General features: G+C 49.4%; 7 protein-coding genes across 21 annotated transcripts; 4 read left to right on the forward strand and 3 right to left on the reverse strand.

Moving 5' to 3' along the window:
• Nucleotides 1-14245: 14245 nt before the first annotated feature.
• Nucleotides 14246-21055, reverse strand: COX19 (cytochrome c oxidase assembly factor COX19). Its single transcript, XM_079121043.1, has 3 exons — nucleotides 20915-21055; nucleotides 19036-19151; nucleotides 14246-15031 (listed from the first exon to the last, which is right to left on the reverse strand). The coding sequence occupies exons 1-3, from the start codon at nucleotides 20994-20996 to the stop codon at nucleotides 14951-14953; spliced, it is 279 nt and encodes a 92-aa protein (XP_078977169.1). The 5' UTR covers nucleotides 20997-21055; the 3' UTR covers nucleotides 14246-14950.
• A 5847-nt stretch (nucleotides 21056-26902) lies between these two features.
• On the forward strand, nucleotides 26903-37186 carry CYP2W1 (cytochrome P450 family 2 subfamily W member 1). 6 transcript variants are annotated; one of them, XM_079120635.1, is made up of 8 exons: nucleotides 26903-27418; nucleotides 28759-28921; nucleotides 29168-29541; nucleotides 30836-31009; nucleotides 31244-31436; nucleotides 31518-31702; nucleotides 31994-32135; nucleotides 32258-37186. In XM_079120635.1, the coding sequence occupies exons 1-8, from the start codon at nucleotides 27248-27250 to the stop codon at nucleotides 32443-32445; spliced, it is 1590 nt and encodes a 529-aa protein (XP_078976761.1). In that variant the 5' UTR covers nucleotides 26903-27247; the 3' UTR covers nucleotides 32446-37186. The 6 variants fall into 6 exon arrangements, with proteins under 6 accessions (XP_078976761.1, XP_078976762.1, XP_078976758.1 ...); XM_079120636.1 differs by having other exon boundaries at nucleotides 31298-31436; XM_079120632.1 differs by having other exon boundaries at nucleotides 29168-29317; nucleotides 29384-29541; nucleotides 30836-31436.
• On the reverse strand, nucleotides 34739-190171 carry CHLSN (cholesin). 6 transcript variants are annotated; one of them, XM_079120669.1, is made up of 7 exons: nucleotides 190064-190171; nucleotides 182259-182388; nucleotides 175655-175806; nucleotides 149524-149653; nucleotides 42238-42431; nucleotides 39029-39110; nucleotides 34739-37569 (listed from the first exon to the last, which is right to left on the reverse strand). In XM_079120669.1, the coding sequence occupies exons 4-7, from the start codon at nucleotides 149650-149652 to the stop codon at nucleotides 37390-37392; spliced, it is 585 nt and encodes a 194-aa protein (XP_078976795.1). In that variant the 5' UTR covers nucleotide 149653; nucleotides 175655-175806; nucleotides 182259-182388; nucleotides 190064-190171; the 3' UTR covers nucleotides 34739-37389. The 6 variants fall into 6 exon arrangements, with proteins under 6 accessions (XP_078976795.1, XP_078976799.1, XP_078976794.1 ...); XM_079120673.1 differs by lacking the exon at nucleotides 149524-149653 and having other exon boundaries at nucleotides 42242-42431; XM_079120668.1 differs by lacking the exons at nucleotides 175655-175806; nucleotides 182259-182388; nucleotides 190064-190171 and adding an exon at nucleotides 157327-157458.
• Nucleotides 67901-82599, forward strand: GPR146 (G protein-coupled receptor 146). Of its 3 annotated transcripts, XM_079120663.1 has the most exons (3): nucleotides 67901-68020; nucleotides 78461-78541; nucleotides 80956-82599. In XM_079120663.1, the coding sequence occupies exon 3, from the start codon at nucleotides 80982-80984 to the stop codon at nucleotides 81984-81986; it is 1005 nt and encodes a 334-aa protein (XP_078976789.1). In that variant the 5' UTR covers nucleotides 67901-68020; nucleotides 78461-78541; nucleotides 80956-80981; the 3' UTR covers nucleotides 81987-82599. The 3 variants fall into 3 exon arrangements, with proteins under 3 accessions (XP_078976789.1, XP_078976790.1, XP_078976788.1); XM_079120664.1 differs by lacking the exon at nucleotides 78461-78541 and having other exon boundaries at nucleotides 67925-68020; XM_079120662.1 differs by lacking the exon at nucleotides 67901-68020 and having other exon boundaries at nucleotides 75792-78541.
• Nucleotides 86784-111368, forward strand: LOC306649593 (uncharacterized protein). 2 transcript variants are annotated; one of them, XM_079120661.1, is made up of 3 exons: nucleotides 86784-87807; nucleotides 87856-96939; nucleotides 105620-111368. In XM_079120661.1, the coding sequence occupies exon 3, from the start codon at nucleotides 105640-105642 to the stop codon at nucleotides 106666-106668; it is 1029 nt and encodes a 342-aa protein (XP_078976787.1). In that variant the 5' UTR covers nucleotides 86784-87807; nucleotides 87856-96939; nucleotides 105620-105639; the 3' UTR covers nucleotides 106669-111368. The 2 variants fall into 2 exon arrangements, with proteins under 2 accessions (XP_078976787.1, XP_078976786.1); XM_079120660.1 differs by having other exon boundaries at nucleotides 86784-96939.
• Nucleotides 111435-118633, forward strand: GPER1 (G protein-coupled estrogen receptor 1). Of its 2 annotated transcripts, none has more exons than XM_079120656.1 (2): nucleotides 111435-114226; nucleotides 116296-118633. In XM_079120656.1, the coding sequence occupies exon 2, from the start codon at nucleotides 116641-116643 to the stop codon at nucleotides 117766-117768; it is 1128 nt and encodes a 375-aa protein (XP_078976782.1). In that variant the 5' UTR covers nucleotides 111435-114226; nucleotides 116296-116640; the 3' UTR covers nucleotides 117769-118633. The 2 variants fall into 2 exon arrangements, with proteins under 2 accessions (XP_078976782.1, XP_078976783.1); XM_079120657.1 differs by having other exon boundaries at nucleotides 116408-118633.
• A 15990-nt stretch (nucleotides 190172-206161) lies between the features above and the next one.
• On the reverse strand, nucleotides 206162-217815 carry ZFAND2A (zinc finger AN1-type containing 2A). The gene is made up of 7 exons (XM_079120678.1): nucleotides 217577-217815; nucleotides 216185-216280; nucleotides 215345-215439; nucleotides 212035-212166; nucleotides 209564-209691; nucleotides 208735-208797; nucleotides 206162-208474 (listed from the first exon to the last, which is right to left on the reverse strand). Exons 2-7 carry the CDS (start codon nucleotides 216237-216239, stop codon nucleotides 208459-208461), a joined length of 489 nt encoding a protein of 162 aa, XP_078976804.1. The 5' UTR covers nucleotides 216240-216280; nucleotides 217577-217815; the 3' UTR covers nucleotides 206162-208458.
• Nucleotides 217816-271628: the final 53813 nt, after the last annotated feature.

The following is a 271628-nucleotide window of genomic DNA, read 5'->3' on the forward strand; positions in this document are numbered from 1 at the left end:
CAATGTTCCTTAAAGCGGGTTGTGTGCCCAGTACTGGGGAACAAGGGTGGTGCACCCTCTCCCTGTTCAGGGAGGAGACCAGCGGGTGACAAAATCCACTGTTGGAGGGGACTCAGGGGCGAGCCTCCCACTCTCATGTTGTACCCTGTACCCCCAACCCCTCGCCCGCCACGACCACCTACAAATAGTACAGGAGTATTCAGAGGATCTGGACACACCCCTCCTGATTAGGGGTGAGAAGGACCCGAGCAGGAGGGTGGAGAATGTGTGTGTGACAGACCTGCCAGAGTAGGGTGGGTGTCTCCCCATTTACACATCCCAGCATCTTTTCAAATTCCTTCCATTTTTCTTAAATTATGAATGCAATATATCCTGTTAGAAAATAAATCAAAACATACCAGACTGAAAAATTAAAGCCCTTCCCGCTCTGCCCCCTGTGATTCTGAGGCAGCCCAGGTTCTTAGTGATACCAGACCAGTCTGGTCCGCACCCCTAAGAACACCCAGTACTGCAGAGTTACCACCAGGGGGTGTTGGTTGTGCTATGGTTGGATTCTGAATGTTCCCCCAAAGGCCTGTGTGAAAAGCTTGGTCCTCTAAGAGATCCGGCTTAGTGAGAAGTCTTTGACCCCTGCAGGGGATGGGGGGGGACCCTTCAAGAGACTGGGAACCCCTGCCCCTTCCTCCTTTTATCTTTTGCTTCCTGACCATGAGGTGGGTTTTGCAGCAGCGCACTTTGGGGTCATGATGTGCTGCCCCACCACAGGCCCAAAGCAAGAGAATCAATTATAGATTGAAATTTGCAAAACTATGAGCCCCCAAAAAAACCTTTTTATCTTTATAAGTTGATTATCTAAGGTCTTTGTTATCATGGCAGAAAGGTTGATTGTTTTTCATTTGACAAACCCTCTGTGACTCCACGCTGACACGTGTGGATCTACATTTCTTTAATGGTTGCATCTATTCGAAAATTCAACTGGATCATGATTTGCTCACCCAGTCACCAGTGCACAGGCATGTAGGGTGTCTTCAGTCTGTTGGAATCACAGAGAGGCTAAACAACATACCTTTGTACCAACATCTCTGCAAGGGTTTTGGGTGGATTCGCATCTGGTGGTGGCACTGCTGGGCATTTGACAGGTATGAACATTCAAAACATTGGCAGACCCTGCAAGTGGCCCTCCACTGGGTTGCACTGTGTGTCCCCCAATGGCACCTGCTCCCTCATCTCCCTTTTTAAGCTCTGCTGATCTGCAGGCAGAACGCATCAGCCCATTTCCATGTGCATTACTGAGGTCAGGAGTGTCTCATTGCCTGCTCTCTCCCTTTAACTGGTTACAAGTCTTTCTCCTTCATGAGCCTTGAGCCTTTTTTTTTTTTTTTTTTTTTTGGTAAAAACAGGTGGCATTTCCATCTCTGGGCCCCCTGCCAGGCTCTGGACCTACCACATAGTGCAAGCTTAGAGGATATCACTGGATGGAGACAGACTAATGCTAATGACAACTCTGCACCAGGAATCAGGGGAAACGCCCAGCGTGTTTTCTTATTTAACTCTTTCTACAGTCAGAGAAACTGAGGTTGCAGAGGCTCAATCACTTGTCCAAGGCCACGCACAGCTCCTGTGTCCACAAGACTGGAGGGAACAAAACCACAACAAAGACATGCACCCTACACAGCAGAGTTATCCAAGTCTCCCACAGAAAAGAGATCATTCTTTGGAGGGACAGAAAAGGCCACAAGGAGGTCTCTAAGAACAGCAGGTGTGCAGCAGGCAAGGCCACAGCCAGAAGGAGCAACATGAGCATCAGTCTCCTACTGTTTGTGGCCTCAGTGCTGGGTGGCTCTGGGGGTTGTTTGACTACTCTGTCCTTCTATTGACAGGAGGGAGTGACATTGTCCAAGGAGGTAGGAGGGAGGGAAGATTGAAGACAAAGCTGCGTGCGTGCGCAGATCAGAGATGTCGGATGTAAAACATTCTCCAAAAACAGAAGGCTAGCCAAGCATGGGGGTGCACGCCTGTAATCCCAGCGACTCACAGGAGGCTGAGGCTGGAGGATTGCAAGTTCAAAACCAGCCTCAGCAACTTAGCTAGGCAATAAGCAACTTAGCGAAACCCTGTCTCAAAAAATAAAAAATAAAAAGGTCTGGGAATGTGGCTCAGTGGTTAAACACTCCTGGGTTTAATCCCCAGTTCCAAAAAAATACATAAATAAAGAGGGCTCCTTTGACCAAGCCCTACAGCAGCCCCCTGGACATTCAGGATCGCTAGAGCACTGCCCTCCTGGGGGGACCCTATGGGCACCCCTGGCTGTGGCCAAGCTGGAAACTCATGAAGAATCCCAAAGGTAACTGCCTGGCCTAGGGTGGGCCAGACTCAGACACTGGCCAAGGGCAGCTCAGGATCAGAGGTGCTGGTGAGGATGCCAGAGAGGCCTCCTGCCTGCTCCTGCTCAAGGCCCACCAGCAGGAAGCCCTTCTGGCCTGAGCTTCCTGCTCCCTCTGCCCACTGGACCACTCTTGCCTGCTGGCCCAGGCATGCAAGGCTGCAGTGAAGGCCCCCAAGTCCAGTTCCTCAAGCACTTCCCTAGCCTGGGTGTGGGTCTAGACAGGACTGGCATCTTCGTCCCTGTGACCATTTGGCCACACTGAGCAGCCCCTGGGTGGTGGGCTCCTTGAGGCAGTTTGCTCTTGCAGCATCCCCTGAGGTTAGTCTGCACACTGCACATAGTAGGTCTGCAGGTGACTTTGATGGGGAGCTGATCTCACATCTGCAGCTGCAGGGTGAAGCCAGGGCCTTGTGCCCCAGCCTATGGAGCTGCATCTCAGAGTGGGCAGGGTGGTTCTTCCCGGGAAGGTGCGAGTGACCACAGCTTCCAGGGACAGGACTGGCCCCTTGGAGAAGATGGGCCCTGCCTTCAGCCTGGCCACGCCCAGCAGAGCAGCCGCTTTCACAGGGGCACCTGGGACCCCCTCCTCACTGGCATACTCCTCCTTGAAGCTCCCAGCTGCCCAACAGAGGCCCCCAGATGAGGGAAGGAGCCCTCATCCTAAGCATGAGGATTTGTTTAGGACCCCAGAGCTCCCGGAACCCAGCTTTGAACCTGAGATGACTAAGTCCAGGACACTGGTGGCCAGCACCCCTCTGGGGAGAATGAAAGAAACTGACTTTCGTCAGTTCCCTTTCTTGTTATCACAAATTGATATCTTGCTGTCTAGATTTCCAAGGTCCTCAAAGCAAGAAATGATACCAGCCACCAAGAAACCTCTCTGGTCCCTGGAATCCCCACTCTGCAAGCTATTTGATACCAGCGGCGTGATAAGGATGCTTGCTTTATCTCCAGCGGCTCAGATACTTCCTGAAACACAGGCAGCTCCGTCTGCAACGAACCCCCCTCCAGCTATGTGCCCTGGGGGTGTGAGATGGACTGGGAGTTGGCAGGACGCAGGCCTTATCATCAGAGTCCCTCTGAACAGCAGCTGCTGGAGGGATCCCCACCTCGCCAGGGAGGAGGATGGCTGGGCTGACCCAAGGCTCCGGCCAGGAGGAAGAAACAGGCTGTTGAGGTCGGTGCAAGTGGAACTAGGGGGCAGGGAATGCCATGGACACCTTCCTTTCAGGAAGGGCAGGAGGCCAGGCAGGGTGCCAAAAGCAGAGAGCAAGGAAGGACCCACTGATGTGCCTGGTGCAGGTGGTTCTGAGTCTAGGAATGCACGGGCAGAGTGGCCCCCACGTGGCTGGAGCAACTCCACAGTGGTTCCCAGAACATGCCAATTCATGCCACGGGCTGAACTGTGTCCCCCAGAGATGGGGTTGGATTCTGACCCTGGTACCTGTGGATGTGACCTTATTTGAAATAGGGTCTTTGCAGATGACATCAAGTTAAGATGAGGTCAAACTAGATTGGGCGTCCCTAATCCAATATGGTTGGAGTCCTCATAAACAAGGGGAGATTTGGAGACAGACAGGAACATACTGTGTGAGATAGAGACCATGATAAGCGTGCAAGCTGAAGCCACCCAAGACTGCCAGCCACGGCCAGAAGCCCAGTGTGGCCTGGAGCACTCTCCACACAGCCCCCAGAGGTCCTCCCTGCAGATGCCTTGACGCTCCTGTGGCCTTGAACCGAGATCCATGCCTGCCATTAGCGCCCGACTTGGTGCTCTGAGCAGCTACATTTTGACCTTGACATTTTTTGCAGTTGCACAAAACAGATTCAGAAACCTGCTGGGGATCAGGCGGTGGGGCCACTAGGCATCTGCTGTCCCCAACTGTTTTCTCGTAGTCACCTGGGCCTGGCCTCACCCCCTTTCTCTCCCCACAGGTCTGGATTTCCCACAACTTCTGCTGCAGGCATGGGGTGGGGGGGTCTCGATCAGTCTAATCTAGGGAGAGAGAGGAGGGCAAAGGGGGTCCAGCCACAACCCAGGTCTGGTGTCCTTCTCTCAAGACCAGAGGTATCCTGGACATGCACATGGAAAACCTGGTTCCCTGGCTGGGCTGTGCCCCCAATTTCCCTCCCACTATTCCAGCTCATTCATACCTACCCCAGGGGTCCCACCTCGTGGGCTAGGGTGCTGAGTGACTGCTTGGCAGGGTAGGCCTGACGGCAGAGTCTGGGGGAGATGTCTGGGGGCAGGGGACATACCACCATGGAGAGAGAGCAGACATAAGATACATCCTGAGGTGGAAGTGGCCCTGGGACCCAGCAACACAGTGGCATCTGCAGGGGTGAGGTAGAGTCCAGAGTCAGCCCCAGTGTTTCTGCTCAGGGACCCAGAGGTGTGGAGCCACCAAAGCATGCAGGATGTCCAGGAAGTCCTTCTGGGGGCTGAGGGCATGGGACGCAGAGAGCTGGAGTCAGCTGGGCAGTGGGAGCCAGGTGGACCCCCAGGAGAGGGCTGGGCAGACCAAGGCTGTTACAGGGAGGTCCCATGGATGGGGGTGGACAGAACTAGGAGCTGGCCACCGACTCGTGTGAGGCCTTTCTGGCCTCTCCTGAGGGTTGCAGGGTAGCCATCCAAGGTCATAATCCTTATCAGGGACTGAGTCTCAAGGTGAATTATTTGAATTAGCCCCAACCCCACACCAGGAAGGGAAGAGAAGAGGCTCCAGCTCCTAAAACTAGATTCACCTTTGTGAATCCTTGCAGGACCCAACAACTGAGGCCACAACCCTCTGCCAGGTCTGCTCCTACTCACACCCAGAGAAGGGACCTTGAGGCTCTTCCCAAAGGGAGGGAGTGGGATTTGGGAGTCACCCCCTCCATGGGTACTCCAGTGTTCCCGTTGGCAAGGCTCCGCCCCCGAGGGAACAGCTGCCCAGAAGGGTCCCACCTGCATGAAGAAGGCACGGAAATGCAGGACGGATGTGCAGTGAGTGACAGCTTGGGTGGAGCTGGGCGTCAAGAATGGTGCCTGCCCGCGGCCGGCTCATGCCCAACCAACTCCTCTGCCCCATCCCCACAAAAAAGAATTTTTTCCACTAAGAAAAACAGAAAAATCAAAAGGGAGGATGCTCTGCAGCACAGGAGTGTTTCCAAGGAGTTTTGCTCAAGAGAGGCTTTGTGGAGACAAGCAAGTACATTCAGCAAGCAGGTGGCCGGGAACGGTGACCAGGGAGCCACCCCAACCTCAGTCTAGAGGCCAGAGCTAGCGCACCCCACTGTAGAGTAGGGAGCAGGAGGGTAACACCTCTCCCAGGACCTCAGTATGCTTTTCTGGGTGTAGTACTGGGCCCCAAAGCCCCCTGGAAACCGGGAGTCCTCTGGGATCCTCCCAGAAATGACAGGTGGGGCTGGGGCCTCTGTGGTGGCTGTGGATTCTAGGATTTACTGGGTGCACTTAAGAAATTTAAAAATATTTTCTGGGGAGTGTAGTGGTACACTCCTGAAATCCCAGCAATCAGGAGGCTGAGGCAGGATTTGCAAGTTCAAGTTCGGCCTAGGCAACTTAGTGAGACTCTGTCTCAAAATAAAAAATAAAAAGGACTGGGGATGTGGCACACTGGTAAAGCACCCTGGGTTCAATCCCTAGTACTGGAAAAGAAAAAAATTCTGCTTAGTTATCCAATAAGCAGTGGCATCTGGTATGTGTCGGGGGTCATGGAGAGGGGCCCTAGGAGGAGGCAAGAGGCAGTGGACCTGGCATGGCACCTGGACCAGATAGGCGTCCTCAGACACACCATCCTGCCCTCTCTGATCACAGCCCAGGCCCCCCGCAGGGGAAGGTCATCTGGGGCTGGATCCATGAGCCAGACTTGGGACTCCGGGCTTGAAACAGAGTGCTGGGATCTTTTTCTTCTTGGACTCAGCTCCCTTTTAGTGACCACAAATTGAGCAGTATATTTTAAGGTCATATGGGAGCAACCTCAAGAAATATTTACTTACAAAGAACTCTTACAATCCACAATATAAAGAAAGGGCCCTGTCACCTTCTGGTAACCCTCCCAGGGACTGCAGTGCTACCACCATCCAGCAGGGGGCGACAAGACCACAGTGTTTCTGAGTCCTCAGGTGAGGACTCTCCTGCAGGTGAGTGGGAGGCATTCCTGAGTAGAGCTCCCTTTGTACCTAAAATGGCCAGGCTTCTGTGAAGCTCTCAGGCAGGCGCCCCGCAGATTTCATGCCCTCAGAGTCATCACCCACTCCCCAGCATCTTCAGAGAGGATCAATTCCCGGCCAGTCACGCAATGAAGCCTGGAGAAGAGATGTCTCACCTCTGCCAGGCATGTCTCCTCCCCAGCACCCCTGCGCTCCCACCTAGGGAACTGTCGTCCAGTCTACAGGACCCTTGCTGCCACATGCCCGGCTGGCTCCACCTGCTCCCTAGCCCTGTTGCTCTGGAGATGAGTCATCAGAAAGAGCCCCTCCTGCGCAGCCGTGTTTTCCTCTGCTGAATTGGGAACATCCATGATTGGGTGCTATTGGAAGTCAAGGTTCTGTGGTGGAGCCCTGGAGAGGGGTTGTGGGAAATGACAACAGAGCTGTGTTGTCCTTGTCTCAAAACTGGGATTTCCTCTCAGAGGGTCTGGAATAAACACCTCTTGCCCCAGAAACACAGGACCTGCCCTCGTCTCTCAACCACACTGATGGCCCGTGAGGGCAACAGCCTGGCACATCCCTCAGCTCTCTGTCCCCAGCCCCAGCTCTGTTCAGGTGCTGGAATTCCCTGGTAAATATTCTGGAGTGGCTCTTGATTGACCTGAGCTGAGAGACTGTTGCTCCTGACCCAGGGATGTGGAGTGCAGACAGGTCAGTGTCACCGTGACTACATGCTCCAGATGTCTGCTCAGCTCCCCCTGGCCAGAACTGCCACTGTGTCCAGGCCAGGCCTGGTGGCTTGCAGGCATGGAATGCTCCAGCTGAGCCTCAGCAGCTTCCCTGTAACTGCCTGGTGGGTGGTCTAGGGCGGGGCTTGGACATTTCCTTGGGGCCTATGCCTTGTCCTCTGCTCCTGGGTATTGCTACTTTCCAGTTTGACTCTTATCTCACAGCTTCCTGCTCCACACCACTCTGGTCTGCCAGATGGGCCCCTGCTCCTACGTCCTTTGTACCAAGAGGTAGGCTCCCCTCTGGCCCAGAAGAGGGTGTGGTGCAGCACAGAGGGAGGGGCACACAAGGCTGTTGGCAGGCCGGGCAGGAAAGGTCACCAGCAAGGACCCGGAAAGAGGAACCTATTCTAGAAAGTTGACTCTGCGGGGTATAAAGAAAGAGCACAGCTGGCCTTGGACCCAGACAGCCTCTTCTCTGCCACCCATCTGGGAGAAGAGCACATGTCCCCAGCTCAGGGATGGCCTCACAATGAGCAGGTGCTCAGTGCCCAGGGCACAGTGGAACAGAAGGGGGAACCTCCTGCCCAGGGACAGTGACCTTTTCTCATTTCTATGTCCCTGCCTCCCTTCCCTGAGTTCACAGGTTTTCACCTGGTGGGGTGGCTCTATATGGTCTGAATTTTGTGGTGGCTGGTCACATGTTCAGAGTCTGAGGAACAGAGGCCAGGCCTCCTTCAGCTGCTGAATCAACACAAGGGCACCTGCTGTGCTGGCTCAAGGATCCCATGGCTTTCTGGCAGCCACAGACACATTCTGAACTCACCTGAGGGTTCCAGGGTGCAGCATGTGCTCAGCACTGTGCTACTTTCCTTTCCAGACTCCGCAGGCTCAGTCTCAGAGTCTGAGCCTTCAGAGGGCAGCAGTGACGACTGCAGACCCCTGCTGTGCTGCCTTGCGCTTGAACAGCACGCGGCTTCCTCCAGCCATGAGGGCCAGAGTGGGGACCCTCAAAAGCCGGATCAGGACTCAGGAGCACACAGGGCCCTCACCTCCCGTCAGCTCAAGCACGCGAGCTCCCCAGGCCCAGCATCCATCGTACCCTGAACTCCTACACAAAGGCGCCCACCTGGGTTTCCTAGCCCCTGGGCCCATTCTATAGAGCATCCTGGATGCAGTTGTGGGATGTGTTTTCCCTAATGAAATTAAGGTGGCGGTAATGTTGGCTCAGGCTGCCAGCAGAACAGGAGCTACAGGGGCCCTCCTGGCCGGCACAGGGCCCAGGCGCCTCTCTGCCCTCCAGCACTCTCTTAGCTTTACAGCACACGGTGAGCGTGGCCCTGAGATGTGATTTCCCTTCTCCAGAAGGCTGGAGACTCGTGATCTTGTTCACAGTATTATGACAAAGTCACTTGTCCTGTGGCTCAATAGGAAGTTCTTTAGTGTTTCTGGCAGTAATAAAATCCCTGCTTTCTCACCCACAAAGACATTAATCTCACTAAAAGATTTAATTTGAGCACAAGTTGGGTGAGATCATATTCACCAAGATAGGAGCTCCGGCTTCCCAGGTAGACAGCCACGAGGAGGCAGCGCAGAGGGGTCTGAGGGTGGGCTGTGGTCTCCAGCCTCTGGCACGAGTGTGAAGGCCACCCACATTTTCCTGGGGTCCCTCTGTGCCATGCTCAAGTCTCCCACCAGGGGAAACAGAGCTGGCAGATAGGATCCCTCCCCGTGGCGCCCATGATGCCATCAGGGAGACAAGCCGGGCGCCTCCTGTCCCCATGCAGCACACGGCCCCCAGGAAGCTCTGTGTGCCTTGTGGAACAGCAGCAGGTACATATTGCATCCCGATTCACAAGCCAACACGATGTTTGCCAGGAGAAATTAGCCAACTGGCTATATTCACAGGCAATGTGAAATTAACAGAGGCATATAATTTATAGAGGATGTAGAACCACAACTCAACACAAGTGGTTTCTTTAAACTAATGATTTTATTGTTTCTATAAAAATGATACATGCTTGTTATAAAACACAGTCATAAAAATACAAGGAAGAAAGAGCCGCACGTCCTCCAACAATTGCATCCCCGATATTGCCAACGTCCCCTGTGCGGTGCTCCCGGCCCCTCCCTGTCTGCACGGATTAGAACTCGTCGAAACAGACAAATGCTCCACCAGTGGGGCCCGTGCCTCACGCGTGGCGGGCTGCTCCAATTTCCCGTTCCTGTCCGTTAAGTACATAACTGGTCTTTTTATCTCTTGCCAGCAAGGAGCGCCAAAGTTCTCAGAAAAATTTAGGATTTAAACTTAGTCCTGAGAAATCTCCACCATGATGTGACTGCTGCCAACAAATCAGAGAACCAGCTGCCTCTGGGTGCAGTGGCTCATGCCTGTAATCCCAGCAGCTCGGGAGGCTGAGATAGAAGGACCAGAAGTTCAAGGCCAGCCTAAGCAATGTAGTGTGGCCCTGAAAAACTTGGCAAGACTCTGTCTCAAAATAAAAATTAAAAAGGACTGGGGAAGTGGCTCAGTGGTTAAGTACCCCTGGGTTCAATTCCTGGTACTAAAAAAAAAAAAAAAAAAAAGATAGAAGCCAGCCACAGCTACTCAAGAGATCGGGGTTGCTCCTGGGATCAGCAGTAGAGTGGGGTGGGGTTCAGGGTCCCTTAAACAGGGCTACCTTTGTGGCTCAGGTGAGAATCACTGCTGATGTTCTTCACATTTGGGGAAGTGTGATGGGCACAATAATGTCCCGAAGACATCAAGGTTCCAATCCACGGAACTTGTGAACATGGTGTTTCTCATGGTGGAAGGGACTCCACAGATGGGATTTAACTAAGAGTCTAGTGATGGGGAGATTATTGGGGCTCCTTGAAGGCCACATAGGCAAAAGGGTCAGAGTCAGAGAGACATAAGCATGGTGGTGAGTCTTGAAGATGGAGGAAGGGCCACCACTGGGGAGTGCAGGTGGCTCTAGCATCAGGCATGGGTGGGCAGTGGACCTTCCAGAGCCACCTGCAGGAACACAGCCTGTGGACCTGCTTTAGACTCTGACTTCCACCCTGCAATGTGTTTGTTTTGCTTTAAGTCACTGGGTTTGAGGAATTAGGGCAGCAATAAAAATGAACATGGGGGACACCCCCCACCCTACTGCCAGGAGAATCTGACTTGCTCTTTAGGCAGGGTGGATGGGGCCGGCAGAGGGGGTCCCTGGGGCAGGGACCCAACAACTCAGCCTGTGGAACCCTGAAGTATGTGCAGCTCCCCCTCCTGGGGGTCAAGAGCTGGACCAGGGAGGGGCCCTGCTGGCCTCTGGTCAGTCCTCATTTTTCTGGGAAAAGAGGATCATGGGTCCATGGCTGAGAACAGGGCTGCCTCAAATTCACCTGATTTAAGTCACATTGAAGGGGAGCTCTTGAAAGACGTTCCAAGCACCATTTGTTGGTTTGGCAGTGCTGGGGATGGAACCTAGGGCCTCACGTGTGCTAGTCAAGCACTGTGCCACTGAGCTACACCCCCAGTCATCCGGGCACCTTTTAATGATGTTATAATGGCTTGTGGTGGCAGGTGCACAGAACAAGTAAAATGCATTCTCTATATGACAAGTGATGGACTACCAAAAATATTTTACAGGAAGCTTTGGTGGGAAGATAGGCCACTGAGTTCCTAGGTACCCCATGTTTGCAAACTGAACCCAGAAAACCAGGGTCAGGCCGCTCCTGCTCCCGTGTAAGGAACTGGAGTCGTCTGTGCAGTGGTGCCATAGTGGGCGGCCCTGTTTTCTTTCCTATGATTTCCTATTGCTGCACTATCCCTGCCTGAAATTCATTTCAAAATGAGAATTTAATCATGTATACAGAAAGCTCAACTACAAAGACGTTCATACAAAAATTTTAAACGTTGTATTTCAAAATAATTTCAAACTTCCAAAGGCTGTGCCAGTAAGACAGAAGCTGTATACCCAGCTCCCCAAAATAACACTGCACACAGCCTCCCAACAGAATCAAAGCAGGAAATCTGTGCTGCTGCCACTCTGCTGGCTGACGTGCAAGCTCTCGGCACTAAAGAATGTCCCAGTGTCCCTTCCTGGAAGCCAGGATCCACATGGTACTGAGTCCTCACATCTCTGTCTGCTCAGCTTCTGATAGTTCCAGTATTTCTACAACTTGATACTTTTTTCCTTTTTGTCCTGGGGATTGAATCCAGGGACACTTAACCACTGAGCCATGTCCCCAGCCCTTTCTGAGAGACAGCCTTGTTAAGTTGCTGAGGTTGGTTTAGAACTTATGATCCTCCTGCCTCAGCCTCCCAAGCCAGGCATGTGCCACCATGTCTAGCTCCATAACCTTGACAGTGTTGATGGGCAACAGTTTGGGGAATGTCCCTCAGTGTGAATCTGTCTGATGTTTCCTCATGATTAGACTCAGACTGTATTTGTGGCAAGCAAGTCCCGGAAGCAAAGCTGTGTCCTCAGCGCACAATGTTGGGTATGAGCTGCAGTGAATCTCATTCCTGGCGATGACTACATGGCCAAGTGATCACCCCTGTAATGTCGCTGTCATTCTCTTTGTAATCACTAAGTATCTGGAGCAGAGGCTTCTCAAGACTCGTTTGCCTCACACTTAGCCACTAACTTCACTGTCTACATGGGTTCTCACCTGCAGCCATTATCACTGATGTTAGTCACACATGATACTTTGTCCCCATCATTTCTTCCATACAGTCAGAATTAACAAGGAAGAGCTGTCCCTTCTACCGCTGATGTATTTATTCAATTATTTCTACCAGTGTGGCCCCATGGGTATTAGTAATGGACTACAGTCCATTACAATTATTCTTTTCTTGCTCAGTTTACCTCAGATTTGGCCATTGGGAGTTCCATTACTGCCTCCTGCTTTCTCTCAACAAGTCTGTTGTTTGTTCAGCAATTCTTGACTTTCTGGCACAGACGCTCTGGGCTCATCATGCCCTTTCCCTGACCTGGCCTTAGCCTCCACCAAGACCCTGGTTCCTCTTGTGAGAGAATGACAGCCCTGACCTGGGGCTGGGTGTCATGGCCCCCAGCCTTCCACGTACAAGGGCTAGGACATTGGCATGCTCACCCCTGCCTGCGCACACACCCCTAGTCCTACAGCTAGCTCTTCAGAGTAGAAGGCCGGGAGGTCAATGCACTTCTAATTTTCCCATCTTAGAATACATGCTACCAGAATCACTGTCCACGTGAAAAAAAAAAAAAAAAAAAAAAAAAAAAAAAAAAAAACTCGCTACCCAAAGATCTGTTAGCTTTGGTTAAAATACATCCTCCAGAGCTACCTAGCCCACGGCACCTTCCCGCTGTCAGTGGGTCCCGGTATGGGTCCCCCCACATCCCGGTTCGTGTGTTTTGAGCATGGTTCAGTCAGGACTCTACCCCGGGTGCTCACAGGCCTCTTCCCAAGGCTTCTGCCCTTTAGTTTCTGGTTTATCCTTTCTGATTTTTTCTGTACAAATAAGTGGACCCCCACGTGGCTTCCTGCTCCCCGTCCTCTGTAACGTTCAACAGGGGTCTGTGCGCTCTGCTTCTCCATGCTGACCAGTGCATCGTGGCACCACTCACCACATCAGCTCAGCTCGTCTTCTTCCACAGCTGTCCTGGTGCTCGCTGCGTGGACATCGCAGCACATGAGGTGTATGGGTTGCTTTAATACTTTGCAATTGCCAAGCATGCTCCCATCTGTAACACTGTACGTACATTCCAGGTGAACTGGGTGCCATAATCCCAGAGGCTAAGGCAGGAGGCCTGCATGTTCAAGGTCAGTCTGAACAACTTGATAAGTCCCTAAGCAACTTGGTGAGACCTGCCCAGTCTCAAAACAAAAAATAAAAAGGGCTGGGGATGTGGCTCAGTGGTTAAGCATCCCTGGGTTCAATCCTCACTACAAAAAAAATAATAAAAATAAAAATAAAACAAAATACTCAGATGGTTCAGTTTGGCTTAGTGATAAAAACTAAGACTTTTAAAATGTAATAATAAGGCCCAAATCTGCAGCACACTGAGAAGCATGACAGAGATCAAATGCTGAACCAACTGTATACAGGAGCAGTCGGTGCTAACCCATGCCCGTGGTAACTGTGCTCAGTAGGCATGTGGAAATGAACCCAGCCAAACATTTCCCTTAAGGCTGTTTGGGGGATGTGTAACCAAGAAAGGGTCACCATGGCACAGAAAACCCAAAGCCTTCAACACAGAGAACTGGGGATGAGCTGAGAAGCTCCACCCCTCTCAGGCCCATGGTGCAGAGGGACCCATTCCCAGGGTCCAGGACTGGCAGGCTTGTCTGCCCTTCCTGCTGGGCCTGGAGAAGGCCCACCATCAGCAGGCACACGCCCCGGGTTCTCCTCCCCTCACTGTCCTCCACAGCTGAACGGCGCCAGCCCTTCCCAACAGTGCTGGAAGCCGGCAGCTCTGAGCGCAAACAGGCCCAGATGCACATGAACACTGTTGGCGGCCTTCAACTCTGGTGTACAGCAGAACCATTGAACTCTGGTGTACAGCAGAACCAACCAGATGTCCCGCCTCAGCACTGGATACCTGTGATGCTGAGCAACCCACAGGCAATTCTGAAAAAGAACTGGGTGCCGGGCACGGTGGCGCACACCTGTGACCCCAGGCTTTCGAGGCTGAGGCAGGAGGATCGTGAGTTCAAGGCAGCCTCAGCAACTTAGCGAGGTCCTAAGTTACTCAGTGAGACTGTCTCTAAATAAAATATAAAAAGGGTTGAGGATGTGGCTTAGTGGTTAAGCACTGCTGAATTCAATCCTCGGTACTAAAAAAAGAAAAACACCTGGGCCGAGAGCCACCACTGTAAGTACTGCTTAATGAACTGATGCTGGGGCACCACTACTTGAACACACTCAGGGATTTTGAGCAAGCATCAGCAGGGAAAGAGTGTAGGTGTTATGATGGGGTAAAGAAATTAGAAAACAATCTAGTCTAACTACAAATGAAATAAAATATTTTATTTGTAGTCTAACTACAAATGAATTGATGTTTTATCCTTCATCAGTACAATAAGTTATTGACATTAAATATCTAGTTTTTTAATATACTCATACAAATTAGAAAATGAAACTTTGATTATGAAGATACTTCTTTGTCTATGGTAGGCACAGACAAAGAAGTAAAGAAGCCAAATGTGTCAAAAAGCCAAATCATTTCTCACTTCCAATTTTGTATTCTAGTTTTATTGGAAAAGAAGGAAGAAAGGAAATGAACTGGCATGCCTACCTGTGAGTATAGAAAAGGGCAACGCCTTGCTAGGGAGGTTATTTCCTGACAGAATGTGTCCATCAGGGACTGGAATCTGCACACTTGGTGCGTCAGTGAGGAGCGCTACCAAGACACCGCAGTGTGAAGGTGGCATGGGCCATCACTCCCACCAGGAGCCTCCTGGGACCCTGTGATACACACAGATTTAAAGATGAAAGCATCTTATAAGGTAAGTAAGGCCCTAAAAGGAACAAAAATTTTTGAAAGTGACTTGGGGTGCTTCAGGAGACAGGTGAGTCCCCCACAAGTTGAGCCGACAAGGGAGGTGCCTCTGCCTGGCTTCAGGTGCACACAGTGGGTGAGGACCGACGGCAGCAAGGCCTTGTGCTCGCCTCAGGGTGGCCCCTTGGACATGGCCCATGGTCATCTTCTCATTAAGATTTATTTTTTGCCTCTGATTTTCCATCTATCAAGTCACCAAATCCCAGTTTTTCCAGCGGTTCCTGTGCCATTAGCTGCCTAAAAGAAAAATGGGAAGTTGTCAAGGTGCAAGAGCAAGGTCTACCTAGGCCCTGCTGTCACAGCAGCCATTCCTGGGGGCTCCTGGCACCCCATTCTATGTCATAGGGACACGGAGCAGTATTGTCCAATGGGCTGCTCTGCCTGTGCCCTCCCCACAGGGTGGTGCCCACCCAAGCCTCCACACCTCCTTTCAGACACTTCCGAGGGTCTCTGTGGCCTGCCTTCATGGGGGGAAGCATGTACAACTTAAAGGAGGCAGCTGCTGAGGGTGTGGAGAGAGCTTGGCTATCAGCAGGTGTCCACACAGGTGTGTGAAGTCCCTGAGGCAGGGGGTGAACCAGGGCTGAGGAGCCCGGCTGCATTCTGGGGCAGATGTGTGCAGGCTGCAGAACCTCTTCACACCTGGCCTCCAGGTCCTCATGAAGGCCTATCTGATGAGGCAGGAGGATACATACTACTTCATAATTTTACTAGTTTTGAAACATTTAATACATGAAGCATGGGCTCCATCTTGTTCTTCTCAGGCCTGCACAGCCAGGGCCCTAGCGCCATCAGACAAGAGACCAAGGCCAGCTACTGGGCCCTCCTGTCAGAACCCAGGCAGCCAGCACCTTCTCTACAACCACCTGGGTGTCAGCTCCTCCTGTGCTGGTAGAAGGCAAAACTGTCAAAGCCAACGCTCAACACCGAGCACTGTGCAGCCCTGACTGGGCCTCCCACCTCCCCTGCCTCTCGCAGGCTCAGAGGGCAGGGGAGAAGGGCTCCGAGCCGGGGGCGGGGTGGCAGGGAATACCTCACAGGACTACGGAGGTCTCTCCTGGTGCCCTACCTCTGTGCTTTTCAAATTTGAGAAAGCAAAGATGTTTTTGCCCCTCAAAGGATTAAAGTGTTGAGACTTGCCCGCTGAGCAGGACAGCAAGAGGTAAAACCAGGTGTCTGTTCCCATTGCAGCCTCATCCCACGAACTAGTAGTGGCGCCAGGCCAACAAAACCTGGGCCCACCCCTTTCATTCCACATGTCCTCAGAACTGCACGATCCCACTTAGTACATCTCTACAATGCGGAACTCATATTTCCTGATTCCAAGTTAGGCAAACAGTAAGAAATGTTCCCCATATTGTAAAGAATACAATATGGTAAAGAATACATTTGGCCAACAGCTCTTCACAACAACCTATTAGACTTTGGCCAATAGAATAATGACCCCCAAGATGTACATGTCAATTCCTGGAGCCTGTGAGAATGCCACCTCACCTGGGGAAGGGGAATGAAGCTGCTGAGCATCAGGCTTTGAGACAAGATCATCTTGTATTATGCAGGTGGATGCATCTGATCACATGAATCCTGAAGGCTGGAGAACCATTGCTGGCTTCGGCCAGAGAGGAAATGGCAGAAGGATCAGAGATGCACCACAGCTGGCCATGAGCATGGAGGAAGGGTCTACAAGCCCAGGAGTACAGGTGATTCTAGCAGCTGGAAAGGGCAGGAGACAGTCCTGCTGGCACCTTGACTCTAAGACTCCTGCCAGACTGCGACCTACACAACCTGGGACAGGTGGTTCAGGTGGCCTGCCCATGGAGTCTGTTACAGGCACCACACGAAGCCATGTAGCTGTGCTTGCCCTGCTGCCACCACTGATGTTCAAGAAGGAAGAGGAACAAAGAGGAGAGACCACAAGCCAGAGAGGACACAGCTCAAGAGATCCCCACAAGTCCTCACAGAAGTCGGCAAGTTCTAGAGCTAAAAGAATGGTGTTGGTGCTCTCTTAACCCTAAGTAAATCACCAAAAAAAAAATTTCCCCATTTCCTAGTCATTGTTTAAGGACGGAGCCCTTCAGATAACCCCCGAAGAATCACTCGGGAAGGAATCGTCGTAAAAGGTAAAATTACTCCTGTTTATCCCAGCGCCATCATTTCCCAGGTATTTAACTTCATGATTCAGTGCAGTGGAATATTTCTGTGCTTCTTGCTCTTTAGGGCAATAATGGCAGTAACGCTGACACTCCGAGTCACACTAAGTGCTCCTTCACTTTCCAGGCAGCAGGCACCCTTGCCCGACCACGGGGTGGATGGTGAGAGGTGGAGATGTCCCTAAGACAAGACCTGACCTTTCTAAATTATTACAGAGGTTTGAGATCTTGGATTATTATGCATTAGTCTTGCCAACAATGTAATCCCAATTTTAATATTTTTTTCTATGACAAAATATAGTCCTCCAAGATGTGCACCTACTTTTCCATCAAGCTGAAATAGCCCAAGCCCTCATGAAAACTTTAAAAACTCTACTGAGGTCCAATTTCTGAAAAGATGCATAGGAAAGTAAGAAGGGGTAAAAAATACCTGGGATTTTAGCACAGAATAAAGGAAGAAAATAAATGGTTAAAAATGTGCATGTGTGTGGTGTGTGTGCACGCGCATGTGCACATGTACACAGGCCAGCAGCAGGTGTGTGAGATCCTGACCTGGGTGGACCAAACTTGATTTGTCTTTTATGATGTTTGACAATTTTCATGAACAACAAATCAACCAAAATTCTCTGGTCAAAATAACTCAGCAAACCAAAACATACACAGCTGCACACTTGCCTAAATGTCACTTGACCAGTCAGTGAAGCCACTGGAAGTTGGGGCAGCCATGTCCTTTCTCCTGCTGTATTTACCCACTGCGTCCAAGCAGCACTGAGTGCAGCACAGGTGCCGATATGGGCAGCTGGCTGCAGCTCACCCCAGGACAAACGGGGAAAATGAGACATCCTCCTCCTGGGCCTGCCTGGGAACCTTCATCGGGCAGGCCAGGAACCTTCTTTCCAGTTCCCAAATCCACCATACCTTCTGAGGAAACCCCAGGTAGGAGCAGCTGTGGTCTGTATGTAGCTCTGTGGTCTGCCCAGGCATGCTAATCTTATTTGCTAACTTTCTTCAGCCTGTCTCTGAAGAACTTCTTATGCAGATTTTCAAGATCAGGGAACTGAACTTGGGAGAAGCAGAGACCTGCTCACGCCCTCAGGCACAGGCAGAGATGACTCTTCTCCAAAGCTCCGTGTTCAAGCTTCCTAAAGATTCATCAGTTTAAGACATTCAAAGATGTGGTTCCAACCCATGTGTAATTCAGAAGTAGTAGGAGCTGGATTCATTGTGGCCCTTGGACAGATTGAAGCCCCTGTAAGTGAGCCAAAGAAACAGCTCTGAAGGCAGGACAAGGGCCGCACAAGAGGTCCACTCTGCCAAAGCACATCACCCTTACAGTACCAACAGTCCACTGACGGCACACATCTGAACCTTATTGAAGTGTCTGAGTTTGTTGCTCAAAGTAAAAAGAGGGCTTAAGCGGACCATTGATGTCAACCTGTTTGAACGCTGAATTCCTTGGGAGTTGACTATGGCCTCAAAAAAGCAAAAATGGAAGCTCCCACCACAATCATATAATTATACGTTACAAGCTTTGTCACATTAAGGATTAAAATAGCTCTTATTTTAAGTAAAAGCTTCACAGAAATGTTTTGTTTAAAAGTGAACTCTGATGAATTCTGGTTAAGACAGGAAGAATCATTCACCTTTCATCATTTCTTCAATAGTCTATTGTCTGCCCTGTCACATTCCAAACAGCTTTAAGTGGAACAAAACAACACAGTGCATATTTTTATAGTCTGCGAATGTGAAAGAAATAAACCGTGTACCCGCACAATCTTCAAATCTCTTGACTCAGCATTTTATGATATACAATTCTGAAACCTTAATGACAGGTCAGTAGCACCCAAGTTTGGACAGAAAATGCTCTGAGGAATGCAATCATGGGTGATGCTGTCACTCAAGAAACCGTTCCCAGGATTGCCAAAAAGCTTCTAGTACAATCTCATCTGATAAGCTTCCATTACACCAGCAAACGCCCACGGTTCTGAAATACATGTTGAACTCCAGGGCTGAATAATGGCCTTTTAGTGGAATCAAAGCTTTGGCTGGAGAAGGAGCGAGTGGAAGTCATAATGGTTAGCTTGTACTTGCCTTTCCATTCTGCACTCTAAATATTCTTTTGATTCATTTCTGCACAAAGCATTTTCAAAATGATTGTCACGGAGACACTTCATGAATTTTTCTTTAAAGCTTTTACATTCACCTAGAAGGATAAGGAAAAGTGTCTTCTTTTCACAGTGTAAACATGAGCTGCCAACACAGCAGCCTCAGAGCAGCATCACCGTCCCCTTCAAACTTGTTTCCTTTACGGGGACAAGCAGGCATGAGGTCCTGGACTCAATCCCCAGCACAGGCAAAAAAACAAAACAAAACAAAAAAAAAACCTTGGTTCCTTCAGAAACATGGAAAATGACACTGCAAAAGACAAAATCAAGTGCAGTAAAATGCTAAGGACAGAATTGAGACAGTGGGGCGCGGAGTTCATGGTAAAAGTTCCTTTTACTTTAAAAGTTCTTTTAACTTTACCTTGTTTTGGAAAATTCCACAACAAAATGTTTGGAAAAAAACAATGATCTATAAATCTATTGAGAAGCCTTAATTTCCACAGAGGCATATCTCAATGGCTTACCCAAATCCAAAATTCTAACCATAAACATTTAGAGACTGGCAGAACTTCTCAATTTTGCAAAAGTCACTAACGACAAATTATTTAATTCCCAATTGTAACAACTACAGACTTCATAATTCAAAAACATTTCTTTAGTATGGGGATACAGTTCTGTGGTACAGTATTTACCTAACATGTGCCAGGCTGAATTCAATCTCCAGCAGTGCAAAAATATAAAAATAAAAAATATATTGGGGCTGGGTTTGTGGCTCAGTGGTAGAGCGTTTGCCTGGCATGTGCGAGGCACTGGGTTCGACTCTCAGCACTACATATAAATAAATAAAATAAATATCCACCAACAACTTAAAACATTAAAAAATAAAATAAATAAATAAATAAATAAATGTTTTTTTGCATAACAGTTCCTAAAGAACTGGAGCCTTAGCCAGGAGTGGTGGCACATGCCTATAATCTCAGCATCTCCAGAGGCTGAGGCAGGAGGATCACAAGTTCAAATCCTGCTTCAGCAACTTAGTGAGGCCATAGCAACTTAGTAAGACCCTGTCTCAAAATTTAAAAAAATGTGGGGCTGGGGAGATAGCTCAGTTGGTAAAGTGCTTGCCTTACAAGCACAGGGCCCTGGGTTCAATCCCCAGCACCGCAAAAAAAAAAAAAAAAAAAGAAAGAAAGAAAGCTGGAGAATTTACTGCTAACAACAGTTGCTTATGTTCTGGGCACGAGGAAGACCTGAATCAAATCTTGGTTTGCGAATCCGGTGTTACTATACTTGTCATATTACAGCCATAGTCCCTGTCAGCTGCCACTAGGAGGGTCCGCGCCCCCATGAATGACCTTCAGTTCACGGGGTCCCCCAGCATGTTTCCCTGCGGCCCCCAATGGGGATCAGGGCAGGCCCAGTTCAGTGGTCTGCGATTGGCCTGGAGCACGGCTGGCTATGAGCGTCAATATCCAGGTTCCCAGACCCTGAAGCCCGGAACGCCCAGGCTGAGAGCGTGCACAAGTTGTGACTCTGGACCAGCCTTCAGGATCCATCCTTGGGCCCAGCCTCTCCCCTGGACCTTCCTCCAAGACCCTCCCCCACTAGGACCCTCTAGGGCCCGCCCTCTCCTCAGGCTCTCCCCTTCGGAACTCTCGCCTCAGACCCTCCCCTCAGAACACCGGCCTCAGATAGGATCCTCCTAGGATCCGCCCCTCGGACCCACCCCTCTCCTAGGACCCTCCCCTAGGGTCCTCCCTTCTCTTGGGCCCTCCCCCCCTCCCCCCCCAGGATCTGCCCCTAGAACCCGGCCGAATACTCGCGAGCCGGGGCGACCCCGCCCGGGGACCCCCACCCTCACCGAAGTGATCCAAAGGGAAGCTGCCCTTGTCCGGTGGCCGCGGCTGGAAGCTCTTGGCCCCGAAGTTCATGGCGGTCGACATGACGACGGTGCTGTGTTTCAGCGAGCGCGATGAGCCCCGAGCGCAGGGCGGCCAGCCGAGCTCAGAGCAGGCCTGCGGGAGCGCCGAGCACATCGAGCCCCGGATCCGCCCCGCCCCGTGGCAAAGCCCCGCCCCGGCCACGCCCCAGGGGCAAGACCCTGTCAGACCAGGCCCAGCTACTCGTTCCAGCCCCACTCCCCCAACTCCGAAAGCTCCAGCAGAACCCTGGCCTACTTGGCGCTTTTCATTCCAGTCCCTTGGCAGAAGCCTGGCCATCAACTCTGGATATAGATGCAGAAACAAGCTACGAGACACAGTAGTGCCCAGATGTCTCCTACCCAGGTCTCTGCCACGACTGTTTCCCATCTGAGCAGAGGGCCAAATCATGGCAAGAAATACATTAGACAAGGAAGTGTGCATGAGGCTCCTATGACTGCCATAACACAGTACCACATACAGGGGCTGAAAAGTCAGAAGTGTCTTCTCCTGTGGCTCAGGAAGTCGGAAGACTGAGATCAAGATGTGGGCAGGGCTGTCCCTTCTGGGGGCTCTAGGGAGACGCAGACCCAGGCATTGAGGTGTGCTGCCAACTCTCGGTATTCCTTGACTTTTAGAAGTAATACCCTCCTCTGCCTCCACTTCATTTGGCCTTCTCCCTGTGTGTTTCTGTGTCCAAATTTCCTCTTTATAAGGATACCTGCCGCATTGGGTTAGGGACAATCCTAATGACTTCATCTTAACTGAGTATATTTGCAACTACCCTATTTCCAAAAAAGTTGACAGTCTTAGGTATTGGGGGCTAGAAATATCAGGGGAATATTCTATTAGAACAAAAGTAAAGCCCCTGGCATTTGCACATTACTGTTGCTATGGAGACAATAATAATAGGGAAAAGGGCTTTGGAGGCCTTGTTGCTCACCTGCAGAGCCTTTGCCCAACCCTCTACCTGGGGACCATCTATCCTCTCCACGCCAATGTTTATCAGCTGCATGATGAAGGAAATAGATTACTGGCCATTCCCTATTCTGCCATGAGCTGCGACCTGCGTCCCTTCTCCCATCGCACCCATTAACAATGACTACATACCAACCACAGGCCAGGTTTGGTGGGAAGCAACACAGAGCTCACAGCTGACCCCTCTGGGTGAGCTTTCTTACCCCGTGCTCTAAAGTGACACAACACCATGGATGCTTCTAACGCGTGTGGAGAAGCCCACTTCAGCAACTTCCCAGAGGGGTTGCAGAGAGGTGCCCAACCAGCAAATCCTGATCCTGCCCCTCTTTTCGCTTGACTGGGGTGCCCCTCTGGAGGCTTCCAGCATTCCCCTTGCTGTTCCCTGCACACCTGCCCCCAATAACGTACACCACTGGATTCCTGTGCCCCAGGCTAGATTTACCTCTTTGCCCAGAGCCAGCATTGAATGTTTGTGGACACCAAGCAGAGGAGACCTCACTCCAAGCCCCAGGGAAGGCCCACGCTTTGGAAAACCCCTTCAGGTTGCCAAGGGCTCTGGGGCTCTAGGGCTCTGAGCCCACTTAAAACCACAAAAGGAAAAATTGCACCTTGTTCTTGTCACATAAACAACCATTTTACATGACTGAGACCAGCGGCTGCACACTGGGTTATTCATTAATAAGTTTCCAGGGCTGGGAACAATAGAAGCTTTTATTACCCAGCAAATAGCCCTTTCCACTTGACTAGATCACACCACTTAGCAGTAAAGGGCAGCCCCCTCCCCTGAGATCGCCCCAGCCTCTGTCTGGCAGCACTGAGGGACCAGGGGCATAGCAGAGGCCAAGTTTTTAATTGACTGTCTTTTGGCAAATGATTATTGCTTTATATGAGAACTTTAGCTGGTAGAGATTTTTATTTGCAGTTCACAAATAGGAAAAGTGGGGGAAAGAGTTTTAACCTTTCTGAACTCTCTTGTGTGCTAGGCCCTTTTCACACGGGATCCCCAGCAACTAGAACAATACCTGGCAGAGGTAGGTACTCAACTGAGACTTTTGAATGGATAGAGTTAGGATGATGTTACCCTTGTCATTTCACACAGAGACTGAACTCAAAGGGGGTCAAATCCTTACTTTAAGATTACAGAGTCAAGGGAGGCTGAGGCAGGAGGATCGCAAGTTAGGGGCCAGACTGGAGAACTTAGGCTCTGTCTCAAACTAAAATTTGGAGAAGGTCTGAGGGTCTACCTCAGTGGCACAGTGCCCCTGGGCTCAACCCCCAGTCCTGCAAAACAAACAAAAAAGATTATGAAGCCAGCACGCGGGTTACCTACTTCTTTGTAACACATGGTCCCCACTTTAATGGTATGAAACAGCAACCATTTGCTTCGCTCAGGAACTTGCCGTCTGGGCAGGTCTTAGTGGAGACAGCTCCATGTGGCATCAGCTTGAATGGGCAACTGCAGATGGTGCGTTCTAGCTGTTGGCAAGCGGGCACAGGCTATTGGATGGAAGTGTGACCATGCTCCCCTCCACCTGGGCTACTCTGCTTGTGAAGCCAGAATTGGGGACAGGCAGCTAGTGTAGAAATAGGAGATCGATCGGTCAAATCGAGGAAATGGAGGCCATAAAAGCCATCTGCCTCTGGAAGTTGGAGACTACCCCTGGAAGAATGGAATGTCAAAGATCTCCCGGAGCCCATCGATTACCAAATTTACCTGCCTTTATCAAGGACTGCAAAGCAAGGAGCTGCTAATTAATGCCCCCTGGGCCCTTGCCTGGCTGAATCACTTTGGCCCTCCCCTGCCCCATCCCCTTCTCACTTTTTACATCTCACCTGCAAAGCCAGGCCTAGTCACATAAACAGGAAGGAGAGATAAGCAGGGAGAGAACTGGAGAACAAAAGAGACCTCAACAGTATAAAAGATGTAGAGCGTGCTCACTTCTGGGGACTTTAGAACATCAGTCATGGCCCCCTTCTCCCTCCTGGGAGAAGTCTGTATAATTACCTTTAAATAAAACCTGCTTAATATGCTTGCCTTAATATGCTTCTCCAGTGTTCAAACTTCAACATTAGAAGGAGCAGAACTCGTCACCGGTAAATGGCGGTATCACTTGGGCCTCCTCACAACATGGCGGCTGGGCCTGAGAGCAGGCAGTCCAGAGGACCAGGTGGAAGCTGCATCTCTTTTGTGATCTAGCTTCGGTCATCCTGCAGTCTGCCTCCACCATGGTCACAAATGCCCTCTGCATTCAAGGGCAGGGAACCCAGGCCCCTTATTTTAATGGGAGGAGGGCAAATTTGTATGATATGGAGGGTGTGTGATTGAGAGCACCTGTGTGGCCATCTTTGGACACTGTTGTCACCGTGGCTAGAAAGTAGAGGGAATGAGCTTGGAAAACCCACTCTGACTCCAGACCCCAGTGGTCAACCCACACACCCCACCTCTGGCGACAGGGCCAGGAGTGGCCTGCAACTGCTTTCAACCAGGCCACAGGGGCAGCTCAGGGTTAGGCATCTGACCATGGTCCTGATTAAGTCTGATCAGAACAGTCCACAGTCAGTGTGGGGAATATCCACAGGAATCAAAAAGGAAAACTCCTCTGGCCCAGGGATGCCGTTGCAAGTTGACGCTGCAGCGTCCGTTGCAGCGGTGCACAGAGCTGCACACATGTTCTAGCAGGACGTTCTCTGATGGCCCAGGGCTGGACTTGGTGAGAATGCTGGCGCCTGCCATGCCCTGAACCAGCGACTGTCAGAGGAAGGCCCGTCTGTCTGGGCGCACAGTCACGTTAAAAACCCAAAGCAGCAAGCTACCGAAGGAGGGAGGCAGGGGACACACAGGGTCTGAAGGTTTTGCGGGGGATGATGGGATGTTTACTGTTTTGACCGTGGTGATGGCTCCATGGGTGTGGAAATGTGTCACTCAGACTGTACGCTTTAAACACATGGTCCTTGTGTGTCAATAAAGCTATTAAAAAGGCACCTGTGAGACCAGGTGCACCTGTGTCTCTGGTAGGGTACATGGGGCAGGAGCAAGCGGCCCAGAGGGGAGGGTCTTCCTTTCACAAAGCCCCTTCTGTGGTCTCGACTTTCTGGTGTGTGTGCTGCAGATTAAACGGACAAGTGACACACAGATCTGTGCATACCTAGAGGAGTCACTGGATGTTCCAGCAGCTTGAACTGAGGCCTCTCCCCATGAGACATGTTCGCCTTATATGAAAACAGGGTCTTTGCAGAGGTAACTGAGGTAAGGATCTCAAAATGAAATCATCTTGGTATTAGGGTGAACGCTAAACCCAAAGACAAGTGTCAGACAGAAAAAGAGAAGACGCAGAGAGGAGGCATGGAAGATGGAGGCAGAGCTGAGGGAGGTGTGCAAGACCCCCAGTGCCAACCATACCAGAAGCTGGGGGACACAAAACTGTTTGTCTCCCAGAACCTCCACAAGGAGCCACCCTGAGGGTGCCGGACCTCAGACTCCTGGCCCTGACTGCAGAGTAAACTTCCATGGCTCTTTGCTGCAATGGCTCTCACAGCTGTGGGCATGGGGCTCATGCTTTCTCGGCCATTCCTGGCCCTGAGATCCCTGCAAGCCCTTCCCTGACCTGCTCTGGGCCTGCCCAGCTATCTTCACTCCACCCCAGGCTCAGGTTCCAGGTATCTGTGAGCCAGGCCAGCCCAACTCGCCAGCTGCAGCGAACTCCACATCCTCTTCAAAGCATCCCTTGGCCTTCTTGCCTTGATGGTCCTAGAGGCATTTTTGGCAGCAAACTCTCACATGGCCCTAGTCCACAGGGTCGAAAGCCTAGTGGGACTTTCAGGTCACTAAGCCAATTTCTGTAGACCTAGCTCCTGGTAGAAACTGGCACATATCTGGCACTCAGTAAGTGCTTCTTAGCCTGGTGCAGTGGGGCACACTTGTAATCCCAGCAGCTTGGGAAACTGAGGCAGGAGGATCACAAGTTCAAAGTCCATCTCAGCAACTTAGCAAGACCCTGTCTCAAAATTTAAAAAACAAAAAAAAGGGCTGGGGATGTGGCTCAGTGGTTGAGGGCATCTGCGTTCAATCCCTGGTACAAAAACAAACAAACAAAAAAGTGCTTCTTGAATTAAATGGACTTTCCTGGGCAGATAGGACTCCCCAGCCTGGACACCCAGAAGTGACCTTGGTACCTGGTGCTTGGCAGAATGTCCCCAAGCTCCAGTGGGTGGTATGAACATGCTTCCCTCTGCATCTCTCACTGTGCAGGGATGGACGTGGTGCGTGCCCTGCCTCAGGAGGTGTGCCATCAAGGCTGGGACTTGCCTTTCACAGCCGAGAGGGTAAGGGCCTTGGCTGCCACGGCTCTGAGGTTTGTGCAGGGCGTGGATGACACTCTGGGAGACGGGCCTCTTGGAGGGGGCCCTACTGGCAGTGATGGGGCTGCCTCGTGTCTGGGCAGGTGGTGTGAAGCAGGCCCAGCCACTTCTGGTGCCAAGAGCCACCCGCCCCTCACAGCTCATTCCCAAGTCTGCACCTCCTCTCCCAGCTCTGCCACCAGGGTTTAGCGGACAAGATTGGGGCACTGCCACAGAGCGGGCCTGCCCCTGCCTGGGGCGCTGCTTGCAGGGTAGACCCTTTGGGTGAACTGCATCCCCTGCCCCATCCCTGTTTGGGCAGCTCTGTCTCTTGCCCTCAGTGACAGCCTGCGAAACCCCACAGGAACAGACTGCAGTGGGAGGAACAGCCTTGCCACGAGCTGCGGCCCTGAAGGCCCTGGCGTTTGAGGCCCCTCGCGGGTGGTCCCTGCACACGGTCAACCCTTCCTGGACACTGGTGTCAGAAGACACCCTGGAACCTGCTCTCCCCAGGGTCCTGCTGAGGGAGACTCAGCACGGGGGAAGGTTGGGGTGGATCCTTCCCTGAGTCAGGGCCCAGGTCAGAAGCCCTGTGAGCCCCGTTCTGCGGGGGAGACCAAGGCAGCCCAGCAGCCCCAGAGGCAGGGATAGAACCGTCGCGTGCCTGGACCCTGAGGCAAACCCATGGGGTGTAGAGGTCTCGAACACCTGATCCCAGAGAGTCCCATGGCCTCCTGGGGGCTCCCAGCCACCCCTGGGCCCGTCACAGACTCAACCCGCATTCCACACAGCCTGTAGCTTTAAGCCTCCTGCTGGGGCTGTCCCCTGCAAACTGCTTGTTCCACATTCTCGGGGTGGTGGGGCGGGTGGGGTGCTGGCACGCCCTCTGGGAGGGAGGCTATAAGGCACGGGCAGATGGGGCCTAGAGGGGAACTGGGGCCCTGCCTCCCGTTGTCCGCATGGCCCTGCTGCTCTTGGGGCTCCTGGTGCTCTTGGGCCTCTGGGGGCTGCTCCGGGCCTCTGCCCGCAGCCCCCCAGCCCTGCGATGGCCCCCAGGGCCTCACCCACTGCCGTTCCTGGGGAACCTGCACTTGCTGCGTGTTTCGCAACAGGACCGGTCACTGATGGAGGTAGGCCCTGGGCAGCCCCTGCTCAACTCCCATGGCCTAGACAGTGGCCACGTCCCAGCCCTGTCTCTGGGGAAGCGAAACCCAGTTTATGCCATCCATTTCAGCACGGTACTGGGCCCAGCAGGGACACAAGAGGCCAGTACACCCACCCTGCCCTTGGGAAGAGAGAGAGAGCCACCCATCCCACAGGGAAGCAGAAGCAAATAGTAAGAGGCAACCATGGAAGGGCTGCCCAGAGTTAGCAGGCAGGGGGCTCCCTGGAGGAGGCAGCCTTGGGGAAGCACTTTCAGGAAGGTCAGGGTTGGGGCAGGTGGGATGCCCGCTAGTGTGGCTCCTCCTTGAGGGATTAGAGATGGAAGTTTCTCAGTCAAGTTGAAGGCTGGCTGCCCTGCCTTGCGGCTGGGGGCTAGCTGGCTCAGGGGATACAGAGCCCAGATTCCTTGTCCCTACAACCCCAAAGCAGTCCCTTCCACTTAGTCTTCGAGGCCCTCACCAGAGACCAGCCCCTGTCCCCTGCCCCACTGGAGATCCTAAGACTTCTCCACCCAAGGGGCTTCTGTCTCCAGAGCCCCCCACATGGCCTCCAGCTGGCAGCAGAGGGCCCCGTCACACCTTCCCTAGGGCAGGACACCTGGGCCCCACCTGGCCCTGGGCACTAGACTCAGGGGCTTGGGCCCCATATTAGTGCTGGGCAGGAGAGCAGGCTTCAGGCAGGACGGCCGGCCCAGCTCCGACCTAGGCTTGTGTCATCAGTGACAACTCACCTTCCGCTCCTGAACCTCAGCTTCCTGTCCTTAAAATGGAGAGATGATGCCTTCCTGGGCAGAGATACCATAAGGACAGAGGGGAGGACCATGAGCAGGAAGGGTTCTGGAGCAGCCCGGATGTGTGTTGTCCTCTGTCCTTGCTCAGCCAGTGAAGGTCAGAGTCAGAGCTGACCGGCGTGGCCTGGGTGCTGCTTCTGTCTGTCCTTTGGTGCAGGTTTGGAGGGTGCTGCTGGCCAAGCTGAAGTCCAAGGAGGGCCACAGCCTGGAGAGACTCTCTGGCCTGCTGCCTGTGTAGCCCTGGGCCACCCGCAGCCTAGGCCTGGGTCTCTAGAGCCCCTGGGGTTTCTGCTGAAAGGAAAAACCCATGACAGTCATTCCCAGCACCAGATGGCACCGCTAGTAGACTGGAAGTGCTTCTAGGGGCTCCCTGAAACCACCCTGCACGCCCAAGCTTCTTTCCCCCATGGCCTGCTGAGTCTCCTCCAGTTCCTCCACCCAGTAGGGCTCTGCCCACGGGGACCCCAGAGGGCCTAGTGGGTAGGGGCTGCCCCCTGACCCTGCTGCCCCCACCAGCTCTCAGAGCGCTATGGGCCAGTGTTCACCGTCCACCTGGGCAGCCAGAAGACTGTGGTGCTGTCTGGCTACGAGGCTGTGAGAGAGGCCCTGGTGGGCACTGGGCAGGAGCTGGCGGACCGGCCTCCCATCCCCATCTTTCAGCTCATCCAGCAAGGCGGGGGTAGGTGTGTGGTGGGGTTCTTTGCTGTGGAAGGTGGGGACTGATCTTTGGGCCAGGGGAACAGGGCCCCCTAGGGTCTTTCCATCCCAAGACAAGAGGGGGCCGGCTAACCAAGGCCAACCCCCAGAGAACAGGAGGGTGGACTTGAGCCCCCCCCAGGTCCTGCTGCCCCGCTGGCCCCACCTGCTCCTGCTTGCGTCGCGGGGCTGGGTGACGCTCACATGGCATCTCCCCGTCTGCCCACAGGCATCTTCTTCTCCTCTGGGGCGCGCTGGAGGGCTGCCCGCCAGTTCACAGTGCGTGTGCTGCACGGCCTGGGTGTGGGGCAGGGGCCCGTGGCTGACAAGGTGCTGCAGGAGCTGACCTATCTCCTGGGACAACTGGACAGCTATGGAGGTGAGCAGGGGCTGGGACCCCCATCCCCAGTGTCCCCTGCCTGCCTGAAGCCCTTCTCCCCTGCAGGCCGGCCTTTCCCTCTGGCCCTGCTGGGCTGGGCTCCCTCCAATGTCACCTTCGCACTCCTCTTCGGTCAGCGGTTTGACTACCAGGACCCCATGTTTGTGTCCCTGCTGGGTCTCATTGATGAGGTCATGGTTCTCCTGGGGTCGCCCAGCCTGCAGGTGAGAGGTCGCTACCCCATGGTAGCTGAGCCCCCCGCACTAGGGTGGACCCTGGGGAGAGCAGGACTGGGGGGTGCCCAGCATCATCCTTCACCTCAGACATCAGTGGGAGGAGCCTAGACTTGGGTCAAGGGTTCGAGTCTGCATCTCCCTGGCACCCCCCTGGCATCTGTTGGCTGCACAACCTCAGGCCAGTCTCTCTGCTCCCTGGGAAATAGGAGGTCTGGAACAGGAGATCCCCACTTTTTCTCAAAGCCCCATCAGTAACAGTCACACCTGCTCAATGGTGGGGGGCGGGACCATGCGTTCCCTCCCTAGGAGGGTCGGGCCCAGCGATGTGGGTCCCAGTCCAGGTCCTTCACCACATTCCAGAAAACACAAAATCCATTCTTCTGACACGTGGGGTTTGCATCATTTTATCCAAAGTCTATACATTCCACACGTCCTGTTTTTGCCGTCTCTGAGTTACCTGAAGCCTAGACTCTAGGTGTGCTGCTTAAGAAATTTACAGCGGGACTCAGCAGCACGTGTGCTTTGTCCCCCTGCTGTCCCTGGCGGCACCCGGGAGGTGAGGCAGGGCAGCACAGAAGTGCGTGGCGCTGGTCCTCAAGCTTTGCGGCTGGTGACCCACTGTAGTCAGAGTGCGGCTGTCTACTCTTGGGGGCGCCAGGCAAACCTGCCCAACTCTAGAGCCCTCCCCTGGGGGTTCAGGCCACTGACTCCAGACGGTCCGTGGGGCTCTGTGGGGCAGCCCAGGCAGCGAGTTTTGCATGGCCCTTCCTGCCTGTACCTGCTCCTCACCTTGAAGAGCTGTGAGGAGTGTCTGCCCGTGATTGCGTGTGTCCTGGGGAGGCGAGTGTCTGAGGGTAAGCTGGACGGCAGCTGGCATCCGCTGCCATCTGCTGGTGTGGGACACCCTGGCTCCTCAGACACCACCTCTGTCAACTCCCAGAGCGGTGTGCATCCGGGGTGGCAAACGCTCCCTCTTCCTTCCTTCTCACTTCAGTAGATGGAAAGGGCCATGGTTCCAGGCAGCCTGTTGTGCTCGCATAAAGCTGTCCAGTGTGTTACTGTTAAATGGCTCCTTGCACAAAACTGAGGTTTCCTGAGTTCCTCGACCCCCAGCAGGGCTGTGGGCCTCCAGCGGGCGCCCTCTTGTGGCCTTGGGCTGCATCTGCCCCAGCACCTCTGAAGCTCTGATTGGGAACACAGCTGCTGCTGGATGGATTGGTTCCTTCACGAGGCCCAGGTGACTGTGCCTCACCCCACCCCACCATCCTGCCCTCTGTCCCAGCTGTTCAACATCTACCCCAGGCTGGGGACCCTGCTCCAGTTGCACCGGCCTGTCCTGCGCAAGATCGAGGAAGTGCGTGTCATCCTGAGGACTCTCCTGCAGGCACGGGGTCCCTCCACGCCCTGGGGTGGCCCTGTGCAGAGCTACGTGGATGCCCTGATCCAGCAGAGCCAGGTGTGGGCAAAACAGGTTCACGAGGAGGCTTATGGGGAATCCCAATGGGGCTGGGGAGGGGTCTCTGCACTGAGCTCCCTGACCTCTGGCTGGGGGCCTCTCAGAGCCTCATTCTCCTCATTTGTGAAATGGGGCATTCCTAGTGCCTGGCTTGGGACACTGGAGATGGTGGGTGGGTGCTCAATTCTCTATCCTTCTCACTCAGCCTGTCTTCTACTTCTGTCCTGGGCTCAGGGCCAGGGTGGAGGACAGACCCCCAGACCTCAAGTTCTACCACCTGCCTCACAGGGGGATGACCATGAGGGCCTGTTTGCAGAGGACAACGCTGTGGCCTGTGTGCTGGACATGGTCATGGCTGGCACAGAGACCACCTCAGCCACACTGCAGTGGGCCATTCTGCTGATGGCCAAATACCCAGGAGTGCAGGGTGAGGACTAGTCTGTGGCTGGGGCTTCCCAGGGCAAGGCGATGGGGTCCTCCCCAGACATGGTACCACTCTCCGGTACAGGCCGTGTGCAGGAGGAGCTGGGCAGCGTCCTGGGCCCTGGGAGGCTGCCCCGGCCCGAGGATCAGCGGGTGCTGCCCTACACCAATGCGGTGCTGCACGAGGTCCAGCGGTACATCACGCTCCTGCCCCACGTGCCCCGCTGCACAGCAGCCGACACTCAGCTGGGTGGCTACCTGCTCCCCAAGGTGGGGGTCAGCTGGGCCTTGTTCTCTCCTTCCCTCTTGCTCAGGGTGGGCCAGGGTCACTGGACCCTGAGATGCCACGTCTTGGGGCTGGCGCCTGACAGCACAGGGACTCCCCATTGGAAAAAAGGAAGGGGTCACTTAGGAGCCCCCGCCTCATAGCATGTCCTTCCTGGGACATCGGAGCCTGGAGATCAAGGTCCTCTTCTATGCCCTGGGGGTCAGTAGGAGCCTCATCCTCAGGGAAACCACCCCCATCTCCCTGCTCCTGGGGCTCCCTCTCGGCCCCCACAGGGCACACCTGTGATTCCCTTGCTGACTTCGGTGCTCCTGGACAAGACACAGTGGGAGACCCCGGACCAGTTCAACCCAGGCCACTTCCTGGATGCAGATGGGCACTTTGTGAAGCGGGCCGCCTTCCTGCCCTTCTCTGCAGGTACCCCATAAGTGCCCAGCCCTCAAGGCACACTCCCTGGCCGTCTTCCTGGCTTTCCCCACAGGGACACCCTCTCCAGGGGCAGGCCTTGCACGCCACCTGGGTCTCCATTTCCCTCATAGGCCGCCGAGTCTGTGTGGGAGAGAGCCTGGCTAGGGCCGAGCTCTTCCTGCTGTTTGCTGGCCTCCTCCAGCGGTACCACCTGCTGCCTCCGCCTGGCATCAGCCCCGCTGCCCTGGACACCACGCCTGCCCCAGCCTTCACCATGCGGCCACGTGCCCAGACCCTGTGTGCGGTGCCCTGGCCCTAGCTGCTTCCACAAGGCAAACTCCCAGCGGTTGCCCCTCCCGGGCCTCTGGTGTGAATGGCAGGGGTGGGGAGCAGCGTTCCTGAAGATGAGTGGCAGGCAGATGGCCAGGCCACGCCTCCCGCATCAGCCACCTCTCCGACCACAGCCACCACATGGCTTCCATGCCACAGACCTGTCTTCAGGGGGTGAGGCTACCCTGTCCAGTATGGACTGCAAACGACCTCATCTGAATACCACAGGGTCAGAAATGCCCCTCCGTAGCCAAATGGCCCTACCTGCCCGATTCTGTCCCTCTGAGGCCCTGGGCTCCCTCCCAGGATCCCATACCCAAACGTGGATCACTCCTCCACTCTGACTCCCAGGGCAGCAGGGCACCCCGTTCTCCCTAACTCCCTACTTCCACTACGCCAGTCCCCTACCAGACCCTGTAGGGGGCCCATGTCCTCCGATGACGCCTCTTCTGCAGCCCTCCCCAGTGTGTCCTCCTGATCTGTTCCCTACCCAGGCCAGTGTCCACCAGGCATGTACAGTTCTGGGGTACAGGGAGATAGCAGGTGGTGCCTGGGCTCAGGGGTGATGTCTACCCAAAGATTAGCCTCAGTCCAGGAGTCCTGCAACCTACCTCGTTCTTGGGGCACCTGGGGGTCATGCCTGGAGGCCTCTGCATGTCACTAGGTGCTGCCTCCAGCCCTGTAGCCCCCACCAAGTCTACACTCTGTAGGGGCCAGCTTACACATGCCCTGAGATGGGCACATGGTCTGCCCCAATGCCTGGGGTCCTGAAACAAATTCTTCTTACCCTGTGCCTCAATTTACTCACTGGTGAAATGGGCCACCATGACTGCAGAACTTTTGAGCTTTGAGGGAAATGCAGGGTGGAGATGCCAAGAGTCTAGGGGCCAATCCCAAACAGGGAGTGGGGAGGCTGCTGGGAAGGGGAGGCCTCTGATCCAGGAGGGTCACTCTGCTGATCTCCCCCAGGGCTGGGCAAAAGGCAGCACACGGGGTAACAGAGGTCCCGGGCAAGCCCTTCAGCACTGCTGGATTCTGGGAGGGCTGTCTGCTATCGCCCATGCTGAGCCCTGGGGCCATGCTGCTCACCTGCTCCAGGAGGTTGGGAACAGGGCGAGTGGGCTTTGAAGCAGGGGAGGAATCCCTGCCCTTCGGGACAAGATGCCATGTGGGTGAGTCTAGACGATTCTAACCTTCATCACTACCCAGTTTGAAGCTTCTTTACTGAATTGTCTGTGAGTCCTCCAAAGCTGAGGAGGGTATAAAGGGTCACAAGGTCCCTGTGGACAGATATGGAGACCGAGGCTGGGGTGCAACCTGCGCTCAGTTGGGAGGCAGGAGGTGGTGACCAGGCATAGTGCCTGTGCTCAGGAGCTGCTGAAAGGCTCGTGCCGCCAGAAGGGTTTTGGGGGCAGGACCGTGGCCAGCACCAGCATGGAGCAAGGCGACAGAAGCCCAGCCTGCTGCATCAGAGATCAGAGCGGGACAGTTGGGAGAAGAAAATAAAAACAGCAGGCAGATGCTCCAGAAGAGCCCAAGAACAGACCCAGGATGGCCTCCATGTCTCGCACGGTTATGGGAGTGGGCACTCCAGATTTATCTGGAAGGACAGGATTGTCTTGGGGATGCAGAAGGCAGGAGGCACTGTCAGGTGGAGCTGAGGAGCTGAATGCCCAGTTTTCACAGAACCATGCTTCTCAGAGATCCTTCAAGAAACAGTGGACAGTGGGGCACAGTGGTGCAAGCCTGTAATTCCAGCAGCTTGGGAGGCTGAGGCGGGAGGCTTAGGCAGGAGGATCTCAAGTTCAAAACTAGCCTCAGCAACAGCAAGGTGCTAAGCAACTCAGTGAGACCCTGTCTCTAAATAGATGTGAGATGGGGATGTGGCTCAGTTGTCCCATGCCCCTGGGTTCAATCCCAGGTACCCCTCCCCCCCAAAACAGGAAACACTGGACAGAAGCTACCTCCTCAAGGTTGGTCTTCTGGAAGGTGCTCCAATGGGTCTGCAAGGGTACCACCAACCCAAACAGTGGATGCCCCTCACCCAGAAAGTTCTGGTGCTGGTCCACTTATGTGCCATGGCCCCCAACACCATTCTGACTTTTGAATAGTGATTTGATCGTTCAAGCATGCACACATGTGCTCCGATAAAGACAAACCTTAAGAGGAAATGAACATGGCAGGCCTGTTCTCTTCTACCATTCCATGTTGCCGGTAGGCTTTGCCCTGCAGGTGTGTCTCTGTGACCTTTGTCTTGAAGGTGTGTCTTTGTCCCAGAGGTCTCCTGGGGAACACTCGTTTATTAAAATTAACTTTAGTGAGGAATTACGAGTGTAAGGCGTAGGGTCTAATGGACTCTGAGGCCTGCACGCTCATGTGGCCACCCCGGTCAGGAGGTGGCACTCCACCTAGCCCCTCTGCCCTCTGGGCCAGCTCCACCTGTGCCTTCTGCTACTGTCTGTTAGCTCGCAGCTCATGCTCGCAGAGTCATGAGCGGACTCTGGTAGCACGTCCTTGTTTGTGTCCACAGTTCTTCCTTTTTGAAGCTGAGTGGCACTTTGTCCAGTCCCTGCGTGATGGACACTGGGGGTACTTCTAGTTTGTAGGCAGAGGAAACAGCCACCCACCCGAGGTTTCCAGACCCAAGTTGTCCCCCGTGAACTTCGGGCAAGGCAAGGCAAGGACTCGCAGTCCAATCCCGAGACTCACGCTGGTCCCCCTGGGAACGCCACCTCTGACTGGCACCAAATGACCCCCAGGGAGCTTCTTGGTCCCAGGTGACATCTCTGGATCATCTCCCTCTGCACGTTCTGTCAGAGATGCTGTGGAGACTGGCACTCTGTGATCACCTGTGACAAAGGCCTTAGAAAGGAAAGAGCCCCTCTCCAGCAGGTGACAGGTGAACACTGGTGCTGATGTCACGAGTAGGTCTCGGTCTCCAATATGCTCTCCACGGACTGACATGGGTCTTTCTCACATCTCCCTTTTTACCTCAGCTGCCAGGAAACCCAGAGATATGGTTCTTGACCTATCATCCCTGATTTTTAAAACCACTTCCCCTTCTTTGTACCTGTGGGTCTTCATCGTTGTCTGCCTACTTCCTGGTGTGCTAACTTGGGAGGCCTCAAGGCTTGGGAAGAGTCGAGCTGCACCTGACTGCACATGTCGTCACACTGGGCTGACGCAGGCAGCTGCTCTGCAGGGCCGAGGTGCCTCACATGCACTGTAGGTGCCAACATGAGGACCTCAGATCCATGTGGGGAAGAATGGTCTGTTTGTCACCTTGCCCACGGCAGAAGGCCCAGGACTGCATGTGCTGCTCCCAAGGGCCACCCTGGGTCACTGGTCACTACCCTGGATCTGTGGCATGTCATGTGGTTAGGAACTCAGCTGCAGAGGTGGGCAGGGCCAGGGCCAGACACTGCCTGGGGTGCAGCAAGGAGCCCCAGACTGCACAGCAAGTGGGTGCAAGCGAGATCCTGGTGGCAAGACCCTTGAGTCTCTTCTAATCCCAAGAGTCTAGGGGTCTGTGGTGACAGTAACAAGGGTCTGCAGGCAAGGCTCACCCAGGCTAGGGATGGCCACAGGCTGCCCACGACCTGCCTTGGGAGAAGGGCCTGTGCTTCTGCCTGGGCTGCAACCAGCAATGCCACTGCACGTCCCTCTCCCGGTAGGTGCTTTGCTCCTGACTCAAGCACTGGTGACCAGGAACAGGGACGTTACTGTTTCAAAGGCTTGGGGGCAGCTCACTTCTGTCCACTTGCATAGCTGGAGTGGCTTGAAGGCTGGGTTTGGAGCACCCACAGGTGGCTGTCCCTGTGGCTGGGTACATGTCTGGAGAGCACCACGTGGGGCTGGGTCCTCTATCTGCCTCAGGAGTCCTGTGGTGGCTGGCTCGGGTGGCGGGGGTGCTGATTGTTCAGAGGGGCTGGACTCCACCTTTGTGGAAGGCATGTGCAGGGGTCATATGTTGTTTAAGGACACCCTCTTCGGTGGCAGCTGAGGACTGAGCACCTTGCTTTGTGAAGGTGATCCAGGCAAGGCCTGGGGCCACTCTCGCTGGCTGAGGAGGCTGAGAACCACTGGGGTCACTCTCGGGCCTCTAGGGCTGCTGCCGGCAGCTTGGATTCAGCCCCAGCCCCTTGCCTGGCCGGCACTCTCTGCTGCAACCGCACATCCTGTTACCGGGCGGTTAGGGGGTGAGAACCCGTGTCTGCTGTGGGGGGGGTGTGCCCTGCCAGGAGCATCACTATAAAACCTGGAAAAGGTGACCCGAGAGCTCCGACTGCTAGACTGTCACGCACAGAGCAGGGACGCTGTCCTGGAGAGGCTACCGCTGAAGACAGGAGTGGTGGCCCGAAGCACGCCTGCACCAGAATCTGTGGCGAGTGAGAGTGGAACAGAGGGCTGGTTTTTATTGAAAGCGGGTGTGCAGGCACGGGGTCGACTGCTGCTCCCCATGGGGTTTCCCCGAAGACAGGCTGAAGGCTGCACAAGGAGGTGAGGCCCACGCTGGAAGGCTGTCAGATGGAAGGTGCAGCCCAACTTGGGGACCCCACATCCCAAACACTGAGCAAGCCCAGCTGGCAGGGAAGGTCAGTGCTGGACAGTTGTTAAGACACCCCTGGTAGAAAAATAGACATCTGGGTTTTGGGGCCACTTGGGGCTGGAACTGGTGTCCAGGGTTTCTTCAGGGAGATCATGCTGTGTCCTGAAGGTACAAAAACCTGGTTACCCATGAAAACAGTCCCTGGTCAAGGCAGGTCAGGAGTTCAGAGGAGGGGTCTAGGGTCCCTCCAAGGGCCTGGTGCCCAGAAGCCCAGCTCTGCTTGGCTCCACCTACTCGTGCCCCTACTTGCTCCTTTTGGACCTACTGGGACCTCAGTGTGTCCTGAAGAGGCCCAGGGCAGCTCAGTGCCACCCCGTCCCCACACTAGGACAGCAGCTGTAGCACCTGTCGGAGACGTTGGGCCTTCCCCAGCGGGGCGGTCTCTGTGCCCGCCTCGTCCAGTTCCTGAATCAGGGCTTCCGCCTTCTGGACCGTCAGCTCACGGGCCCTGCCCTTCAGCCCCTCCAGGTAGGCCAGGAGGGTGGAGAAGTGCTCGTCGGGAACCTGGTGGGGGAGAAAGGAGAGTGTCAGGGCCAGGGCCAGGGCCAGGCGGCCTCAGCAGAGACCCTGAGCAGCGGAAGACGAGGCACCAGTGTTCTCCCACAGGGAGGGCCACGCGAAGGCCCTCAAGCTGTGGTGTTCCTGCCCTGCTGAGGGCAAGAGGCCAGCACCCAGGAGGAGGGGCCGCTCCCCTGCCTGGGCCATTCCTTCACAAGTCTCAAGTGCTCCTGCAGTTAGAGGCTGGCACCACCACGCCCTCGTGAACGCCACCAAACAAGAGAGTTTTAAAGAAATATATCTGCTAGGACAAAGAATGAGGTGGTGACAGTCACAGTACTCTGGGGGATGGAAGACAGAGGTGACAGTGCTCAGCAGACCCAAGAAAGGAAGCTCGAGCAGTCTGGAGTCTGAGGACATGAAAGGCAGGGGGCACTGCAGGCCTGGTTGTACCCGGGCTCCAGGGTACTGTGTGTCACCTCTAGAGACAGCTGCCACCTATGTGTGTGGTGCAGACCTTCCTGACAGCAAGGTCCTGGCATAAGGACAGGCACATGATAAACAGAATAGGACAGAGTACAGAAACTGCCCACCAGTTTATTTTCAGCAAGGTGCCAATTCACTGGGAAAGTGCAGCGTTCCAGTGCTGGCATCAGGACGCGGACACCACCCCCAGCAAAAGCACGAAGTTGGAGACCTTCCTTACGGGAGACAGACACAGTCTGAGTGACGGTGCCCTGAGTGTAAGAGCTGAAACTACTCTTGGGAGTAGTGTGTGCGACACTCTTGGGAGAGAGTGTGGACACTCATCTCTGTGACCTGCCACTTTGTGGGGCCAACGAAATGTCCTCTGAATTTGTTCTATTTCAAGATCCATGAAACTAATGCACACCCACCATGGCAGGTCACAGATCTGTGCCTGGATGTCCTGGCTGAGGCGGGACACCAGTGGGATAGGCATGGCCCTCACCTGGTCTGTCCACAGACACAGGTGCCCCCTGCACCCCAACACACAGAGAGCACCTGACATGCCTGGAGCCGTGTAACAGGAAACTCCAGGGTGCTGGTGTGGCAGGGGCGGCCCTGGCTGCCCGCGGGAGTGTGGAGGCCGAACAACCGTGGCCTGCGGCGCTCGGCCTGGGCGCTGACCCCTCCCGCTGTGGGCTTGTGTATCTGACCACCTCACTCCAGGAAATCCAGTCAGCCTGAAAAGCAGCGTGCACTGAGCCATGCCCACACAGGCAGCGGCCTGCACAGGGGGCAGGTTTGCCTGGGCCTTCAAGGCTGGGTGCCAGGGTCCTGGCAGGGGCAGGAGCACCTCTGCTTCTTCAAACACAGGATGGGGAAGGCTGGGCTCCCCATGGGACCGTCAGGACAGTCTTTTGGCTTGAGGCCTCTGCCCTCAGGGGCCCTTGAGTGCACAGGCCTGTCACCTGGGAGACTCTCCCCGGGGGGTGGCACAGACCTTGTCGCTGTCGTACATGTGCAGCAGGAGCCATGTCTGCCTCGTCTTCTGGAATCTCCAATTCTTGTGCTTTTGGGCCCATCTGGGGAAACCAAGACAAGCATCTCAGAGTGCGGAGGAAGGATCAGAGGCTGTGTGTGCACTGGCTGACCCCTCCTGTGCTGAGTGCCGAGGCTGTGGTGTCCCAGGGCGCTTGGAGAGCCCCCATCTGAGGTGAAGAGCTGAATCTGCTGAGGGTGAGAATCTGCACGGTGGCAAGAGTCCTGGTCAGGCAGATGTGCCAGCTCAGCAGGCTGTGGGGCCCCTCGGCCAATCTGGGGTGCCCGCACTATAATAGGACATAAAGACCGGATGCCTTGGGGCCATTTCTTTTAGTCCTACACTTCTGTGACCTCACAACCCTAAAGTGAGCACTCTGAACTTCCTGGGCTCAGGCTTCTTCAAAAAGCTCCTCTTGCATGGGATGGCAGAGCCCCGGGAGCCCCTTCCTCCTCCAGGGGTTGGGCAGCTAGGTTTCCCTTGTGTCTAGGCAGGTTAATGGAGGCTGGGTTGGGACAGGTGGGGCTGGGAGTGCCCCTGGGGGAGTAGGCCACTCTGCCTCCTGCTCATGGGTACAGGGATTGTCTGTGGGCCTGGCAGTAAGCATGGAGAGTGAGGGGAAAGGAAGGGGGCCATGCCAGTCTGGGCTGCTCAGTTGGCAGAGGATGGGCACAGAAGTGTCCGTGGGGATCTGCACTGCTTGGCCTTTGTTAAAGCAGTTGATCTGGTCCCCAGGTGCTGTTAGAGTTGTGCTCACTCTGAAGGGACATTATGTGAGTGAGCAAGTCTGGGAAAGGAACTTTGGGGTCAGTGCTGTGGGGGACATCAGCTCACCCTCTAGAAGTCACACAGAGGGCTGAGCTACTGATGCTATCTGCATGGTCAAGGCCCCACCTCGCATGTCCCTACAGGTAGCTGACTTGCCCTCTTGGAAACGGGACATTCAGGGTGAGGACTGGATTCTAGAACAGACCCCTAAGGCTCTGTGCCAGGCACCTTGCTGCCTGCCAGCCCCCAAGCCCCTCTACCACCTGCTCTGAGGAAATGGAGTGGGCCCTTTGGAGATGCTTCCTTTGCCAAATGCACAGTGGGAAGTAGAAGGACGGGGGCAGAGACATGAAGGTCAGTTTCTGTCCCATTCCTCTGAGTGTCCCTCAGCGTTCTGCAGCACCATGTCCCCAGGGGTGCCTTCCTTGAACAGCTCCCACGAACCCTATCCCAGAAGGTCTGGGCCTCAGTCCTGGGTTCTGGTCCGGGGCTCCTCTGGGCATGAGCCTGGGCCTGGTATCTGCTGCTCTGTTCTCTGGAATCCTTGTTCAGCTCACCAGTCGGGGCCCTATCACAGTCTGTCTTCCCACATAATAAACCTTCCCTATTCAAGCCACTGTGTGGGTGCTTTCAGTCCCTCAATTGCCCCCAGACCAGGGGTGCCTACTTCAGCCCCTCACACAAACCCAGTCACTGAGAAGATCCCCAGAACACATCACCAACTCCCCTGGTTTGTTCGGGCCTGGGATTTCCCTGTGGGAAGACCTGGATCCAAGTACAGCTGGAGCTCCCTATGTCCTCCAGACCAGGGACCTACCCAGGGGCTCCAGGCCTGCCCACTCCACAATGGCCTTTTGAGTGGTTGCTGACTCCTGGCAGGCGTGGGGACACTGATAGCACAAAGGCTAAGCAGCTTTAGCCATGCAGTGGGCCCCAGACCCATGCTCCTAGGTTCTGCGGTCCCACTCCAACTGGGTGGCTAGACCCCACAAGAAGAGACCACAGGGAAGACAGCACTGCTCCCGTGGCCCTGCCAATGTCAGCCCAGAGGTGTGACCACATCCATGCTCACAGGGAGATGGGGTCCAAGTGGGGCCCCTGGTAGCCAGGCCCCCACAGGCACCAGTGACTTCCATCTTGCCCTGTCTCCTTTCCACAAATGAGACGGTGCAGTCAGGACCTGTCTTCCCATTCAGGGGCAGACTCACCCCACCAGGCAGCCCTGCCCCCTCTGAGTGACGTCATAGGAATCCATCTCTTATCTGAGAGGACGTGGTTGCACGGGAACCATTGGCACCCATCCCTGTCACTCTATCGAGTGCTAGCAACCAGGGAAGCTTTAGAAGTGAAAAAGGACCCAGTTGGTGAGTGTGGGGAGGTGGGTGTCCCCCCACAGGGTAGGCAGCAGCACAGGCATCGGTACTGTGCTCTGTCCACTCCAGAAGCGTGTGCAAAGACACCCACTCTGACTATCCCTCTGTCTCCTTTCAGTGGCACCCCTGGCCAGCTGCCACCTGGCCTTCCCCATGTTAAATCAGCTGCACAGTCTGGGGGGGAACACAGGGCATAGTTCAGAGGCACTAAGTGTGTTTACACTGTGGTGCGGCTGCCACTGTCCACCAGCCCCTGGCTTTCATCGTCCCTGCTGGCACCTGCACCCACCCAACAACAGCAATCCTTGTCCCCTGCCCCTGCAGCCACACTCCCGACTGGCTGTGCCCACCCTAGAAGCTCCACAGGGGAGGAACTGCAACCTGGGCCTGCCTTCCCACTGGGGTTGCAGTAGGGTCAGGAGGAGCCCAGTCACTGGGATGAGGTGGAGGGCCTCGGCCCTGGGCAGCACCCCCAATGTGGGCATGCAGTGAAGCTTTGATGGGGTCACATGAGCAGACTGCACACGGGAAAGTCCCCTCTGGCATGGGTGAAGCAGGGTACATTTAAGGAACCAGAACTGTGGCGAGGGATGGGACAGTTGGCAAGTCCATGGGAGAAACTGTGAGGACCTGAGCCACGGTCAGTTCCTTGCTGTGCCCCGGCCAAGGATGGGGCTGTGACAGTACCATGACAGGGAGGCTCCCAGGGGCCTGCCTCATGGCAGGAACCACAAGCTCTCTGGCCATCCCTAGGCTTGTGGTGAAGCAGCAGGGAAGGGCACTCAGGGAGGTGCGTGACTGCCATTTCTCTCCAGCCCACCACTCACCCAAGTGCTGTCTCTGAGCAGGGCCAGACCCCTGGAGAAAGGGCTTTTGAAGGAGGCCACTGTAGGCCTCAGGGAAACCTCCCCTTCTGAGGTCCTGTCTGGGGTGGAAGAGGTTGAGGGTGTTACATAAGCAAAGGGGGTCACGGGAGCTCTATGACAGTGGTGCGGGCGGACACTCCTGTGGAGTGTGTGCCCCTCTCACCCACAGAGGTAGTCCAGGGCCAGCTCTGCGCCTGAGCGCCTGGCTGGCGGGTTCTGGACTGCTGCAATGCCCGCCTCTCGCAGTCGATTCTTCTCCTCCTTCTTCCGTTCTTTCTTCAGCTTCCTTTCCAGGACCCTCCTCTCCTCTGGTGACAGCTCAGGGTCTGAGTCCTGCACTCTACTTGCTGCCTCTCCCTGAAAGTCAAGAACAGTGCCTGTTAGTCTCAGGGTGTTCAGTTCCAGAGACCACCCAGACCAGCTTCCCAGCCTTTAAAACCATGATGGAAGAAGGCTCCATCCCTGAGGACTGGCCTGGTCCATACTGTGGCCTTTTGGCCGAAACTACTACAATGAAGGTGACTGATAAGGACAGGGACAAGTGCCATGGGGAAGAGTGGGGCTCAGCTTTGCTGGACCTGATGTGCCAAATGAACTAACCACTGTGCTTCCCTAGATCTGCTGCAGAGCCTCAACCTCTCAGGCCCCTGCAGAGCAGGCCATGGCCCTCTCAGCTGGGCTCCTTGGGGAGAAGGCTCACACGCAAACTCTATGCAGTCACCACGGGCAACCACCAGAGGGCAGCAACCCTGAGGGCACCTGCTGCTGCCTGGCCCTGGCTTTGCTAAAGGGTCCTCTCAGTGAAGACCCGGCAGGAAGGAGGGTGGCCACTTTAACCAGGCCCTATCTTCTGCAGCAATGATTCCTGGCTACTTCGGGCCAAGAAGCCATGAACAGAAGACAACAAGAACTGAAACATCAACTGGCAGCAGGACAACTCTGGCCAGGGCAGAGGGGCGAACAAAGGCAGCAGCTGTGACCCACTTTGTCCTTCATGGAAAATCCAGGACACTGTTGTTTACTGACCTAGGCCAAGAGACCAGAAAGGGCATGGGGTGTGGGTCAGGAACACAGCATGCCCACCAGGACGCTTTCCAGAAGGATGAACCCCTATGCACCTAGGTCTTAGAGCCCCCACCCCCAGGACAAAAAGAACAAGACACAGCAGAACAGAAGAGGGGCTCCCTCCTCCCTGGCAGGTCCCTTCACAGAATGTGCACCCCTAGGACACTCTGAATCTGCTAAAACAAAACCATGTCTCTCTCTAGCTCCTCCCTTTTCAAAGAAGGGCTGGGATTTGTGCCAGGACTTTAGGGGCTGAGCTGGCAGCCCCCCCACACAGTAGGTGCTATTGGCCCAGTTGGGGGGAGGGGCCTGTGGAAGAGGCTTCCCTGTCCAGCCCAGGCTGGTCAGTAGATGATGAGATGTGAGGCTACCTCCGGGGCAGGGTGCCTGAGGGCGTGTTTTGGTGTGCGAGGTAAGAGGAGCCTAGGGGGCAACCTGAGCCCCTGAGACTCTGGCCTCTTTGGCTATGGGCTCCCACAGGACAGCCTCTGACCAACTCCAAGATCAGAGACCATTTCCCAGGCCCAGAGGGCTGACTGGGCAGATGCCACAGAAAATCTGGCACCAAAAGGCAGCAAACAGTTGGTACCCAGTACAGGCCTGGCCTTTGCTCCCGTGGCCAAGCAGGCCACACGGCACCACTAGGGCCAAGGTCCATCCAGTTGGACCATAGGGCTGCTGTAGGGGTGGGGGCAGACAGTAGGCCTGGGGTCTGTTAGCACTGACCCCGAAGGAAGCCAGCAAGCTGGGGAGGACTGGGAAGTGTGGGGAGAGGTGGAAGCAACTGCCTTTGTACCCAGTGGCTACCTCCCAAGTCCAGTGCCTTGGCCTCTGACTCTGGATGGCGCTGACTGTAGATAAGAGGGTCAGACAAGAGGGGTCTAGTCCTATAAGGGGAGCTCTAATTGCTCCCTGAGAACTCCCAGGGCTCTGCAGGTCCAGCATGACCTCTGGAAAGGACATCCATATTTGCTAGGTCCTGGACAGCCTGTTAGGCAGGTGGGCAGTTTCCCTGAGAGGCCACAGGAAGGTGTTGCAAAGTCTCAGCCAAGATCAAGGCCAGGGCCCCATTCCACAGGAGGATTGGGAAGGGCCTGCAGTGTCCAGCTGTTTATCCGTTGGTTTCCTGAAAGCCCAGCACTCAAGACCTTATTGTGCCTGAGGCACACAATTCTGGAAGTTCCAGTAGTAACTTCTTTACAACCAACTGTACTTTTAGCTGCCAGCAATCCCAATATGGGCAGTGCCTAGTGCCCAGGTTCTGCCCTGAGAAAGTTAAGTGCCTCCTGGAGAGAAACTGTTCCTTGGAGAGCCCCACCAAGTGCAGCCACTGGGGGACAAGGAGTGTGAGCTGGGTACCCACGGGCCCAGCCCAAGGACCTCTGAGGGAAGGCGGAAGCTGAGGTTTACAGTTATAATCTCCTGAATTGTGAAGGCCACCAATTGCCATTTCTAATTAAATAGGGCATATTATGAGGCCAAAGACCCATCTGCATGTCAACTGTCTGAGGAAGCCAGCACGGATCTGAGACCCCGACTCCTGGGCCAGAGAAGCAGCACATTCTACCTCCTGTCATGCCAGTGTTCCCAGAGTGGAGGCAGAAGACGGGCCCGTGCTCCAGCTGTGTTCCTCCACCGGCCCACCAGGGCTGTCACTCTCAAGTTAGCAGCTGGAGGCAGCAGACACACCCACCCAGACTTTGGGGGCCACCATGCCCAGAGGCAGGCATTCCGCACCTCTCCAATATAGAGCTAGCTTTCTCCAGCTGCCAAGGTCTGAGGACTTTCAAAAGGAGGTCTTCATTAGAAGCAGCAGCATTAACGTACCACTGCCATATGCATCTGATTTCATCTGAGGGTTTTAAGTAGCTTAGGCTAACATCAGCCTGTAAAGGGAAGGCAAGTGTCCAGTGAGGTCCTTGAGGGCTCCTTCTGGGGACTGGACTCTCAGGGGAAGGAAGGGAACTAATAAGGTCAAGCTCTGGTCCTGTGACCCTCTAGAGGCCACTTTAGGCCTCCTGCCCATCCCCAGAAGTGGGCTCGTTCTGTGTCCACCCCATAGGCTAGGGCCATTCTCCATGGGCTAGGCAGCTCTGGGTTGAAGCCACACGGGCACAATGAAGCATCCTTAGTGAAAGGAGGCACCCACTGCCTGCGAATCTGCACCTGGGCCTGTAACACACGTTTGGCAGGACCACCTATCTTGATACTATCACACTGGCATTCTAGATGTGATGAAACAGAAAGGAAGTAAAAATCATAATTTTGGCAACACAAGCTTCCACAGGTTTAGCAGACTCAGGATGTCTGCAGCAGACATTCTGTGAGGGAATCTACTGGGGAGGAGAGAGCCCTCGCAATGCCACGGTCAGGTGGGGTGCTGAGCGTGAGCACAGGCTGCACCACCCCATCTGCAGGATGCTGCCAGCCCAGGGCTCTGCCCTTGGGGTCTGGGGATATCAGCTTGTGCTCCTAGCCTGTCTCACCCTGGCGTTGCTTAGCAGGGAGTACAGTATGACAGGAGGCCCTCCCCAGGTAGGCAGACTGCCAGGTGAACCAGGGCTATTGCTCCCAGCATGCCTGTGGTCCCAGGCCACTGTTCACTGACCACTTTACTTGTGCCAAACTGGGGTCCCCCCATAGCCCCATGCCACCAGTTGTGCCCAGGGTAATTCTCTGTCTCCTGGGGCTCCTCGGCCTCTTCTATTCATGGCCAGGTGCATGTTCTCAGGTAAGATGCATTAAAGGGCTGGCTACCTCTGGCTCCCCACAGGTAAGTTGGTGCGGTGGTACCTGCAGGTTCCAGAGTGAGAAGCAGATGAAGTTGGCAGGGGGTGGGGCAGACATCAGTGTTCTGAGAATGCGGCCGCTCTCTGCTGAGTGACGGTCCACATGAGACTTAAGACCTCAGAGGTGAGGCTGCCATGTCCACCAGAGGCTGACAGAGCACCCAAAGATCCACGCTCCTCTCTCAAACAGGGAGCCCAACTCTGAACCTGGCACCCACCCAGGCCTCTGGCCAACCTCACCTCCTGCCTGCTCTTGGGGGGAACTGAGATGTGCATCTGCTGTGGTCTATTCTAAGGGTGATAAAGAAGAGTCATGACTACCACTCCACACCACCGCAGTCACAGAAACCTGGCCTCCAAAGTTCAGTTCATACCCATTCAAGCATGACACTGTATTGAGGACATCTGCAGCAGTGTGGCCTGCCTGTTCCCAGAAGCAATCTTCGCTCCCCTTCTCTGGAAACCTGGCTCTCTCTGAGTAGCATCCACAAGGACTGCTGACGTGACGGGACCCATCAAGCCTGGGCTCCCAGCAGGCGCCCTCCCATGTGAGGCTGCGCCGGGGACTGTCTTTGAGCCAGATGCCCCACTGTTTGGGTTTTCAGCCTCGTGAAAGACACACCAGGCAGCACTTTCTCCCTCTGGTGTCATCGTGTGGAATATGGCCGCAAGCACCAGCGTCAAGTGCAGCTGTGACATGGATGTGGCCCACCCTGGCGTGCTTGGTCATTTGTTTGCACACTTCATCGAGGGTGTCTGGAGCCCTGGCTGAAACCTTGACTGACTACTTTGAAGTCTTAAGGTCAGATGGGGTTGGGAGTGCACACAGAGCCGGGTGCTCCAGATCCAGGCTGCAGGCCAGCATGCCCTGGCCTCAGGTGTCCTGCCACTGCTTCTGGCCCCAGACTTGGGCTTCACGTGATCAACAGGGGCTTCCTGTGTCTGGAGGCTGAGGAACCTGGCGTGCAGAGAAAGGGCCCATTGTTTTCCTGGAGCTCCCAAGAGTGAGGGAAGGCTCCCATCTGCATAGTTGGAAGCTGGGAGCCATCATCCCCAGCCTGTGACCCCAGCCTGTGATGCTCGTCTGCAGGTGAAGGAGCTGTCCAGCCCCAGTTCTGGGACGGTGTGAGCAGGGGTACTCTCCTGATGGGCAGGGAGGGGCTGCTGCCTGGGCTGTCAGTGCCTAGGGTTTCGAGCGCCCACTGAGTGAAGCATTCTTGGAATTACGGAGAGTAGTGGAGAAAGCTCCAAGTGGGATTCAGGCTGTATTGGCCTGTGCCAGCTGCCAAGGGGGTCTGAGAACCCCAAACACTTCTCATTCACTGGAGGAAGGGCTTGCAACATTTCTACTGCCAGGGAAACCTCTTCCTGGTGTGGAAACCCCAGTGCACACTCAATTGATGGGGCAGTGCTGCGTGAAGGGGTAAGGGCTTCTCCTTCTCACCCCGACCTACCAGCAGCATGGAAGCAGCTCCAGAGACCCCATGTCCAGGGCTCAAGAGTCCCATGTGCCTCACTGATCAATGTTCACCTCTGTGTACAGAGCAAGGTTTTGTTTGGCGTGCTTTGTTTTCAGAATATGATGTACAGGATGCAGTTCCAGAAGGAGCTGGAGGCCTAGAGCTCAGCTGGAAGCAGATGAAGACCTCAGTATGGCCTGGACCCTCCCATGCTGACCTAGAACACACCAGCCCACACACAGGCACACAGCGCACTCACGCCAGCACCCCGTGCCTTCATCTCTGCTCTTGGTTCATGTCCTCACTGAACACTTGCTCCTAGTGTGTGAAGGCTGTGGGACCCGTGGCTTGGCCATAGCAGGGACACCCAAGTCAGGCAGCATGAGCCTAAGATCCGGTGGCCCCATAGGATCACGGTCAGTGCCCCAGGATGAGCACAAGAGGTCACAAGAGAACTCTGCATCCATTTCCCACACAAAATCTTTGAATTGATGTGTGTGGCACATGTGGAGCCGTTCCAGATTTGGCTCCAAGACCTGATGACCCTGGGCTCACCCCACTGCATACCACAGCCTGGCCAAGGCAGATGAGGGGTTCCTGTAGGGTAGACCCCAGCCCTGCGTCTGAGGCTCAGCGGTCCTACCCTGCATGCCCTTGCTTCCTGCCTTGTGGGAGGAGGCACATGCTCCTGGAGTCCAGAGGAGTATGATCCAGTACCTTCCTGAGAGGGGGCACTGCTGGGGCTCACTAAACCAGAGTAGATTAGGAAGGCGGAGCCAACAGTCCAGGGATCCAGGAGGCCCACCCCCAGCCTGCTTCCTCAGCTGCCGAGTGGTCATGTCCACTGCTCCGTGGCAGCGCAGGGCCCAGCCAAGCCACAGAGCTGTGCCTGGCTGTAGCAGAGCTGAGCCTCTGCCCTGCTTCTAGGACTATCTTTCTCCAGTCATGGTCTGCACCTCCTGCCTTTGCCAGATTTCCTTGGGCTTCACAAGTAGGAAAATGAAAAAGAATGGCTGAGTGCTGGACACAACGCAGTCCTACTAGGAGGCAGATCTGGGGCAGGAGCACCTCCCTCAGGACTTCCTTGGGCCCCAACCTGGAGCACAAGACACTAGCCTGCATGCCATTACGAGTGTCCCTCCTGATCCACCTGGAGTCCTGAACAACTGGGATCTGTCTGGCTGATACCACGGAAGAGGGCGTTGCACAAGGGGCAGGCCCTCTCCTCCCCACCCTGCCCTTTTGCAGGCTGTCAAGTCTGCTGGCCTCAGGTGGGCATGACAGTGACCTCAGGAAAAGAGATACACTAAATCAGGAACCTTTACTGAAACCATTCTGTGCAGCCCCATACTCCATGCAGGAAACCAAAGCTCAGTCCTCACTGGTCACCTCTAATCCCAGGAACATACACTGCTGCCTGCTAACCACCTTCTGGGGATTACATGGGGAGGGACTTGGGGGCAAGGCATGCATGGCCCTTGGGTGTCCTACCGTGAGGTCCCCAGGCCTGTGAGGGAGGGATGGAAGGAGAAGTCAGGGCTCTAGAATCTCTTAGGCAAGCAAAATCAAACCATCTGCAAGACCTTGAAACAGAGTTGGGAAACAGACAGGCAACTCATGCTCCAAAACAGACTGAGGAAGGGCTGAGGAAGGGCTCTGGTGGCAAGATCACAGTGTCACACCCACAGGACCCAGGACCAGTTCCTTTCCTGTACAGATTCTTGGCCAGAAACCTATTCACCATGTGGTGTGACTGAACTTCAACATGCTGGCTTAAGGAGCACTGAACCACAAATCAGGAAGCAGGCTGTGTATAGAGAGGGTGGCCATCTAGCTGCCCCAGTGTTGCTTTGACAAAGAGACTGAGGTGGGAGCAGGACCACAGGGTGAGTTGTGGGGTAGGGGTCCCAAAGCATGACTAGCCCACCAGGGAGCCCTGTAAGGTATAACCCATCTCCCCAGTCCCACTGCAACATCAAGCACTGGCACCTGAGGGGTGCACCTTTCCCTGGGGACGAGGTTGAGTGGGCATTTGGATTCTGGCTGTGTGACCCTCCCCTTCCCTGCACCTGTGAGGAAGCAGAAGAGACAAGGAGGCCATTCAGACTGATAGTTGACAGATGAGGACAAAGTCCCAGAGGTACAGAGGCTTGGCCACATAGGGTAGAGGCCAGACACGCAGGCCCTCCTCTCACCTCTCATCCCGGGGCCCAGGTGGTCATCATATTGTTCAAAAACCACTGAGTACACTCAACACTGTGAGGAGTGACCAAGGTGACAGCAACTCTGGGAGGGAAGAATGTGAGCCCTGCACAGGCTGAGGCAGCTGGATGTCCTCCCCATAAGCTGGCATCTGGTGACAGACTCAGGTCTAGAGGAAAGCTTGTCCCCTGCATGTGCTTCCAAACCATGACACCTCCTCCATCTCCTCAGACCCAGCCTGGGTTCAGAGTTAAGAGGTGCTCATTTAATTGCCTGCATTCCTCAACATTCTCTGAGATCATGGCCAGTCTGTAGACCTTAATCAGATTTATTACTCCAACTGTTAAAATGCAAGAGTAATTCACAGTAGTAATTTTTTCTCTTTTCCTAAAAAATAAGAACAACAAAAGGAGGATTTTAAAACTGTCTTTGAGACAATTATAAAAGCAAAGACGGATGTGGGAGGTAACCTAGGGACACTGAGTGCCCTGCCAGGATCCTCCCAGGGTAACATCCACAGATAAGCACAAGACCACACCCAGGATCCCACAGGAGACCAAGAGGGTAGCAGGGTCTTTGTAGTGATGAGACACAAACAGAGCTACAGCTAGTTATTACATGAATATAAAAGTTACTAAATTTTTTGAGGCTAACTCTATCTTCCTCCCCAACACAATACTTGACTAGCCCAGGATGTGAGTGGCATTTGGTTCCTTCCTTGCTATGGCACAAATGGGACCATAAAGTTCCCCTCTTCTGAGACATCTTGATTAAAATTGGAATAACGTGAGAAGACCTGAACATCGACCATCAGGAAGCTGCCATCTGACAGGGGGCACAGGGTGTCAGGACAAGCAGCCTTGAGTCTCTGCAGGCACTGGCCCGCGCAGATGCTGAGGTGGACGCCGGCTCTGTCGTCGAGGCGCTCACAGGCAGGCATACGTGAGCTCCTGGAGGACAGGGAAGGCGGCCACCCTGTCCAGCTCCGTGTGGAGGGGGTCAGAGAAGCTTTGGGGCTGAGTGGCTCTCTTGCCAGAGCTCGGCTGTGATCACTGGGTGGCACTCACCTAGTGACCCCTTCTCAGAATGAAGTTTTCCAAATGCATAAAGAGGACTATGCAGGTGCACAGGAGTATAAAGTACAAACTGAACTTAGCAGCAGGACATAAAACAGAGTGGAGCCCCAGTGATACGTATGCTTCACTGATACATCAAATGACAAGACCAAGCAGAGGCAAGTGGAGCTGAGGATAGTGAGATGTCCCCAGTTGCAAAAGGACATGAAAGCTCCTGTACTGTCCCTGTTCAGTTCATGTCTTGCCCAGATCACTGCCATCTGCTTCCGCCATGGCAGGAAACATCACATATCACCTTGTGGAAACACACATTTATTCCATCCAGCCTAAAACTTCCTGACCTTGACACCCACACTAAAGGTCAGGACAGAGCTGCAGCTCTCCTTTAACACCACACAGAGGGTTTTTGAAAACCAGAACCATCCAGGCAGGGACTCCCATGGGACCTCTTCCTAGGATGGCCTCCTGTGCATACCAGGCTTCTCCCCATCCTAATTCACCCAGTCTTCAGCCTCACCCCAAATGGGCCTCAGAGACCATGATGAAAGATGTCAGATCCTCTTCCCAGAAATTCAATGTCATGGTTTCAGACTCTAGAGCCCCAGAAGGGTCCCACTCCTGATTCTAGAGAAGGAAACAAAGATTTCAAGGGGTGAGGCTTCACCCACTGTCACAGTACAAGCCAGAGATGGGGCTAGGACAGGGACCTGGTAGAATTCTTAGAATTTTGTGGCCTTGGTTGATAGTGGGGCCTGCCTGCCTACCCGCCAGCCAGAACTGAGGGTCAGCCCCACACTTGTATCCTGTAGCAACAGAGCCCTCAGAACAGAGGCCCCACACAAGGGAGTGGGCTCGGCCACACAGAGCTCTCCCACAGCTTCCTAAGCTGTTCATGTTCGGCTGCACACATCAGCAGCCCCCGCTGGCTGGGGACACCAGGATGCACCAGGAATCAACTGCGGGTGAGACGGGGCAGCCGCGAGGGCCTCTGTGAGCTGGTGCTGAATTCACGGGACAGGAGAGCACTAACTCTTCGTTTCTGCTTTTCTAACCCAGGTGTGAGGCAAAGTTCACTAGATGTTAGGAAGAGGGGTGAGGGGCACATCTGATGCCACAGGCTCTGCATCCAGGTCTCTCTCAGTCTCCCAGCCTGAAGACACAGGAACCTCCAAAGTGACACATTACTGCACAGAAGGGACACCAAGGTCGACTGCCCTGAGATCAGACTTCTAGAAACGAAGTCCTGAGATCCTGCACACTGCTGGTCTTACTTAGTCCATGCTCTACCATCTCCCAGGCTTCCATCCATCTGCCCAATGTCATAGCACACTCAGCTGTGCCTGGGAGCTCACTCCGCAGCGGAGGACAGATAGACATAGGGACCCACCAGCACAAAGGAGAGGGATGTACAGGGGGTGGTGGGGGAAGGTGCTGCTGGCAGGCACATGGGGTCAGTCCAAGAAGGCAAAGGGGCAAAGGCCCTTTGCCTCATAAGCCAAGGCAATCAGTCCCAGTTGGCCTCTTGCTGCAGCTCGGCTGATACTAGAGCCCTGGCCTGAAGCCAGCAAAGCCTAGAGCTCTGTATCTGAGCACCGCAGGCTGCAGTCACCAGCGGGAGGGAGGGCTGCTCAGTGCAAGGGACATGCTTGGTACTTCAGGAACACAAGTGAGACCCAAGCCTGCTGCACAAAATCCCTGACAGGGAAGGAGAGACAAACATGAGGCTGAGACCCAGCAGGATGCAGTAGGTGAGGGGAGTGGGAGGAGGGTAGGGAGGGGTGCAGAACCCCAGCTGGCCACAAGCCTAGGGGAGGAGACAAGACAGGTCAGGGGAGGCAAAGGGGGGCTCCACTGTGGGGCAAACACACCCTAGAAGTGTTGACAGCTGCCAAGAGGCCTAGGGACACAGCTTTCTGCCTACACTGGGATCACAGAACACAATGTATGGGAGAGAGGAGGACAGAAAGATACGGCCTGACCTTGCCACACATATTTAATTGGCAACATTTCCAGTACAGGAAGCACCAAGTCGGTGACGCATCCACGTGACTCCCTGCATCTGGCAGCACTTTGGTCTCTGCGTAGACTACACTGGCCCCTGGGGGAGCTAAGGGCTGGGTGTCTCACTTGCTGGATTTCAGCTAGTACCTGGCTCTCTGACACCAGATCTGAAGGCTTTTTTAGAACAGGAAGAGCCCTGAAGAAGCTGCTCAGGCCTCTCCCTCGCAGCCTCCCATTGCATTGTTGTGATGGCACACAACACTTTCCAGGCTAGGGGCTCCTTTCTGCCCCGGCTGGTTGAACCCACAGCCTCTTCTCTATAGTACTCCACAACTATAACTTGCAGAGAGGTGGCATGAACGCCACTCAGGGAGGTGGCTAACTGGTCTGAAGCAGGGACCTGAACTGAGTCTCTCGATGCCAGAGCTGGTCTTCCTGTTTCTCTAGATCTCAGCGGCCTAGACACTGCATACCTGCTGACAGTCCTCAACACCTCTCAGAATTTCAGTTAAGCCTTTGGGGAGGTGAACATGCCCCTTGGCTAAGGCTCCCCTTTGGTACAACAGCTGTATTTAACTGCATGCAGGGCTGCCTGGGGGGCTCTAACTAGATTTTAGGCATAAGGATGCCATCAATGGTGCATAAGACTGGACATTTGTTACTACTGAGCCCATGCAGCTTGGAACTCAGATGAACCCAGCATACAGAGTCCATGTGGAATGTCACAAGTATGGCTTTTAGGGGCAAAGATAACACACACAGTAATGCTTCTGTGTGTTACTAGAAGGCTGCTTTGCTCTGTGGCTCCCTGGCCAAGCTCATTTCCTTCAAAATTCTAATCTTCCTTCATTTTATCTGTGGAAAAATATGATTAGCTAAGAATCCAAGGCTGCATTTTGTTTTTAAACTGGATTGCAATTCTGGCAGGCTGATGGTTAGCAAAGGCAAAACTGGGCAAAATACTAAGCACAGGAGTTAGAAGTAACATTTAACACACAGAAAACATGTTTCTCAACAACTTGCAAGAAATTAGCTGACAGTTGTTTCTAATCTGTTAGTGCAGATCTTGCCACTTCAGTACAAACCAGATTCTTAATATTTGAAAAACCTACTGCAAAAGTGCAGAGTCACCCAACTCACAGCTGCAGCTCTGGCTCCAGGGTGCAGCTTGCAGAGAACACGAGGTCTCCATGTTATCTGAGGGAGAGAAGTGACTGACACTGCGTCCTTAAAAGGGGGCGAAAAAAGGCAACTTTGCACAAGATTTTCAAATACAGTCTTCCTGTTTAAACCTCAGTCTCTGGCTCTATTCTTCCTGTGATGTTAAAAGAGTGACTGACTTTTGAGAACTAACTGAAAACACCAGAACTATGTTCTCATGGGGGGGGGGGGGCTTTCCACTTTCACCCCAAACTTTAAAGTGGGGAGCTGGGGAGGGGGCCTCTTGCCCTGTGGGCCTGCAGACACTAGGAACCAGCACCCCAAGCTGTTCAAGGGCCTGAAAAAAGGCTTGAGCCATGGTGAAAGAAAACAAAACATGCTACTGGCTCCAAAGTGAGACAACAGGAGAATCAAATTACTAACTTCTTCATTAAAAGTCTGTAAAGTTCATCACTAAGCCAATTTCACTGTCAAATGCAGTTTTCATTTAAAAGTTCTTTATGGGTTAGGGTTTTTCTTATTCCGCAAGAAATTCTGGGTGTACATGGTGAACTAGAAAAAAGCATACTGCCAATTAAATGAGTTCTTCATGGCCAAATAATTTTCAAAAGCAAACCAAATAAACCCGCGGAGTCGGTGATACTCGATCTGCCCGCCGCAGGGCCCAGCGCGGGTTGGCAGGGCTGGGCGCCCAGGGCACGGCCGCACCATCTTCGACCTGCCCCGCGGACCTGCCCCACCGACCTACCCCGGTGGACTTGCGCCGCGGATGGGCCCGCGCCGCCGCCCCGCCCCGGGGTAGCCGGGCACCTGTCGCCGCGGGGCGGAGCGGGAAACAAGGCCAGGACCCGCCCGCTCCCTCCCCGGCCCGGCGCACTGACCTCCGGGTCCCAGGCCGGCGGGCATCGTCAGCACGGACCGCCAGGACGGCCAGGACCGCGCCCGCCGCGCCTGCGGCCCGTCCCGCAGCCCGCCGCAGCGCCCGCACACTGCGCATGTCAGGCCGGCGGGCTCGGCTGGAACCAGATCCAGCCGGCTGGGCAGTGACGCAAGAGCGCGCTCTCTAGGCGTGTGGGTGGGCCCCAGTGGGCGGGGCCTTGGCCGCCGCACGTGGCGTCCACAGCGCAGCTGCTGGCGAGGCTGGGGCGGGTCCCGAAACCAAGACGTAGGGGAGCAGGTGCTGCCACCGCCGCAGGCACTGCCAAGGCCACTAGCGCTGTTTTAGGTGGGAAAATCCGCAGAGGATAGCGTGCTCCTCTCTCCCACACTCAAACTACGCTTCCAGCTCTGCTCACCTGAGCGCTGGGGACCCAGGGTCCCCACGGCTCCCACAACAGGACAGGAAGCCACCTGGCAGTGTCCTCCCGTCCCCAGCTCTGACTGACTAGCCCCCTGCAGGGCTTCCCACCTACCAGTCTCTCCTGCCCACCTGCCCCACACTCCCCTTGCCTTGAGCACTGCTCACACAACCAGCTGGGCCTGCAGGCCCACCACTGCTCCTCTGCACCTTGGACCTCAGCTGGGGCTGGGCTTCCTCTTGAGGGCCCTCACAATACCAAAGGGCACTTCGGAGGGTCTTGCTGTACAGCACAGAAGGTCATGCTGCTGATGTGCCCATTGAGACAGTTCAATAAACACTGAAGTGCCTCCTGGCACTGGGAGGAACACAGCACTTTCTTCCCCAAGCAAACAACAGCAGCCCCTAATACCAAGATCACAAGTCAATTTTATGGTCCCAGGAAACTGCAGCCACACTTGGAGGACCAAGAGCCTGCCAGATTCACCCTGGCAGGTTTACAATAAGCACTTGAGGAGGTGAGGGGAGAAAAGGGCCCAGACACCTCTCTAGATGGGGGAGTGGCCTGTCACGTCAACCCCTGCAACAAAAAGCAGCAGCCAGGTGTTCCAGTACATGCTGTGCTCTGGCTGCTGTGGCCTGTTTCAGAAGATTCTTTCCTGCACCCACTGTGCAAGGCCAAGGGTATGGGCGTCCCAGCTCCCATGCTTGGTGCTCATGGTGCCTGAGCCAAGACTGCACTTTCTCCCCCTCTTGGCCATTTCACCACTACCTGTGGGCCTGTCCACACACAGGCTTGAGGCTTGCTCAGTCAGGGGTCCCTGCTGCACTAGGGGCCCAGCCAGAGCTCGATGGATAAACGTGGAGGATGAGGACTAAAACTTTGCTGTTGACATCAGTATCCCTGTTTTATAGATAATAAAACTGATGCTCCTTTCTAAGATCACCAGTTTCAGGGGGGAATGGACTCAATTCTGGGTCCTAAAGGACCTAGTGCTGACCTGCTAATACCTTTCCAGTGTAAGCCCTCTGACCCAAGGCAGCCACCTGCCAGCACAGGAGATTCTGCCAGGTTTCCTCCTCCCCTTTTCCCCTTCCTACTCAACAGGCTGCTTCCTACTCAACAAGCTGCTTCCTACTCAACAAAGAGAGCAGGAGCGGGGAAGCTGGCTTGGAGTAGGGTGCAGCCCCAGCAGGATGGGGCAGGGGCACTGACCAGGCACACGAGAGGGGCGTGTACATGCTCCTCACATATCTGTGAGGCAAGCTCTACACACCAGTACTCTTTGAGGTGCTGTATGACAGGTATCCTAGGACAGCACACCCTATACATTAGGGTGCTGTCCTATGTGGTAACTACTGTGGGAAACATGAAAATACCTGCCCACCCAGACAGAAGGTTGAGGCTGTAATACTGAGAGGAAAAATGAAGTGAGGGAGGAAAAAAGGGAAGCACAGCTCCTGTTATGCAATTCAAAATGGCTGGGAGGATGAAAGGCTGAATTAGCATTGCAGGTGGCACTGAGAGACCCCAGCAGGGCACAGCTGTGTAGACATTTGTAGACAGCAAGCACCAAAGTGAAGAGGAACACAGAGCACCTGGGGTGTGGTGTGGTGGCACTGGAGGGTGTGCCAAGGGTGGTCGGAACAGCCTGGCCACTAAACTTTCTTCCCCAGGAAGTAAGAATGAGCCTTTAAAACAAGGGCCCAACAACAGGTGCTGGCGAGGATGTGGGGAAAAAGGCAACGTCATACATTGCTGGTGGGGTTGCCAATTGGTGCAGCCACTCTAGAAAGCAGTATGAAGATTCCTTAGAAAACCTGGAATGGACCCACCATTTGACCCAGCTATCCCACTCCTTGGCCTACACCCACAGGACTTAAAATCAGCATACTACAGTGACACAGCCATATCAATGTTTACAGCAGCTCAATTCATAATAGCTAGATTGTGGAACCAACCTAGGTGCCCTTCAACATATAAATGGATAAAGAAATTGTGGTGTATAGATACAATGGAGTACTATTCATCCATAAAGAATAAAATTATGGCACTTACAGGTAAGTGAATGGAGCTGGAAAATATCATGCTAAGTGAAATAAGCCAATCCCCAAGAACCAAAGGCTGAATGATTTCTCTGATAAGTGAATGATGATACATAACAGGTTAGGGGGTAAGGGAAGAATGGAGGAAGGATGGATTGTGTAGAGGAAAATGAGGGGTGGGGAGGGGGCGGGGGGAAGGAAAGATGGTGGAATGAGACAAACATCATTACCCTATGTACATGTATGATTGCACAAATGGTGTGACTCTACTTTGTGCACAACCAGAGAAATGAAAGTTGTACCCCATTTGTGTATAATGAATCAAAATTAAAAAAAAAAAAAAAAAAAAAAAAAAAACACAAGGGCCCAGGCACCCCAACCAAGACTATGCAGATTATCTGGAGCTATTCAGGAAGACCAACCGTGTCGGACACATTCTTTTGATTAACCAAACTGCCTGGCTGGGCAGCATGCCCCATGTCCCTGCCTGTCACCTCCCAGAGGAGCTCGTAAAACCCCAGGAACACGCAGGAGTGCGCCACAGCTGGACCTGTTGAACTGCTCATGCACACGGGCTGTGCCACTTCCCAGCCACTCTGGCCGCTTGGAAACGGTGTCCCTAGGATGGAACCTGGGGTGTGGATGGAGAACCCCCGAGAGGGTGGTCTATTAGCCCAGCAGGAGGAAGCCGGGAAGTAGGGCCGCCAGGCTTCTGTGGTCAACAGCACCCCTCATGGGTAGCATGGGGTATCCACGACCTCACAAAAGCTGGGGACCTCAGGTCCTAGAGCCTTGTGCCCATACTGCCACCCACCCAAAGGGCAGCCCTGGTGCTCCTGGCCCTGCAGCCCCTCCTTAGAGTGGGCAAAGAATCACACAGTCAGCTGGTCCATGGCAAAGCACTTGTGGAGGTGGAGAGTGGCAAGAAATACTTTAAAGAAATCCAAGGGTGAGTCATTAACCAGACAAGACAAGGATCCTGACCTGTGTGCAGTGCCTCTTCAAAGGCCTCTTCAGTGTCACTGCAGTCTGTACACTCCTAAGACCCTGTGTGACACCCCCTGGAGAAACCTTGGTAGGTCCCCAGGAGCTGGCGACTGTCCCTAGCACAGGTTAGAAAAGTCTCGGCCATTCTATTGATCACTTAAAAGGAGAATTAGGGCTGGGGCCGTGGCTTAGTGATAGAGCACTTGCATAGCATGTCTGAGGCACTAGGTTCGATTCTCAGCACCATATATAAATAAATGAATAAAATAAAGGTTCATCAACAACTAAAAAATATTTTTAAAAAAGGAGAATTAAGTATTTGAAAAACTAAAAAAAAAAAAAAAAGGAGAATTAATAGCAAGTCTACAAGTGTCTTACAGAAAAATGAAGGAGAAAGCAACCCTATTTATCCTACGAAGCTAACATCACCCCAATACTAAAACCAGACAAGAACAGTACTAAAGGAAAAAATGAAGAGAAAAGACTTAATACCCTTCATAAATATAGATGTAAAAATCCTATTCAGGAACTGCAAAGAGAATTGTTTACCGCAACCAAGAAGGTTCATCCACAGATGCGGTGGGTTCAATTGGTATAATGCACCCTATCAGTGGGCTGAAGAAGTACTACATGTCACATCAGTTGATTCAGAAAAGGTATTCGACAAACTTCAAGACCTATTCATGTCAAAACTCTTAGAAGCCAGGCAAGAGCAGAAACCCTGAACAACTGATGGAGTCCCTCCTAGGGCTGTATGCAAGCTCTGCAAGCTGTCTTGTGCAAAACACCAGATGGATAGACAGAAGTCTGTGCTTCTGCATAGCAGCATCAAGTACCCAGAGGTTGAAACCCAGAGCATAGCACCACTTGCTACTGCTCAACAAAAAGGAAGTGCTTAGTTGTGGCGCTCACAAACACGGAGGACTGCTCTATGGAAAACCACAAACCCTGAAGGAGACTGTAAAGATCTAATAAATGGAGAGGCCATACTGTGTTTATGGAGTACCAGACAACACAGTAAAGATGTTGGTTCTCCCTAATTTGACACATAGGTTTAATGTAATTCCTACCAAAAATACCAGGAGGGCTATTTGTTTGTAAAGAGGGACTAGGTTAATTCTAAAATTTATTTGGAATAGCAAAGAAATTAGGATAACTAAAACAATAATGAAAAAGAATAAAGTAGGAGTAAGCTTTCTACCTGACTTGTTACATAATCAAGACAATGTGGTATTGAAACCCAGAAATTGCTTTATATTAGCTTTTTTAAAAAAATATTGTAGATGGACCCAATACCTTTATATTGTATTATGTGGTACTGAGGATTGAACCCAGGTCCTCACACATGCCAGGTAAGCACAATACCACTGAGCCACAACCCAGCCCTCTCATATTAGCTTTCTGTTTGTTTACTTGTTTGTTTGTTTATGGTACTGAGGATTGAACCCAGGGGCACTCTACCACTGAGCAATATCCCCAACCCTTTGAGACAGGGTCTCACTAAATGGCTCAGGCTGGCCTTGAATTTGCCTTGATCCTCCTGCCTCAGCCTCTGAAGTTGCTGGGATTATAGGCCTGCCCCATAGTGTCCAGTGAAGATTTGATTTTTGATAAAGGTTGTAAAAGCAACTTAGTGGAAGAAGGAGTGTTTTCAACAAATGGTGTTGGAACAATAGGGCATCCCAGGGCAAAGAAGGAAACTTTGAGCCAAAGAGGAACAAATGGCAGATGAGCACATGAAAAGATGCTCAACGCCATGTGTCAGATGTCGCTACACTACTATTAAAATGGCTAAAATCTTAAAACCCTGATACTTCCAAATGCTGATGAGGATGTGGAGCAACAGGAACTTTCAGTGCTGGTGGGAATGCAAAATGGTACAGCCACGGTGGAAGGCAGTTGGCAGTTTCTTACAAAACTAAACATTTTCTTACCATGCAATCCCACAATGGTGCTCCTTGGTGTTTACACAAAGGAGCTGAAAGCGTATGTCCACAAAGAATGCTGCATACGCATGTTTATAACAGCTTCACTCATAATTACCCCAATTCAGAAGCAACCAAAGCATCTTTTAGTAGGTGAATAAATAAATGGTGGTACATCCATACAGTGTACCATTGTCCACACTAAAAGGAAATGGGCCATCAAGACGTGGAAGGACAGGCAAGATCTTAAATGCATGTTGCTAAGTCAAAGAAGCCAATCTGAAATGACTGTGCGACTTCAAGTATGGCATTCTGGAAGAGGTTCATTATAGACAGTAAGATGTTCAGGGGTTAGGGGAAGGAGGGATGAATAGACAGACAGGTAGAAGACAGAGTGTTCTCAGGGAAGTGAAACCACTCTAAGTGACATTACAATAACAGAGGCATATTCTGTACCCACAGAAGGCACCACACCAAGTGAACTCCAATGCAAGTTATGGACTCCAAGTGACAAGATGTGTCAGGGTAGCCTTGCTGTTCAGAAGAGACCTACTGCTCTGGTTGGGTGGGGGATATTGCTAACGGGGAAGCCATGCATGTGCAGGGATAGGAGGTGTATGGCAGCATGGTCATTTCCACTCTATTTTGCTGCAAACCTTCCACTGTTCTGAATAAAGGTATTTTGAATAAACCCTAAGCTTCACAAAAATGACCTTGAATGTGTTATAAACTAAACATCAAATGCAAAACTAAGACTTTTCAAAGGAGAACATAGGGGAAAATCTTCAGGACCCAAGATTTAGCAAAGAGGTCTTTTAAAGATCATCAAAACCAGATCCATAAATTTAAGTCAGTACATTAGACGTCACCAAAATTGAAAAAACTTTTTCTCGGGAAAAGAATTCAAGAAAATATAAAAGACAAGTTACATAGGGGGAATTTTTACAAACGGTATACGTAGCAAAAGTCTCCTATCTAGAACATATAAACACGTAGAAAACGAGAAAAAGACATTTCTCTGAAGAGAACATACAGATGGCACATAAGCATACACAATGGGACAAGCAAAATAAGACCCCAAAGAGTTACCGCTGCAAACTATCAGAACCACTATGATATTGACAATACTACGTGAGGATAAAGAAGTGGGAAATGGGATCTTGCATCCATTGCTGGTAGAAATGTAGTGGCACAGTCACCAGGGAAACAGCTTGGCAGTTACTAAAAACTAACATGCGGTGGCTCACACCTGTGATTCCAGCAGCTCGGGAGGCTGAGGCAGGAGGATCGCAAATTCAAATCCAGCCTCAGCAAAAGTGAAGCACTAAGCAACTCAGTGAGATTCTGTCTCTAAATAAAATACAAAACAGGGCTGGGGATGTGGCTCAGTGGTCGAGTGCGAGTTCAATCCCCAGTACCCACCAACCAACCAACAAACAAACAAACATCTAAAAAACTAACATGCAAATACCAGATCCTGCAACAATCAAGAAATGAAAACTTATTGTGTATAAAAAACCCAGGATGTAACTGCTTACAGCAACTTTATTTGTAGCAACCAAAAGGATACAACAAAAAATGACCTCCAATTGGTGAGTGGTTAAACAGCACCTCCATACTGTAGGTTCTGCTTGGCAACAGGAAGGAACAACTGCTGAGACCCGCAGCAACTGGGCTGATCTCAGGGCATTGTGTGTAATGTTATAAGAAAGTCGATCTCAAAGGCCACACACTGATTCCATTGGTAAGGCATAAGGTGTTTTTGAGGAGGCATAATGCAGAGATGGGGAGCAGATGAGGGCTGCCAGGAGGCAGGTGGCAGCAGCTGAACAGGGTGGTTGAGAAGATCTGTGGTGCTCGGTGGCCCTGCACCTGTACCCATCCCTGACTGGAGCCTGCACAGGGATGAAGGGCCCAGAGGACACACAATACAGCGACAAGATCCCGGTGTAGAAAATGAACTGGAATTGTGTACACACAGAACCACTGGGAAGGTGGATGAAGGGAACAGGGACTACTCCACTATTTTTCCAACCTCCTAGGGATCTATAACTTTCAAAATGATAAGAGAGCTGAGTACAGTGGCTGAGTACATGCCTGTAATCCCAGCAACTTGGGAGGCTAAGGCAAGAGGATCCTAAGTTTGAGGCCAGCCTGGGCAACTTAGTGAGACTGTCTTAAAATAAAATAGGCCAGGATGTAGCTCAGGGGTAGAGTGCCTCTGAGTTCAACCCCCAATACAAAAAGGAGGGGGGCGAGGGGGAGGATGAAAGTGTCACCAATCTCCTGTTGAAGTCCCACTTGCAATGCCATCTAAAGCTCTTTCTGGACAAAGCACATGGCAGAAGCCCTCCTCTGCACCTGCTGGTCTAGGCGGCCAGTGGAGACAGCTGCTCTTCAAACTTCAGAGGTCTCAGCTCCTGGGTCAGGGTCAGCAGCCCATCTGATGGGCATCTTAATGGACAGGGCAGGGCAGGGCAGGCTCAAAGATGAGCAGCTGCAGTCCCAGGGAGCTGGGTTGCTCATATGTCTCCTCTGTGGACCCCCAGGAAGGAAGCACTTCAGGCATACTGTTTTTAATTTTGACTAGGTCTGGAAGGAGAAAAGACTCACCCCGTAGAATGAAGACTCTAGTTCCCCAGTAATGTTCTACCTTCCTCCTTGTGACAGGTTGTGATGTGTCTGCTGACTCATGATAGGGAGAGGGTAAACTGGTCACCAAGGCAGCTTTGGAAGCTGACTAACAAGGACATTAAGTGCCAGGACAGCCCACAGAATGGCTCTGGCCACCTGTCCATCTGATGGCTGAGCCTTGGGCTCACCACATACCTGGAAAAGGAAGCGTGCTCCCTGCTGCCAGATCAGCCACAGCAGCCCTGCCTCAGATCCTGCCCCGTGGCTAGTCTCCAGGAGTGAACCGTGGCTTCAGGCCACAGAACCAAGAACACAGCCATCCTGGCACTACGCTGGGATCTGCGTGGTGTCCTGCTGTACTGGGAGGTGTGTGCTCCCTTGCTCCCCTCTCTGATCTTCATGCACAGAAGCAGGAGGTGTGGGCTCCAGGGTGATGCCTTTCCAGCACCCCCACCCAGGATGATTCTGATGCAGATGGTGTGATGTGCGTCATTTCTCCCACACGTCCTTCAGCATACAGCTCTAACACATAACATCTACAAATAAGAACATGCAACCACCAGCATGGCCTCTTAAATAACCAGATGTTGTGTGTCAGTGGGGCTGCCAGTCCTTGGCTGAAAATGTGGAGGCACCATGGTTCAAAAGGGTTCAGCAAGATGGAGTCAAGTACAGCACCGGACTCGAAGTTCCCTTGGGGAGGAGCTTTTGAGGCTCACCTGTTGGAGCAAACCTCAGAAGTCAAGGCCCCTGCACTGAGCCCCTGTGATCCAGCCTTCGGTTGCATTCTGGCAAGAACTGACGACAGCTTCAGAAGGCAAACCTGCTGGAAAGGTGCCAGTGACCACCTGACTCCTCCCTCTTCATGGCTCCATGTCATGGAGGAAACCAGGGATGACCAGGGGAATCTGCCCCTTCTGTGATGGAGTGAGGGGCTAAGGAAGCCCACTTGTGGCCCTGCAGGGATGGGAGGCTTCCCTTCACCCTTGCCAAGCAGGCCCCACCAAGAGAATGGGGACCCTCCAAACTCAGTGTTTCCCCTCCTGCCAAAAACAGCTGATAGAGCCCCCCCCCCGGAGGGTGCAAGATACCCTGGTGATATGTCATACCAAGTACCCTGCCTCTGCTCAGAAGGGCCCATGCCATCTCCCTCTGCCTTGGTCCAGGAACCTGTGCATCTCTGGTGGACCTGACCTCTCTGAGGGATTCCTGTAGCTATTGGGAATTCTACCTCAGTGCACAGAATCACACCGTTTCTGCATGTGAGGTGACATGCAGTGGAGAGCGCCCAGGCTGTTTCAGGGAAAGCAGGGGACTCTGCACCCTGAGCAACGCCTTCTCCGGAGCCTGACTCACCCTCCACCCTTGGAGCACAGCAAACTGTTGATGCTGTCATTGGTCCTATCTCTTAGATGCAAGAGGCATCTGCTACGGAGTGTAACAGCTGGGGTCACAAGGAAGCTCAGTTAGAAACACCCTGGGGCTAACCCACGATTCAGTGAGAGCATCCCAACTGAGAGATACAAATCCACACAATGCCCCCATGCCACCTCCCTCTCACCCCAACTGACACTGCAGACAGGAGCAGAGTTTTCCAAGCTGACTATGGCATCCGAGGCCCCAGCCCTCTTGCACAACATGCAGGCTGCACAGGTGGGCAGTCCCAGCCCTGGCATTTCTCATTAGCACACGCAGTGTCCACTAAGCTGTACCTTTTCCCTTCTCCGCATGCCTTTTGGCTAGACCGATTCCTATTACTTGCAGCAGTGGAGTGACTATGAGGGATGGGGTGAGCTCAGGTAGGTGAAGGTGACCCTAGTGGATCTGTTGGAGCTAGTGCACAGGGAGCAGCTGGCAGGTGGGACCTAGGGGACCCGAGATGCCCTGGGTTGAAGACAGCTTCCGTTTGCCACCATACCTGGTCATCAATGAGAGTATCCCTTGTAGCCCTAGCCTGGTAGGAAGCAGGCTAGCACACAGACCTCTCTGGCACACAGACCAGAAGGTGCCGGAGAGAGAAGGCAATGGACAGGCCAGGCAGGAAGCCACCTCCTCCTACTTACCCTCTCCCAGCTACCACAGTGTTCCAGCAGTTCTTTGGTAGGGCTGGAATTTCAGTGTAGAAGCAGGGCCGGGCCAGGACTGCTGCCAGCCTGGAGCACCTGCTACCTCAGGCTAGAGAGGGCAATGGAAGTGGCATCGGGAGACAGGGTCTGCTGAGCTGCAGCTCAGGGCTTAGTAAATTCTGTTGCACCCCAATGGCCCAGCATTCCCCCATCACACACCCCGTGCTGACTCCTACTATCTCTGGGGTCTCCCAGAGGATCATAGCAATCTGCTCATCTGCCTGTCTCCCCACAGCCTGGGGGGGCTCCTAGAGGAGACAGGGTCAGGGTAGATGCTCAAGCTAAGTCATGAGTCCCTCACGCTTCAGCTTATTTCCAAGAGAAGGATACAACTTGGAGCAGGATGGAGGGTGGGGACTGCCTCTGCATCACATTCCATGGGGCCAAGTGGCCACCGTGTGCTGGGCCCTGCACACCACAGGCAGTTAAAAATGCGACAGGAGTCACTGTTGGGCCAGAAGGTTGGGCTACACAGTCGGAGATACATCCAGCACCTCTCATGTTACTAGTGAGAGAGATGCTCCTGCCAAGGACAGAAAAGGTCTTGGTGGCAGCCCTGTAAGATGGAATTCAGAGAGAAGGAATGGAGATGGGGGTCAAGGAAGTCGGGGAGGCACCTGTGCTGACGAAGGTGTCTGACCTATGATGCTGCAGCCTCTCGAGGACTCACACATGACTCGCACCTCCCTGCTGGCTTCACTGGGGCAGGAGGACTCAATCTTCCACCAGGCCCTGAACATCTCATTATCAAAGTCGATGACAATACACCAGGCCCTCCCTGGATGGATTCAACTAATTAATACAGCCATACTGGCCAGCAAAAATATTGTGAGCCACTCTCACAAGAACCAGTGTTAATTTAAAAATATGCCCTGTCCCTGATTAATATGTCACACAGGGTCAAATTTACCCTGTAAATGCACAAAGAAAGTACACCTTCAAGAGGAAAGCAGCCACCTTTCCAGCTACTGCAGCTGTAACAACTGTATCACCACCCCGCCCCAGAGGAAGACGAAATGCCCAGGTCTCCAGTGGGCAGCTGGGACACGTTCAGCTTCCTGACCAGCAGACCCCAGGGCCCTTGGTGTGGAACACAGATCTGATTGCCACTTCAGAACAACCAGGAAGACTTGCCAAGTCTCAAGAACATGGTAAAGAAAGGAAAGTTCTAACATTTCTATGACATGTGGCCTCAGCACAGCAGAGGGCTGTGGCACACCATTAGGGACCAACCTTGCAACCACGGGCGTCCACAGTTAACAGCAGAATAGGGTAAGAGTCTCATGTGGGAGCTGGCCTGCACAGTGGGGGACCGCTAGCAGCAGAGTGAAGAATCCAGTCCTCTGGAGTATATTTCTGTCCCTGGTTGGAAGGTGCGTCACTGGGCTCAGCTAGAGAGGGCACACTTTGAAGATTTCCCCAGTGTGTTGCTACTTACTGCTCCCATCCCTGGCTGGTTTGCCTGTGCAACAAAGGCAGCCAGTGGGAGGCCTGGCGCAAATAACCTGCAGCACTCCTACCCAGCCACAGAACGCCCTGGGGTGTTCCTGGGATGGCAGTACAGCCTGGTTTCTGACCTGGAATCCTAAGACCATAGGCCACTTACAAACGAAGATAACAGGGCAACTCTTGGGCAGATTGCTAGAAGGACCCCAAGTCTCAAACCTAATTTCAAAAGCCAAAGACCACCTGGGTCCAACCCTGGCTTCATTACCTGGTGTATGAACTTGGGCAAGTTGTTTAAGTTTCTTCAATTAAATGTAAAATGAGGATGACAATAATACTATTTTCCATCACTTCTAAGGCGCATTTTCTCTCTCATCTTAACATCTCTAAAACCATGATGCCTCTTAGAGTTGTTAGAATTTAATTAGCAGGTTGGTTTTTTCTTTTTTTAAACGTAATCCATAAAATGATGGCATGTATAGCATTAGTGGTGTCTTAGATTTGATGAAATGTGGAACTATGTACCTCAAAAGGTTGTCTTAGGCTGAGAACAAAACCTGGCTCAAAACAAGTCTCAGGTGTCACTGATAGGTAATTTTAACTGATTTTGGCAAGATCAGCACCTAGTGCTCTGGGGCAAATGTGGCTCCCTGCTACAGAGCCTGGTATGGGGCTTACAAGTGTCCCATTGGGAAAATACCTCTCTACCCTTAAACCTCAAGCAGACCTCAGCCTCCCTTGCTGACCTTGACCCTGGACAAATAAGGTGCTCAGGTTTAAGTACAGGGCCAGCCTTGTGGCTGAAGGTTTTTTCATTTTTCAATTTTTAGAATTCACACACACACACACACACACACACACACACATTTCTTGTATATATATAACAGTGTGGTTCATTTTCACATACCATAAATTTACTTAACAGTTTTCTCCATTTCATCATAACATGTTTTCAACTTTTCCAACATTTAACAACAGTTCAGGATGCAAACAAGGTGCTGTCTCTTTAAAGGGCTTTCCTGTGATCAGTTCGGTGTATCTGCAAACTCCGAAATCCAGGAAGTAATGGATGAATTTGGAAACAGCACGCAAACTCTGGGAAAGAGGGGCGTGTGTACCTGGAAGGGACAGATTGCAACTGACTCATTTCCTTCAGAGGGTGGTGGGGTCTGTTCCCTACAGATTAGCGCATTTTATGACTCAGCAAATAGGGCACAAATACCTTTTAAGAGGAACTGAGTGGGCACCAAGACAAGTCTTAAAGAATCTCTCCGAAGAGACCTTAGGTTTGTGTCTCTGGGTGCAGCACCAACGCCCACTGGCCACCTCCCCCACTTCACTAGCTGGAGAACCCGTACAGGGCCAGGGCAGCGCAACTGGGGGCGGGACCTGGGGGAGGGGGACCGCCGCGGGGGGCGGGGCCTCGGCAGTGCGGGGAACGCAGGGGAGGGGAGTGGCGGGGGCGTAGCTACGGGGGGGGGGCCGAGAGGCGGCGCCGGGGTAGTACTGTTGGGGGCCGGGGTGGGTCCGCGGCGGTGCTGCTCGGGGCAAGGAGGCGGGGCTGCGGCCGTGTTGCTGGGGGCAGGGAGGCGGAGGCGGGGCCGGGGCGGGGCTGGCCGTCACGTGTGTACACAGGGCCCAGACGGCGTGCGCGCCCTGGAGCCGCGCCGCTCCTGCGGGTCCGGAGCTGCCTGCCCGCGGCTACTGTGCGGGTCGCCGCCCAGCAAGCGGGTGAGTGGGGCGCGGGAGCGGGGCCTGGGTTCGGGTCGGTCCTGCAGACTCTGGCTCTCGGCCGCGGGGAGCAAGCCCTGAATTGCGCCGGCTCCGCTGGCTGGTTCCCAGCTCAGACTCACGACTCCTGCGTCCCGCTGCCCGGTCCGCGCGCCGTTCCTGTGGGGACGCTATCCGCTTGCTGGGAGGGTAATGCCTGTGAGCAGCTCTGAGCACTGGGGGCGGGCAGCCAGGGGCCGGGCACGGGGTCATTAACCTGCTGACCTGCAGCCAGAACTGCTGCCCACGTAGGCGTCTCAGTACCGCCACTGGTCCTTCACATGTCCGGCAGAGTACTCATGTGTTCTCCCGGGGCACTACGGTTATCGCTTTCGTCCCCTCTAATGATTAAGTTTTTTAGTACACTTTGGAGCTATGTCTACATGGTGATCGGAGATCAAGTGCCAGTTGTCCTGGACAGTTGATAGGGCATAGAAGGGTCCTTTAGAGCCCCAATGGAAGGCAGTGCTCCCCAGCCTTCTTATACTAGCGACCAGAAACGTAACATTGTTACTTTTATAAACATGGTAAATCAGTTCTTTAACCCAAACATTCACCTGATTTCCCCGATGTGTTCCGTCATCTTTACTGTGCTTGCTAACCTGAAGATAATTTTAAATTTGCTTTCTGCACCAACGTTTGTCGCCTTTGGTCTCCTTTTCTGTGGAGACATACTTATTCAAGATCTCCATTCCACCTTAAATAATCAGCTCCTATCCTGAGCAGCTTGACACCTGCTTGTTAAATTTTCTCCTCTTCATATCTTCAGCATCTAGCAGAGACATTCAATAACAGAAAGGCAAGAAGCTTGTTTCAAAGGCCCCTGCAAATTTGTATGAATAAAATGGTTGACTGTGTCACCAGGCTACTCATGCATAATGGTGACCAGATACTCTGTCTCCTAACTGGAGCACCCAAGTTAAAAGAGGCACTATTAATAATTACACCAAGTATATAGTTACATTATCCAGAGCCTGCTGTGTAGCTCCTTGCTACTGTAAGGTCCAGATCTTACCTCTGGTGTCTTCCTGAATGAAGATGGCCTCTAAAGATAAATGGACTTAAGAATAGTTTGTATGCACCCTTTATTGTGCCTTTTCACAGGAAGTCCATTGCGTGGGCCACATATGCATCCATGTATAGTCCTGCTTCTCTCATAAGTATAGAAACATCCCCAGGAGTCAGGACCATAGATTCAGGGTAGAATGAAAATGTCAAAGGTGACCCGGTGTCCCTGTAACTCATGAGCCCCTAGTAGGTGGGTGAGGAAAGGTAATATACATCCATGTAATGTGAGTACTTGTAGGGTTTAGATTAGGATGTCAAGACTAACATACCTAATTAACAGTGGACAAATGACATGCTTGCAAAGTTTGGGGAATACGCTTGTATGAGTTACAGGTAGGAAGAGGGACATGTTGTTCACAGGGCAGGAGGAGGAAGGAACCTCTTGGAGAAGCCATCTGTGGAATCCTGAAACTGTAACCTCACCTGGCCTTTAATGACCCATCCACACTGTTGAACCATATATATCAAGGTCATGCTTTTGAGTGGGAGGGACCACCCAGAGTCTTCACGTTCACTATGTAAGTGCATATGACAATCAAAGGATACTCTTTTCTCTAATAGTGTTTCCCCAGTTGCCTCTTCAACTTCTTAAGATGAAAGCTGAGTTTTCATAACCCACTGATCTAACTGGGCAGCATTAGGTTGCATCTGTCAACAGGGTCTCAAAGGGCCCATGATCCTAAAACACTGTCCATGTATCAGACAATGAGGGGACTCAGTTTAGAGAGTAAAACTGAGTTTTTTTCCTTTTCCCTTTTTTTGGTACCAGGAATTGGACTCAGAGGAGCTTAACCACTGAGCCACATCCCCAGCCCTTTTTTGTGTTTTATTTAGAGTCAGGGTGTCACTGGGTTGCTTAGGGAAACTGAGTTTTTTTCTTTAACATGAGATGCTAAAATAGATGCTGCTGAGGAGCAAAATTCAGTCACTCAGGATCGAGTCCAGGGAACCTCCAGTTTACACAAAGCAGATACATACAGAATGACACCCCAAAGGTCCAGCCTGGGTCCCTTCTATACAAGAGCATGGCCAGGAGTTTCCCCCAACTTAATTAGAACCAGAGCAAACTAAGCAAGCAGCTGTTACTTTTAGACCAAATGTGACAGGTAAAAATAACCACCAAGGCTGAGATAAGATCTCTGGCTCCCAGTCCTTCCCTGCAGGTAGAACCACGCCTAGCTAAAAGCTGGGGTGTTCAGGGAGCCAGATGGGGTGCCACACCTGCCCAGAGTCTGAAATTGGAGACTTTATCTGTTCTCAGTCTGGTCCTTGAATTTCTGAGAAAGTCTTTTTTGTCTGGTTTTCTCCTGGTCTGGTGTACCTGGAGAGGGCACGGGCCTCAAACCAAGTAAGAAATAAGGGAATAAGAAAGTCCAAGGAACTAGTACTCTTGTGACAAAGAAAGTGTGTCCCGTCTTCCAGGGAAACAAAGCCCCAGATCTCTTGTATAAGCACCCAGCTTGTTCCCTGGCCAAGGTTGCCAGTCCCCCCAGAGCCTTCCTGGAGACAGCAACACGCTCATTTTTTTCTATGGAGAAAGAGAGCAAGCTCTTTGTTTATGCCTCTAAGCCAGGTTGCCTGGTTCACTCTCCCTACTCTGCAGTCAGAACTATAAAGAGCAAAAGGCTACAAAAATAAAACACCCATCTACATAATGAAGCTTTCTTGTCACACCCCAGGAAGACAGTGTGATAGGAATCGGTGAGCACAGCACTCCACGCTGAAAAAAACCTATGACAACATCAGCCTTCCCAGGGCATCTGGCCTCTAGAGCTGCATGCTCATTGTTGCCAGAGCCCCTGCCCATTATTACAAAAGGAAATCAACATCTAGGAGTCGTTTGCAGAGCACTGATTGCTCCAGAACATTCACCCAAAGTTGAGAGTCTCGTGCAAAGCAACTCTCCTTCCCAGCAGACAACCCATCAAGCTGTGGACTGGAAGACGGGGTCGTGTGCCCCCTGGTTTCCATCAACCCTCTCAGGATGCAATGCCCAGGCCTTATAATTCTGTTGGCAGGGAAATCTAACTCTTTAAAGGCTCAAGGGTAAGACCACTGTCCTGGAACAGGAGGCACTGCAACCCCACTTGGTTGCTATCCTTTCTATGCTGTACCTTGGGGAAATCCTCTCAGGCCAGGCTGCTGGAGCAATACAGAGACACTTGCCTGATCTGCAAAGGCTCTGCATTGGTAGGAAAGAGATGGTTATGCAGACGGTCTTAATCTAGCATGAGTGGCTGAGGACAAGAGGAGATAGTGACCACGGAGATGTTCCCAAGGGTGATGGGATCCAGAATTAGGGTGGAATGAACAAGGGAATCCAAGTGAACAGGGGAAGCAAGGGAGAGTACCCTGGCATGGGCCCCACAAGTGCAAAGAAACTGTGAAGAAGGATGTCCTGAGATTTAGTGGGACTTCATCAGTGTGGGAGTGGCACGCTGTGGTTTTAATGAGTCCTTAACAACAGAGGCAGAATTTCCTGATTAAAAGAAATGGAATGATGGGGGCATTAGTGACATTAGTTCAGCTACCTAGGAACCAGAAGGTTCCTCTGCTGGGTTTTTGATCTGCTAGCTCTGTACCGTGCCTATCCTCTCCCACATCACGTCACCCCCAGTCGGTCCCCTCCAGGGGCTGCTTCCTCAGAGCCATTCCTGGCCATCCATTGCCACTGGGGATCACTATGTACTGAGCCCTGGTTGTCTTGTTGCTCAAGTCCATTCACTATTAACAAGCTGGTTTATACCATATGGGCTCTTTTTAAATAAGGCATAGAAAGAGAGATGCCAACATCTCACCTTATAATGCTTCTGGCAGCCTGAAAGTGGCCTCAACCTTGTCACCCATGAATAGCAAGTGGGGTCACCGTAGTGCCTCCCTGTGGCCTCAGAGGAGGTAGGATTGCCTGCTATGTAGAGTGGCCCCATGTGGACCCTCTGCAGCTCACTAGAGGCATGTAGGGCCTCAAGATGTTTTAAGTTGTCAACAGAAAAGAACTAAGACCCTTGAATCCTGCTCTCCTCCCCGGGTCCATGTTCCTTGGGAAGCAGGTAAATACAGAGAAGTGATTATTTACACTGGAGGTTAATACTAGAGAAACATCAGGAAGCGCACCATTTTATCATTACCAAAGCCCAAGCCCAGAGCACAGACTCCCATGTTTGCAAAGCCTCTGCCACGTGACAGTGTGTGTGGCTGCGGTGAGCCAGGTCCCCAGAGTGTGAGTTCTGGATTCTTTCCTTTTGCACTCACTCTGGTGGCTGCACCCTCCCCCTCACTAGTGCTTACACGATTGTCACTTGGGTTCATGTTGTTGTCATTTCCACCTTCTCCATGGTTTCCTCTTTACAAGTGTCAGTTAACAAAAGATTCTAAGCGAAAGGTCACAGACCAGCTTCCTCTGCCTCTAATGACAGCTGGGGAGGAGGCTAAAAATCCAGAGCCAAGTCCTCTTACCACCAGGTCCAACCTGGGCTCAGCAGATGCAGGGCACCCTTCTGTGCATTAAGAATGGATGCATTTAATCCTCTTAAAATTTCACGGGGATTTTTTCCTAAATGTGGGGAAACTGAGGCACAGAAATAGCCAAAAGTTTACAGCTTGTAAGCAGAAAGACTGGTATGCAAATCCTGGCAGCCCCTGCCCCCAGCCTGAAATCCCAAGCACTTCCTTCACTGGGACACTTGAGGGGGGTGGAGTTTCCCTTAAAGTAATCTGTGCCAGTTCATGCTGCCTCTAACTTGGGTCTCTGCACAACCCCACCCGGCAACAACTGTGCTGACCAGTGAGTCCATGTGCTGGCTGGCCTGGAGGGTCTGGGGTTTTGGGTAGTGTGGGTGCAGCTCCTCTTAACTACTGTGCCTGTTAAGAGCAAGCAGAGTCATTGCAGAGCCTCCTTGTGGCCTCAGTGGAGCTGAGAGCGTTTGCTGGGTAGAATGGCCCCGCACGGAACCTCTGCAGCCCACTTGTATGGCTTCGAGATGTTTAAGTTATGAGCAGAAAAGAACTAAGTTAAGCTCCCCATAACTCCATGCCTCAGTTTCCCCACATTTAGGAAAATCCCCTTGAGACTGGTAGGAGGATTAAGTACATCTGTTCTTGTAGGGTCCAGGGGTCCCTTGCTGGGTGCAAGACCAGACCCAGTGGCTCTCTCTGCCCACTGCAGGGCACAAGCTTCCACTCAAGTGGAGCACAGGCTGAGCAAGGACAGGGCCAGTCCTCTTCTGTCAGAGTCTGGAACTAAGTTTTGGGCTGTGGTACCTTGTTTCAAGCACCCTGCTCAGAAGCCCTGGTGACCCGGGCAAGTAGCCCTAACTGGGGATGGCACCTACTATCCATGTGTCCCTATCTCTGTCCCATTCTATCAGCCAGGCCGGGCAGCAGTGATCAACCAAGTACCCTCCAGTAGTTAAGGGAAGCTGCACCCACATTACCCAGGGCCCCAGAACCTCTAGGCCAGCCAGCATGTGGACTCACTGGTCAGCACAGGTGCTGCCGGGTGATACCATGCAGTGGACTCAGCATTCTGCAGGCTGTTGTCCCTCCAGGCCTGCCTGTGCCCAGCTCTGCTTAGGGACTCCTTATCTGGCAAACTTGGCGCTATGGAGTGCACTGGTCAGATGCCTCAAGGCTGTCCGACGATGCCTTCTGGGGTGCTTGGCATGCTTGAGGGGCTGCAGTTAGAAATTCACAGGAAACTAGAGCGAGCAGAAAGCCGCCCAGCCTGGGCAGGCACTAACACAGACTTCAGGTCCCTGAGAAAGCGGCTGGAAGGGCTGCTCGGGCCAGCAGGAGGCTCTGCTCTCACCAAGGACCCTGTCCTGCCAGTCCCTACAGGCCTGGGAGTCAGACTTTCCTGGGTTTTCTTTTTGAAAAGCTCCACAGCAGCTCAGGAGGAGGGAAGATGAGGGAAAGCCCAGGGGGAAGTCCACAGGGGCTGCAGAGGGTACCATGGGGGCACATTCCTGCAGACAGCTGGAGCTAGCGGGTCCTGTGGGAAGGAGCTCCAGCTTTCACCCACCAAGGCTTCAACAATCGGCTGTTGTCCAGCAGTAGATACACAGACCATAGCCGAAGGGCCAGAAAGAAAGGCGAAGGAAACAGCCAAGTCCTCAGAAGCAGAAGGGACAAGGAGCCCCAAAAGGTGCACACTCTGGGGATCCTGGTATACTTGGGAACAAAAACCTCCTTGCCCAGTGGCCTGCTCAGTCCATGACGATGAATAATTAGACCTGCCTCATTATCATGCCAGTCTGCCAGGCTCAGAAAGCGCGATCAACAGGTCAGCCTGAGGTCACCCAGAAGCCAGCGGAGAGGCCTGGGCAGGAATGCACAGAGCACAAGTGGGTTGTGGACTTCTGCCTGGGGAACTTGGTGACCCTGACTCTGGCTGTGCTACTCCAGTCAAGCTCTCTCCTACTGGGAGAGGTGCCTTCGCAGGCCACCATGATTCCTGCAAAGGCTTTGCCCAGCACCCCACCCAGCGTGCGGACAGAAGTCTTGGCACCTTTTCACCACATGAATAAAGAAAAATGGCCTCCTGGCCACGAAGCACACGGTGGCCTCCTGTGGGCGCCTCAGTCCCAGTTCTTGCTTCTGACTGCAGGTCATGATGCACATGCTTCTTGCTAGGGAAACAGTTTCTTGGGGACAAAGAGGAGAAGAGGCCATGAGCTGGGTGGGCTAAAGTTTTAGGTGAGCCCAGGGCTCAGCTGCCTATAAGCCAGCCTGTTCACATTTCCCGGGCCAGTTTGTTTGGGCTCTGTCCCCTCTCTACCTCAGTGAGGCTGGCCTCTCCTTTCCTCTCCTGTCCTCTGCTAGGCCCACACGCTGGAACCTTAGACTCTGTCTCCACTCACGCAAGGCTGACTAGCCGCCAGCGGGACCTGGTCTGGCCTTATGGTATGCACCCTTTCTTCTTTACACGTGTAATTAAAAAGACAAAAAAGAAAGAGGACATGTGTGTCACATTTACATGGTTAATGAATTCTCTTCAGGGGGGGACAGTGACACGACTGTAAGGTCCCAAGTTCCATGCATGGCTTCGGCTCCTCCACCCTCCCAGCCAAGATGCCAAGATGCATGGGCCCTACATTCCTCTGCTCCTAGCCTAGGTGGGCTGTCACTGTCCCTCCAGAACCTGCTCCGGGGCCTGCTCCAAGCGAAGGGACAGCTAGGCTAATGAGTGTGTACTTGGCAATGCACCTGCCATGCCAGTGCAGCCTCCTTGAGGCCAGCCTGACCTGCCACACCCTGGCTCATCACAGGGAAGGGAAGCAACCTCCGCATCATTTCAACGGGAACCGCGAGGGCTGGCAGGCTGTTCCTCCCACAGTGAGCTGGGGGTGGAAGCAGAGGGATTAGGCCTACTGCATGTCCTCTGGGGAGGCCTTCTAAGGAAGTGGCACCTGGGGTAAGAGCATGACTACAGACTGTTTACTAGTCACACTGAAGCTTCAAACTGGCAGAAAAGCCACCTGGGAGTAGGCTGGGCCCTCAACCAAGCAGAGGTTGGGGGGGGCGCAGGGGAGAACCAAGGTCCCACTGGGGTGAGACAGCTGAGTCTGCAGTGGGGCTTATCCAGATGGGCCATAGTCAGCAGGGCTGGGGGTGGAGGGACACAAGGAGAGTTACAGGGGAAAGGGGATGGGAAATGGGGTAGGGCCTGGTCCTGCATCTGAGAGGTGTGGGCACCATTGTGGGGCCTGGGTGGGAACATGAGTATGGCAGGTCCTGCAGGAAACGTAGGGGAGGGTTTCAGTGGTGGGAGAGGCTGGTGACAGGAATGGAAGGAAGGTGGATAAACCAGCTGGTGTGACAGAAGCAGGGCCTGGTGGGAGGAGGAGAGCATGGGGAGGCTGCTGGTGGCGAGAGGGCAGATGGGAGGGTCCTGTAGAACGAGGTGTCCTCAGCCACTCTGGACGACTCCAGAGGCACGAAAGGCAGGGGCCTGGGGAGCTGGGCGAGCAGTGCTTTGTGACGGAGGATCTCAGGGAGGAGGGGACACACTCTTCTGGGGTCCTGCTGACCTCAGGCCCCCCTGGGCCAAGGGAATGGCAGCAGGTGGCAGAGCCCCCGGAAGCTGATTATTAATCCTGCCATCTGGCATGCAGCTTTCCAAATGAAGACGGGTGGCATGTGAGCATGTGCCAGGAGGGCTCTGCACCTCGGGCCTTGGCCCAGCGTGGGATCAGGGACAAGCTCTCTCTGCTCTCGCCCACGTTTCTCTATAGTGAGGGGCCTCACCAGAACCTCCTGTCAGAGCAAACTCAGAATTCAGTCCCGCAGAAATGAGTCCACTTCTGAGGAGACCCCTTGGGGGTTTTCCCCAGCCCCTGGTTCTGTGCTCCAAGTTCTCATGAAGTAAATTACCAGAGGCCTGGCTAGGAGACTGAAAGCCAGCCCAGCCCAGCTCCTGAGGTCTGTGCTAGAGGGTGGAAACCTCATGTTCCCGGCTGCAGGACATCCTTTCTCCCCAATGACCAAGGAACAGGAACCACAAAAGGGCAGTAAGTCCTAGAGCTTTGCCCTCGGGGGCCAGCGTCCCACCAGAGCCCCTCCATGGCACAGCCAGCCTGGACCACAGATCTCAGTGGGAATACAGGTGCAGGGCATGGGCAGGGGAGGTGGTGTGGCGGTTGGAGCACAGCCTGAGTGGGCCGGGGCGTCCTGGAATCCTGCGTATAATGGGAGGAAGTATGTCACTCATCACCCTGTGATTAGGAGAGACGGCAACACTTCCCGACTTGCCTCCCTGAGCCCTGTGGCCACAGCTCTTCCACCAATGCAGAGGCGCCTGCACTTCTGTGGCACAGCATCTCATGCTTGTTGGTCCCTGAGCTGTAGCCCACAGCCTGCCGACGGGAGAGCCCATGCTGGCGCCACTGAGCATTCCAGGGACCTGTGTTCTGAACGCTACAGAGGAAGTGGCAGTGTCACTATCTCTGACTGGGGCCTGGCTCCATGGCTGTGGCATGCCCACCCACTCCTTCCAGCTGCCCTCGTCTTTCCACCTCAACTTTACAAGTGTTCTTGTAGACAATGCCAACCTGGGAGGGAACTTGTCACTTTGCTCCCGAGATCTCCAAGTAACAGCCTGGTAGTGGGAGGTGCCTCCTGGGAGGTAATGCCAAAACAAAAAGGATGGCATTTTCAGATGGACTGAACTTGAATAAAAACAGACACCTTTTGGCTTATAATCTTCATTTGAAGCAAAACATCCTTATAATTGATATATAAGAAAACCATATATAGAAGCTACTTCTAGCTTATAGTTATAAATTCTTATGCCCTTACAAGCTGCCCATACCTAACACTGAGACCTCTGCCTCCTCCTACATGTCCCAGCTGGTGCCAACACACATTCCACATGGTGCTGCTCTCTAACCCAGGGGCCAGATCATGCCAGCACGGGATGCGGAAGGGAGTTCTAAACAGACTTGTTCCATGGGAAGCTCCCAAGACCAGAGCGGCTGGGCATAGGCAATCGGCCCTCCTCCTGCTCCACTAATCCTGGCGGCACGCATTAGCGCTCCAGGCAGCCCCTGTCTTCACTCCACCGCATGGAGGGCGCAGCCTGTGTGCAGGCGGAACCTCAGGCTGCTGCCACCCCCTCTGGGCTGTTCCTCTTTAATCCCACTGATAAGCGCCTGCACCAGCACGGGGCGGCTGGGAGGGCACGTGCTGCAGGCGCGGGCCCCTCCACCCCATGCTTTAGATTCTAAGCCTGCCCTGCGCCTTCAAAGAGCTCTCTGTGTCCCTGGGTCTGAAATGAAAGCAGCCAAAGTCTCTCTATGGTAGAGTCTCAGTGAGGTCCAACTATTTTGTCCTTAATTTCTACAGACAAACTGTCTGTTCAGTTTATTTCCTCAAGGGAAGAGGGAACTCGGAACTGAATTTCTCAACCACGCTGAGTAGCAGGACCCTGCACCCAGCTCTGCCAGCCCTGTTCAGGCTCCGGCACAGGACGCTCTACAGGGCTGGACGCAGGCAGGGGCACAGGGGAAATGCCACCATGGCCACGACCTAAGCCTGGATGTTCACCAAGCCGAGTGAGAGGATATGAACCCACTTGCTCCAGGAGTGCCGACCCGTCCAAGCACGACCTCTCATTTCTTGAAACCAGCTGTAAACAGAGATAGGGAGGGGCTGCTGCATCTGCCAAGGGAGGCAGAAACTTTGTGAGTAACTTACTAGCAGAAAACAAGTGGTGGCCTCCACAGGCACGAGCGTGCGGCGGGCTCTCCCACACGCACCCACAAGTCCACGCCGCCTGGCCACTGGGGAGGCGGCAGTGGGGTTTCCAGAGACACAACAGGTCCTTCTGGTTTGCAGTGGCTGCCTCGGCCTTGCCATGCTGCCTGCTGCCGGTGTCTGGAATTCACGCCACCAAGGAACGTGGGACATGAGATAAAGGTAAGAGCCACTGGTCAGCACTGCTGATGGCCAAGGCTGGATGGGGGCAAGGGAAGCTGTAGCACAGTGAGTGGCAAGGTAAGAAGCCTCCCAGGTGGCCCAGGGACAGGGACACTGTACAAGAGGGACAGAAAGGGACCCGGGCACTTGACCAGGTCTATCAGATGAGTGCAGTGCGGTAGCTTCATGGCCCACTTATAAACAAGCTGGGGGAACACAGTGCCTGACCTGGAGGGCCCTTCCTCGGCAGAAAGACCTGCAGTCCTTACAGCCTCTGATCAGAGTGAGGAACATCTTGGGCAAACTCTGGGTCCTGGTGTGCCATGTGAAGTCAGGCTGGTGGTGATGTGGATATGGGCTGGTGACCAGGCAAGGCTAGGGTGTTAGTGGGTGGAGAAGCAGCTCATTGACTCCTACTCGCAGAGGCCACTGAGGGGGCCTTTCATGGGGGATTCACAGCCCACAGGCTGGAGGACATAAGCTCCTGCTTAGCCTCCAGTGACAGCCAGAGCTCAGCACGCAGGACCTGGAAGAACCACACATACCTGAAAGGCAGCATTTAATCAGATGCTGGCCATCAGGCATTTGGGGGGGAAGAGAAGTGTGGCAGCTACTCGGTCAAACCAGATGGCATATCCCACAAGTGGGTGAGACCCTGAGGTGCTGGTCAGGGTGGTTTGGTGAAGGGACAGCAGTGTGTGAGTGAATAGCAGCTGTCTGCATTTAAGGACCTGGGTGCACATGGGGAATGGGAGCACACACTTGTCCTAAAGGAACAATGAGACTGCCCTGCTGGCACCAGTCCTGGGTGCCTGGTTCTGTCCAATGCTGGGGGCACTGTTAGGACTGTAACCCCGCCCCCTAACCAGCACCCCACTAGCGCCTGCACCTGAGGACTGTGGCCCTACCTCTGAACAGGAACTCCAGCGTCTGCCTGCTCAGCCCAACTCTATACCTGACTCTGGGGTATGGAGACAGCTGAGGCTGGCACTGGGGACAACCCAGGGAGCAGGACTACCCATGTTGTGGGACTGCATGGTGCTCTTAGTGATGGCTACTGCCAGGCTCTTCCTTTCCTTCATCACCAGCCCAGCCCTGGTGTGAGCCTTGGGGTGGCAGGTCCCTCCCTGCTCGCTACCATGACCCAGTGCAGCAGCGAAGACCCACAGACAGTCAGTGCATGCCTGCAGGACTTGTGGGGCGAGTGAGGAATAGCCTGTCACGCGGTCACAGAGCTTCCTCCTGGTGGGGCCCACAGCAGGCGGGACCAGTGCCAACACCAGCAGCCTGGCTTCCTCGCTTTGTCCCTGCACTCTGGGAAACAGCAATGTTTGCTTTCTGTGTCTGCCTGAGAAGCTTTCTATTTTATTCCCAGAACAGGAGGTCTGGTTGGGCCAAACTACATTCTGAAGGTAAAGTTTCCCTGAAGAATGCCTATTCTTGGGACAGGAGGGAATTTTCTTTACATTACGTCTCTACTTGTCAATTTCTTGTTCAGTTACAAGACTGGCTGTGTCCCCAGACTCTGCACTGCCTCAAGGGGCCAGGCCCTAGGCTGGGGTGTCCTGGGGGAGGGAGGGAATCCCTAGGGCTGACTCCCACAGGCACGCCACGAGCCTGAGGATTACAGCGCTGGATGTCCAAAACGGAGTGTGCCTTGTGTTGGCACAGTGGGGAGCAGGCTGAGTCCTCAGTAGCCGACCGGGGCTCCCTTGGGGTCCCAAGTACACCATGCACTTTCTCCAGTGGCGAAACTCATGGGGCTCTGTTCCCCATGGCACCTCTCAGCGCTGCTCACATGGCATGTGCTGGCATCAGCTCTGCCTGTCCTGCCTACGTGCACTGTCCTCACACACGTCTGTACACACTTGCTAATGTGATGGTCCTGCTTGAGGCAGGGGTATGTGGTGGGCGCTGTCCCCACCAGGGGACAGGCTGTGTACTTTCTACCCTAGCTCATGGCAGGTGCTCAGCACACTCAGGTACACAAGCGGGGGAAGCCCTGCAGGGCAGCCTGTCATGCAGGACTGTTGGCCAGCGTATCCCAGTACTGCCAGGTGCCCAGGGTCAGGTGGGTTCTAACCCTGAAGAGCCCCCCCACCCAAAGCCAAGAGGTGGCAGTGGCTCCCTGCAGATGGAGAGGAACCCGTGTTCAGCTAGACGTGGCTGGGGATGCAGGGGAGTACGCAGAGCAGCTTCTGTATATCAAGTGTCACCCAGACTCCATTTCCTTCTGAAACAGGGTTCAGCAGCCTCACCACAGCCGCTGGCATCACCGTAAAGATGCGGTACAGCCAGCCTGGGACCCGTTTTCACAGAACACACACACAGGGCAGTTTCTTTCCTGGCTCAGCAGTCTGGTGGTGCTGAACAAGGGGACAGGGAGTGACTGACTTTGTCCTTTCTCTCCACAGAGCTGCAGAGCCTGGGGGAGGCTGCCATGTGGAGCTGCAGCCTGCTCAATGGCACGGGTCAGGGCGAAGAGCAGCTGTGCCAGGATCTGCGCCTCGGGCTGTGGGTCCTCTCGATGCTCCACCTGGTGGTAGGCGTCCCCATTGGCCTGGGCTACAACGCCCTGCTGGTGCTGGCCAACCTGAGCAACAAGAGCAGCATGACCATGCCGGACGTATACTTCGTGAACATGGCCGTGGCGGGCCTGGTGCTCACGGCCCTCGCACCCGTGCACCTGCTGGGCCCCCCCTACTCCAGGTGGGCTCTGTGGAGCCTCAGCAGTGAGGCACATGTGACCCTGCTAATCCTGTTCAATGTGGCCTCCCTGGTCACCATGTACTCCACCGCCCTGCTCAGCCTTGATTACTACATCGAGCGGGCCCTGCCGCGCACCTACATGGCCAGCGTCTACAACACACGGCATGTGTGTGGCTTCGTCTGGGGTGGGGCGCTGCTGACCAGCTTCTCCTCCCTGCTCTTCTACATCTGCAGCCACGTGTCCTCCCGGATCACAGAGTGCGCCAAGATGCAGAACACAGAGGCTGCTGATGCCCTCCTCGTGCTCATTGGCTACATGGTGCCAGGCCTGGCTGTGCTGTATGCCCTGGTGCTCATCTCACGGATTCGGAAGGAGGACACGCCCCTGGACCAGGAAGCAGGCAGGCTGGACCCCTCGGTGCACAGGCTTCTGGTAGCCACCGTGTGCACACAATTTGGGCTCTGGACGCCATACTATCTGAGCCTCCTGGGGCACATGGTGCTGGTCTCACGAGGGAGGCCCGTGGATGGGCACTACCTGGGGATCCTGCACTTTGCTAAGGACTTATCCAAGTTCTTGGCCTTCTTGAGCAGCTCTGTGACGCCGCTTCTCTACCGCTACATCAACAAAAACTTTCCCAGCAAACTCCGGCGGCTGATAAAGAAAATGCACTGTGGGCAGCGGCGCTGCTCCCTGGACCCCACAGGAGTACAGCAGGTGATGGCGCAGGCCTAGGCGAGAGGGTGCCGCAGGCCCAGCCCTGGAGACCAGCTGACTGAAGGAAACTGAAGTTCAACTGAATGCACAGCACTTTGTTACCTGGAATGCCAGGCACTTCCCCAGAAAGAGACGCTGACACAAGGATGGCACAGGGTGTTTTTAAGTTTTCTGTTTTTCCCCAAAAGACCAATCTTGGCCCAAGGTCATGCTGTGGAAAGCAACAGGGGCCCCGTGTGAAACAGGCGCCTCTCAGCTCACCTCAGCCTTCTGACCTTGTGCACCTGTCCTGAAGATGCAGGTCACATCCTCCTTCAACTGACCTTCAGCCTCCACGTCAGCTTTCCAAAACCTGAAGCCAGTGTTCACACCCCCTCCTTTTTGTATAAAAAGAGGTGTTTCATAGAAAATGACAAGTTATCAAGATGAAGGAAACAGGGCTGGAGTTGCAGCTCAGTGGTAGAGCACTGGCCTGGCACGTGTGAGGCCCTGGGTTCGATACTCGCACTGCATGTAAGTAAATAAAAGAAAAGATCCATTGACAAATTAAAAAAAAAAGATGAAGGAAACAATGCAAAGGAATGCAGACGCTCTGGCAGGAGGACAGCACACTCAGGCCACACAGGAGTCACTCAAGGTGTCAGATGTGGCTGGTTTTAACAGGGACAAGTCAGGAGTGCTGGGCTGCCTGATGACCCTACCCTCATGGATAACAGCAGCTTATTTTTTTCTGTATAGATCTGTCTTTCCAATCAACTCCCCAAAGTGTGCACAAATGAAATAAACAGAAGAAAGAGAACATTGTTAGGATTTCTAACTACAAAGCTGAAGGGCCTCCCTGGGGCAGAGGTCTGGGGACCAGCAGAAGTGTCAGCAAGGCACAGAAGGGCAGGAAGCTGGTTCCCCACAGTGACCAAGGACAGTAAAGTGGCCCTGACTAGTCTGCTTCATGCAGAGCAGGACGTGGATGTCAGCCGCGTGGCAGTACAGGTGAGGCATCTACCCTCCCAGGTCAGGACCAGAAGGGTCTGCAGCCCAGGCCAGTCACACCTCATCAGTATCACTGGGACCTCTTACGTCTCCACGTGCACTAGACATCTACTTTAAGGGAAGAAGCCCTGCTACTGTGCACCGACTCCAATCCCCTCGGTTCAATTACAGGCCCACAGTCACTTAATCCCCAATTCTGAGACCCAGGAAGCTCTGCAAACAGGACAGTTGCCTTGCCCCCACTTCTGCAGAAAGGCTGGCATGATGGGGGTGCTGCCCCAGCCCCAGCCTTCTGTAACAGCGATTTAGACATGGGCTTCTCTCTGACAGCCTGGGAACACGTGCCTGAAGATCAGGGAGCCTGGCTGCACTGTGAGGCCGTCATATGTGGGCCTCAAGTGCTTGCCCCAGTCTCTTGGGAAATTCAGCCACGAGGTAGATGCTTTGCTTATTTATTACACGCAAACTACATCTCCTCAAATTGCGACCTGCTTCAGTTGGTTTGCCTTGTGAAGAATCATGGAAATACACTGGATACTCAGCTTGGTCTGGCCCCAGTGGCTCGGCTGTGAGGTGCTTGGCGAGCTCTGCAGGGCCTAGTTCCTTATTCATAAAGGAACAGCTCAAGAGGAGGACAGTTTTCTGGGTTATTTTAACTGAAAGTTTCATTTTAAGGTCTGCCAGGGTCTCAGTCAAGCCTTCAAGGCCATGCCTAACTGTCCCTCCCTTCTTGGGCACAGAGCAGTCAGGCTTCCTTCCTTTCCTGTCCTGACTCACCTTCCCAACCCACCGCTCCACTGAACACCCTAATGTTTGCTAAAGAAATGGCCCCAACTCCACAGACTCTGGCCTGGCCTGGCCTGCAGGGGGCACTGTCCACTTTGGAAATGTCTAACTGTCTTGGAGTGAGCAGACTCAGGGGCCAAGGTCAAGCCAAGGGCAGCTTGGCTTTTTGGGTTAGTTCAGGAAACAGAAGCCAGATGGAGAGGGCTGTTGGTGAGGGGGTGTTCTTGTGTAAAAGACCCTCTTCCTAGCTTATGCTTTCTACACCTGGGAAGGAGCAGACCCCACCCCAGCACAGACCAGGAGAGGCGCGACCTCTGCCCACCTGGAAATCTCCATCCAACTGCTCTTCCCCAAACAAAGCAGCGAGGGCCCCCGAATCACATTTTTTCTTTTCAGTTTGTCAGTGGCTTTGGGTGCAAACTGGCCAAGTTCTGGGGGTCTAGATCCTGGGCTCCACAACTGGCATGAATTTCAGTCACACCTGCCCTCCTGAGATGGACTCGGGGACACCTAGCAGCCGGGTCATATCTCTTGGAAGAGCCACGCACAAGGCAAGTGACCCCCACTGACTGAGCCCCTTCACGGGGTGGTGTCTTGTCCATCCTGCCCCTGCCCTGGCCTAAGCCTGCTCCCTGTGCTGCCTCCTACTCTCCGGCCTTCCCCTGGCCTCTGCCCCTGGCCTCTGCTCCAACATGCTGCTCAGCCCACTTGTCTGTGGCACCTGCTCATCTGTGTTCCTGCGCTAAAATCCATTCTGGAGGATCTGGCAAGGGCTTATGTCTCTCTTACTTCCCTGTATGTTTGATTCTCAATTCTGCCATGTTGCCAAAAAATTTTAAAAATGAAGAAGAAAAAAAAAAAAAAAAAAAAAAGGAAGAGGAAGGAATTTGAACTACTCAGAGGAGAATAAGAAGCTATTTGAAAAAAGCCAAGGTGGATTAGGAGCTCAAGACACGGGCTTTTCAAAATTGTATCTTTGAAAAACTTTGCCATCAACATTTCTTGACATTTTAATTTAAAATTAATGATCTTATTTTTATCAAACCACAAGTCTTGCCATGTTTCATTTCTTAGGGTTCCAAAAAACTGAGTTTAATCTTGGATTTCCTTCACAAAGGTTATGCAATGCATTATAGGAAACTGCACCTGTTGCTAATTGTGGCATATATATCAAGGAAACAACACATGTTCTTTCATAAAAAAGCACTTGGTAAGGGCTGGGGTTGTGGCTTAGTGGTAGAGCACTTGCCTAGCGTGTGAGGCACTGGTTTTGATCCTTAAAAATAAAGACATTGTGTCCATCTACAACTAAAAAATAAAAATCAAAAAAAGCACTTGGTAAAAAATAAACCAGGAATAAATTAAGTTGCATGTCAAATTCTTGAATTTAAAACCAGTTGGAAAATTTAGGGGCCTTCTCATTTCTAATTTGTTGCCTCCACCCTCAGGGCTGTACTCATTTGACTGGTGCTCCACAAAGATGAAAAAGAAACCGGGCCAGGCATGTGGCACACACCAGTAATCCCAGCTCCCCAGGAGGCTGCGGCAGGAGGATCACAAGTTCAAGGCCAGCCTGGGCAACTTAGCAAGACCCTGTCTCAAAGTGAAAAATAAAAAGGCTGGGATGTGGCTCAGTGGTTAAGTGCCCCTGGGTTCAATCCCCAGCCCCCCCCCCAATAAATAATATAAAAATGGGGGGCTGGGGTTGTGGTTCAATGGTAGAGCACTTGCCTAGCACGTGAGAGGCACCACATAAAATAAATAAAATAAAGGTATTGTGTTCATCTACAATAAAAAAAAATTAAAGAACTAAAATGTAAAAAAAAAATAAAAATGGAAGAAGAGAACCCCATATATTTGAAGACCATCAACCACCTAAAACTTATTACCCAACTTCTGAATTCTTCAAATGTGAATTTCTAGGAGTGTGCCCAGTTCTTTTAAGATCCATGGAAGTGGCCACGTGAATTTCAAAAGCAGCAGCAGCCACTGTCACTGGGCACTTGTTGCATCTCCCAGGCATGTGGAAGGTTGTTCTTGCAAATGAGCAAACAGATCTAGACTACCTGGCCAGGTGACTGTCACTCCAGAGTGAGCTCTTCCCCTGTCTGCCTCTGCCCCTCCTCAGGGCTTCTGACCCTGCATCTGACAGTGTCCCTGCACCAGTCCAATCCCTGCAACTCTGCTAGGTCAAGAAAGGAACAGTCCTGAGAGTGCCATCAAGCCCAGCCACAGTGGGAGCGTGGGCGTCAGGTGCCGAGCCACAGGGTGCAGAAGGGCAACATCCTGAGAACCAGGCGAGGCTTAGCTGGCAGGTGCAGCTGGACTGCTCGTCTGGCAAGGAGACTTTTATGCTGGTCCCTACTCTAGTCGTCTTCATCACTCTGCTTCTAGATCACGTGGCCCTGACTTCTGCCTGTCTGGCCTTTCCACTGTTTTTCACTGCCTTCCGGAGCTCACAGGTTCGATGTATCACAGCTCCTTCTTCCACTCTGCTGCGGATGGGCACTTGGCCATGTCCCACTTCAGCCAATTGTGACAAAGCTGCTGCGAGTAGGGTGCCCTGTCCACATCTCCCGCAGGGCCTTTGGGGCACATTCCTCAGGAACAGGCAAATTGCCAACTGTGGCACACGCATGTCACTACAGAGCTCCGGCTGCCACACATTCCTGCTCCCTGTAGTGCTCTTTATCTTCTCTTTCCCGTCGTGTGTGTGTGTGTGCGCGTGTGTGAGAGAGATGAGGTCGGGGTCATTTGTCTCCTCTCTCAAGCAGCAGCACCTCTTCGGCGGGGGTGGGGGGTGTCTGCCCATGTTTTTAACCCATTTGAGCTCGTCCTTGCTTCATCCCAGACATAAGCCCTGATCGAGGCTCTTAGTGTGGCCTCTGCTCGGTCTCCCTGTCAACACAGGACCAGCCTCTGGCACAACAGGGTGTTAGGAAGACTTCTGCACGCCCCATGAAGATCATCACTGCAGAAAACCATCTGTTCTTTCCTCCACTAGATAGAGGGGTGGGGTGGGGCCGACCACACTAAGGGGACAGAATCATTTCAACAGTACCACAACATTCCGAGACCTGCAGCCTAGGTGGCACAGACACACAGGCTCACCTCCTACCAGGAATAAGGTTACTAGAAGAGATTAACAAGGGCCAGCTGCAAGGCAGGGGCCACCCAAAAGACATAGCGATCACCAAGTCTTGAAAGGGCACTGTGATATGAAGGGGCTCCGGAAGACAGTGAGGGTCATGGGAACCAAGGCCCAGTGGCAGCTCACCCTTTCTGATTTTAACACGAAGTAGGTGCCACCCCTTGATGCTCTGAATGCCCCTGGCACTGATGTCTACCGTTTGGCCACGTTCCTTGTATGATCTACCATGATGTGAAGACACTGAAATTGCTGCGGCCCCCATAATGGACACCTCTTCCTTTGGGTTCTGGCAGCTCTGAGAGGGCAGCTGTGGGTCTAGCCCAGGGCAGAGCTTGGATCTCTATGTGCCTGAGGCAAGCTCTTGCCCTGGGGTTTCTTTTCTGCTGTGAAGTGGGAGGCTGGAGCGGGTAATTCCTAGACAGCTCTCAGCAGCAGCCAGGTGCCTGGAAGCCCTCAAGAACCAGGCAGGGAGCCATTTCTCAGGAGAAACCCTCTCCTACCTCCTTATGCTTAAAAGGTGCTGGGGCACCGTGAGAGCAAGGACATCACAGCACCCAGTGGGGACTGCTGGAGTGACTTCTGGGCCTGCGAGGCTGCCATGCCAAGGGCAACTGAGTCTTCCCAAGTCATAGGACAGGCCTTCAGGGAATGAACCCGGGCTGGGGCGGCTTAGAGTCCTTGCCTGGCAGGCACAAGGACCTGGGTTCCATCCCCAGTGCTGCAGAAACAAGCAGAGTGAGGCCCCTGAGTGCACGTGAGCGAGCCTGTTACTAAGCAAACAGAACCAACAGCTCTGGGCAAGCGGTGGCTGCTCTGAGGGCTGTGCTGGGGAGAGGCTGGAGGTGCCGGGAGAAAGAGGACGGGAACATGGGCCTGGAGGTCCCTCAAGTCTCTCTGGTGTGCCTCATAACAGTGCCTGACCTGTCCTCATACAGAGGAGAGCAGAAGCCCAGAGCTAAGGAGACTCCTGAAGGGAGCAGCCAGCAGAGGCCAGGCCAGGCCAGGCTACACCAACGCCCTGCAGTCAGCCTTGGGCCACCCACACCAGGGCAGCTCAGGGACTCCTCCCTCTCTTGGCTTGTGATAACTGAAAATCCCAGGGACCTCTGGACCACAAGTTGTGGGACCAGCAGAGACCCCAACAGATAACCATCAAGCCCCTGGGCCTATGGGGAGGCTGAAGGGGTAGAGAACACGTCAAGGTCCCCACAGCAAGTGAAGAGCCCCTACTGCCATGACCCAAGTGTGCAGAGCCCCTGTGAACTGAGGGCATCAGGGAAGGAGGGCTAAGGAGTAGGGTAAACAGGCTTCACTGGGTTCACCTCTGTAGGACATGGATGTTATCATGCACACCTAAAACTCCCAGAAGGGAAATGGTATTCATTTCCCAAACATTTCCAATCACCGAGCCCTCCACAGAGCACCTTAGTCCTTAGGGTTCCCTCGGACCTCAGTCTAAGAAACTGCATGCTCCAGCCTGGCCGCTACCCAGTCCTAGGGCTTCTTCCCAGATGAGGGCTGGATCGGCCTGCTCCTGCTACCTCCTCCATCAGACAGACACCAAGGCTGCGACTGAGAAAAGTGGGAGGGCTGTAAAATGACACAGCCATTCAATAGTCACTTAGGAAACTTGCCTTGCAATCACCATGTTCCAGCTGCAAAGGCAGATGTCACATCCACCTGCACTTTCACAGCAGGTTTGTTCATAAGCAGAAGACAGAGGAGGCCTGTGCTGCTCGGTGATGAAAAGGAAGACTGCTGCCACTCAGAACAGTACCAGGAATCCCAATAGCCGGATGCATGCATTTACATGGCGGCCTACCTCTTTGTTCCAGGGTAGGAGAAGCTGCCCCTAGGAGCTGTGAGGGACCTCCTGGAAGGACAGATCTGGTGTCTCAGTGGAGCACTGGTTACATGGGTGTTTGCACCTGCTGGACCTCTGTGGCCTGGATGCTGGAGACAGCTGAACCTGGCCATGTGGGAACTGTCCCTCAGTGTTGCATGAGGATGCCAGGAATGTGTTAACCTTCTCCGAGACTCCTTGGGTCCCTAAGCCAGGAAATAGATGTGGACAGACAAAATGCTGTAAAGTTCAAAGTGCTGTTGGGTTTACGCTACAAGCAGAAGAATGTGGTTCACGATTATCCAGGACAGAAAGTTCTCAGCTCCTCGTCTTCAGAGCTCCATCCAGTGGCCATCAGTGAACCTTCACTTCTCACGTCCAGAGCCACATGCAGGGGAGCCCCGCCAGCCATGCAGGGAGGACAGGAGGCAGCAGGACCAGAGCACTGACCAGAGGAAACCTGGTCACCCGAGAAAAGATGCTTTCGACAGGTTTTTCAGCTGAAGAAATCAGGTGGGACGAAGCAAACTGATACAATCCTATATTCCCCACAACGCTCTGACCCCAAAGCAGCCAAACAAGAGCACAGAGAGTGCCTTACTGGCTGAAGTATTTCCAGACAATCCAGCCAGGTGGCCAACACAGGCATCCAGCCCAGAAAACCTATGCCTCCATCAGAATCCCCCTCCACATACACATGCTTCACGTGACAAAATGCCTCTAACTTCTAAGTGATTTCATAAAAGTACAGATATAATATCAATGGCAAGCTTTTAAGTGTTAAGCTGGGCTCCTGCCACGCTGTTCACACTTCTTAGCAGATCAGGAGTGAAGTGATCAGGGCCTGTCTTTGCCAAAAAAAAAAAAAAAATAGCATATCAAGGCTGTGCTGAGGGACAAGGAGCCAGGATGCAGCAGTGTTCTCAGCAGGGATGGCCCCTTCCTCTCCCCAGAGTCCCGGCAGAAGGAACTCCATCACCAGCCCTGTGCCCAGAGGGCAGTACTAAAACAAAACTAGAGGAGGTAAGGAAGAAGGGGAGGCACTGGTTATCTGGTTGCCTTCGTGACCACCCATCCTGTGGGATGCCTAGAACCTTCTAGACCATGGGCCTCATGGACCTGGAGGCTAGGCCCTTGTACGGGCCAGCACTGTGGAGGCTGGTGCACTGCCCAGAGCCCCCGTCTGTACAGAGGCTGATGTGTACAGCAGTGAGGGCTGTTGGAGGCCCCAGGTGGCCAGACTTTCTGCGCCTCGCAGACAGAATGACCACTGTTGAGCCATACCTGCTGTGGTCTGAACACTGCAGCAGATATCAGGGAAATGGCAAAGGCCCTGCCTCATGACACTTCAACCACAGTGTCTTAAGTCCCTGCTGTCTTCGCCTTTACAGGTTCCATTCTCAAGGTTCCAATGGCTTCTTAGCATGAGAATGTCTAAGTGCAGCTCTGTTACATCCTTGGATTCCCCTTCATGCTTTCACAGAGGCACTTGGCCTGGAATCTGGGAGTCTGGGGTAACCTGACTCTGCTCAGTGACCCTGGCTGGACAAACTAGCTCTTGGGCCTCAAGCCCAGTGTGTGAATTTCAGGGAACTGGAGAGAGGAGAGGCCTCCTTGGACATGACAATCCTATGGGTCTAGGGCTCTCTCCTCTTGGACAATAGCATGTCGATCTGATAGAGATCTGAATTAGAAACTCCTCCTGCAGACACTTAGCCAGAAGGCACAAGGCTCCCTGCAGTACAGAAAATTCTGCTTTTACGAAAGGACAAACTTCAGCAGCACAGGACAGCTCCATCCATAAGGAGCTGTTACAGACATACACAGAAGTGACCCAGGGTGGGTCTGAGTAACCAGCATTACACAGCAAAGCTCCTAGGAAAACCAGAGCCACACAGGAGCAGGGCATAGCACAGGATTTCTGCTTACCAAGGGCTGGGCTCATGGTGACTTCACACTGAGATTTCTGGTTGTCCAATTTAAGTTAACATTTAGCACAACAATGCATCAGAGACACATTAGGCTATGGTTAGAAAGGTAGATAAAAAGCTATAAAGTAATACAGCTTAAAAAATTATTTTTTGCAAATACTTTTTACCAAAAATGAGGCGACAGTGAATGGTGGAGGGACAGAATGGAAACACTCTGGCCTGGCCCTGGCCCATGACAGAACAGCCAGCTGGACCAGCCCCAGGTTCTCAGTATATCAACCTCTAGGGTTTCTAGAGAGAACCAGGGCTCTGTGGAAAAGTGGCTTATCCACGGTGGTCCTGAAGTACCTTGTGGAGGAAGCAAGATGGAGATAGAGGACCAATAGGGCTATGTCTGTAAGACTCAGGAGCTGGCTAGGAGGGGCTCCCACTGGACATCTGGGACGTTTAGTAAGAGTGAAATAGGTTAACACACTGCACTAAAAACAAAACAAACAAAAACTACCAATGAATCCAGTGACAGCCACAAAGCAGGCAGAAGAGGGATGAAAGAAAGAGAGTGACCATGACAGCAGGAAGCACACCATTATGGGAGGAGGGGGCGGTTACTGGGGATTGAACCCAGGGGTGCTTCACCACTGAACCACATCCCCAGGCCTTTTTATATTTTATTTTGAGACAGGGTCTCCCTAAGTTGCTTAGGGCCTAGCTTATTGCTTAGGCTGGCTTTGAACTTGTGATCCTCCCACCATAGCCTCCCAAGCCACTGGGAATACAGCATGTGCCATCACGCCAGATCCAAATGCAAACTTCTTAGGGACTGGCCAAGAGAAGCCAAGGTAGCTTGGCAGTGCCTGCCTAGTAAGCACGAGGTCCTGGGATCCATGCCAGCACCAAACAGTGAAGAGAGGTCAAAGCCACCAGGTGAGAGGGTCAGGTGGGTGCTTGCTTGCAGGAGTCTAATTATCAGGGAGGGAACTGAAGAACATCACCACATCACCAGAGGGTCACCTCTGGCATTGCCAGCAAGGATGAGCTGCCACCATGAGCCTCCAGCCTGACATGAGGCAATGAAGGCGGCACCTCCTGTGATCTTCAGTCACCTGTGCTGGGCAGGTCAGGCTTACACAACCTCAGCTACCTGCACAGGTATTATTTTACACCAAGTCCTGGCTCGGAACAGGCTGCCAGAGTGCAACAGCTGCCACCACTAGCATCACAGTCCAGATGCAGGGCATTCCCCACAGGTCCAGTGCTGCTCCTGGGCTCTCCCAGGCCAGTCGGTAGGCCAATCAAGGAAAGACTGGAGGGCCCCACCCATGTGTTGAAGCATGATTAGGAAGGAACTCGTTACTGCTTCCCTAGACTCTGGGTTCAATAGGCCAGTGAAGGCAGGGCGCCTGGCCCTTCCTTATAGAAGTGTTTTAATTACAAATTCCATCTCTTCAACTGTTATGGAACTGATCAAGCTTCCTATTTCTTCTTGAGTCTATCTCAGCACCTTGTGCCTTTCAAAGAGCACATCCAATGTGGCATACAGCTGTCAGCATGTCCCCTTACCATCTCTTTATCATCTGTGCCAGGACCCACAAAACTCCCCTGACTGCTGACCCCACTCCTCCCAACTGGATGGGCAGGTCAGAGAAGATTCGCCTGGACATGATGAAGGATTCATTCCCTTTGTAGGTTTTCTCGGTGCACACTGTCACCTGAGGAATGGAAACACCTTCGACCCCCCCTTGGCTTTCAAAACAAATACAAGGATGGACAGCCACATCCAAGGATGCTTTTGGGCATGACCTGCCCCACTTCCCTATCATTCTTTGACTCCCAAGATGGGTAGCTGCGTGGCTCCCAGATGCCCCACAGAGCATGCTCCTCATGCGTCAGCCCTGATTCCACAAAGATGCAGCATACGCCACAGCCTGTCATGGCAGCACTGGCACCCTTGCCGTCTAGCATCTTAGGGTGTCCAGGCCTCTCATGGTTCACTGGTCAACCTCTCTTCTGGGTCATTTCCTTCCCTATAGGTATGTGGCTCTCATCTAGGCAGCAGTTCCCTTAGAAGAAAGCAATGCCCTTCAAAGTGGCCTGCCCAGGGCATGGCCACTGTGCCACCCTCCTGAACCCAACCCCCTTCTCAAGTTCCCATGCCGACAAGCTTATTGTCCCCATGGAGGACTAAGTCCCTGGCTCCTGCTCGAAGCTGGCTCAGCCTGTCAGGTGGCTAGTTAAGCCTTCTCTGATGGGCTGCCCTATCTTTTAGACCTCAATTTCCCCACCTATAGGATGAGAATAACAAAATCAAGACCCCTCAAACATCTATGTAAGTGGCCCTCGTGTGCTGCGACTGCAGCGCTGCCTGGACAGCAGCTACTGTGACACAAGAGGAGATAGGAGTACCCAAAGTATACCCTCCAGAAGAATGTTTATCCAAGGACCCATCCATTCCTTGGGCATCCGAGCCTCCTGCAGGCCCTGCCACAGAGGAAGCCATGCAGCAAGCTGGGCCTCAGGGTCACAGGCAGAGGGATCACAGGCTGCAGCTTTGCTTCCACAGGATGACCCTGCCTCCACCCCAGGATCAGCACATGTCAGGGATCATGGCCACATACCTAAAGAGCAAAGCACCTAGGTGGCTGCCAGGGCTGGACTTAAGATTAATAAACCCACGACTCAGGCCCGGCACAGTGGTGCATGCCTGCAATCCCAGCAGCTCAGGAGGCTGAGGCAGGAGGATCATAAGTTCAGAGCCAGCAGCAACTAAGCCAGACCGTCTCTAAATAAAGAATAAAAAGGGCTGGAATGTGGCTCAGTGGCTAAGTTCCCCTGAGTTCAATCCTTGGTACCAAAAAAAGAAAACAAAAAACAATGCAAAGGTGCCTATGACAAAAGTCAAGATAAACAAAAAGATAATTATTGTTATTATACGAAATGATATAAAATGCCACTGGCCCCCAGTCCCTGGCAGCCACTCCTCTGCTCTCTGTCTCTGTATGTGCCTCTTCTAATTTGACATGGAGTCCTAATACAATGCATGTTTTGTGTCTAGCTTCTCCCTGAGCACATAGCTCAAGGATCTTCTGCCTGTAGTGCTTCGGAAAGTTGTTCCTTCACGTGTGGACAGACCACACTGTTGATCCACTCACCTGACGGGGCGTGTGGGTTGTGTGCACTGCTTGGCTATGGGAATGGTGCTGCTGTGGACACTCATGTATAAGGCCTTGGGCCTTATAGTAGCAGGGCCTTCCTGAGAGGCCCATAGTGCAGCACGTGAAGATGGAACAGGTCAGGAAACAGTCTGTTCCTACCACAGGGCACCCTGGGAACATGGAAAGGAGCAGAGGAAGAGATGAGGTGTGCCTCGCTGGCTGAGTGTCCACCCAGTTGACCTGGGTTCAGTGGCTCCTCCAGGTGCCAGGGAAGGAAGCCATGCCCCTGCTTACTGCCCATATGCAGTGTCCTTTCATCCCTTCAACTAGTGTCCCCAAAGAACAATCCTAGCTTACCCTAATCCTTCACTTAGCTTCATGGGCTCCTGTGTGGTGGGCCCTCAGAGCACAGGGCCACAAGCACATGGTCCTGGGGCCCCGACTTCCTGAATTCCCAACTCCCAGGCAGAGCAACGTTTGGCCCAGCGCCCCCACTGCTAACAGCCCCACGCACAAACACAAGTACCAAGCCACACACAGTTCACTCAGTCTAATGGTGTACCATGGGTCAGGGGAGGACAGTGCACCGGGCCAGCAGTGTCCACAGTCTTCCAGGAGCTCAGAGCCCACCCGCAGGCCAAGCATCACTGAGGAAAAGCACACCTGCTCTGCCAGGCCCTAAGTGAGGCCCCAGGGCCCAAGCTCCTGGAACCGGGACACAGGATGCCCTTTCTAGGGAAGCCCCAGACTTCACAGAAGTGTGTAGACAACAAACACTGGGGCCGAGCTGGTGGAGCATCCACGGGAGTGGCCGTCTACCTGGGTGGGGCCTGTTCATTGGTCCCATGGCAGTGTGATACCAAGCACTGCCCATGACAAGCCAAACGCTGTGTTCCTGGAGGGAATGACAGCACAGAGTTAATCCCTTCAGCCAGGGACAGGGCAAGACATCCAGAGGACAAGGCAGCAGGTTTCAGGACAGGAGTCTGTCCCCTTCTTTTACAGTGGGGAAACCAAGTCCAGGAAGGTGTGGGGGCTACCATAGGGCACTGGCAAGTGGGGAGCCAGGCCAGGCCAGTCCCCAGGGCTCCCCACCCCACCTCTCTGCCCTGCCAAGTCCTCTGTGGGGAAGCCCAGGCACCAGCAGAGTGAGATGAGACCCAAAGGAGGAATGACTGGCCCCCTGACTCCCAGCACTTCCTGTCTGTAGAAACCCCAACCATCCATCATTTAGGGATCCTCACAACAACCCCACAGCCCTGAGTGCCCTTCATGGCAGGTAGTCAGGGACCATTCTGCAGGGTGGGGTAGAACGTGGGTTTGTGGAACTATTAAAGGCCACCAAGAAATCTAGAGCAGACATAGGGTAACATGTGAAACACCAGAGACCGCACTCGGCTGAAGATGGGTACTCAGTGGCTCTTGGGGGAATCTGTACCCCATCAGTGCTTGGGGCCAGGTACCCACCAGAGTCTGATATGTGCTGTGACACATTGGACAAGCTATCTTCACCTCCAGATTGACACATGGTAGGTAGAAGGTAGGCACCAGAGGGCCCAGCGACCATCCGGAAAAGCAGACAACCCCTGTAGCAGCAGGAGACCCTGCACAGAGGTCCCTCATACTTCCCTCTTACAACATTCAAAACACCAGGCTCTATACCACCACATCTGGTTTCTAGAAAAGACACTTTTGTCCCTGGGGCAGCTGGCATCATCATCCTCAGGACTGACAGCCACAGACCACTCAGGCCACCTAGGGCCTGGGTGAAGTGCCCTGGACAGGTTTCTGCCAGATTTTGGAGGCCGAGGGAAGTGCCCAGGGCAGTGCCACAATGAGCACACCAGGAGAGCTCAGGGCTCTGGGGCAGCACTGTGCAGCATCTGCGGGTTCCCTATGGATGTTGCCATTGACCCCAAGCTGGGCGCAGCATAAACAGTCCCGGAGGGTCCACCCGACATGGAACAACCTTCAAAGAGGGGCAGGAACCAGGTACGGCGGTACACGCTTGTAATCCCAGTGGCTCAGGAGGCCGAGGCAGGAGGATCACAAGTTCAAAGCCAGTCTCAGTAATTTAGCAAGGCCTTCAGCAACTTAGTGAGATCCTGTCTCTAAATAAAACATAAAAAAGGGCTGTTGACGTGGTTCAGTTTTCAAGTACCGTTGGGTTCAACCCTGGTACACAAAGGGTGGGGGGTGGCTGGAGCACCAAGCAGGAGGGGCCCAAAGACTATCTGCACCTTAAATTCCCAACAGGGCCACCTGAGGAAAAGCCAGAGGAAAGGAAGTTGGCTCTCCAAAGCCATTTCCAAGGTCTTTTACCTCTGTCTGACCAGGCTCTTTCCCTTCAGAATGTGGGGCCTCCACCCAGGATTCTTCTCTGCCAGCGCCGCAGCCTCCTCAGCAAGGCCAGGCGTAGAGGGTGCACGACATGCTTTCTGGCGTATGTCCTGGCTCAGCCCACTTCCATGCGACCCCTGAGTAAAGTTTTGGGTGCTGGCGGCTACCCAACTCTGCAGTTAGGTCTCGGGTCACCTGGCATCCAGGATGGAGCATCTACTGTCCCGGGTCCCCCTGTCGTCAGTGCAGATGACAGAGACCCCTGGGTGGGGCTGATGCTGGCCTGCAGCGAGGGTTGAGGGGAGGCAGCCGGAACGCTCTGCTGGCTCACACCGGCTGTGAGCACTTTCCCCCATCTGGGTGGGGTTTTAGCTCCTATTTTAAGTGGTGAACGTTGCTACTCTTTGGGAGGGAGTGTCCCTGAGGGGCCAGCACGTCTGCAGGAAGGCCCTGGAAGCCCTGGACAGCACAGTGCACACGTCACTTCTCCCGTCTCCACGCTAAGCTGGTGCGACATAGGTTGATTTGAATTTTTCTGGGTCACACGGTCAAACCATATGCTGCTTAAAATGCAGTGTGTGTGGTTTGGGTGACTCGCAGCCAATTCCTGTTTTCTTCAAGAAGCTGTAGGTTTCTATGCCTGACTGTTCCCAGTGAGCAGGGAACAACTGAAGGGAGGGCGAAACGGGACGGAAAAGCCCTGGCTTCCAGCAGCCTCTTCACTCCTGAAGAGCCCCCAGTTCATGACCCCTGAGGGGCACCGGGAGCCTCGGCACAGGTGAGCCCTTTGTCCGTTTCTCTGGGAAGCAGCAACCCTGCCCACCCGGCTCTTGCCTCTTCTGACTTACCGGGTGGGTCAAGGCCGGCTGGGGGCTGAGGGCTGCAGCAAGTTCACCATGGTGGAAGTTCTTTCTAAAAACCAGAGTTTCTTTATACTATAGGTAATTCTGTTAAAAAAAGAAAACGTGACCATTTTTCTAGCCTTTGGCACTAGAAATGACTGAGCAGACTGCCCACTTCCTTATTAAGAAAAGGGGAAGAGTGAGTCTAGTTGCATCCAGAAAACAGAGGGGGGAAAGGTTTGCGGAGGGTCAGAGAGCGAGTTGGGTGGTGATGAAGTCGCCAGATTAGTAGGAACTGCTGGATTTTCATCGTAGGACAAATACGCGGGAAGGGTCTGAACTGACAGAATTTAGTCAAAGTTTACAGGAGGCACATCTGGAATGTGTTTTCATGGCACATGAGACCTGAAAATGGAGGATTCTTTCGGCTGTGGCAGGGTGGGGGCAGGAGCCAAGCCAACCATTTTCCACCCACAGGGAGGCGGCAGGCAGAGCCTGGGAGGGAGCCCTGGGGAGCCAGGCTGCACGTCCCAAGCAGGCAGGGTCGGGGCAGCCTCTGCACCACAGGCTTTGTGCTCAGGCAGTGGTTCAACCCAGGGCGACAGGGACCAGCGCCAGGCTCAGTGTCCCATGTGCAGGTTCGTCTCACCTCATAAGAGCTCTGCAAGGGTGCTCTGGTGACATTTCATAATGCATTCCTGAGCGTGTCAACTGGCTGGGAACACGTCTATGGCATTCAAACCCACTGGTCACCCAAGAGGCAATGAGTGATGGCACTGCTGGCTTTCTGGGACTCCAGGCAGCATTTGCTCCTTCAAAGGTAGCTGACAGGAAGGAAAGCCATGGGCACTTCCGGGCAGGGTGCTGGGCTCAGTGCACACTCATGCAGACGCCCCTCCTGCGTCCCTCTGTTGGGGCTTACCTCTTGGCTCTGGCTGGCCAGGTGCCCCCAGGTGCCCCGACCCCTGGCTCAGGCATGCTCCATCAAAGCCTGCTGAGTGAACGACTGGCCAGAGGAAGCTGGCAGGTGTGCTATGGGGAAGACCTGGGCAGCAGAGGGCAGGCTGCCGGGAGAGGGGTCCACAAACGGCCCTGTGAACCTCGGGACATGGGAGCTCATCCAGAGGGAGGGCTGCCCAGGCTCTTGAGGACACTTTCACACCCTGCAGCGCAGGCAGGCTCTCATGCTGCCCTCCCTCAGGGTCCCTGCTAGGGCACAAGGACCTGTAGACGCCATGCTGTGCAGCGAGAGAAGCAAAGGGTCAGGGCGCCTGGCCCTCAGGGCTGGATCAAGGGGCTCTGCTCAGCAGCTAGGCATGATCCCTCAGAACCAACAGTGGGCCAGGGTCACAGGGACCATCGGAAGTCAACAATAGGTCACAAATACCAACGCCTTCTCTGGCTAAAAGAGCGGCCCTACTTCTTGACCAGTTAGGGCTCTGCCCGCATTCTGGTTTGTCACCACACAGGCTGGCTCCTGCCTTTAGATGGCTTTCTGGGCCCTCCTCCATATCATCTCCCCAACCTGAGTCCTGCACAGGTTCTAAGGTCCCAAGCGGGCAGCCTAAGCAATCTGACCTCAGGGCTCCTGGTGGCCTTGCAATACATATTTGTGACGACAGGGATGACATCAGCTCATTTGCAAGGTCTGAGTGAATTTGTGCAGAGGAGCTTTCACGCAGGAGCCTCTGCACAGAGTGGGCTTGCTCTGCAGCCTCCTCCCAGTCCAGTTTTGGGGAGGAGTTGCTGTCCACAGCACAAGTGGCACAGATGGGGCACGAAGGTTCTCAAAGAGGCATGAGTGTCACCTCTAGACCCCGTTCTCCACCATTTCCTGCTTGTTCATCCATCTAATCTGTGCCCTAGATGGTCAGGCTATGGGCATACTTCTCATGGAGGAAGGGTGTTTGGAAAAATGAAACTTGAATAAAACAAAGACTCCCCATTGCCTCATTCTTGAACAGCCCCCTGCCGAGGAGGGATGGGTGTTAGGATTTCTCAAGGAAGGTTGCAAGGGAACACAGGTGCCTCTGGCCGTGGGCACTCTGAGTTTCACCCTGTAGGAGGACTGTGTGCCCTCAGGCCTGTGGGATAGGCAGGTCCTCTGCCTAGTCAGGAGACAGGTACAGCAACCAGGTCACTGCTGATAGTCTGGATGCTCCAAGGCACACAGGAAGAGTTCCAAATCTCCTAGGGGCGTGTGAGCACATATGTGTAGCCGTTTGCATGCTGGTGTGTGCCACGGTGCACACATACACATGTGTTCATGTGTGTGCACATGCCTGCGTGTGAGATACAGAGGGCACACATGCTTTCTTTGGAAAACTCAAGAAAAAGGAAATGGAAAGCTCTTTTATCCCCATCCTTCAATGAGGTCATTTTTCCCAATACCTAAAAATGAGACTCAAGACAGTTCCTGGAACTGGACAGCCACAGGACCATGAGGGTAGAGGCAGGACAGAGGGGAGCCACCCAAGTGCCTCACACACAGCCAGACCTTCCTGCACTGCCCATCCAGACTGTGGGTTGGGGATCAGAAACTGGTGGCCTTTGGCCTCCAGAGACCCCCAGATATCAGTCCAAGAGCTTCTCTGAGGCTGCACCTTTGTTCAAAGCTGGCCAGAGGCTGGCTGTGCAGGACATGAGACCACGTATGCAGCAGACACAGTGACTCATCCATCAGGGGTCAGTTCCAGGCTGGAGGACCAGAGACTGGAATGTTTAGACCAGAGGCGCTAAAATAGCCGAGTCCTGTGGAGGGAGGAGGTGCTACAGGGCGGAGGAAGGGGGGTCGGAGCACAGCAGCAGTTTAGCAAGAGGGCCTCCGGCGAAGGCGGTGCAAACTTTCTCTGTGCTCTGTCTTGGCACATGGCCCGACCCACCTTCCTCGTTCCAGTAACAGAGACACACTTTCACAGGCCCTCAATACCCTCAGCTGGTAGCAGAAAAACAAGAAAACTACAATTCCCTGAAGACTCAGATCTGAGACCAATGGGACCAGAGGGACAGACTTCACATGGCCCTGCACGGGGCCAGGCAACACCAAGGCCACCTCATGGCTGTGCTGCCTGTCTGTAGGGCCCATGGACCACACCAGAGATTCCCGACCTCAATGGTTTATGCTGTTTTTGCACAGAAAAACCACCTGTGAGCCTTTCCCAGCGATTGGTAAAAACAAGTACAGGTTGGAATGGATCTGTAAAAGCAAAAGTTCAGAGAGCTCAATGTCCACCCAGCAGAAGGCTTAGTAACTGTCACAGCACAATTATAATTAGCCATTAATAATGACAATAAAAACTAGGAACCATGAAAACACTCAATAAACTGTGTGGTGAGTGGCACTGGCAGAACTCCCAGCAGATATGAACTCTGCCACCTACAACAGATGCCATGAAAAAGCAGGAGAAATGCAGCACCTGAGACAGGCGAGGGACACCCTGATGTCCCCTGGAGGAGCACAGGTGTGGAAGGAAGCAGCACCCTGCATCCCTGCACTGGCCCTTTAGGAAACTCCAGTCCTTGTTCCTGATGGGTTGTTCTCACCTCCTACCTTCCAACCTGGGGAACAAGCGTCATGCTCACCTCCAGGAACCCCCCGAAGGCTGTGCAAGGAGCAGCAGCCAAGTGCTGCTGGGAGCGCAGCAGTCACAACATGGGCCTGGGAGTGTAAGGAGCTCCCCAAGGACCCATGGACACCAACAGCCCTTCCACAGGGCTGAGGGAGGGACCCAGAGCCCCTGGTTCTTAGCTTGAAACTTGCTGCTGTGAAGTGCAGGTCCCTCTTCTAGGGAACTTTGGGATTCAATTAAAAACCTTTGCTTTTGCTCAAGTTAGAAGTATAGATTCCAGCGGGAAGGAGGGGTGGTGCAGCCCCCTAGGGAGATGCTGCAGCTTTATCCTGACCCAAAGGTACAGCAACGCTGCTCTCTGAGGCAGGCCCCAGAAGAAAGAAAGCATATGCTCCCTTAAGAACCTCTTTAATGCAGCTTTTGGAGAGCCACCAGACACACGGACTGTGTCTGGATGGTCTAATTCTACTGAGACTGCACAGCCACAGAAAGGAGTGACCACGGGCACCCAACATCACGGAGGCCCCTCTTGTGCATCACGCAAGGGAGAGGGAAGGACCTGAAGGCGCCACACGATGCCATCATGTGTTAGTCTGGAAGGCAGTGGGACACACAGCTGCGCCTACCTTCTGTGGAAACAGGTCAGAGTGGCCAGCAGCCATGATGTGCATCTCCACTGTGCTGGGAGGGCGCTGGGAGGGCGCTGGCAGCCGAAGCCCGCACTGCTACAGCCTGAGCTGACCGGCGTGTGAGCACAGCCCCACTGTCTCATCCTCTCACCATCTTTCTTGTCTCCTTTTGGGGGACGGTAGAGTGAGGGTAAAGCAAGGGGAGCAAGATCACCAAGGCCAAGAAGCCCAGGATACAACGAACCAGGAGGTTGTGCAGCAAGGACGAAATTGTGGATGCTTTCAGGACAAACGCCCGTCATGATTTTGTTTTATTGTCTTTGCTTTAAAAGGAAAAGCCAGAGAGCGAGGTGGTCCTGCTGGGCAGACATGGCATCCACTGCATCTGGTAGGGCATGGTCTCAGGCTGCCAAGGGGAGCTCAGCCCTGCCTACCTTGGGGTACATGGTCCAGGGCCACCAGGGTCCAAGAGAGTAAGGTATGCAACCCAGGCAGGGCTACAGGGAGGAAGGCGTGGCACGCACAGAACTGGGGACAGAACTGAAGGCACCCGGTACTCCTCACCAGTCAGGCCTCAGCAGGACCTGGACCCAGTGGAGCTTCAGCTATCATTGGGGAAGACCCCATGCCACAGAACCCAGGAAGATGGATGGAGGTGGGCCCGCCAGGTCTCCACAGCTCGTACACAAGCGAATTCCACCCTGTCATCAAGGAGTCCTGAGCAAAAGCATAAGAGCCAATATTTTGGTGGAAATGCCATTGGAGCAGGGTTGGTGGGCCCAGATGTCAGCACCTGTGTCTGGCACCACCACCAGGAGGGCTCCCAAGTGGCCTTACTCTCCTTCTATGTCCCAGTCCTGGAAATGGGTGCTCTGGTGCCCACCACACAGCCAGGACACAATCCCATGCATCACGATGACCCTCCATCACAAGCTGGTGGTGAAGTCAGAATACCGAGACCCTGCACAGGGTGGGCAGGAAGACACCGCAGCAACGGCTCTTAGCTGCCTGAGCAAGGTCTCCTGCTGCCCTGGACAGAAGCTCATGTGTGGCAAGAAGCTGCCGGTAGCCTCTCCTAGGGGCCCAAAGTACCCTCTCGGATGCTCAAGGTCAAGTGCAGACACTACCCTTGTTCACTCAGGCTGGGAACCAGGGCCTGGACAAATCGGAGCAGAGCAGACTACTGTGAGCCAGGATGGCATCTGACAGTGACATCCACAGGCCACACTGCCACCTACATGGCACTGTCCATGAGGCACTGACCAGATACAGAGGTTGGACATCTGGACAGCAAATCTGTCTCCTGACCTGCGGTCAGAGTGCGGAAGGCTTCTTGCCATTTTGCCTGATGAGATGAACATTTCAAATTGTTTCCCCTCAGTCTGGTCGTGAGTCTTAATTTACACACCATTTGGGTCCTTAAGCACCGGCAGATGGAAAACATCACAATTGACCGCCCGTCTTCAGTCTGAAGAGCCGCACACACACCCAGGGCGGAGTGACCCATGTGGCCCCTGCAGGCCCATAGGATGAAGGGAAAGCTGGCCAATGGTGGTACCACCGGGACACAAAAGCAGCAGCACGTCGAAGCCAAGCCCACACCAGTGCGCACTGTGCAGTGGAACAGGTGTGCTCCTGTGGCCTGTGGGAGTCCTCATTCCAGCCTCAGACGGACAAGGTAGCTGAGTGGTCTGACAGAGGCAGGGCCAGCCCAGAAGCTCAGATCTGCAAGGCACATTGTCCCTGGGTTCTGGTAACAGTGGGCTTTGTAACATACTGAAAATTAGTTTAAAAAGAAAATACTAAAAGAACTGGGAGGGGAGGGTGGCTTCTAAAAGAATATATATATATATATATATATATGGCATAAGGAAGTACCAGAGGGGAGGAAAGGCAATGTTGGGAGGTGGCTTCTAACCCCGCAGACCCTGCCTCTGCCTGTACCGGGAAGCCACAGGAAGGCCGCTGCTTGGGCCCCTTGTGCACAGCCAGAGCAGATGGCCATGCAGGGTCACAGCCAGCCACTCTGTGCTCTCCAGCACTTGGGAGCCCCCAGGCAACTCGCAGAAGTCAAAACAAATATGATCTGGAATAAGTCACTCTCATTTACAAATTATTTCTAAATAAGCAGTCAAGTATGACACCCAACACCCCTGTTCAGAGATAATCAGAGATAGAAACTGAAAGGTAAGTTTGAAAATATCTACAAGAAATAGGAACCTATAAAAATGTCACATTAAAAAACACACACACACACAAAAGAATCTCTTGAAATAAGAAACACAGAAATTTAAATTTAAAACTAGGAGGATAGTTCCAGCAGCCAGTTAGCCACAGACAGAGAGAAAGACCATGGTCTGAAAGGCAGGCCTGAGGAAAGTACTTGGTGAGAAAGTCCAGCACTGGGTCAGAGTCCGAGAAAGAAGTGGGGCTGAGGCAGAGGAGACACCCTGAGACGTGAAGGCTGAGAAATTCTCCTAAGTGACAAATTGACCAGGCTACCAACATGAGAAGTCCAGTGAGTCCTTGGCAGGAAAAACACAGTCATTCTAAAATTCTAACCCCAGAGGAGCCATCAAATTTTTAGACTGGCAAAGATAATCTTTATCATCCCGGAAATTTTAAAAAGGCCTTGGAGGCAGAAGGAACTCAGCCTAAACAGAGCCGAGCAGTGAGGAGGGAATGCAGAGCCAGGGGCAGCTGGGTGGGTGGCCCTGACACTGGCCGGGAAACACAGATGCCCTGTGGGTTGAGAGGGGGCCTGGTTACAACACAGGACACTGCACACTTTGGGGACAGGGCTGTATGTGGTTAAAAATCTGTTGACCTGGGCTGGGGTTGCAGCTAGTAGTAGAGTGCTAACCTAGCATGTGTGAGGCACTGGGTTCAATCCTCAGCACCACATATAAATAAATCAATAAAATCAAGGCATTGTGTCCATTTACAACTAAAAAAATATTAAAAAAAAAAAAAAAAAAAAAAACCTAAAACTGTGGACCTCACACTGTCCCAGGTCAATACTGAGAATGGTCCGTGTTTGGTTCAAAGAGCCTGATGGCTCCTGTCCAGTCGACTGGATATCATACAGCTGCCAGACACAGGAGACAGACGTGTGTGGGTACAGAAGGGTATCTGTGACACTAGTGGGAAAAGCCAGTGACAGGTCTATGTATGCAAAGATCCTCAGACTTAAGAACCGAATGTGGACACCATGAAATCCGCCACATAAACTGCTCTGCTTATTAACCGTGGGGAGGAAATCAGGCTTTCACATCCTCTGCCAAAGAGCTGCGTATCTGCGATTTGTGCCCAAAAGGTGTGCGCCTGCTAGCCCAGGCCCACAGCGGGACATGCTGGGAGACATAGAAACGCACCCGCCTCCCATGTGGTCCCAAGTCTACCCAGACCAGTCTACCACCCTCGGAGAAAACAAACCTGGCCATGTCACGCCAGCCCTTGACGATTCCATTACGCTTCCAATTTTATTGTCCTCGATTTCCTTCCACTAAAGAGCAGTGCTATCTCCCAGCTTCATCTGCTATTTAGTTAAAATTTAAAAGGAGAGAGGGGACATATGTATGGAAACAAAATTATCTTAGTGACTAAAGATGGGCTCACAGAGGCTATTTAAAGCCCGAACCCCAGGAATTTACAGCTTGCTATAATAAAGCAACTCCCAGTGAAAGGGCAGAGGCTGGCAATCCCCAGGGAGACAGCATCTAAAACATGCCACCCCTTGAGTCCCCTGAGCCTGTGTTGAGTGGTAAGAGGCCCCCAATGGGGGTAGGAATTGGCCAGGATTTCTCCGGATTTCTTAGAATTTCTCAGGGCCCCACTGCCAGACTGTAAGTGCCAAGGCATGCTCTGCCTCTGAGCAATGCATGTTCCAGGCCGTTCCCTGGACATGCAGAGCTAGGACCAAAATAAGCAGGAAGCACCAGGCGACTCAAAATTGGCTCTTCTCAAACTCTATTCCCCAGAAGCCACTGACTGAGCGCCTCTCTGGGGAGACAGCCACAGCTGCCAAGAGCCAGCTCACAGGGGCACGTGCTGAGTCACTCGTCCCGGCAGAATGGTACTTATGTGGGACCACACTCAAAGGAGGCTTTTAAGCCCACAAGTGATGAGGTTCTCTGGACAGGGCGAGGGTGGCAAAGGGGCTGCTCGGGACAATGGGGTGGAGTCCTTGCTCCCCACTCTCCCCCACTGCAGCACTGGCCACGGCTCAGTGGGCTGAGTGAAGGACGCTTGTTGGAGACACAAGCCTGCCCCACACCCCCAAACACCTTCCTTCTGAACAAGCTGGCCTCCCCTGGACAGGCTGGAGGCACATGCTCTCTGGGAACACTGTCCCCTCAGAAAGTGCTCATTCCTCACTGGGCCAGTCCATGACTGCCCCGCGTGTGCTTCTATTACAGGTCTGACAGCTGCCCCGAAAATGGTCTCCCACAACATGTCCTGGATTCAGTACCCAAGCCATGTATCCCCAGCCGTGGAGGATGTCATTGCTGCACAAAGCGTCATCTCCAGGTGCATGCATGTGTATGTTGCTCTATTTGTCCCGCTGAGCTTGGTGACTGGGCTCTTCAACCTGATCACTTTTATTCGGGGTCACAGAAGGCTAGGGGCCCTGGACATGCTGCTCTCAGGCCTCACAGTCACAAGTGTCCTGGCGACATTGCTGTCACTCAGTGTTGCCAGCAGGCCTGACTACATACCTACAACCAACCTGCAGTGCGGGGTCCTCTCCTTCTTCTCCAATATGTGCTATTTCAATGCCCAGTACCTGCAGGGGGCGATGCTTGTCCTGTCCCTATTGCCAGGCTCCTCGGGCTACCTGCTCACAGGGGCCCAGGACACCCGGAAGCTTCTGGCAAGCCTGGCTGCCATTTGTGGCTGTGCCATCTGCAGCTCTCTGGTTGCAGTAGCCCTGCTGGGTACATCCAGAGAGTTGCACAAACCCACCATGTGCCAGGCGGACCCCCTGACTGCCTGGCCCGAGTACGAAATTGTGAAGTTCAGCCTGGGCTTTGGGTTCGGCCTCATTCTCAAGCTGGTTCTCCTCCTCCTGCTCACCACTAAACTGGCCTGGCGGGCAGCTCTCACCAGGAGGGACACAGCCTCTGCACTCTGGGTGGTGCTGGCCATCACTCTGAACATGTTTGCCTGCCGACTCTTCTTCAACACGGTGCTCCTCCAACGGGCCAGGAGGAAGATGCAGAGGGACGCTGGCTCCCCGCAGGATGAGCTACTCATGAACCTCGCAGAACTCGTCCTATCTGGGGAGAGCTGTGTGAACTCCCTGGCCACCCTCGCCCTTCACAAGCCCTGCAGGCTCATACTGCTGGACGCCCTAGGGCGCCTCACACAGAGGTGCAGAAGAGGCGGCAGCGACAACAGCGTCTCCTTGAACAGGATGGGGGCTGGGTCCGATCCTGCCGCCTGGCATGAGCCACAAGGCAAGTAGCAGAGTCTTCTTGGTGTTTAAAATACCCATTTGCTGAAACAGACCCTCCCGGCGAAGGGCCAAGGGGGATGACGAAGTGTTTTGAGAGTGCTTATTAAAATTGGCTTTCTGGTGTTCGACTCAATCGAGTCAGAGGCACCGTGGTTTCTTAATCCGCAGCAACAATCACAACTCAAGGGACCCTGCACATCAAGGACACAGTGACGTGAGAGCAGAGGCTGGTGGCAATCTCCATCTGGTTCAAGTGTTCTGTGATGCGGACTGAGCAATATTTGTTTACTGGTTGGCATCCGTCTCTACCCCAACCAAATGACAAAAAGGGAATCTTGAAAATAAAAGCATCTTCAAATAACTTCATAACCATATTATAATCTGGTCTGAACCATTGTTGTGGTCAACCTTCAACCCTGCCAGGAAGTCTGGGCAACAGAAATCTTGCCAAGAACAAAGGTTAGTTTTAAAACTGTCATCACCATGGAAGCTCTGAGCGTATCACCCACAAGCTGAAGCACTAAGATAGTGTGATGCTGTCACAGATCTGGCCTGCTCCGTGGAGCCTGAGGGACTGACTGCCTGTGTCCAGGGGATCTGGCAGGCCAGTGGAGAGTCCTAGGTTTCAAAGGCCCCATGGGTTCCATCTGCTGTCTGTAAGGGAACTGGTAATAATGAAATACAGAAACAAAAGGCAAAGTCGATTACGGAGTTGACATCCCTCATTCTTGCTGGAATTCTCTCTGGTTTTATGAAATCTATACCTTCAATTTTAATGAATAATTTAATGCTAGTTTGTGAACCAAAGAACAAAAGCATATCTGTGGTTTTTTTCTCAGTGTTTACATATCTGCATAATTTCTTTAGAAGAAAAAGGATTTGTATCTTACACAGCTAAGTAGCTTCTGTAATACACTATTAAAATTTCTAAATGCTTTAAGCCTTCCCTTTTATTTCTCTTCCTTTGTTCCCTTGTTTATATTCATGAAACCCTTAATATGGCCTGTGTACAAGAGTGAGATCAGCTTGTAGCATGCTCACAGAGGTTACAGGCAAAACTGGAAGCATGAGGGAAGAGCATCCCCTCCCACCTGGGACGAAGAGGCAAGGAGAAAGACCAGGGCTGAATGTAAAAACTGTCTCCTCCCCTGGCACACTCTCCCTGAACCCCCAGGAACACTATCACTGAGCCATATCCTCTTTTTTTTAGTTTGAGACAGGGTCTTGCTAAGTTGCTGAGGCTGGCCTCCAACTTGTAATCCACCTGCCTTAGCTTCCCAAATCACTGGGATTACAGACATGTGCCACCACGCCTAGCTCTTTATTTATTTTACGCTGGACACTGAGTTCTCCTTGTTGAATGTTTGGATTTTACTGTCTTTCTCTAAAGAGTACTGAAGTTTATTTTGGCAGGCAGTTTATTACTGGCAGATAATCATGATTCTTTGAGAGTTATTTTCTAGCTTTGTCAGTTAGGACCACAAGAGTCTTTGGTGCTAATTTGGCCTAGATACTAAGGTGTGTCCTCTTTGGGGTCTCTACCAATTATCATACTTTGCTATGGTTTAAGTATGTCCCTAAGTGTGCATGTGTTTGGGGACTTGGTCCCCAATGTAGAGTACTGGGGGGTGACACCTTTGAGAGTTAGAAAGTTGTCATAGCCCCTTTCTGGTCTCTCTCTGGCTTCCTTCCTTGCACACGTTCCCACAATGATGCCATCCCCTGTGATGTGACCCAGTCAAAGAGAATCACTACAGACTTAATCAATGGTATGGTCTGAATTTGGAATTTCAGTCTCAAAACTAAACTAAATCAATCTCTTTTCTTTATAAAGTACCCAACCTCAGGTATTTTGTTACAGCAATGGAAAATGAACTAACATATAAATGGCCCTATACTCTGGCTAGAGAAAATGAGAACATCAGCCCTCTGGAAGCTCTCCAGCTAGTTGCAGCTTCAGTTGTTAGACTGGTCTTCTGAGTCCACTTTATGCACACACGATCCAGTCAGGGATTCCAGCAGACTGATATCCAGATTTGGGGACTTTCTCTCCATGAGGTTCCCTCCTCTTCTAGTACTGTATCCTGTAATTCCTGCTCCTGCAGCCTCCAGAAACTCAGTCTCTGTTCCCTCAACTTAGCCAGTTCATCCTGCTCTACTTGGATCCCCAACCTATGCCACTGACCATAGGCTGCCTCAGACAGATAAGCAAGGAGCCTGGCCTAGCCAGGGTCTAAGCTGCACTGCCTATCGTCCAGTGTCTGAAAAAGGCTGCTTCTATAACTTGCCCGGTTGTCAGTGACTCATGCCAGGTTGTCTCACCTTACTCATGGTCAGAAGTGGAAGCTCCTAAGTTAATTTATAAATGTCCTGCAACAATAGATGACAATGGCTTGTTAGTTTAGAACCAGATGAGATGACTAAAAGCTCCCATGTGCTCAAGTTTCCTGGATAAACAGCTGATCCCAGGAATAAGGCAGGAGAGACAGAGGACAAGCCTGGAGCTCCCGCCAACACCAGCTTCCTAAGCATTTCAGCCAAGGGAGTAATTTTAGAAACCCAAAGGCAAAAATGTGCATTGATGGTTCTCAAACAGTAGAATCCTAGTCCAAAAAAAAAAAAAAAGACAAAAAGAAAATGCCCCCCAAAACAAATAAACAAACAAAAACCCCCAAACTTATAAGGGGGCCCAAAAGTAAAACGTTTAAGAAGGTTCTGCTTTGATGGAGGTGCAGGGGGGCCAAGAGCCAAGAGTTGAAGCAACGAGGGACCCTGGACCACACCAAGGGCCTATCCGTAGGGACCCCAGGACCCAAGGACCCAGGTAGGCCCTATGGAGAAGGGTTGGTCTGCTGGGTCTCTGGCCCTCTGCTCCAGCACCTGGCCACTTGCCCCTCATCCCATAACTATCTGGACATATCCTAAAAACAAAGAACTCTCCAAGTCCAAGGCCAAGAGAAAGACCTACAGCCAATAGAAATCAAGAAAGTGTCTCAGAGTATGGTCCTATCAGTGAAAGTATACTCTTACCCAAAGCAAGGGTGCATGAGATCTTAATTTCATAGTAGAAAATCAGAATTGATCATGGGGTTTGGGAGAAGCCACCATGGCACCTGGGCCTCTCAGGGCTCTCTGAGGAACACAGCTTAGTGGTTGCAGGAGGTGGAGGTGTGATAAGTACCCAGCTCACCAATCACTCCTTCTAGAAGCATGCTCCCTAGAAGGTGAGAGCATTCTCCCAGTAGGACACAGAGGATGTCATCCATCTGTACTTCTGTAAATTGCATGCAGCCTGGTTGCCATAACTCTCAAAGAATTAGAGGAAGTGCCCCAGAACACTCCCAGTAGCTGTGGAGAGGAGCACAGCTGTCCAGAACGCCAATACCATGTCGCCGTCTGGACTGCCCCCTGCTCCAGTGCTGAGGCCAGATGGCATGTGCAGGGCTTGAGCTGTGACAAGTCTGAGCACTGTAAATTCCTTCTCAAGCTGGGAAAAGCTGAAAGACAGACTGCCACTCTTGACTTTCTCTAGGCAACAGCCTTGTGGTGGAGACAGTGTCTGTGCTGCGGCGTGCATCTGGGATCTCACTGCCACATATGCCAAACTGGGCTGGGACCAAGGCACCAAGACTGTCTGGGGGAGGGCACACCCCTGAGCCCATCTCAGGTCCTAGGTTCCACAGGCCTATGCCACACGTGAAGGTCAGGTGATTCTGAAGAAAAGAGGGTCATTTACATTTGTGTTGCCTCCTGCCAGCACCACCTTCCTGGGATGAGGATGAGGCAGGACGTCTGTGGGCAGTCAAAATCCCCTGATGGTGAATTAGTGGCTTAGGGTGCAGAAAACTGGACCAGGAGAGCCCACATCCTGCTCACCACTAACTACAGCACCATCTGTGCAAACTCTCGACACCTGGGCCCTGGTATCTTTTTTTGTTAAATGGGGGCCACTGGCACTTCACTTGCTTACTGCTTCCAAATGTAGTTAGTATTGAACTTCAGAGGCGCTTTGTGTCCAGCTGGGATGGGAGGAGTTAGCAACAACCTGCAAGGGCCTTCCTGCTCCCTGTTTGGGTCATCAGAGAAAATGCACAAATATTGTGCATGAGGTGTCCACCCTTGCAGGAATGATACACCCTGGGGTGAATTTCTCCAAGCTTTGTGCTGTTTTCCAACATGGATTAAAATTCCTCATTCAATGGCTTGATGTCTCAGCAGTAAACTGAATCATGCAAGCAATCCTAGACATTTCTATCTCCCCAGTTAGTGCTCAAAGAATAGAAAAGCTAAGTCAGGTTCAGTGGCAAAGGCCTGTAATGCCAGCAACTTGGGAGGCTGAAGCAGGAGAATTGTTGAGTTCAAGGCCAACCTGGGCAACTTAGTGAGATCCTATCTCAAAATACAATCAAAAGGTCTGGGGATGTAGTTGAGTGGTAGAGAGCTTGCCTGGCATGCAGGAGGACCTGGGCTCTATCCATAGCACTGCACAACAGAACAAAAAATAGTAAAGCAATTCTGGGATTACTTCAGTTAACTTGGAGTTCTGTTTGTGTGTGCACACTGGAGATTGAACCCAGGGGCACTCTACTGCTGAATTACATCCCTGGTCCTTTTTGATTTTGAGACAGGGTCTAAGTTCCCCAGGTGGCCCTCAAATTTGCGATCCTCCCATCTCAGTCTCTCAGCTTCCCAAGCCACTGGGATCACAGGCATGGGTTCCTAATGAGGTCACCATCTCTGAAAGGCAGCAGCAGCTTCAGGAATGCCCACGCTGGGAAGGCTGGGAGAAGGATAACTGCTGAGGGTGTTCCACTCCATAAATAACCCCAAACACCCCCACCTTATGAATGACCCTGAGGCTTAGGTTAACCCAGTGGCCCAGCATGATGGGGGCTCAAACACTGCAAGAGAGTAGAACCAGGAAGACGGGCCCTCGCAACGCTGAACATGGGCTCGCTCAGGCTGTGCCACTGTGTCTTGCCCAAGAGCTCTCCACTGTCGCAGGAAGGAGCAGGACCCTGGTCACCATGCCCAGACTGTGGAAAAAACAGGGAAGACATGTATGGCCAACACCAATGGGATGAGGGAAGGAAGAGCCTGGTCCCAGGACCTCTCTCCCTAGCAATGACTCAGTCAGGTGCCTGGGGTGAGAGCTGAGGGCTCCCGTGCGGGCTTCCGAAGTGAGCAAACTATCTTATTTAACTGGCGTTTGTTCTTCATGCATTATCCAATTTTAGCTGCTCAGCGAGCTGACCAGATTGGATCCCCTGTTAAGTTCCCTCCATTCACCCTATCCTTTCCTGGATGAACAGAAACATTAAAAACCCAAAGAACGTCAACTCCACAAGGGAAGAAGGAGGTGGGCAGTGGCACTGCATGGTACGCTGGCCTGGCCTGTCCTCCCTGCACGGCCACTCACACTGTGTCCCCGAGCGAGCTCTATCCACCAGTAACTGGAGGTCAGCCCCAGTTCCACTGAGACAGCACATGTAGAGCACCACATGCAGACAGCACCAGGAAGCCTCATCTGATGTCAGACTTAAAACTGACAGAAGCTCCTCAGGCTTTCCAGAAACTTCCACGTGCACCCTCCCACCCTTCTCCACACAAGTGTCAAGTAGGGCCATGAAACTGAAATTCCTGCCCTCTGAGTCCTTCCCTGCACTAGTTAGTTGTGTGATCATGACAACTGACTTAACCACCCAGTGCTTTAATAGAGAGAGTGGGTTCCAAGCAAGATGGCTATGTACTGATTCAGCTGCCCATTCTCCACTCAAGAGTGAGCTCGGAGCCAGGTCCTTGACCACCCTGCAGCCAACCCACCAGGACCTACGAGGCAGCTGCCTCAGGACTGCAAGGAGCCAAAAGCCTCTCCCCTCCAGCAAGTGGCCAAGCCCACAGCCATGGGTCTGCGAGAGCAGGGAGTGGCTATTTTTAAGTGGCATGCCTTGGCTATTTCAAGGTTTAGGTTTTATTTTATTTATTTAATTCAAGAGGAAGCTGTACTTTCTCATGACTCGTTTCTTTCAAAATGGTGTTGTGGGCATTCTTAATGTTGAAATCATCTTGATTTTGCAGCTGGTCAAAAGATATCTGAGAGCCAATCAGATCTTTACTTTATCATGCCATTCAAATTTTAAAAGTTAACATATTAGAGTCAGAATTTCTACCAGTTCTTCACCAGAGGATTAGTATTTTTCCATAAAAAATTTAACACAGTACTCTGTCTAAAAATATGCATATATTTCCCAAGATACCTATCTGCAAGATTTTAAGTTGTACCAAATGGAACACCTTGAAGTGCATTTCAACAGGCTCACTAGAGAACAGAAAACTCACAGGGCAACAAGTGGCTGGGAACACATACCTGGAGGTGCACGGCACTGCCAGGGTCCCATCTGCACAGTGCCTGACTCTCCGAGCCTGTGGCAGCTCTGTGGGAGGAGCATGTGCTGGCTCCCACCTACCCTCGGCCACAGCAACCTGTGTTGTTTGGTGCATAAAAGGTCACTGTTCAAGCTCGCAGTTCCAAAAAAATCAATAGGTAAAAAGACACCAAGAAGAAAACATAAATAAGGTCACTTAAAATGTAATTTATGAGCCAGGGCAGCTCAGGCCTGTACCCAAGGGCCTCAGACAATGCGTGCATTCATCTGGTACTTGTCTCTGTTCTGGAGTTATGTGGCCAACCTTCCTCCAAAACTGAGGCCAAATTCCAACAATAGGTGGGAAGTCAGAGATGGCAACCAGACACACAGCCACTTGGTCACTAGGACTCGGGGAAGGAGCCATGGTGGGGAAGACCTGAGCAGTCAACCATGCGTTTCTGGAAGGGAGGTGCCCCAGACAGCTCCTGGAGCAGGAGAGAGGCGAAGGGCACCCAATGATTGGAGCCGAAAGCCACCTGTTTTACTGCTTTCTTACCAAATACCTGCTACTTCTTGGGTTTAAATTTCTTTCCACAAATATCTTGGTGAAAGTCATAACTTAAATTCTCCATGTATTGTTCACATTGCTACTATGTTAACTTATGAAATTCAGAGTTTAGTTTTAAAGGCAGTAAGTTGCTAAAAGAAGAAAGAACACTATTGCTTTTTTCAACAAATAATCATAAGTTATTACCTAAAACATAAATGATATCTATTATAACCCCTTCAAACTAAAAAGAATAATTGTGTCACTGGGTGAAGAAAACCAGTTACACTGGAAACTTCCATAAAAATATGCTTAGTGGAACTGTGCTCATTGCCAAAGGGTGGGGGGAAAAAAAGCCAGCAAAAAAAGGGTTAATGCCGGCCTTCAAGGGAGCGGCCAGAGCCCAGTGAGAAGCCCTGGGAAGCCTATAAAGCCGGCCCAGTGCCAAGGGGGCCAGACTGCGCCTCAGACAGCCACAGGCGCTGGTTCGCGCGCTTCCTGGGGAACCTTCCCACCAGGCCTCCCCAGGAGGGGTCTTTTCTTTTTCGCTCTCACTGCTTCCATGCAAGTCCAGGATCGCGCCACTGCAGGCAAGTTCCAAGTGCACTGCCAGCAAACTCCAAGGAGTCGGAAGAGAACCCAAGCGGCTCAGGTAAGAGTTGCACCCCCGCCTGTGGGTTTTGGGGTCTGGGTGGTGCTGCACACTAGCTGCCAGGGTTGACTGAGGTCGCGGTCCTGGGAGGGAAACCATAGTCCTGTGAGGGAATGGCAGGAGGCACATCCACACCACAGCCTCCAGAAGGAGCAGCGCCAGCTCCACCCTCCGGAGGAGACACCTGGGTGTGACCACACACAGCGAGCCTTCGTCCAAGAGCCAGATGAGCCTCGTTCCAAGGCTCTTCTGGTAACATGGTCCTGCGGTCACTACTGCCAACCCAGAAAGTGAGCTGAGGCCTCCATATAAAGATGAGGGTTTACAGAGCTGATGAAGTGCAGTGTCGTTTGCCTAGACCTGGACTAGCAGGAGAACCTTGAAACAGAACGATACCTAACTATTTAATGCTCACCTTTGGATTTTAAGTTCACAGCCAACTTTAATAAGATGCTGTGAGAGTGGTAAATTTCATAGTGCGTTCCCTTATCTTCTCTTAAAACCATTACACAATAGCAGTATTGGTCAAGGATGAAAGACTCCATTTACATGGGAAAGAAACGAATGGCTCATTTTAAACTGTTCCCTGAGAGTTTATTCAACAAGTTTAGAGAAGGGAACAGGCCTGTGTCAAGGTTCTGCCACCTTTAAACTGCCCTCTAAAACTGCAGTCTGATACCTGCCAGAATTTCCACATTCAAAGAACAAAACTAGTGCCTGGGATGGTTTTTAAAAAGAAATTAAATCCAGAGGCTTTCAACATTGCAGATGGAATCTTAGAACAGTGACATTTATGCTGCTCAAATTGGTACTACCTATGAAAGATGAATAAAGAATGTAAAATAACCAATATAAGCAAATCGATCAATCCCGCTCAGCAAAAGTTAGCGAACACTCTCAGAATAATATCTGCGCCAAGGCAGAAAACTGTTCTTCCTTTCTTATTTTCCTTTTTTTTTTTTAAAGCAGTATTTTCACAGATAGGTCAATAAATCTCTAGTCTGGTCTTGCAGCACTTCAAAATGATTCCCAATGACCTCAAAGGATGAAATGAAATTCCAAAAGAAAAACAACCCAAACAATCTTCCCAAGACAGATCAGTTCACTCCGGGCTTCTAACCCTTAGACAGTGACACTCAGGCTGGAAGTCCTTTGCTGGGGAGGGGGCTGTCCTGTGCCCTATCGGATGCTCTGCAGCATCCCTCGCCTCCACCTGCCAGATACTCCCCAACCCCAGGTGTGAAACCCCAACATCTCCAGGCATCTCCAGACACTGCCAAAATGCCAGCCGAGAGCCTTGGTTGCTCCAGAGAACTTCAGGGGCACAAGGAGTCAAGACAGCCACAATAAACTCCCTGTCCACCTCCACAACTCCATCTCTGCTCAGTTTCTATGCTAAAACAGTATTACAACAATATACTGGGCTTTACATAATTTGTTAGATAACATTTTACAAATAACTGAATAACACTTTCATCCTTCCTCCCTCCCTCCCTCCCTGGGGACAGGGTGTCCTGTGTCGCTCAGCTTGGCCTCAAACTCCTGGGCTCAAGTGATTCTCCTTCCTCAGCCTGAGTAGCCCGGACTACACCCAGCTAACATTATTTCTTAAACAATGTGACCATTTTTATTTCTTATAGTCTTTCATTCTATATTACAGGAAAAAGAAGTTTCATTTCTGGCACCCACCTTAGTAGCATTACCAAAAAAGCTAAATTTATTTTGCCTATTTTATTGCAAGAGAAAAGACTTTGCTCAGATTCCACTAGGTTTTCTGGATCCATTACCTTTCAGGGGGGAAAAAAAAAAAGCTGGGTTTTTCCCTTCCCATGTTATTTCTCTTTCCAACAGCTGCTGAAATAAATTTTATTTCCTGTCCCAACAAACGGTAGTTTTCCTAAGATTCCCATACCCAATACCCACGTTATTTCATGAGCCTGCTATCTGCCTGTGACCCACTCACTGCATCTGGGGATGACTCACAGCCCATCTCCAGTTTAAACCAGGCAAGCATGGAAGCCCCTAGGGAAGAAACAGGACGTTTTCCACATTTATTTCTTCTTCTTCAGCTCGGGGACAACCATCTTTCCAAGACAACAAAACCAAGAGTTCTGGACTACCCTCTCCTGCTCATGTGACATGCCACAGATCGTCTTTGTCCTGTCCTGTCTGCCTCTCCAGGTGTCCAGACAGTAAGTGTGCACTTTACCAGTCATGAGCCAGCTCCCCCGACCAGCGTGCCAAGTGACCCACTAGCCATGAGCCAGCTTCATCTGTGCATTCAACTTTCTGTAACTGCGACACCCAAATGTCCAGCTCTCTGCAGAGAGAATCACCTTTCTGTCTAAAGATGAAGCCACTGCTGCAGACTAACTTCTGTGACCCTTCTGGTAAATGCTAAAGACAGTGGAAACATGGATGTGACCTCTCCACCCCACGCCTTTGGCATGGAGATTTACCCAGGCGCCACGCAGCTGGCAGTCTCCAATAGCACCTCCTCGGAACTCAACCTGTCCCTTCCGCTACACGGCACTGCCCTGGTGAACCAGACAGAGGACCTCTCCGAGCACCAGCAGTATGTCATTGGCCTCTTCCTCTCATGTCTTTACACCATTTTTCTCTTCCCCATTGGTTTTGTGGGCAACATTCTGATCCTGGTGGTGAACATCAGTTTCCGCGAGAAGATGACGATTCCCGACCTATACTTCATCAACCTGGCGGCGGCAGACCTCATCCTGGTGGCCGACTCCCTGATCGAGGTATTCAACCTGGACGAGCAGTACTACGACATTGCCGTGCTCTGCACCTTCATGTCTCTCTTCCTGCAGATCAACATGTACAGCAGTGTCTTCTTCCTCACCTGGATGAGCTTTGACAGGTACATCGCACTGGCAAAAGCCATGCGTTCCAGTCTCTTCCGAACAAAACACCACGCCCGGCTAAGCTGCGGTCTCATCTGGATGGCCTCAGTCTCGGCCACGCTGGTGCCCTTCACAGCCGTCCACCTGCAGCACACAGAGGAGGTCTGCTTCTGCTTTGCGGATGTCAAGGAGGTGCAGTGGCTTGAGGTCACCTTGGGGTTCATCATTCCCTTCGCCATCATTGGGCTCTGCTACTCCCTCATCGTCCGGGTTCTTGTCAAAGCTCACAAGCACCGAGGCCTGCGCCCCCGGAGACAGAAAGCCCTCCGCATGATCTTCGCCGTGGTCCTGGTCTTCTTCATCTGCTGGCTGCCAGAAAACGTCTTCATCAGCGTTCACCTCCTGCAGCGCACACAGCCAGGGGCTGCTCCCTGCAAACAGTCCTTCCGCCATGCCTACCCGCTGACTGGCCACATTGTCAACCTTGCAGCTTTCTCCAACAGCTGCCTGAACCCCCTCATCTACAGCTTCCTCGGGGAGACCTTCAGGGACAAACTCAGGCTGTATGTGGAACAGAAGACAAACTGGCCAGCTCTGAACCGCTTCTGCCATGCTGCCTTGAAGGCAGTCATTCCAGACAGCACCGAGCAGTCAGACGTCAAGTTCAGCAGTGCCGTGTGAGGAGCCTCCCCAGCAGAGACCTAGCTGTGGTGCTACTCACAGGAACTGCACACAGGCTAAGGTGGGCCGGAGGCATGGGCCAAGTCACGGTCCCAAACCTCAGTGCCTCATGAGGGTCACACCCGCTGGGTTGCCCTTGGGACCACTAGGGAACCTCGCTCCAGGCCTTCCTGATTTCATCCTGCTCACAGACCTACACAGATCCCAGTGCTCATGATTGCAGGTCATGTGACTGACCTCAAAGGACACCAGAATCAGCTTGTCCTCAGCTCTCTCTACCATACTATTTCCCCAGTGGAAAATGATTCTGCCATTGACCAAGGACAGCCAAAAGGAGGGAGGCATTCTGGGTGAAGAATCTTAGTTACCAGTAAATCTGCAACACACCTGCCAACCTGAGGGAAAAGGAAATCGGGAGACTGAATCTGCTCAACAGAACTGAATTGGATCTCATGTCCGTGATGTGTAACTCACCATGCACATGCAAACTAGTCCACCCTAAGTCGAAGGGGAAAAGAAAAAGAGTCCTGCACATACCTGAGCATCTGTCATCTCTCGGAATGCTGCACTGCTGCCCCCTGGCTGGCGCTTGTAACAACTGAGCAACCTGCGCAGAGCTAGGAAGGGCCGCTAATGAAATACCTGCTCAGAGAAGCGTTGAGGTGTGTGATTGTTTACAACAGACTTGACAATTATGTGAACTTGGATGGAGACCATGAGAGCTGCGTGCAGTTTAAAGGGACACACACAGAAACACTTTGGCATGTGTGGATGAAGAATCTGCCTCTACAAAATAACCGTAGGAACAATGACGATGGCAACATAAGCAGTTCTCAATAAAATGTAACAACAACAACAACAAAAACCTAATGATTGTTGGTAATGTTTAATGTTTGTCAATAAAATGTAGTCATGTGCTGATTCTCCTAAATGCTCTAAGCAGTTCCCCAAGTAGGGCAAGAGATGGGGCTGGAGGAGGGGGCTCGCAGAAAAAGCCACAGTCCCACAGAGGAAAACAAGAGCATGGTTTTGCAAACTCAGGTGTCACCCAAAGAACTCTCCTGCAAGGCCGACATCCAAACTCTGCCAGCTGGATGCTACCTGACCTTTCCAGGACATCCAAATGCTGCAGTTTGACAAGTGTGCTGCATTGTCTCTGGGTACCAAATGCATCTTATTACCAATGCAGAAGGCAGGGCTCAGCCTTGTCCTGGCATCTGCATAATGCAGACTTGCCCAGTCCCAAAAAGGCTCTCGGCTGTGAGATGCACCCTGTGTTGGCAGTGATACAGAGCACTCAGGAGGGCCCCCGGGTCCTGTGCCAGGTTCTGCCTACACTCTCTGCCCACATCCAGAGGCCTCCCAGGAGCTCAGGCCTCCCAAAGAACACAAGGTAATGTGGTTGACAAAGAAACTTTGTCTCAATAGTTTACATGTTATTTTCCGTTTAAACTATGGTGTTACTTTTTATATCTGATAATACATATTTTAGGTACAAGTTGACCCAATTTAAAAAAAAAAAAAAAATCACAGCAAGCACCCAAGAGAACCCCCTGCCCCTTGCTGCTTTGTGGGACACAATCTGTGATGGGTGTGGCAGGCCAGGCTCTGTCAGCCTGCAGGGCCTGGATTCTCTGCCCTCATCACCAGAGTACAATACTCTTCCAAGGAGGAAAGTATTTGTCCCAGACTGAGACACTGAGCAGTGGCATCTCCAGAACTCTGAATTCTATGTGGGCTTAACTTACCACAAGAGCAGGACACAACAGACCTCCTCCAGGACTGTCCCCACAAACCGATGGGTCTAGGGACAGGCAGACAACCTCCACAGGAGGCCAAACACATCTGCTGAAGGCCCCCCCATCCAAAGCTGCCCTACGAGCTGGCACCCGCAGAGGGTGCAAACACCACAGTGAGCCTGTGCGGGGGGTTGGGGGTGGTCCTGAGAGGTTTTTCACACCACATGCTTTCAGCCCACATGGTGCTCCTCCAGGGCACAGGGGACTCAGCTGACAGTGGTGCCCAAGAACCAGGACAAGTGTGTGATCTAAGTTCCCCAGCTCCACTTCAGTACTGGCAACATCCAAACCCAAACCACATCATAGGACACAGAGCTGGTGTCTACAACTGAGCGAGGCACCCACTAGCCATTCACGCTTCCTCCCAGGTTGCAAACTGATGCAGGGAAGCTCCAAACAGACAATGGGACGCAGCACGCTCACTGTTAGCTCTGATGGGTGGGGTGGGGCGACTCAATGAATGTGACCAAGTCTAGCATCTGACCCGCACAACAGGCCTCTGAGATGCATGTTATCTGCATCACAGAGGAAGAAACTGATGCTGTGAGAATCTAGGGACCCTCAAAACCTTAGGCAGGAAACCATGCAGCCAGGAACCAAACCTCAGTCTCTCTAAAGCCAGCGGCAACTGCGTAGCTAACAGGAAAAGGCAGAGCTGGGGAACCCTGGACACCCTGCTGTCACCCAAGGCTGAGCCCGCTCCTTCACAGCTGCATCTCTAGCAAGTTCAGGGAAGGAAGGAGGGTGACCTTCCCAAGAGAGACTCTAAATGAAGTTGCATCTGCCCAAAGCCCCGAAATATCCATGGTGGGAGGGGAGCCATCCCTCTAAGGCACCCATCCCTGGGGCAAGCTGCACCCTCTCCAGAATACTTCTCTGGGCTGTAGCAGAAGCCACCCGTGGGTGGGCCCATCCCTGAGGCCATGCAGAACACGTCCAGTCCTTCCTGCACTCAGGAGTCATTCACTCCTCCACAGCCTTTGGCCTGAGGCTCCTGACTAACAGGTCTCCTTGAGCAGGTCTGCCAAGGGCTCGGGCCAGCAGAGGCAGCAGAGCTGCTCCTGCGCCAACACTCAAACCACACTTCCCCAGCTGAGAAACTGGTGGAACTGCTCTGAGGGTCAGTGGGACAATGGCTAGAAGGGTGAGCACAAGGCAGAGGGCCTGCCCTACAGAAATGGGACCCTCCAGAGCCAGAGGGTGGGCCTGGTGCCCCTGAAGTCTCCTCTGCGTCCGTGCGGTGGCAGAGGGAAGGTCGGAAGCCCAGCAGGGCTCTGCGCACCCAGACCGGCCCTTCTCAAGGCATTTGTCTGGGAGCTGAGGTTAACTCAATTATTTCTGGCAGGAACACCACTAGATAAAATCAAGGCGTTTTAATTGCTCTGTTGCTTCCTGGTAACCCAACTCTCCCGCACAGTAATGCAGTTTAAGCCTGCAAAGGGCCAGAGCGTCCCTAACTGTAAGCACGTGGAAAACACCTGGTTAGCACTGACCAGAAGTCCATCACTTTCTTTGTGTACAACAATCAACTCTTGACCATGACTCGGTCCTAGGTGGCTCCCAGGCCCCCGTGAGAAATGGAGGCACGCCCCCTATTACACCTTGCTTGCGCACACGGGTGGGGAAGAGAGCCCCAGCAAACCTCCCGATGGGCTGCTCTCACACAGCTCCAGAGCTGTTCATCTACTGTGAATGAGCACACGGGAAATGTGCTGATGTTCCTGAAGACAGTTCTTGCAGGACAACAAGGGAGACAGATGCACGTAGGAAACAGAGGGGCACTCGAGAACCCCATGGGAATGGATCAGAACAGGCAGTTCTCCAGGTGAGAAGGACTCTCCAAGGGTGAGAATGTCAAAATCGTACCCACAGGACACAGGAGATGGCGCTCCCACTGGCCAAATCTGGAGTAATCTGAGCTAAGATGATCAAGAAGAAGTAACAAAAGCCAGGCACAGTGGTTCACGCCTATAATCCCAGCAACTTGGGAGGCTGAGGCAGGAGGATCACAAGTTCAAAGCCAGCCTCTGCAATTTAGTGAGGCTCTAAGCAACTCAGTGAAACCCTGTCTATAAATAAAACGTAACAAAGGGCTGGGGACATGGCTCCATGGTTAAGTGTCCCTAAGTTCAATTCCCAGTACCAAAAACAAACAAACGAAAAGTTAATAATCATAAACTATTAAAAAGTAAGAATCCCTTCTATTGTATAACTAATTAGAACAAATTAAAAAAAAAAAAATTTAAAAAGACTCCTGAACCCATTCTAACAATAAACAAATAAACAATTTAAATAAGAAATAAATAAAAGATAATAATAAATAGAGTGTGAAAGATGGGGGGGATTCTTGGTTATGGAAAAACGATGGTCAGTATGAGGAGGAAGTGCTGAAGCTTTTACTGTGAGACTGGAACAGGCCAAGAGCCCCCAAAGGAGGCATTCAGTGAGCAGCAGGTTATCTGCAGAGCTTAACCTGTCTCCCACAGACTGCTCATTAAAGCAAAGGAACGTCACTACACAGCAGAGATGGGACAGCCCTTCATGGAGTGGTAACACTGACATCACCAAGAGGAAGAAGTCCAGATGTGACACCCTGAGAAGGACAGAATGTCTCTTATGTCCTCATCTAAGGGTACATATTGAGTCTAATCAGGAGCAAACATGAGAAAAACCCAAAATGGTGAAAGGAAGCCCATATGCATAAAAAAATGTCACTATCATTAGAGACAAAAGTGGAACAATTGTTCCAAAGTCAGGAGAAAAGAGGGGTAACAACGAAAATGCAACGAAGATTCTAGATGCGATGATCCACCAAAAGGAGGGAAAAGCATTCTGAAGGATATCATGGGGTCAGTGGACAAAACTGAAGTAGCTGGGTAGATTCAAGTTACACATCAATGCTCAATTTCCTGAGACTGACAACTGTGCTGTGGTTATTCTTAGGAAACGCCCACTAAAGCACTCAGAGGTACAGTCTGACATGTGCAATTTACCTTCCTATACTTGGGAAGCAGGAGCACAGACAGCACAGGAGCAAGCTTGCACACCAACACTGGAGCAACGGACGAAACGTTAAGAACATTAATTTCACACCTATGGACGTATCCAAAGAATTGAAAACAGATTCTGTACATGAATATTTGCACCAGCACTATTCACAGCAGCCTGGACACCCCTCGACCGATGCTTGGATACAGTCAGTACACCACATGATGGAACACCAGTCATGAAAAGAACTGAGCGCTGCGCAGGGCACAGTGGGATGAACCTGGAAGACGTGCAGTGAACGAAGCCAGTCACAGAAGGTCACATTCGTGTGACTCCTCTTATACGAAGAATCCAGAGTGGGCAAATCCAGAGGCAGGAAGTGGCTGACACAGACCAGTCTGAAAAGGGGCGATGTCACCCCTCTGGAGTCCTAGGAGCTACCCACGAGCATTTCCTTTCAAGTTCCTAATTAAAGTTTTTTCTCTTCACTTACTGCCTGGTAATTCAAGCTTTATTTTCTTTTCCACAGTAAAAAAACTAGTTATCTGAGGCACATTGATAAAATAGAGGGAAAGAACTTTAGTAAAATTTAAAGCCAAATGTAGTCAAACATGCTCTCAGACAGTGGCAAGAGCCAGTTCTCTCTCCCACCGGGCACTGTCCTTGGAGAACTGGGGGACCTGCACAGACTGGCCTGGCAGCCCCGAGAGTTGTGTACCTCATAAGTGACCTAGTACAGAAAGAAGCCAATACCATCATTTCATTTTACATAGACACTTTCATGGGCGATGTGCTCAGAAATCTAGAAAACAAGGTTTATCACTCAAACTGTTCCATGGCACTTCCACCCTTTAGATCAGAGTTGTGATCAGCATCCCCGGGATCAGCAAAGACCAAAGGTGAACAGACACATGTACAAACAGAAGAGTTTTGCTCCCTTGCCAGATCAGAGAAGAGGCTGGAACCTTGGGGGTTTCTTGCTCCATCTTCCTGAAATGCAAATTATCGACAGAGACTTGGGGAAGAACAGCTTCCTGTCTGTTCCAGATTTAATGTGTTTTGCCTTCCGGGCTATTGGAAGGGTGGGAAGCCAGCTAGCCCAGCTTGTACCGGAATCAAGGGAGGGTGGAGGAAGGGAGAGGGTCATCGTGAAAGGCCATTTTGCCCCAAGACTCTCACTCTCCAGTGTCCTGGGCTCCACTTGGAGTTCTCAAGATGTTTTCCAAGTTCATCTCACTCACAGGCACAGACCATGGCCCCTAAAAGGAAAGCTGCAGGCCTACAATCAACCAGCAAGTCCTCCAGGAAAAGGGCTCTGGGCAGAAGGCTAGGGAGCACAGAGAAGTGAGGGCAAAGGTCCCATCAAAGTTGGATGGGCCCTGGGCCTAGGGGGTTCTGGAGAAGTCCCTCCACAGCTGAGGCACAGCCATCAACGCTGCTCAAGGGCTGCCCAGCCAGCCATGGCACCAGCTCCGAGCAGCACAAGCTGGGAAGTCCACCCCAGGTTCACAGCATGACCCCAAACCAACACACAAACAGGCAAGGATATCCGCACACAACCACAGCCTCGCCTTTCTCATGCACCCGGGCTGTAAGACGTCAGCTCTGAGCTCATCTGACTCTTGCCCTGGTTACGTGGGTGGGGTCCCATCGGCCAATAAGGGTTTTAAAAGTCAAAGGGACACAGAACACAGAAGTGCACCAAACCTGCCTGTGTTTCTATGCCTTAACACTGGGTGGAGTTAACCCAAACTTATCACAAGAAATCAGCTGCTGGGTCCTGGAGTGGCCCCAGCTCCAAGCCCAGTGGCTGGCTCTGCTGAGCACATGGGCTGATATGCAGCCTCTCTAGGGAGAAAATACAATTGAGTGGGTGGCTTTGCTAAGGCAAAGTTGCTGTTCCTTCCTCCCTGCTCCCCTGCAGGATGTTGCCTGACAACTTCGAACAATCTGGTTACCTCTAGCCTCCTGCTCTGATTCCCACCTGGGCATCTGCCTTCCCCCCTGCAATGGACAATGCAAGCTCCTATGAAATCCCAACTCAGGACTGTGCACCGTGGCCTTAGCAAGCACCTGTTAAATGGACACAGGACAGACATAGCTGGTCCTCTGGGCCACGCATCTCCTCAAAGCATTAACCAAGTAGAGGTAAGGGCCATATTCCCGGGGGCATCACCTCAAGGAAGTGGTAGCAAAGGAAGGAGGTGAACATCATTCACATGGGACATTCTTGGGAATGAACATAGTGTTCTTTGTTGACTCAAAATCATCCATCCCCCAAGAATGAGGAGAACCAACACAGCCTGCTTCACCTCCCTCCTAAGCTACTGTCAGGAGCTCAAGCTGCACTGGCTAAAACAAAGCTCTAGTGCCAGACACCTCACTTCCACTCTCTCCCAGAGTGGTCCACAGAGTAGCATCTGGCTGGGCAGGGCAGCTGGCACCTGCTGGGTGGGCAAGACACACCAGTCAACATCTGAAAGGCACAGAAATCTGAAAGGATCTCTGGAACCCAGGACAATATCCAGCAGCAAGTGGACAGTGCAGGGGAATACCTAGGGACCCAGGGGCATCTATCCACAACAGCACCCCCACTGTGGTGCCCTGCATGCACTGCACTCTCAGGACTGCCAGCTCAGGTACAGAGGACACTGAAGGCTCTACCACCTTCACCCAGCCAGCACACGAGACATACACATGCATGCACACAGATACATACACACAGAAATACAGGCACACACGCCCACTGAGACAAGCATAAATGCAGACAGGCATGCACACAACAAGGACATGCAGATATATATGCACAGGCATAGACACGCACACACAGACGCACAAACCTGCCCATGATGAATGCTGCTCGCATGCACAAGATTATTAAAAGCCTGGCCATCCCATGTTGCCAAGGCAACAGCACAGCATGCACTCTCCTCTGTTGCTGCTGGGGTGTTAACTGGCATGACCAGCTTCAGGGAACACAGGGATGTGCCAGCTGCTTCCGCAAGGCTACCAATGACCTGCCTCCTGGCAGTCATACCCTGTGGGATCCCCTCCCAGGCATAAGCTGCACCTGGCAAAATGCAGTTAGCAAACAATGCAGCAAGAGGGATGGGACAGTGCTCCTGAGATTGTGACTTCTGATCTTTGCACTCTCCCCTCTCTCCCTCTGATCAAGTCAGTTGCCAACTGGAGAGGTCCACGTGGAAGGAACTGAAGGCAGCCCTGGCCAATGGCCAAGGACCAGAGGCCCTCAGTATAATAGCCCTGGAGGAATCAGATCCGACAATACTGGCTAAGTGAGGCTGGAAGGAGACCATCCCCAGTTGAGCCTTCCCATCAGCTCAGCCCTGGCCAACCCTGACCACCTTTGTGAGTTAAAAGGCCTGGCTAAGACACACCTGGGTTTCCATCTACAAAGTTGGATCTTCTAGCCACTACATTCTGCAATAATTTGCTACATTGCAATAGGTAACTAATCAGTTGGTTTATATAGTAGATTTGAAGATTCATTGCCCTGACACTACGATTCCACCCAGGTATGTCCCTGAGAGAGAACACACATCTGTCTGATAGGATATACACGATCATTCTTTACAACATTGTTTATAATTGCAAAGATTAAAAACAACTCAGATATCTAGAAGAACAAATATACTAAGGTATACTCACATACTGATAAAAAGGACCAGTTTAGAGCTATGCACAACAGCATGGCTAATACAAAATACAGCCAAAACAATAAAATACAAAAAATATGCATAATACATCCACATAAAGTTCAAACACAAGCAAAGCCAAATGTTTTAGGGATGCACACGTTGGAAATAAACCTGAGGAAAGCAAGGGCATGGCTAGGGGAGAACCATAGGGGGCTTCATGGAAGCAGTACACACCCTTCTATTTGTGCCTTTTACAGTAAAGCAGGGGAGAAGAAAAGTCTATGGTATATTCTGCCTGTCTGCAGCATCAATAAAATCCTGCTTGAATCACAACTGGTAAGTCAAAGTCATCTGGAGAAGAAAACTCCCCGAAGCAGGTGAACTTGAGGAGGCGTGTGTAAACAGTAAGAAGTCATTTGCCAACAGCAGGGAAAGGGGAAGACACCAGGCTCTTGGTGACCTCACTTAACTCCCCAATGCCAGCCCATGCGTAGGGATCTCAGGAGCCCTCGGCAACTTGGGGGAGTGTGGCCCTGTGGCTGCTTCATCCCCTCGCATCACTCACACTCTACAGCCACTCACAACCCCCTGGGGAAGCCTCTACTGCAGTGGCCCCGAGGGGCTGAGTCTTCCCACCAACATCCCTCGGAGACAGCTTAGCCACCAAACAAGTACAAACATTGTGGGTTTCTCACTTGCCCTCCCCTCCAAGGGAGACAATTTTCCCTTAAAAACTCTTAAAAAGTTTGTGGTACCCATTATTGGCAGACTAAACTGTAAAAACAAATCAAGACTGAGTTTTCTACGACCCGTCTGTCCCAAGGAGACTACCTGCCTCTTCCTGTAGACCACACAGGGTGAGCTGCACCAGCCACCAGGCTCCCAGGGAGGAGGTGCCCCTGAGCCAGGCCTGCTCTGCCCTGTGCCATGGAAGGTAATTTCCCTGGTCTGCTGTCTTGAACAAAGTTCTATCTTCCTAGAAACAAAGTTCCACAAGGCTGGGCAAGTCTCAGGACAGTTCCTTTTCAAATCATTTGTCTGGATAAGCTGACAGTGTGGTACTTGTGGCTGTGTTTGTCTGGAGGAAGTGTTCAGGGACAGGAAGAAAGACAGAAAATGCCACATATTAGATTTCTTACCAAATGTGCACTGCAGGGAAACTCAATTTAAATGCATGGAAATATCTCTAACCTCCGTCCCTGGTTACAAACCCACATTCCCTCTTCAGACATGCTGGCGACATGGCACCAGAGGAAACCCGGACAGGAGCTGCCACATCCGGACTCAACAAGCAGCTGGGGAATGCAGACGTGCTCAAGGACACCAGTCCTGGGCTTCAGAGGCAGGGGCCTCACAGTGCAGGACACGGCCCACTCAAGCCAGGAATAGTACACAGCCACGACCAGGTAGAACCAGAGTCCTGTGCAGAAGGACCAAGAGTGCTGGATGCCTGCAGGGTCCATGTGTGCACACAGGAACATATACATGCATGCACACACCCCACATGTCACCCACAGACCTGTCCTAGTTGACTTGGGACCTCCTCTCTGGAGGCTGGATGACACGTGTTCCTACACAAAAGGGTGTGAGCAATACTGGAACAATGGTTCATGGCTGCCAAAATGAGACTCATTCCAGAACTGGTCCCTGGTCCACGGGCATGGTGCTCTATGAACCTCACTCATTTAAGTTCCCCATCACATGGCCAGGCCTCCATAAACCAGTCACTTAGGAGGAGGAAAAACACACAGAACTGCAGGCGAAGGAAAGGGGCCACAATGGCCAGTGTGGGAGCTTCACCCCCTTGCTGAAGATTTCTGTCAGGTGCAGTTATGAAGAGCCACACATGGGAAAGCACAACTCATTGGACTGATTTAAAGAAAAACCAGGTCTCAGGCACCATCAGTTCAGAGGTGGCTAGAATGGCACACTGTAGACTAGGGTCTCTGACGTGGATAGGGTGTCATCACAAAGGATCCTTTATTTCAACTCTGACTTCCAAAGGTCATGGTGTTGTTAGACAGCTGCAGGTAGGGCAGCTGATGAAGGCTGCCTTCCTGGTATGGAACCCAAGAATCAGGAAATTCGGACTATGTCTTCACCTATGCCCCGCAATAGGCAAGTGCTGTGTTCTGCCTCCCACACGCTCTGACTCATGGGATCTGCGCAACACTGAGACAGGCCCATGGCTGTCCCTACTTCACAGGACACAGGAGTGGAGGGGATTGCCCCAACCTGGAAACAGCAAGAGGGTAGACTCCCATGGACCCCAGGTGGTGGCAGTCAAGGGGAAGCAGGCCCCTGCACAGCCCATGGCACAGGGAAGCCCCAGCCCTGAACTTGAAGGTAAACTTCCACCCTACAGAAATACCATATGTTGTGTATCAGTGTCACTTACCCCATCCTAGTATCTGCCATGGCTCTGGTTGAAGCACTCAGTGGTGGGTGGAATGGCTTCCACTCACACAGTCAGGTTCTGCCCCAATCGAGTCACAGTGGCCTGACTATAATCACATACCACTAGCTGGGCCACAGGGCCTGTCTCAGGGGACAGTGGTACTCACCGGAGCATGGGCAGGACTTCAAGGCCCACAACAGGCCTGGGTAGATAGGCGCAGCAGCATTAGACCAAACCTAACTGTCAGCACCGAGGCCAGGGCCTCAGCTTCGACCTTCATTTACCAGCCTTTAAAAATACTAACGCGCAAAAAGGAAAGCTCATTCACTGGAGAAGCCAATGGCCTCCAAGGGCTCGTGTATACTCTGATACTGCCTCTCCCCAATGGCATTCAGATGGTGCTGGGGCAAAGGGAAGCACAGTCCTTCTCCCAGTTGGTACAAGTGTGCTCCAGCAGGGACAGAGAAGCTGCCCTGCCAAATGCAATGTTCCGGGAGCAGTCAGTCAAGCCAGACCCTGCCCATGCTCCTAACAGCAGGAGATGCAAGCTCTGTGCCTGGGAAAACGTCTTCAAAGCGACAACTGTTTTCCCAGCTGCGAACACTCCACCCTGGGAAATCTTTCCATGCCATTACAAGAATAATTTTGAAATGATTGTGCAAATATGCAGCCTAATCCTTCCATTCTGGTATTTTAGACCCAAGTTCGAGAATGTCCTTGAGCACACTGTCTGATCGACCAGCGGCTAATACGCCTCCTGTCATGAAGTGAGCTTTCCCTGAACAAATATGGTATTGGCACACCTTGCAGAGACCAGCAAACTCAGGCATCCTCTGAGCAGTTAGAAAGCAGAAACAATGTCAGCAAAAGACAGGGCCAAGACAGGAAGCCCACTTGTGTGCGGTTTCCATTTTATTAATACAATCTTATCAAAGAAAAGTGTTAAATGGTCATAATAAAGAAAAAGACATCACGGCACTTTCCCAGGGCAAAATTACTTGGGAACACACACAAATCACAACTGAGCTCTTGACATCTTAGGACCAAATATTGCTGAAGTTAAAATATCAAATTTATACCATGATCTACAATTTCAAGACATAGCATGCCCCATCAAGACCCAAAAAGAGCAAAGGCAGGCCACGGAAATGGATACTGGTCAGCAGAGCCCAGCAAGGTCCATTCTGCCAGCCATGACAGGCTTCCCAGCACCCAAGCTGAGGACGCCAGCCCCAGCTGCCAAGGTGGCCACAGGAACAGGAGAAGCTACAGGACCAGTACATCTTAGGATAGAGTGTCAGCCAATGTGGTCTGAGGCACCTTGGCCATTCAAACTACGGTTCAGTCTCAGATATAGAAGTGTAAAACTACAAGAGTCTGTTCACCAGTCACTGCGCGTCACATGGCAAAGCCCTGTGCAGAACCTGAAGGCCAGACATGCTGTAAAAATGCTGTGGGAAAAATACTAAAAAGTACCAAACATTTTTTTCTCTAAGCTTCTTCATGTTTTATTTCTACAATGAGTAATTTTTTAAGTGGGGGATGCTTTGTTTTAAAAATTATATGAAATATGAGGTTAAGCCGGTCACAAAGGCTTGTACCTGTTCTGTACTACTCCAGAGGCTAAGATGGGAGCATTGTTTGAGTCAAGTTCAAGGTCAGCCTGGGCAACACACAGAGACCTTGCCTCAAGAAAAGAATATTAAAAACAAACACCTATAAAATGAATCCACTTTGAGTTCAACTGTGACAGAAAGATACACCTACAGAAAAGGAAAAGAGGGAAAGAGGGCAGAACTGGGGATATCCTGTCCTCTGTAACCCTTTTTTTTAAAAAAAAGTTACTTTGATGCTGTTTATTCAGTAAACAGGAGGGACAAAGCATTTCCAGGCATGTGTACTTTATTTGAAACAGTTGCTTCACCATCCCTAGATGTGACTGGCGCTGCCACCTCCAGTCAGAGAGGCCAAGACCTTCATTCTGGCACATTGCGTCAGAGGTACGCCTGCTCCAGGGGGCCATCCAGACCATGGGCCAGAATAAGACTCCCAAAGTGAGTCTGCCCAGAAATATTCTGGAGTGCTCACTGTGCCCCAGGCACCACGCAGGGTGGGGACAGAGTGATGGGCAATGAGAATGACGTGGCAAGAAGTGAAGGAGAACAGGTGTGAAGGGAAGCAGGTGGGGCATGCCCAGAGCTATGGATGCAGCAGAGCAACAGTGACACTTCCAGCTCCGAGTACGTGGTCTGCGGCACAAGTGAGAAAGGGCACTCGTCACTGCAAGCAACACCGGAAGTAGGCTAGGGGAGCAGGTACTGTCTCGTAAAGATGAGGGAGCTGTGGTCAGGTTCAGGATGAGGCAGAAAAGACAGAGCTTACGAGGTGTGAGTACAGCAAGAACAGGAAACAGAGTGGACTCCTCTTCCGGGAGGGAAGAGATTACACCCCAGTTCCATGGTCAACTGATAGAGAATCTGAATCATCCTGCTTCTCCAGCAGGGAAGGGTGACTGTCCCAAGGGAGCACGTAATAAAGAGAAATCCAGGGCTGGGGATATAGCTCAGTTGGTAGAGTGCTTGTCTTGCAAGCACAAGGCCCAGCGCCGCAAAAAAATAAAGAAAGAAAGAAATCCAACCATCACCTGTGCCCAGGAGAGAAGATGGAGGAAAAGCAGATGCCTGCCACCTCAGAGGGCAAATCCTAGCTGGAACTCAGAGAGAAGCACACCTCGCTGCCCACTCTAGGGCAGCCCCCCCCACCTGGGCATGTGAGTTCTGCCTGGAGTTGGAAGGTTCTGGGCAGTTCTGGGGAGGGAGCTCCAACCACTCTCCATCCCTAGGCTTTGAAGAGAGGGAAGAGCTGGGGAAGGAGCCAAGGAAAAAGCAGAGGCCCATGTCCCTTGAGAATAAGGTACATCCACCCAGAAAAGAGGCAGTTTATCTAGGCCTGCAACTTCATTTCTTTTTCTTTTTAAATCCCTTAATTTTATTTACTTATTTTTATGTGGTGCTGAGGATCGAACCCAGTGCCTCACACATGCTAGGCAAACGCTCTACCACTGAGCCACATCGCCAGCCCCGCAACTTCATTTCTTACACCCACCACCGTGGTAGCAACTCAGCAGTCTCCTAGGAAAAAGAGGAGCCCAGCAGTGGTCTCCCACGGGCACATGGCATTTTGTGGGTCATGAAACACAATCCCATCCAGAGAAAGCAAAGAAAATGACAGCTCACCATGAGCCGAATGCACAGGCGCTGGGGACTATGCAGAGCTATTTACATGTCTGCTCTACTTCTCTCAGCAAGGCCTAAGGAAGGTGGGTGCTGCGCCCAGCTCAGCTGTTCTCCCTGACACTCCACTCCCCCAAAACCAGAAGGCACCTGGAAAACTCAGAATTGAGGGAACCGTCGGAGTCCCTGGAAGGGCCCTTGACCTCTAACCAATCTGATGAAAACTAGGTGCTCTCCCACAAGGGGCACTGACTGGTATGACATTCAGTGGGCAGTTTCTTCCCTGGCCCCCAGCAGTGGTGAAAAGGGAAGACCTTTCTGCTACCAAAGCCTGTGTGTCATTGCAGCAGGTCCTGGGGGCTGATGTGAGCAGTCACCTGGCAGGGGCTCCCTGCCACTTTGCTGCTGGGTAAAGAACCCAGATGCCAGGTATAAGGAACATGCTCAATTCCTGGCCCTCTGGTGTCATTTTATTTCCATAATGGGCTCTACATAATTCTCATGGGAATAAAAGCAGAGATTTTGTTTTTTGACTTTTTTCCTTGGTTCAGTTTTCCACTTAAAAAAAGACCTGGGTGAACACAGCAGTAGTTCAAAACTTCCAGACACCAGGAAGGTCTGGGAACAGCTCTCACTGTCAAGATGGTCTTTCTCCCAACACACGTTTCCACTGGGGGTCAGATAAGCACCACCTCACCTTTCAAGACTAGTGGAAATGTCACGGGGAAGCTAACGTGCTCCTGCACCTGGGCATCCCTGCGGAAGTAGGCCTCCTTCTCCGCCCTGCCACCCCTTCCACTTGGAAGCCAGCATCCTGCTCCAGAGCATGGTGGCCCAGGTGGGTCCACAAGACACATCACTGTGGAGCCTTGAACATCTTCCAGCTGGTCAGACTCTCCTTCCTGGCAGCTTCTAGGAGTTTTACTCTTTCTTTTTGATGTTCTGCTGCTTTATTCTACATGTCTATGTGTGAATTTGTTTCATTTATTCTGTTTGGAACTGGATTATTTCTTTGACCACAGTCTTTCATCAATTTCTCACATCTCAACAAAAGCAAATTTTTCTTGAGATATGGTCCTTCTTGCATTCTCTCCTACTGAATGTTAGATCTTTTAATCTAGTTTTCATCTCTCCTACCTTCTCTTTCACAATTTCCATCTCTTCCTCACATCTGCCTTCCAAGTTTTGATGCTTTCTTTAGCCACATCTAGCCTGCTATATCCTATTTGGTTTCTAATTCCATGACTGCATGTTACTTTCAGTATTTCAGTTTGATTCCTTTTCACTTTGCCGAAGCATTGTTCATGTTGAGAGCTTTCTTTAGTCCTCCAAGTATTTTAAACATATTTAACGTCTCTTGGGAGGCTGGGGTTGTGGCTTGGTGGTAGTGTGCTTACCTAGCACACGTGAGGCCCTGGGTTTAATCCTCAGCACCACATAAAATAAAGATATTGTGTTCGCCTACAACTAAAATACATACGTATATATGATAAAAAAATTTAAAAAAGTAAAGTTTCCCAGATGCTTTGACTTGCAGCCCTTGTGAACTCTGTCATCCACTTTACCTATTGGCTTTCATGATCCTTCTCTTCCTGCCATGGATTATGCTTTGCTTCAGTGGAAAATTCTTGAAGTGAGACTCTCCAAGTGATCCTGATTCCAGCAGGCTTGGCCATCCATGAGCCTAAATGTCCCTGGAATGCAGTCCACACATATGGCATATATGGCCTTGCCTGGTTTCCACAAAGGACGTGCCTCAGCTCCTCCCTTATAGATTACAATAGAACACATTTGAACCCCAGTTCAGCACCCATCCTACAACCACCTCACCTATACTGAGCATGGCTTCCAGGTAATAAGAACTGAGAGGTGTGAATGATTCCCATAGTCACACGCTGCGAGCACCAGAGCCTAAAGCGGAGTCAAGAGCCACTGGCTTCTTAACCAGGCTCTAAATCAGAATCGGCTTCCTGATCCCATTAAAACCTCACCTTTGGATTGAGTTTGACTTTTGGTCTCGCTGCTGCTACCAGGCAGCAGTGTCCCTGTTTGCCTTCCCGTGAGGGCACTCCCAAGTACTTGAGGATGCTGCAGCATCGGGGCACAGCGAGTGCAAAGGAAAACACCAAACGGCAGGGCAAGTGCCGATGCCCCTCCTGGCTCCTCTGCACACAGTGAAATGAACCAGCCACCGGGGTCCGGGGAGACCTGCAAAATCCTAGGAATCAAAAATGGCTCAGGCACTGGCCAAACACTCCACCTGTGAAGAACTTCCACTGAAAAGCAGCACTGGGTGGTACTTCCCACTCCGGAGTTTCCTCTGAAGACAATACAATTCAAAAACCCACAGCACCATGAAGAGTGAGCCAGAGTTGTCCACACCCAGGGAGGGCCGACAGCCTGGCCCGGGGCGAGCCCTGCCTGGCATGCAAGGAGGAACTTCCAACTACAAGGATGGAACAAGACTCTTGAAAAAAAAAAAGACTCTTTATTCAGGGTGTGGTTCATAAAGGACAGATGGGCTTAAAGCAGCAGGAAGGGTACCTCTCCAGCTGTGCCTTACTGGGCTCAATATCCAAAGCTAATACCCAGAGGGTACCCTGCACAGAGAAGGTGTGGTTTTCCAAGGCAGCCAAGAATTCCTGGTCTCAAGTGACTCCCAAAAGGGAAAGAGGGACACCAGGCGTAGGATGGGCCTGCAGTGGCCTACTACTCCTGGGAGGGGTAGTCTCTGCACAGTGACCAGAGAGCAGGGGCAGGGCACTGATGGCAGGGCAAAAGTCATGAATACGAGTAATTCAACTGGACAATGTGGGCAATGCACACAAAAAAGGCAAGAACACTTAGCATAAAAGTATGTTTTCAAACAAATATGGAAGGAACTTTAACAACAGAACTTTGAAAAAAAATCTATAGGCAATTCACAAAAGAAAAACAAATGACCAACATGTATGCAGAAAATGTCCACTCATGGATGTAATCAAAGAAACAAATGAAAACAATCACTCTCACACTATCACATTGGAAAACGAGAAAAGCTTGTATCTATCTATGTTGGCCTGGGGTAGATGGGGGTAATAAGCACTCTCATATGTCCACTGAAAGAGTACTGAGAAGGACATGCTCCAGAACATTCACCACAGCGCTACCCTGGGGTGGAACTAGTCTTTCTGGTTTCTCCTGCACACTTTAATTTTCTAATTATTTTAACATTGATCATGTATAGGAAAAACAACAAACATTACCTTTTAAATTACATTTCTGATGGCCACAAGGAAGCAAAGCTCACAAGCATCTCCCTAGCTGACCGCAGCAGCAGTTAAAGAACAGATTATCATGTGGTGCAGCTGGACTCTGGGGGGTGAGGGAAGTGGATCCTGTTTTCTTGGCCCAGAATGAGAACTGTCAGATTTCCATGGCAGCGAGGAAAGCTAGCCATCCTCCAGTCTTCCACAGGCACTTCAGACCTGACCAACAGACTCAGAAAACACATCTCCGAGACTGAGGTGCACCTGTGTGTGCAGAAGTTGAAGAACACAGGAGGGCTGGCCTGCTAATGACCACAGGGCCACCTCCACCTTCTCACTCTGACTGGTGCCTCATGCGTGGGATGGTCACCCCTGAAAGCCTCTAGAGAGAAGCAGGATGTCACCACAGGCAGGGTGGACAGGCCACCATGAACACAAGTAGGCTTCCTAACGTGAAGCCAGGAAATCTTCCCTACTAGGCCATGCAGCAATTTCTAGAATTGATAAAGACAATAGCAATATACCAAACCCTAGAAAAGCAAGAGTTCTCATTCTGTCTCTGCTGACTCCCTGGACTACAGTCAGCTGTCCTCTTACAAAGTGAGCACCATGGCGGGAATGGCTAAAAGCAAAACATGGCAACGCACATGCCAAGGGGCAGAGAAACCCCTCTCTCTGCTCAGAGGGGGGGATGCAAAACACAACAGAGATTGGCAGTTTCTTAAAAAGTTAAACATGCATGTACCATACAATCCAGCAATTATACCCTGGGCACTTGCTCCAGAGAAATGAAAATATGATTATCAATATTTATAGCAGCTTTATTCCCAAAAGCAAAAATCTAGACCAACCCTAAATGCCCTGCCCTCAGTAGGTAGTAAAGGGCTTTCAAGGGGTCTAGTTCTGTATCCTGACTATGGTGGTTATGGAAATTCACACCTGTGATACAAGTGCATGGACACACACACACACACACACACACACTCACACACGAGAGCATGGAACACTGGCATCTGAGTGAGCTCTGGGGGCTGCACTGTTGTGTCCTGGCTTTGACACGAGGGTGATGACACAGGCATTAATTCTCACTGGAGGAAACTGAAACATAGGAGGGACCTCCCTATGTGTTGTTTTGCAACTTACCAAGAATCTACAAGTATTTCGAAATGTGCTTCTTTAAGGGAAGATAAAGGTGAACACAATGGCACCTTGGCACGGTCCTGCCTCGTGGTAGAGCACCACGCCCCTGAGGGCACAAGAGAGATGGAACGAGAGCTGGAAGGAGCCCAGAGACTGCCTCCTTCACTCCACTGCCACAGGAACCCTTTCTGGCATCCCTAGAGACAGCGCCTATCCAAATACAGGGAAGCCCGTTACCCCCGAGCCAGGCAGGGGTGTTCGAGTACGGCCTCATCCCAAGCCCTGTCACTTCTGCTCCCAGGTACCAGTCCTGACTCATCCCTGAGTTGGGACAGACCTCCAAGGTAGCTGCTGGATGCATGGCACAGCCACGGCCATCCTCTTGTCTGCTCTTCTCTTGGTGGCTCAGAGGTGGGGTCTGAGCTTCTAGGGCACCTCCAGCAAACGAGCACGAGCTCTCATCCTCCAGCACCACCAGCCTTCAGACTGCAATGTGGTTCCTCTGGGACCCGGGCAGGGTTCCTTTGTTCCCCAGGTAAGTGTCTGCTTAACCCAGTGAGCTGCCACCACAGTCAGCAGCCTCCCCAAGAGACAGAAAAGGGGAGGCCAGCAGGGTGGGGACACTCAGACCCTGACCCTGGCCCATCTCCTGGTAGAGAATGGAGGGGCATCCAATCTCAGGTGTGGGGGGACACTGGCACCACACTCTTGGTGCTCATCCTCCCCTCAGTGTAGATAGTGATTCCGTTGAAAGCAGAGTCTCTGCTGCCCATAGATGCCATGTTCTAGACCACTTGGCCCTCCCTGGGGTGGTGCCCATGGCAACCTTCCCGCTACAGCCACGACACACAGCCCTCATTATTTCCCATAATAAGACCAGAGTTCTGCCAACCTTCCCAGGGAGCAGAGCCAGATTGTCAAAGACACCAGCCCACATTAGGGCCTGGCGGCCCTTTCCTCACAGTGCAGCCTCTGGCTTTGCAGAGGCTCAGAACTCGAGGCAGAAGATCTGCTGCCTGGACAGCCAGAACTCTCAGGGACAGCCACCACATGCAGGCAGGAAGTGAATCCAGACTGAGGGTGCAGGTTGGGTAAGTCTGGACCCTAGAAGTCCTCATTTCTGGCTTTAGTGGGAATGAGGCTAGACATGGGAATGGCAAGTCCCATCTGCCAACCTACTGTGGTAGACAGACTCCCAAATGGACATAGCCACACCCATTCATTTGCACAGTTAGGCTGCTTTTGTGCACAATGGCAGAGCTAAGGGCCCACAGAGTCTAAAATATCTCCTAGATGGCCCTGTACAGAAAATAATAAATCCTGATTTAGATCGTCTCTCAGACGTGAGGGGAGGACAAGTAACTAAAAGCACTGACTGAAACAGAAAAGCCAATCACTTCACAAAGCATCAGAACTCACAAAGCAAGGACTGCCAGGCTGGACTCAGAAATATGGGCAAGGGTACCAAAGCCCAGGATTCCCATGTGGAATGTCTGACAGGAGAGCTGCCCAACCCAGCAGGGCCCACTATGTCTCTGCAGCCCCCAGCAACTCCAGCAAGTGTGCCAGTACTACACCCCGATGTTAGGTCCTCCCTGCACGGAACACCTAGAGTGTCTCTGTTTTCATGTACACACATGGGTACACAAAAACACACCTAAAAAGACTTAAAAGCTGAGGCTTTAGTGGAAACAGTTTAAAGTCTTCTTCAAAAATGCTCATCCTTTGAGGCACAGATCCAAAAAGATATGTCTGACTTTACCATAAATGTCTACTGGGTTTTTAGGAAGAATGCTTGGGGGGTGGAGGGGCTGTTTATTTTAATCATGTTTGGATGTTGATTTACACCAACTGCTTTCCAGTCACACACTGAGAAGGGAAGTGCCCTGGATGCAGTCACCCTGAGCCTTATAGGAACGCCTGCCCTAAGACCCATTCAGGGGTTAGCTCAGCTTCACGTGGCAATCCAAGCTGTCTGCTATTGAATGCACTCAAGAGGAAACTGGGGGGAAACCACTAATGACCTTCCAGGTCAAAACAAACCTGTGGCCAGGTTTTCTCATATTTCGTGAAACTATCCCACGGTGACTGGCAGGGCTGCAGTCCCAGAGAATGAGTGACATGGAAAGTAGCACAACTCTGCTTGGCATCAGCAGAATCTCAGAGTGGCAGTTTTGCTAAAAGTTTTGCTACATGAGCCAGTGTCAATTACTATAAACAGTCATCCTGAAGCTCCCTAACCCAACCCAACACGATAACAACTTTGCTGTATTCACCATCCTTCAAAACAAAAGAACTCTTTTAGCAAGTAATTGGAATCCACTGGGGGAAAAAAAGCAATTAAGAGTCGCATAACTGATTACATATAAAAACATAAGTTAAGGCAACATCAAACAGTTATGCCATTTTTAGCAACGTAAAGTCCAATTTTTAATACACATTTGCTGAACAAGCTAAATACCCTAACTTGATCCGAGTAAATTATTGCTAAGTGTTATCATTGCAGAAGAGTCAGGCCATGGGGCCAATGTGGGGAATGTGAGAAAACAGGAAGAAGAGAAATTAAAAGAGTGGTCAGGCCATAAAGATGGTTTCAGAAAGACTCTGCCCCAGAGGGGAAATACAGCATGCACTGCACTGGAACTAGCAGGAAGGCCAGGACTCATAGGCCAAACCCCCAGAGTACTCTGCTGTGGGTAACGGCAGCAAAGAAGCTCCTTACAGAGCCTTTGATCTGATGTACAAAGCTGACAAAGAAACGGGTGCTGTGTTCCGACAGATATTGTCAATGTCACCTTGCTCACGTCCATCCACTCTTCAAGAGCTCGAGGCAACACAAATGCTTCTTCTAGCTGGGGAGATAGCTCAGCTGGTAGAATGCTTGCCTTGCAAGCATAAGGCCCTGAGTTCAATCCCCAGTACCAAAAAAAAAAAAAAAAAAAAAAAAAAGGCTTCTTCTAGAATGAACTGAAACCAAAACAAAAAACCCCAGCCTACGATCTGGCTTTTCCAGCAGCAACATTACAACCCCAGGTTGAGGACACCCAGAAGCAGCCAGGGAGCTGGCTCCACTCGGCAACACCAGCCACTTGGAGATGGTTTTGTAGATGCAACACCGAAGAACAGGTAACAAAAGAAAAACAACACAAACAGCACTTCATTAAAATTAAAAACTTCTGTGCTTCAAGCAGTATCAACAAGAAAGTGAAAAGACAACCCACAGAACAGGAGAACAGGTCTCATATCTGCTAAAAGAATTCTATCTAGAACTTATTTATCTATTTAGGTACTGGGGCAATAGCCCAGTGGCCCTTTACCACTAAGCCACATCCCCGGTCCTTTGTTCTTTGTATTCTGAGACAGGATCTCACTAAGTTGCTGAGGCTGGCCTCAAACCTGTGATCTTCCTGCCTCAGCCTACCAAGTTGCTGGAATGACAGGTTGTTTGCTATCCTGCCGGCTGTGTCAAGAATAATAAAGAACTCTCACAACTCAGTAACAGAGACAGATAACAATGTAAAAATGGACAAAGAATTTGAACAGACATTTCTCCAAAGAAAATATGCATTTCTTCAAATGACCAAAGGGCCCATGAAAAAATGCCCAGCACATTAGCCACTGGAGAAATGTGAATCAAACTGCACATCCTCTAGGAAGGCTAGGACCAAGGCGGGCGACAGCACTGCCACTGAGGGCTAGAGGAAACACAACCCAGCACGGTGCTGGCGGGAGTGTAAAATCAGGCAGCTGCCTGGAAAACAGTCTGGCAGTTTCTCAAAAAGTTAAATGTAGAACTTCCATATGATCCAGCAGATTTTACTCTGAGGAATGCAGCCAGAGGAATCAAAGCAGAAATCTAAGGGAAAACTGATATACAAATGTGCTGGGGAACACTATTTATAATCACCAAGACTTATCAGACAGAAGGTGGATACTCGACGAATGATCCTTACAACAAGGGGCGGGCCAGCGCCCAGGCAGTGGCTCACACACTTGACGGCCACAGCCTCCCTGCTAAATCAGACCCCATTTAGATTCTAGGGATTTAGTCCATTTCAACAGCCCCTATTGCATAGAACCATCAATAATCTCCATTCTAATTTTTAGAAATATAAACCAAATCTCAGTTGGGTGCAGTGGTGCACACCTGGTAGCCCAGCAGCTCAGTAGGCTGATGCAGGAGGATCGACAGTTCAAAGTCAGCCTCAGCAACTCAGTGACACCCTGTCCCTAATAAAATTAATATTAAAAATGGCTGTGGTCGAGTGCCCCTGAGTTTAATCCCCAGTACCTGTCCCCACAAAAAAAGAAATATAAACCAAATTCCATTTTAAAAAATGGAATTACCACAAGAAGGATACATGACTACTTCCTTTAGGAAACATCTATTTAAGTGAACAGTATGGATAAATGAATGGATAAAATTCACAACATATATGTAAGCAAAAAAAGAAAAAGGTTCACAACAAAGAGAAGCTTTAAAAAAGATCTTATGAATGAACAATAAAAAGACAAAGAACCCAGTGAACAAAAGGGCAAAGGATCTGAAGAGAGATTTCTCCAGAAAAATATACACAAATGGCCAAGAAGCACATGAAAAGATACTCAGTATCATTAATTATCAAGAAAATGAAAATCAAAACATAAGGAGATATCGCTCACCACCCACCAGTGTGGCTAATCACCAAAAGATGCACAAAAGCCCAAATATGTGCCCACTGAGGCCTGGAAGATAAAATGTGGCGTACCCATAGAGCGGAGCAGGTGTGCAACGTTAGGTGTGAGCCGAACCAAGCAGGGCACTGTGTCTTCACTGACTTGGAACCGTCTCAGGGTGTGCCCAGCCAAACAGTGTGCTGACCAAGTAGAGTCACAGAAAAAAATTAACAAGCTGGACTTGTCCAAAATTTAAAATGTCTGCTCTTCAAAAGCCACTGTTGAGAAAATGAAAATCTGTGCTACAGACGGGGAGAAAATATATTTACAAAACAAAAAAAAACCTTGTATCCAGAATATACAACAAACTCCCAAAACTCAATAATAAGAAAACAGACCAACAAAAATGGCCAAGAGAACTAGACACTTCATCAAAGATAATTTATGAAGGGTCCAAAAAAGTCTAAGATGGGTTATTGTTGGCCAGGTGCTAAGGAAGCAGAAGCACAGGGTTCAGTTTAAGTTGGTGACTCCTGAAAGTAAAGGACCTGCCTCTCTAATCTTGAGGTGAGTGGCAGAGGAGTTTTCTGGACTAGTCCATCCTTTGAGGCATCAAAGTGGCAAGCAGACCTGACCACAACCTCTTGCTAATTACCAAGATCCTCATATAAATTACATTAACATGCTAAAAGATATGCCAGGCAGGGAGACCTAACACAATTTCAGACACATTTTTGGGAACAGGCACAATAAGAGAGTCAACCCATCATACGAAGATGTCAATATCTAGCCTCCCAAAATGTATCTGCTATTCATCCTTTGCCCTCCTTGCCACTATGCCTATGGGGCATCCACCTTGCTCTGTCAATCAGTGTAATGGATAACTTTTACTAACCTCCTTTGCTAGCTATGTTTGATTTTTATCCTAATGATACAAACACAATGAGAACCCGTACACTTTAAGTGCAGTTTACTATGTCAATTATACCTCATGAAGTTGGTTTTAAAAACCACATACAGGCCAGGTGCTGTGGCACACACCTGGTATCCCAGCTGTTCAGGAAACTGAAGCAGAAAGATCACAAGTTCAAGGTAAGTCTAGGCAACTCAGTAGACCCATTCTCAAAATAAAAAAATAAAAAGGACTAGGGCTGTAACTCAGTGGCACATGTGAGGCACTGGGTTCGATTCTCAGCACCACATAAAATAAATAAATAAAATAAAGGTACTGTATCCATCTACAACTAAAAATACATTTAAAAAAAGAATAAATCTAAAACACACACACATGCACACATGTTCCCCCCTCTCTCCCCATGACTATCTCTAGGAGTGGCTAAAATTTAAAATACTGACAATAATAAGTGCTTACAAACATGCAGAGCCACCGGCACTGCACACACTGCTGGAGGGAATGCAGCACACAGGCTCTGGAAACCAGCTTAGTGCACCATCCTTAAGGACTGGCAGCAAAAGAATGCCATGCTCCTGAGAGGCCTGGTGGTGCCCAGGGCACACCAAGTCAAATGAACAAGGAGGGCAGGGTGGGCCTGCATGCCTAGATAAGGCAGGACTCTGCCTTCTCTCAAGAACTCTGAGAGCTGATTCAAGCTGCCGGTACCCGCTCTGCACAGTGAGCGCTTGTAGCATGGACACTAGAGCAGCTGCTTGTTGGCACACAGGCCATACGAGGAACTGAGCAAACTAAGCAAGCTGCTGATGTCATTGCCTCTGCCAACGAACCAATAAATCCTGTGGAGAGGATGTCCTCCCACAGCACTGCAAGGAATGGAGGTGCTCTTTTCCTGGAGTAAAGTCATGAGAGAGAGAGGTGCTACTGGCTCAGCCTGTCACCACTGAACTCTTCTTGGAGTCACTCATCTCTTGTAAGCTTTCCCCAGTGAATCATAGCTCTTGCATTTTGGCTTCAGGCACTTTCTTGTCCTCTCAGCAATCTATCCCCCCTGCCCTGGCCCAAGTAGGCTGTGGACCCTGACAAGCAATTTCTCAGGAAATCACACATACACTCACCACACGGTACGGCAAATGCAGTCCTGGATTCATGGGGAGACTTAAAGAGATGGCCACAGCGTGTTCACAGCACCCCACGCTGGAAATTACTCAGTCCCCAAAACTGGTCGACAGGTAAACAAATCTGTGGTAACTCCATGCAGTGGAGTGTACTCAGTCAGAAAAATGAAGACATAGGCGGCAATGTCATTAGGTGACTAAGCAGGGAGATCCAGACCTCCTCCCAACCTAATGCCTCCAGAAACCACTAAGGGGTCTCTGGGTCTTGGTTCCCCAGGTGAGATGATTAATCCATCTCTAAGTTCCTTTAGCCTACAAGTCTACCATCTTGTAATTCCAACCCAGGATTCAGGAGTCACGAAGTAGTGGGGGCAGGTTGGAATTCCACTAAGGAAAGCAGCTCAGGCTCCAGGAAGCTGTCCTGTAAAGACTAACCACTCGCCCCAAGGCTGCAATGACAAACGCAGGGAACAGTAACAATCCTTGAGGGCCACGTGCCCTTGGTGTGAAGGATTTGGGCTCCGAGCAAATTCTCAAGGTCATAAAGTTCACTCCTCATCTTGATGGGTTTTTTTCTTTTTTGTTTTGGCAGTGCTGGGGTTTGAACCCAGGGCCTTGTTTGCAAGGCAAACATTTCTACCAACTGAGCTATATCCCCAGCCCTTGGTGGTGTTATAAAAACTTGCAGGCATACTGCCTATGTAGTTCAATCCAACTTATTTTCAAGATTACAAAGATGGGAATAGCCACAGCACAGTCCCCAACTGGGCAGTTCTTCCCTTCTGAACACAACCGGCCTCAGCCCAGAGTCTACAGGGCAAGTTCTTGAGCCCCTGGAAACACATAGGACCTGACACCAGCTGGCTTACCAACTGCACACACATCCTGAAAGAAAACATAACTGACCCTTTCCTGGAGAAACTCCATGGTGCACTTCTGCCTGCTGTTCCCAAGGTGGACAGATGGACCCCACATCTAAGCTGCTCTCCCATTCAGGTCACCAGTATTTAGTGTGAAGGCAGATGCCAGGAAGCACTGGGGACATTCAGAGATAGTCGTGGAGTTTCACCAGTTAGCACTCTAAACCACCATGACTGAGGACAACAAGAGGCAGGAAGCCCAGCAGCGGTGAGTCTCCTCTGTCACCAGCTGGCAGGTGACTATGCAGGTGGCCCACTCTGCTGTGTCTTCAGAACCAGCATAGCTCCCACACCTGGGCTCTGGGCACCTCAGGGTTGCTGAGAACCCCACACTGCAGGACCTCTGCACAGGGACACAATTGGGCGTGGTGGCACATCCTGTAATCCCAGTTACACAGACTGCTGAGGCAGGGGGATCTGAACAGCACAGTAAGACCCTATCTCCAAAGAAGAGTACTTGGCAAACACAGGGCCTGAGAGTACAGCTGCCTGAGCTAAGCCCGCCTGCCCCCAGCTCGCCCCGCCTGTCTCGGCAGACAGAGGTATATTTACAGCAGCAGAGTGCCAACGCCCTCTGAACCCGGCAGACACTTGGTTGGCTCTGGTATGACAGTCTTGTTTACACTGTCTCCCTTTCATGTGTCTCAGGGTCCAGGACGAAACAGAATGCCCAGCTTCTCCTCTGGAAGGATCAGAAAGGAAGGGAGGGACGTGGATGGGGGAAGGAAGGATGGGTGAAAGACCGTAGAAGAAAAGGGAGGAAAGGAAGGAATGGGGAAACGGGGAGGGAGGAAGAGGAGGGAGACAAGGAGGGAAGCGGACCTGCGCAATCACAGCCACACCCTCCTTCCATTTCAACCAGTTCAAGTGCATGTGAGCAGGCCAGCCTGGCCCAGCCCGGTGCCCTCTTCTGAAGACCTAAGTTATCTAAAACTAGATCTGGAAAGGTTAAAGTAATTGAAGCAGAACTCCTGGGGTCAGGCTCACTAGAAGGGCTTTAGAAGGTAGACAGCGGACACAGAGACTCCACTGCCCCAGGACGTCCTCCAGGAAGAGCAGAGCCCTGTAAACTCCAACCCCAGCCCCATGACTCTGTTGCCAAGCAGAACTGAGGAAGAGGGAAGCCGCAGGTACAAGGTTCCACACCCAGTCAATCGGAATCCAGCCACCAAGACAAGGGGTAAGGCGTTTGGGAGCATCTCTGCCCCTGTCCAGGGACCACAAACCACCTGCTTCCCCAGTGTTGCAGGCCTGCCAGGGCCTCTGGCACAGTGAGCTGAGCAAGCTAAGCCTGGGGCTGAGGGGCCTGACTCCAAACCAAGGACCAGCAGAGCCGCAGCCCCAGGCGGCCCGAGGCTGCTCCTCGAGCTGAGCCCACAGGCCTGATTCGGAACTCAAGCTCCATGGAAACCACTTCCCAAGGGGCAATGAAGTTTCCAGCACTTGGGGACACTTTAACTGTCCTGGCGCAAGCACAGAGCACTCATACTGTGGGAAGTGGCTGCACAGGGCCCAGGGACCTCCCCAGATGGACATTTCCGGGAGGACAACACAGTAGTCCAAGGAGGACAGAGGCCTCTCCCTTCTCCACTGCAGATCCTAGAGGTTCACTCGGAAGCACTGGGGGACAAGGAGGAGGCCAGCGCAGTACTTTTCCACCAGCTCCCCAGTGACGTGGAATGGCGCTCTCCAGGCCTTACGACCCCCCATTCTTCAACAGATAGGCTCAGCTTTCCATTTTTTCTCTAAAATACATGCCTGATGCCTCCTGTTAACAATTTCCCATGAGAACCAGAAGAGTGAGTAAAGAAATATTTTTATCGACAGAGACCAACGTGGATTCTTAAGGAAAGAGAGGTCCCATTTTGTTGGGATACTGACTTCCAGAAATACAAGAGGGGGATCTTGGGGTGCAAACCTCCAATCCCCCGCACAGAGTCACAAAGACCAAACTGAGAAGCCACCTGCAGCACGAGAACTAGCCCTGGGCTCATGCACTCCCTCCAGGAGTGTGGCTGTCGACCTCTGCTGGTCAGTGATGGCTTCCCACAGGCCAGCGGCCCCCAACAAAGGCCAACGGGACATCCCACAGCTCCTGGTGAGCCTAAAACTAGCTCAAAACCTGTGGCCAGAAAACTGAACACAGCACACAAATTTATCAGTAACACCATGTTATAAACCAAACCAAGATCTAGCATGCAGAGACAGACTAGCAGGAAACACACCCCAAACCCTTTCTTCTTTCTTGTTTTCCAAATTTCTTTTAATCAAATATATTTTAATAATAAAAAACAATGAGGGCTGGGGATGTCGCTCACTGTAGAGCCACTGTCTAGCATGTGCGAGGCCCTGGGTCCATTCCCAGAACCAAAAAGAAATCATGTACTTTAAAAAATCATTTGGACTTGAACAAAAAAGGGTATCGATCACTCCCTGCTAACGCAGGAATTTTAATCTTGGCCCATATTTGCCATAAGCACTAAGCCAAGTTATTGTGGGTCTGCTAGTGGCTAGTGGCCTGCCTTAGGCTTGCTGCAAAAGGAAAGGTAGAAGTTTCCATCGTAGAGATCTTTTACCTCTTTGGTTAGCTGGATGCCCAAGTATTTTATTTTTTTTGAGGCTATTGCAAATGGAGTTGTTTTCCTCATTTCCCTTTCAGCTGTTTCATCGCTTGCATATAAAAATGCTTTAGATTTATGCGTGTTGATTTTATAGCCTGCTATTTTGCTGAATTCATTGATGAGGTCTAGAAGTTTTCTGGAGGTTTTTGGATCCTCTAAATATAGAATCATGTCATCCGCAAATAGTGACAGCTTAAGTTCCTCTTTTCCTATTCGTATCCCTTTAATTTCTTTAGTCTGCCTAATTGCTCTGGCTAGAGTTTCGAGGACAATGTTGAATAGAAGTGGTGAAAGAGGACATCCCTGTCTTGTTCCCGTTTTTAAAGGGAATGGTTTCAGTTTTTCTCCATTAAGAATGATGTTCGCCATGGGCTTAGCATAAATAGCCTTTACAATGTTCAGGTATGTTCCTACTATCCCTATTTTTTCTAGTGTTTTGAGAACCAACCTAGATGCCCTTCAATTGATGAATGGATAAAGAAACTGTGGTATAGATATACAATGGAATATTACTCAGCCATAAAGAATAATAAAATTATTTGCATTTGCAGGCAAATGGATGAAATTGGAGAATATCATGCTAAGTGAGATAAGCCAATCTCAAAAATCCAAAAGACGAATGATCTCACGGATAAGCGGATGATGACATGTAATGGGGGGTGGAAGGGGGGCAAGAATGGAGGAAGGAGGGACTGTATAGAGGGAAAAGAGAGGTGGGAGGGGTGCGGGGGAAGGGGAAAAAATAACGGAATGACTCAAACATCATTACTCTATGTAAATGTATGAATATGCAAATGGTATGCTGTTACTCCATGTACAAACAGAAACAACATGTATCACATTTGTGTACAATAAAAATAAATTAAAAAGAAAAGAAAGGGAGAAGTTTAACAATATGAAAAACCTCCAAAGTGATGGCACAGAGCTCATTTTAAGGAAACTGGAGGAGCCTCAATACAGGACAGTATCATGAGGAAGGACCACGGCTCTGCAAGGAGCAGGCAGGACCACCATGCGGGACTCCAGGAGCTCTAGGGAACCTGCTTCCACCTGGAATCTGGAAACCACAAAGAACTGACCCGAGTGGCCTCAGCAGGAGACAGGAGGCCTGGAGAAACAGGAATTTAACAAATTTCACCACCTGCTATACAAGAGCCCAATCAGAGTAAGACACAGGAAAAGTTCTACCCTGTTCCTTGAGGGACCTGTGCAAATGATGCAGGTGTCTTGCATCCACGCAGCTGCCAGATGTCAGAGCAGACAGCCAAAGATGGCCCAGGACACGCAGAGGTCCTGGGTCTGGACTTCCCCCACTCCTCAGGTGGTGGTGACCTGCTTGGCACACTCGCCTGTCCCATCCATGCTGCCCACAGATTCTGTGCTGCTACCAGACACATTGTACCCATTATTTCACACATCTCTCAAAGGCTCAGAGCTGCCTCACTGGATGTCCTGGCACAACCCTAAGAACATCAAGACTCCAGTGTCAGGGATCCCCCTGGGGCCAGTTGTCCATGCAGGCTTGCTGAAGGCGACAGAATGTCCAGATCAGGTGTCAGTCAAGGAGTCAGGTGGGCTCTGCCTTCCTGCTGCCCTTCTCTCATTTTATAAAAGAAAGGATACCCACCACCCTGAATCACACCTTGGTGCACCACCCCAGGGCATAGGAGCCTCTGGGACACCTCACAAAGACAGTCTGAAATACGGTGCCATGCTGCAAAAGTGAACAAACCCTTGGACTAGTCAGGCAGCGGCCAAGCCTTCCTTCCAAAAAAACTGAAGAGCCTAATCAAGTTGTCACTTAATGGTTGACATTTAAAATATACTTTGTGGACTAGGAGTACAGCTTAGTGGTAGAGTGTGTGCCTAGCATGCACGAGGCCCTCAGTTCAATTCCCAGCACCAAAATATAAATACACACACACACACACATATATATATAAACAAAATATGTCCCTAAAAAATCATTTCATGAGGTGGGGCACAGTGGCACACACCTGTAATCCCAGTAGCTCAGGAGGCTGAGATAGGAGGATAGTGCATTCAAAGCCAGCCTCAGCAACTTAGGGAGGGCCTAAGCAACTTGGTGAGACTCTGTCTCTAAATAAAATATAAAAAAGTGCTGTGGATGTAGCTCAGTGGTGAAGCACCCCTGGGTTCAATCCCTGGTTCCAAAAAAAAAAAAAAAAAAACCAATGGTCTCGGTGGTCTCGGTTCAATGAATTAAGTAACATTGCTAGAACAAAACTTCTATTCCATTTACTGATTTATATCTAGAAATGAGAAACAAGGGGAAAAAAAACAACAACATTACACCCTATCTCACTCAAACACGAAACTCATCAAGGTTCATGAACCAACTGCAACACTCTGAGAAGCCTGGCATGTCACCATGTAACGCATGCTGAACCACGCTATGTTTTACACTGACTGATTTGACAAAATTTGCGATATGTTATGCTGTTTTGATCAATGCAAACTACTAAATAAAGACAGCCCTATATAGAAGTAAAATTTCAACACTCAGAACTTACAGTAACAAAAAATTTTAGATTTTTCAAAAGTTAAAGGTATACACATATTTTTGTGGCAGAAAAGATTTCAGGATGAAGAGCAGAAATACACTAGGAAAAGAGATTGTTCATGCCTGGTCTTGATTGGTATTCAAATCACAATTATTTATAATCTGTTGCATGCAGTTCAAACAGGGATGTTAACAGTTGATTTTCAAACTCTCTGCAGTGTTAATGCTAGACACGAACATTTCAGTCGTAAGTTTTTAAGCACAGCTCTCCAGGCCCCACCGCATATTGTCCCGGTGGGGGGCACTCTCCCTTTCTTCAGGGGAGCATATCCCTAGCCCAGCTGCAGGGTCCCATCACCCTGGGCCTGCTGTGGCCAATCTAGTCCATCACAGCTGATGTAAAACAGATGCCTGACCCAGAGGTCAGCAGGTGGGGCAGCCAAAGTGAGGCAGGAACAATGCTCCAACCTCACACTGCAACTGCTCTCAGCAGGCGCTCCTGTGGTCCTCTGCTCCACAGAGGCCCTGGTGGCCTTACCTTGGGGCTGGCTTCCTCTCTGTCTGCTGTGGCTTCAGGTGCCTGAGGTGTCTCTTCTGTGGAGGCCTTCTTTACTTTTTTGCTCTTTCTCGCTGTTACTTCGGGACCTTTTCTTTTCTGTTTTGCCATCCTGCAACAGAGAAAGCACACTGCTAAATCCATAGGAAAAAAAGAGGCTCAAGCCAGATAATATTTTTAAACAAGGGGAGAGAGCACTCTCCTACTATAAGAGACTACAAAGATATTTCAAAAATATTATATATGTAAGTGTTTTTTAAAAAAAGTCAAACTCCTAGTTCATCACCAACTTAACATTTTGGTATGTTTCCTTTCTATTTTCTGGGTGTTTTTTCTTGGCATAGCTGCAATCATGCATACATTGCATATTCCACTTTTTTCTTTTTTAAGATAGCAATCTTTTTTATACCTTTATTTATTTGTTTATTTATTTTGTAATATGGTGCTGAGGATCAAACCCAGTGCCTCACACATGCTGCCTGCGCACTCTACCACTGAGCTACAATCCCAGTCCCATATTCCATATTTCTGACCTCACATGAAAATAAAGTTCCTAAAATTAGGAGAAATACCATTTTTAGTGACAAGATCACAGTTTTCCAACAGGTGAAAATTTGCATCTTCCCTTAAAAATTTGGGTCAATTTTATTTTCTACAATTCTGAACTAATTCATATTCCTGAACAGGCTATGGACGAGTCACCCACCCTACCACAGGTGCCTGACCAACCACAGGTGGAAGGGCTTTGGGATCACCAGGAGCCTGGGGCATCTCCTCCGACCAGGCCAATCGTGAGGACTTAAGCAAGAAATATGGGATGTGAGAGGAGGGATGTGCCTAGCAGGCCCATTTCCTCCCGCACAGCAGTTACACCTGTATAACAGAAAAAGTCCACAAACTGTAAAATCAATTCCCTCCATGGGATTACGTGACGAGGGAACCAAGAGAAATGGCTGAGGGTGCCAGAGCCTGGATGCCTAGGATGGGGAAGGGGAGAGCCCTGGGCCTTTCAGGAAGTCGATGGCTGCTGCTGGGACCTGAAGCGGGGACCCACTGCCTCCAGGAGGGAGAAGTAGAAACTAGCAGCCCAGAACCCCTACCCACATGAAACCCGCGTTCCTATGGGGGAGACAAATACATACCATGTCAAGGATGAGAACTGCCATGCAAAAGGGGCGGGGTCACAGGAAGGTGACCTGGAAGCATAGTCAGTGGAAGAACACTTGCCTCGCTATGCAAGGCCCCGGGTTCAATCCCCAGACACCACCACCACCACCACCACCCGCCAAAGAAAGGAAGGAAGGAAGGGAGGGAGGGAGGGGGGGAGGGGAGGGAGGGAGGGAGGGAGGGAAAAGAAAAAGAGGAGGATCATAATGAAAAAGTGCCCAGAAGTAGCAAGCATCCCTAAAGACCAGATTTGGGGTCAAATACCACTCTACATGAGAGAAAGTCAGGGGAGCATAAGGGGGACCTGGGTGGGTCACAAGGGGAGCCAGCACCAAGGACTTCCAGTCCCATTTGGGTCTGTCTGATTACAGCACACTGAGAATATTACTATTCCAGAGCCAGAAAATTCCAAGCTCCGTATTCCTTAATTAAGCCTTATCTTTAAAAAGTATGTGAAGCCAGAGGCTACAAATTTCAATTAACTGTGTAATAAGATATCTTGAAAGAATGAGAGACTGTTGACATAGGGACATTGAAAACACAAAGGAGGGAGCCAGCCCATTACCTTGTTGGAGAAATAAGTTCAGCAAATATTTACACACCAGTTACTATAAAAGTTAAATCTATATTCATTCTGTAAGTTATCATTAAAAACTTTAATCACTAAGTCTATTTGCTAAAAAGAAAAAGACTTTTCCATATTATAGAGTGACTTCTTTTAACAGTTCTAAGAGATAACTCATAACTCAGAGACACCAAATGTTTCCTCTAGAAAATACTTACTTTCATCTTGGTCAACTGACTCTCAAGTCTCAACAAGGGTGGCAGCAGACAATTCAAAGAACAACATGTTCAACAAATGCTGCTGGGACAACTGGATAGCCACACATGAAACAATAAATTTGAGGCCTTACCTCACACCACACACAAAATGAACTCAAATGGATCAAAAACATAAATATAAGACCTAAACATAAAATTCTTGGAAGAAAACATACATATAAATATTTTTAAAAATATTTTTAGTTGTAGTTGGATACAACATCTTTATTTATTTTTTAAATTTTTAAAAATATTTTTAGTTGTAGATGGATATAATAAGTTTATTTTTTTTAATGTTGTGCTGAGGGTCGAACCCAGTGCCTCACACATGCTAGGCAAGTGTACTACCACTGAGCCACAACCCCAGCCCCAGATATAAATCTTTATGACCTCAGATTAGGCAAAGGTTTCTCAGTAACATAAGTAGCAAAATTTAAAACTTCTGTGCTTCAAGTGATGCCAGCAAGAAAGTAAAAAGGACAATTTACAGCATCAGGGAGGGCATTTGTACATCACACATCTGACAAGACGCGTGAATCCAGAACACATGAAGAACTCTTACGACTCAATAATAAAAGGCAAATAACTCAATTTTAGAAAGAGCAAAGGTTTTCAGTACACACTGAAGACCTGAAAAGAGGCTTAACCTCACTAGTCATTTAGGAAATGCAAATCAGAGATACCACTTCACATTCAATAGGATGGCAACATGGGGTTAGATGGCTCAACGCAGAGCGCTTCCCTAGCAGGTGCCAGGCACTGGGGTCCAGGCCAGCACAAAGGAGAAAAAGAAAAAAAGACGTAATAAGTAAACATTGCTGAGAATTTGGAAAAACTGAAGCTGTCATTCGCTGCTTGTGTAGGTGGCAGAGACACTTTGGAAAACAGTCTGGCAGTTCCTCAGAAAGTTAAAAACATGCCGTTATCATATGACTCAGCAATTCCACTCCTAGGTACATATCCAAAGGAAATAAACACATCCACATTAACATTTGTATTCTAATGTTCATAGCAGTATTACTCATAATATCTAAAAGGTGGAAACAACCTAAATGCCCACCAATGGACAAGTAGATAAACAAACTATAGTGTGTCCAGAGTGGAATATTACTCAGCCACAAAAAAGTGAGATACTGATACATCTACAAAATATGTCCCCTTGAAACATGATGCTAAGTGAAAGGAGACGGACACAAAAGACCACATGTTACACAATTCCACCTGCATCAAGTGCTCAGAATAAGCAAACCAGAGACAGACAAGGCCAGTGGCTACTCAGGCTATGGAGAAGGAGCAGTCAGTAACTGCTAGTGGGGACAGGATGTCTTCTGGGAGGAGGAAAATATTCTAAAGTTAGATTTTGGCGGTGGTTGCACAACCCCATGAATACACTAAAAAAAACAAAAACAAACTATAATATCTCTCCAGTTACCATAAATTTAAAAATATAATGTTCAAGTGCTGTTTTAAAAAAAATACGAACGATAGAAACAGGGGAAAATACATGTGCTAAGATACTTGTTGTAGAAGGCTCCTTGTGCCCTTAAAGTGGGCTGTCTGTTCCCGGCCACGGCTGACGTCATGGCTACACCGCGGCTGAGTAGCGTGCCACCCTTGATCAGTGCCATTCCCAGTGGCTGGATTAATTTTTGTAGAGCAACTGAAAACCCAAGATTTCCCCTCTTTTGGTGGTTGGGAGGATTTAGGAGGGTCCAGGATGTTAAGGAAGCCAACCCTCAGAACCACTGAAACTGAAACTGCTACAGGAATTAGCATTCAGAGGCTTCACCAAGGCAAGGCCCTGACAGTTTTACACAGACCAGTCCACTCACCCTTGTGACCCATGCAGCTGGCGTGAGATGCGGAAACAGGCACACCTGCCCATCAGAGTAGAAAATCAATAGAGTATTCTGAAATTGGCAAATAACCACACTACAAGCATATTATTTAGAAATATGGAAGTAATCCCAGTAGAAACAGCTGCAACATTGAACTGTGCTTGCCTCCAAAGTGACTTTGGTCTGCAAGTGCCATGTGAGTTTTCAGTTACATGCATATGTGACAGCTAATTTGATAGGTTGAAGAATATTGACTTTTAGCTAGGCATGGTAACACATGCCTGTAATCTCAGTTACTCAGGAGGCTGAGGTAGGATGGCAAATTTGAGGCCAGCTTCAGCAACTCAGCAAGCCCTAAACAATTTAACAAGACCCTGTCTCAAAATAAAAAATAAAAAGGGCTGGGGATGTGGCTTGGTGGTTGAGTGCCCATGGATTCAATCCCTAGTACCAAAAAAATAAAATAAAAAGGGCTGGGGATGTAGCCCAGTTCAACTCCCAGTATCAAATATAAACAAAAGGGCTGGGGAGATAGCTCAGCTGGTAGAGTGCTTGCCTCACAAGCACAAGGCCGAGTTCGATCCCCAGTACCGCAAAAAAAAAAAAAAAAAAAAAAAATTATATATATATATAAACAAAAAAAATAAATTTTTTACATAAATTTTTTAAAACTACATGTATAGTACTGGTCAGAGAACAGGGAGAAAGGGCATTATTATGCCCTGCTAATGGGAGGATAAATTGGTACATCTTTTCTAAATGACAATTTTATAACATTTATCAAGTGCTTTGGCCCAGTAATTCCACTGCTAGGAATTCATCCTAATGAAATAATCATGGACAGAGATTTATATGTACGCAGATGATAATGGCAACACTATCTCTAATATTAAAAAATTGAAAACACCATAATTGTCCAACAGTAGCGGGCTGGGTAAATGAATGACTCCTCTGTGCAAAGGAATATTCCAACAAAACCATTAACAACTGTGATCTCAAGGAACATCAGTCACGTGAGTAAGTGCTCATAATACAATATAAAGGAAAATCGAATATTAATCTATGGAATATGGTATGACTCATTTTGTAAGAAAAATTATAGACAAATGTGCATAAAGAAAAAAGCTAAAAGGAAATACACTAAAATATGAACATTTTAGGGGTCGGATTATAAGAATGTTTATCATTTTCGTATGCTCTTCTGTAATTTCTACAGTAAAAGCAAAAGAAAAGAATTGTTTTAAGACACAGCTCAAAAGATTCAAACAGCAAATGAACAATTCCACCAGTAGAAAGCAGACAGGCCGGATTGAGCAAGCACGGGAAGATGAGAGCTGCCGAGCCACACTGCCAGTGGTCGGGTTGGCACATGCAGGCAAAGCTGCAGGTCGCCAAGTAGAAAAGCATCTCACAGGATCCTGATGAGATAAATCAGCCTACAGGAAAACATCAGGCACAACTTTTTAAACCTGAAAAGACCACCCACAGACCCAGCTGCTGCCTCTTGCCAGGGGCATCAGCTGTGGTCTGGGCAGGTTCTAGAGGGGACCTCCCAACCCACCAGTCAAAGGCCCAACCTAAGCCCACAGATCTTTAATTGCTCAGTGCATGGAATCCAGGAGCAGAATGGCAGCGCCCACACCTGGACTGTGGCTCTGTTCTGACCCACGCTGACCCATGCCTAGGCCATGCTCTGAACGGCCTGCTTAGATTAGTGGCCTCCAGCCTCTGCTATTCTGCCCATGGACGCTGCTCCATCTCCTCCCTCTTGGGGCCTATCTGAACACTCTTACACAGTCACTCCAAGCCCACCACCATCCCAATGCCAAGCTTCCACTGCCAATCCCACCTCCTATCTCTCCAGCTGGCACCCTGGAATCCAATAATCTTTTAACCTTACCAAGACCTGCAATTCACTGATCCTACTGCATTTCAATGTCCCTCACTCCTCTCTGTTCTCACCTCCAAAATGTAATTTCCATGGTCTCTCATTCAATCACTCCCCCACACTCTCAACTCCCTTGTGGCTTTCTCCCTTCAGGGCACTTGCCTGCAAAACCCCACCTCAGGGACCTGCCTGCCCGTGTATTCCAAGCCTGCAACTCCACTGAGTTGGAAAGCCCACAGACTTAGGCTGAAGAGTCTTAGTTTAAAATTCAGAAGCTCTAAACTCAAGGGGACTGTCAGTGCTGCACAGCGACTGCACACCTCTCTATTCCGACCTCTCTCCAGACTGACTCCTTCCTTCGATACTCCTAATCTCATACCTCCAACATCTCTGTTCCCAGTAGATGACCTTAGTTTTGGATCACCGAGAACACAGAAAAAAAAATCCTAAGGAACTTCCGCAAGCTCCCACATCACCCATCCAGCCACCATGTCCGTGTTCCTATCAGGTCAACCCCTTTACCTGAGTAGAGTCCTCCCCTTTACCCCTCAAGGCAGCGCTTTAAGCAATTCTCCCCTCTCCTGCATCATTAGCTCTTCCCTTCTACCATACCAGTTATGACCTCCCATATCTCACTCTCTGCTCTCCACTGGCCCTTCAATGCACACTGAATTTCTCAGGAACTCCTGTCCTCTCTTGCACCCTCTCCCCAGCCCCTTCACCACAATCGCACCCATGTGGCTGAGTCCCATTGATGATTTTCAGCAGCGTGTGTCAGTTGATCCCAGCCCCTCTCTTGGCATGCATGTTCTACTTTTCCAGCAGAGACAGCACACTTTGCTGTCTCTTGATGGCCCTGATCTTGAACTCTGAAAGTTCTGGGTTCTGGATTCAACTTCCTTACTGCCTTTGCAATCTTGCTTAGCAATATGGTTCCAAATAAGAGTTAGATATTGGTGGCTTCTAGCTTTCTCCAATTAGAGGTTTCTTCTGGGCAATGTCTCTCTGCACTACACTGCCGATTCACTCATGTAACTGTATGTACACCTACACATCACACCCACACACATATCATGTCAAGACTCACTCAGGATACTCAAAGCTCCTGATCATCCTCCACAAACCTGATCTTCCCCAAGGTGTCTTGTCTTCTTGATAAATAGCCATCTGATGAAATCCAGATGATTTTAGCTCAAGGTGCAACCTCAGTGCCACTTACAACTCCTCATCCTTTCTCACACAAAAATCCAACCACCCCTAAATCCTGTTGGCTCAAAAGCATCCAGAATTTTACTATCTCTCACAGCCTGCTACAGATCTCAGTTCTGCCCTCATCCCTCCAGCTGATTTCCCATCCTGAATGATTTCAAAACACCTCAGTGAGATTACATCTCACCTGACTGAAAACTTCCCGAGGTTTCCCCTTCCACTACAAGCTAAAGTCCTCCTTGAAGCTGAAGGGTCCCACGTGATCAAACTGCACTCAACACAACTACTCTTTTCTCTTTCCTTCACTTGGCCCTGGGCACACGGAGCTCCTTGCTGATCCCCCAGCACTTGATGTTTCCAATGCCTGGAGAAGCTACCAAGGTGTCTCACTCCTTAACCTGCTCCGCCTCTACACTTTCCATATCTCTGTCGTGACTTTTCTCCATGGTATATATCACCACCCGGTACGTGGTCTTCCTCTTCTGTCTCTTCCCTCTAGAACATAGTTCACCAGACTCGAGGTTTGTGTTTCGTTCACTGCATTTTCAGCCATATCGACACACACGATGAATCCGGAACGTTTTTTAAATGAATGAATGGATGGCGGAAGGAAATGCAAAACATGCTTATGATAGAAAGGGAGCGCCGAAGAGCCTCAGCAAGGATTCACAAAGCTCCAATCCGCAAGACAGGCAGGTGCCTGGACCCAGCGAGTCCTCCGCTCGTCCTCTTCCGCCAGCCAACCCTTCCACGGACGCCGGCAAGGCCTCCGAAAACCCACGTGCAGGGGCCAGCGCCCAGGATGCTGATCTCCTGCGCGGACCAGATCGCAGGCACCCCGCAGCAGCCCCGGGCGCTTACCTGTACAAACCTGCGCGCACCTGCGCGCGCCCTGCTAAGCCGAGGAGGCCAGCTTCCGTCCGGCCCAGCGCCTCAGACACTCGCAGACCCGCCTTCAACCGCGCGGCGCCCCCCATTGGGCGAAGCCTGCCTCGGTCTTCTGGCCGACCAATGGAAAGCGGCAGCCTCAAGGGGGCGGTCCCCGCCCGGGCGCAGATGATGGCGTCATCTCCAGGCGTCCTAGTGGCTGCGGGAGCGCCAGTTGCCAAGGCAACTCGCCCTCTGGTCGACACGTGCTAGCTCGCGTGTGCAACTCTCAGCCTAGTTGGAGCAGGTGAGCTCTAACTGGGCATCCAGACTTGGTGCTGAGTTCTTAAAACTCGGGTACAGAAGGACAGGTGCTGAAAAGAGAACACAGATAGGGACTGCTGCAGTGGTGCTGTGTACCGTCTTAATACGCAACAAGGTTAAGCATGGCGCGTGGATGTCCGAAACGTGCGGAGGCATCCTCCTAGAACAGCAGTTTAAAGCGGAGCCCGCCACAGGCGGGACGGGTGTGAAGTATATGTCACTCCACTGTGTGCAGGTAGACGTAGACCTACAGGGAGTAGACCCGAGGTAGGATAGAAGAAATGAATAGGTCAGAAAGGGGAGGCAGGAGCATCTCCAAGTTCCAGACCAGCCTCAGTAACTTAGCAAGACCTTGTCTCAAAATAAAAAATAAAAAGGGTTGCGGGTAGAGCTCAGTGGGAGAGCACCCCCTGGGTTCAATCCCCATTACGCCCGCCCACCCCCCCTCCCCACCAAAAAAAAAAAAAAAAAAAGTCAAAAGGAAGGACACAAATATACTTTTAATCTTAAGTTCCAAGTACCTTTCCAGTCCTGTCACTCCCCAAGTTAGTTCACTCCCAAATTTCTGGGAAATCTGTAAATTTTAAGAGTTACTGGAAATTCACCACTTGTGAAAATTACCTTGGACACTGTTCATTAGCTTACATAATGACTAGATTAAACAAAGAACAGATACAATATTTTAAGAAACCTATAATTTAGGGGATTCTCCAACATCATCTGCTGATCAGATAATAACACCATGCGAAGGACTAGACACCATAAACCACCTTGTGATCATCAGAATGATGTTATCCTTACCTTCCCATGCCCACCCCTCACCAACTTTCTTTGAACCCCAAAAGTGTCTCTCTTGAGAGGGCCTGCATTCTCCCTTGAATGCATCTTTGCTTTTCTTAAATAAGTCCCTGCATCAGGTAGTAGCTAGCAATGAGCAGTGAAATGCAGGCACGTTCACAAGTATTCTTTAAATCACTTTATGGTCTTCTTTAAACTACTTCCAAAGTAGACAAGAAAGAAAAGGGTGGTAACTAACTGTAGAAAATAAACAGAAGCAAGGGAGCTAGTTGGAAATCATGTCAAGAGAAAAGGATTAATGGGACTAACTCTGTTTTTTATTTTTGTAGTTGTAGATGGACAGCATACCTTTATTTTATATATATATATATTTTTTTTTCTTTTATGTGGTGCTAAGAATCAAACCCCATGCTTCACACATGCTAAACAAGTGCTCTGCCATTGAGCTACAGCCACAGCCCCTAATGGGACTAACTCTTGAGAGGGTTCATTGATGTTGATGTAAAACTAGGAATTATAGCTAAAATGTCTCCATTTGTCTGGGAAGGAAGATTCCTTTAGTAGCACAGGTGCGCTAAGGTAACTTCTGACCAGCTATTGACCCCAGTGCTCACATTAACATGGGATTAACTTGTAGATGAAACCCCCTTAAATAGGATGGCCACCATGACAGTTCTGGAGAGGAACAACTAAGGTCAGAAACCCATCTGTTGGATGTGAAGGAGGAGTTGAACACCTGATTAGGAAAGAGTACAGAAGGTGGTACCCAGCTCTCCTAACATCAAACAGTAATAAATTTGGAGACAGCATTGTCTCCATTGTTGTTCTCTGCTCAGAGATGGCCCACTCTCTCTCCAGAGTGTTCTCTGCTTAAGCCTCACTTTGCTTTTACTTTACTTTCATCTCACTTGTAATAAAGTTCTCTTGCATGACTTTTAGTGTCTGACTTAAAATTTTCTTTCATCGAAACACAGAGCAAAGGTTTGGAGTTTCAGCTCCCTGCTTTCCTGTGACATCTGTGTCTCTGCATCTGTGATGCAGGCTGTGAAATTCCTTGATCTCAGGAGCCCTCAGCAACTTGGGGGAGTGTGGCCCTGTGGCTGCTTCATCCCCTCGCATCACTCACACTCTACAGCCACTCACAACCCCCTGGGGAAGCCTCTACTGCAGTGGCCCCGAGGGGCTGAGTCTTCCCACCAACATCCCTCGGAGACAGCTTAGCCACCAAACAAGTACAAACATTGTGGGTTTCTCACTTGCCCTCCCCTCCAAGGGAGACAATTTTCCCTTAAAAACTCTTAAAAAGTTTGTGGTACCCATTATTGGCAGACTAAACTGTAAAAACAAATCAAGACTGAGTTTTCTACGACCCGTCTGTCCCAAGGAGACTACCTGCCTCTTCCTGTAGACCACACAGGGTGAGCTGCACCAGCCACCAGGCTCCCAGGGAGGAGGTGCCCCTGAGCCAGGCCTGCTCTGCCCTGTGCCATGGAAGGTAATTTCCCTGGTCTGTTGTCTTGAACAAAGTTCTATCTTCCTAGAAACAAAGTTCCACAAGGCTGGGCAAGTCTCAGGATAGTTCCTTTTCAAATCATTTGTCTGGATAAGCTGACAGTGTGGTACTTGTGGCTGTGTTTGTCTGGAGGAAGTGTTCAGGGACAGGAAGAAAGACAGAAAATGCCACATATTAGATTTCTTACCAAATGTGCACTGCAGGGAAACTCAATTTAAATGCATGGAAATATCTCTAACCTCCGTCCCTGGTTACAAACCCACATTCCCTCTTCAGACATGCTGGCGACATGGCACCAGAGGAAACCCGGACAGGAGCTGCCACATCCGGACTCAACAAGCAGCTGGGGAATGCAGACGTGCTCAAGGACACCAGTCCTGGGCTTCAGAGGCAGGGGCCTCACAGTGCAGGACACGGCCTACTCAAGCCAGGAATAGTACACAGCCACGACCAGGTAGAACCAGAGTCCTGTGCAGAAGGACCAAGAGTGCTGGATGCCTGCAGGGTCCATGTGTGCACACAGGAACATATACATGCATGCACACACCCCACATGTCACCCACAGACCTGTCCTAGTTGACTTGGGATCTCCTCTCTGGAGGCTGGATGACACGTGTTCCTACACAAAAGGGTGTGAGCAATACTGGAACAATGCTTCATGGCTGCCAAAATGAGACTCATTCCAGAACTGGTCCCTGGTCCACAGGCATGGTGCTCTATGAACCTCACTCATTTAAGTTCCCCATCACATGGCCAGGCCTCCATAAACCAGTCACTTAGGAGGAGGAAAAACACACAGAACTGCAGGCGAAGGAAAGGGGCCACAATGGCCAGTGTGGGAGCTTCACCCCCTTGCTGAAGATTTCTGTCAGGTGCAGTTATGAAGAGCCACACATGGGAAAGCACAACTCATTGGACTGATTTAAAGAAAAACCAGGTCTCAGGCACCATCAGTTCAGAGGTGGCTAGAATGGCACACTGTAGACTAGGGTCTCTGACGTGGATAGGGTGTCATCACAAAGGATCCTTTATTTCAACTCTGACTTCCAAAGGTCATGGTGTTGTTAGACAGCTGCAGGTAGGGCAGCTGATGAAGGCTGCCTTCCTGGTATGGAACCCAAGAATCAGGAAATTCGGACTATGTCTTCACCTATGCCCCGCAATAGGCAAGTGCTGTGTTCTGCCTCCCACACGCTCTGCCTCATGGGATCTGCGCAACACTGAGACAGGCCCATGGCTGTCCCTACTTCACAGGACACAGGAGTGGAGGGGATTGCCCCAACCTGGAAACAGCAAGAGGGTAGACTCCCTGGACCCCAGGTGGTGGCAGTCAAGGGGAAGCAGGCCCCTGCACAGCCCATGGCACAGGGAAGCCCCAGCCCTGAACTTGAAGGTAAACTTCCACCCTATAGAAATACCATATGTTGTGTATCAGTGTCACTTACCCCATCCTAGTATCTGCCATGGCTCTGGTTGAAGCACTCAGTGGTGGGTGGAATGGCTTCCACTCACACAGTCAGGTTCTGCCCCAATCGAGTCACAGTGGCCTGACTATAATCACATACCACTAGCTGGGCCACAGGGCCTGTCTCAGGGGACAGTGGTACTCACCGGAGCATGGGCAGGACTTCAAGGCCCACAACAGGCCTGGGTAGATAGGCGCAGCAGCATTAGACCAAACCTAACTGTCAGCACCGAGGCCAGGGCCTCAGCTTCGACCTTCATTTACCAGCCTTTAAAAATACTAACGCGCAAAAAGGAAAGCTCATTCACTGGAGAAGCCAATGGCCTCCAAGGGCTCGTGTATACTCTGATACTGCCTCTCCCCAATGGCATTCAGATGGTGCTGGGGCAAAGGGAAGCACAGTCCTTCTCCCAGTTGGTACAAGTGTGCTCCAGCAGGGACAGAGAAGCTGCCCTGCCAAATGCAATGTTCCGGGAGCAGTCAGTCAAGCCAGACCCTGCCCATGCTCCTAACAGCAGGAGATGCAAGCTCTGTGCCTGGGAAAACGTCTTCAAAGCGACAACTGTTTTCCCAGCTGCGAACACTCCACCCTGGGAAATCTTTCCATGCCATTACAAGAATAATTTTGAAATGATTGTGCAAATATGCAGCCTAATCCTTCCATTCTGGTATTTTAGACCCAAGTTCAGAATGTCCTTGAGCACACTGTCTGATCGACCAGCGGCTAATACGCCTCCTGTCATGAAGTGAGCTTTCCCTGAACAAATATGGTATTGGCACACCTTGCGGAGACCAGCAAACTCAGGCATCCTCTGAGCAGTTAGAAAGCAGAAACAATGTCAGCAAAAGACAGGGCCAAGACAGGAAGCCCACTTGTGTGCGGTTTCCATTTTATTAATACAATCTTATCAAAGAAAAGTGTTAAATGGTCATAATAAAGAAAAAGACATCACGGCACTTTCCCAGGGCAAAATTACTTGGGAACACACACAAATCACAACTGAGCTCTTGACATCTTAGGACCAAATATTGCTGAAGTTAAAATATCAAATTTATACCATGATCTACAATTTCAAGACATAGCATGCCCCATCAAGACCCAAAAAGAGCAAAGGCAGGCCACGGAAATGGATACTGGTCAGCAGAGCCCAGCAAGGTCCATTCTGCCAGCCATGACAGGCTTCCCAGCACCCAAGCTGAGGACGCCAGCCCCAGCTGCCAAGGTGGCCACAGGAACAGGAGAAGCTACAGGACCAGTACATCTTAGGATAGAGTGTCAGCCAATGTGGTCTGAGGCACCTTGGCCATTCAAACTACGGTTCAGTCTCAGATATAGAAGTGTAAAACTACAAGAGTCTGTTCACCAGTCACTGCGCGTCACATGGCAAAGCCCTGTGCAGAACCTGAAGGCCAGACATGCTGTAAAATGCTGTGGGAAAAATACTAAAAAGTACCAAACATTTTTTTCTCTAAGCTTCTTCATGTTTTATTTCTACAATGAGTAATTTTTTAAGTGGGGGATGCTTTGTTTTTAAAAATTATATGAAATATGAGGTTGGCCGGTCACAAGGCTTGTACCTGTTCTGTACTACTCCAGAGGCTGAGATGGGAGCATTGTTTGAGTCAAGTTCAAGGTCAGCCTGGGCAACCACACGAGACCTTGCCTCAAGAAAAGAATATTAAAAACAAACACCTATAAAATGAATCCACTTTGAGTTCAACTGTGACAGAAAAGATACACCTACAGAAAAGGAAAAGAGGGAAAGAGGGCAGAACTGGGGATATCCTGTCCTCTGTAACCCTTTTTTTTAAAAAAAAGTTACTTTGATGCTGTTTATTCAGTAAACAGGAGGGACAAAGCATTTCCAGGCATGTGTACTTTATTTGAAACAGTTGCTTCACCATCCCTAGATGTGACTGGCGCTGCCACCTCCAGTCAGAGAGGCCAAGACCTTCATTCTGGCACATTGCGTCAGAGGTACGCCTGCTCCAGGGGGCCATCCAGACCATGGGCCAGAATAAGACCCCAAAGTGAGTCTGCCCAGAAATATTCTGGAGTGCTCACTGTGCCCCAGGCACCACGCAGGGTGGGGACAGAGTGATGGGCAATGAGAATGACGTGGCAAGAAGTGAAGGAGAACAGGTGTGAAGGGAAGCAGGTGGGGCATGCCCAGAGCTATGGATGCAGCAGAGCAACAGTGACACTTCCAGCTCCGAGTACGTGGTCTGCGGCACAAGTGAGAAAGGGCACTCGTCACTGCAAGCAACACCGGAAGTAGGCTAGGGGAGCAGGTACGTCTCGTAAAGATGAGGGAGCTGTGGTCAGGTTCAGGATGAGGCAGAAAAGACAGAGCTTACGAGGTGTGTGAGTACAGCAAGAACAGGAAACAGAGTGGACTCCTCTTCGGGAGGGAAGAGATTACACCCCAGTTCCATGGTCAACTGATAGAGAATCTGAATCATCCTGCTTCTCCAGCAGGGAAGGGTGACTGTCCCAAGGGAGCACGTAATAAAGAGAAATCCAGGGCTGGGGATATAGCTCAGTTGGTAGAGTGCTTGTCTTGCAAGCACAAGGCCCAGCGCCGCAAAAAAATAAAGAAAGAAAGAAATCCAACCATCACCTGTGCCCAGGAGAGAAGATGGAGGAAAAGCAGATGCCTGCCACCTCAGAGGGCAAATCCTAGCTGGAACTCAGAGAGAAGCACACCTCGCTGCCCACTCTAGGGCAGCCCCCCCACCTGGGCATGTGAGTTCTGCCTGGAGTTGGAAGGTTCTGGGCAGTTCTGGGGAGGGAGCTCCAACCACTCTCCATCCCTAGGCTTTGAAGAGAGGGAAGAGCTGGGGAAGGAGCCAAGGAAAAAGCAGAGGCCCATGTCCCTTGAGAATAAGGTACATCCACCCAGAAAAGAGGCAGTTTATCTAGGCCTGCAACTTCATTTCTTTTTCTTTTTAAATCCCTTAATTTTATTTACTTATTTTTATGTGGTGCTGAGGATCGAACCCAGTGCCTCACACATGCTAGGCAAACGCTCTACCACTGAGCCACATCGCCAGCCCCGCAACTTCATTTCTTACACCCACCACCGTGGTAGCAACTCAGCAGTCTCCTAGGAAAAAGAAGGAGCCCAGCAGTGGTCTCCCACGGGCACATGGCATTTTGTGGGTCATGAAACACAATCCCATCCAGAGAAAGCAAAGAAATGACAGCTCACCATGAGCCGAATGCACAGGCGCTGGGGACTATGCAGAGCTATTTACATGTCTGCTCTACTTCTCTCAGCAAGGCCTAAGGAAGGTGGGTGCTGCGCCCAGCTCAGCTGTTCTCCCTGACACTCCACTCCCCCAAAACCAGAAGGCACCTGGAAAACTCAGAATTGAGGGAACCGTCGGAGTCCCTGGAAGGGGCCCTTGACTCTAACCAATCTGATGAAAACTAGGTGCTCTCCACAAGGGGCACTGACTGGTATGACATTCAGTGGGCAGTTTCTTCCCTGGCCCCCAGCAGTGGTGAAAAGGGAAGACCTTTCTGCTACCAAGCCTGTGTGTCATTGCAGCAGGTCCTGGGGGCTGATGTGAGCAGTCACCTGGCAGGGGCTCCCTGCCACTTTGCTGCTGGGTAAAGAACCCAGATGCCAGGTATAAGGAAACATGCTCAATTCCTGGCCCTCTGGTGTCATTTTATTTCCATAATGGGCTCTACATAATTCTCATGGGAATAAAAGCAGAGATTTGTTTTTGACTTTTTTCCTTGGTTCAGTTTTCCACTTAAAAAAGACCTGGGTGAACACAGCAGTAGTTCAAAACTTCCAGACACCAGGAAGGTCTGGGAACAGCTCTCACTGTCAGATGGTCTTTCTCCCAACACACGTTTCCACTGGGGGTCAGATAAGCACCACCTCACCTTTCAAGACTAGTGGAAATGTCACGGGAAGCTAACGTGCTCCTGCACCTGGGCATCCCTGCGGAAGTAGGCCTCCTTCTCCGCCCTGCCACCCCTTCCACTTGGAAGCCAGCATCCTGCTCCAGAGCATGGTGGCCCAGGTGGGTCCACAAGACACATCACTGTGGAGCCTTGAACATCTTCCAGCTGGTCAGACTCTCCTTCCTGGCAGCTTCTAGGAGTTTTACTCTTTCTTTTTGATGTTCTGCTGCTTTATTCTACATGTCTATGTGTGAATTTGTTTCATTTATTCTGTTTGGAACTGGATTATTTCTTTGACACAGTCTTTCATCAATTTCTCACATCTCAACAAAAGCAAATTTTTCTTGAGATATGGTCCTTCTTGCATTCTCTCCTACTGAATGTTAGATCTTTTAATCTAGTTTTCATCTCCTACCTTCTCTTTCACAATTTCCATCTCTTCCTCACATCTGCCTTCCAAGTTTTGATGCTTTCTTTAGCCACATCTAGCCTGCTATATCCTATTTGGTTTCTAATTCCATGACTGCATGTTACTTTCAGTATTTCAGTTTGATTCCTTTTCAACTTTGCCGAAGCATTGTTCATGTTGAGAGCTTTCTTTAGTCCTCCAAGTATTTTAAACATATTTAACGTCTCTTGGGAGGCTGGGGTTGTGGCTTGGTGGTAGTGTGCTTACCTAGCACACGTGAGGCCCTGGGTTTAATCCTCAGCACCACATAAAAATAAAGATATTGTGTTCGCCTACAACTAAAATACATACGTATATATGATAAAAAATTTAAAAAAGTAAAGTTTCCCAGATGCTTTGACTTGCAGCCCTTGTGAACTCTGTCATCCACTTTACCTATTGGCTTTCATGATCCTTCTCTTCCTGCCATGGATTATGCTTTGCTTCAGTGGAAAATTCTTGAAGTGAGACTCTCCAAGTGATCCTGATTCCAGCAGGCTGGCCATCATGAGCCTAAATGTCCCTGGGAATGCAGTCCACACATATGGCATTATGGCCTTGCCTGGTTTCCACAAAGGACGTGCCTCAGCTCCTCCCTTATAGATTACAATAGAACACATTTGAACCCCAGTTCAGCACCCATCCTACAACCACCTCACCTATACTGAGCATGGCTTCCAGGTATAAGAACTGAGAGGTGTGAATGATTCCCATAGTCACACGCTGCGAGCACCAGAGCCTAAAGCGGAGTCAAGAGCCACTGGCTTCTTAACCAGGCTCTAAATCAGAATCGGCTTCCTGATCCCATTAAAACCTCACCTTTGGATTGAGTTTGACTTTTGGTCTCGCTGCTGCTACCAGGCAGCAGTGTCCCTGTTTGCCTTCCCGTGAGGGCACTCCCAAGTACTTGAGGATGCTGCAGCATCGGGGCACAGCGAGTGCAAAGGAAAACACCAAACGGCAGGGCAAGTGCCGATGCCCCTCCTGGCTCCTCTGCACACAGTGAATGAACCAGCCACCGAGGTCGGGGAGACCTGCAAAAATCCTAGGAATCAAAAATGGCTCAGGCACTGGGCCAAACACTCCACCTGTGAAGAACTTCCACTGAAAAGCAGCACTGGGTGGTACTTCCCACTCAGGAGTTCCTCTGAAGACAATAGCAATTCAAAAACCCACAGCACCATGAAGAGTGAGCCAGAGTTGTCCACACCAGGGAGGCCGACAGCCTGGCCCAGGGGCGAGCCCTTGCCTGGCATGCAAGGAGGAACTTCCAACTACAAGGGATGGAACAAGACTCTTGAAAAAAAAAAAGACTCTTGTATTCAGGGTGTGGTTCATAAAGGACAGATGGGCCTTAAAGCAGCAGGAAGGGTACCTCTCCAGCTGTGCCTTACTGGGCTCAATATCCAAAGCTAATACCCAGAGGGTACCCTGCACAGAGAAGGTGTGGTTTCCAAGGCAGCCAAGAATTCCCTGGTCTCAAGTGACTCCCAAAAGGGAAAGAGGGACACCAGGCGTAGGATGGGCCTGCAGTGGGCCTACTACTCCTGGGAGGGGTAGTCTCTGCACAGTGACCAGAGAGCAGGGGCAGGGCACTGATGGCAGGGCAAAAGTCATGAATACGAGTAATTCAACTGGACAAATGTGGGCAATGCACACAAAAAAGGCAAGAACACTTAGCATAAAAAGTATGTTTTCAAACAAATATGGAAGGAACTTTACAACAGAACTTTGAAAAAAAATCTATAGGCAATTCACAAAAGAAAAACAAATGACCAACATGTATGCAGAAAATGTCCACTCATGGATGTAATCAAAGAAACAAATGAAAACAATCACTCTCACACTATCACATTGGAAAACGAGAAAAGCTTGTATCTATCTATGTTGCCTGGGGTAGATGGGGGTAATAAGCACTCTCATATGTCCACTGAAAGAGTACTGAGAAGGACATGCTCCAGAACATTCACCACAGCGCTACCTGGGGTGGAACTAGTCTTTCTGGTTTCTCCTGCACACTTTAATTTTCTAATTATTTTAACATTGATCATGTATAGGAAAAACAACAAACATTACCTTTTTAAATTACATTTCTGATGGCCACAAGGAAGCAAAGCTCACAAGCATCTCCCTAGCTGACCGCAGCAGCAGTTAAAGAACAGATTATCAATGTGGTGCAGCTGGACTCTGGGGGTGAGGGAAGTGGATCCTGTTTTCTTTGGCCCAGAATGAGAACTGTCAGATTTCCATGGCAGCGAGGAAAGCTAGCCAGCCTCCAGGTCTTCCACAGCACTTCAGACCTGACCAACAGACTCAGAAAACACATCTCCGAGACTGAGGTGCACCTGTGTGTGCAGAAGTTGAAGAACACAGGAGGGCTGGCCTGCTAATGACCACAGGGCCACCTCCACCTTCTCACTCTGACTGGTGCCTCATGCGTGGGATGGTCACCCCTGAAAGCCTCTAGAGAGAAGCAGGATGTCACACACAGGCAGGGTGGACAGGCCACCATGAACACAAGTAGGCTTCCTAACGTGAAGCCAGGAAAATCTTCCCTACTAGGCCATGCAGCAATTTCTAGAATTGATAAAGACAATAGCACATATCACCAAACCCTAGAAAAGCAAGAGTTCTCATTCTGTCTCTGCTGACTCCCTGGACTACAGTCAGCTGTCCTCTTACAAAGTGAGCACCATGGCGGGAATGGCTAAAAGCAAAACATGGCAACGCACATGCCAAGGGGCAGAGAAACCCCTCTCTCTGCTCAGAGGGGGGGATGCAAAACACAACAGAGATTGGCAGTTTCTTAAAAAGTTAAACATGCATGTACCATACAATCCAGCAATTATACCCCTGGGCACTTGCTCCAGAGAAATGAAAATATGATTATCAATATTTATAGCAGCTTTATTCCCAAAAGCAAAAATCTAGACCAACCCTAAATGCCCTGCCCTCAGTAGGTAGTAAAGGGCTTTCAAGGGGTCTAGTTCTGTATCCTGACTATGGTGGTTATGGAAATTCACACCTGTGATACAAGTGCATGGACACACACACACACACACACACTCACACACGAGAGCATGGAACACTGGCATCTGAGTGAGCTCTGGGGCTGCACTGTTGTGTCCTGGCTTTGACACGAGGGTGATGACACAGGCATTAATTCTCACTGGAAGGAAACTGAAACATAGGAGGGACCTCCCTATGTGTTGTTTTGCAACTTACCAAGAATCTACAAGTATTTCGAAAATGTGCTTCTTTAAGGGAAGATAAAGGTGAACACCAATGGCACGGTCCTGCCATCGTGGTAGAGCACCACCCCCTGAGGGCACAAGAGAGATGGAACGAGAGCTGGAAGGAGCCCAGAGACTGCCTCCTTCACTCCACTGCCACAGGACCCTTTCTGGCATCCCTAGAGACAGCGCCTATCCAAATACAGGGAAGCCGTTACCCCCGAGCCAGGCAGGGGTGTTCGAGTACGGCCTCATCCCAAGCCCTGTCACTTCTGCTCCCAGGTACCAGTCCTGACTCATCCCTGAGTTGGGACAGACCTCCAACGGTAGCTGCTGGATGCATGGCACAGCCACGGCCACCTCTTGTCTGCTCTTCTCTTGGTGGCTCAGAGGTGGGGTCTGAGCTTCTAGGGCACCTCCAGCAAACGAGCACGAGCTCTCATCCTCCAGCACCACCAGCCTTCAGACTGCAATGTGGTTCCTCTGGGACCCGGGCAGGGTTCCTTTGTTCCCCAGGTAAGTGTCTGCTTAACCCAGTGAGCTGCCACCACAGTCAGCAGCCTCCCCAAGAGACAGAAAAGGGGAGGCCAGCAGGGTGGGGACACTCAGACCCTGACCCTGGCCCATCTCCTGGTAGAGAATGGAGGGGCATCCATCTCGGTGTGGGGGACACTGGCACCACACTCTTGGGCTGCATCCTCCCCTCAGTTGTAGATAGTGATTCGTTGAAAGCAGAGTCTCTGCTGCCATAGATGCCATGTTCTAGACCACTTGGCCCTCCCTGGGGTGGTGCCCATGGCAACCTTCCCGCTACAGCCACGACACACAGCCCTCATTATTCCCATAATAAGACCAGAGTTCTGCCAACCTTCCCAGGGAGCAGAGACAGATTGTCAAGACACCAGCCCACATTAGGGCCTGGCGGCCCTTTCCTCACAGTGCTAGCCTCTGGCTTTGCAGAGGCTCAGAAACTCGAGGCAGAAGCTCTGCTGCCTGGACAGCCAGGAACTCTCAGGGACAGCCACCACATGCAGGCAGGAGTGAATCCAGACTGAGGTTGCAGGTTGGGTAAGGTCTGGACCCTAGAAGTCCTCATTTCTGGCTTTAGTGGGAATGAGGCTAGACATGGAATGGCAAGTCCCCATCTGCCACCCTACTGTGGTAGACAGACTCCCAAATGGACATAGCCACACCCATTCATTTGCACAGTTAGGCTGCTTTGTGCACAATGGCAGAGCTAAGGGCCCACAGAGTCTAAAATATCTCCTAGATGGCCCTGTACAGAAAATAATAAATCCTGATTTAGATCGTCTCTCAGACGTGAGGGGAGGACAAGTAACTAAAAGCACTGACTGAAACAGAAAAGCCAATCACTTCACAAGCATCAGAAACTCACAAAGCAAGGACTGCCAGGCCTGGACTCAGAAATATGGGCAAGGGTACCAAAGCCCAGGATTCCCATGTGGAATGTCTGACAGGAGAGCTGCCCAACCCAGCAGGGCCCACTATGTCTCTGCAGCCCCCAGCAACTCCAGCAAGTGTGCCAGTACTACACCCGATGTTAGGTCCTCCCTGCACGGAACACCTAGAGTGTCTCTGTTTTCATGTACACACATGGGTACACAAAAACACACCTAAAAAGACTTAAAAGCTGAGGCTTTAGTGGAAACAGTTTAAAGTCTTCTTCCAAAAATGCTCATCCTTTGAGGCACAGATCCAAAAAGATATGTCTGACTTTACCATAAATGTCTACTGGGTTTTTAGGAAGAATGCTTGGCGGGGTGGACGGGCTGTTTATTTTTAATCATGTTTGGATGTTGATTTACACCAACTGCTTTCCAGTCACACACTGAGAAGGGAAGTGCCCTGGATGCAGTCACCCTGAGCCTTATAGGAACGCCTGCCCTAAGACCCATTCAGGGGTTAGCTCAGCTTCACGTGGCAATCCAAGCTGTCTGCTATTGAATGCACTCAAGAGGAAACTGGGGGAAACCACTAATGACCTTCCAGGTCAAAACAAACCTGTGGCCAGGTTTTTCTCATATTCGTGAAACTATCCACGGTGACTGGCAGGGCTGCAGTCCCAGAGAATGAGTGACATGGAAAGTAGCACAACTCTGCTTGGCATCAGCAGAATCTCAGAGTGGCAGTTTTGCTAAAAGTTTTGCTACATGAGCCAGTGTCAATTACTATAAACAGTCATCCTGAAGCTCCTAATCCCAACCCAACACGGATAACAACTTTGCTGTATTCACCATCCTTCAAACAAAAGAACTCTTTAGCAAGTATTGGAATCCACTGGGGGAAAAAAAAGCAATTAAGAGTCGCATAACTGATTACATATAAAACATAAGTTAAGGCAACATCAACAGTTATGCCATTTTTAGCAACGTAAAGTCCAATTTTTAATACACATTTGCTGAACAAGCTAAATACCCTAACTTGATCCGAGTAAATTTTGCTAAGTGTTATCATTGCAGAAGAGTCAGGCCATGGGCCAATGTGGGGAATGTGAGGAAAACAGGAAGAAGAGAAATTAAAAGAGTGGTCAGGCCATAAAGATGGTTCAGAAAGACTCTGCCCCAGAGGGGAAATACAGCATGCACTGCACTGGAACTAGCAGGAAGGCCAGGACTCATAGCCAAACCCCAGAGTACTCTGCTGTGGGTAACGGCAGCAAAGAAGCTCCTTACAGAGCCTTTGATCTGATGTACAAAAGCTGACAAAAGAAACGGGTGCTGTGTTCCGACAGATATTGTCAATGTCACCTTGCTCACGTCCATCCACTCTTCAAGAGCTCGAGGGCAACACAAATGCTTCTTCTAGCTGGGGAGATAGCTCAGCTGGTAGAATGCTTGCCTTGCAAGCATAAGGCCCTGAGTTCAATCCCCAGTACCAAAAAAAAAAAAAAAAAAAAAAAAAAAAGGCTTCTTCTAGAATGAACTGAAACCAAAACAAAAAACCCAGCCTACGATCTGGCTTTTCCAGCAGCAACATTACAACCCCAGGTTGAGGACACCCAGAAGCAGCCAGGGAGCTGGCTCCACTCGGCAACACCAGCCACTTGGAGATGGTTTTGTAGATGCAACACCGAAGAACAGGTAACAAAAGAAAACAACACAAACAGCACTTCATTAAAAATTAAAAACTTCTGTGCTTCAAGCAGTATCAACAAGAAAGTGAAAAGACAACCACAGAACAGGAGACAGGTCTCTATCTGCTAAAAGAATCTATCTAGAACTTATGTATCTATTGAGGTACTGGGGCAATAGCCCAGTGGCCCTGTACCACTAAGCCCATCCCCCGGTCCTTGTTCTTTGTATTCTGAGACAGGATCTCACTAAGTGCTGAGGCTGGCCTCAACCCTGTGATCTTCCTGCCTCAGCCTACCAAGTTGCTGAATGACAGGTGTTGCTATCCTGCCAGGCTGTGTCAAGAATAATAAAGAACTCTCACAACTCAGTAAACAGAGACAGATAAACAATGTAAAAATGGACAAAGAATTTGAACAGACATTTCTCCAAAGAAAATATGCATTCTTCAAATGACCAAAGGGCCCATGAAAAATGCCCAGCACATTAGCCACTTGAGAAATGTGAATCAAACTGCACATCCTCTAGGAAGGCTAGGACCAGGCGGGCGACAGCACTGCCACTTGAGGGCTAGAGGAAACACACCCAGCACGGTGCTGGCGGGAGTGTAAAATCAGGCAGCTGCTGGAAAACAGTCTGGCAGTTTCTCAAAAAGTTAAATGTAGAACTCAATATGATCCAGCAGATTTTACTCTGAGGAATGCAGCCAGAGGAATCAAAGCAGAAATCTAAGGGAAAACTGATATACAAATGTGCTGGGGAACACTATTTATAATCACCAAGACTTATCAGACAGAAGGTGGATACTCGACGAATGATCCTTACCAACACGGGGCGGGCCAGCGCCAGGCAGTGGCTCAACACCTTGACGGCCCCAGCCTCCCTGCTAAATCCGACCCCATTTAGATTCTAGGGATTTAGTCCATTTCACAGCCCCTATTGCATAAACCATCAATAATCTCCATTTATTTTAGAATATAAACCAAATCTCAGTGGGTGCAGTGTTGCACACCTGGTACCAGCAGCTCAGTAGGCTGATGCAGGAGGACGCCAGTTCAAAGTCAGCCTCAGCAACTCGTGACACCCGTCCCTAATAAAATTAATATTAAAAATGGCTGTGGTCGAGTGCCCCTGAGTTTAATCCCCAGTACCTGTCCCCACAAAAAAGAAATATAAACCAAATTCCATTTTAAAAATGGAATTACCACAAGAAGGATACATGACTACTTCCTTTAGGAAACATCTATTTAAGTGAACAGTATGGATAATAGAATGGATAAAATTCACAACATATATTAAGCAAAAAAAGAAAAGGTTCACAACAAAGAGAAGCTTTAAAAAGATCTTATGAATGAACAATAAAAGACAAGAACCCAGTGAACAAAAGGGCAAAGGATCTGAAGGAGATTTCTCCAGAAAAATATACACAAATGGCCAAGAAGCACATGAAAGATACTCAGTATCATTAATTATCAAGAAATGAAAATCAAAACCATAAGGAGATATGCTCACACCCACCCAGTGTGGCTAATCACCAAAAAATTGCAACAAAAGCCCAAATATGTGCCCACTGAGCCTGGAAGATAAAATGTGGCGTACCCATAGAGCGGAGCAGTGTGCAACGTTAGGTGTGAGCCGAACCAAGCAGGGCACTGTGTCTTCACTGACTTGGAACCGTCTCAGGGTGTGCCCGCAAACAGTGTGCTGACCAAAGTATGAGTCACAGAAAAAAAATTAACAAGCTGGACTTGTCCAAAATTTAAAATGTCTGCTCTTCAAAAGCCACTGTGAGGAAAATGAAAATCTGATGCTACAGACGGGGAGAAAATATATTTACAAAACAAAAAAAAACCTTGTATCCAGAATATACAACAAACTCCCAAAACTCAATAATAAGAAAACAGACCAACAAAAATGGCCAAGAGAACTAGACACTTCATCAAAGATAATTTATGAAGGGTCCAAAAAAGTCTAAGATGGGTTATTGTTGGCCAGGTGCTAAGGAGCAGAAGCACAGGGTTCAGTTTAAGTTGGTGACTCCTGAAAGTAAAGGACCTGCCTTCTAATCTTGAGGTGAGTGGCAGAGGAGTTTTCTGGACTAGTCCATCCTTTGAGGCATCAAAGTGGCAAGCAGACCTGACCACAACCTCTTGCTAATTACCAAGATCCTCATATAAATACATTAACATGCTAAAGATATGCCCAGGCAGGGAGAACCTAACACAATTTCAGACACATTTTGGGACAGGCACAATAAGAGAGTCAACCCATCATACGAAGATTTCAATATCTAGCCTCCCAAAATGTATCTGCTATTCATCCTTTGCCTCATTGCCACTATGCCTATGGGGCCATCCACCTTGCTTGTCAATCAGTGTAATGGATACTTTACTACCTCCTTTGCTAGCTATGTTTGATTTTTATCCTAATGATACAAACACAATGAGAACCCGTACACTTTAAGTGCAGTTTACTATGTCAATTATACCTCATGAAGTTGGTTTTAAAACCACATACAGGCCAGGTGCTGTGGCACACACCTGGTATCCCAGCTGTTAAGGAAACTGAAGCAGAAAGATCACAAGTTCAAGGTAAGTCTAGGCAACTCGTAGACCCATTCTCAAAATAAAAAAATAAAAGGACTAGGGCTGTAACTCAGTGGCACATGTGAGGCACTGGGTTCGATTCTCAGCACCACATAAAATAAATAAATTAAAATAAAGTACTGTATCCATTACAACTAAAATACATTTAAAAAAAGAATAAATCTAAACACCCACCACATGCACACATGTTCCCCCCTCTCTCCCCCATGACTATCTATAGGAGTGGCTAAAATTTAAAATACTGACAATAATAAGTGCTTCAAACATGCAGAGCCACCGGCACTTGCACACACTGCTGGAGGGAAGGCAGCAACAGGCTCTGGAAACCAGCTTAGTGCACCATCCTTAAGGACTGGCAGCAAAAGAATGCCATGCTCCTGAGAGGCCTGGTGGTGCCCAGGGCACACCAAGTCAAATGAAACAAGGAGGGCAGGGTGGGCCTGCATGCCTAGATAAGGCAGGACTCTGCCTTCTCTCAAGAACTCTGAGAGCTGATTCAAGCTGCCGGTACCCGCTCTGCACAGTGAGCGCTTGTAGCATGGACACTAGAGCAGCTGCTTGTTGGCACACAGGCCATACGAGGAACTGAGCAAACTAAGCAAGCTGCTGATGTCATTGCCTCTGCCAACGAACCAATAAAATCCTGTGGAGAGGATGTCCTCCCACAGCACTGCAAGGAATGGAGGTGCTCTTTTCCTGGAGTAAAGTCATGAGAGAGAGAGGTGCTACTGGCTCAGCCTGTCACCACTGAACTCTTCTTGGAGTCACTCATCTCTTGTAAGCTTTCCCCAGTGAATCATAGCTCTTGCATTTTGGCTTCAGGCACTTTCTTTGTCCTCTCAGCAATCTATCCCCCTGCCCTGGCCCAAGTAGGCTGTGGACCTGACAAGCAATTTCTCAGGAAATCACACATACACTCACCACACGGTACGGCAAATGCAGTCCTGGGATTCATGGGGAGACTTAAAGAGATGGCCACAGCGTGTTCACAGCACCCCACGCTGGAAATTACTCAGTCCCAAAACTGGTCGACAGGTAAACAAATCTGTGGTAACTCCATGCAGTGGAGTGTACTCAGTCAGAAAAATGAAGACATAGGCGGCAATGTCATTAGGTGACTAAGCAGGGAGATCCAGACCTCCTCCCAACCTAATGCCTCCAGAAACCACTAAGGGGTCTCTGGGTCTTGGTTCCCCAGGTGAGATGATTAATCCATCTCTAAGTTCCTTTAGCCTACAAGTCTACCATCTTGTAATTCCAACCCAGGATTCAGGAGTCACGAAGTAGTGGGGGCAGGTTGGAATTCACTAAGGAAAGCAGCTCAGGCTCCAGGAAGCTGTCTGTAAAGACTAACCACTCGCCCCAAGGCTGCAATGACAAACGCAGGGAACAGTAACAATCCTTGAGGCCACGTGCCCTTGGTGTGAAGGATTTGGGCTCCGAGCAAATTCTCAAGGTCATAAAGTTCACTCCCTCATCTTGATGGGTTTTTTTCTTTTTTTGTTTTGCAGTGCTGGGGTTTGAACCCAGGGCCTTGTTTGCAAGGCAAACATTCTACCAACTGAGCTATATCCCCAGCCCTTGGTGGTTTTATAAAAACTTGCAGGCATACTGCCTATGTAGTTCAATCCAACTTATTTTCAAGATTACAAAGATGGGAAATAGCCACAGCACAGTCCCAACTGGGCAGTTCTTCCCTTCTGAACACAACCGGCCTCAGCCCAGAGTCTACAGGGCAAGTTCTTGAGCCCCTGGAAACACATAGGACCTGGACACCAGCTGGCTTACCAACTGCACACACATCCTGAAAGAAACATAACTGACCCTTTCCTGGAGAAACTCCATGGTGCACTTCTGCCTGCTGTTCCCAAGGTGGACAGATGGACCCCACATCTAAGCTGCTCTCCCATTCAGGTCACCAGTATTTAGTGTGAAGGCAGATGCCAGGAAGCACCTGGGGACATTCAAGAAGATAGTACGTGGAGTTTCACCAGTTAGCACTCTAAACCACCATGACTGAGGACAACAAGAGGGCAGGAAGCCCCAGCAGCGGTGAGTCATCCTCTGTCACCAGCTTGGCAGGTGACTATGCAGGTGGCCCACTCTGCGTGTCTTCAGAACCAGCATAGCTCCCACACCTGGGCTCTGGGCACCTCAGGGTGCTGAGAACCCCACACTGCAGGACCTCTGCACAGGGACACAATTGGGCGTGGTGGCACATCCTGTAATCCCAGTTACACCAGACCTGCTGAGGCAGGGGGAATCTGAACAGGCACAGTAAGGACCCTATCTCCAAAGAAGAGTACTTGGCAAACACAGGGCCTGAGAGTACAGCTGCCTGAGCTAAGCCGCCTGCCCACCAGCTCGCCCCCGCTGTCTCGGCAGACAGAGGTATATTTACAGCAGCAGAGTGCCAACGCCCCTCTGAACCCGGCAGACACTTGTTGCTCTGGTATGACAGTCTTGTTTACACTGTCCTCCCTTTCATGTGTCTCAGGGTCCAGGACAGAAACAGAATGCCCAGCTTCTCCTCTGGAAGGATCAGAAGGAAGGGAGGGACGTGGATGGGGGAAGGAAGGATGGGTGAAAGACCGTAGAAGAAAAGGGAGGAAAGGAAGGAATGGGGAAACGGGGAGGGAGGAAGAGGAGGGAGACAAGGAGGGAAGCGGACCTGCGCAATCACAGCCACACCCTCCTTCCATTTCAACCAGTTCAAGTGCATGTGAGCAGGCCAGCCTGGCCCAGCCCGGTGCCCTCTTCTGAAGACCTAAGTTATCTAAAACTAGATCTGGAAAGGTTAAAGTAATTGAAGCAGAACTCCTGGGGTCAGGCTCACTAGAAGGGCTTTAGAAGGTAGACAGCGGACACAGAGACTCCACTGCCCCAGGACGGTCCTCAGGAGAGCAGAGCCCTGTAAACTCCAACCCCAGGCCCCATGACTCTGTTGCCAAGCAGAACTGAGGAAGAGGGAAGCCGCAGGTACAAGGTTCCACACCCAGTCAATCGGAATCCAGCCACCAAGACAAGGGGGTAAAGGCGTTTGGGAGCATCTCTGCCCCTGTCCAGGGACCACAAACCACCTGCTTCCCCAGTGTTGCAGGGCCTGCCAGGGCCTCTGGCACAGTTGCGCTGAGCAAGCTAAGCCTGGGGCTGAGGGGCCTGACTCCAAACCAAGGGACCAGCAGAGCCGCAGCCCCAGGCGGCCCGAGGGCTGCTCCTCGAGCTGAGCCCACAGGCCTGATTCGGGAACTCAAGCTCCATGGAAACCACTTCCCAAGGGGCAATGAAGTTTCCAGCACTTGGGGACACTTAACTGTCCTGGCGCAAGCACAGAGCACTCATACTGTGGGAAGTGGCTGCACATGGGCCCAGGGACCTCCCCAGATGGACATTTCCGGGAGGACAACACAGTAGTCCAAGGAGGACAGAGGCCTCTCCCTTCTCCACTGCAGATCCTAGAGGTTCACTCGGAAGCCTGATGGGGGACAAGGAGGAGGCCAGCGCAGTACTTTCCACCAGCTCCCCAGTGACGTGGAATGGCGCTCTCCAGGCCTTACGACCCCCCATCTTCAACAGATAGGCTCAGCTTTCCATTTTTTCTCTAAAATACATGCCTGATGCCTCCTGTTAACAATTTCCCATGAGAACCAGAAGAGTGAGTAAAGAAATATTTTATCGACAGAGACCAACGTGGATTCTTAAGGAAAGAGAGGTCCCATTTTGTTGGGATACTGACTTCCAGAAATACAAGAGGGGGATCTTGGGGTGCAAACCTCCAATCCCCCGCACAGAGTCACAAAGACCAAACTGAGAAGCCACCTGCAGCACGAGAACTAGCCCTGGGCTCATGCACTCCCTCCAGGAGTGTGGCTGTCGACCTCTGCTGGTCAGTGATGGCTTCCCACAGGCCAGCGGCCCCCAACAAAGGCCAACGGGACATCCCACAGCTCCTGGTGAGCCTAAAACTAGCTCAAAACCTGTGGCCAGAAAACTGAACACAGCACCAAATTTATCAGTAACACCATGTTATAAACCAAACCAAGATCTAGCATGCAGAGACAGACTAGCAGGAAACACACCCCAAACCCTTTCTTCTTTCTTGTTTTCCAAATTTCTTTTAATCAAATATATTTTAATAATAAAAAACAATGAGGGCTGGGGATGTCGCTCACTGTAGAGCCACTGTCTAGCATGTGCGAGGCCCTGGGTCCATTCCCAGAACCAAAAAGAAATCATGTACTTTAAAAAATCATTTGGACTTGAACAAAAAAGGGTATCGATCACTCCCTGCTAACGCAGGAATTTTAATCTTGGCCCATATTTGCCATAAGCACTAAGCCAAGTATTGTGGGTCTGCTAGTGGCTAGTGGCCTGCCTTAGGCTTGCTGCAAAAGGAAAGGTAGAAGTTTCCATCGTAGATCTTTTACCTCTTTGGTTAGCTGGATGCCCAAGTATTTTATTTTTTTTGAGGCTATTGCAAATGGAGTTGTTTTCCTCATTTCCCTTTCAGCTGTTTCATCGCTTGCATATAAAAATGCTTTAGATTTATGCGTGTTGATTTTATAGCCTGCTATTTTGCTGAATTCATTGATGAGGTCTAGAAGTTTTCTGGAGGTTTTTGGATCCTCTAAATATAGAATCATGTCATCCGCAAATAGTGACAGCTTAAGTTCCTCTTTTCCTATTCGTATCCCTTTAATTTCTTTAGTCTGCCTAATTGCTCTGGCTAGAGTTTCGAGGACAATGTTGAATAGAAGTGGTGAAAGAGGACATCCCTGTCTTGTTCCCGTTTTTAAAGGGAATGGTTTCAGTTTTTCTCCATTAAGAATGATGTTCGCCATGGGCTTAGCATAAATAGCCTTTACAATGTTCAGGTATGTTCCTACTATCCCTATTTTTTCTAGTGTTTTGAAACCAACCTAGATGCCCTTCAATTGATGAATGGATAAAGAAACTGTGGTATAGATATACAATGGAATATTACTCAGCCATAAAGAATAATAAAATTATTTGCATTTGCAGGCAAATGGATGAAATTGGAGAATATCATGCTAAGTGAGATAAGCCAATCTCAAAAATCCAAAAGACGAATGATCTCACGGATAAGCGGATGATGACATGTAATGGGGGGTGGAAGGGGGGCAAGAATGGAGGAAGGAGGGACTGTATAGAGGGAAAAGAGAGGTGGGAGGGGTGCGGGGGAAGGGGAAAAAATAACGGAATGACTCAAACATCATTACTCTATGTAAATGTATGAATATGCAAATGGTATGCTGTTACTCCATGTACAAACAGAAACAACATGTATCACATTTGTGTACAATAAAAATAAATTAAAAAGAAAAGAAAGGGAGAAGTTTAACAATATGAAAAACCTCCAAAGTGATGGCACAGAGCTCATTTTAAGGAAACTGGAGGAGCCTCAATACAGGACAGTATCATGAGGAAGGACCACGGCTCTGCAAGGAGCAGGCAGGACCACCATGCGGGACTCCAGGAGCTCTAGGGAACCTGCTTCCACCTGGAATCTGGAAACCACAAAGAACTGACCCGAGTGGCCTCAGCAGGAGACAGGAGGCCTGGAGAAACAGGAATTTAACAAATTTCACCACCTGCTATACAAGAGCCCAATCAGAGTAAGACACAGGAAAAGTTCTACCCTGTTCCTTGAGGGACCTGTGCAAATGATGCAGGTGTCTTGCATCCACGCAGCTGCCAGATGTCAGAGCAGACAGCCAAAGATGGCCCAGGACACGCAGAGGTCCTGGGTCTGGACTTCCCCCACTCCTCAGGTGGTGGTGACCTGCTCCTGGCACACTCGCCTGTCCCATCCATGCTGCCCACAGATTCTGTGCTGCTACCAGACACATTGTACCCATTATTTCACACATCTCTCAAAGGCTCAGAGCTGCCTCACTGGATGTCCTGGCACAACCCTAAGAACATCAAGACTCCAGTGTCAGGGATCCCCCTGGGGCCAGTTGTCCATGCAGGCTTGCTGAAGGCGACAGAATGTCCAGATCAGGTGTCAGTCAAGGAGTCAGGTGGGCTCTGCCTTCCTGCTGCCCTTCTCTCATTTTATAAAAGAAAGGATACCCACCACCCTGAATCACACCTTGGTGCACCACCCCAGGGCATAGGAGCCTCTGGGACACCCTCACAAAGACAGTCTGAAATCGGTGCCAGCTGCAAAGTGAACAAACCCTTGACTAGTCAGGCAGCGGCCAAGCCTTCCTTCCAAAAAACTGAAGAGCCTAATCAGTGTCACTTAATGGTTGACATTTAAAATATACTTTGTGACTAGGAGTACAGCTTAGTGGTAGAGTGTGTGCCTAGCATGCACACGAGGCCTCAGTTCAATTTCCCAGCACAAAATATAAATACACACACAACACACACATATATATATAACAAAATATGTCCCTAAAAATCATTCATGAGGTGGGGCACAGTGGCACACACCTGTAATCCAGTAGCTCAGGAGGCTGAGATAGGAGGATAGTGCATTCAAAGCCAGCCTCAGCAACTTAGGGAGGGCCTAAGCAACTTGGTGAGACTCTGTCCTCTAATAAAATATAAAAAAGTGCTGTGGAGTGAGCTCAGTGGTGAAGCACCCCTGGGTTCAATCCCTGGTTCCAAAAAAAAAAAAAAAAAACCAATGGTCTCGGTGGTCTCGGTTCAATGAATTAAGTGTAACATTGCTAGAACAAAACTTCTATTCCATTACTGATTTATATCTAGAAATGAGAAACAAGGGGAAAAAAAACAACAACATTACACCCTATCTCACTCAAACACGAAACTCATCAAGGTTCATGAACCAACTGCAACACTCTGAGAAGCCTGGCATGTCACCATGTAACGCATGCTGAACCACGCTATGTTTTACACTGACTGATTTGACAAATTTGCGATATGTTATGCTGTTTTGATCAATGCAAACTACTAAATAAAGACAGCCCTATATAGAAGTAAAATTTCAACACTCAGAACTTACAGTAACAAAAAATTTTAGATTTTTCAAAAGTTAAGGTATACACATATTTTTGTGGCAGAAAAGATTTCAGGATGAAGAGCAGAAATACACTAGGAAAAGAGATTGTTCATGCCTGGTCTTGATTGGTATTCAAATCACAATTATTTATAATCTGTTGCATGCAGTTCAAACAGGGATGTTAACAGTTGATTTTCAAACTCTCTGCAGTGTTAATGCTAGACACGAACATTTCAGTCGTAAGTTTTTAAGCACAAGCTCTCCAGGCCCCACCGCATATTGTCCCGGTGGGGGGCACTCTCCCTTTCTTCAGGGGAGCATATCCCTAGCCCAGCTGCAGGGTCCCATCACCCTGGGCCTGCTGTGGCCAATCTAGTCCATCACAGCTGATGTAAAACAGATGCCTGACCCAGAGGTCAGCAGGTGGGGCAGCCAAAGTGAGGCAGGAACAATGCTCCAACCTCACACTGCAACTGCTCTCAGCAGGCGCTCCTGTGGTCCTCTGCTCCACAGAGGCCCTGGTGGCCTTACCTTGGGGCTGGCTTCCTCTCTGTCTGCTGTGGCTTCAGGTGCCTGAGGTGTCTCTTCTGTGGAGGCCTTCTTTACTTTTTTGCTCTTTCTCGCTGTTACTTCGGGACCTTTTCTTTTCTGTTTTGCCATCCTGCAACAGAGAAAGCACACTGCTAAATCCATAGGAAAAAAAAGAGGCTCAAGCCAGATAATATTTTAAACAAGGGGAGAGAGCACTCTCCTACTATAAGAGACTACAAAGATATTTCAAAAATATTATATATGTAAGTGTTTTTTAAAAAAAAGTCAAACTCCTAGTTCATCACCAAACTTAACATTTTGGTATGTTTCCTTTCTATTTTCTGGGTGTTTTTTCTTGGCATAGCTGCAATCATGCATACATTGCATATTCCACTTTTTTCTTTTTTAAGATAGCAATCTTTTTTATACCTTTATTTATTTGTTTATTTATTTTGTAATATGGTGCTGAGGATCAAACCCAGTGCCTCACACATGCTGCCTGCGCACTCTACCACTGAGCTACAATCCCAGTCCCATATTCCATATTTCTGACCTCACATGAAAATAAAGTTCCTAAAATTAGGAGAAATACCATTTTTAGTGACAAGATCACAGTTTTCCAACAGGTGAAATTTGCATCTTCCCTTAAAAATTTGGGTCAATTTTATTTTCTACAATTCTGAACTAATTCATATTCCTGAACAGGCTATGGACGAGTCACCCACCCTACCACAGGTGCCTGACCAACCACAGGTGGAAGGGCTTTGGGATCACCAGGAGCCTGGGGCATCTCCTCCGACCAGGCCAATCGTGAGGACTTAAGCAAGAAATATGGGATGTGAGAGGAGGGATGTGCCTAGCAGGCCCATTTCCTCCCGCACAGCAGTTACACCTGTATAACAGAAAAAGTCCACAACTGTAAAATCAATTCCCTCCATGGGATTACGTGACGAGGGAACCAAGAGAAATGGCTGAGGGTGCCAGAGCCTGGATGCCTAGGATGGGGAAGGGGAGAGCCCTGGGCCTTTCAGGAAGTCGATGGCTGCTGCTGGGACCTGAAGCGGGGACCCACTGCCTCCAGGAGGGAGAAGTAGAAACTAGCAGCCCAGAACCCCTACCCACATGAAACCCGCGTTCCTATGGGGGAGACAAATACATACCATGTCAAGGATGAGAACTGCCATGCAAAAGGGGCGGGGTCACAGGAAGGTGACCTGGAAGCATAGTCAGTGGAAGAACACTTGCCTCGCTATGCAAGGCCCCGGGTTCAATCCCCAGACACCACCACCACCACCACCACCCGCCAAAGAAAGGAAGGAAGGAAGGGAGGGAGGGAGGGGGGGGGGGGGGAGGGAGGGAGGGAGGGAGGGAAAAGAAAAAGAGGATGATCATAATGAAAAAGTGCCCAGAAGTAGCAAGCATCCCTAAAGACCAGATTTGGGGTCAAATACCACTCTACATGAGAGAAAGTCAGGGGAGCATAAGGGGGACCTGGGTGGGTCACAAGGGGAGCCAGCACCAAGGACTTCCAGTCCCATTTGGGTCTGTCTGATTACAGCACACTGAGAATATTACTATTCCAGAGCCAGAAAATTCCAAGCTCCGTATTCCTTAATTAAGCCTTATCTTTAAAAAGTATGTGAAGCCAGAGGCTACAAATTTCAATTAACTGTGTAATAAGATATCTTGAAAGAATGAGAGACTGTTGACATAGGGACATTGAAAACACAAAGGAGGGAGCCAGCCCATTACCTTGTTGGAGAAATAAGTTCAGCAAATATTTACACACCAGTTACTATAAAAGTTAAATCTATATTCATTCTGTAAGTTATCATTAAAAACTTTAATCACTAAGTCTATTTGCTAAAAAGAAAAAGACTTTTCCATATTATAGAGTGACTTCTTTTAACAGTTCTAAGAGATAACTCATAACTCAGAGACACCAAATGTTTCTTCTAGAAAATACTTACTTTCATCTTGGTCAACTGACTCTCAAGTCTCAACAAGGGTGGCCAGACAATTCAAAGAACAACATGTTCAACAAATGCTGCTGGGACAACTGGATAGCCACACATGAAACAATAAATTTGAGGCCTTACCTCACACTACACACAAAAATGAACTCAAATGGATCAAAAACATAAATATAAGACCTAAACATAAAATTCTTGGAAGAAAACATACATATAAATATTTTTAAAAATATTTTTAGTTGTAGTTGGATACAACATCTTTATTTATTTTTAAATTTTTAAAAATATTTTTAGTTGTAGATGGATATAATAAGTTTATTTTTTTAATGTTGTGCTGAGGGTCGAACCCAGTGCCTCACACATGCTAGGCAAGTGTACTACCACTGAGCCACAACCCCAGCCCCAGATATAAATCTTTATGACCTCAGATTAGGCAAAGGTTTCTCAGTAACATAAGTAGCAAAATTTAAAACTTCTGTGCTTCAAGTGATGCCAGCAAGAAAGTAAAAAGGACAATTTACAGCATCAGGGAGGGCATTTGTACATCACACATCTGACAAGACGCGTGAATCCAGAACACATGAAGAACTCTTACGACTCAATAATAAAAGGCAAATAACTCAATTTTAGAAAGAGCAAAGGTTTTCAGTACACACTGAAGACCTGAAAAAGAGGCTTAACCTCACTAGTCATTTAGGAAATGCAAATCAGAGATACCACTTCACATTCAATAGGATGGCAACATGGGGTTAGATGGCTCAACGCAGAGCGCTTCCCTAGCAGGTGCCAGGCACTGGGGTCCAGGCCAGCACCACAAAGGAGAAAAAGAAAAAAAGACGTAATAAGTAAACATTGCTGAGAATTTGGAAAAACTGAAGCTGTCATTCGCTGCTTGTGTAGGTGGCAGAGACACTTTGGAAAACAGTCTGGCAGTTCCTCAGAAAGTTAAAAACATGCCGTTATCATATGACTCAGCAATTCCACTCCTAGGTACATATCCAAAGGAAATAAACACATCCACATTAACATTTGTATTCTAATGTTCATAGCAGTATTACTCATAATATCTAAAAGGTGGAAACAACCTAAATGCCCACCAATGGACAAGTAGATAAACAAACTATAGTGTGTCCAGAGTGGAATATTACTCAGCCACAAAAAGTGAGATACTGATACATCTACAAAATATGTCCCCTTGAAACATGATGCTAAGTGAAAGGAGACGGACACAAAAGACCACATGTTACACAATTCCACCTGCATCAGTGCTCAGAATAAGCAAACCAGAGACAGACAAGGCCAGTGGCTACTCAGGCTATGGAGAAGGAGCAGTCAGTAACTGCTAGTGGGGACAGGATGTCTTCTGGGAGGAGGAAAATATTCTAAAGTTAGATTTTGGCGGTGGTTGCACAACCCCATGAATACACTAAAAAAACAAAAACAAACTATAATATCTCTCCAGTTACCATAAATTTAAAAATATAATGTTCAAGTGCTGTTTTAAAAAAAATACGAACGATAGAAACAGGGGAAAATACATGTGCTAAGATACTTGTTGTAGAAGGCTCCTTGTGCCCTTAAAGTGGGCTGTCTGTTCCCGGCCACGGCTGACGTCATGGCTACACCGCGGCTGAGTAGCGTGCCACCCTTGATCAGTGCCATTCCCAGTGGCTGGATTAATTTTTGTAGAGCAACTGAAAACCCAAGATTTCCCCTCTTTTGGTGGTTGGGAGGATTTAGAGAGGGTCCAGGATGTTAAGGAAGCCAACCCTCAGAACCACTGAAACTGAAACTGCTACAGGAATTAGCATTCAGAGGCTTCACCAAGGCAAGGCCCTGACAGTTTTACACAGACCAGTCCACTCACCCTTGTGACCCATGCAGCTGGCGTGAGATGCGGAAACAGGCACACCTGCCCATCAGAGTAGAAAATCAATAGAGTATTCTGAAATTGGCAAATAACCACACTACAAGCATATTATTTAGAAATATGGAAGTAATCCCAGTAGAAACAGCTGCAACATTGAACTGTGCTTGCCTCCAAAGTGACTTTGGTCTGCAAGTGCCATGTGAGTTTTCAGTTACATGCATATGTGACAGCTAATTTGATAGGTTGAAGAATATTGACTTTAGCTAGGCATGGTAACACATGCCTGTAATCTCAGTTACTCAGGAGGCTGAGGTAGGATGGCAAATTTGAGGCCAGCTTCAGCAACTCAGCAAGCCCTAAACAATTTAACAAGACCCTGTCTCAAAATAAAAAATAAAAAGGGCTGGGGATGTGGCTTGGTGGTTGAGTGCCCATGGATTCAATCCCTAGTACCAAAAAAATAAAATAAAAAGGGCTGGGGATGTAGCCCAGTTCAACTCCCAGTATCAAATATAAACAAAAGGGCTGGGGAGATAGCTCAGCTGGTAGAGTGCTTGCCTCACAAGCACAAGGCCGAGTTCGATCCCCAGTACCGCAAAAAAAAAAAAAAAAAAAAAAAAATTATATATATATATAAACAAAAAAAATAAATTTTTTACATAAATTTTTTAAAACTACATGTATAGTACTGGTCAGAGAACAGGGAGAAAGGGCATTATTATGCCCTGCTAATGGGAGGATAAATTGGTACATCTTTTCTAAATGACAATTTTATAACATTTATCAAGTGCTTTGGCCCAGTAATTCCACTGCTAGGAATTCATCCTAATGAAATAATCATGGACAGAGATTTATATGTACGCAGATGATAATGGCAACACTATCTCTAATATTAAAAAATTGAAAACACCATAATTGTCCAACAGTAGCGGGCTGGGTAAATGAATGACTCCTCTGTGCAAAGGAATATTCCAACAAAACCATTAACACCTGTGATCTCAAGGAACATCAGTCACGTGAGTAAGTGCTCATAATACAATATAAAGGAAAATCGAATATTAATCTATGGAATATGGTATGACTCATTTTGTAAGAAAAATTATAGACAATGTGGCATAAAGAAAAAAGCTAAAAGGAATACACTAAAATATGAACATTTTAGGGGTCGGATTATAAGAATGTTTATCATTTTCGTATGCTCTTCTGTAATTTCTACAGTAAAAGCCAAAGAAAAGAATTGTTTTAAGACACAGCTCAAAGATTCAAACAGCAAATGACACAATTCCCACAGTAGAAAGTCAGACAGGCCGGATTGAGCAAGCACGGGAAGATGAGAGCTGCCGAGGCCACACTGCCCGTGGTCGGGTTGGCACATGCAGGCAAAGCTGCAGGTCGCCAAGTAGAAAAGCATCTCACAGGATCCTGATGAGATAAATCAGCTACAGGAAAACATCAGGCAAACTTTTAAACCTGAAAAGACCACCCACAGACCCAGCTGCTGCCTCTTGCCAGGGGCATCAGCTGTGGTCTGGGCAGTTCTAGAGGGGACCTCCCAACCCACCAGTCAAAGGCCCAACCTAAGCCCACAGATCTTTAATTGCTCAGTGCATGGAATCCAGGAGCAGAATGGCAGCGCCCACACCTGGACTGTGGCTCTGTTCTGACCCACGCTGACCCATGCCTAGGCCATGCTCTGAACGGCCTGCTTAGATTAGTGGCCTCCAGCCTCTGCTATTCTGCCCATGGACGCTGCTCCATCTCCTCCCTCTTGGGGCCTATCTGAACACTCTTACACAGTCACTCCAAGCCCACCACCATCCCAATGCCAAGCTTCCACTGCCAATCCCACCTCCTATCTCTCCAGCTGGCACCCTGGAATCCAATAATCTTTTAACCTTACCAAGACCTGCAATTCACTGATCCTACTGCATTTCAATGTCCCTCACTCCTCTCTGTTCTCACCTCCAAAATGTAATTTCCATGGTCTCTCATTCAATCACTCCCCCACACTCTCAACTCCCCTTGTGGCTTTCTCCCTTCAGGGCACTTGCCTGCAAAAACCCCACCTCAGGGACCTGCCTGCCCGTGTATTCCAAGCCTGCAACTCCACTGAGTTGGAAAGCCCACAGACTTAGGCTGAAGAGTCTTAGTTTAAAATTCAGAAGCTCTAAACTCAAGGGGACTGTCAGTGCTGCACAGCGACTGCACACCTCTCTATTCCGACCTCTCTCCAGACTGACTCCTTCCTTCGATACTCCTAATCTCATACCTCCAACATCTCTGTTCCCAGTAGATGACCTTAGTTTTGGATCACCGAGAACACAGAAAAAAAAATCCTAAGGAACTTCCGCAAGCTCCCACATCACCCATCCAGCCACCATGTCCGTGTTCCTATCAGGTCAACCCCTTTACCTGAGTAGAGTCCTCCCCTTTACCCCTCAAGGCAGCGACTTTAAGCAATTCTCCCCTCTCCTGCATCATTAGCTCTTCCCTTCTACCATACCAGTTATGACCTCCCATATCTCACTCTCTGCTCTCCACTGGCCCTTCAATGCACACTGAATTTCTCAGGAACTCCTGTCCTCTCTTGCACCCTCTCCCCAGCCCCTTCACCACAATCGCACCCATGTGGCTGAGTCCCATTGATGATTTTCAGCAGCGTGTGTCAGTTGATCCCAGCCCCTCTCTTGGCATGCATGTTCTACTTTTCCAGCAAGGACAGCAACACTTTGCTGTCTCTTGATGGCCCTGATCTTGAACTCTGAAAGTTCTGGGTTCTGGATTCAACTTCCTTACTGCCTTTGCAATCTTGCTTAGCAATATGGTTCCAAATAAGAGTTAGATATTGGTGGCTTCTAGCTTTCTCCAATTAGAGGTTTCTTCTGGGCAATGTCTCTCTGCACTACACTGCCGATTCACTCATGTAACTGTATGTACACCTACACATCACACCCACACACATATCATGTCAAGACTCACTCAGGATACTCAAAGCTCCTGATCATCCTCCACAAACCTGATCTTCCCCAAGGTGTCTTGTCTTCTTGATAAATAGCCATCTGATGAAATCCAGATGATTTTAGCTCAAGGTGCAACCTCAGTGCCACTTACAACTCCTCATCCTTTCTCACACAAAAATCCAACCACCCCTAAATCCTGTTGGCTCAAAAGCATCCAGAATTTTACTATCTCTCACAGCCTGCTACAGATCTCAGTTCTGCCCTCATCCCTCCAGCTGATTTCCCATCCTGAATGATTTCAAAACACCTCAGTGAGATTACATCTCACCTGACTGAAAACTCCCGAGGTTCCCCTTCCACTACAAGCTAAAGTCCTCCTTGAAGCTGAAGGGTCCCACGTGATCAAACTGCACTCAACACAACTACTCTTTTCTCTTTCCTTCACTTGGCCCTGGGCACACGGAGCTCCTTGCTGATCCCCCAGCACTTGATGTTTCCAATGCCTGGAGAAGCTACCAAGGTGTCTCACTCCTTAACCTGCTCCGCCTCTACACTTTCCATATCTCTGTCGTGACTTTTCTCCATGGTATATATCACCACCCGGTACGTGGTCTTCCTCTTCTGTCTCTTCCCTCTAGAACATAGTTCACCAGACTCGAGGTTTTGTGTTTCGTTCACTGCATTTTCAGCCATATCGACACACACGATGAATCCGGAACGTTTTTAAATGAAGTGAATGGATGGCGGAAGGAAATGCAAAACATGCTTATGATAGAAAGGGAGCGCCGAAGAGCCTCAGCAAGGATTCACAAAGCTCCAATTCCGCAAGACAGGCAGGTGCCTGGACCCAGCGAGTCCTCCGCTCGTCCTCTTCCGCCAGCCAACCCTTCCACGGACGCCGGCAAGGCCTCCGAAAACCCACGTGCAGGGGCCAGCGCCCAGGATGCTGATCTCCTGCGCGGACCAGATCGCAGGCACCCCGCAGCAGCCCCGGGCGCTTACCTGTACAAACCTGCGCGCACCTGCGCGCGCCCTGCTAAGCCGAGGAGGCCAGCTTCCGTCCGGCCCAGCGCCTCAGACACTCGCAGACCCGCCTTCAACCGCGCGGCGCCCCCCATTGGGCGAAGCCTGCCTCGGTCTTCTGGCCGACCCATGGAAAGCGGCAGCCTCAAGGGGCGGTCCCCGCCCGGGCGCAGATGATGGCGTCATCTCCAGGCGTCCTAGTGGCTGCGGGAGCGCCAGTTGCCAAGGCAACTCGCCCTCTGGTCGACACGTGCTAGCTCGCGTGTGCAACTCTCAGCCTAGTTGGAGCAGGTGAGCTCTAACTGGGCATCCAGACTTGGTGCTGAGTTCTTAAAACTCGGGTACAGAAGGACAGGTGCTGAAAAGAGAACACAGATAGGGACTGCTGCAGTGGTGCTGTGTACCGTCTTAATACGCAACAAGGTTAAGCATGGCGCGTGGATGTCCGAAACGTGCGGAGGCATCCTCCTAGAACAGCAGTTTAAAGCGGAGCCCGCCACAGGCGGGACGGGTGTGAAGTATATGTCACTCCACTGTGTGCAGGTAGACGTAGACCTACAGGGAGTAGACCCGAGGTAGGATAGAAGAAATGAATAGGTCAGAAAGGGGAGGCAGGAGCATCTCCAAGTTCCAGACCAGCCTCAGTAACTTAGCAAGACCTTGTCTCAAAATAAAAAATAAAAAGGGTTGCGGGTAGAGCTCAGTGGGAGAGCACCCCCTGGGTTCAATCCCCATTACGCCCCGCCCACCCCCCCCCCCCCCCAAAAAAAAAAAAAAAAAAAGTCAAAAGGAAGGACACAAATATACTTTTAATCTTAAGTTCCAAGTACCTTTCCAGTCCTGTCACTCCCCAAGTTAGTTCACTCCCAAATTTCTGGGAAATCTGTAAATTTTAAGAGTTACTGGAAATTCACCACTTGTGAAAATTACCTTGGACACTGTTCATTAGCTTACATAATGACTAGATTAAACAAAGAACAGATACAATATTTTAAGAAACCTATAATTTAGGGGATTCTCCAACATCATCTGCTGATCAGATAATAACACCATGCGAAGGACTAGACACCATAAACCACCTTGTGATCATCAGAATGATGTTATCCTTACCTTCCCATGCCCACCCCTCACCAACTTTCTTTGAACCCCAAAAGTGTCTCTCTTGAGAGGGCCTGCATTCTCCCTTGAATGCATCTTTGCTTTTCTTAAATAAGTCCCTGCATCAGGTAGTAGCTAGCAATGAGCAGTGAAATGCAGGCACGTTCACAAGTATTCTTTAAATCACTTTATGGTCTTCTTTAAACTACTTCCAAAGTAGACAAGAAAGAAAAGGGTGGTAACTAACTGTAGAAAATAAACAGAAGCAAGGGAGCTAGTTGGAAATCATGTCAAGAGAAAAGGATTAATGGGACTAACTCTGTTTTTTATTTTTGTAGTTGTAGATGGACAGCATACCTTTATTTTATATATATATATATTTTTTTTTTCTTTTATGTGGTGCTAAGAATCAAACCCCATGCTTCACACATGCTAAACAAGTGCTCTGCCATTGAGCTACAGCCACAGCCCCTAATGGGACTAACTCTTGAGAGGGTTCATTGATGTTGATGTAAAACTAGGAATTATAGCTAAAATGTCTCCATTTGTCTGGGAAGGAAGATTCCTTTAGTAGCACAGGTGCGCTAAGGTAACTTCTGACCAGCTATTGACCCCAGTGCTCACATTAACATGGGATTAACTTGTAGATGAAACCCCCTTAAATAGGATGGCCACCATGACAGTTCTGGAGAGGAACAACTAAGGTCAGAAACCCATCGTTGGATGTGAAGGAGGAGTTGAACACCTGATTAGGAAAGAGTACAGAAGGTGGTACCCAGCTCTCCTAACATCAAACAGTAATAAATTTGGAGACAGCATTGTCTCCATTGTTGTTCTCTGCTCAGAGATGGCCCACTCTCTCTCCAGAGTGTTCTCTGCTTAAGCCTCACTTTGCTTTTACTTTACTTTCATCTCACTTGTAATAAAGTTCTCTTGCATGACTTTTAGTGTCTGACTTAAAATTTTCTTTCATCGAAACACAGAGCAAAGGTTTGGAGTTTCAGCTCCCTGCTTTCCTGTGACATCTGTGTCTCTGCATCTGTGATGCAGGCTGAAATTCCTTTATATCACATATGTCAAGAACCCCACTGAGTTGAGGCCCTGCTCCAGGAACCCCTGGGACTTCTTCTGGTGACAAACACCTGGTGTGCCAATTGTCAAATTTTAGAAATAATAATCTAGATGTTTTTGCCATGGGAGGAGAGCGTGATAACTTGTCAACCAACTTTCGAGGTAAGCATCAGTGGGATGTAGTAGTACCAGAGGAAAGATGGGGGCGAGGGGACTTACAGTGCTGGCACAAGTTAGTGCTCTCTGGTGTCGCTCACTTTGATAATTAGCTTTCTACTTTCTTGCTGTTATGAGTAAATTATAGCAAATACCTAGTTTGTCTCCCTCGTGTGCATGTAGGAGAGTATCTACAAAGTACATACTCAGACTTGCCAAAACACAGGAATTAGCATGTTGGAGATTCAGTTTTCAAATAGCTCCAACTGGCTCCCACAATGACCACACATTCCACCCAAAAAACACTCACCCTTACTAATAATATATAATAAAATATGTGCATATGTAAACACAGTTGATTTTGCTTATTTAGCTCTGGGAATATATGGGTAGGCAATGCACATCAGTTTTCCACTGAACACAATTTAAAACTGATCAAAATATAGCCATTTTAAAAAAATTATAGGATGGGGATATAGCTTAGTGGAACAATACTTTTGTAGTATGCACGAGGCCCTGGATTCAATCCCCAGCACAGGAAAACAAAATTCTGGTCTCATTCCCCGCTTGGGACAACAATTAAAAAAAAAAAAATACTGGTTCTGTTTTATGGTATCTGAGTGCCGATTGAGCAGTAAAATATTATGAGGCTAATAAACAAAAGAAAAAGAATCCCAAAGCAATTAGCCTGACATTTAGGCATTTAGGACAATTTTCACCTAGGGGGCAGTCGATTCTAGAGGAGCCAGAAGAAAGGCTGAAAAGCTGAGCAGGAATTCTAGCAGTTTTGTGGCCTAGGGACCTGGAGTTCAATGCCCCATGTTCTAGCTGAGAGCCAGGAAAGCTACACTGTAGGAGTGACCATGAACTAGAAGTAAACCTACCTCACAGAGCTTTCCTGAAATTCGCCTCAAACTCATCTCAGTGTCTGAAACTGCATTGGAAGGATTCAGGTATCATTGCTGGTGTCACTAGCCAGTTGAAGGAAGAAACTGAATTCTAGAAGACAATCTCCTGGGCCCTAAATTATATTTGCTTAAATATTCTGTCCAGCTCCATAGAAAATAGCTATGTATGCAAGAAGACAACACAATAGAAAGCCAAGAAAAACTATGTACAGCGAATTGCTGATGTACCCATCTGACAGTGTAAAGTCATGGATCATGATAGATAGCTCCAGTTACGTGTTAAGGTGACGTCCAATGGTCAGTATTGTAGGGCCTAGGGGCACAAGGAGCATCCTCAGTGGTTTGTGATCCTCGCAGGAGAAGGCCTGGCTTTACTCCAGAACCCAGGTACCTGTTCTATGAATTTTATTGGGATTTGCCAAAGACACCACAGAGTCTTATCCACCTCATACCTCCCTGGCATCTCGGGTCTTCCAAGTTATACAGTCCAAGTCAAGACAGTTGATACTACAAATCCCACCTGTTGCAGAGCCTTCTCTTTCCAGGGGACCCAGTCAAAACTCAAAATCAGACTTTCAATTACCCAATACATAGGTGTTGGTCATAGTAAATATGATATAAGCAGCCTCCAAAATCCAAAGGATCCAAGGAAAGGCAGGACTCTTAGTGGTGGAAGATCATATTTATGTTCTATTTCTGCATAACAAATGAACACAATATTTAGCAGCTTAAAAGAACATTCATTTTCTCAGTCTCTTGGGTCAGGCTCATGGGCATGGCTTAGGTCTATGCTTCTGCCTCTTGGTTTGTGGTACCCCAAGCTGAAGTAGGGTATCTGTCAGGGCTGTGTTTTCATCCTCACTCATGCAAATACTGGAAGGACTCATTCCTTAAAGGCCACACCCCAGTAGTTGGCACCCCTCAGTTCCTTGCTACATGGCCTCTTCACTAGGCATTTTATGACAGACAGCTGACATTGTCCAGAGACAGTAAGAAAGAGGGGATACTAATGCGTGGACTGCTTCTTTGCAAACTAATCTCAGAAGTGACTTCCCATGGTTTCTGCTATTCTGTCCATGAAGTCATTTACATTCAGAGAGGGGATTCCCCAGAAGCAGGAAAACCAGGAGACAGCTATCACCAAGGCCACATGAGACTGCCTGACCCTGGGGGAAGTGCGATCACTTGGTCCTGGGACATATGGGGGATGTTCAGGTATGTCCAGACTACTGGACCCCTAGAACTTCCCTCAAACAACCCACCCCTGGAGCTCAGGGCTTCATATCCTCCTCTCCTGGACATGAGTGTCTTACCTGGGCACCAGAGTACTTGCCACCTGGCATCACCAGGTCTGATGAGCATGATGTCATCTATGCTGTAGATCACTGGAATAAGACACTTATGTCCCTGCAGATACTGTCCATTTAAACTCTGATGGGGAGCAGGAGAGTTAACACAGTCCCTTGACAAGGCCATAGGTGTGATTCCCTGTACCTCCCACGTGAGCACAAATGGTTTTCCATTCTCTCCTGATAGGATCAGATCAATAATCACATGCCAGGTGCCCAAAGCTGTGTTGATCCGTTGGAGCAGATGCCGCCAGAACCACAGCTGCAAAGAAGGGACATGAGGCAACAGCACATGCCTCAGTCACATGATCCATAGGAACACATCATCAGCCACGCGATCCTTGGGGGCACATTCTTTGATTTCCAAGGGTGCTGGCACCCAACAACCACCCAGGTGAGGGACTGTCTCTAATTCCCCCTCCTGATCAGTGATGACTGTTTCGGTAGCTTTCATTTGGCCTGTTCTACCACAGTGGCACTTACTCCATGGATCAGAGACCTAACAGCAGGGTCTGCTGGCCACCAAGGTGGGCTCACCTTGCTTTGCACGTAGGGTGAGTCAGTGGGCAGGCGAAACCTACTGTGAGCAACTTGGGGGAGGACTCCCCTGTCAGGCACAACTCAAGGGGAGCCAGGTCTGGTTTCAGCACTAAACCAGACTGCCGCTGGCTCTTTGCTGTTCCAAAATCCATGGATATTTGTCACCGCCTGCAGCAACAACTTGCACGGGTCTTATGGGTGGTGGAGTGGAAACTGAGGCACTTCTATCTTTCTCTTTGGTGCACTGCTTTCTTGCTTGTTTATAGAGGATAGAGGAAATGAGGTTTACTTGCTTTGAGAGGAGAGAGACCCCGCTTATCAGAGAGAAAGAAACTTTGCTTAAGAGAAACTTTGAAAGAAAGACAGGCTTTTCTTAGAGCTTAGAAGGAGAGAGGCCTGCCACGCCTTGAAGTCCTGCATCCTGTGAACTAAGGGTGTGTCTACCTAAGGTGCCCTAGTGATGCGTCTCAGTTCTCCGTTCCGCAATCTGCCTTCCGCAGCTGCCCCTATTCGCTGCTGTGTTTTTCCCTCTGGCTGCTTCTAATGGTTGCTATCCGTGTTTTTCCCTCTGGCTGCTGCCCCGCGTGTGTCTTCTTCTACTAGCTTTTCTGGTAATGGCTGCTGCGTGTCTGTCTCGCTCCGCCTACGCTTATATCACCTCCAGGACGCGAGAGCAGGGCCACGCCTCTTACGCAAAGATTAGGCGAGAGGCTCCAAGCAGGCAATTAGTGCTCCAGAACACATGCGCATACATTGTGTGCGTGGTCGAGAAAATCACCTGAGTGTGCTTATGTCTATTAACCTCCTCGCTGCCGATGTGATCAGGCGCCATCCTGGCGCCGCCAACATGGCACAGCCCCCAACACCAGACCCTGTCTCCTATAGTCAGCAAAGGTCCCACATTGCCTTCCCCCAGTGTATGATCCTTCTGGGCCTTGGTTCCTGTGAGTAGTGCCTGGGGGGATATTTATTTTATATACTTTCCATGGCCCTACAGAATTCCTCCCATTTCTTTTCAATGCATGGGTCCTGGGCCTATGGATAAGCTCAGTTTGTAAACTCTCCAAGGGACTGTGACTTCCTCAGTTGGTGGCTAATAATAGGCTTCTGTGTATTGGCATTTTTTCCCTTGCTACTGGGGATTGAACCCAGGGATGCCTGACCACTGAGAGCATCCCCTTTTATTTTGAAGCAGGATCTTGCTAGGTTACCCAACCTGGTCTCAAACTTGCACTCCTCCTGCCTTGGTCTCCCAAGTTGCTAGAATGGCAGGTGCATGCTACCACACCTAGCTGCCTCATGAGCTCTTGATCTGTATTAATTATACAAATAAAGCCATCCCTTGTTGACTGCCCGTCTATCTCACTCCTGGAACACAAGTCTGGTGGCCATTGCCACAGGAGCCTGCAGACCTTTTCCCCTGGTTGCTACTCTGGCCTTGCTTCCTTTTGTGGTCACTTCATCCACTGCAGCTCTGTTCTCCTACTGCCAGCCCTGACCTACAGGGGGCAGCCACACTAAGCCTCTCAAGGATGCTGGGTTCTCCCCATCACTCATCCTGGGAGCTACAGGGAATGACAGGCCTTTGAACCCCCAGGTCAGCTGTGGGTGTTCTGGTCTCTCCCCACAAATCTGTTCTAACACACCTACCCTGTGTGCATCCTGACCACTATCAGGGCAGTTCTAGCACCTGCACCTTAGTTGCTGAAGGTCATTATAATTTCTGAGCCTCAAAAAGTCATCTTTTTGACAGAGGCTATAGAAAAATACATTTTTTCATCATTTCATTTCAGTTTTGGACATGCTAGTAGCCATGAGCTCTCCTAGTGCTCAGAAATATCCCCCTAAACAAACTGGCTTCCATGGAGAAACAGCTGATTCCAGGGTTGGAGCCAGGGGAACAGAAGATGAGGACAATCTTGTTAGGACAGTCAGTAAGGAAGTGGTCACAAAAAAAGGCAGAGACTTACCTAAAGGACATAGGAATGAATGGTTCTTGTACAACCAGACGACCACATGTAAAAGATCGAAGGGAGAGCCCTACCTCACACCATATCTGAAAATTAACTCAAAATGAATCAAAGAACTATGTAGGAGCTAAGACTATAAAAAAATCTTAGTATAAAATATGGGGGTAAATCTTCACAATCTTGGATCTGGCAATGGTTTCTTTAGATGTGCCAGAAGCACCAGAAGCACATGCAACAGAAGGAGAAATAAACTGGACTTCAGAGAAATGAAAAACTTGTGCACATCAGAGGACACCATCCAAGAGAGTGAAAAGACACCTCTCAGGATGGGAGAAAATATTTGTAAATACTATATCTGATTATATCAGGCAATTCAACTACCTGAAGACAAACAACCCAATTTTAAAATGGCCTTGAATAGACTTTTCTCCAAAGGAAATATGCAAAATAGCCAACAAGCACATGAAAAGATGCTCAGCGTCATGAGTCAGTAGGGAAATGCCAATCAAAGCCACAGTGAGATACCACTTCATACCCAGTAGGATGTTATTAAAAACAAAAAACAGAAGAAGAAAAAGAAAACATTGGCCAAGATGTGGAGAAAATGGAACCCTCATCCCCACTGGCAGAACGTAGCTGCTACTGGTGCAGCCACCGTGGTGCTTCAGTGAATGAAAAAACTTGTACATGAACCTTCTCAGAAGCTCTATTCACAACTAAAGGGAGGAAACAACCCAAATGTCCAAGTGATAAATGCACAAAGAGGGGTAGATTCCTACAATGCAATTTTACCCAGTCATAAAATAATGAGGGATTAATGGTGCTATACGTGTTTTCAGGATGAGCCCTGAAAACATACAAAATGAGAGAAGCCAGACACAGGAGGCTATACGTGGTATGCCTCTGCTTATGTGGACTCTCTGGAGTTGGGGAAGCCATAGAGGCTGAAGACCAAGATGGTTGATGAGGCTGGGAGGAGGGGGGACATGGAGTGTGCGGGGGGGTGCAGTCTCCTGCAGCAATAAAACTGTTCTGGAACTGGGCAGGGGAGCTGGTAACACAACATTGCAAATGTACTAACTGGCCTTGAACTGTTCACTTTAAGATGGTTAAAATGGAAGAAAATAAGGAAAGACTGAGTGATAAGGAAGAAGAGGGAGAGGAAATGTTCTTTCTAAATGTTCTTTCTGAAATTCTTTCAGAAATGTTCTTTCTGGTTGGAATCTGGCACCCATTTCACAGGACACTAATAGAAAATGTATGCTTCCAAAATGAGGAGTAAACAAGAAAAAGACACAGAAGACAGGAAGTGGGAGATCCTACACAAGAGAGGCAAAGACAATCCTCATCTGATCTCCCTGTTAAGTGAGACTCCAGGGTCATAGTTGTGCACCAAACATAGAAGACAAGCCAGGCGCAGTGGCACGCACCTGTAATCCCAGTGACTTGGGAGGCTGAGGCAGAACGATTGAAGGTTGGAGGCCAGCCTCAGCAACTTAGTGAGCAACTTGACAAGACCCTGTTTCAAAATAAAAAAAAAATAAAAAGGCCTGGGAATGTGGCTCAGTGGTTAAGCACCCCTGGGTTCAATCCCTGCTACCAAAAAAACAAAAACAACAACAACAAAAAACCGGAGAGGGTGACCAGAACAGGCTGAAACACTTCAGAAATCATGTGGGAAGGATTTACTCTGATAAGATGAAATCAATAAAAAGAAATGTGATATATCTGAATATTCCAACTGGTGATTTAGATAAATGTTGGAGAGTTTGGAACTGAAAATGTGTGTGAATGTAAAACAACTAAACAAAACAGAATCAAAAAGGTACCTGTTCTAAGGGGGAAAAAAAAAAAAAACGTTGTAAAGGAAAAGAAATCTCAGTGACCAAAATAATGGGAACCCAGCTTTTTGCCCTTTGGGAAGATGGTGGGGTGGGGGAGGAGAGAGTTTCTGAGAGAAATGCAAGGAAGAGAGCAAATTCCCATTTCCTTTGCAGAAAATTAATAGATGTGCCTAAAATTGAAAATTCATGAAGTGGCTAATAAGCATGCTATTTGGAGCTACAAGTTTTAAATGGCTGCCTTTGAGAAGGAGAAAATGGGTGAGAGGACAGAAGTGGGAAACTGATTTTTTTCATAATAAAACTTGCAGGGTTATTTGAATGTTTTATGCTATGTGCAAGTATGACAAAGATAAAAATTAAAATGTTTAATAAAGCAAAAAAAAAAAAAAAGATGGTTAAAAGGGTGAGCAGCTCAGGAGGCTGAGGTAGGAGAATCATGAGTTCAAAGCCAGACTCAGCAATTTAGTGAGGTCCTGAGCAACTCAGTGAGACCTTGTCTCTAAATAAAATATAAAAAAGGGCTGGGAATGTGGCTCAGTGTTTAAGATCCCTGGGTTTAATCCCTGGTACCAAAAATAAATAAATATTTAAAAAATGGCGAATTCTATGTCATGTATATTTTACTGCAATGAAAGTCTGGGGGCGGGCTGGGGTTGTGGCTCAGTGGTAGCATGCTTGCCTGGCACGCGTGAGGTCCTGGGTTCGATCCTCTGCACCACATAAAAATAAAACAAAGGTATTGTGTCCACCTACAACTAAAAAATGTATTTAAAAGAGAAGGCTGGGGGTTAGCACAGTGGTAGAGAGTTCCCTAGTATGCACAAGGCCCTGGGCTTGATCCCCAACACCAGACAGGGGGAAAAAGTCTGTCTCTTCCCATTTAATATGGTTGTTTGTCAATAAGAACTAGTCTGGAGCTGGGGTTGTAGCTCAGGGGTAGAGTGCTTGCCTAGCATGTGTGAGGCACTGGGTTTGATCCTCAGGACCACGTAAAAATAAAATAAAATAAAGGTTCATCAACAACTAAAAAAGATATTAAAAAAAAGAACTAGTCAGACCAGGTGTGGTGGCACGTGCCTATAATTCCAATGACCCTGGAAGCTGAGGCAGGAGGATGGCAAGTTCAAAGCCAGCTTCAGCAACTTAGTGAGGTCCTGAGCAACTTGGTGAGACACTATCTCAAAATAAAATATAAAAAAGCACTAGAGATGTGGCTCAGTGTTTAAGGCCCGTGGGTTCAATCACTGGTACCAAAGGAAAAAAAAAAAAAAAAAGAACAAATCTGTTTGCTTCTGTCTTCAATTTAAGGTTCCTCCCTTACCACCATCCTTGTTGACTTACTTTTATTGAATCTGTAAAATAATAACATGACTCCAAAAATCAAAACTATCTAAAAAGTTACACTCGGAGAAGTATCGTTCCCTCCCCATCCCAATACTTCACTACTTCCACACACCCACCCCACTCCAAAGGTAACCAGTTTCATGAGCTCCTGGTTTGTCCTGTTTTCCTAACAATGATAAACAGAAAAACGAATATTTACTTCCCCTTCCTTCCCACATAAATGGCAGCATCCCGCACACCCTTCTGCCCCAAGCTCCTTTCCTCGTTCTGGAAATCTCCCCCTCAAACTGACATCTCCATTCTTCTTGACAGCTGATGGTCCTCCCTGCGTGGCTTCGCCGTGGCTCATTTCATCACGCTCCAGTCTGTGAGCATGACTCCTCTCCAATCCTGCAACTATAAATAACTGCACTGAATAATCTGCACACATATTTTCATATTGGTGGCACGACTTCAGGGTAGATTGCTAGAAGTGGGGTTGCTAAATATATACCTGTTTCCCAAGATCTTGCCAGGTTCATCCAGCAATGTGTGGAGGACTGTTACCCCTCAGTCTTCCCAAAGAGAACATTGTCCAAATTGGGATTTTTGCTAATCTGAGAAATGACATCTCTGTGGCATTGATCTCTCCTACGATGATGGAAAGTGACCCTCCCTTTACAAACACAAAGGCACCTTTGAAATTCTTCAGTTCCTAGGTTTCTGATCTTCTCCCTCGGTACCTGAGTTCTTCACACGTGAGAAATCTGTGTGTGACACATCTTGGCTTGTCACTGTCCCCTGACTTTTGTGTGTGGTGTTCTTAGCCTTGCAAGTGACCCTCTGTCACTGTGTGGTTTAACTTACCAACCTTCCCTTGTTGCAAGAACATCCCCAGACCCAAACTCATGTCTGTTTCTCCTGTTTCTTGAGATTCACTGTTCAGATATCTGATCTGGTCCTTTCCTGTGTGTGAGGTAAGGCCCAGAGCCAATGTTATTTTTCTAATTGACTCTCCAATTATCCCAACACCAATTTCTTTAAAAATCATCTTTGTCCAGTGATTTGGATACAACTCTTATCACACTGTTTCTTTATGGAGTCTCTTTCTGAATTTTCTATTCTATTCTCATCTGCCTATTCATATGCCAGCGGGATACCAATTTAGTTAAACATTGTCATGTGCTGTGATACCAAGGAGGGCTAATTCCCTCTAGTGCTCCTCAGGATGCGTCTGCTATTCTTTCGTGTTTAGTTTTCCATATGCACTTCAGTATCAACTTACCAGGAAAAAGCTTGCTGGTATGCTTACCAGGATCATTTCAAGTATATAAATTAATTTAGAGAAAACAGATGTCTTCATGGTGCTGATTCTTCCAAGAACAGGCCTGCCTTCCCATTGGTTGGCATCTGCATTCACATTTCAGTCTTTGGTGTGTGTCAGAGTTTTATCCAGCATGGGTCTGGTCTTGTTTATTCCCAAGTACTTTACTGAGACAGTAAATGGGATTATCTCTTTCATTATATCTTCTGGTTGTTGATGGGAATGGTTGTTGATTTCAGTGTGAGTTTTATGCCCCATCACCTCACTGCATTCTTGATTATTTGGGGAGGTACATACATTTAATGATTTTAAGAAGTATCACTCACCCCTACTTCATTGAACACCATTATTGGCATCTGGGATACTAAATTCTCCTTTCCCCTCAATTCTAATATTCCCCAGAGCTCCATCTTGGGTCCAGTACTGCTATTTCTCTCTCTGGCCATCTGTCTGCCCCTTTCCTCTCGCCTCTCTCCATGATTTCATGTTACCATGACTTCCAATCTTAGTTGATAATGACTCCTGAGTTCTGTGTGTAGCCTAGACTCTCCCTCTGATTTTTTTTTTTTTTTTTTTTTTTGCAGTGCTGGGGATCGAACCCAGGGCCTTGTGCTTACAAGGCAGGCCCTCTACCAACTGAGCTATCTCCCCAGCTCTCCCTCTAAATTCTTGACTTGCCTGCTTGGCTCCTCTATAAGTCATCCAACAAACGCTCCAACTCAACATCCCAGCATGTGGCTGCAGGAGGAGCCAGGTGCTGTCCTTAGCCCTGTCCCTCTGCATGTCCTGTTCAATTAACAGTGAAAGAGCTCAAAAGAGCTTGCTGATCTCCACCTCTCCTACCTGCCACCTCCAGGCCCCCTAACCTCTCACTTGGTCACTGACAGCTTAAAGTTCTCCCCATTTTCATTTTCACCCTTCTAAACCCCTTTCCACCTGGCACAGCAGCCAGAATGGTGATCTTCAAATACAGATGAGATATTTATGATGTTTGTTTTGCTTTTGATTCCCAAGAGAGTGAAACATTTGCAAGTATTAAGCCTCCTCCCAGATTTCCACAACCACCCTGAGGGCTGTGGCCCTTCAGATTTGCCCAGGGGAAGCTGACGCCTGTTTCCATAACCATATACTTTATAACAACATGGCCATGGACATAGTTTATGACGTTCAAAACAAGAGTTCATAGAAATTTTTGACATTACTCTTAATTACCACAAAATCATTTCTTCAGCCATGGAAGATGCAGATTTATAGATAATGACATCATTCTGGAGAGAGTGTGTTAAGCACAGGACTGGGTAAGGAAGCAGGCTCTGGCCTGACAACAGCCACACACAGGTGATTCCACCAGGCAGCACCATATGCACACCAGCACCCAGTAGCCAAGTGGGATCCCCTTACCATTTCCCTAGAGTCCCACAAGCATCTCACCAGACCGCTACGGTAACCTTTCAGTTTTCTTCTTCCTGGTCCTGGGAATTGAGCCCTGGGTGCTCTACCACTGAGCCACGCCCCCAACCCTTTCCATTTTTTATTTTTATTTTTTTTACTTTTTGTTACTGGGGATTGAACTCAGAGGGACCCTGTGAAGCAGACCAGGTATCCCCATCCAAAAGACCCTTGCTATAATTAAGCTTCTCCAGAGACCCTTGCCATAATTGTTTTTATTAACAGAATACCAGCAAAAATTTCTGCAAAGAACTCAGTGTGGTTTGAAACTTCCTATTTTCTGTAAGGGCTAAGTGCTCTGACTTGAAAAGTGAAATCTGTCCACAAACTTGATGATGCACAAGAATCGTTACTCCTGTTTTCTGTGGTAAAGACTTGTGAAACCTCGAACTGCCTTAAAAGTATGGGACAAAGAGTAACTGTTATGGACCCCACCCACTGAGAATAAAGATTAAAGAATTTCCAGACCTGAGGTCCAGAGACTTTTTTTTTTTTTTTTTTTTTTTTAGGTGATAGCCGCTCTGCATGGCTGCAACTAATAAACCTGCTTTTTCTCAGGTGTACAGCCTCATCTGTCCTACATCACCTGCCTCTAAATAAAATATAAAAAAGGGCTGGGGATGTGACTCAGAGGTAAAGTATGCCCCTGGGCTCAATCCCCGGGACCCAAAAAATAAAAAATAAAAAGATTTTTAAAAATAAAAAGTAAAAAGCACTGAGGATGTAGCTCAGTGGGAAAGTGCCCCAAATTCAAACCCTACCAGGAAAAACAAAAAACAAAAAATGAAATAGTATTTACCCAGGAAAAGTTCATGTGGACCAAACTTCATCATCCTAGTTTCTCTCTCACATGCTCCTTTGGAGACACTTGCAAAACAGAACGTCAAAGACCTCGACTCTCAAGCTTGAATTCAGAAAACTAAGAATATTTCAGTCATTGACCCATTTCAGAACCAATTTCTCAAGTTTGGTCTCAGGCTTATTGCAAAGAACAAATTCGGAAAGTTCATTTAAAATACCCGTTTCACACTGCCAACCTGCAGAACCAAGTCAGACTGTGCTTCCTCTGACATCGTTCACAACTTCTCACAGGGCCTTTTGGTGACATCTGGTGAAAAGGTTTGATACTGCAGCCTTCCACTAGCATGTTGGCTGTCCCCTAGACCCTGGATACCAGGCAACTTGGCCTTGATTCCTACCCAGGGGGAGAGGCTGGATATGCCAACTCAGGTTCCACTACAGAGAAAGAAGGAAGCATCTAGGGAGAGAAAGATGCCACTTCCCATGGCTTGCTTTCTGCTTGCTAAGGTAGAGTGGATTTAAGACTTCAAGCTCCTGAAAACATGTGCCCCACCAGCAAGAGGAAGCATTCAGCTTTTGTGCCTGCTCTTACCATGCATCTGCCTTTATCGTTGATCCAAAACTGTTCCTGCAAATTGAGGTTGATAGCTCAAAGGCCGACTTCACACTTTACAGCAGGGCCAGAGCTGACTGGCAGGCATGGCAATGACCCTGGACAAGCCACAGGAACTGCTGGACGGTCCCACCCCTGCAGCTTTGGTTCAGTTGGCTATCCCAACAGTGCTCCTTAGAGGGTTCTGTGAATGCCTGGGCCACACTGGAGAGGCTCATTAAACGACATACACAGGACATCCAGTGGCATCTGACCAACCCAGTGCCATTCATGCTCCATACTACTGGCTACCACATGCAGGTACGAATTCGGGCTACACAACCTGCTCAAGGTGATTCACTGGGGGCCAAGATATGGCTTAACCCCAAGTTTTGCCAACCTTCCATCACCCAGGGTTCCTCAAATAGTTCCACAGAAGTGCCCCTGCCACTAAAGAAAGTGGATCCCTCTTACCCCAAACAGACTGTGTCAGAGCACAGGGCTGCTGAGGATCGACTTGAAACTGCATGCAGACCTTTAACACTGAAGAACTGTTCTCCACACTCTACTACTCATCTGAGCACTTTCTACCAAGACCTAAACCCTCCTGGGTCCCATTGCTGGGCATGTGCCACCTGTACCCACTGCGAGCAGCTCGAGTGCACCCAGGCCAGCCAACCTTTGCCGTGCTTCCAAAGGGCAACCACTAGGAAGATGCTTGGCTCCCTTTACCAAAGATGTACTTATTCAAATTATGCTGCTGCCATGTTTTCACCAGTGGGAGAAACTAAACCAGTTAACAACACATTTGATGAGGGTGTGGGGAAATTGACAGAGAGGAAATAGAACTTTCTGCACAGCAACCTAGCACTTCCAACAAAATTGAAAATGGACAAACCCTTCAACCTAGCAATAGCAACTGAGACCACAGTGTACATCACAGCAATGGGTAGAGAGATCACCACGTAGCCAATGCCCTGGAGTACTGAGCAGAGCTTGGGTGAGACCTACTAGCACCAGCAGGCAGACGCCATGATGGAGTCAAGGGAAAGCAGGCAGCACAGCAGGCAAGGCACGACCTTGATGTTTATGGATGTGATCTTGCAAATGCACAGAAATCTCTGGATTTAACAAGACATGAAGACTTAGTTCCAGGATGTGTGACTGAGGAGCAGGAGGAAACTTTCATGTTCCTAATTTGAGTACTTTTGAGCTGAGTGTCTATGAAGAGTGCCCAAGGAAAAATATTAAACAATCTGAGCTTCTCGGCAGAAATCTCAATGTAACATTAGAATGTGCCAACCAAACCTGAAGATGAAAAAACAAACTACTAAATTCACAATCCCTCCTGATAAAACATGGGCTCAGGTTGAGTGTCCAGTATTTGAAACTCAGAGGACCAGAAACGTTTTGGGTTTTCTGATATTTTCATATACATAAATGAAGTATCTTGGGGAGGGGACCCACATCTAAACGCAAAAATTCATTCACATTTCATATACACTTTATACACAGGACTAATTTTTTAAACTCATTTTTAAACTTTTTTCTGAGGTGTTGGGGATTAAACGCAGCACCTCACGTGCTAGACAAGTGCTCTACCACTGAACTACACCCAGCCTGAAGATTAATTTTATACAATATTTTTAGTGTGTGTTTTGATTGCAACCTGTCATGTGAGATCAGGTGTAGATTCCTTTTGTGATGTTAGCATTCAAAAAGGTTTGGATTTTGGAGCATTTCACGTTTTAGAATAGGGACAATATACCTGTAATGCTTTTGTCCTTTAGTCTGGATGCTCTGGAACAGTTGTCCAATAGGAATTTAACATAAACCACCTACCTCGTTTTTAAATTTCAAGTAGTCACAAAGAAATCAGAAACAGATGAAATTAACCTTCATGCTTTATTAATCAAGCACACCTAAGATATCATTTCAGCATGTAAAGGATGTTTTTAAAATTACATTTACATTTTAATATGGTCTTCAAAACCTGGTGTGCTTTGATTCTCCATCAGGATACACCTCAATGTGAATAGTGAGTTTTCAACAGGGATTTGTATTTAGATTTCACAAGACTCAGTCTTAGAGCACATGCTTAGCATGTGCAAGGCTCTGCATTAAATCCCTAGCACCAAAAACTCCCCCAAAATTTGCAGTTAAAAATTGCTTCACAAACCCAGGCTCCTAACATACTTCCAGGTTTTCTAACAACTGAATTGGGTGGTTTTCAAACTTAAAAGTTTAGCTATGCTGCTACAATTCAAGAGCCCATGGCCTGAGCCAGGCATGGTGGCTATAATTCCAGCTGCTTAGAAGGCTGAGGCAGAAGGATCACAAGTTCAATGCAAGCCTCAGCAACTTAAGAGAGGCCCTAAGCAACTCAGCAAGACCCTGTTTCAAAATTAAAAATAAAGGGCTGGATATGTGACTCTGTGGTTAAGTGCTCCTGGGTTCAATCCCTGGTACAAAAAAAGAAAAAAAAAAAAAAAAAGAAGAAGAATTAAAAAAAAAAAAAAAAATCCATGGCCTGCATGGCTAGTGGCTGCCACACTGGACAGTGAAGTTGTAGGAAAGTGGCTTATCCAAGCATGTCCCTAGACCAGCAGCACCACCTGCAACATTCTAAGTACAAATCTTGAATCCACACAGACCTAGAATCAGAAGCTTGGGTTGGACACTCTGAAAAGCCCTTTACCATTCTGATGTGTAATGACACTGGAAAACATCAGCCTAGAATAAATGCCATTAAAAGAGGCAGCACAGACCCAGTCTAATCACCTATTTGAAGGACGGAAACTGAATGGACCCCTCCCCCATTATATTTAGAGGCTATGATTCCAGAAAAAAGGTAGCTGCTAGGATTTTTGTTAAGACAAACTTTCTCGGCAGATGCCTGAGATGTTAAGGCTGGATTGTGGGGCTGAGGTCAGGACCAGCTCCGGGTATCATTCCATTTCTCCTCATCCTTGATCCCCAGGGTCCCGGGCAGTGAGAGAGCTATCTGGTTTCAAGGTGGTCAGTATGAACCTAATGCTGTATTTACCTCACCAGGGGACAGAGGACACCACCTGCACTGTGTGAGATCACAGCCAGCAGCAGAAAACATCAGGTCAGCAACGCCACATTGGTTCATCACCCAAATTATGAGAGACCATGGCTGCCCACTTCAGCTCCTTCTACTTGGATTTCCTCCTGTTGAAATCATAAAATCATCCCCAGTATTCAATCATAAAACCTCCAATACTCAAAGAAACCCTCTGCCTGCTATCACGGTTTTAAATTGCTTCTGGAAGTTTCTATCACTTCAACACCAGACATTGCTTCATCTTGAATAGGTAGCGTTTTGTGACTTTCTTCTTGCAGTTGACAGCAAACCCAGGTAGAAACAAGCTCTCTCACAGGCTAGCTCATCACCTAGTTTAAGAAGTCAGCTGTGGTAGATGGCATGTGGGGTCCAAATGCATGCCCTTTCTCAAGAGCAGTCCAGCCCTGAGTCAGGACCAGGCACAAAAATGACTTGTGTCCTTTCAGCAACTGAGAGCCATCCTGGGCAAGAACCTTCAATAATGTATTCCGCTTCCTAGGTTCAAACAGACACCTCATTACAGAAGCCACATGGGCAAACCCCACACCTGTGGTCAGTTGTCTGTTGTTTACATGCTAGAAACTTCCCAAAGACTGGATCCTGAACCAGTTTGATGCCAATACCAACAATCCAGCTTATTCAGATATCACTTTTGAAGCCACCAAATTTTGTTCCTGTGGTGACATAACCTGCCTTAGAGTATCAATATCCCTCTGATTGTTTATTTTGCCAAACATTGGAAATGTTCAAGTTTGACTGCTTGCCATGGGAAGTAAAAAAGTACTAGCGCATCAGTCATGTGCGAAGTTAAACAGTGCGTGGAATGATTTCAGGTGCAGCGCCAAAACAGATACTGTCATGTCATTTTGCTTTCCACCTGGAAGAGAACAGAAAGAACCAACTATTTTAGATGCATCTTGATTACCTCAAAGTGGCCAATCTTTCAGGAGTCTTGGAGTCCAAGTAAGATGTCCCAGGAACAGTTATGCTATGGACTGTTGTGATCTGGAGCTGGAAGGGACTTGTAACTTGGGGCTCATGTTCACCTTCCTGGGGAAGCATGTCATGTCCCACACTTGGCTATAACTGTACTATGACTACTGGTCACAGAACTGCACCCAAGATATACACACTGACCTGAGTCGCTGGGTCAGCCAACTGGAGGATGGCTTAGACTCAGAAGCGCTGGTTGCTGAGCACCTAGAGAGAGGAGAGACATGTGTTCTACCCCTTCTAGTTCACCCAATTCAGACATGGACAACAAGCAACTGAAAGTAACACACACTTCTCCTTTTATTCAAGGGCAAGTGCAGAGCAATGCTGCTGCTGGGGAAAGGTGCTAGCACCAGGGGTTGAACAATGTCCTCCAAATCCTGCTGAAGCCCTAACCCCTAGGGCCTCAGAGTGTGATCTGATGTGGAGACAGGATCTTCATGGAGGTGAGCAAGTTCAGGAGAGCGAGTCTACTGAACCAGTCCCTACAAAAAGGGGAAGACAGGCCCCAGCTACACACAAGGGAACACCCTGGGAAGACAGAGATCTCGGTGATGCATCCACATGTCTAGGCTCACCAGAGATGGCTGGCAGATTGTGAGAAGCTGGGAGACGCCTAAGCAGATGCTCCCTTTGCTCTCAGAAAGAGCCAGTCTGCTGATCTCTATTTTGGCTTTCCAGCTTCCAGACAGGTGAAAAGAATAAATTCCTATTGTTGAGGTCACTCGGCATACAGTACTTAGTTACAACAGTTACAGGAAACTAATGCAGCTAGCCTCCTACTTTAACTCAGAATCCAATTTTATCACAACCCCAAGTGTACAAGAGATACTTAAGATGAGCAACTTGGTATGGAACAATGCTCAAAGTCTGTCCACACCCCACCCCGCCCACCCGGGCCCCAGGGTTCAGGCTGGTTTTTTGCACGCACGCACGCATGCAGGCTCAGCCACGGCCAGATGCCTCTCCTCACCCCGCTCTGCAGCTGTGGTCCAGAGGGTGTCTGTGCTGAATGCAGAAGTTGCCATGGCACTGCACACAGGCCAGCTGCAGCATCTCCTTCTTTCTGCATCCTTCTTTTGAGCATCGGTATGTGAAAACCTGGGAGAGCAAAATCACTTCCGTGAGCTGGGCTTAACAGTCCCCAACAACGCCACACACTCAAGAAACAGGTCTCAGCTACCTGGACGAAGACATCATCCTATGTCATCCAAGGTCCTTTGGAGACACCTTAATGTCAGGCGAAGAGACAAACACAGATTAAGGAACTGGCAAAATTGGGGATCATGTGAAGATGGTCAGGAGCTGTCTCCAGAAGACTAGGAAAACCAGAGTTAAAGGACTTCACACTTATTTATGGTAGTGTAGGTGTGAGGTATGTAATAAAATGTACTGATTAACATAGTTGATAACTGCAAACCAGGATCTATAACTAGAGACTGATGTAAGTGTGACAAATGCCAATTCCCTAGAAGAAAACGTCTTTCATAAGACAGAAGTTTAACGTGTGTGCTTGTTTTGGAGAACGGCAGAACAGGGTGAGGTCACTCACCCAAGAAATCAGGTGCAAGAGAACCACCTGAATGAGCCTCCCAGGGAAGAGCAGTACACAGCCAGGGGACCCAGACCCTGGGGTGTGGCCTGGGGAAGGTAGGGTCTGGGTCCACAGTCCAGGGGACAGGGAGCCTGGAGAAGGCTCAGTGAGGCCAGCCTCTTCAACATCTGGTTAAGGAGCAGATTCCTACACTGATTCTGGTTCTGCCCGTCCTGAAATACTGGAGAATTGACAGAGATTTTCTGAAAGGGATAATCCCACAAGAGCAAAGAAGAAAAAGAAAGAGATTTTTGAAAATAAAGAGCACACAGAAGAGTGATGACAAACTTGGCAGGTAAGACAAAGGTCACCTGTCAGCTAGGAGAAGACCACAGAGAAAACCTACTCATGGGAACTGGGGCAGTGGGACAACACGGTGGCTGCAGGCCTGTTTCAGAAGCTGACTCCATGACCTCTCCCACAGATGGGGGTCAGAGGGAGGCCGCTGCCTGGGGAGTGCAGCATGGGGAGGGGGACAAGGGAAGGAGGGGAGAGCAATAGCAGGTTGAGGTGCCACTCAGACCCTGGGCTGCTCTCTCCACTTGGCTCCCAGGACCCTGGAGGCCATGAGCACATCCTCCAGGCAAGAGGAGGGACGCCTCTGGGGAATTCCATTAGCCCAAAAGAAAAACCGAAAGACATGGACCTCAGGAGCTTCCTGAGCGAGTGGACCAGGAAGATGACCCACAGCAGAGGCTGAGTCCGCTCTGCACCTGCTAAGTAGCCAGCTCCAGAGCACAAGCTTGAGGACACTTACTGTGACACACAGAAAGGGCAGGTAAGAAAGCAGAGTCTAAGGACACATTCAACAGGAAAAACCTGTCAGGGCTCCTGTGCCAAAGTAACAGGAATCCAGAGAGAAGAAAGGAGAGAGTGGAGGAAATCAGAGACCAAAAGAACATTCCAGAACCCTGGAGACAGAGTTTCCAGTGGGAGGGTCCACTGTGTGCCCAGCACAGAGAAGAACCTTCAAGGTGCTGGAGAAAAACTGGGCCAGAGTTAGGGTGGAAAAACCCAGAACAAGGGATCTCTGGGCTGTTGTCCTAAAAGTAACAGAGTCCTAGACACCCCCACAAGCACCTCCAACGATACTGGGAGGACAGAGCTGGAAGAAAAGGTGTGCAAATAACAGAAGAGCAGATAAGAGCTAAATCCTCAGTACACAATGCAGCAAACAGATAACAGCTAAAACTAAAGAGCAAGTAAGACAGATCGGGGTAGAACAGTCATGAGCAGAAAAAGCAGTTACCACGAACAAGCAAGCAGGACCCACTGAGCGTGAACACACTGCCTGGGGAACAGGGACCTGTTGTCTTCCTACCACACTTCCCCCCAAATGAACAGATAAACAACTTCAATGAAAATATGGATGCTCCAAACCAAGAACACAATGTCTGGAGCTGGGGACACAACTTAGTGGTAAAGTATGCCTAGCATGTGCAAAGTCCTGGGTTCTGTCCCCAACACTGTAAAAAATTTAAATGCTGAATGTGTGAATTTTATAATCTTTTACCTGCTTAGAAGTAAAAGATTAGGAGCTTAGAAAATAAACGTGAATTGTATTAACAGAATGGTTCTATTCCTTAACTCTTCACCATGGGAGAAACACTGGTTTATTCCTATGAAAGAAGACCCTAACCTAGAACCCCTCATGTTTAGGGACTATTTCCATAACTAAAAACTCAGGCCATTCACAACAAAAGAAAATAATGATTTATCATTAAGGGATTAACTTTGTACATAAATAAATCACGAGGACTAATTTTTCACAGTTGGAAAACTGACCTACTTCCCCCTAAAGAAAAATCAATATTCTCAGGTCATAGAACTGACCCAGAACTTGTCCTTACCTTCTCTTTCTTCTCCCCAGGATGAAACTTGCAGTCTCTGTCAATGTGCTCTCCAACCACCACATCTGGTATCTCTCCCCTTTTTACAGGGATGGGGATGTTGCAAAGTGGACACACAGGGACCTGGACATTCTAAAGATAAAGAATGTGAGACGATATCTGAGATCTACACAAGGAAAAGTTGAAGCACAAGCAGAGCGCACAAACTGGCATCCGACCACTCCTGAGAGCCAGGCAGCCCTGGAACCCGAGGGGCAGCTGCCTCCAGGGCAGTTGAGTGGAATCCAAATAAAAGACAATCAACCAATTGTGGAAAGAACCTTTCCTGAGTAAAAGGATCAGGGAGGGAAGCTGGTAAGATCAAATGGGTGTCTCAGGACAGCCAGGCTGTGTGTCCAGCATGTACAAATGAGAGGACCTGCCCTACACCTTCAGAGTAAAGATGACAAGAAAAAATACTGACCAAAAGGTCCTCTAGCTCGATTCAAGTGCCAACCACTTCTGTGATCCTCTGGTGGCTTCCCACATGGCTTTACACATAAGGAAGAGTACCTCAGTGAACAGAGAACACACACTGAGGCAGACTGCTTGACCCATAGTGACCATTGCTGACTGCACGCCCAAGGCTGCAGGGGCTCTGGAGGGAGTGATGGGCCACCCAGCAGCTGAATGGTTAAAACCCTGAGCCAGGCTGGGTGTGGTGGTGCACACTTGTAATCCCAGTAACTCAAGAGGCCAAGTTCAAGGTCAGTCTCAGCAACTTAGCATGGCCCTGAGCAACTTAGCAAGACCCTGTCTCAAAAATTAAAAAACAGGCTGGGGATGTGGTTCAGTGGTTAAGCAGCCCTTCCTAGTACCAAAAAAAATTAACAAAATAAATAACAGGGCTGGGGATGTGTGGCTCAACGGTAAAGTACTCCGGTGTTAAATCCCCAGTACCAAAAACAAAACCAAACAAAAAACAAAAAACCCTGAGCCAGGACAGGAGCTGAGGGAATGGATCATGAAAACAGTGAGGTGGCAGTTACATTAGACAGGTGGCTGTAATCAAAAAACTGTGGGGCTTGCAGGCTGTGGGTGGAGCTGAAAGTTTCAGAGTGGTGTTCCTCAGTTGGCAAGTTCCTCTGCTGGCAGAGAAATAATGCATTATCAGGTGACTTCCAGCCAGACTCCTCCCACAGGGGGACCTGGGAAGGACCAGTTGTCACATGAACAGGATAGCTGGTCTAGTCATCAGTGCCTGGTAAACATGAGGAGTGAGTCACACTCCCACCTGCCTTGATGACCCAGAGAGGGTGGAGGGGCCAATTCTGGTCAAAGCATGTGATTCCAAGTTACCCACACTTCATCTGCCACCAGGGTGAAGTGGCAGAATTCACTGAAATCAACTATGAATCACCCAGAAACAGAGTGAGCACAGCTGGAAGACACCTAAAAAAGCCAACAGAGGTCCGAAGACCATGATGAATTAGCATGTTTCAGGCATCTTCCAGTTTCTATTGTGTACTATTTGAATCATCTAAAAATATACCAAGGCTGCGCAGATGCCCAAATGAATAAGCACCTTTAACACCTTCCTGAATAGACTGCATGTCAAGTCTGAAACACTTCCTTAGCTCATAAAAACACAGCTGTTTTCTCTTGGTGCAATGGATCAAAGGAACCAAGTACTTTAACATTAAAAGTGAGCTTTGAAAGTTAGGTTGTGTGTATCAAAGTTAGGCAGCTGCAACTTGGCCAAAAGGGAGGAAAGTTTCCCTGTAGCCTCAGGGATCAATCACATCAAGGGCTGCAGTCTGCCTCCCAGACACAAAAAGAGATATCAATACTGTTGGGGGCTGTGCCATGTTGGCGGCGCCAGGATGGCGCCTGATCACATCGGCAGCGAGGAGGTTAATTGACGTAAGCACACTCAGGTGATTTTCTCGTCCATGCACACAATGTATGCGCCTGTGTTCTCGAGCACTAATTGCCTGCTCGGAGCGTCTGGCCTAATCTTTGCGTAAGAGGCGTGGCCCTGCTCTCCGCGTCCTGGAGGTGATATTAGCGTAGGCGGAGCGAGACAGAGACACAGCAGCCATTACCAGAAAAACAGTAGCAGAAGACACGCCACAGGAGCCATTAGAAGCAGCCAGAGGGAAAAACACGGACAGCAGCCATTAGCAGAAAAGCAGGAGAAGGACACACGTGCGGCAGTAGCCAGAGAAGACACGCCACAGCAGCCATTAGCAAAAAAGCCAGAAGAAAGAACACAGCAGCGAGTAGGGGCAGCGGTGGAAGGCAGATTGTGGAACGGAGAACTGAGACGCATCACTAGGGCACCTTATGCAGGACTTTAAGGCGTGGCAGGCCTCTCTCCTTCTAAGCTCTAAGAAAAGCCTGTCTTTCTTTCAAAGTTTCTCTCTTAAGCAAAGTTTCTTTCTCTCTGATAAGTGGGGTCTCTCTCTCTCTCCTCTCAAAGCAAGTAAACCTCATTTCCTCTATCCTCTATGAACAAGCAAGAAAGCAGTGCACCAAAGAGAAAGATAGAAGTGCCTCAGTTTCCACTCCACCACCCATAAGACCCATGCAAGTTGTTGCTGCAGGCGGTGACAAATATCCATGGATTTTGGAACCGCAAAGAGCCAGCGACGAATACGGGGGGTGGGGGGGGGGGTGAAGTACTTTAAAGAAAGACTACGGCAGTTTCAAACCACAGGGCTCCTGTTGACATTCCAACTATCCCCAAAGACCTACTGCTTACTGATGACCCCCGTGCAACTAATCCAGTAGAGCTTAATGCCCAGAAAGATGCAGCATGCATCTAAACCTATTCCAAACAACTTGTATAGCCAGTAAGGCCAAATGAAAATTCTTCACAACAGGTTATTTCACCTCAACCCACTGTCCCCCTTCTTCCTTTAAAAACCCAGTCCTCCTACCATGAAGGGACATTGTCTTAGTTGCTAATAAACCTATACCTCCTGATTTGCAAATCCCTCCTATGCCTAGATAAACACTATCTCTGTATTTGTGTTAACCTTATTTATGGTTCTGTGGTTCACAGTTACAATTTGACTCCAAAAGTCCTGAAAAATAAAATCTCAGAAACTTTAGAGCTGTACTGTCCAACAGAACTTTCTGCCACGGTGGAAACACTCCTTACCTGTGCTGTTCAATACAGAGGTCACTGGCCACATGTGGTCACTGAACACTTGAAATATGGCTGGTTCATATTAAGTGACCACCTGTGGCTACTGTCTGCTACAGTGGACCGTGAAGCTTTAGACAGTACAGATTAGAACCTTCTGAACAGAGTGTGATGAATTACCTTCTTAAATGCAAAAGGACACTTATGGCCAGCATAGGTAAAATGATCTTTACAGTAATCTTGCTTACATGCATCACACTTTAGTGGAAGAAAATCTAAAAAATACAAACAAAACAGTAAAGACTTCTAAGGATTAGAACAAAACAATTTTAGCCCATACTAAGCAGGTACTTACCTATACTAAGTGCTTCATGCTTATAAGATAAATCGCTCAATAAGTTATCACATGTAAGAAAACAACTTTAGGGTTTTGCATTTAACAATGCCAAATTACATTTAAGGATCTATCAGGCTCTTTTCAAGAGAGATCCCATTTCAAGCAGCAACAGTTATTTTTTGGTATCAGGGATTGAACCCAGGGGCACTTACCCACTGACAGAGTCTCACTAAATTGCTGAGGCTGGCTCTGAAATTGTGATCCTCCTGCTTCAGCCTCCTGAGCCACTGGGATTACAGGAATGAGCCACCACACCCAGGGCATCACAGTTATTTAAGCACATATTTGACACAGGCATATGTCGATACTCAGTAATAATGTTGAATAGAACCTACACCCCATGCCAGAGTTCCAAAATTGATAAGCCATGAAGGCCAAGATATGGAGAATTATCAGTATATCAAGGTAATGGCCAAATCTCCCAGCTAGGGGCCATGGGGCACACCTGTAATTCCAACTATTTGCAAGGCTGAGACAGAGGATGGCAAGTTTGAGGCCAGTCTGGGCAACAAAGCAAGACCCCCATCTCAAAAACCAAAACAAAACAAAATAAGACACATTTGTCCCCATAAAACAGCCAACAAAATACAATTTTCTATTAATGTGCTCTTAAAAGTACTTACCTAGTTGCTTGCAAGTCTTTTCTGAACAATGCTTTCCCAAATCAGGAAACTCCATGATGAGAAGTATTAAAAATAGAGATGGCAGTTCAATATCACCTAGGAGAATTAGAAGTTAGGAGGAGAGAAATGAAGTCTCCAGGATTTATAACATCAGCTACTGAAAGTAAACAGACATCCTCTAGGGAGCACTTAATGTCCAAGTCATCCTGGGCCCTTGCACAAGAATGAAGTATCACAAATTCTTGTTGACTTTTCAGTCAAAAGAAAAACTGGAGTTTTAGCACAAATACCAGCCTCAGAACCAACTCCATGATCAAAGATAGAGTACTTTTCAGTCCTTCTAATCCCTAGTTCATGAAGTTCACCAGACTTCAGGTTTTCACTAAACCACATTTCAGCTCATGATGAAAGGGGTTTCCCATGTTCAATTCGCACAGCTGCCAGGGAAAATTACAGTCCTGAAGGACTTTAAGTCACAATTTAATTTATTGAATATACTTGTTGACATAAACAAAACTGTTACCAGGTGCTAAATCACATTAGCTGACTATACTATCCAGAGAAGATTTAACTCTGTCCCTTGTCTCCCTCTGTCTCCCTGATGCATTGAGTTTTACTTTGAGCTTATTCCTTAATGACATAACTAGCCCAGAGTTGATCACTGATCATGGAGAGGTGCCAGCCATTAACTCACCATGGAGAATACTTAAGTTGCTGCACTGGAGAAAGGACTTATGCCCAAATAGGGGTCCAGAGGGTCCCTCTATGACCTTCATCTACCCAACCTCTCAAAGTTCTTGTCCCTCCCGGAATTCAACTAACCAGGATATTTTTCCAGATCTTCCCATCAGCTCTCTCCATACACCTGGGGCCCTCTCCTAAGCTGTCCTGTGCCTGGAAGATTCTTGACCCAGTTCGGTCCTTTGGAACCTCCATTTAAAATGTCATATCCTCAAAAGGGTCATCCCTAACATTCTTGCCAGCTCCTATTTAGGCGAAATGCCCTCTACTCTTCCTTTCCCAAACCATTATAACTCCCAAGGGCTGACTTTTGTAGATTTTGCTCATCTTTTACAGATGGGCTCGACACAGTGAACACAGACTAGGTGTCCAGGGAATTTTTGTTGTTGTTATTCAGATACTTGACCAGAACCTGGTCTCAATTCCAAAATGATCTTATTCTTCAGCACTGCACTGGTCTAAGGATGCCTGGACCGGAGAGGGGGTCGGGGAACTCACTCTACTGTGACAGTGAAGCCGTGTCCCTACAGGGCTGGACTGACTGCGAGGAAATGGGAGCACCGCTGGAGGGTTGGTTTACGACCCCCTAGGCTCTGGCACAGTCCCCTGTGCCTCGGGCAGACCCCTACCCCTCACAGCCCATCCCGGTACCTGGTTCCTGGCGGGGACCAGAGCAGCCGGGGCCAGTAGGTGGTGGCAGAGACAGAAGCGGAGACGTTGTCCGTGGTCAGCCACAAGGACCAAGGTAGCAAGAACGATGGCACCGGGAAACACACCAGGATGCCCAAGGCGCATACGCACCCACCAGGAGAACAACATCGCCACGCCCCGCAGGTCGGTCCATTTATCCCCAGCTGCCGCGTAGGAAAGCCGCCCAGCCCGGGCGTTCCGGGCGCGCCCCGATGACGTCACCCGCAGGCCAGCCAATCCCGCCGCGCTACGACGACGTCAGCGGTCATCTGGCCAACCACGATGGCCCGCGCACTCCCCGCCCCTCCGCCTCCCTTCTCGAACTGTCCGGCAGCGTCTAGCGGCGCACGGCTGAGTCACGGTGAGGAGGCTGCGCGCCGGCGCAGCGGGGTTTCGAGCCTAGTCGCCTAGTCGCCAGCGGCGGCCTGGACCGCCTCGGGGAGCCAGGTTCGAGCGGCTGGACCGCAGCGCCAGGTCGCCGGTGGGGCTGAGTCTCCGTTTCCAACAGGTGTGACCTTGGCTGTCACGTCGAACTCAGGGAAAGAAACCCCGAAATGTGCGCACGCCCCACTAGGCACCCCGATTTCGGTGTGTCGCTGCATTTGCTTCATTGCACCCTGTCCTCTCGACAAATATTTATATACGTATTATGTATATATAGTTCATATGTGTGTCTACAGATATATGGGCATGTGGATACACACGTCTATATGTACACATCTGTATGTGTGTGTGTGTGTGTGTAGAGAGAGGTCCTTCTCAGAAGTTGTGTTCTGTAAAGTCCCAGCAAACATAAGAGCGGAGAGCTGAACAGCAAACTCCTGGGGAAATACAGGATCAGGTCTCTCTCAGCCCATTGTTAACATTGCCTGCGTTGAAGGACACCTTATTTAATATGTGGGTTCATGACCAACATCCCAGCAACATGTGGTCCAATCTTCGGGGCAGGCGGCTTCAGGAAAGGGATTTCCTCCTTAAAAGGAATGCCCAACAGAATGTGGCCCTCTTCTATAAGATCTTTGTGGTACTTGGAAATAGTAACTCTCTTGCTGCTCTGAGGGCTGGCTAAGTGAGGGCCAAATCAAGTTGCTGATGTGGCAGAGCAGAAAGGAAGGACCTAGGTGACCTGATGACATTGTTGAGCTGCTAAACAAGGTGGTTGTCTCTTTAACACGAGATAGCATGTTCATATTGTTCAAGGCATTGGTGGTGATGTTTTCTAGTATTTGCAGTCAGAAGGATTCTTAATTTTAAGAGAAGTGATTTCAGCGTAGGACATACCAGCTATGAGACATATGTGGAAAGTTGGCCATGAGTGTGGAACTCAGGTAAAAGGCCTAGCCTCAGGAAATAGTCAGAAATCAGCAACATAAATATGTGACTGCATGCTTACGTGTTGATGAGATTTCCTAGGGAAAGGGTGCTTGTAGAGAAGAGTTCAGGCACAAAGCCTTGGGGAAATCCAATATTCAAAAAATCAAAGGAAGATGAACCAGCCCAGTCAATGGAGGATGAACCACCAAAGAACTTAGGAGGAAAATAAGGAGGGAGGAGTTCTTATTTCTCTGGAGTCAAGTCAGGGAGGAGCACTTTCTAGAGGGAGAAGCAGTGAACTGCCCAGAGCAAGATGAGGATGGAAAGTCTGTTGGATTTAGGGTAGGCAGATCACCAGTTCCTGGAGAACAGTCTGAGAGGTGAAAGCAGGAGTCAGACAAATGGGATGGAGAGCAAGGATGAAGTGGGAAGCACCTGGGTGCCAGGCATAGTTGCAACCTAAGGAAAGTTGGATGTTTGTCCCATTCCAGCCTGGATAAACAGGCTGGATAAACAGGCGAGACTGCCCACTGCCACTTCTCTGCTTTGGATACATGGTCAATATTGCCTTTACATTTATAATTCATATCCTCCACAAATATTTATTGGGTGCCTGCTGTGTGCACAGCATGCACCCCATTAGGCCTCAAGAAAACAAGATTATGCCGGATCCCTGACTCTTCCTAGAGGCTTACAGTCTTGTTCTGAGGCAACTGGACAGTAAGTAAACATTGTGCTTATTAGGTCTCAGGACAGAGGCTCTCATCATTATTGGAATTCAGATAATAAATTCCCAGAGCAGGCCTGGAGACACTGGACAGAATATCTAAGGTTTCACAAAGAAGGTTGATCTGGTGGGCCTCAAAGATGGGAAATTGGACTAGGCAAGAGAACCAGGGGAGACTGCCAAAGCCAAGCTTATGTGGGCCTGGACTCCTGATGGTGGGAGGCAAGAACCCAACTCAAAATAGATTTTTTTTCAAAAGGGGGATACTGGCTCCTAAATTTTAGATGTGCCTGGATCCAAAAGCTCAAATGAGGTCTTTTGGTACCCCTGCCTCTGAATTCTTTTTTTTTTTCCTGGTGCAGCCTCTTTTTTATTAAAAGAATTTAAATTGACATATTTGTGGGATACAATGTGATATTTCAATTACTACCCCACATGCAGTCATCAGATCAGGGTGACTGGCATTTCTATCAGCGCATAGATTTTTTTTTAAATTTATTTTTATTGTAAACAAATGGGATACATGTTGTTTCTGTTTGTACATGGGGTAACAGCATACCATTTGTGTAGTCATACATTTACATAGGGTAATGAGGTTTGATTCATTCCATTATTTTTTCCTCCCCCCCTTCTTTTCCCTCTATACAGTCCCTCCTTCCTCCATTCTTGCCCCCCTCCCACCCCCCATTATGTATCATCATCTGCTTATCAGTGAGATCTTTCGTCTTTTGGATTTTTGAGATTGGCTTATCTCACTTAGTGTGATATTCTCCAATTTCATCCATTTGCCTGCAAATGTCATAATTTTATTATTCTTTATAGCTGAGTAATATTCCATGATATATATATATACCACAGTTTCTTTATCCATTCATCAATTGAAGGACATCTAGGTTGGTTCCACAGTCTGGCTATTGTGAATTGAGCAGCTATGAACATTGATGTGGCTGTATCTCTGTAGTATGCTGATTTTAAGTCCTTTGGGTATAGGCCAAGGAGTGGGATAGCTGGGTCAAATGGTGGGTCCATTCCAAGTTTTCTAAGGAATCTCCACACTGCTTTCCAGAGTAGCTGCACTAATTTGCATCCCCACCAACAATGTATGAGTGTACCTTTTTCCCCACATCCTCTCCAACACCTATGGTTGCTTGTATTCTTGATAATCACCATTCTCATTGGGGTAAGATGGAATCTTAGTGTAGTTTTGATTTGCATTTCTTTTATTACTAAAGATGGTGAACATTTTTTCATATGTTTGTTGATTGCTTGTAGATCTTCTGTGAAGCATCTGTTCATATCCTTAGCCCATTTGTTGATTGGGTTATTTGTATTCTTCATGTAGAGTTTTTCGAGTTCTTTATATATTCTGGAAATTAGTGCTCTATCTGAAGTATGAGTGGCAAAGATATTCTCCCACTCTGTAGGCTCTCTCTTCACATTGCTGATAGTTTCCTTTGCTGAGAGAAAGCTATTTAGTTTGAATCTATCCCAGTTGTTGATTCTTGCTTTTATTTCTTGTGCTATGGGAGTCCTGTTAAGGAAGTCTGATCCTAAGCCAACAAGGTGAAGATTTGGACCTACTTTTTTTTCTATAAGATGCAGGGTCTCTGGTCTGATTTCAAGGTCCTTGATCCATTCTGAGTTGATTTTTGTGCAGGGTGAGAGATAGGGGTTTAGTTTCATTCTGTTGCATATGGATTTCCAGTTTTCCCAGCACCATTTGTTGAACAGGCTGTCTTTTCTCCATTGCATATTTTTGGCACCTTTGTCTAGTATGAAAAAATTGTATTTATTTGAGTTTGTATCCATGTCCTCTATTCTGTACCATTGATCTACCTATTTTGGTGCCAATACCATGCCGTTTTTGTTACTATTGCTTTGTAGTATAGTTGAAGGTCTGGTATTGTGATACCCCCTGTTTCATTCTTCCTGCCCAGGATTGCTTTAGCTATTCTGGGTTTCTTATTCTTCCAGATGAATTTCATGATTGCTTGCTCTATTTCTGTAAGGTATGTCATTGGGATTTTAATTGGAATTGCATTGAATCTGTATAGCACTTTTGGTAGTATGACCATTTTGACAATATTAATTCTGCCTATCCAAGAACATGGGAGATCTTTACATCTTTTAAGGTCTTCCTCAATTTCTTTCTTCAGTGTTTTGTAATTTTCATTGTAAAGATCTTTTACCTCTGGTTAGATTGCCCAAGTATTTTATTTTATTTTTTTGAGGCTATTGCAAATGGAGTTGTTTTCCTCATTTCCCTTTCAGCTGTTTCGTCCCTTGCGTATAAAAATGCTTTAGATTTATGTGTGTTGATTTTATAGCCTGCTATTTTGCTGAACTCATTGAGGTCTAGAAGTTTTCTGGAGGAGGTTTTTGGATCCTCTAAATATAGAATCATGTCATCAGCAAATAGTGACAGCTTAAGTTCTTCTTTTCCTATTTGTAGCCCTTTAATTTCTTTAGTCTGCCTAATTGCTCTGGCTAGAGTTTCCAGGACAGTGTTGAATAGAAGTAGTGAAAGAGGACATCCCTGTCTTGTTCCCATTTTTAAAGGGAATGGTTTTAGTTTTTCTCCATTAAGAATGATGTTGGCCATGGGCTTAGCATAAATAGCCTTTACAATGTTCAGGTACGTTCCTACTATCCCTATTTTTTCTAGTGTTTCGAACATGGAGTGTTGTATTTTGTCAAATGCTTTTTCTGCGTCAATTGAAATAATCATATGATTCTTATCCTTAAGTCTATTGACATGATGGATTACGTTTATTGATTTACGGATGTTAAACCATCCTTGCATTACAGGGATGAACCCCACTTGATCATAGTGCACGATTTTCTTAATGTGGTTTTGGATACGGTTTGCCAATATTTTGTTAAGGATCTTTGCATCTATATTCATCAAGGATATTGGTCTAAAATTTTCTTTCCTTGATGTGTCTTTGCTTAGTTTGGGTATGAGGGTGATATTAGCTTCATAGAATGAGTTTGGTAGGGTACCCTCTTTTTCTATTTCCTGGAATACTTTGAGAAGTATTGGAATCAGATCTTCTTTGAAGGTCTTGTAGAACTCGGCTGAGAATCCATCTGGTCCTGGGCTTTTCTTAGATGGTAGGTTTTTAATGGCTTCTTCTATTTCATTGCTTGATATTAATCTGTTACCTGCCTCTGAATTCTGACCTATCTCTTGCTGCAGAGCAGGTCCTTGTCAAATCCACAATGGACTCTTATGGTTTTCTTGAGTCATGTTTGGGATGACTATTCATAAGCCTATCTGGGACACTTCAAGAATGAAAATTGGGTGCCATTGATGATTTTGGTGGAATGATAGGCATAAACTGGGACTCTTCTGAGAAAGAATGTCATGTCAAGATACTCCCCAGTCCATTTGATGTTGGACACTGATGTTGGTCCTGCCAGAATCACATCATACAGGGGGGAGATAGTGCTCTGAAGTTTAGTGCCACTAATAGATGAAAGAGGGACCTGCAGATGGGCAATGAGAGGAAGAGGGACAGGAATGCAAAATAACAAAATATAGTTGTCCATATCAGTAGTGAGTTGGCAGTTCAGGGATGGAGTGAGAAAAAGGTTAAAAACCAAAGTGCGAATTTTGAGATCAAGATAAAGTTGAGACAGATTGTTGTTCAGTAACTTGGTCTGTAAGACTGATGTTTGGGGAGACAAATCAGCAAGTCGCAGGATGTTTCGGGAAGGTTCAGAGGATCTGACTATTAATGTAGTCCTAAGTTCTGAGGGAACCGATAAGGTGGAGGTGGAAGGGGGGCATGCGTTCAGGGAGCAATTAGGAAGCAAAGTCGGCAGAACTGGTGGGACATGAAGGACAGAGAGGGAGGAAAAACCCAGCTTCAGGCTTGGTGAACACAACTGGCAAGGCTAGGGAGGTGACCAAGGGCCACGCTGACAGACGATGGCCCTTAATTTTGAGAAGTTGTATGAACGGGAAAGATAGAACTAGAATTGGAATAATGTTTAAAAACCAAAACAACAGACTAAGTCTCCAAGAAAGAGATTAGGACACAGCCAGAACCGAGTCTGAGGACAACTGCAGGCCAGGTGGGAGGAAGAGGAGACAGAAGAGAATCCAAAAGAGACGAGGAAAGGATGCAGGTATGCTGTCCAGAGGGGACAGGCAGATGAGTGGCCAACAGAGGACAATACTCTGCTGAAATCATGAGAGAGGAGAACGGAAAACCTTTTAAGGCCAGAAGTTTTTTTATGACTTTTGGGAAAGTCGTTTCCTTAGCGCCGTAGCACCCGGATGGGCGGGTTATGCTGTGTAATCCCAGCATCAGAGATGCCATGATTGAAAATGCTGGTGGTTGGGGTCTGGAGCTGGAAAAGCTGCTCTTGGGAGCATTGCTGGTAGCCTTGGCTCTGGAGGCCTCAGTGTTCACATGTGGCTTCTACTCACAGCTCACCGGTCACTAGCACGAGGTCCTGGTCCTGCTATGTGCCCGGAAGGGGAGGACTGGAAATACTTATTGAACAATAAAAGTGACTAACCACATAATGTAACAGTCAAGGTCAGATGGGGGCTGAAGGAGGGGTAAGTAGTGGAATGTGTTCCTTTCATTCTGGGTCATGGCATCTGCTCTGCCTCGGTGACGTTTTCTTGGAATTAGACCATAAGGCCCCTAAAGACATGAGGCCTTTAACTCTGTACATGATGGTGATGCACTTCAAGTGGCGAAAAGAGGTGGCATCTGGGTTTTATCACAAGGACTTGGGGGAGAACAGTAAGACCCAAAGTGTTTCGGGTAACTTCAAAATGAAGCAGTATGTCATTTTAAATTCAGAGTGGCTGCCTATGTGCTTGAGATTATGGCTCATAATGAATGTAGGGAGACCATAAACTACTCAGCTTGATGTTCTCCCAGAATCCTCCCAAAGCACTTGCTTCCTAATGAATGGAGTCCTGGCTTCCTGCTGGGTGGGGTGAGCTGTAGAAGTCCTTCATCCTCTGCTGGATGTATTCCTCTGCTACAGTCGTGGGCTCCAGCACAGTGAATCTGACAGCCACTAAGGGGGATGTGATAGTTGGAATAAAAACTGCCAACAGAAATCAAACTCTGTACTACTGCCCTGGACATGTGATGCAGAGCATAAATATTTCATAGGCACAAAGACAGAAAGAGTTTTTAATTCCAGAAGGTAATTATAAGATAGAGGAGATGCAGAGTATGATTTTTCTTGTGATACATTTGTAAGTAAGCCCTGTGGAATAAAAAATAAACTGCCCAGGCTCCCAGGTGAACGGGAAGCAGCTGAACAGGGCAGAGATGACCTAACACTTTTTTGTTCTACCTCTTAATTTTGTGATATGATATTATCCAGCATATGGGACCCCTTTATCACAGAATCTGGGTTACATGATGCCTGCTCACTCTATCTTTTGATAATGAGCCAGTGCAAGGACTTCTAATTCAATATCTTTCTGAATATTGTCAGGAAAGACCCATCTTGGAAGACCCTTTGTTTAATACCTCTTGAGTCCCCAGCAATGAGGAAAGCGTATCTGTTTGTTGTGAATGATCGTCCATACAAATTTCTGCATATGACTTGAAAAGCAAACACAGAATGAAAAAGAGAAAAATGATCCAGCATTGAGAATGTGGTGAAGACACTAACCCTTGCAAGGAGTTCTTTAACCTTCCTTGAAAGAATTCCCTTATTGATGTTGAGCAGCCAAGAGTGTGTGTCAATTTCCTTTACCCTCAGGGAATCACATCCTTTCCACCTGCAGCTGATTTGTGAGATAGATCCAAACGCTCTCTGCCCAAGAGAACCTTTGGCCTCATGGGTGGTCAGAGTCAGAGGCCTCCAGAAAAGACACTTGGTCCCTTGCAGACTGAACTGTGGCTGGTATGTCTCATAGGTCAATGACAGTTAAGGACAAGCATGGGACAGTGCAGGGCTCGCCAGGAGCTTGGCAGCAAATGCACCTGAGTGGAAAAACTGAAAAACCCAAAATATCCAGTCTAGTTAGCAGTGTGGAACCTCTGTTGGATTCCTAACTTTCAAAGATACTGACATCGGAGGAAGTGGAGTGAACAGGAACCCTTGGTGCAGTCTCCACCTTCTGTCAATCTCAGATGATTTTGATGGGAACATGTGAGCAGTGCAGTGGCCTTTGTCTGCTAGAAAACAACACTTTTACTTATTTCAAAGGCCTGTTAAAAAAACACCCAGCTGCTGTCTCAGAGTAGAGCAGCCAGGTGACAAATAATGTAACGGGCATGAGATTGGGTTCGCCCTCATACTTTCTTGAGTGGACATGAAAGCATGCTGTGAACTGTATGCAGTCACCTGAAACTTAAAACCCCAACGAGGCAGCTGCAAACCTGTTGATTCACAGAAGTGTCCACATGTGGAGAGAGATCGGTTCAGTTGATGTCTGTGGATGATTATCTGAAATGGGAAGGTAGGAAATGGCACTTTGTTTTGAATTTAAACCTCTGTGTTGCATTTATTGGGAGACATAGGAAAATCGTTTTGGATCAAGTTGGGATATTTGTGGCCACCCCCTATGCCTTCGTAAATGACAGGCAGATGCTCTTGCTCTGGCTTGGGAAGCTATTAGCCCTTTTTCACCAAACAGTGATTTTACTTACACTATATCATTTATTAGATTGTCACATCAATAATATCATTCTTAGCTGAGCATTGTGGTGCAAGCCTGAAATTCCAGCTTCTTGGAGGAGGAGGATCACATGTTCAAGGCCAGCTTCAGCAATTTAGTGAGACCTGTCTCAAAATAAAATTTTTAAAAGGACTGGGATGTAGTTCAGTGGTCCGGTGCTTACCTAGCACGTGCAAAGCCCTGGGTTCCATCCCTAGCACTGAAACAAAACAAAACGAAAAACGTCATTCTGGATTTCAAATGTGTTTCTCCTCTGAGCCCTGCTGGTCTCTGCTTCAGGATTCCTGGCATCCCTCCCTGAGGACATGGGATAAAAAAATCACAATGTGAAGTCCTCAGTTTGTTCTCAACTTTGTTTTGGTTCCCGGGTGGGTTCTGAATAAGTAATATGCATCCCATTTCCCAGGGACTCCAAATGTGTTCCCGGCCAGGCCCCTTTGCTACCCTTCCAATGTCCACATTAAATATTGAAGCCCTGGGCCCTGGTGGCTCCATTCTGAGGCAGCAGCAGAGTTTTTGTGGAATAACTCCCACTGGTTGGCTGCTAGGATTGTTCATTATTTTAATCTACGCATATTGGCTGGGATTGCAACATTGTGTCTTTTCTCCACCAATATTAGTTTGAAATTGAGAGGGAATCAATTCTCAAGCAGCCCAGAGGAGGAGGACTCATTACCTCTGGCTGTCACACCTAGTGGTGGTGCTCACAAAGCAGTCTTCAGATGCACCTTGCCCTCTGGACCCTGGGGAGATGGTTCCATCTAGTTTGTAAGGGTTTGGGGAATACCTGCTTCAAACAAGGCATTTGCTGAATGCTGGGGTGGATGGGGGAGCAAAAGATTGGAGCTTCTAAGTGACACAGAATGAAAACATGTACATTGAAGAAAAATAAGTAAAGGCAGCTCAGATCAAAGCAATGCCCAGGGCTGGCAGGAGAGTTTTGGAGACAGCTGACTGTAGAGATTTGCAAGAAGGAGGACGTGTTTCTTGCTGGAGCTGTCTAAGGAAGCTGCTCCCGGGAAATGTGTGGGGCAGGATGGGTAATCACCAGCATAGAAAGGGTAGGGGGTCCTCCAAAGATTTGCAGGCTCTTCTGTGAGCCCAGCCGTGGTCCGCTGGTCAGCATCTCTGCTGTGAGCACTAGCTCTGGCATTAGTTTTTGAGGAAAATGAAAGGCCCAATAGTTTTCGTGAGTCTGACATTCAAATGAAGGGTCTGATCCTCAGGTTTCCCCCAGTGACTCAGTTCATCTCATGATTACTTATACACACAGTGTTCTCTCTGGACTAGGAATTGTCTTTCTGTTGCTGACAGTCAAGCCCCATGCCAGTCAGAGCTAGGTTAGTTTAGTTGTTCCAAAAGCTCTGTGGTTAGATCTAGAGAGTTCACTGGTGCCCAAAAAGGAGGGCAGCAGGAGGCAGGTGCAGACCTCCTAGGCAGCAGCCCCTGCCAGCCGTCCTCCCACAGCATGGTGGCTCCCTTGACTGGGCTTTGGAAAGGGCTCCCGTGACTTCTCTGCCAATGACTGTAACTACAAAAGCAGACGCTAATTGTGGCAATAAATTAGCAAGCCGGGGCCAGTGGGTGTCTGGGTCAGAGGCAGAAAGGAGCACCAAACTCATCTCTCAGGGGCGGGCTCTGCTGTCCTCGCCCAGCTCCTCCTCACGCCTCAGCTAGCCACTGCTGGCCGAGCCAGAGGCAAAGCCCAAGTGCTTGACACCAGCTTCTCTAGTTCCTCGATAGCTCTTGGCAGAGCTCAGCCAGCCAGCACTTGGATTCTGTGTCAGACTGGAAGAGACCATTGTTTAGGGAGGCTAGTGCTGTGTCCTCCACACTTCAGGATCCACCTGGACGTTCAGCAGAGCTGTGAAAAGGCTCTGACTCTGTCCTGTGAGAACAGTGGAGCGGGCCGGACACCGGCCCACCAGCAGCCCCTGGCAGTGTTGAGAATCAAACCAACAGTGTGTATGCTGGTGGCGGGGGGAGTCTCACAAAGAAGGTGCTCGCCTCTCCCCACAGGAGACGAATGGATCCAAATAGGAATTTGGAATTTGGTCCCATCAGGGCTCTGAGTTAAGCTGAAGAATAGCAATCTCTCATCCTGTCACATTTTTGTTTTGTTTTTGAGATGAGTTCTCCCTGTGCTGCCTAGGTGCCCTTGAACTCTTCGACTCAAGTGATCCTCCTGCCTCAGCCTCGTAAGTAGCTGGGACCTCAGGCATGCACCACCATGCCCAGCACCTGTGCCACTTCTTTTAGATGAACAAGTGGCCCAAGGAGCTGGAAATCACGTGGTCTGAACCCAGTCCTTCCTGGGCTTCCATGTGGGCCAAGTCCCTTTCCGTCCAGTATCTTTAGGCCTTTTTTGTGCTGCTCCAGAAAGGGCAGAACAGGGCTCCGCTGAAAACCTATGCACGTTGGCTATGAGCATGAAGTGGCAGCACCACAAACATGAAGTTGGACAGGGTGATGGAGCTGCTGCTGTTTTGTGTGTGGCCACCCCTGGGGAGGTTGGATGCATGTGAGGGCTGTCACTGTCAGCAAGGGAAAGTTAGACTCCACTGGTTTCCCTGGGTCCTGAGTTCCTCTGGCTAAGGGCATATTTGCCACCTAACTGCAGGTGCAGGTCCAGGTCACTAGGTCGAGACGATGAAGCCACTTGGACCCACGTGGCATAACACACTTCCCATCAGCTGCTCTGCAGCCTTCCGGCCAGACCTCTTTTCTGCCCTGGGCTCTCCCATGCCCTGCTTAACTCCCGTCTTTTCTCTAAGAACACAGAGCGCTCTATAGCGCCAGTGCTGCCTTGGTATCACATCAGTTGTCGTTGGTGCAGCACGCCAAGTGCCTCCCATCAGCTGGCTCAGAGCGCTCATTAGAACCCCTGGGACTGAGATCCATTCCTGTTAAGTTCAAGGAGGGAGGAGGACAGAAGATGCCAGGACGACTAAGTAGGTGCATAAAGAACCAAGCGATGTGGCTTTTACAAGATGTGAACAGATCCAGGAACGAGGAGAATGGAGCTCAATAAAAACAGGCACGAACAAGGTAAATGAGTAATTATGCCTCCGTTGCTTAGGGAGCAGAGCCCCGTGACAGCGCTGCGCCTTCCTAACCCTGTGAATTCAGGGACTGGCGTTGGTTGGATCTGGGCTTCGTGAGCTGTGTACATGCCGCATTGAGATTGAACGTCCTGCTCTCGGGGGCCCATCCCTTCCCATTTGCCTGATGTTCTCCTTCGGGGTAGAGGCATAAAACACGTTTAAGTTCTTCACCTTCTTCCCTTCAGTAATAATTGGCGGTTTCTCAGCTCCCGCGGGTGTCATAAATAAGCATGACGGGAGAGCAGGCTACTGTCATTAGAAAGTACTGGTTTTAGCTGGTTTGAACTAATGCCAGCTTGTAGACATGGTGAAGAATGTCATGGTGCCCTCGGCACAGTCACCCCATTCTGTCCTAACTTTTGTCACCCAGTGGAATAGCCAATTTGTACTCTGACTGAACAGATGGAGGACAGGAGTCCCCTTACCCTTGGGGATATGTTCCAAGACCCACCAGTGGATGCCTGAAACCAGGGATAGTGTCAACCCTAAATAGTTTTTTTTCCTATATATGCATAGCTATGATAAAGCTTAATTCATAAATTCGTCACAAAGGAGATACCAATAATAGCAAATAATAAAATAGAACAATTATACTGTAATAACAGGCAATTGTGCTCACAATCTCTCCTGTGAAATCTTATTGTTGAAACGTGGCTGTCCACAAAAAAGTTGTTGGCTAATATGTCCTTTCTCTATTAGAAAGGATGTGACCAATGTTTGTTCCTCAGAAAAATATATATGTATCTTCTTTCTTTCTTTCTTTCTTTCTTTTTTTTTTTTTTTTTTTTTTTTTTTTTTTTGGGTGATACTGGGGATTGAACCCAGGGATCCTCTACCACTGAGCTATCTTTCCAGCCCCCAGCCCCTTTTTTTGAGACAAGGTCTTGCTAAATTGCACAGGCTGACTTTGAACTTGTGATGCTCCTACCTCAGCTTCTGGAATCTCTGGGATTACAGGTGTTTGCCACAATGCCCAGCTCACCATTTCACTTAAAGGAAGCACTTTATGATTTCTCTTTGACTTAATCTAAACTGCTAGCATCACGACCCTTCTGTTTTAATAAGTAAAATAGGATAACTTCAATGCAGGCACTGTAATGCTGACAACAAAGCAAGGTGGCAACGAAGTGACCGGTGGGTGGGGAGTGTATGGTTATGCTGAACAAAGGGAAGAGACAGGTCCTGGGCAGGAGAGTGGACGGCAAGAGAAGTCACCATGCTACCCAAACATGATGCAATTTTGTTTTTGTTCTTGTTTTTTTTCATTTGCTAAGGATAATATGCAACTCTTAAAACTTATAAATTGTGTATTTCTGGAATTTTCCATTTAATATTTTTGGAATTCTGTTGACCTCAGGTAACTAGAACTTTGGAAAAGGAAACTGGTTAAAGAGGACTACTGTGTGTTTATGTGTGGTGCCCAGGACCAAGTCATGGGACTGATTAGCTGGTGAGTGGGGGGAGTGAAGCTGGTACTTCTGTGTATTATTGAGAATGTCAAAAATACAAGAAATAATACAATGTCAATAATATAAGAAAGAAACCCAGTGTGTAACTGTTGGTCACTTGATATAGGCACATGCCTGTGATCCCAGTGACTCTGGAGACTCAGGCAGGAAGATTGCATGTTACCAAAAAAAAAAACAAAAAAAAAAACAAACAAAAAAAACACAAAAAACAAACAACAACAACAATAAAAGCTCATGGTGTTAATTACATGTTGGGCAACAGGATTCCAGAACTTTTTAATGTTGCAAAACTAAAACTCTGGCTCCATTAAATGACTCCCTATCACTCCTCCCACCAACCCCTGATAAACACTAATCCACTCTGTTTCTAAAAATTGTGGAGGATCGAACCCAGGGCCTCACACATGCTAGATGAGCGCTCTACCACTGAGCCACAACCCCTCTTCAGATATTTATTTGAAGATGTTGGAAAAACAATAATATGTTTATATTTTATAATTTAATGAGACATCAGTTCATTTCTAAAGGTTCATAAAGTGATAACATATATGTAGCCAGGGAAAACTGTTCCCTGAACTTAAAGGATGAAAGACAAGACCCCTGCTATCTTATATTTTTAAAAAAATTATATATGTACATACCCACATCACACATAGGAAACTTCCATCCAAAGGGAGGTCACTTCCTTATTGGTAAAGGTTCCCATTACAGTATTTCATGATAATCATTTTAAAAATTCATACTTATTTACCACTTGTTTTGGTCAATCTTGCTACAAAAAGACAATGGAATAAACCATTTTCTTCTTCAAGGTAAAGACAATGCCTAATTTAGAAAGTCTTTCTCTTGAGATTGCACAGTGAAAGGTATCATTTAGTTAAATATAAAAGCTTGCTGCCTTTAAAGAAATTACTTTACACAGAAAAAAAAAACCTATTAAGAATCAATGGGAGCACTGGCTATAACAATTCAAAATCTTTCTAAACCAACTATTACTCTTTGCTGTTTTATTGCCCATCCCTGAGTAAAGATTCTATTTAAATTTTTTTATAAAGTAAACTTTACATTGATAAGAATGTTTAACAATGTTTTTTTTCAAAATATAAAGCCCTATTTCATTTTATTAAAAAAAAGTCAAATGCTCTTTGCTAAGTCCACCATTCATAAAAAAACTCTAAATATGTGTGTCAATCAATGTTTACTATTCTTTTTACTGGGTAATTTCTACTTTTATGTCATTTACATATTACTCATTTCCTTATAAATGCATTATTTTACAATTTTTGTTAGTTGGAGCATTTAATAAGTAATGGAGGAAAGTACAATATAAAACTTAAAGGAATCTGAAGTGAGATGTGTATTTCCCTGTAGTACAAGAGCTTTACTGGAAATAATCTGATGCTATCCAAGAAAGGCAAAAATATCTGTGAACGAAAGAATACATATGGTAAACATCTTCCTTGTTGTCTTTGGTTTAGCCTTCTTGGCCAAAATCTTCTGTAAACTTCTTTAATTTCAGCAAGTCATGTTCATTGACAGTAGGTTTTGTACTCGACAGTGACCGCAACATATCCAACTGTCAGGGAGAGGAGAGTGGGTACGGTATTAATGACAGGTCTAAGAAACCAAAATCATCGAAGCATCATCATTATTGCTACCAACTTTGACCTAAGGTTAAATATGAATATGCAGTGTGCCATAAGCTACTGATGACAAACTCCCCTATTCTACCTAGACATCTATGATCATGTCATTCCTTGATACAGAAACTTTCGATTTCTTCCCCAGTCCTGATCTAAACCTTCCAACACTCCCAGTTACCCACAAGAAGCATGACCCTGTCAGCCAGCCTGAGACTCTCCACACATGGGTCGGGATCTAATTTCTGGCCTTAACTATTTTCTTTAACAAGAGATCAGTTCCCTCAGTTAATACAAATTCAAAAGGAAGATAGTAATTTACTACAAAGCTCTCTGAAAATCTGAAAAAAAATTTGAAAACTGAGTGTTAAGAAAACATAAACATAATAAACATTAACTCTTCAATCACCTGAAGTTCTCTAAATATCCCTTATACAATCATGTTATAAATTATCTTAAATCTTCCAATATAAATTATAGAAGTGTTTTTGTAGTAAAATTAATACTTTTAAATTGTATTATTGAATTTACTTCAAGTTTACCACAAAAATACATTTCTGTATGTCATTCATTTATATTTTAAGTGAGGAGACTAATATTTTTTCAAAATCAACTAACCAGAATTTTTAAAAAATTGCACTTAAGATTGAAATATAAGAAAATATGCTAAAATCAAAGCTTCATTTAAAATATGTATGTCTCCTGTAAAACTATGGAAAAATGATGAAAAGGACCATTGTTAAATTATTGTAAATTCTTCAAACCTATTGGAAAGACTACAAAAACTTTTAATAGTAATGCATCAAAGAGTGAAACAAAAAGGGATTTCTGAACAACTTTGCAGATAAGCATTATGATCAACACATGTGTATGTATACAAACATGTATGTCTACATTGTTATATCTGTCTATACATCATGAAAGTTTCTTCTAAGTTACTGTTAAACCTACCATAATGCTCTGCAGCTGAAGCAGAAAATTTTGAAAACTGAGTACTCATCAATAAGAAAACATAATAAATATTAACTTTTCAATCACCCTAAGTTCTCAAAAATTATTTTAATTCCTTTAATGTAAACTAAAGAAATACACTTTTGTGATTAAAAACTGTTTAGTCAATTAAATTTAAGAAAAAAATAAGTGTTCAGTTAAACTTCTAAAAATCTCTGTTATTTATACTTCCCATGGAGTCTTGAGAAGTAAACCACAAGATAATACTATATAATTAACATTTCTGGTTATTTTAATAAATGTGAGTCTTAAAAATAAAAAAATAAAAAATAAAATAAAAATTGTGAACTTTTAGGCACTTTTAGGCACTTCACATAAGTGAAATCATGCCATGTTTGTCTTTTTGTGACTGGTTTATTTCACTTAGCATGTCTTTGAGGTTTTCACTCATATTGTAGCCTGTGACAAAATTTCCTTCCTTTTTTTCTTTTGGTACCAGGGATTGAACCCAAAGGTACTTTACCACTGAGTCACATCCCTAGTCCTTTGCTATATTTTATTTTGAGACAGGGTCTTGCTGAGTTGCTTAGGACCTCACTAAATTGCTGAGGCTGGTTTTGAACTCAGGATCCTCCTGCATTAACCTCCCAAGTCACTGGGATTACAGATGTGCACCACTTGGACTGTAGATTTCCTTCCTTTTGAAGACTGAGTGATACTCCATTGTATGTAAAGTCATATTTTGTTTACCTGCTCATCCTTTGTGGACACGTGGTTGCTTGCGTGTCTAGGCTGTTGTGGATACTGTCATGAACATGGGGGTTGCTTGTTTTTTTGTAGAAAAGCCCAATCTTCCAAACAAGAGCTTTCTTTAGCATTAATATTCTATTACGAGCTTTTGTGCCACTAATATTTTAAGCATCCTTTTGAAGGCAGTGTATTGATCGTTTTAGATGAACATGAACTTTCTTCTGTGAGGTTCAGAAATGGAACGAGCCATTCAAAGCAGCCACCTTTTAAATTCTCAATGGCTGTGGAAATGGAGCTGAGTTCTGGTGCAAACAGAAACATAAGCTTTGAAGTCGGGAGAGGCAGTGGAAAGAGAAGTGAGGGTTGCCTGGTGTTGCACCTGCTCCTGTCCCTGAGGTGATGACCCTCAGGGAGGATGAAGGCAACAAAGGCTGGGAGAGGGCACATCAGAACCAGGCCTGGAACCGCCCCAGCTCAGTGGCCAGACTCACTGGCCTGCAGGGGCCCTGCACTCAGCTCACAATTCCCCCTCCAGGAAGCCAGTTGCAGGCCCTCATGGTCAGAGAGTAAATGGTAACTCCATCTTCCCCAGTGAGGCTTGGAGGGTGTGCTAGGCAGCATGGTCCATGAATTCCCCTCTCAGGTTTCCCTGACCCCATAGCCTGAGTCTCCTGCCTCACTTCAAAAATTAGTGCCAGAACAGCCTTGGTTGGTAAACAGCTTGTTCACACAGGACAGGGTGAATCTGAATCAGATGGATAGTGATATTCTGACCAAAATTAAAGCCAACAACCCAGACTGTGTCAGCCTGCACCAGGAGACTGATTGATGGGCACTCAACATACTACCTACAGCTATGCAAAGGGCAAAAAGAGTCAGGCACAGTGTTGTTCATCTGTAATTCCAGGCGCTCAGGAGGCGAGACAGGAAGATCACAAGTTCAAGGCCAGCCTGGACAACTTATGGACACCCTGCCTTAAAATAAAAAATAAGAAGGATTGGGGATGTAGTTCAGTGGTAGGTGCTCCTGGAACATCTCCAGTACCACAGAATGAATGAATGAATGAATGAATGAATGAATAAAATAAGGCAAAAGAGAAATGAATGCATGTGAATCCCAGCCCAAATCCTCACTGTTTGCTCTCTTCTATTTTCCCATCTGTCCCCTATGCTTCCTGAAAACTGAACTACAATGAAATGCAACATTTCTGGACATCTCAGCAGGCATTCAGCTCTCACACACGCTGGCATGGGGAAGACTGGAGTTTTGATTGGAGACTTGCTATTGCTTTAGTGAAGAATTCCCTGATATGGAGCAGGAAGCACCCAGGCAGTTCTGGCGAGGTCGTCACACCCCTTTGACTCTAGTTAGCAACACTGAACTTCCAGCATCCCCTGACTTGACACCCCTGCACATATTCCTCTACATCTGGAAAATCACTACTTTTTCTATTTAGCAAAGCTCTTCTATTATTGTGCTTTTTGTACTCTGGGATATTCCAAGACTTATGGGCCTCTGAGCAGTCTAGTGATTTGGTGTCCTTTCACCTCGAGGGTTGGAACAGAGTTATTCAGTATCTATTTACCACGTAATCATCACTGCCTCAAGCCCGGGGCATGCCAGAATCCTAGAGTAAAGGCACATCGCTGATAACCTTAATTTTGCAAGGTACCAGCTACAAGCTTGCTTCTTCATGTCCCATGGCCAGATGGTCCTATGTCCCATCTCTCTCTGTCAGGGCCAAGACAAGCTTGTATCTTTAAGGGGCTATTCCCCTACACCTTCTGTAATGTGTCCTGGGTCCACTGCCACCCATCCTTTGTTATAAAGAAGGCTTCTCCTCTAGAGAGGGGTCACACAGGACCCTGTGTCCAAGGCTTAAAGGTGCTGCCATGTCTCTGCAAAAGAGATTCAACTGCTTTTCCAGGAGGAAAAGCAAAGTCCCTCCCAGTACATGTTGACCCCATCTGGAGGGGCTGTGGATCTCTCTAGAGATCAGCCACTGGTCCTTCAGAGATGGATACTGAGCTGGGGTCTTAGCATTGGTCTTGTTTCCAGGAGGCTGGACCTTGGGCATCAGCGATGGCTTGCTTAGCTCTAGCCGTTGGTCCCATATGGTCTCGCTCTTGCTCCATGTCAGCGCTGCTCATTGTGCTAGCTCTGGAGTGGGCAGCATCACAGGCTGGGTGACAGCTGACCTGGTTGATCAGCTTCCTGGTCACTTTGGGTATCCTCTGTGGTGGGTATTACCTGGTAGAGACAGCATGTGACAGGTGCCACATGCTGATAATGTGACTGGGAGAGGTGCTGGTATCCCTAGGTAACTGGCACCAACCACTATGGCCCTCTGAATCCTGTCCCAGATGCAGCTCCTTAACTTTGGGATGGACAGCTGTCCCCACAGCTGACCTGACCTGTGACTTGCGCCGGATCTGATGGAACCCACTCATGAAAGAAACTCTAAGCTGCAAGATCACTTCATGTCCTGTGGCCAGACAGTCTTCTGTCTTGTCTTTGCCAGGGCCTTTTAGCATGCCCAGAGCTGTTGGAGGTTCTCTGCTGCAGATGACAAGGGAGTGGGGCAAGATGGATCTTGTTCCAGAATCCTAGGTGTCTACATGGACTCTTCCATTGGGGCTGTCATGAATACAAGGGACTGTTGTTGATACAAAAATCTTTCCCTGAAGACCAGGTCTGAAGGCATGTCACTCAATGGGATGGTTGCACGCACCACAACCTGCTTTTGTGCAGAGCCGCCTGCTGTGGCCCCACTCAAATATGGCAGCCTTTGGCGTCACTCAGTACACAGAAAGAAGCATTGTTCCCAAGGACAGTGTATGCAGCCTCTGGACCCTGAAGGAGGCTGCCAGACCCAAGACTTTGCGTCCCATGATTTACTCTGGAAGGGACTTCTGCAGTGCCCAAGAACAAACAATCCCCAAAAGTCTCACCAGCATGGGGTGTCTCTGAATCTTCACAGCCCTCTCATCTTCTGAACAGCATGTCTCAGCAAGGCCTTCAGTGTCCTTGCCACATCTTGCTTGTCTGTGCTTACCAGCACTGTGTCTTTGACACAGTGGACCAATGGAATATTCTGCAGAATGTCCAGATGATTCCAGTCCCTCCCTGTTTTAAAGATGGGGAAGTGATCACAACCTTGGAGCAAAACTCCAAATGCACCTGTCTTCCTCCTCTGTGCCTGTGAACTACTCCAAGCACCTTGCAGATAGGGGTGGAGAGGAACATGCTGATGGACAGCACAGTGTACTGAGCTGTGGAAATCTGCTCTAGAGAAGAGCAGCTGTGTCAGGAGCCTCTATCTGGCGAGGTCTGCACTGCCCACTTACAGATTTCCAAGTGGTCTTGCTTCTGTGGGGCCAGAATGATTATTTTAATGGGGATATGATGGGGACCACCACTATGCCCTTGTGCCTGAAACCCTGAGGGGTAGCAGCAATCTCTGCTGATCTCTCAGGGAATGGCTTGTTGTTTTCATTTGTTCTCTTGGAACCAGGAAAGTGGAGGCAGATGCTGCAGTTTCAAAGGCTACTTTGTGGCCTTTCCCACTATGATAGTGCCCTACACAGAAAGAAATCAACATTAGGGTTCTCCCAGATACCAAGTCTGCCCCCAAATACATATTTAAGGAAATGAGCATGGATTGGGAGCAGATAATCCACCGGACATGGTGAGGCTTTTGATCCCCAGATATGAATGCCAACCTGGACTCTGTGTCCAACAATACTTGAAATATCTGGGCAAATCTCCTTTCCTTGGTGTAGGGTGGCCTGAGGTGGGGGGCATTTGGCTGTAGGTCCCTTTGGGGAAGGTCCAGGAACAACCATGGACTTTCAAGGCAGTTTTTTTTTTTTTTTTTTTTTTTTTTGTACCAGGGATTGAACTGGTACACTTTACTACTGAGCCACATTCTTGGCCCTTTTATTTTTTATTTTGAGACAGTGTCTCGCTAAGTTGCTTAGGGGCTCAGTGAGTTGCTGAGCCTGGCCTCCAATTTGTGATCTTCCTGCCTCAACTTCTGGAGCTGCTGGGATTACAGGTGTGCGCCACCATACCTGGCTCATTTGCTATTCTGCTCTTGGTGTAGCACGCTCTGGGCCCCAGATCCTGATGCCATACCTTGGCTGGGTCTCCCAGCTCCCTGGGGAGATGATCTTTCTCTTCCCTTGCCAGCCCAGCCCTTCCTTGATTGGGTTAGGTTGTGATTTGAGTCTAGTTATTGACCAGATAGCTAGGAGGGAGGAGTGGATTGTTTCTATAACCCCAGAGCATCCAGGGGCCTGGGATCCAAAGATTTTTTGAATGCATTAACCTAGCTGTCTCCAAGTCAAGTTTTAAAGTCCTACTTCTTCCCAGTCAGGGCCCTGACCTTGCACAGAAGATCTGCTGGGGCTGAGAAGTCAACCTTTTCTGGTCTCTTCTGTCCTTCTCATTAAGTCCTGGGCCTGACGTGTGCTCTTGCTGCCCTTCAGTTGCAAGAAATTGGGTCTCTTCCTGTGCAGCCAGAGAAATTCTATTGTGTTCGTGCTTCCTCTTAATTGATCATTAGTTGACTTCCATTACCTTCCTCCAGTGCATCAATGGGGCCCAGCAACAGCAACCCCAAATCCCAGTGTCCTTGTAATTAGGACCCCCTGTGTGGCTCCCTAGGGCTGGAGACATCGTGCCAGCTGACACAACCCCTTTTACTAGGACCCCACTCCCTCCTAGTTTGCCATCATTAAAGATGCTTTTAAAAATAAGGAGATTTTATTTTCCAGAACAGGTTAGGTTTTGTAGAAGGCTTAAGCAGATAGCACAGAGTGTTCCCTCCTCTTGTTCCTTCTTAGCTTTGGTGGGGCGTGGTTACAGCTGAGGGACCAGTGGTGATGCAGTGGTCCTGACTTCCACTGTTGATGTTGAGGATCACTCTTGTCCCTTTCTGTGGGCTTTGACAAATGCATGGTGTCATGTGTCCAGCACTGCAGTATCATGTAGAATGATGTCACTGCCCTGAAACTTCTTTGTACTTCATCTTTCATTCCTCTACCCACCCCAACCAAGAATCTTTTCGTTGTTTCCAGGGTTTTGCCTTTTCTCTGTCATGTGGTTGGAATCATATGTCCTATGTAGCATTTTCAGATTTGCTTCTTTCACTTAGCAATGTGCTCTTAAGATTTCACTTTCTCTTTTCTGTTTGTTGGTTTGATTTTGAGATGGAGTCTCGTCATGTTGCCCAGGCTGGTCTCAAACTCCTGGGTTCATGCAATGCTCCTGCCTCAGCCTCCTGAGTAGCTAGGACTACAGGCATGCACTAGGTCACTCAGTTGCATGTAAGATTTCTCCAGGACTTTTCATGGCTTGATGGCTCATTTATTTTTATTTTTGGATAATATTACATTGTGTAGATGTGCCATAGTGTGCTTATGCATTCACCATGCTACCAAAGGATGTCTTGGTTACTTCCATGTTTAGGCAATTATTTCTTTTCTCTCGTTTTTTTCATTCTTTCTCACCCGTGCTAGGCAAACGCTCACCACTGAGCCACAACCCCAGCCCCTCCATTCATTCTAATAATTACATAGTAGCATCTAGTGATCTGACTCACTATACCCTAATGACATGTGGTGCCAAGCATCTTTTTCTCTGCTCTTTGCCATCTGTATATCCTCTTTGGTGTCTGATGTCCTTTGAAAATACTCATCTTTTCTTTCATAGGTCACGTTTCTTTGTGAAAAATGGAAGGCTTGTGTTTAGATTTTTTTTCCACGTCTATGTCCAGCATTGTTTGTTGAAAGATTGTTCTCCGCCCCTGCCTTATATTGCCTTTGCTCCTTTGTCAAAGATCAGTTGCCTGCATTCATGTGGGTCTATTCTGGGCTCTCGGTTTGGTTCCACTGATCTCTTTGTCTATAGGTTGACCACGCTGATTACCGTAGCTCTGTGCTCAGCATTGAAACCAGGGAGCATTAGAAGCCTTAACAATTGTTTCATACAGTGCTGGGGTCATTGGAGCTCAGTCTGTGATCACTGCCAGATGGCAGATGACCCCACTCCCGGGCCCCATTCAAGAGTTCACTTCCTGGGGCCATGCTCGGTACCAACTGTTGTTGCTGGTTCCCTGAGATGGAGAGGTGCAGGCACGGGGCTCCTTGAGGGGTGTGTTTGTGAACAAGGCCATGTGGGAAGCAGGGCTGGGCAGTGGGGACAGTTGAGTGCAATCCGGTTGCATCAGCATGCAGAATGTGAGCTCTGGGGACAGTATGTCCCTTTGCAGAAGTTAGGCCAAGGAACTGGGTGTTGCAACTCACAGGCTTCCTGGAGAAGGGAGTGTAACCTCAGGTGAGGAGGTCCCCTGTGACCAAGGCAGAGGGATGCATCCCGGAGCTGGGGCGAGCACCTCTGCCTCAAGGGGTTCTGGGCACTGTACCAGCACACCCCCTTCTTCAGCCAGCCACAAAATCGGGAGGCCCATCGCTGCACCATGCAGTGCACTGACGATGGAGAATTTAAAATTACTCTATATTTTAATATGTGTTGGTTTCTTTGCAAAGAGAGAATGAGACAGGGTTGGAAAATGCAGAGATACCTGAGGGCTTTGATGACTGAGCTTGTCTCCAGCCTGTTAGGCAAGAATCCCTTTTGGCCTGGAGTTCCAGCCAGACTCGGTCACACTGTCAACAGCCAAATTGTCAGGAAAAGATAATAATTGCTTAATCAGGCAAGGACAAAGGCTAAGAGATGAACTGCCCATCTGTCAATAGTAACAGAGGCGAGGATTAGAAATTAGTTGGTGGCTTAACTGATATTTTTAGAACTCCACTGGAAGGGGATAAGGATTCTAAAAACAGGAAAGTGATAAATGCTGCATAATTCGGTAAAGATCACAGTTAGCTTAATGTCTTTGTGAAGAAACTATCACAAATGATGTGGGAGGATTTAGCTGTAAAATTGCTTGAAAAGCAGAATGTGATCTGAGACAGGCAGCCTAGATTTATGAGAGGAAACAGGCCTGTAAGTCGTGCTGGAGATTTCCAAAGATATTATATTTATGACGGACAACGAGCATGCTTTGTGTGGCCTACATCAGTGAAGAATTTGAGAAGTTTCTAGGGAGAGATTTATTCCGAAGAAGTGGGGAAAGAGGTGGGAAGAAATGTTGTATTTCCAAAGCACTGTCCAAAAAACACTGGTACCAAAGTGAGGATGAGTCATTAGTCATCCCCATGCTACACTCTCTCTTGCACAGGGAGAGGTGTGGTCACTGGTTAGCATTGCCAAGTGAATACCGAGTCAAACAGGAACTCTGGGCAGGGACAGAAGCTCCTGCGTGGCCAAAATGACCTTCCTTGGCCTTCCTTTTAATTGGAAAGAATAAGGGCTTTGGTCCCTACAGGATGGCCAGCTTTGCTGAACCCTCGTGAACCTGAGCCCATGGAAACATCTGGTCTAGGGAGGTCCTTGGGTGGGATGACTGGTGAGTGTCACCACATGGACCAGGCCATGTGTGGGGACAGAAGCCTTTGTGGGGAGCTCATGAAGATCCCCACAAGCAGGGGTGAGGTGGAAAGAGGCAGGATTGTGGGCCCATGGTGAGTGAGGACAGCAGCTAAGGCTTTGGGTTAGAGGAGCCGGGACACCCTGCAGGTGGTCATGTCCCTTGGCCAGGGAGTCAGAGCAGAGTCAGCAGGCATCCTCCCCACTGTATCCAACAGGAGCCACCAGTCTCCAGTGAGCATGGTCAGGTTCCAGCCGTTAGGCTTGGAGGGCTGGGGGCACCATGATCAGGAACGAGAAGAGGATGGCCTTCTCGTCACTCTTAGGGTAAGTCAATAAGATAGGAAAAGGAAAAAGAGGTACTCGGACTAGGAAACAAAACGATTCACAGAGGACATGATTGTAGGAAATCTCGAAGGATTGATGAACCTCTCCCCTGGGGGGCGGGGAACCTGTTGGAAGAAAAAGAGGTTCCAGCAAGATTGCAGGACCCAAGGTCACCATGCAAGTCAGAGGCCTTTCCTACATACAGCATAACGACTTGTAGATGAAGCCCCTGTAAACAGGATGGCCACCATGACAGTTCCGGATGGGACCAACTAAGGTAGGAAACTCCACCACCGATGTGAAGGGAGTAGAACACCTGATTGGTGAAGGTTGCTGAAGAAGGGCCCCAGTTTTCAAGTCAACCACAAAACATCTGCCAGCATATCGACTACGTTTTGAGTGCAGATTGCTCACACTGACTGCCGCCTATCATCTGCCATTTGCCCGCTTGTCTGCCTCTTGCCTGCCCATTGCCTGCCATTCACCTACCGATCACCCACCACCCAAGGTCCACTGGTGTATTGCCGCCGGTAGCCTGCGGACCGACCCCAGACCACCAGCAGATCATCAGCTGCCTGCTGTTGCATGGAAGTCCACTGTCACAGTACCTGCAGGTTCCGTTACACGTGGCTGCTGCCATTTTGAGACAATAGCCAGGACCTGCAGGACCCCTGGCGGGACTGACTAAGTCCCACCTCCAGGACCCCTCAACCAGACCGACCACACCCTGCCTCCAGGACCCCTGCCTGACCACGCCCACACCCCAGCTGCAGCTCCCCATTTGCCAGCATAAAGACTGCGCACAGGAGCACATTGCTGCCTTTCTGCACCCAGCAAGGCAGGCTAGAATAGAGACAACACCACTTTCAAGGTGGACCGTGCTGCTGGGCGAGCACCACCTCAACCTCTGTGTTTTGTCATTTCCTCCACCTAGAAGCCTGTCCCTGCAGGCGTCCAATTGGCCAAGGCTCCCAGCCTTCCAGCTGTCTCTTCCGTGAGGCCGGCCCTCCTCCAGCAGTCGATCTGGAATCAATATCCTTCGTCTCTGTTTCTGTCTCCAATAGTTCTCACCATTAACCGCTCTGCTTCTTCCCCCTTACTTATCTTCTATACTGAATCTGTGTTCCGCCAGAATGTGGGACAAGGATTATTGTCTTGCTCACAGTTAAATCTCCTGCTCTGTGAACACATAGGTAGAGATGCTAATAAATATTTGTTCATAAGAGCTTTATTGATAGATAGTTCACATATATCAAGTATACAATTCAGTGACTTTTAGTCCACTCGCAAGTCATATGACTGTCACCACCATTTGATTCTACAATATTTTCCTTACCTGGCCAGGCATGGTGGTATACACCTGAAATCCCAGTGGCTCAGGAGGCTGAGGCAGGAGGATCATGAGTTCAAAGCCAGCCTCAGCAAACTTAGCAAAACCTTATGCAACTCAGTGAGAAATACAAGAAATGTATTAAAACATTTCTCTAAAAGAAATACAAAAATGGGTTGGGGATGTGGCTCAGTTTTTAAGCAACCCTGGGTTCAATCCTCAGTGCCAAAACAAACTCCGTATCCCCACACCCGAGTCTTCCAGCCCTGGACAAGCCCTGATCTGCTTTCTGTCTCTACAGATTCATGTATATACACACATGATCTGTCGTGACTGGCTTCTTTCACTTGGCAACAGGTTTTCAGGGTTCCTCCGTGTGCACCTGTGGTGCTCCATTTCTTTTTCCTGCTGAATAGTATTCCACGTGTATGCGTCACATTTTATTTGCCTCTTCCTCTGTCGATGGACATTTGGTTGTTTCCATGTTTTGTCTGATATGACAAATGCTGGTGTGAATCAGCACATATCTCCAGAATGAATGAATGCATCTGGCTAAGCTGGAAGCCACGTTCAGAACGTTGGGTCAGAGTGTGAGAAGTAAAGTCCAGTGGTCCATTTTCAGAATATAGTGTTCAACCTTAAATGTATACTTATGTGGGAAGAGCAGCAGCAGGAGGAGAGAGCAGAGTGGAAAGTTCCAAGGAGGTAACACCAGAGTTCGAAAAATTCACAATCCCTTGATAAAGAGGAGGGGAGGGGAGGAGCTGGCTGGACCAGCAGAGAGAAACTTCCTCTGTGCCCATGTGCTCAATCCTGGAGAGAAGAGGGAGGTGGGGACAACTCAAGGCATATTTCTTTAAATAACCCAATAGGAGACAATAAAACCTAGGTGACATTAGGGAAGGTTGTGCACCCCGGAGCACTCAATGAAGAACCCAGGGAGGAACTTTGTACTCCAGGGGTAAAGTGTTGATTGTAACTGCTCCCCCAGACACTTGATCTTGCAAGATTGTCAGCAAAGCCTCATTTTTTGCTGTACCTTGTGTCTCTTAGTCCATTCTTAGAGTTTGGACAGGTGAGCATGTTTCTTACAAGAATCTGAGACTGCGGGGCATGTTGATGCACGCCTGTGATCCCAGAGGCTTGGGAGGCTGAGGCATGAGGATCATGAGTTCAAAGTCAGCCTCAGCAATTTAGTGAGGCCCTAAGCAACTTAGCAAGACCCTGTCTCTAAATAAGATATGAAAAAGGTCTGGGGATGTGGTTCAGTGGTTAAAGAGCCCCTGGGTTCAATCCCCAGCACCACCCAAAAAAAAAAAAAAAAAAAATTGAGACTGGTTTCCTACAAACCTGAGCAAGTTTGCTTAAATTGGGAAAAAGTCACTTTCCTGCTTGTCAGAACAGAACTGTGAGGGCCAGGCCCGGAGAGCAGCTCGCTCCTTTGGTCCTGCACACCATCCTGTCCAACTCAGCTCAGGCACCGCCTCCCTACAAACTCTTCCGGGACTTGGAGCCAGAATCCAAGGCGCCCAGCATACGAACCATTTCAGAAACAGTCCCAGCACACTGGGGGCACCCAACTTCCTGAATAAATCCTAAGGGCTAAACTGCAAATTCCCCAGTCCTTTTCTCTTTCTAAGGTTGGGCTTTCCGTTCGTCTCCGTCCTGGAAGCGCAGGGAGCTGGAGCTGGTTCTCTGGGGGCGGGGTCGATGCAATTGCCAAGTCAAAGCCATTTTACTCCTGCCACCCAGTGGCAAGAGGTAAGTATGACACCAATTTAAAGGGACAGACTAGCGCTTAGATGGGCAGGGAAACCAAATTGTGCTCATCCATTCCTGCCCATGAAGTTCAGGGACTTTCCTTCATCCACAAGTCCCTAAAGTGTTTGGGATTGGCTCAAACACTTAATCAGGTGCTGGTCCTAGCTGGTCATCGGAATGACCTGTGAGCATTTAAAAAAATCCAGACGCTAGGGCCCATCTCAACCTCCTGAGTCAGACCTGAGTCAGATGTGCAGGGACCTAGGCATCTATATTTTTGGACAGATTGAGACCCCCATGCTGAATTTAGACTCCTCCAGCACATGAACCATGTGGCTCTCAGATCCTCTATGGCATCAGTTCCTGACATGTGCCTGGCACTGAAAGCTAAACACTGATGGAATGAGTGAGTGAATTCAGGACATGAATGGATGAATGAACATGGTAAAGATCTTTGTAAAACAGATTTTTCAATGGAGACGAAATTCACATAACATAAAATTCACCATTTGAAAGTCTACCCTTCATTCGAGTGCAGTGGTGCACACTATAATCCCAGTGAATCGGGAGGCTAAACCAGGAGGATTGCAAGTTCCAGGCCAGCCTCAGCAACTGAGCAAGACCCTGTCTCAAAATAAAAAATAAAAAGGACTGGGGATGTGGCTCAGTGGTAAGTGTTCCTGGGTTCAATCCCGAGTACCAAAAAACAAAACAAAACAAAATTTAAAAAAACCATCTAGTGGCATTTAGTTCATTTACAATGCTATGCAACCACCACATTTATCTGATTTTGAACATTTTCATCTCCCCAAAAGGAGACCCTGCACTCAGTCAGCAACTACTCTCCATCACCCTCTGCCACCCTGGCAACCACTTTGATTATTTGTAACATTTTACTAATTAGACTCAACTGTACGTGGCCTCCTGTGACCTTCTACTTTTGCAAAATTTGATGTTTCCAAGGTCCATCCACATTGAAGCATGTGCCAGTGCTCGGTTCCTTTTCATTCCTTTGTGTGGATGGACCATGTTTGCTATATGAGGGACACAGAAGTAGCTTTAATACAGACTACTTCAGTAAAGTCAGCGAACAGAGGGTTCAATGCACGGGAAGCTCAATCTCTATCTGATCAATGCATGTCCTGCTCAGCCTCTGGTTCTTTGATCTAGCCTACACATGGCTTTGTGATGTGGAGTGTGAGTCACTGCACCAGCTGCTTATGGAAATAGGGAAGTTGCCCTGGGCATGCTGCATCTTCTTTTCAGGAAGCTCTATGTGTTTGCAGTCTTTCCAGTTGCCTACATTTTAGTCTCAAAAATCCTCCTCCAGCCAGGTGCAGGGGTGCATGCCTATAATCCCAGCGGCTCAGGAGGCCGAGGCAGGAGGATCGAGAGTTCAAAGTCAGCCTCAGCAAAATTGAGGCGCTAAGCAACTCAGTGAGACCCTTTCTCAATTAAAATACAAAATAGGGCTGGGGATGTGGCTCAGTGGTCAAGTGCCCCTAAATTCCCCAATACCCCCCAGGAAAAATCCTTCTCCAGCCTGGATTCTCTGTGGGGTGGCTGAGCACTCACTTCTACCCAGCATGCTTTGTAAGCCAGCCTTCACCATGGGCCACCATGCCACTGCACACAAGCAGGGGCCTGGGCACTGAGTCAGGTCCTCAGGACCCTGCAATGCCTGGAGCCTCTGCAGTCCACACCCACTGGCCACCTGTGAAGAAGCACATGAGGAACAGCCCAGTCTCTGCTCAGAGGCTTGTGAGCCGACACTCTGGCCCACAATCCCAAGACCCCATCAAACAAGAATGTCTAAGGAAATTCTGAGGAAGTTTTTGGAGATCCCAAATTCTTTTTAGGATAAAGAAAATGTTAACTGCAGGGAGCAGCAGTGCACACATGTAATCCCAGCTGCTGGGGAGGCTGAGGCCGAAGGATCACAAGTTTGATCCCAGACTAGGTAACTTTGCAAGACCCTGTCTCAAAATAAAATTTAAAAAATAGTTGGGGCTGTAGTTCAGTGGTAGAGTGCTTCCTGAGCATGTGCAGGGCTCTGGGTTCAATCCCCAGCACCAAAAAAAACAAAAAAAAAACAAAAAAAAAACACACAAAAAAAACCCCTCATGGCTCTAGGAACTCCCCCATTAGGCCCCTGAAACAGGGCTTGTTGAAATTTAGGCATATTACATAGAGTGAAACACACAAATGCTAAACCTGCAGCTTAGGAAATCCTGGTGCGTTCGCACGTGTGGAACCCCACCCCATCACATGGAGCATTTGCAGGTCCCCAATGGGCTTCCCAGGTCCCTGTCTAGTGATTTCATTCACAGTGAGAGCCACGGTCCTAGCTTCTGTCACCACAGATTTGTGCAACCTGCCCTGGACTTCTGAACTGAATTCTCCAGTGTGAACGTCAGTGTGTCTGGTCCCTCTGCTCAACGTCACGCCTTGAGGGTCACCTTGTGGCTGTTCTGCGCTGCTTCCTTTTCCATGCTGGTGTAGCATTCCGTGTGTGCACACTTTACAGCTTGCCTGCCCCATGCTGATGGCATCTAGGTTGTTTCCACTTGTGACCATTTGAAAAACCATGCTCTGAGCACTACTGCCTATTTGGAGTACTGTGCTCTGAGCACTCCTGTCTGTTTAGAGTACTGTGCTCTGAGTACTCCAATCTGTTAGGAATACCAGGCTCTGAGCATCCCTGTCTGGTGGTCCTCCGTGCATACTTCCCTTGAGCACATACCCAGAGGTGCATGGTGGGGCTGAATCATACTGTTCCAAGCAACACTGTCCACCCAGTCAGCAGTACATATGGAGAATGCACCACAGGGAAGGCCTGTCCGAGGGTACAGTAGTGAACCTTAGGCCTCCTGCTCTCCAGATCCTTCGTTCTGTTTGTTGAGCAGCAGTCAATGGACACTAGCCTCAGGAGCTGTCATTTGCTGTGTCTCTTCTGACTCAGTGTCAGTGTCTGCCTGCCATGTACCCAAGATGATCAGCACTCTCACTGTGGTGATGTTTACAGGTGACCGGCCGAGGCGTGGACCGTACACCCTGACCAAGGGGAATTTGCTGCATGGATGGCCTATGGCTTTGGCTCTTCCCGTCCCCTGCAGCCCCTGGCACAGCAGCCAGCTTGAGTCACCAGCCAGCCTGCCAGCTGGAGGGGTGTGCAGGATGGGGAAGAGACCAAGCCTTGTCCTGAATCCAGAGTGGGGCTGAGCTGGTCAGCAGAATCTGAACTAATGTTCCCAGGCTGCGGTGACAAGTTAGGGAGCAAAGACTGGGACACAGACCAGAGAGCTAGCAGTGCCAGTGCCTGCCCCTCCAGAGGGTCCCTATAGTGATAGCCCCTTACTGGGTCTCTGCCCTGGTAACTACAAGAGCCTCATGAAAAGTGTTTTCTGTCTCTCACGTACGTATGACATGTCGAAATACATTCTACTGTCATGAATAATTAAAAGAACACTTTTTTTTAAAGTGTCTTCTGGTGTCCTTAACCCTCATGGAAAGGGTGAGACCAAATGCTCCCGGGACATGTTTGCACCCTCACAAATGTCCTGTGTTTACCTTTCAGACTGATTTCTTCCTTGAGAATCAACCTTCCAAAATTAAGTCTCTCAAATTCCCAAGTAAGCTGAAAAGCTATTTTTCTTGCAGATCTTATAAGAACATAATTTAATATAAGATGTAAACTCATAAAATAAAGACCATATATTACAGCAGGTGCATAATAAAAAAAATAAGCCAATATAAGAGACAAATGGGCCACATTTTAGCCAAGGGGGAAAGAAAATAAAATAGAAATGAGATGTAAGTTACATCCTGTGCATAAATAACTTTAAAGAGAAATAGTAAAGATGACTTCTATAACTTTTAATACATTGGGGGAGATTATTTAATTGCAGTAAAATAAGAGGTGGTAAGTTTTGCCCAAGTTTTGCATGCTCAGGATGAAGTACGTTTCTCAAGAAAGACACAAAAAGGTGTATAACCTACAGGATTTTTAGGGGCTAGAGATTTGCAAGAATTTATTTTCATTTGTGTGCCATGGATTTCTGCAAGAGAGACCTCCCCTCACCTGAAAAGTGGCCAGTGACCTTTAAAAGCACTCTCTTCTTTTAAAGTCTCACGAGACCACACACTGTTTAGCAATAGAAAGGAACAGAGCTCTGGTACACAACAACTTAGAGGAATCTCCAGAGAATTGTCCAGTGGAAAGAAGCTCGTCCCAGGGGCTACTCACTATGTGATCCCATTTATGCAACATTCTTGAAACGACAAAGTGATAGAAACAGAGCACCGGTTTGTTTTGGGCTAGGGCTAGGGAGTTGGGGGAGGGGCAGGAGGTCTTTGCAGAGACCTCCAAGTCTCTGTCTCTGTCGGTAGAGGTGGGTGCGTGACCACGCATGTGCCGGAATCTGCAGATCTGTGTCACACACACAAACAGGCACAAAACCAGGGGATCTGAATAAGATTGGGGGACCATTTTAGCACCTTCATCAGGCTGTGGTGTGGGACTATTTTGTTTCAGATGCTGCTGTTGGAGAACCAAGTGCTGGGTGCCTGGGGTCTGTCTGGATTGTTGTTTAGAATTAAATGTGGCCCTTTAATTCTCCACAATAGTCTAACTTTTAATTTTTCAATTAAATTTATTTATTTAATTAAATTTACTTATTTAATTTATTTATTTAGGTACCAAGGATTGAACCCAGGGACACTTAACCACTGAGCCACATCCCCAGCCCTTTTTATTCTGAAACAAGATCTTGCTAAATTGCCGAGGCTGGCTTTGGGCTTGTGATCCTCCTGCCTCCTGAGTCACTGGGATCTCAGGCATGTGCCACTGTACCCTGTGGGCTAATTTTTTAAAAGCAGGGAAAAGCTTTTAAAAGGGCCAGCTGCCTTGGGCACCCATATTGACCGACCCTCCCAGGTAGGAAGGAGTCTGAGACCCTCTGGGCTCTACTCTTGGTGGACTTGGCTGCTGTCCCCTGGTCCAGGTCCTGGAGCTGACTACAGAGCTGAGGACATGCCTCCTGGGTACTGGTTGCGTGGTCAGTTCCACCGGGATTTCGGGGCCTGCGGGGAGCGCTCTGTAGCACTGTTAGCTACGCTCCTGCTAAGTTGGCCTCGCCGTCTTGGGCTTTTCGATTGATGTGTTTGCATGTGTTACTGACTGAGGCTGCTGTGTTAGCCCCGTGAGAGCTGTGTCCTCCCTGGCTGAGGGACGTGCGAGTCTGCGACTGGGCTCTGCCTCTGAGACCCCAGGTCACTGGCAGGGTGTTCAGCTCTGGCTCTTGCGCTGCTGGGATGGTGGTCTGTCTTTCCCATGACTCAGCTCTGCACGGGCAGGGCTTGTCCTTGCCCACGGTCGGTCGTATCCCAGCATGCAGCATGGGGCTGACTGGACTCGACACATCCCCGGGGAGTGGCCTGGGCAGTGCAGCCTCACGTGAGGGCTCTGTCCCTCTGGAACCTTCACCTTTAGCAAAGGAACCAGTGGCCTGACCTCTCTGGGCTCCAGGCCTCTTGTTGGCAAAGGAGGGGTAGAACAGCACCCACGAGGCACATGTCATCCAGACGTGGCCATGCTAGGTCTCAGCAGTGTCTTCTGTCTCCTGATCTAGTGTCTTGGCTAGAATGTCCCTTCTGCACACATAGGAGTGTGTGCTTGGGAGGAGGGGCTTGTGACAGGGCCCTAGCTCATGACCCCAGGGTGCCACCAACTGCAGACAGGGTGGAAGGTACAGAGTCACCTAAGGAAGAATAAAAAAATGAAAAGTGCTCATGGTCCCCAGCCTGAAGAAACCCACCGTTAACACATTGGAGCAGGCCCTTGCCTTTAAAAAAAACCATATGTGCCAGGGCTGGGGTTGTGGCTCCATGGTAGAGCGCTTGCCTAGCACGCGTGAGGCAGTGGGTTCCATCCTCAGCACCACAAAAAAAAAATAATAATAATAAAAAAATAAAATAAATAAATAAATAAATTCTTAAATTCTTAAAAAAATATATATATATGTGCCAACAACTCCGGAGGCTGAGGCAGGAGGATCACAAGTTTGAGGCTAGTCTCAGCAACTAAGCGAGGCCCTAAGTAACTTGGTAAGACCCTGTCTCAAAATAAAAATCAAATTAAAAGAACTGAGGATGTAACTCAGTGGTAAAATGCCCCCGGGTTCAATCCCCAGAACCAAACCCAATCAAACCACCAACAAAAAAATATGTGGATGAGTGGAACATTCTGTTTTGATTCCCATTTTCCACATAATGTTACATGAATCTTTCTCCATGGCCTAGTTAAAAAGAACAGAATGTCTTAGCACTATTGCGTATGGCTATGCCAACCCTGTTGAACTGTTGTTCCTAATGGATTTTCTGACAGCTGGTTTTAGAATCCTGCTATTCTGGAGGGTAGTGTTATCTTTTTATCAAACACGTGCAGAGTTATGGAGGAAAATTGATCAAGAAAGTTGCCTGCCTCCCAGTCACATTATAAGACCTGTCAGCATGGTTAGAGTCTAATGCCACCACCCTGCGTGGCTTGGTTTGGTGTGGTTAAATTGGGGTGTTTATGCACAACTTCTATTTTGCAGGGAGACAAATGACCAGGTAGGCCTTAAAAAGTTATTTCTGGCTGGGCACAGTGGTGCACGCCTGTAATCCCAACAACTTCGGAGGCTGAGGCAGGAGGATTGCAAGTTCCAGGCCAGTCTCAGCAATTCAGTGAGACCCTAAGTAACTTAGTGAGACCCCATCTCAAAATAAAAACTAAAAAAAGCTGAAGATGTGAATCAGTAACTCAGTAGTACAATGCCCCTGGTTCAATTCCGAGTACCAAAAAAAAAAAAAAAAAAACGTTATTTCCAGACAGTTTCTTAATGAACCTGTCTTACCAGATAGCTCTGAGTGCAAGGAGTGCTTTTATGGCTTCTTGAAACCTCTAGGAGAAACGCTGAACCATTCCAGAACCTTGGCCAGGCCTCCCATAAAGGGCACTGATGGAAGCATCCAGAGGTCTTGGCTGGAACCTCTTCAGCCATATAATGCTGTTGCCTTGTGAATAAATTACTTTGAATAAATATATGGACCTCAGTGCCTTTGCTTCACCCTGGGAGTCATGAGGATGCACCTCCTAAGCCACACGTAGGTAGTAAGATGCATGCTTCTTTCTCTTTGATCCAGAAGAAGTAGGTCAGAGTTTCTTCCAGGGAAGAAATTGCCCTCCAGGGGCCTCAAAGCCGGCCACAGCCTGTGCCATCACCAACTGCCCTTTGTCTGGCCTCCGTGGTGTCCAAATAAATGGTGGCTGTCTGTGATCCAGGAGGATGCTGGTGTCCAGGGGATCAAGGTGCTCCTAAACAAGGCAGAAAAGAATCCTGCACGGAGCAGCAGGATGTGTTGTCTATGTTTCTTTCTACTGTGTTCTCAGGGGCTGAGGTCACAACATGAGGACATTTAGTGTCAGTCACCCACCCAGCTTTGCCCACGATCCCCGTCTTGCCTCACACATCTCAGCCTGTACGTTAAACTTAGCAAATAGGTTTAGGAAATTCTTTTCTGTCTGGCTCCATGTGGTTTCTTCAGCTACTGTTTTTTAAGAGCGGAGAACTCTATGCAATTCTTCCTGGGACAATTTGTTTATGAAAGAATAAAATACATCTACAGGAATTCTAAGGGTTCAACACAATGATCATGACTTCCAAAGTCTCTGCCACCTGAACAAACCTGAAAGTCAATGGAAGACTGTGAATGCACATCTCTGCCTTCTTCCCCTGGTGGCTGAGACTAGCCTTCTGAAAAGGACAGATTCTCCCCATAAAACTCAGAAGTGTATTTCACAAGGGATCAGCTTTAGTCCCAGACAAAATTAGGAAGGATGCCTCCTCTTCCCCCTGCTTCAAGCATCAGTAGCTCTGAAATCCAACTGCTTCCTGGACATTCAGAAATAAATGTGTCCCAAACCTAGTTCCTGGCTCTCCTCCTCGAAGTGACTCCTCCCTATTTGCCCAGCTGCTCCAGCCAGCACCCAGGGGCTGACTCCTCCATTTTCCTCTCTAGCACCTAATTTCACCCATCGCTGCATCCCAGCATCCCCCAAGCCCATCTGCTGCTCTCTGTCACCACGGCCACCTGTCCAGGACACCCTCTGTCCCCCGAACAGTATAAAAGCTTCCTGATCGGATGTCCTGCTTCTACTTCTCCCCTAGTAAAACCCTTCTACCCAGCAGCCAGGGCTATTTCCTTCGAAAACAGAAATGCAATGACATCATTTGCCTGTTTAAAACTTGCTAGTGGCTTTATGTTGGTCAGAATCTCAACAGAAAAACAGGACCGACTTCGACGCGGTAGCCAAGGGAGTTTCAGGCAGGGAATTGTTGGCGCAGGGGTGAGGCAACCTGGAGCAACCCAGCCAACACCCGCGGGAGCCTGACTCCCTTTTGGCCAAGGGAAGCCAGATTCCTTCCTGTGGCCAGGACAGCCAGCAGCCAGGGCAAAACCCTCATCAGACCCCAGTGAATGTCGCAGTGGCTGATGGATGAGCCTTTCCCTGACATCCTCCAGATTCACAGCAGGGTCCCAGGTGGTACTCTGGCTGTGTCCAGCCTTCCTTCGGTAGTGGAAGGAAACGTCTCTCTAAGGGTTCTCTCTGTTCCCCGGTGTCAGGGGCGGACTCTGGTGTCAGAAAAGCTTGGACTTGAGTCCTGACTCTGCTGAGTCCCCTCCCCTCCTGTCAGCAAAGGCTGGACTGAGGTCTTGGGGGCTGCCTCAGGCTGGCTTGAAGCATCCAGGAGAGTGTGTTGGTCTCTGTCCGCTTTAGTTTCCTAAACTGGAAAAGGGCTTGTCTTTCAGAGCTGCAGCACTGCACCCTGGGCTCCACGCGTGGAAGATCCAGACTACTCCTTTTCTCTGACTTTCCCAGGATGCTCCCGCTTTGCAGAGCCTGCATGCGAGCAGTTCAGAGCTGGGTGCCATGGGGTGGCACTGTTTGCTAGCCGTTGGCCTCTGCTCCGCAGAGCAGCACCCAGCAGCTGGACGCCGTCAGCAGCCACACGCTCCTCACCTCAGGTGCAACCTTCTTGCACCCCGTGCGGCTGTGTCAGTTGAGGATCAGAAACCCTGTGCGGGTCAGCCCAGAGTTTTGAATTTAGAAATCTCATCATTATGGTTCTGAGCATGTGATTTAGAAATTTATTTCAGCCACCAGATTGGCCATGTAAGAGATCATTGAGAAATTCTTTATGTAGTGTGTTCCATTAATCTGGGTTTTGGAAATGTGGAGAATGTGATCAACGCAAACAGAACCCCTGGAACACTTGTTGAATGATCAGGCATGCTGGGCAGCAGTTGCTCCTCTCTGTCCAGAGGAGGGAGGTTCTCCCTGCACAGCCCTGGGTGTCTGGGCTGCTCAGGTCTCATGGCACCTGCAGTTCTATCTCAGGACCCATCTGATGGCATTTTTTTTTTTTTTTTTTTTTTTTTGTGCTGGGGATTGAACCCAGAAGTGCTAACCCTAAACCTTGCTAAATTGCTGAGTCTGACTCTGAACTCTCGATCCTCCTGCCTCAGCCTCCAGAGCTGCTGGGATTACAGATGCATCACCGGCGTCCAGCTGATTGCAATTTATTATTCATGGATAGAGATGCCGGGCCTAGAAAGAGGTTGCTCTTCATATTAGATACATTTTGGGAAGAGGTGTGTCTGGCTGGGAACTGTTTATTTAAATGCTGGTGCTTAGCTAATAACAACAGTTCCTATATCTTCTCAGTTCTTCCTGCTGCCTGGCTCCTGAGCCCCAGATGCTTCGCTTCATCAGGTCTTCACAAGTACTTGCCCAAGGCACCTTGTCCAGGGCCAGAATTCTACCCTGGTCTGTTTGTCCAGAAAGCCAGCATTTCATGGTGCATACTGAGCCAATCCAGAACAATCCAGAAGGAGAGTGACCTGACCTGCTGACACAGCACCTTTTTCAATTTTAGAACCGGTTCCAGGCTCAAGTTACCCTTTTCCATGTGACCCAAAGGGATTTGGTTGGCTTTTCCCAGATCCCCCTTCTTCCAAGGCTGCCCCCTCCTGGGCGGAGGAATAGTGGGGGGAGGAGGAGACGGTGCTGGGTGGGGTGAGGGTGGGGCAAAAAGTCACTGGGCACTTCACGAACACACCTAAGGGACAGAGCTCTTTCCTCCTGCCTCCCTCATATGTCCGCTACCACTGGTGACATGCCAAGCACATCTCATAGGGACATCGCAGACGTCAGAGCAAAGGTCACTCCCAGCAGGTCCTGCACTAACTCCCCAGCGGCTGAGATCTGCACTTTTCTTTTTGAACCAGGACTCCCTGTTTTGAATGACTATTTTTACTTTCTGTCTCCCCCTAAAACGTACATTTCATGTGATCAGAAACACTGCCCTATTTCCCCTAACCAGTCAATAGTGGTGAAATTAACCATTAAACTAGCTATTCCCAAATCAATAAAAGAAAAATATAGCAAAGACACACCACTTGCAGAGAATGTACACTGATGATTTTAAAAATGGCTAAAATTCAAGTGCAGACATAAATTCCTTTCAAGGTAGAGGGAGACTATGTAAGCAGCTCAGTTGTGCCTAAATCCTAGATTTGGGGCCCATTTGGGTGGAGCCAGGAATCCCAAACTTTCTTAGGAAAATCTCACCAACAGAGAAAGGCTCCCCAGACACTTTAATGGACGCCAGATTGACACTGCAGGTCAGGCAGTGAGACTGGCACTATCTGCCCCTGGTCCTTGGGCTGGGCCTACCAATTCCACAGCCACCAAACGTAGCTCTGCTCTTGATCCACAAAAAGGGGGGCAGGAGTGGGTTTTCCTGAGGGTCAGGAACGCACGTTGGAGAAATGATGTCTAACCTAACAGAGCACCAACTACGGTTGTAAAGTGAGCACAGAAATCCTTGTAATGAGGGAGGATTACAGTTAGCCATAAATATTTATGGAGTAACAGCAGCTCACGCCTTATGTGGGAGCAATGTACAGGCATCTGCTACCGAGGCCACCATCTATAGACTGCATAGACTCACATAACATTGTGATTTCTTTTTTGGGGGAGGGGTACCAGGGATTGAACTCAGGGGCCCTTGACCTGAGCCACATCCCAGCCCTATTTTGTATTTTATTTAGAGACAAGGTTTCGCTGAGTAGCTTAGTGACTCACTGTTGCGGAGGCTGGCTTTGAACTTGCTATTCTCCTGCCTCAGCCTCTCGAGCCCCTGTGATTACAGGCATGTGCCACCGCGCTAGGAACATTGTGATTTCTTATGAAAGAAAGTAGTGTTTTTTAAGTGAGGTTTGGGTCAAGGGGTTTATTTTCTTCTAAATTCTTCACCTACCAAGACTGTCCTCAGATGAAGCCTCTGGCCCCACAAATTCTATCATGCATCATCCCCTTCCTAGAGTTGAGTCCTGTCTGGTCCCCAACATCCTGGGTGGCAGCTCCCCAGCTTGCAGCTCTCGAGAGTGTGCAGAGCCCCAGGGGCCCAGGCCCACCCGTTCCCAGGCTTCTACTTGGCCTGGAGCCCCGGGGAAGACTCAGCGCAGCTTCTGGAGTGTGGCTGGCAGGTTTCCCACTTGCCACGGAATTCCCTGTAAAAAGTGCCTCTCCCTCCTGTTGTTTTGGGTTGTTGTTTGTACAGTGCTCCAGATACATATGCTCAGGGAAGCAATTAAGGTAAAGATGCGAAGTGGGGCAGGCGGGCAGGGCTCCCAACCTGCCAATCTCCCGTTCTGGGGAACCTCGAAACTCCAGCCGCACCGGGGTATACGCGCAGGAGAAAGGCGCTCTTCAGAGAAGTTTTGTTTGGCTGCTTTTTATGATCGTTTTTCAACGTCAGCCAACAAAGACCAGGGGAGCTTCCACGCAGAGCAGGGAGCAGCAGTTTCGCCTGGTACCGGCAGACAAGGTGCCACAGAACAGCCACAGGGGCTTCAACAAGTTGGGGTCTCTTTTCTGGAAATGGCTACGCAATTCCCTGCCCAGGTGCATCTCGATGGGTGCAAGAAGGAAAGAGGGAGTCTTGGGGAGCAGAGGGAGGCCCACTCCACATTCTTGTCCATTGCTGGCAGTTTAGTTCACCTGGAGGAGTCTTCTTGCAGACTCTCTCTCTTTTTTTTGGTACCAGGGATTGAATCCAGGGGTGCTTAACCACTGAGCCCATCCCAGCCCTTTTAATATTTTATTTAGAGACAGAGCCTCACAGAATTGCTAAGTTGCTGACTTTGAACTTGTGATCCTCCTGCCTCAGCCTCCTGAGCCACTGGGATTACAGGTATGTGCCACTGTGCCTGGCTCCTTGTTCTTTCAACAGCCCTAATTCTATCAGACTTGGCTGGCCCTTCACACTCTGGTGGCCTGTGCTCCGGGGTGGCTTGACAGTGCTCTCTGGCTGCTGAAAGCTAAGGAATTCCTTCCCTCCCACCTCCTCCCTACAAAAGGCTACACTAGCATTGGGCAGAATACAGTTAAAACAGAGGACTTGGTGTGCTTATTTTCATCACTGATTAAAAAAAAAAAAAATGAATAGAACTACATTAATGTGAATTTCTGGAACAGTAGAGGGTTTACACCAGGCAGTGATCAAAGTAAAGCAGTCTTCATTTACTGAATGTTGTCTTGACAGACCAGTGAATGTGGTTAATTAATACATGAAAATTCACATTAGACCTATTTGTGCAAAAGCAATTGTACAACAGAAAGAAGCGAAGTCACTTTTAGCCTAAAGGGGGCAGCAGTATATTCTCTCCGAGGTTTGAAGGTATGTTCTTGACCCCCATAGGCGCTGAGAAGGTCATGAAATATGTGTCACTTACAGAGGCAAGGAGCAGATGTGTGGAAACCTGCCAGGTTCAGAGGTTAGCCATGCTCACAAACTCTGATGACGAGGTCAGATGGAAGAGCAGGGGAGAAGATTCTGAGAGTGATTTAGGATGTCTGGATGTTAAAAAAATTCTCCTTAATATTCAGACTTGTTGGGTGGGCACGGTGGTGCACATCTGTAATCCTAGAGGCTCTGGAGGCTGAGACAGGAGGATCACAATTTCGAGGCCATTCTCAGCAAAGAAGTGAGGACTTTAGTAACTTAGCAAGACTCTGTTCCCAAATAAAAACTAAAAAGTACTGGGGATGTGGCTCAAGGGTTAAGCACCCCTGGGTTCAATCCTTGGTATTAAAAAATTAAAAATTCAGAGTTGTCAAATAATTTTCCCTGAGCTTTCAAATCATAAATATAAACATGAGGTAAACAGCATCAGGTTGTCCCAAGGTCCTGGGGAGATGAGTGTGCTGACTTGGCCACTGTGGGACTTTGCTATTTTTATCTCACCCTGTCCTTGACTGCCAGGGCTGACCAAGGCCCTGGACAGAACCTGTGCATTATCAAAACCCTGCTGGGCAGCCACTGGGCTGAGCCAGGCTGCACACCCATGTGTGCACACGTGTGTCTGTGTGCATGTGTGTGTGTGTGTGTGTGTGTGTGTGTGTGTGTGTTCATATGTGCTTGGATGGCAAAGGAGAACAGTGCAGTCTCTTCTAACTCTCTGCAGAGAAAGGGAAGCTGCTTGTGGTCAGGGACAGGCTGTCTTTCTGGGCTGTGACAGTTTTGGCATGTATCTTGGCAAAGCTCTAAAAGTAGCCCCTGTCATCAGGAGCTCCTGAGTGCTGCCTAGGTTCAGCCAGGTTGGGTGGGACCCCGAGGATTCCAGTTGCCTGTGCTCATTTAAAATAATGATTTATGGGGAGGCTGACTCAGAAGGATTAAAAGTTTGAGGTCAACCTCAGTAACTTAGTGAGACCCTGTGTCAAAATAAAAAATAAAAAGGGCTGGAATGCCTGGCACGGTGGTGCATGCCTGTAATCCCAGTAGCTTGGGAGGCTGAGGCAGGAGGATTGTGAGTTTAATAAGGGCTGGGGATGTAGGTCAGTAGAAGAGCACACCTGGGTTTAATCCCCAATGCTAGAAGAAAAAATAATAAAATAAAATAACGACTTGGGTGTGGTTCAGTGGGAGAGCATTTGCCTAGCATGTATGAGACCCTGGATTACAAAAATACATACATAAATAAAATAATAGAATGAAGCAAATTTGTTTAAAGAAACACAAGCAAGAGGTGGTTAACAATGGTATTGGTGGCCTGGGTTCTGGCCAGTGCAGTGGGCGGTGACATCTGACATTTGGGAAACCTGTTGTACCTGATAATCACAGAACTTGGTTTTATTTATTTATAATTTTAATTTTAATTAATTTATTTAATTTTGGTACTGGGGAATTGAACCCAGAAGTGCTTAATCACTGGGCCACATCCCCAGCCCTTTTTTGTATTCTATTTAGAGACAGGGTCTCACTGAGTTGCTTAGCCCCTCGCTACATTTCTGAGGCTGGCTTTGAACTCACGATCCTCCTGCTTCAGCCTCCCGAGCCATTGGGATTACAGGCGTGGGCCACCACGCCCTCCAGCACTTGGTTTCAGCTGGACATGGACATTTGTTTGGTCAGAGCCTACTGAAGTTTGCCCACACTTACCTTTTTCCCTTCTCTAATTCTCACCAGTGTTTCACACACCTTGTATCTCTTCTGGAATGTTCCTGCCAGTTGTTCAGCACAGGTCTAAATAAATGTTCCTGTTTAGAAGTGCCTGTTCATCTTTATTTCATCTTCAGCTAGCTTGGCGGTTCTATGTTGATACAGTTGGACCTCCATATCTACAGGTTCTGCATCTGTAGATGTAACCAATTGCAGATTTGAAAATACACAGAAGAAAAAAAAAATTCCAGAAAGTACAAGGTTGGAGATTGAGGCTATTTCCTCTCTGGCAGTTTGCAAGGACACGACCCTGCCTTTGATGACTTCTGATTTGCACGATGGACTTCTCTTTATGAGCCCTGCTTGGGACTTACCTTTCCTGAATTCAACGACGTACCCTTTCAGCAAATCTGCTCAGTCCTCGGGCACTCTGTACGTCTGGCTTCTGCCTGGCTAGCTGGTGGGTCTGGGCCTTCCCAGGTGGCCCTGTGATCAGCCTCTTAGTTCACTTCCCTGTGCTCTCTCGCTGCCTGTCCTCATGCTGGTCCCACACAGGAGTCTCTGGGAATCTGCTGGTCTTCCTCCCTCTCTTTTTTTCCTTCCCTGTTCCGGAAGCACAAACCACATCAGCTTGCTCCCTGCAAGGGCACGTTGGCCCTTCCTTGTTTTAATTCGTTTTCAAGAAATATCAGGAACAAACACCCAGAATTCCACTCAAAAAAAAAAAGTTTCCCTGGAGACCCTCCTGAAAAGAAACAGGATCCCATTTATAGACGTCCCTTTTAGGCCACCTGTATTTTCAGTTGGCAGCTCGTCTGTTTCTTCTAGGCCCGTCGTAATTTGTTTTTGGTACCATGCATATGAGCCAGCACTTATTTGGATAACTGCATTATGCTTTCGAGCTTTGACAGACAAATCATTGCCCGGGGCTTCCTGGCGGTCACGGGCATCAGCTCACTTCCGGCCAGAAGGAGCAGCTCATTCCCCGGCGGGCTGAGGTCTGAACTCTGCAATTAGTTAACTAGCAACGAAGCTTCTCAGGGTGGCTTTCTCTCAAATGAGAAAAAAAATACAAAGGCGGTACGGGAGAGCCTTTTCTAAACTGCACAACTTTGTATGAACGGTAGGAAACATTATCTACCATCTGAGGATTTAGAGGGCAGATGTCTTCACGGCTGCGACATTGGCCAGCGACATGCCCAGCAGGTCCCAGCCCTGGGCTCCAAGAGGATGGCTTTCTGCTGGGCGACACAGGAATGCTCCCAAAGTGCCTTCAGAAGTTCCTAAGAAGCTGCCCCTTCTGCTGGGCGCCACCTCTGGGGACTCTGGGTACCTCCCTTTTTCAGATGCTCGCGTCAGGCAGGGGGTGACAGCTCAGAACCCCTTGTCCCTTTCTACTGACCAGCAGGTCTCTCACACCCCAGCAAAGGAGGCTAGGTCAAAGAAGGGTTGGAAACCACCACGCCTGGGAGTTTCTTAGTCATTTTGCTCCATCTAATGTGACAATGTTTCCAGATTGTTCTTGGGTGAGGTTGAACACAGGGAGGTCAGAAGAAGCCAAGAGAGAGGCTCCTGCCTGCTGGCTGGCTGCCAGGCAGAGCCCACACACCTGGGCGCCAGATGTGCCTATGTGGAGGCCACTGCTGCCCTGGCAACCGCACTCCTCTCAGGGGCTGCTCTGCCTGGCAGGAAGGAGGCCTGTGAGGCTGAGCTGGAGCTGAGGGTCAATGCCTGGCTTCCTTTCTACCCAGACTTTGTTTTCTCTCTCTGCACCTTCTGACCACCACGCCCTCTCCCGCCTGACCAGGCTCAGGAGGGGCCCAGGTGCCTAGGCTGGTCCGTCTCTGCTTTCCATGGTCTTGTGGGGCCTAACTTGCTTAGATGACTAGTGCCTGGTTATCTTTGTTTAAATTCCTCTTGGAGAAGCTTTTCCATCAAGAGGAAGTGAAGTACTTTCTCAAAAACAGGTGGGCAGCTGTGTGCCCAATCCATGCGGGCCCCGGACACAGACACAGGTCCACCTTCCTGGGTTCAGGGCCTACACTCTGACGTAGATCCACCCTCAGCATCATCTTTGAAGGGAAGATTCAGGTGATGAGCTGGGTTGCGGTGGCCCATTCCTGTAATCCCAGTGACTTGGGAGGCTGAGGCAGGAGGATGGCAAGGTCAAAGCCAGCCTCAGTAACTTAGGGAGGCCCTAAGCAACTCAGCGAGATCCTGTGTCAAAATAAAATATAAAAACTGACTGAGATGTGGCTCAGTGGTTAAATGCCTCTGTGTTCAGTCCCCAGCATCCATTAAACAAAACAAAACAAAACGAAACAAAACAAAACCCACCCAGGGTCATTAATACTCTTCTTCCCAGGATGTCCAGCCCCACAGGGTGAAAGAAGCCAGACATGGAAAGTAATGGATGGAATTATTTTATCAACAGGAAATGTGAATTTGACACTATGGTGAATTTCACCTCAATTTAAAATCTCATATCTCACAGAACTATCCATACCCCCCAAAAAAAAACTAAATAAAAAGTGTAACTCCATACATATTCATTTATGAGATAAATTAGCAAGCACAGAATTCTCCCAGCAGAACATCACAGAACATTCTAGATGGATAGAAAAATTTTCTCCTCTCCCAAGATCCAACCCTGTCAACTTCCTCCCCTCCATCAAAAACTTGCTGGTAATCTGAGTCACTCTTGCCAAACTGCTCTTTTCTGACTCGGCTTGTTTCAGATTTGAAGTAATTTGGGATCAGCTCTAATATTTTTTTGCTTTAGAAAAGTAGTAAAAATTAATTAATCCACAACTGCACTGATAGCAAAAGTTAATAGAAATTTTAATAAAAATACAACCTCAATAAGCTTCCCTATTGTTCTAATAAATGCAAAAGAAGTTTAGAATTATAGATAAAAAAATTAATAAAACAGTGGAGGGCAGGGACCACAAAGGTGGAACAAAGGGACGTGGTCTCTGCTCAGCTTCTCCAGCCTCCAGGTGAGAGGCTAGCCTCCTGGTGCATTCCTCAGTTCGTGCTGTGCATCAAAAATTTTCTTGAACCTATAATACTACTTTAGCAGCTTATTTTTAATTATTTGGATATTTTTATATGATGCAAAGAAGAAGAAGGAAAAAAAAAAAAAAAAAAAAAAAAACGCTTGCAGACAACCATCATTGCCAAGTGTTAGAAACAGGAGATGTTGCCAGAAGTCAGGGAGAGGGTTTTGTGGAAAGTGAAGGGCCCACCGGTTTCCAGCACAGGGAGAGTAGTTTTCAGCATTTATTCTCTGAGTGGCATTCCCCCAGCTTAATTGGGGTTTGTCTGATTGGTTTTTCTTTCCAAGACTGTGACAGAACCCTGGAGGACAAAGGAATCACTAACCTGGGAAAGAACACCAAAAATCACTTGTATGGAGCTGAATATCACACCAACCCTCTCCAGCCTCCCAGGGCTGGTCAGCTGCTCCTGGGGCTGCAGTGATGCCCCACGTCAGATGCATCAAACAGATGCAGACTTTTCATGTGACACTGACTCTGGGAGGCACACCCTTGTTAGGCTTCTAAAAACCTGCTTATGTCAGGTCTCACGGTTCCACCAAGATCTGCTCAGTGTAGACTTTCTCCATGGCCTCTGATGGAAAATCAGTCTTTTTTTTTTTTTTTTTTTTTTGGTACTGGGGATTAAACTCAGGGACCCTGAGCCCCATCCCCAGCCCTTTTTATTTTTTATTCTGAGACACAATCTCACTAAGTTGTCTAGGGCCTTGCTAAATTGCTGAGGTTGGCCTCAAACTTTCCATCCTCCTGCTTCAGCCTCCTAAGCCACTGGGATTACAGGCCTGCACCACCACACCCTGCAAATTAAAGTCTTTAAGAGGTGAGGGAGGGGCTGGGTCCTGGCTCAGTGGAAGAACACTTGCCAAGCATGTGTGAGGCACTGGATTTGGTTCTCAGCACTGCATATAAATAAATTAATTAAATAAAGGTCCATCAACAACTAGAAAAGTTTTTTTTTTTTTTAAAGGTGAGGGAAGGAGGTAAATGGAAGTAATAGAGAAGAGAAAGACATTTCTAGTGGTCTTTGCTAAATGCCAGACATAGAATTGAAAAGAACTTAAACTTTACCAGAAGTTCTGCTGGGGACACAGGGAGCAGGAGTGTGGGGTGTAATCCAATGGCCATGGAGGGGTCCAATGCAGTAAGCTGAGGCCTCCAGAGGGAGTCCTGGGAGTAGGAGCCACAACCAGGGTCCTGTCCTGATTCCCTGCCGTCAGGCTGAGGAGCACGGAGATCCTGCATCTCTACACATCCCTACCCCAGCCGCTGGCTTCTTCAGCCTCCTGGGAGGCCACAGAGGAAGGAGAGCTGGCTGAGAAAGCAGCCCCGAGGATGCAAGGAACACTTGGCCCCTCGGGGGCTCAGTGGGCTGCTCGGCCCCAAACTGCCGGGGGCGGTGCCCCACTGACGGTCACTCTCCTGCTTCTGTAGGGTGAAGATCAGTTGCCAGGGTGCGAGTAAGCTTTAAAAATTTACTAAGGAAAATTCCAACCAAGCAGAAAGCCTAGTGGCACGAATCCCCAGTGTCCCCGCACTCTCTCCCCCAGTATTCCCTTCTTAATCATGATAAAATCCGTATCACAGGAAATTCACCATCTCCTCCACGTTTAAGTGCACAGTTCGGTGGCATTAAGCACATTCACAGTGCTGAGCTGCCATCACCATGGCCACCTCCAGAACTTTCCCATCTCCCCCAACTGAAACTCCGTCCCCACGAAACCCTGACTTCCCATCCCTCCCCAACCCCTCACAACCACCATGCTACTTCCTGTCAATGGAATCTCATCCTCTAGGGACTTCCTGAGTGGAATCCCACAGAATTTGTCCTTTTGTGCGAGATGTTCTCACAGTCCATTCAACCCTGCCCTGCTTGAATCTTGAAGCCCTAGTGAAGCCCAACAATCGGATCAAAACTGCTGGTCCCTTCCTTTAGACCTGGTCCCCACCAGCCTGCACACAGTTCTCCTGGCCAGCTGGCCTCTCATGAAGAGGAGAGTGCTGGGCTCAGACAGATGGGACTGCTCCACACTGAGGACTGGCCTGTGTCCCTCCACGCAGGCTCAGCTCCTCTACGCAAAAAGCGGGCCTGGCTGCAAAGCCATCTGGCCTTGGCTCTTGTATGCATGGGACCACGTACTAATAGTGCAGGCTACACAAAGCCAGCATTTAAATTTTTTTTTTTTTTTGTACTGAGAATTGAACCCAGGGGTACTTAACCACATCCACATCCCTTTTAAAATATTTTATTTAGAGACAGGGTCTCACTTTGCTTAGGGCCTCCTTAAGTTGCTGAGGCTGGCTTTGAACTCGCAATCCTCCTGCCTCAGCCTCCTGAGCCACTGGGATTATAGGCATGTGCCACTGTGTCTGGCACAAGTCAGCATTTTTCATTTTAATATTTTATTTTTTGCGGTGCTGGGATGGGACCTGGGGCCTTGTGCATGCTAGGCAAGCATGCTACCACTGAGTTCCACCCCCAACACAGCATTTTTTATTTGATGATTGTATTTATCTCAATATTCATTAGAAAAAACAGTGGGCACATCAGACCCATGATCTCAGAGATTTTGTATTAGAATGAGACTCAATTAAAAAGGGATTCTATTCAAAGCAGATTTTAAAGGGAAATATGAAGTAAATAATAGTATGGGATGTGCTGCAGCAGGCCTGGGAAATAGGGAGCCCAGAAACACATTCTTCAATCGTAGAAAGGAAGAAAGGCCCAGGCACCAGAGACTGGCCTCCAGATGTGGGCTGTTGTTCTATTGGCTTCCCAGAACCCTGTGACACATGAGAGGGGACAGCAATGTCACTGTGAAAGACACCAATGCCCCTGTCCTGGCTGGAGGGTGACAGCCCTTCTTGACTATTAAAGTGGACTTTTGCCGGGCACAGTGATGCACACCTGTAATCCCAGCAACTCAGGAGGCTGAGGCAGGAGGACCACAAGTTCAAAGTCAGCCTCAGCATCTTAGGGAGGCACTAACTCAGTGAGACCCTGTCTCTAAATAAAATACAAAAAAAAAAAAAAAAGGGTTGGGGATGTGGCTCTGTGGTTGAGTGCCCCTCAATTCAATCCCTAGTACCAAAAAAATAGTGGACTCTTACCAGGTCTTCCTTTCTTTCGGGAAAGTTTGGCTAAGACACCAATTACAGACCAATCCCTGCCTCTGACATGTCCCACCCAGTCCCAGCCCCTGTGCCCACCCCATACCCAAGACCAAGCCCATCATAACCTCTGCCCAACCTAACCTCTGCTGAGATGCCTCAAGTCTGCAGGTATGGGCCCTCTGTCATGGCCACAGGCAATAATCCCACCTGCTAGAGGTGTGTCCTGGTGGTCCATGCTGGATGGTTTTTTATGAGACTCAGGGGCCTAGAATATGCCACACACAGGGAATTCTGGGCCCATAGGTAGAGAGGAGCTTTTTTTGTTAAGGTTTGGATGTGAGATGTCCCCCAAAAGCTCACATGCTGGAAGATTCAGAGGAGAAATGGTTGGATTGTAAGAATCTTAACCCAATCAATGAATTAACCCCTGACAGGATTAATTGAAGTTGTAAGGTGTGGCTGGAGGAGGAGGGATTGGGGCGTGGCTTTGGAGTATATATTATGTATCTGGAGAGTGCAGACTCTCTCTGCTTCCTGATGATGCAAGCTGTTTCCCTCTGCCACACTCTTCCGCCATGATGTTCTGCCTCACCTGGAGCCCTGAGGAATGGAGCTGGCCTTCTATGGACTAAGACCTCTGAACCATGAGCCCTCAAATAAACTCCTCCTCTTTCACAGTTGTGCTGGTGAGGTCATTTAGTCACAGCAGCAAAATAGCTGACTAAAATACTGCCCTTCAAGTGGGATGCATGCCCTCTCATTTCTGGAATGTTCTGGCCACCTGTGCAAACTGCTCTCCTTGTTCATGTGCCTGGGACACTGGTCACAGTAGAAAATCTCCTTAGCTTCTCAAGCACTGGCCACAGCCTGCTCTTCCTCGTGGCCCTGGACCTTCCCTCTCCTTCCTCTCTTGTTCCATTTGAGTTCTGGGAGCTGAGCCTTGATAATTTTCTCCATCACCCAGAACTCCACTGGAAGGTCCTTCTCCCTAGTCTGTCTCATGGGCAAAACAAAATAATAAATTAATGGTAGATGAAGTTCCTCAGAGCAAAAGGAGGGTTGGCCTGCTCTGGGCTGCAGCCCTGAGCCAGCATCTACATGGGAAGAAGAGGGTGCCATGCTCCTTCACCCACTTTGATGTGGTTACACTGATGAAAGTGAAGGAGGGCTTTTCAGTAGTGACACAGCCTTGTGAGTAGGCACAGGTCAGCCACTGCCTGGGAACACAGTGCACCCCAGGATCCTGAAATTACTTCTCTAGGGGACTTCAGGGGCCTCTTCTCTGGTCACTCAGCTGGTTAAACTGGTTAGAGAAGAAGCTCTGGCTGGTTCTGACCTCTTGGTCCTGCAGAGAACATTCTTCCTACATTGTGTTGGTCCCAAGAACGAAGTGGGTCCCCCAGTCCTACAAATGACCTGCTCTGGATGCTCTTGGTGGTATGTCCCAGCATTGGGCAGTCATGCCCACCCCTCCAACTAGTGAAGGGGTTCTGGAAATGGGCCAGGAGGGGCCTTCAAGGCTCTAGGGGGCCACCTCTGCCCCACTGCTGACTGGGCTGACAAGCTGAATGGCAAAGTTCAAGGGCACAAGGAAGTCCTATTTCCTAGCTCCCCCACCCCCGGCTCCATTCCCCTGCTGCTTGTCCCTAGGAATTTGAACACCAAGAAGCCACAAACACAAACAGGCTTCCAGGCTCCTGCGGGGGCTCAAGGCATCCCTGGTGGCTGGGAGAGGCCTGTGGCAGGGGTCACCTTGGTGGTCATCCAGTGCTGCGGTAGTCTCTCACTCCAACAAGTATGTGATTTCTTCGGGGAGCTTGCTGCCTCCTCCACGTTGGGTGGCATCCCGCCTGAGTTCTTTAACATGAAGTTAATTTGGGCTGTCTTCAATTTCTTGTTTTTCTCCTGGCAGGTGAAACATAACTGGCCTCTGACCGGGTAGCACAGTCAAAGGCTGCAGGAACATAATTCCTTTAACAATGTCTTTGTTTATGAATTGCTTCAGAGCAATTTAGCCACCCCTGGCTGCCTGAAGTCCCCAGGCGGGAGGGGACTGATGAGAGGTGGCCTGAGTCATCAAGGGGATCTGCGTTTTTTGTGCAGCTCCTCCCTTCTGACACCTCTCACCCCTGCCTCAGTTTCTCTGCATCTAAGTAGCTGGAAGGGCTCTGCTGAGAATTAATTAACAAATGTCCATTAAATGTTCCAGGGACAAGTGCTCCGCGGCTGCTAAGTAGTATTAAATAATTACGACCTCCAATGACGAGCCCATTGTGTCGCTGATCTGATGCATGAAAACGTTGTTATATGTCTTTGCACAATGACTTTATTTAACAGAGCTGATCTTTGCAATTTGGTTTATTTTCTCTATCCCTTCTAATTTCAGACTCAGAGGTTATTAGCAGATAACTGCTCATTTCTGCTATAAATCAAGAAAATACTCATTAGAAGCCTGATGCTGTGATTGCTGAAGTTTGGGCTTGTAAAGGACAAGGGGATGACAAAATTTGGTGTTGAAATAAGCTAACTTCAGAAATATATGTATTTTTTTGTCATTCAGGGAAAAGAAAATGGCATTTTCTGAGCTAAGCAACCTCTTCAATGCATTAAAACCCAAATCATTCTTGGCAAAGCATCAGAACAAACAAAGCCATCAAATTATCAAATTGGGTCCTCGAGGTTGGGGAAGAAGGACACAGGGATAGTCATGAGGGACGCTCCAAGAGCCACCAGGTGCCAAGCCAGTCCTGGATGTTGGCATCTAAGCCAGAGGTACTGAACGGAAAGAACAGTGTGGTCTCTGCCTTGCTGGGAGCCACCATGCCCAAACAGGCAGACACTGCCAATAGAAGGGGCCAGGGGCGATTTTAAGGGCATGTCTGTAGACTCTGGGGAAAAGAAAGAATGCCGATGGCTAAAACATATGGCCCTGCCCGAGGGCGAATGGACATTGCACTTCTCCTCCCTTCTGGCTCCCAGGTGGTATCTTCCCTCTGTGTTCCATAAGGAGTGCGCTGATCCACAGGAGAAAATGTTCCCCCTCCCCGCCCATTCCTCATGTATATACTCCTTTCCAGACTGGTAGAATCTCTTTTTTGCAAAATTATCCTTGCCTAATCCATGGAGACGGAAAGTGGATTAGTGGTTGCCAGGGGCTGGGGGGGAGGGGATAGGGATGGGGAGTGACTGCTAATGGGTACCAGGTTTCTTTTAGGGGTGAAGAAAATGTTCCAGAAGTGGATAGCGGTAACAGTTGCCCAACTCTGGGATATGCTAAAAATCACCACATTTCGTACAGTTCAAGAGGATGATTGATGGTGTCAATGATGTCTCAATAACACTGTTATTTTAAAAATTACCCTGGCCTATTGTTGCTGAGACTGTCTTTGGCCTGCGGTGGAGGACTCACTGACGTGGCCCTGAGTCCTGCTGGTTGTGCTTGAAGTTCGTATTTCTCTTTGGCTTTTGCCTAAACACCTGTCCAAGATGCTGTTGCAAAGACTTACAAGGTCCAGTCTTGCGTCAACACTTTAAGCTAGATCTCAAGCAGACAAAGGATGTAGACTTCCAATAAGTTGTAAAACTATCTTATAAAAATCCTGAAGGAGCAATATTGGAAGGTGAACTGGGCCTCAGTCAAAGAGATAGCATCAAAGGAGGACCCCATTTTTTCTGTGCTCTTGAGAACCTATTAGACCCTCCAAAAGAATATCAGGCCTGATTTCGTGGTCAGCAGCAGGAAATGGCGAAACTTCCCAGAGTTAGACCTCAGGTTCACCAACACCAAGATGGGGTATGGGAAGGGAGAGACCCAGGCAGGCATTGTATGTTCCTGCAGGGAGCGCTGTTTGGAGGACACCTTAAACAATCTTCATTTGTCTTTTCTTGTTCTTGGAATCACTCTCGTTTTAACTGGTGCATTGTAGTTGTACATAATGGTGGGATTTGTTGTCACATATTTGTACATGCACAAAATGAAACAATACAATTTGGCCAATATTACTCCACACCACTTCCTCCTATCAGGAAAGGTCAAAAGTGAAACCTTTAAATTCAGCCTGAACTAGAGATGACCCATCCTGCACACAGGGGTGCAGACTCTGTGTCTTCCAGGATGGCTTTGCAGAGCACCAGAGATTTAAAAAAAAAAAAAAAAAAAAAAAAAAAAGATGGGTAGGGTCTAGGTGACAAAAGAGCCCATCCAAGACCATCCGGTTTATCAGTGTGCAAGACTGGACCAGTATTTCGGTGCCTCTTTGCTGTCCTCAGTTCCACTTAGAGAAGAAAGGTGACCTTCTGGCTACATATGGATAGCCTTCCTGCTATGGTCCCCTTTCCTCCGGCCTCACAGGTCAGAACAGGGAGCTCTAGGAGGACGTGGCTCAAGCAGAGAGAGGACAAACACCCTACAACGCAGAGAGCCCAGCAGCGGCACCCCCTTAGGACCTGGGGTCCTCCGGCAGCAGCAGGTTCCAGTTCCTCTCCCCGCCCCAACGAGCAGCCAGGTTGCCTCGGCCTTCCCAGTGGTGCTGGGTGGGGTGCATCCTGGCTGCCGGGAGCTTTTGGTGGAAACTGCTCCTTCCCCCGGGCTCCTGGCCTTGTGCCAGCCAGCACCCCCACCAGAGCAAGAATGCTCCCGCAGGTCAGCGTTTCCCGGGAGGAATGTGAAATCCGGAGGAGGCGAGGCAGCCCGGTTGAGACGCAGGTTATTGGTCTTTGTTTACAGGCCTCGAGGTGGGCTGCCTTTCTCCTCCCACAGCCTGCTCTCTGCGCGCTGGTGCCACGTCCAGGGAGGGACAAAGCGGGAGGCCGAGCGGATTAGTTTTCCCGGCTGCAGCTGCCGTGCCGGCCCCTGCCAAGGGCTGCGCAGCCTGCCGCCTGCGCAGGCAGAATGCTCGGCCGCGAGGGCCGCCCCGGTCCGCGTCCAGCCGGCTCCTTCCCGCCCCGTCGGGCCGAGGGGCTGTGGCGCCGAGTCTGAGCGGACAATGAGGGGCGCTCGCGCGCCGGCCCGACCCCGGGCCTTTGTTGCCCGGGCCTCGTGCCGATGGGTTAATGGGGCAGAAGAGATCGGTGAAGGGCGACAGAAGTGGTCTTTGAAAGAGGGTGTGAGCACAGGGCAGCCAGACAAAAGCCAAAACACACACGGGCGGAGAGGGACAGATGGGACAGGCAGAGAAAACAATTAGGCCGCGAGTGCGGGGGCGGGGCGCGGCTTCATCATTTTCCAGTTAACCAGGCTGGGCCCCGGGCCCCTCGCCCCAGGCCGGAGCAGGGCCTGGCCGCGACGACTTCTGCTCCTGGGGAGCACACATGCAGCACCGTTTCTGCTGCCCTCCCCAGTCCGGGACCTGCACCCCAACTCTCTACTTGCTCTGCGTCTCTGTCTCCCTGAGCCTGGGGAGGATGGGTGGATGGGTGGATGGATACATGGGTGGGTGGGTGGATGAATGGATGGATAGATAGGTGGATGAATGGTCCCCCTGCCCACAAATTAACAGTCGAATCCTGATCTGCTGGACCAGGCGACTCCAAATTTCCCTGCAGGATAGCCGGGGAAGGTTTCCTCGTGGCAGCGCAGCCTCTCCCGCGGCCCGACGCCATCGGTTTCCACCAGCCAGGGCCGACCACCTTTGAATCACCCAAGGCCCGCGGCTCGTGGACACTCCCGGGACCGGAGACCGGGTCAGCAGGACCGCAGCCCGCGCGCGTCAGAGCGGGATCCCCGCCAGGCGGCGCTGCCTCCCTCCCAGCCCGCC

This window comes from Sciurus vulgaris (assembly GCF_902686455.1).
Source record: "Sciurus vulgaris genome assembly, chromosome: 18".
NCBI lineage: Eukaryota > Metazoa > Chordata > Mammalia > Rodentia > Sciuridae > Sciurus > Sciurus vulgaris.

Bases quoted from the DNA above. Each gene is read 5' to 3' on its own strand.
- COX19 (XM_079121043.1), bottom strand. From the start codon at position 20,996: ATGTCGACCGCCATGAACTTCGGGGCCAAGAGCTTCCAGCCGCGGCCA. The intron at 19,152-20,914 runs GTGAGGGTGGGG...TTATCCTTCTAG, and splicing joins CTTCCCTTTGGATCACTTCG to GTGAATGTAAAAGCTTTAAA. The intron at 15,032-19,035 runs GTACAAGCTAAC...TCTTTTAGGCAG, and splicing joins AGTGCAGAATGGAAAGGCAA to CTAATGGCACAGGAACCGCT.
- CYP2W1 (XM_079120631.1), top strand. From the start codon at position 27,248: ATGGCCCTGCTGCTCTTGGGGCTCCTGGTGCTCTTGGGCCTCTGGGGG. The intron at 27,419-28,758 runs GTAGGCCCTGGG...TGCCCCCACCAG, and splicing joins AGGACCGGTCACTGATGGAG to CTCTCAGAGCGCTATGGGCC. The intron at 31,703-31,993 runs GTGGGGGTCAGC...CGGCCCCCACAG, and splicing joins GTGGCTACCTGCTCCCCAAG to GGCACACCTGTGATTCCCTT.
- GPR146 (XM_079120663.1), top strand. From the start codon at position 80,982: ATGTGGAGCTGCAGCCTGCTCAATGGCACGGGTCAGGGCGAAGAGCAG.
- LOC306649593 (XM_079120660.1), top strand. From the start codon at position 105,640: ATGGTCTCCCACAACATGTCCTGGATTCAGTACCCAAGCCATGTATCC.
- GPER1 (XM_079120656.1), top strand. From the start codon at position 116,641: ATGGATGTGACCTCTCCACCCCACGCCTTTGGCATGGAGATTTACCCA.
- CHLSN (XM_079120668.1), bottom strand. From the start codon at position 157,442: ATGGGGGGCGCCGCGCGGTTGAAGGCGGGTCTGCGAGTGTCTGAGGCG. The intron at 42,432-149,523 runs GTAAGGCCACCA...CTTGACTTTCAG, and splicing joins GAGAGGAAGCCAGCCCCAAG to GGAGAGGCAGCAAGTAGAGT. The intron at 39,111-42,237 runs GTGAGAGGGGCA...TGGTTTCCCCAG, and splicing joins GCCCTGGACTACCTCTGTGG to ATGGGCCCAAAAGCACAAGA.
- ZFAND2A (XM_079120678.1), bottom strand. From the start codon at position 216,239: ATGGAGTTTCCTGATTTGGGAAAGCATTGTTCAGAAAAGACTTGCAAG. The intron at 215,440-216,184 runs GTAAGTACTTTT...TGTATTTTTTAG, and splicing joins AAAGACTTGCAAGCAACTAG to ATTTTCTTCCACTAAAGTGT. The intron at 208,798-209,563 runs GTGAGGAGAGGC...TCCTCTCTCTAG, and splicing joins GACCACAGCTGCAGAGCGGG to GTGCTCAGCAACCAGCGCTT.